This window comes from Notamacropus eugenii, chromosome 2 (assembly GCF_028372415.1).
Source record: "Notamacropus eugenii isolate mMacEug1 chromosome 2, mMacEug1.pri_v2, whole genome shotgun sequence".
In the NCBI taxonomy this organism is placed as follows: Eukaryota; Metazoa; Chordata; class Mammalia; order Diprotodontia; family Macropodidae; genus Notamacropus; species Notamacropus eugenii.
The window spans coordinates 387,364,738-387,608,530 of record NC_092873.1 but is presented as its reverse complement, the minus strand read 5'-3'; the positions used below and the strand labels follow the sequence as shown (position 1 = coordinate 387,608,530).

At 38.8% G+C, this 243,793-nt stretch overlaps 1 protein-coding gene across 1 annotated transcript; it reads right to left on the bottom strand.

Annotated features, from left to right (window-relative positions):
- Nucleotides 1-588: 588 nt before the first annotated feature.
- PGBD5 (piggyBac transposable element derived 5) lies at nucleotides 589-172,958 on the bottom strand. The gene is made up of 7 exons (XM_072647465.1): nucleotides 172,449-172,958; nucleotides 68,064-68,491; nucleotides 54,481-54,615; nucleotides 25,067-25,247; nucleotides 16,964-17,161; nucleotides 3,406-3,511; nucleotides 589-1,582 (listed from the first exon to the last, which is right to left on the bottom strand). Exons 1-7 carry the CDS (start codon nucleotides 172,942-172,944, stop codon nucleotides 1,387-1,389), a joined length of 1,740 nt encoding a protein of 579 aa, XP_072503566.1. The 5' UTR covers nucleotides 172,945-172,958; the 3' UTR covers nucleotides 589-1,386.
- Between the last annotated feature and the right edge of the window lie 70,835 nt (nucleotides 172,959-243,793).

Below are 243,793 nucleotides of genomic sequence, written 5' to 3'. Positions count from 1 at the left end.
TTCTGCACTTTGTCCAAAAATGTTGTTTTGAGATTTCTGCACTCCTTCTTCTTAGGATCTTGTGAAGACAACTGGATTAAGCCAAGGGGGCCATTTAAAATAAGGCAAGTGAGATTGGTGGGACTCTCAATTTGTGGAAGAGATTTAGCTCATGGTCATCTTAACCTTAAAGAGATTTGTCTATTTCAGTAATGTTACATGTGTATTTATGTGTGTATATATAGATCTATATTTAAACGTGATTTTTTTTGCAAATGGCAATAGTGGTGACCAAGCTTAAATTCTAAAAGGCATTCCTATGGTACTTGGCAAGTGCAATATGTTTCTTCTCAAAGTGAACTGTTCTTTCCTGTGCTGGATACAGTCATAAAGTTGTTTAATATGTGCTCAAGATACAGAGCAGGGGAAGTGGGTAAGGAAGGAGGAAAATAAATGGAGGGAAACATCACCCATTATGCTAGATCTTAAGAAACACATAGATATATTTAAAAATAAGGAGAGAAAAAATGCAGTGGCTACATTCCACTTCCACTTAAATTGGTGTGTTCTCCCTTTTCCCCTTCACACGAGGCAAAGACGCCAAAGTCATCAGTAATACCTCATTTATTAATTAGACTATGCAAACCATTTTAAATTGTTGCTCATTCTATCACTTTTATCTCAATGGCAACCAATTTAATTTTTCTTTTTGTTCTTTTTCCTCTGTTAGACATTTCCTAAAATGCCAGGTTAAGAACTGCCTAGACAAATTAGAAAAAAGCCAGATGGTCTTCCATTTAGATCTAAACGGTTTCAAGAGTGAACACGACATTTTTGCTGGTTTCGATCTCATCAGCTGACATGCCACGATGTTAAAAGATATCACAGTCGTCCATAAATTTCCTCCTCATTTTCTAATGTAATGTGACAACACGCCCCACCACTAGCAGCCCTTAGGATTAGCAGGGGCCCCCATGTCTGTCAAGCCTCCTCTATTTGGAGCCTGAGCTCACAGATTAGCTTCTAGTGGGTGTCATAAGGAGACTTACACCCTATTGAACAGATACAACTGAGAGTATAAATGGCTAGCAACCTAAAAAACCCAGGGCTGGTGCATGAAGGACTGGCAGAGCACTCACAATGCAGCTGGGGCGGGGGTGCGACTTCTTGGTGAGGTGGGATGGGACACTTCATTCGTGGAAGCCCCAGATAACCAGCTACTTCTCCTGACCAAGTCTCTATTTCTATCCCTATGAAGGCCTCGCAGTGTCACTTTCCAAGCAGGGGGGTGGTGTCACCAGGTCCCTGATTGGACATCCAGAGCCATGGATTCTCTTCTTCCAATTCTGATTCCCTCTCCCTTGACGTGGGTCCCTTACCCAGGACTCGAGGCACGAGAACGCTGCGTCAATGGGATGGTGAGGTATCCTCCAAGCCCAACAACTCCTTTATGAGTCTTTCCCCAAACTGTGCCCGACTGTATCTCTTCACGTGGTAGGCCTCAGACATTTTATACAGGATGTAGGCATTATTGATCGCAATGCTGATGGCAAACCAGAATACTTGTTGCCAGGTCTTGTTTGGTTTATGAGAAATGAAATACCTGGAAAGGCAGACAAGACAAGTTGAGCCAAAGATCGATGAGTTTGGTCCCATAATTGGGAAAGGGGTATTCAAAGAGGCTAAGTTTCTCAGGGACAGAAACCTTGTTTTATAATAATGAACATTTATACAGAGCTAAATAATCTACAAAATGATTTACAAGCATTATATCCTTTGATCCTTCTTAAACATATTTCCCAGAAGAATATAAGCTTTTTGAACAAAGTAAAAAGTGCACAACAGAGAATAAAAGAAAATTTACAAGGAAGCAAAGAAAAGATGGACAGCTTTCAACATAACATGTAGTATTTATTATACAGGTTTTCTTGAAATGGAAATTTATTGTTATATATTTTGAATCTTCTTGTTCTGCTGTGCACATGGCATGTTTTTTCTTTTCTTATTTTGTATTTGTTTCAATATTTAAGTTCATGATATTTCTTTTTTCTTATAGTGCATGTAAAATTTAGTAATAAAAAAGAAAAAATAAATAAAAATTAGGAAAAACAGAAAATAAGCTTTTTGAGGAGAACTATTTCATTTTTGTTTCTGGACCCCCAGCCTTGAGTACAGTGCCTGATACATAGTAGGCAGTTAATAAAGAGTTATTGATCGTATTCTCTCAAACACTTTGTATAATTCTGGGCAGGTGTTCAATAAATACTCCTTAAATGAATCATTAAACAAGAAAACAACCTTCTCTGACTAAGCTGTGATTTTTAATTTATTACATTAAATTGTAATGAATATGTATTTTCATTTCTAGTTAAAGTCAGATTATCTCCACCAAGTGTGTCTGGGAAATTCTCATATCCTCATGCCCCTAGGCAGACCTTCTTTCTAGGGGCATCAGGATACTTGCTAGCTCAGCTCACCCTGAAAAAATGTACAGAAAATTCAAGTTTCCCCAGCCCTATATAGCTGAGTAAATGATCAGTTGCTCTTTGGGGCAGTCCAACCTTGAACAGAGCTTAGAATCATATCCATAATAATTCACTGTCATGTTACTATTCAAGAAAAAACATTTATTTAGCTCCTTTAATAAGGGCGCAGGGGGTAGAGTTCTGGGCCTGGAGTCAGGGACACACCTGAATTCAAATCCAGCCTCAGACACTTACTAGTTGTGTGACTCTAGGCAAGCCACTTAACCCTCTTTGCCTCAGTTTTCTCATCTGTAAAATGAGTTGGCCAAGAAAACCCTAAATGAGGTTATAAGAGTTGGACATGTCTGAAACAAATAAACAAAAAACAACAAAAAGCCCCTTTAATATCAAAGTACTGTGCTGAGTACTAGCGATAGTGTGTGTGTGTGTGTGTGTGTGTGTTTGTGTGTGTTTGTGCGAACAAAGAACAATATGACAAAGGTTTGGAAATGAGTACAATATGATGTGAATAGGGTAGAATGAAGACACATATCCAGCTGGTTTATGTCTTTTACTTGGCAGCAGAGGGAAACAAGATTGGGCAGGTAGGATAGAATTAGCTTATAAGAAGCCATGAACGACAAATTAAAAAGTTTGGAGACAACAGGGACACACTTCTCTGAGTTTCAGTTTTCCCACTTTATAAATAAAGAGGCATAATGATTATCATAGGAAACATACATTTAAATCTGGAAGAGATCTTATAGGTCATCTGGTCCAAAACCCCAAATTTTACAGATGAGGAAACAATCTCCAAGAGGTTAAATGACTTTTCTAACTCAAGTCACAGAGGTAGCAAGTGGCAGAGCTGGGTTTCCATCAACCTAGTGAATTAGTGGTGGTGAGAAAATGAGTTAGCCTCCCCATATCATGGTGGTTAAGAACTCGCTTTTGTACTTACTTGCTGTATTTGTCATCATATTTGCAGATATAGCTAAGATGAGCAGCAAAAGCTTCCACAGCCAAAGGGCAGGGGATCTCTCCACTTTTCCTCTTGATGATCACTCCTGCATGGAAAAGAGAATAACGACTTTTCTTAATTTTTCCTTACTTCAAAGTGGAGGAGGAAGAATATTTTCTATAGAAGAGACTAACTCTGGTTGGCTTACCATAAACAGGACTTAAAAACAATAGCCCTAAGAAAGGAAAATAAAAAGGTTAAAGGAAAAACCCATCACTTAAGAATTCTGTAGAGATGAGAAAAATGGAAGGCAGATAAAAATACTGGTGTCAACAAGCTAGGAGAGAAAACATGAACTAGACATTAGGTGAATGGTAGCATAGTGATACAAAAAGGGTAGAGTTTTGGAGAGTCATAAATAGTGCTTTAAACAGTGTTTGGAAGTGTGACGTATTTCCTAATCAGAGCTTGAGATGCATGTGTGTGTGTGTGCACATGAGAGAGGGAGAGAATGTGTGAGTGTGAGTGTGTGTGTCTGTGTGTGTGTGAGACACGCACAAATGAATCCTTCCCTCATCTTCTTAATTCCATCCCTTCCCTCCCACCCACCACTATGGTCCCATTACAACAATAGCAAGGGCTCCTCCTCTCATCCTTTCCCCATCCATCACATGTAGATACTCAAAATAGCCACCACATGGGGAATTCAGGAGACGTTGTTGTTCATCCTTCATTCTTGAAGAGGACCAACGATATTACCAGGGTGGTGTCTCAATTTGTGTATGAATTAGATTTAGGTGAAGCAGAGCTATGCATCACTGTTAACCTCACTTTCTCCTCTAGAGTCATTAGAGTCCAGAGGCAAGACAAAAGTCAGTACTTGTGATGGCCCAGAATGCAGTGGGTGACCTTGGCCTTTCTAAATTAAGGTTTTTCCCAGATCTCAGTTTATCTCGGGCAACATCCATTCAGTGACTAAGGGCTAGGTAATGGAGAGGCAACAAAAGTGGCACCCGCTTAGAGGTGCCACTTGAAATATCACTTGAAAAAGTGAATCAGAATTACCGATGTCTTCCTCTGTTTTCCTCCTCCTCCAACCTTACATGCCTCAACTTAATTTAATAAACATTTATTAAGCACTTACTATGAGCAAGGCACTGCGCAAGGCTCGGGGAATACAAACACAACAGTACCTGTCCTCAAAGCACATGCAACTCTACTGTGGGGGTGGGGATGGGATGGAGAGAGGAGAAGAGATGCATGACAGCTAAGTATAATATGAGACAATTGAAGGGGGGAGAGGGCACTAATGACTAGGAGAGGGGTGTTGGGGTTTACTAATAGCTGGGAATTACAAAGAAAGTTTCATGGACATCCTGAGCTGAGCCTTAAAGATGAGGATTCTGAAAAGTAAAGATGAAGAGGAGACTGCATTCAAGATATGAGAGAATTCTTGTGAGTACAGTCACAGGAGACACAAAGTCAAGTTTGGGGAACAGCTTAGTAGTCCAGTGTGGCTAGAATCTGGAATGCATAAAGAGGAGTAACATGGAATGAAGCTGGAAAGGTAGGTTGAATCCAGATCATGAAGGACCTTGAGTTCAAGGCTAAAGAATTTGTATTTTATCCTAATCGATTGACCTATAATGTCCCAGGGATGAAAGTCAAGGAGTAATCATAAGAAGTCTAATAATCTATGTTGCAATAAAACCCGCAAACCCAATGTTTTCTTTAGTTCATATAAATATTTTATATATACTTATTACCCTTTTTCAAATGTCTGTAGATTCTGTTAGGGTAAATCAAAATTCATCCAAAAGCATCAAAACATGGATAGTAGCTTTTGGCCATTACGTATTTTCTCAACTGGAGTAAATTGCTAATGATAACTTTATTATATCTTTAAAAGGGATAGTGAGTTGTATATAATAGATTTGTAGTTTCATGTGCAATCATCTTTTCATTATACTATGTTATGGAAAGGCTTGTTTTATTTCATAAATCTATAAATAAATAAATGAGAAAAAAGCATCAATGTATACATTAATGATTGTTAAACATAAAAATATTTTTAAAAATAAATTGCTTGTATTATGTGAAATTTTGGACATTAAAAAGGGATTCTCTCACTTGAAAAGGTTGGGTACTGTTGTCTTAGATATTGGGAGCCACTGAAGCTAATTTAGCAGGGGAGTGATATGGTCAGATCTATGCCTTAGGGAGATTATTGTGACAAAAATAGGTTAGACAGGGCATAGAGTAGAGCAGGGGTTCTCAACCTGGAGACTGTGAACTTTATTTAAAAATTTTTTTTTGACAACTATACTTAAATAAATTGGTTTCTTTTGCAATCCTACATATTGTATTTTGTGAATTTAAAAACATTATTCTGAGACAGAGGTCCAAAGGCTTTACCAGACTCCCAAGGGAGATTCAGACTACAGTCAGAGACACAGATTAAGAAATACAAATGAGAGATGATGAGGGCTTGAAATTGGGTAGAGGCTGTGTGAGTGGAGAGGGGGATGGATTCAAGAGATGTAGATATAATCAATAAGACTTAGCAACTTATTAGATATGAGGGGAAGGCACCCAAACTTGGAGTGAGGAAGACCTAAGTTCAAACCCATCCTCTGACACCAGCTGTGTGACCCTGGTCACAATTTCCTGTTCTGTAAATTAAGTTGGAGAAGGAAATGGCAAACCACATCAGGATCTTTGCCAAGAAAACCCTAAATGGGGCCACAAAGAGTTGGATATAACTGAACCAATTCAACAACAATGACAACAACAACAAAAATGTGAGAGGGAAGCAAATTGATGATAATTAAGATTACCGAGAAGAATGTGAAGATGACAACGCCCTCCACAGAAAGAAGAAATGTTGGAAGAGAGGAGAAATTGGCAAAAGTAGAGGTTAGGAAGATGTTGAATTCAACTTTGGGCATGTTGATTTTGAGGGGCTAATAGGACATCCCGGTAGAGATGTCCAGAAAGCAGTTGGCAATGAGTATTGGAGTTCTGAGATCTGAGACTAAATAGCTATCTAGACCTGGTAAGTAAACCTGTGAGAGTTGATGAGATTACTAAGATAATGTAAGAGAGAGGAGACTTGAGGATGGAATCTTGGGGGATATCTACACTCAGCTGATGGTAGAAAGATGATGACCCAGCAAAGGATTCTGAGTGGAAGTGATTAGACCCACAGGTTCTGAAGTGATCTCTTCCTCATAGGAGGAAACCCAGGAGAATGCAATTCCATGTAAGCAAAAGGAGAATATGTAATAGTATCTATCAAAAATGGCAGAGAGGTCAAGGGAGAAAAGGATTAAGAAAAGTCTATTGAATTGAGCAGCTAAGACATACTGATAGCACAGAAAGAACAATTTCAGGATAGCAGTAAGATCAGAAGTCAGACTGCAAAGGGACTGAGATACAGGCGCATGGTAAAGCAGTGAAGGCAAGGACACCAGGAATTTAGCAGTGAAAGGCAGAAGAGGTACGGGATGATAGCTTGAGGAGGTGATGCAGCTAGGGGAAAGTGTGTTTCCATGCAGCAAAAAGGACTTATTTGTGCTTTTTATTTTCTCTTACAAATTGGGCTTTGGATATTCCCACATATTCTCTCCTCAACCCCAACCAAATTCCTTTCCCCACAACAAGCCATACAAATCCATCACAACACAAATGAACACAAATACATTCCATTCCATGGATATGGATACTTATCTAGTCATTGAAAGATTAATAATAACAGATGAAATTTACCATTTAAGTTATTTTTTAAAGCATGTTTTCATAACAATTCTATTAGGAAGGTAGTTCAAGAATTTAGGGGATGTGTGTGTGTGTGTGTGTGTGTGTTTGTGTGTGCCTGTTTGTCTGTCTATCTGTCTCTGTCTCTCATTTATGCCTGTGATTTACTTAATGTAAGAAACTCTCAATGAAGTAACTTTCTCCATCAATGCTCATCAGGAACTTTTTGCAACTTACAACCACAGAGCAGAGGTTCTTAACCCAGGCTTTGCAGACCTCCAAGCAGCCCATAGATTGCAGAGGGTGTATCAACTTGGATGAGAAAAAGAATCCTTATTTTTGCTAACCTTTGCTTCCTTTCTTGGGAATCCTATGTATTTTATTTTATGCTTTTAAAAGATGTTATTCTGAGAAAGGATTCATAGACTTCACCAGACTGCCAAGGGGGTCTATGACATAAAAGAGGTTAAGAACTTCTGTTTCTTGTGCAAGGATTATTATTCCAATTTTACAGATGGGGAAATAGGCTGAGAGAAGTTGTGATATGCCAAAAGTTAGTAAGCATCGCAGGTCAAAGTTTAAACCCAGATCTTTGGACTCTGAAATCAATGGTCTTTCCATGATGCCACTCACACACAAAAAATGACAAAATCCTACAAATAAGATATAAAAACAAACAAAAAAGAGATCCATCTACTTTGAACACTTTGCTGTTTTAGTTCCAAGAAGTTTTTTTTAATAGTATATTTCCACTATGGACAGTTAGATGGGGCAGTTAATAGAATGCTGGGTCTGAAGTCAGGAAGACCTGAATTAAAATCTGACCTCAGACACTTACTAGCTGTGTGACCCTCGGCAAGTTACTTAACCCTGTTGTCCTCATTTGTAAAATGAGCTGGAGAAGGAAATGGCAAACCACTCCAATGTGTTTGCCAAGAAAATCCTCAATGGGGTCATGAAGAGTCAGACACAACTGAAACAAATGAATGACAAAAAAGCCCCTATCAGCTCCAGAGATCATGCTATCAGACTGTATAAGGAGGCATTAAACTGAACAATCTTTTATGCCAAAATATGGTTTAGGATTTACATATATCCACGGATCGATCTTTATTTTTTTAACTGACCTAAATTTTGACTTAATTGTCTTAAAGTTTTTATTTTAATTTGACCTTTAAAAATTTTTCTGACATTTTTATTTAAAGTTTTGAGCTCCAAATTCTATCCTTCACTCCTTCCCCTCTCCCCTCCTTGAGACACTCTTCATGGACAATTATGTAATTTTGTGTTAATTTGTGTTAACAATTTCTGTGTTAGTCATTTTGTACAAGAAGCCTCAAAGAAAAGAAAAAAAAAGTGAAAACAGCATGCTTCAGTCTGTATTCAATCAATATCAGTTCTTTCTCTGGAGGTGTATCATCATTATTATTATTATCATTAGTATCATCATTAGTCCTTTGGGGATTGTCTTGGATCATCATTCACAATTCTTCATCAAACAATATTGCTGTTACTGTATACAGTGTTTTCCTGGTTCTGTTCACTTCACTATGCATCAGTTCATGTAAATGTTTCCAGGTTTTTCTGAAATCATTCTGCTTATCATTTCTTACAGAACAATAATATTCCATTACAATCCTACACCACAGATTGTTTAATCATTCCTCAATTGATGGGCATCCTTTTGATTTCCAATTCTTAGCCACCACAGAAAGAGCTGCTATAAATACTTTTGCACAAATATGACCTTTCATTTTTAATTGGACATGAGCTTAGGACTATTTTAGGGCTATATTTTGACTATCAAGGAGATTCCATTTTTTAAAAAAATATCACATAGTAAGAAGCCAGAAAACTGAAGTAGTTTTATTTGTCTTGATAGCTGTTTGTTAAAGATCTTTTACACTGTCTCATATTATTACCAGACATTACACGCACTGGCTTTTTGCACACTCGGCATCCTACCTCTCATCTTTGCATTTTTCCAGGTGTGCAATGCTTTCTCCCTCACTTCTGCCTCTTGAGAATCTTTAGCTTCCTTTAAAGTGTAAGACCCCTGCCAGTTCCTCTGTCAAGTCCTTCCTGATCCTCTCAGTTGCTGCTCTCTTCCTCAAAATACTTTATATTTACTTATCTCTCAGCATGTTGCATCTCCCCAGTTGGCCACAAACTCCTAAAGAACAGAGATTTTAAAATCCTGGTCATATCTTTCTAGAATCTGGGTCAATGAATACTTGTTGAGTTTATTGAGCTTGTCACAATGTTGTGCTTGCACATTTTGTTGTTGTTCAGTCATGTAAGACTCTTCATGACCCCATTTGGGGTTTTTGTGGCAAAGATACTGAAGTAGTATGCCATTTCCTTCTCCAGTTTATTTTACAGATGAGGAAACTGAGGCAAATGGGGTTAAGTGACTTGTGAGGGTCACAGCTGGTAAGTGACTGAAGTCAGATCTGAACTTGGATCTTCCTAATTCCTGCTGTATCCACTGCTCCACCTTTAGCTGTCCTTAAATGTACATGGTCACAATAAGAGTGAGATTGCAGTCCCAAATAAGAATTTAGGTATAAATTTTTCTTTCTCAAGTGTCCTCTACCTCCTGCTGGGGACTGGCTTGTTACTGAGACTTGACTGAACCTCCTAGGGCTAATGAAATGGAAGCTAATTAAACTCAGCACCTGTTTTATAGAGGTCAGCTCTACCAAATTATGTTCTGTACCCTTTGATGGCCCCTACATCCCCTTGGGGTGGGAAGTCCCGTATGTCTCCTACTCAAATGTCCTTTAGAATTGTTGTTGTTTTCTTTTATTTCTGAAAAGGACCAATGACATCACAGCATGCTGTGAATTCGATTTAAGTTAAGCAGAGTTTCAGAAAGTCATCAGCTATATTCTCTCTTCCAGAGTCACTAAAATCCAGTGACAGGACAAAAGTCAGGATGACTGTTGATGGTCCAGGATGGTGGATAACCTTGGCAACAATATGTTCTCATCCGCCCATTCTGCCAGGGGATGTCTTCACATGCTTGGGATAGACACCTCCTCACTTACTGATGGGTTACCCTCAACCTGGTTTAGCCTGTCTGCCAAGAAGGTTTTAATGGGGTGTGGCCAAAGTTACTTGGGTCTCTACCAGATACTATGGGACAATCAATGCAGGCACAAAGAAGACATAACAAAGCTTTTTGAATACTTCTGGGCTGATTAGCAGAGCCTGGGGGAACTCAGGACATTGAGAAAGGGTCCTGGAATAGTATGTCAGTTGGATGAGAAAGAAAACCTAGGAAGAGAGAGGATTTTCCTCTTTTAGGGAAGTTTCTGTAATAATGAATAGGTAGAAAAGGTTTCTGAATGCCAGGTCAGGTGACGTAGAGTTTCTACATACATAAATATATTCTGAGTAGGAAATAGGTGACACAGTGGATAGAGTGCCAGACCTGGAGTCAAGAAGACTCATCTTCCTGAGTTAAAATCTGGCCTCAGACACTTCCTGCCTGTGTGACCCTGGGCAAATCACTTACCCCTATTTGCCTCCATTTCCTCATTTGTAAAATGAGATGGAGAAGAAAATGGAAAACCATTCCAGTATCTTTGCCAAGAGAACCCCAAATGGGGTCATGAAGAATCTGACATGACTAAAAAACGACTGAACAACATTAGGCAATGTATCATTCACTTCAGAGTCTGAAGATGGAACCTAGAGTCAGGAGATGGAATCTTGTTTAAGGAACAGTCAGTATCACTGGACAGCATGTAAGGGGATCAAAGTGTAGAAAGACTGGAAAGCTGTGAGGGTGGCAGGTTATTAAGGATAGAGGATTTTACATTTGATCTGGGATGTCACAAGGACACGTTGGAATTTTCTGATGTGCGTGTGTGCGCGTGAATGACCTCTACTATGTCTCAGGACCCCATCTGTCTCCCATCTCCCTGCTCTGGTTACTTGGCCTGAATCTTTACCACTGGATGCCACACACTTCTCAATGGCTCTCTGGCAGTTGCATAGAGAAATGCTTTGCATTCTCATTAGTCTCATAAATCTGTGAAGCTTAAATGTACTGAGGCTTTGATAGGGGAGAACTGGCCTCAAAAATGGAAACTAGAAGCAAAGCAAAAAAGATTTTTCTCTTGAGAGGTGTGCCATGACATTCAGCAGCAAAAATTTTTCAGAAAGCCTATGGATGCTAAAACACAGGGCGGGTTTTTCTTTCCCTCTACCACCCTGAATCATTTCTCAAGTGGCAGCTCGGCTCTTTAAATGTTCCCAGCCAGTTGCCTTTTTTTTCTATATATAGCATTGAAATTTATTGGAATTTTAATTTTTTTCATTATTTGTATGTGCAGGTGTGTGTGTGTGGAGGGAGACAAAGGGGTTGTGGGTTGTGGATATGTGCTTCAAATTTACCTAACCAATTCCATTTAGTTTGGGCTAATATTAAAATAATGATAATAATATCAACAATAACTAGCATTTATATAGCGCTTACTACGCGCCAGATACTGTACTACATGTTTTACAAAAATTATCTCATTTGATCCTCACAATAACCATGGAAGGTAGGCACTATTATTATCTCCATTTTACAGATGAGGAAACTGAGGCAAACAGAGATGAAGTACATTGCCCAGGGTCACACACCTACTAAGTATGGTAGTTTATGGTTTTGAACTCAGATTTTCCAGATTCCAGGACTGGCATTTAATCCATTGTGCTTCTGAGCTACCCCTGAAAATAAACTTTCACTTCTGCTGGGGCAGGCTCACTGATAAGCAGTGTGGGCATTAGTCAGAGGTCAGAGACACAAGGGGCAGAAAAGTTTGAGATTTAAAATCTGCTACTGGGAATTTGCAGAGAAAGATTATTGAGAGTTGAAGGTAAGTATAAGTCTCTTGGGTTTCTATGTCTCTGTTGGTTTTTCATTGACTTTCCAGAAGCCTAAGTGGGAAGTAGAGATGATAAAATGGAAACCCAAATTGGTAAAGAGACTTGCTCAGGTCACAAAGTCCCCAAGTGGGAAAGCTAGGATTTGAATCCACAGCTAGGTGGCTCAATAGATAGAGTGCTGGGCTTGGAGTCAGGAAGACCTGAGTTCAAAATTGGCCTCAAACACTCAGGAGCTGTGTGACCCTGGGCCAGTCATTTAATCTCTTTGCCTTAATTGCCTAGAAGGAGATGGAAAACCACTCCATCATCTTTGCCAAGAAAATCTCATATCCAACACTGGCATGCTATGGTTCACAGGGTCACAAAGAATTGGGCACGACTGACTAACTAAATAACAATAACCTCCAAATCCAGCACTTTTTGCATTCTAATGAACAATTTACCTCCTCTTTTGTGGCATCTAGGTGACACAGTAAATAGAGTGCTGGGCTTCGAGTTCAAATCTGACCTCAGATGCTTACTAGATGTCTGACCCTTGGGAAGTCACTTCACCTCTGCGTCAGATTCCTTATCTGTAAAATGGGGGAAAATGATAATACCTACTTTGCAGAGTTCTCATGAGGACCCAATGAGATATTGGAAAAGCATTTCACACAAAATAAGTACTCTATAAATGTTACTGTTAGTACTATTGTAGCGCTGGATTTGGAGTAAAGACTTTGAATCTTAACTAGTTATACAGACATAGTTCTATGGGCAACTCACTTAACTTCATCCAACCTCATTTTCTTCATCTGTATAATAGGGATAACAATAATATCTATCTCTGGGGTTGCTGTGAGGCTCAGTATTTATAAATTTGTATGGTATTTATAAAGCACTCAGAAAAATCTTGAAGTATTATGTAAGTATTATATATTCTTAACTCTGAAATAAGTTGGATGGTCTAGACAACTTCTAAGGTTCTCCCTGATCTAATACTGTCTTTCCATAAGAATTAATGCTTCTTAGGGGCAGCTAGGTGGTTTAGTGGATAGAGCACTGACCCTGGAGTCAGGAGGACCTGAGTTCAAATCTGGCATCAGAGATTTACTAGCTGTGTGACCCCTGGGCAAGTCACTTAATCCCAATTGTCTCAGAAAAAAGATCTCATGTTTCTTCCTCTTTGACCTTCTTAATTTGGGGGGCAGGGGTGGCATTTTCACTATGTGACCTCACAGAGTTGTCCACCACTAGAAAAATCAGGAATTTAGAGATTCCCACACAGCTTTTTCTTCCTCTAAGTCTCAAGTTAAAAACTGTCCTCACCCGATCCTGCCCCATTTATTTATTTTTAAATCTCTCTGGGTTCCTGCTTTGTCTCTGAGGACTCACTTCCTTCCTTGGTGTTCATAGCAACAGTGAGTTCCTTTTTTCGTCGTTTGGTACACTTCGATCATGTGGCTTCTCTGATGCAGTTTCTATTTCTAGATTTTTCCTTTAGTTTTGTTTTGTTTTTTCTGATTCAGGGCTTGTCAGGAGATAATCTTCTCTCTTTCCTGGCCTACCTTTTAAATGTCTTTCTTCCTTTGCAAAAAAACCAAAACAAAACATTTTGACCTATTCACTTGAAGACAACTTGGGTTACAATCTTTGACTACCCAGTGCGGAATTTCCTTTACCTGATACTCAAAACATTTGTGACTTGATCTATCAAAGCAGATTGCCATCATCACTTCTTCAGGATCATAGATCTCAGGCTGGAGGGGACCACAAGTGACATCTAGTCCAACCCTCCTTTGGCAGAGGAGGAAAGTGGGACCCAGGTGGTTGAAATGACTTTCCCAAAGTTATATAAGTAACATACATCAGAGGCATGACTTGAACTCAGTTCCTTTTACTCCAGAACCACCTCTCCTTTCACTATACCATGAAACCTTGTAGATAAGCCCTAGGGAGTAGCTTGAAATACAAAGGAAGTTAAGTGATCTGTTCAGAATCACAATACAGGAGGTATAACCTGTGATTTGATATGAGTCCAACACTGTAGCCATTACATCTCCTGCCTCTGTGTACCCAAAGCATATCACAAACCCCAAATGAGATGAAGGATGAAAAACTCAAACCGTGGGGTGTTTTGTCTACATTCTACAAAACTGACATGGTCATTTGGCTAATTTTTAGCACAAATAATCTAGTTGCTTTTGTCAAGAGGCATGGTTCAGTGGATAGAGCACTGGGCCTGGAGTCAGGAAGACCTGAGTTCAAATCCAACCTTAGAGACTTCATGGCTGTGTAACTCTGGGCAAGTCATTTAACCTCTGTCTGTCTCAGATTCCTCAACTGTACAGTGGGGATCATAATAGCACCTACCTCTCGGGATCATTGTGAAGACCAAATGAGATAAAATTTGTGAAGTCCTTACCACAGCGTTTAATAGTAGGCAGGTGTATAACAAATGCTCACACCCTTCGTCTTTCCCTGTTTTAGCGTTGTGTAGTCTCAATCTACATCAGGAAGATCACATAAAATAATGGTGGGTTGGCTAGCAGCATATTTGGTATATTCACAGTAATGACTTGCCTACATCTGAGAATACTCTGTTGCAACTCTTTCATCTCGGTTCCTGCTGGAAATTAGTCATGGAGCTGTTTCTTGGTCATTCTTCTTAGAGTTTAATGAGATTCTTGGGTTGGGGATTTTATGACTCATAAGCAACCATGTGCATACATACAGGACTTTGCCAGGATGAATTACTGCTTTATTATTGTACCTCAGCACCCACCCTCAAACACGCAGGAATCTGAGCATGTTGAAAACCAACCTCTGAGTTTTTTCCTCTTTCCACATCAATCTCCTTGTTCCTGGCATGGTGGAGCAGCACTCCTTTATGTCCTAGTCCAAGTTTTCTGTTCTTCTGGTTCCTTTACTTCAGTAACCACAGAGGCACAGTTTTTGGTTCTCTTTCTTAATAGAACCATGGTTACTTACAATATCTTCATTTTTGACAACTACTTCTCCCATTGTCATCTTTAAATTTCAGTCATCTCTACCTGAAACTCCACAAACTTCTTTATCACATATATGTAGTATGCCCCATAATTCCTGGATACCCAAACCCTAAAGCTACATGGGCAGTAAGTACACTAATGGTTGCAAACATCCTTATCTCTCCCTCCTTTAATTGCAACATCTCTTTTAATTTCTCTGACTACTGCTCTTGAGTTGCCTCTCCAATCCTTTCAATATTCCACTGGTAGAAGAGAAAGCATGCCGCAATGGTAGTCAAAGGACCTGGGTTTGAATTCTGGCCCTGCCACTTCCTATCTTGGACTCACCTGTTTTGTATTTGTAAAATGAGGGAATTGGACTAGATGGTCTCTAAGATTCCTGGTAGCTCTAGATCTATGAACCTATAATAAAGTTTGGATGGTGCTGCTAGCTAGGTCCATTTTAGCCCCCTTGAGGAAAATTCTATTATCCTGTAGTTACATTCTTTGCAGTGTAAAACAATATAAAATATAACTTCACACTGCAAAGCAATCTATAATACAATGTTATGGCTAAGGAAGACACACACACACACACACACACACACACACACACACACACACACACAATGAAAACATCAAAGTCCCAACTAAAATCCTATCTTTTACTGGAAGCTTTTCCTAATTCTTCTTAATTTCAGTGTTTTCCCTTTTACTTATTTCCTATTTATCCTGTTTAAAGCTTGCTCTGCATTATATTTGTCTCCCCCATTAGATTGTAAGATCCTTGAGTTCAGGGACTGTCTTTTGCCTTTTTTTTTTTTTTTTTGTATCTCTAGGACTTAGCACAGTGCCTGACACAGGGTAGGTGTTTAATAATTATTGATGTACTATACATATATGTTTTGAGCCTAAATTCAGGCAAATACTCCTTGATAGCATTTCTTGACCCATAGGAAGATAGTAGGCTCAGAACAAAAAAAAACCAACTTAAAGCATTTTCTTTATGACTTCGCTGTTGTTTAGTTATATCTAGTTCTTCATGACCCCATTTGGGGTTTTCTTCGGAAAGATACTGGAGTGGTTTGATGTTTCCTTCTTCAGCCCATTTCACAGATGAAGAAACTGAGGCAAACAGGGTTAAATGACTTGCCCAAGGTCACACAGCAGGTAAGTGTCTGAGGCCAGATTTGAACTCAGGAAGTTTCCCTGACTCCAGGCCTGGAGCTCTGTGCACTATGACACCACGTGGCTGCCCCTATGATATAACACTAAAGTAAAAAATTTTGCACATGCCCTGTTCCTTTTCTTTTTCCATTAGAGCAGCTTCATAAAAATTGACCTGTAGGAAAACTTGAAAATAACTGACTTTTCTCTAACGAATCCCTCTGGGTATGAGTAGATTTTTTTTAATTCCAAAGAGAAGCTAGACCAGAAGTAGTTCAAACTGGTTCTTTGCCCAAAGCAGGTATTTACTTCTGAAAGTGTAGGAAAGCAAAGGATGGGGATTTTTTCTTTTAATTAAGATAGATTTTCACAGATTCCAAGATGTTGAAGGAATGGTGCCTGTGATTCCTAGTCACACTCATGGAAATTTTAATGAGTTCTGTTAATTCACCTGGAAAAAAAATCTCATCATCCTCTTCTTTCTTGGCAGTTTAAGAGGTAGCACAGCTATGTGTTCTGTCCTCTCAGCAAGTACCTTTGACACTCCCTAATTTGAAATTTCCATCAACCAGAGGTAGAGAATTATGGTTCTTGAACCCCAAACCTGGAGATCACAAGGATTACAGGAATGAAACTGTATCTGTAACAAGTCTCCAAATTCATTTTGTCGAGAGTTTGCCCTCAGATCATCAAAATCTCCTCCACTTTCCATTTCTTCCATTCAGCCTCTTGGCCTATTCCAGTTATGGAGAGTGAGATAATGTCCCCCCAATCCCCCTTACCTTGTTGAACTGGTGAATAGGCATTTGTCAGAAAACGGAAGGGCCCTTTGTTGTACCAGCAGATCAGAGACATATTTCCTTTCATCTTTATTCGGTACTGCCCTCGAACCTGGGGAACATCCGAATTATTCAGCATAGACAGAGGTAGGCCAGTGCAGTCACTTTTTCGGGAACTCAGCAGTCCACAGCAGTAAATCTCTGTGTGGGGAAAAAAATAATTGTAAAATATGTACATATTATGTACATAGAGGCACAGGAAAATTAAGTGACTCACTCACCTAAGGCCAATTCGTTATAAAGTGGCAGAGCCAGGATTTGAGTCTTTATCTTCAAATTCTAAATATAATTTTAGACAGCTAGGTGACATAATGGATAGAACGCTGGACCTGGAATCAGGAAGGCCTGAATTCAAATCCAGCCTCAGACACGTCCTAGCTGTTTGACCCAGGGCAAGTTATTTAATTTCTATCTGTCTCATTTTCCTCAGTTGTAAAATGGAGAGCCTACTAGCACCTCTCAAAGTTGTGAAGATCATAAGAGATAACTGTAAAGTGTTCAATGTTTTGTTTCTGCCTTTGAATCCAAGGTACTGTACATATAGGTGCTGAATTAGCTTAGCACAGAACCTGGCATATACTAAATACTTAATAAAGTCCTTTCCCTTCTTTATAAATATCAATCTAAGTGATTTGGGTTTTCTCCTATAGGAAATAGTGAGCCATTGATTGTTTTTAACCTGGGAAAGAGGAGGTAAGGCATTGCAGGAGAAATTAGATGTGCAAACCATTATTTTTAGGAAGATTAGAAAAAGAGGAATATGATAATAAAATAGCTAACATTTGAATAGCATTTACCATGTGCCAGGCACTGTGCTGTGCCTTATACTTATAATCTTATTTGAGACAAGAGAAAACTTTCCCCAAATTCTAGCAGTGGGCCTATCCAAAGTCCCAGAGGAGAGATTGTGGGAGAAACAGGTAGAATCTAGAAACTTGTCTGGAGAATATAGGTTTAGTTTTATAACAATTATATTTGATATTATCTTTCCATAAGGTAGGTTGGTATTCTCCACTTCTCACAGGTATTGGGTCAAGTAAAAGCTGGAGATAATGGTATAGGCATAAGGTAAAATAATGCATACTGATTTATGCAACCAATGATTATGAACAATCTGTGCAACCTTAGCTGCTGATCCCACTGTTTTTTTTTAATACTTAAGTGGGCTCTTAATAAATACTTGTCAAATTTAATTTAATTTTTAACAGCAAATCCACTTCTCACATCTATTTACTTATATTCCACTGTTACATCAAACTCCTTATTGTTTATAGAATGAACTGGAGAGAAGAGAGAGTGGGGCAGGTAGACAGATTAGGAGATTAATACACTAGTCGTGTAGAATAAAAGCTCTTTGAAAGCAGGGGTGTTTTGTTCTTATCTTTGAATCCCAGGGTCTAGCTCAGTGCACTGCACATATAGGTGCTTATTGAACTGAATTCAGGTATTAATGATGGGGGTCTGAACCACGGTGGTAGCAATGGAAATGGCAAGAAAAAAAGGGACAACACATCAAGTGTTTGAATGTGGAGAAAGAGGGGCAATGGATGATATCAAGGTGTCCACTGGAAATAGGAATCTAGTCATTCAGTGAAGACTTAGAATTTGATAAGTAAAGCTATCATATGCAGAGAACTACACTGGGCACTGGGGAGGACACATCAGAAACAAAAGACATAGTTCCTGTCCTTTAGTGAATCTATAGCTTTATTGAGACAGGATTTATACCCAGAATCATAGAGCCTTAGAAGTGGAAGCAAGCCTGAAGAGTCAGGAAACCCAACTCTTACCAGAAATGCAAAACTATTCTATTTTAACATACAGGTAGGGGCTGGACTATGTTTTAGTGATTTAGTTGTGTCAAAGTCAAGTAGAAAGGAGGGTGGCACTAATCCATTAATAAGGATCCCTGGTATATATTGACTTAGAAAACCACATATTAACATTATCTATGTTTTATTAAATTTTTATTTATTTTGTTAAATATTTCCCAATTACATTTTAATCTGGTTTAAGCTGCTCTCAGGGGTCCCATGGGACTAATTATTGACACCTCTAATCTGGAAAATTTCCAAATGGAAGTCCCTCTACAGGTACTGGTCAGTTCCATGCCCGGAGCCCCGAGAGTTTCAGAAACTTGTTCTGGATCAGTCAGATAACAACTTAAATCTAGCTGTTCCTGGCTCTGAGGCCAGCTCTCTAGCCATTATCCCAGAATGATTCATTTTAACAAGAATCAGTTAAATTACAATTTGAGACAGAATAAAATTAAGATCCCAGCGAATCTGGAATCCTGAGAGAATGCTGGTTCCATTCACAGAAACAGCAAAGTCCAGAGGGCAGGGGTCCTTTGGAAACATTATGTGGTTGGTTTTAGACATGAGAAGTTTGATGTTACAATGGAATATAAGTAAATAAATATGAGAAGTGGGTTTGTTGTTAAAAATTAACTTAAATTTGACAAGTATTTATTAAGAGCCTACTAAAGTAATTAGAAAAAAACCAGTGGAATTAGCAGCTAAGGTTGCACAGATCGATTGTTCATAATCACTTGTTGTGTGAATCAGTATGCATTATTTCACCTTACGTATATCCCATTATCTCCAGCTTTTACTTGATCCAACACCTGTGAGAAGGGGAGAACACCAACCTACCTTATGGAAAGAACATCAAATATAGTGGTTATGAAATTAAACGTATATTCTCTAGACAAGTTTCTAGATTCCACCTGTTCCTCCACAACCTCTCCTCTGGGACTTCAGATAGGCCCACCGCTAGAATTTGGGGAAAGTTTTCTCTTGTCTCAAATAAGATAATAAGTATAAAGGACTTAGTACAGAGCCTGACGCATGGTAAATGCTGTATAAATGTTAGTTATTTTATTATCATACTCCTGTTTTCTCCTTTGATTACTGAAGATTGAATCATCATTTTAGGCCCTTCAGTAGGTAGGTCAGTAACTTAAAAAAACAAACAAACAAAAAATATATATGTATGTATATAAGAATACCCACTCAGGAACCTTTCCTTCGCCCAATGATTTTTGAGGCCGAAAAAAGGAGATTTTTTTCTTACTCTTATTTTAACAAGTCCCCCCATACTCCACCACCAAGTCTGTCAGATGTGGTAGGCATCTGATAAAAGCAGAGGAAGAAGTATGAATGCGCCCCTTTACTAAAAGTAAGAATGAATAAGCACTTAGTCATTGTTCATACCTCTTCAGCTGCTCTTACCAAGCCTCCCAGAGTGTGAATGAATCCAGGATGCATCCTTAAATATAATAGCAGCCAGAGAAATTTTTCCAAAATAATTTTTCCTCCCCCTTTAATAGGAAAATATCTATTAAAAGGGGGAAAAAAGGATGGGATAAATGATATCAGCTAAAATTCTATTTTTTAAAAAACGACTTAAAGTATCCAGGAGATGACAGACCATTATTCTTCTCTACTAAGGAATGTTTCCCTGTCTGATGCTTGAAAATACTGCAAAGCCAGGATCAATTTGCAAAATGTTCAAGCAGGATGAAACCAGGGTTCATGTTCATGCTAGAGGAAAGGCAAAAGCCATGCCTAACAGATTCCATATCTTTATTTCTATATTCCTTTATGTGGATAAGGACAGATGTGTCTACAAGTTGGTTCAGCCTGCTTTAAAAGGGTCCTGTTGTGCCCCAGCAGGAATAAAACTTTCAGGTCCACATTCCTCTCTCACATGAGGCCACAGAGGCTAACTGACACAGAGTAGTATGATTTCTCAGTAAAGGGGCAAAGAGTCTTGGTGGCTTACCAAAAGAGGCCTGAGATATTCTTACCTGTTTCCCAGCCTTCTCTTAAAAACAACAGATTTTAAATCTTAAAATTTGTCTCAAAGAGGGAAACCCTAGGCATCCCCCTTAAACCATTGAAATTAGACTGCAAGACCATCAATTTAGAGCTTAGAAGTCTTGCCATCTAAGTATGGAAGCAGTCTGGTATACTGGAAAGAGCACTGATTCAGGAGTCAGAGAAGCCTGGTAAAAGTCCCACTCCTGAATCTCCCTACCAGTGTGACTCGACAATAACTTATCCTCCCTGGGCCTCAGTTTTGGCAGTTGTAAAATGGGGAGATCATATTAGATGGCCTCTGAATCCCTTCCAGGTCTGGATCAGGATCCTATGATCCCCTTCATTTTACAGATGAGGAAACAGAGCCCCAGAGAGTTCTAAATGGCCTTGTAGGTGCTTTCCAATTCAAAACGGATGATTGCTGATCAGTCTTTTTTTTCAGTTGTGTCTGACTCTTTGTGACCCCATCTGGGGTTTTCTTAGCCAAAAAAAAAAAAAAAGATACTGGAGCAGTTTGCCATTTCCTTCTCCAGCTCATTTTACAGATAAGGAAACTGAGGCAAACAGGATTAAGTGACTTATCCAGGTCACACAGCTAAGTAAGTATCTGAGGCTGGATGTGAACTCAGGAAGTGGAATCTTCCTGCCTCCAGGCCTGGCACTCTTTCCACTGAGCTACTTACTCAGCTTCCACTGAGTTGCCCAAATTGATGATCCTATAATCCCTTTAACTTATTTCACATAAGTTATAGTTGGTAAGATCAGGACTCAAACCCTAGGTTGTTTGACCTCAAATCCAGCAATCTTTCCACTAAAACTTGTAAAAAAACTATTGACAACATGTCACATATGACAATAGCTAAGGTCAGATTCGATTCCGCTGGGGCGTCAGGTATGACTTAGTATGCTTTCTGGGCTACTGAGCGAGTCAAGGATGCAAACTTAGTTCAATATGCCCATAATCCTAGCTAAGATTTCATACTTCTTTTCCTTCCTAGAACCAGGGCAGCTGTGGCATGAACTCTCTGGAAGATGGCAGCTGCATTGCAATTCTGCCCACTCATTTGCATTCGTGGGGGTTTTGCTTTTCAAATTGACTCATAAGGCCATTTCATGACTACTTCACAGAAAATGACATTTTCATAATATCTCAACTTGACTTTCTCTGAAAGGAGCCTGAGGCTGAATCACACACCCAACTAATAAGTGGGCAAAAAAAATAATATTTGATTTTCAATCCATAACTGAAACTGGTGAAAAGAGATGCGATGGGAGGGGATCACAAAGAAGACAGCTTTACCTTTAAAAAAAACCAATACTTTCAGATAATCAGTATTTGTATGAGTAAAAGAAATACATGATATACATTTCTGCCATGAAACTCCTCCTACTGCAATGCCTCATCTTGCCACAGAGATGACCCTGGACTTCAAAGCTCATCTATGTCAGTGGATTGTTCATTTTCTTAGGTCCTATTTACCAAGTTAGAAAAGTTTTGATAAAAGTTTGGCAAAAAATGGTATTCCAAAAAAATCCCTAGATGTGCTAGACCACTGGATTAAAGAACCTAAATTTAAACCACAGATCTTCTCCTTAGTATCTGTGTGACCTTGATCACACTTTTTAACTTCTCTGGGTTTCAGCTTCTTCATTTGTAAAATGAGGGGGTTGGACCAGATCAAGAATTCTTATTCGTTTTTTGTGTCATGGACACTTTGACAGTCTGCTGAAGCCTGAGGATACTTCTTAGAATAATTATTTTAAAAATACATTGAGTAAAATACATAAGATTACACAGGAAATCAATTATAATAGAGGTCTCCAAATACAAAGCAACCCAACAGTATTAGTGCAGTCCCGAAACTTTAATAGCTTCAAACTGCACTTTTGGAGTACCCTGCATTACAAAAACAAGCTCTTGGACCTCCAGTTTAAGAACCCCCTCCCAGATTAACTGATATCTAAAGTCCCTTCCCTCCCTAAATCAATGCTTCTATGTTGACCTACAATCCTATCTTGACAAGGACCAGCCTGGCTAAGGGCTGAGAGTTATCATCAGAAGCTTGGCATCCAGGTAATGAATTCTTTTGGCCACTGCAACTGTCTAATAACATAATAGAAGGTTGACACCCATGTCAAGTAACTACACTGATAAAATAACATATTTTCAGGAACTAACAAAAGGGATATAGAACTGGAATCTAGCTCTTGCAAGGCGAGATGGAAAATAGGAAGGTGGAGTGTGACAGGGCACAGTGGGAAAAATCCTAGATTAAGAGTCATGTCTCACTTATGCATGTGTGATCTTGAGAAAGTCATTCTTGGTGCCTCAATTTCCTCAAATCTAAAAAGGAAATAATACTTATACTACCTACCTCACAGGGTTGTTGTGGGAAGTAAACACATGTGAATATATTTTATAAATGCCTAGGGCTAGATCAAAGTGAGCTAAAAAGAAACCCAGCTGTTTGTCTCCCCACTTTCCAAGCATACTCTGTGCATGTAGGCAAGGGGGTGGCAGGCCTCTGCTTTCATTCCCTTCCCAAAGAACAAGAGATGCTCTCTCCATTCAGGATGTAAACCACATGGATATTTTCAAAGGACATTTCATCAGTTTGCATTAACTCAGAGGTTCTCAAACTTCTTCCTTGTTAAATTCTTCTCAACCCTCTGTGTGGTTTCTTTTACTCTTGACACTGCACCCCACCCCCTCCCCCAACTTCTTCCTTCAAATGCCCTTGCACTGAGGTTGTAATTTGTGTGAAATTCTACATAAGAGAATCATTTGGGGTTTGGAAGAATGGCTTAAAGATTTCTACCCAGTCAGGCACAGGATAGAAAGTCAGTCCAGAGTTCATTCCTTCCTTCCTCTGAAGCCCATAGATTGTGAACCAACAGGTCCCTGCCCAAACTCCTCTAAATACCTGTTTTCTGGATCCTCCTGGCTTAAGAGTGATTATCAATAGTAATTTTGCTCTTTTCCTCCCAGCTTGATTTACTTATGTATTTTTTTTCTTTTGCTCATTGAAAGGGTCATTCCCTGATTACTTCTTAAAGAGGCCTATTCACTGAATGGGCATCACCTCACTCTAGGTGAGTACCTGAATGGGGCCTAGTCAAAAAAGGCCAAGGTCTCCCATTGCATCCTGGGCCATCTCCAGTCATCCTGATGAATATCTGGTCACTGGATCCAGATGGCTCAGAAGGAGAAAGTGAGGTTGGTGACCTTGCACAGCCCTCCGTCACTCAAAATAAAGTCAAGTGCAAGTCATGTCATCATTTCTCTGATGTCATGGTCTTCTTCAAAAACGAAGGACGAACACAAAACAAAAAAGTAAGTCCTGTCTCTGACATATATTGGTTGTGTGACCCTGAATTAGTCACTTCTTCTAATCACTAATGCTCTAAGCAACTCTCTAAGACTGTGGGTTGCAAAGAACATTGAGACCTGAAGTGATAAGATGAGTTTCTTCACCTTGGAAGTCTTTATAGCAATGAAATCATGGGTCAAGTGCTTACCCTAGTCTATACTTATTCTTATTGTGCCTGATGTTCTAGTAGATGCTATGATGAATGGGATGAATGGAGATTCCTTGGGTCAGCTCATTGGAGAGGACCAGCTGTGATCCTGAAATGTAGGACCAACTTTTGAATACCATCAGATTTCCCAGATGTCCAGGGAGCTCTTTGCAGTATCAATTCTCTCTTCTCTCCCCTACCCCCAGCAGCCATGATAGTGCTTTTCTCATCCACTGCAACAATGGAGAAGAGCCACCATCTTCCCAAACTTTTGTGAAGTCAATTTCATCGACCCCTGAGCTAATCTTCATTCTGCTGTGCAGTAACACAGTGTCTTCTACATTGGGAGGGCTCATCAATGCAGCCTGGTGAAAGCTCACAGGTACTTGCCCAAAGGCTAAGTGAAGAAGTGTAACTGTAAAAAAGACAAACCCTCCCCCCAATAACAACCAACTATTCCTAGAGCTCAATTCTTCGGTGGTCAGTTGCCAAGAACAGAACACACATGGAGAAATAGCACCTGAACCTTGGATAGAGCGGATTATCTATATGGTCTTAAAGGTGCCTTCTTATACTAAAATTTTACCACCTCGAGGCATTTGTACCTCCAACCAAGTGTCTTCACAGAGATTTCATTTAATAATTTCTAAACAATTGCTCTCAGAGCAAATCCATAGCAGGGGCTGCTCATGCCACCACAAACCTTGTTTCGCAAATTCTTCAAACAGGGGCAGGCTGGTGATGCTGGGCCCCGTGAAGATGATGTAGTTCTTGCCTGCTGCATTCCTACAGAGGCTCTTGGCCACCATGCTGTGGAGCTGGGGCTTATTCTTTAAAGTATCCAGTCCATCTGCACCACCGCCTTCTTTCAGGTGCACATAAATCTTTGAGAGAAGGAAACATACAAAGAAAAAGAGATAAAAGTCAGCTTAATCACCACAGTCTAGGAGAGTGATTGGGTGACAAGAAACCTGGGTTGCTGGTTCTGAATCTACTACTAAGTGAATTATGAGTGATCCCCTGAGGCTTAGTTTTCTCCTCTCCTCACCATTCCTTGGCATATCTCATGGGGGTATGCTATCAATAAAATCTGATCTCGTAGACAGTCTGGGAAATCACTACTCAGTCCGGGCAGTCTATGATTCAGAATACATTTCATCACTTTAGAAAGACACAGGTAAAGCTAGAGTTGAAGAATTCATCCACAGCATGGCAATTTTCAGCTTCATCCAGGTACGGCAAATTCTCTCCTTTGGCTGAGATTATAAGGGAAGAGCCTCTTACATAAGAAATTCTGTGGAGATTTTCATGCAACAGTGTAAGGTTTAACAATTTTACATTCGGAAGGAAAGAAATCAAACAAGGGTCTTCTACAAGAGAAATGGATATGTGCAAAGGTGAGAAATCAATGGAGATCTATAAGTAGACAAGATAACGGAGGCATACAACATGTAATCATTGAGGCATCACAGATGGGGACAGTGTAGATTGTTGGGATGTTCTGAGGAAAAGGTAAAGTACTTATAAATGACTCATTACAGCAACTAGGATACTTCTATCATCCTGAAGAAAGCAAGGTTTCCCATGGGAAAGTCCATTCTTGCGGTCTTTCAGGGCAGAAATATCTCATTTCCTCATATCTAATCATAGCAAGGCCAACCTTTAGAAGAACAAAAAGTAGGTCTAGACTTCATGAATCCCAGAATTCTGACTTTGTACCGGAAAGGCAGAATATTATAGTAGAAAGGATACAAATTTTGAAGTGAGGAGAGACCTGAGTTTGAATCCCATTTTAATCACTTAGTAACTGTATGACCATGAGAAAATAATTTCTAATGGTAATAGTAACTAGCATTTATACATCATTTTAAGGTTTGCAAAGCATTTTACAAATATTATTCCATTTTACCCCTCAAACAGCCCTAGGAGGTGGATTCTATTATAATTTCCATTTTATAGATGAGGAAACTAAGACAGAAAGAAGTTACATGAGTTGTTTACAGTCACATGGTAAGTGTCTGAGGTCTAGATTTGAACTAGGTCTTCCTGATTCCAGGTCCAGGGCTCAATCCACTGTATTATATAGGTGATTCCAATTTACTCATCTCCCTGAGTTTTAGTTCTCTCATCTAAAAAATGGGAACATGAATATTTTCACCACTTATTGTTTGTTTTATTGTTGAGTGAGGAGAGTTCTTTGTAAACCTTAAAGCAATATAATTGGGAGATATTGCCATAAAAAAAAGCTGGAGGGATATGAGTGAAATCTATAAAACAATGACTAATATGGAAAAGGTTGACAGAGACTCATTTACTCAATTCCAAAATACTAAGATTTGGGAATTTAAAACTTGTATAAGGTAATTTTAGGAAAAATAAAAGGAAGTATTGCATTATTTTACACAGTAGGCAATAAACTTATAGAAACCATTATAAAATGTGGCCCTAAGAGGAATGAGAAATGGATTTTTGAAAGGGTGGGACGAATTCATAATAGAGTCATAAATGGCCAAGGAGGTTGAAAAAGTTTAATCTTTAAGATACCATAAAATAAGCTACCCATATCCACCCATGGCATCTCCCATTGTTCTGTGTTGCTAATAGAATGTCAAAGGAATGGAACATGAATCTGATCCACTATGGCGGTTCCTATATCTCTATAAACTTTTGCAGTGAAAGTGTTTCCAAACTTCAGGCTCATCATGGGGTATAGAGTGTGGGGGCAGAGGTTTGGTGTCATCAAATGGTTGAAACAAGATAAAGGCAAGTTAACATTTCAAAGCCTGGTACCATTCATGTAAGTATAAAATTAACAAAGAAAGAGTCCCACAGAATTGCCCTGGCTTTCAGACAAAATACATTTGTGATTACAGTAATTTGGCCATAATGAATTGGTCACTGGAAAATATGCTGAGTATGGCCAGCCCAAATATTTCTTCATAGGAGCCACAAGTTAGCTCTGAATAACCATTTGACCTTGGCTCCTCAGTTTCCTCAATTGCAAAATAAGATTGTTTAAGCTTCCTCCCAACCCCAAGTCTTATATTCTTGTATTGGGCCTCCATTTTGCAGAATGAAAAAGGGAGGTAGAGTGGAAGGAGGTAAGGAGGTAAAGAAAGAAGGAAACAAGGAAGGATGGGAGGAAGGAGGAAAGATGAATGGAAGAAAGGAAGGAAAATAGGAGGTAAGAAGGAAGAAAAAAGAATGAAAGAGGAAAAAGTGAAAGAAGGATGGGAGGAAGGAAAGAGGGATAGAAGGAAGGAATGAAGGAAGAAGAACAAAATAAAGGAAGGAAGGAAAGAAGGAATAAGAGAGGTGAAGTAAGAAAATATGGAACAATGCCCTTGAGTGCTTTGTTCTGGTTCAACTTATCCTAGTATGAACAGCAAGAAATTCCTGAGCCTAAATTGAGGGAACATTCATTCTCTACCCTTGTCCTATTTAATTACAAAGACCGATACGAAGAAGATCTAGAGAAACTTTAAGTTACATATTTAACAATCAAATAATTCTCCCTCCACTAAATTTCCTAGCTATGACACATGTTGAGTTAGAGTCTTTCAATGCATAAATCTTTGTAAGATTTTGGGGGGTGGAGTTTTATTCATCTGAAGGCTACTGGAGTATTTTGGATATGACGGGGAAGGACACAAGTATTTATATAGGGCCTATTATGCACCAGGCACTGTGTTTAAGCACTTTGCAAATATTATCTCACTTGTTCCTCACAACAACTTTGTAAAGTAAGTGCTATTACTATTTCCATTTTGCAGGTGAGGAAACTGAGGCAAACAGGTTAAGTGACTTGCCCAAGGTCACACAGCTAGTAAGTATGTGAGGCCAGACTTTTAACTCAAATCTTCCTGACTCCAGGCCCAGCACTCAAGTCACTTCACCACTGGCTGCCTGAATTTCTGAACTGATCCAAATGTACTGAAAAACAATTTGGAATGATACAAAAAAAGTTAGTAAATTTTTTTAATTTTTGACCCCCAAATCCCAGCACTAGGAATTCAGACAAAAAGAAAATTATTATAAAGATTAATAAAAGTACTTTTTTGTGATCACAAAAAACAAAAATAAAAAAATGAGTGTCCATCAGGTAGGAAATGGATGAACAAATTGTTCTGTATGGATGCAATGGAATATTATGGTGCCATAAGAAATGATCGAGAACCATAAAAAGACTTGTATGACTTGACACAGAGTGAAGTAAGGCAGAAAATATACATGACTCCAATAATGTGATTTCAAAGACTCAAAAAAGCAACAGAACTCAGAATAAATGCAATCATCAATATCAATTCCAAATGTCAAATGACTACAGATATCAAACGTGGTAGATGTTGCCATGCATAGCTGCTGTGTTAATTTTGCTTGACTTTTTTTTTGCAACAAAGGATGGTTCACGGGAAGGATAGAGAGGATCTATAGGGAAATAATTATCATATAAAAAGCATAAATACATTAATAAATATTAAAAAATAGTATGACATGATTGCTGAAAAATACACATAGTCTTAGGTTGCATTCAATGAGCTATAGTAGCCAGAATAAGAGTTGTCATAGCTCCAGCATAGCATGGCCTCTTTAGACATCTGTAACATTGGATTGATTTCTGAGTGCCACTTTAGGAAGGGCACTGACAATCTGGACAGCCTCTAGTGGAGGAAGAGTAGGATGATGATGGGACTAAAAATCATGTCATGCATGGATCAGTGGATGGAATGACTGATGTTTAGTCTGGAGAATAGAAGACTTAAAGGGACAAAATAGCTTTCTTCTAGTATTCAAAAGGCTGTCACGTAGAAGAAGGATTGATAATTATAGTTCACATTTCCATAGGATATTAAAGTTTGCAAAATGCTTTACATGACATTTCACTTGATTCTTACAACACACCTGTGATGTTATAAGTATCATTATCTCCATTTTAAACATGAAGAAACTTAGTCTTAAGAGGACTTAAGTGCCTTGCTCATGTTCACAGTGAATGTCAGAGGCAGAATTTAGACCCAGATCTCTTCTCTTGCCAAGTCCAGTGTTCCTGCCAATATGCCAAGGAAAGAGCTTGTTTCATTTTGCTGTAAAGCATGAAGCTAGGAGCAATGAGGGGAAATTTTGGAGGGGAAAGTTGGGGGCTCAATGTAAGGCAAAATTTCATAACAGGTAAAGATTTCCTAAGTAGATGAAACTGCCTTGGGGGTAAATAGTTTCTCCCTCCCTGAAGAGAGGTCTTCAAAGTAAGGTGAACCATTCATTTGTCAGGAGATTTTGATTTAGGTGTTGATTGAATTACATGACTTAAGTTCCTTCCAAAACTGAGATTCTGTGATCAACAAGCCGATATGATATAACTAGTTATGGAGATGTCCCCTTTTCTCACCAGTCATTGTGTGACCTTCCCAAATTGTATACTTGGTCACAAAGGACAACCTTCTTCCACACCATGATTCACCTGCTCAAGGTACATAGTAGCTGAGCTCTCCTTCTAGAGACTCTACTAACAGTAATTTTCTAAATGATACCCAAATTCCCTGAACAGATTAAAGAACTGACCTCATATGGTAAAACTGCCTTTATTTAATTTAAATCAATGGAAACTTTCTCTGAGAGGCAGCATATGGCACTGGGACCTGGAGTTAGGAGATACAGGTTTGAAACCTAGCTCCAATATTAGCTATTTGATCATGGGGGAGCCATTTACTTCCTTGAGCTTCCAGTTCTCCAGCTATAAAGTGAGGCTAATTACATTTGCACTGCCTACTCAAGTGAATAATTGTGAGCAAAGAACACCATGATCCCTAAAGCTATCTATAAACATCAGATTTATTAATAAAGATTAAAGAATTACCCTATTCTACTGCTCCTTCTTTTAGATGCACCCTTTAAGGATTTATCCAAGTAATTAGACAAGTAATTAGAATATGGGGAAATCTGAGTTTCAGATGACAAATTCTTTGTGCCTTTCTCTGAAACTCTAGTCAGAAGGCATTCATGAAAACCACATATCAAAAGGAACTTTTCTCCCTCTCTGTGCTCCCCAAGACTTAAAAGGCATTCAAAAACTTCAAATAAAAATTGAAATGAATTCCAATAGAGTGGTCAAGTTTTAGGGACAGGGGGTCAATGCCGCTGGCTCAATATTTGTTTTCTTAATTTTTCCCCAAAGGTCTTGCATTTTTTTTATAATTTTTAAAATTTTACACTTAAATACAAAATGAGAAAAGAAAACAAAATCATTGCTATGTACACAGCAGACCATAAGAGAGGATTCAATATAAAACAAATTTCCATTTCAAGAAAACCTATAAAATAAATGCTACACATGGTTTTCAAAACTGTCCAACTTTTCTTTGCTTCCTTATTGGTTTTCTCTGCCGTGCACTTTTTATTTTATTTTTTCCCCTCCCTCCTCCTCCCCTAAAGAAGTCTACTAGTAAGTGTGAATGTGTATTTATATATATATATATATATATATATGTATATATATATATACACACATATATATATACACACATATATATATACACACACATGCACACACACACGCACATGCACATACATGCATAAACATCTATAAACATACACATATATACTCATACACAAATACATAAGACCATACTAGGCTTATTTCCTTCTATCATCTGTTTCTCTAAAGATGGATAACATTTTCCTTCGTAAGTCCAAGTCTTTTCATGTTTTTTCCTAAATCAACCAGCTTGTAATTTCCTACACCATAGCAATATTCCTTTCTGGATTCAAACAGCATCTTCCTTCATAGGATCTTTCAGGTTAATTTGGATATGTATAATAATGAGAATGATTTGATTGCTCAAAATTGTTCTTAAGATAATAGTGCTGTTTACTGTATACGATGTTCTCTTGGCTCTGTTCATTTCACTCTTCATTATTTCATGGAGGTCTCTCCATACTTTTCTAAAATCATTGAGTTCATCATTTCTTAAAGCAGAGTAATATTCCATCATTAAACATATACCACAGGTTCTTTAGCCATTCCCCAATTGATGGGCATCTGACAAGGCAGCCCATGAACTCATCTACCATTACCTTCTGCCTTTGTATTCACACAAAAATAGCTTTGTCAGCTGTATTTCACAACTGCATATGAGAGTTCCCCCTCCTTGTTCCCTAATTTTGTTAGCTTGATTAAAATCTGAGCATTTAAGGCCATTGATTCTAAATTAGAAAAAAATTAATTTTCAGAAACAAATCTAACATTAGTACTAAAAAATAGAAGAGTCAAATGTCTGAGGGCTGGGGAAGGGATCATTGGGTCCATCCCTCTGTTTTCAAAGAGATGTCTAAGCCTTCCAGGATAGAGGATAACCTTTTCTCTTTTTAAGGGTAATTGAAGCAGCCTGTTCCAACATCTTGTATTTAGATGGTTAAGAAGTCCTTTCTTCCAAAACCCAAGCAAGAGCTAAACACATCAGGTGTTTAATAAACATTTGTTTATATTGGATTTACATGATCTCAGAGTAGTTTAATACTTATGAAAGACACTGGATTTAGTTGAAGCCAGAAAAAGCACAGGGCTTTTCAGAGTTGCCGCAGTTCCAGAATCTTTAAGTTAAACATACATTTACGACAGTAGGATACAGCAGTGAAGATTTAATGGCATACAAGGCACACAATAATAGGGCAAAATGTATAACAGACTGTAGGCAAAAGCTATGAGCTGGTGCTCCCTCCCCATCAGTAAGCAAGTGAGGGAGCATCTACATAGACCAGGAGCTCTGCAGAGACAATCTCATGCTAATTTGGAGCTAATTTAATCTACAATTGTCTCTATACTTGGTACTCTTCTAGCTCTCTTCTTGGCAAATTTCTTTTTCATGCTACACTAATCTTTATGCTTCAAAATTACCTTCTGCCTGGTTGAGGCATCTTTTCATCTTCTATCTCCACCCCACCCCTACTATACACACTTTAATTTCTATCTTCCTTAGCTCCTCTGATTGAGACCTTTTCCATTGCATACCTTCCATCTTTTTTTCCTTGTAAGGTGTTTTATTAAACATTTTTATTTATTAAAAGTAAATATTTTATTGTTGCACCTCCCCCCCCCCCTTTTTCTTTTCCTTGGCCTATTGCCACACCTTTCATCTTCTGAAGCTTACTGAAACCTGGATTAGGTATGGAAGCATGCACCAGAAGAAAGAACACTGACTATTATGGGGCCTAGGTAAAAATGCTACTTCTATTACAAACTGTCCTGTGTGACCTTGGGAAAGTCACAATTTTTTTTTTTTCAAGTCACAATTTCTTAAGGTCTCAATTTCCTCATCTGTAAAAACAGGGAGTTAGACTAGATGGATTGTAAAGGTCCCTTTTAGCTGTAGATTTGTGATACTGAAGACACTATCTCTTTGCACTTCAATTCTGACTGAAGCTTCTCTCTCTCCACTCCCACTCCCAACCCTATTCCCCATAGGGGATAAGAGAAGGAATCAGCCTGCTCTTTGCACCCTACTCTAAGCTGCTGACCTTCCTGCCCTCATATCCCATTTATCAACCTCTTCTTTTTCAAAGTTTACAATATCTCTTTATGTTAGTCTGTACTGAACCTTGTTAAGACCATCTTACAGGTCACTCTCTTTTCTCAAAGTTCAGTATGTAGTTCACAGTCTTCCTCTTTCCTTCAACCTATACCCTCAAATTTGGTAATTAATGTTGAAGATTTTTGGAACACCCAGTTTTCAAGTCCGTCAACATCCTTCAGACCTACGATCTCCATCTTCATTCTACTTCAACATCTCATGAGAATAATCATACCTTAGGCCTCATTATCAGCTAAAACTGTTCTACTTCCAAGATCTTGAGCTTTGGAATTTCCTTTTCACAATCTCCTTTCATTCTCTCTCATTGCAATATGCCCTCCAAACTTGTTCTTCATCTCACAACAACCCTTGGTCCCATAATCACTCTCAATTTTCTCAGTCCATCAACCTTGAGCCCATCAACCTTGCTTTGGCCTCACTTTCATTCGTTCAGTCTCAAATCTAGAATTAACCAGAAAAGGAACTGTTTTCCATTCCTTCATCTCTTGCCTTTTTGTTCTTCATGCCCTGCTAAAAGCTCAACCCTGGGTCATCGCTAATATCTACTCTGTTCTTGCCCCTGGGAAGTCACAAAATCATAAGGACCAAGTTTACTACAAATTCATATTATCTAAAGGCAAATGGGTCCTCACCACTGCATAGCAATCTGTTTATTCCTCTCAAATTGGCTCCCCATCATACTGTTCACAGTGTCTTTTTCAAGCCTCTTCTCAGGTTCCCAATTCCACACCATTCCCCCAGTAGATGACCTCATCTCTGTCTTCATTGAGAAGACTGAGATTCTTTATGATGAATTCTCTCCCTTCTCTTCCTTTACACATGAAAATCTCTGTGTATCTTCACATATTCTTTTCCCCTTCTATCTGGTCTCAGGAAATGAAATGGTTTATCTCCTTGCCAAGGCTTACTTGTGTTACAAATTTCATATTGTCCTGACATCTCCCTTTACCTCTTTCTAAAAACATGCTCCTGTCTCCTTTATCTTAAACACACACACACACACACACACAGAAACACACATACTTTTAAATAACCTTCCTATGACCTTGCAATTTCCTCAGGTAAATTACAACCAGTGGCTCAGAGGAAACCAGGCATTTGATCATTCAGTAAACGTTTATTAAGCGCCTATTATCAGAGCACTGAATGGCTCAAGAGAAGAAAGTGAGGTTGGTGATCTTGCACAGCCCTCCCTCACTCAAATCAAAGTCAACTGCAAGTCATGTCATCATCTTGATGTCATGGTCCTCTTCAAGAATGAAGGACAAACATGATTACATGCCAGGCTCTAAGTAATGGAGATACAAAAAGGCAAAAGACGTTCCCTGCCTTCATGGAACTTAAGAATTTAATGGAGGAGACAACAAGCAAATACATATATTTTGTGTATGTGTATTTGTGTATATATGTATGTGTGTGTATTAATACACATACACACACACACACACACACACACACACACACACACACAAACCATCTACAAGATAAACAACTTAATCTTGGAAGCAGCCCAAAATCTTGACCACAGACCATCTCATGCTGACATCTCTGGTGACCTCACTGATGCCTTTTCCTTTCTTTCTTTCCATTAGCTATCATTTTTTGATGGAATGCAAGGGTTACCTGTCACATCCGTTGGGAACTTCTGTGTAATTCCGTATGGCGTGTGGGATGTTTTCTTGCTTTTTTTTTAAGGTCCTTTAAAACCAACAGGTACTTAGAAACTTAGACAAACTCTCAGCAATGATTGTTGCTAGTTACATCAATAAAGGCTTTGATCAGGAAAAAACAATCTTGGCAACGGACAAAAGTCTTATCTCTTTGGCTCACTTTCCTGAGTTTCTCTTTTTCTTCTCCCTGGGAACCTTATAATATTGCTTGCATATAGGGGTGGGGAACCTGTGGCCTCAAGGAAACGTGGACCTATAGGTCCTCATGTGTGGCCCTGTGACCAAATTCAAACTTCACAGAACAAATTCCCTTAATAAAAGGATTTGTTCTGTAAGTCAAAAGGCCATACCCAAGGACCTAGAAGGCCACATGTGGCCTTGAGTCCCAAGTTCCTCACCCTCTAAGTTTCTACAGATGTGTGTAAAATGTCTCCAAGGCCTTTGTAAACTAGTTTAACAGTGCATGTCAGATACAGGACATATTTTATTTCTTTGAACATTCAGAAAACGTACAAAGGATTTAAAGTAGTCCACGAATAATCACTACAATTCTCCCATTATCTAGTTAATCGTCCCTCTCCCTATATGGGCCCTATATAGTCGCTAAGATTCACAGCCACCATCCTTGGCCTTACCTCAGAAAGGAAATGTACTTGAGTTATTAAGAAGGCAACCCCCCCTCCAAATTCTGGTGTCTCACTTTCACCCTAGAGACCCAGACAAGTAGGAATGTACTTGTAAATGTTTTAACAACTGATTCTCTGAAAAATATAAGACACTTTTTAAGTTTAATTTGCATTAATCATATTTTTCATCACTTTCGTAAGTCCAGACAATTAAAAAGATAATAAATCAAGCCTAATTTTGTACTTTTTGCTGATTTCTGAGGAGTTATTGCTGACACTGAAGGTTTAACGATCAGTTCCAGATTGTCCAAGGTAGCTCCAGGCCAATAGGCCTATGTTATCACACCCTCATTGTATCCAAGGCTTGGACTGCCCTTGGATGGAAAACAAATTTGGAATCGCTAAGATCAGCATTGTCCAAATAACTGCTAATGGTGACAAAGGGCAAAGTTCAGGGCATTTGCTTCACCACTCCAAGGATGATCAATTCCATGGGCTTTCAATCCCTTATGTCCCCTTATCGCTTATTAAAATTCTTAGAAAGGGGAATTTTCACAGTTTCTCAACATGTACCTAATTTAATTCCTTGTGATCTGACTTCTGATTGTACTGCTCTCCTGAAACTGTTTTCTTGAAGGTCACCAGTGATCTCTTAATCTCTAAATCGAATAGCCTTTTCAGAATTCTCATCTCCATGACCTTTCTGTAGCATTTGCACTATTACCTAGCCCCTCCTCCTGAGTGGTCTTTTCTCCTGTGGGTTCCTTTTCTCTATTTATTTTCTGCCCCATCCTTCTTGCTTTGTTTTGCTGGGTTTTGTCCTCTTTCCAGTCTCTAAGTGCGAGTCTCCTGAAAGGTTCTGTCCTAGGACCTCATCACTTTTGTCTCTATAACATCCCTTTGTTTATTTCATCTGTTCCCATGCCATTTCTAAATGGATGACTCCCAAAACTATATATTTAGGGTTTTTTTGAGGCAATTGGGGTTAAATGACTTGCCCAAGATCACACAACTAGTTTCACTTAGGAAATCCCTTTCCAGGCCCAAGCAAACTTCTAAGGAGCCCCAAGATTCTAGGGGATACAATTTAGAATCTCTTGCTCCAATAACCCAGGGCAACATCTTCTCCCAGAGAACAAACACTGTGCAAAGACATTTTAAAATGCAGCTATTTATGCTGAATGACAATGGCTTTGGAATAATGGATTCGGGATCAATCTCTATCACTAATGAGCCGGGTGACCTTGGGCCATAAGGACACAATTACTCACATTTAGAGAGCACACAGTGGTTTACAAAGAGCTTTCTCCACAATAATCCTGTTCAAGTAGTTTGAGGATCGTGCCTCCATCTTACATATGAGAAAACCAAGGCTCTGAAAATTAAGAAACTTGCCTGTGGTCACACACCTGATAAGTGTCTAAGTGGGATTCAAACCCAAGTCTCGGGCATTTACTATCAAACCATGCTGCCTCTAACAACAACAGATAATTTGTTCATATGGTAGGTCACAAGATTTAGAACTCTGGAGGGACCTTAGAGTTTAACTCATTGGACCTTATCTGATGATGAGGGGAGGAGCACTAAGAGCCAGAAAGGGGAGATGAAGACTGTGTGGGATTAGAACTGAGGTTCTTAGGGGCTAAAGGCCATGATTTTTCTTCTACACCCTGAATGCTATATGTTCGTAAGACTTAAAGAGCTATATAAATGCGAGCTATTACGAATATTGCTATTTTTATAAAGTACTTTTCACACACAAGATCTCATTTGAGCTTCAAAACACCCTATGAGATTCTCTAAGTAAAGCAAATCATCACTTCCATTTTAGAGATGAAGACTCAGAGACTGAGTGACTTACCCAAGGTCATATGACTAGTAAGTTGTAGGGCCATGAGTTGAACCCAGGGCTTTTGGCTTCAAGTCTCCTGTATTTTCCACTAAATCCTGCATGTTATGTCATTTGGAAACATGAGGGAACTGGACTTGATGAGCTCCCAGGAAACTTCGATGATTTTTAAATTTGTGCACACATTTGTTAACAAAAACTATGTATTCCATAATCATTTATAAACAATGTTCTATAATAAATGTACTTTATCCTTCAAAGCAATCTTCTAACTCTTGGCCTTTGTCTATACTTTGGATGGAACTGGAGAAAAGAAGACTCAGGAGAATTTAGTAGTTCTCTTCAAGAATTTGATGGGCTGTCATATGGAGGAAGGACTGGATTTGCATGGCCCCAAAGAACCACACCAGGACCAAGAGGCAGAAGTCACACAGAGGCCAATCAGTGTCAGGAAGAACTTCCTAAAGATGATGACTAGTTCATAGTCTCTTTCTCCTCCCCAGCTCCCACCCTCATATTAGAAGACTTCAGTATATATATTTGATGCTCCCTCAAACATCCTAACATCCAAGAGCTTCAACTTACTCATTGGTCAAACCCTTGATCTTATCATCATACATTAATGAGCCATTTCTATATCCCTGAACTCTGAAATTACCTGATCTGCTCACAGTCTATTGCCATTGCATCTCTCCCCCTGCCTTGCAACCCCAAACTCTGTTTTTCAGTATTCAGTCTCTTGATTGCCCTGGTCTTTCGGAGGCAAATCATTCTTGCTCTAGTTGTATGTTCCTTCCTGCTCTGTCTTGACCCCTTGGTGAACCAGTCAACTTCTAAATTGTCCTCTTAAACTATCATTGATGTTGCTCTGCCAAGTTTTCACCATCCTGTTCCTTACTCCTACTCACGTGCTTCTGGATGAACCTGGACAAAAAACGCAGAACTGTGCTGACTGGATCCACTACAGACTTACATTACATTATCTCAGTAGGACCCTCACTGCAGCAAGGTAATCCTTCTTTGCTTCCCTAATTGATTCTCCATGCCAGTCACCACAGTGGCTTTTCCAAACATTTCATCCCTCCTCTGAAACTTTCATAGCTCCCCTCCCCCTACCCACTCAGCTGAGAACCTGGTCTCCTACTTTTTGATGGGAAAAAAAGAGGCCATTCACTGAGAATGCTTTCTTCTCTCCTCATCTCACATAACTCAAATGCTTTTTGCCACTATCTCCTCCTTCACTCTTATCTCACATGAAGATGTAACTCTTCCCCTTCCTAAGGTAAATCCCTCTAAATATGTAAGAGATCCCATTCCATCCCATCATTTATAATAGATTTTCCCCTCTATTGTCCCCACCTTTTACTTAACTTCAATCCTTCCCTCAATTTTTTGGATATATTTCTAACAAACATACTCGTCATGCCTCCCCCATATTCAAAAAACCTTCACTTGATCCATCCATATCTCCCAGCTAATCTCTCACATCTCTTTCCACTTTTGTAACTCAACTTCTTGAAAAGGTTGTCTACAGTTGATTCTTTTATGTACTTACATCTCACTCTCTTCTGAACTCTCCACTGTCCGGCTTCCAAACATGTCACTCTATGAGACTGATCTCTCCAAAGTTACCAATGATCCCTTAATTGTCAAATCTAATGACCTTTCCTCAATCCTCATCTCTTAACTTGTTAGTGCTCTTTCTCTTTTAAGACCATATTGCATTTGTTAAGCTGTTTAAATGCTCTTCCCTCCAAGTAGAACACAGATTCCTTGAGGAAAGTTATTGTTTCCTTTTTATCTTTGAACCCTCTTCACCTGCCACTTTACCTTGTACACTGTAGATGCTTAATGAATGCTTGGATTGGATTGAATTAAACATACATTGAACAGCCTTTGTCCTTGCTGAGTCAGTCTTGTGGATACCTCTGGGAACTGAGCTGCTTTGAAATCAAGACTGATCACAGAATGAAGCAGATCATTTTCTCTTGTGTTGTTTTGTTTTGTTTTATGGTTTCTCCCATTCATTCTGATTCTTCTATGCAACATGACAAAGGTGAACATATATTTAATAGGAATGTATGTGTAGAACCTATGTAAGACTGCACACCATCTTGGGGAGGGAGTAGAGAGAGAAAGGGAAGAAGGGGAAAAAAAATCTAAGATATATGGAAGTGATTATAGAAAACTGAAAACTAATTTAAAAAAAGAAATCAAGACTTGAATCATAGAACATTAGAACTGGAAAAGCCCCAAACAATTCTTTGGTTAGACCTCTTATTTTATAGATGAGGCACCAAAAGAAGTTATTTGTCTAAGATCACATAGCCAAGTGGTGACAGAGTCAGAATGAGAACTGGAAAAATAATGGCAACCAAGGTTCTGTCTACTCAGGTATCAGGGTGTTGGCCCCAGGCTCACTTGATTCCCAACTCGAAAGATTTGTCCTTTCTTCTAAGATTGGAGCCATCAAAAAAGGAGAGTGGGATAACAGAATATTGGACTGTAACTGAGGGGAGCTGAGTTCATGCCCTGGTTACTCATCATGCCTCCTTGAGTCTTGTGTTTCTCTCTTGAAAATGAATGACTTGCTACCTATGTGATCTTCAGCAAGCTGCTTCACTTTCCTGGCTTATTTCCACAAGTGGAAAATAAGAGTATTGAAATAGCTATAGCTAGTGTTGATAACATTGTTGTGTTTATCCTTCATTCTCAAAAAGGACCAATGATATCGTGAGAGAGATGTCTTGACTTTTGTATGAACTGGATTTAAGTGAGACAGGGCTGGCTAAAGTCATCAGCCTCCCGCTCTCCTCCAGTTACAATATTTATATATCCCTTTAAAGTTTGCAAAGCACTTTACATTTGCTATCTCATTTGATCCTTGCAACAATCCTGTGAGACAGGTACTATTATTATCTCCATTTCGCAGTTGAGGAAACTGAGTCAGACAAGTGAAGTGACTTGCTCAGGGCCAAACAGCTAATAAGTGTCTGAGGCAGAATCTGAACGCTGGTCTTCCTGGCTCCAAGTCCAGCACACTATCCACTGTGCCAACTTTGCTACCTAAATAGAATAGATGGTCTGATCTCTTTTCGCATTAGGTCTGAGTTACCACAAAGCATGTACATAGATAATTTCTAAGGTCTCCTCCCCTGCTAAAAATTCTATGACTTTATGGTGATTATCAGTTGGCTTATAGAAAAGGGATGGGCTAAATTCACCGCAGTACTCTCAGACCATTAAGTTTAGAGCTCTAATTAGCCTCAATCAATTAAGGTCCAGCAGAGGAGTGATGTTGTGAATATCTGGTTTCTGGGAAATGGACCAACATAAACTCACTTTTAGAGAGGCCGGTTGATAGCAAAAAACTTCTCTAGTGGGAATGACCCAGGCAGTTTTGGACCCTCTGGCATCTGTATACCTTGTTAATTGATTCCCTCAGCTATCCTTGATTCACTCAAATATGCTGAAATCTACATCTTGTGAAGTGCTTTCTTGGGGATGCCAATGACTTTGGGCAAATTCTCCCTCTTAGGAGAAGAGTGCATTAGCATGAAATAGTCAATGATCCTCAGGATATGAAGGGCATAGCACTTCTTATGTAAAGTCAAATGCTCAATCTGTGCTGCCAAAGTGCAAGACTGTGGCATGGTTCCAAAGGGTATATGACAATTTAATCAGAGAATGGCAAGATGGGTTTCATCCTGACAACATCCAATAATGGACTTGTTTCCAACAGCTACTTCACATGCCTCACCCATGATTTTTCAACACATATCCCTCTTCCCACCTCCTCCCATCATATTCTCTCATCCCACTGGTATCCCCTGGGCACATCAGGCCCTCGGGGCAATATATAATGCCTATATTTTGCAATATACATTAATATGATACTATATATAATATATACATATATATTATATTGCAATATATAACCTAACCACAATCCAGGCACCTGCAGCAGTTGGGTAGGTAAAATTCTTTACCTCAGGATGCCCACAACCTGACCTGCCCCTTTTTCCCTCATCACCTCATGATTGCAACAATTATTGGGTTCGGCACTCTAGGTCATGTCTGAGAAGATTCTTGCTGTTGTTGCTCATTTATGTCAGACTCTTTGTGACCCAATTTGAGGTTTTCTTAGCAAAGATACTGGAGTGGTTTGTCATTTCCTTTTCCAGTTCATTTGACAGATGAGGAAACTGATGCAAACAGGGTTAAGTGACTTGTCCAGGGTCACATAGGTAGTAAGTATCTGAGGCCACATTTGAACTCAGATCTCTCTGACTCCAGTTCTGGTGCTCTACCCATTGTGCTACCTAGCTGCCCCCAAAATCCTTGACTTCAGGCTTTTATTTTTTGGTGAGACAGAGTAGGTCCCATAGGATGAGCAGATAATGGTTTGGTTATGAGCTGTACTGCAGATCTCATTACATTATCTTTTCTCTAAAACCCACCCCTCTTAATGGATTTTTCTATTCTGAAAAGGATAATACTATCATTCCAGCCACTCAGGCTCACAAATTTGCTGTTATCTACAACTCTTCACTCTCCCCTTCCCCAACAGTGACATATCCAATCAGATCCCAAGTTCAGGACTTCATCATCTCTCTCCTAATTGATCTTCCTGCCTCGGGTCTCTTGAGTTGCCAATGAAATCATAGTCTTACCCTGATATTAGATGTTCTGCTAAGCACTGTGAATACAAGAAAAAGCAAAAATAGTCCCTGATCTCCAGGAGTTCACATTGTAACAGAGACGTAAATGATTAGGGACATAGAGAATATAGACAGAAGGTGATCTCAGAGGGGAAGACACTAGCAGCAGGGCAGATAGAAAAAGATGGTAACTGCATCTTGAAGGAAGCCAGAGAAATCAAGAGGAAGAGGTGAGGAAACACAGTACTCTAGGCACCAAAAGGGATTCCTAAAGTGAAAGTCTGACCACATCTCTCTCTTACTTAATAAATTCCAATTCACTCCCTATTGACTCTAGGATCAAATATCATTTCATCTTTATTTCACCCTTTTAAATTTCTATTTTGTGTAAGTTTTAAATGCACATAGTTTTTAGTATAGAAGTATATAACATACAAATAAGTAAATATTTACATGCTGGAGATGCATGATAAAAAATATAGCTCTATCTACATATCTATCTATAGATCTATCTATCTACACACACAATTACATATATAGGTATGTATATTCTCTGATAAGGTTATGATCAAAATGTTCTGGAGACCACTGAGCTAGATAAAATTGCTGGATCTTTGGATGTATTTATTCTGAACACTGGCATGTTTCCAGGTTCCAGCCAGCCTGTACAAAGAAGTAAGCAAACAGCATGTCTCAGCATCGCAGGAGAGGAAGGATTTTAATCAAAGGGTTACATGTTCTTCCTAGGGAATCTGGAAGCGAGCTGAAGTCACAGTGGTTTTAGATCCAGGAGTTAGGAAGAAAATGGCATCAGAGATACAGAAAAGATTAATTAGGCAATACCTTCAGGACAGACAATGACCTCTGATATGGCTCCAAATAACTTTTAGTTCCTTCAAACAATCAAACCCACCCTCAATGGACAAAGATCAGTTACCATTAAGGGTATCAAAAAAATCTCTACTGCAGGTCCAGGAGACAAGTTCCATAGACTTGCTTCAGAAAGGATTTGAGCAATGGAAGAACCGTTCAATTAAGTGTATAACTTTCCAAGGTGACTCCTTTGAACAATGGATGGACAATATTCTTTTCTGTGTGTAAATACCAGGATGATTACTTTTTAAAATTCATCCTATATAATTTTATATACTCTGTGGGATCATCCCTATTGATATACAGTGGATATATCCATATTCATCATGCATAATTTTCTGAATACATATTTTTATAATCTTGATTAGTCATTTGACAAGACTCCTTGAAGTATTATAGGTATTCAATATATGTATGTATATAGACACATAAATACATGTGTGCATGTATAATGCACACGTCTATATGTATATGCATGCATATATACACACATAAAAACATACACACACATTTCAGCTCTAAGAACCCATATCAATGAGGAATTTTGCAAGTCTTGGTAGGATAGAGATTCCAGCAGCCCCTGACTTCAAAAGTTGGTCGTGGCCAAGGGCATTAATACTAAAGACCACTATATAACGAAAGTCAGGAGCTCTAGGAATAGCAACGGGCTCAGCCACAGCACTGAAATGAACAATTCAGTGCCTTCAAAGCTAGTTTTCTCACCATATCCCCCTTCCCAAATCACCAAAGCATGTCGCCAACACGAGAAATGCAGCCAGAAATCTCAGGTCAAACTGTGAGTGAAGGAGAAAGCTGCCAGAACTAAAGGCTGCATTATGACAGATGGGCTCAAGTGCTCTAGAAGCTAAATATATCGGTGACTTCCTATAGACGGCCCAGGTGGCCAATGGAAACCTGAAAAAATGGGATCTGAAGCCTACTAAGTCTACGTCTAGCAGTGTATCCACTATGCCATGCTACCCTTTCATGTCTGTAACATGAAGCTGACCCTTGGATTGCTAGCTGTTTTTCTTATTTATGTAATGGGGGACTGGCTAGTGGTCCTCAGAGTATGTTTAGGGGGTCTCTGCCTGCTGCTACATATGTGGGAGGTTTGGTGAGCCTACTTCTGGAATCAGTGATATGTGATGGAGAGTCACCTCCAACCCTCATTCAGAGCATGCATGGATACTCTATAACTATTTCTTGTCCTTTTAATTCATAGTGAAAAAAAAGCCTTTTCATTGGCTACTAATCCAGAACTAAGAGTACATACAAAAAGTTCCAGTGGAGAAACTAGACCATTCTTTTCCCTGGCAGTGAGCAAGGAAGGATTGCCGCAAACCTTGGGCAGGTACAGCTATTTTGGTTGTTTTTATCTCTGCCTTTAACCTTCCTCTTCCCTGAATAGAAGTACTATCAGATTATAATGAACAAAAATCAAAATAAGAATTGTTCATCACCAGCACACTTTAAAAAAATGCATTTGTGATTTTATTGATTTAGGAAGATCTCCATGAGGAATTTCCTCTAATAATTCAACTTACAGTCTTAGGGAATTATGTGGGGGCATTGAATGTCTGAGTCTTCTGGGATTAACATGTGGCCATAAAGACATGGTGCCTTCGTTTCTTCATTGCCTTGCCTTTGTTCATTCTTGCTCTCAGGTGAATGAATATCAAGACAGAGCAGACCAAACCTCTACCCTGTGAGCTCTGCAAAGGTGGAGGAACCACCAGAGATGCAGTGGTAAGAGTGGATGGCAAAGATTGCCATAGCCATAGTGCCTGCACCTAGCACTGGATTAACTCGATAGCCACACATTGTGATCAAGAGTTGTGCAATACCAGGAATCAACATTTTGCTAGAACATATTTTTATTAGCAACCCCTCTAGGGCCTTTCTCCCTAGAGATTGAAATAGTAGAGGCTACAGCATGCCCTAGTTCAGAGGAGGTGCTTCTGTATTTTGGTTCTTGTTATTGTATGTTCATCCTTCGTTGCCCAAGAAGACCATGCCATCAGAGAAATGATGACATGACTTGCACTTGACCTTGTTTTAAGTGAGGGAGGGCTGTGCAGGTCACCAGTCTCACTTCTCTCCAGAGTCATCTGAATTCAGTGACCAGATATTCATCTGGTTCTTATTATAGCTTTTCAGTAAATATACCTTTGAAAAAGTATTCAATATTAATTACTTATCAATGATACCAAGGAGATATCAAGGGATTAAATTACACTGGAGAAATAATAATTGGCACTGGCAAATGATATTGGGGACAAGGATCACTTATGATTGATATTAAGAAGAATATACTGAAATAGGAGTTGGAGATGATAACTTAGAAGAACCCCAAAGCTGTACAGGTGCACCCCCTAGAAGCTTAAAGGGGTAATTTAGCCAGCTATGCTCTGGGAACTCAACTTGCTAGTGTGAGTGTGGGTTGAGAGACTATGTCCAGAGTCTTGCTATATGTTTGCTATTTGTATCTCCCCACTGGATTATAAAATCTTTGAAGGCACATAATTGAACAACACACAAAGACTCAAAGAATTAGCATGTCTGTTTTTATCTGTCCTCTTCCCTGAATGGAAATGCTATCAGACTTTATGGAGCAGAAATTAAGACAAGGCTTTTTCATCATGAGAGGGAGTCACATAGCTCAAAAAAAAAGAAACTGGATCTGTGATTTTATTGGTTTAGGAAGATCTCAGTTGGCACAATAATAATTACTAATAGTCTTAAAGAATTACTTGGGGGCACTGAAAGTTTAAATGACTTGCCCGGTATCTCACAACCAAGACTTATCAAAGGTGGGACTTGAACTTAATTCCCTATCCATTAATTACTGCCTACTGTTGGTTGGTTGTTGCCCTTGGTTCTGGAAGAGGACCAAAATGACATCACCATGATAAAGTGAAGTTTCCATGTGCATGACTGTGGCTGATCAGATAAGAACTCCTAGCAGCTACATATTCTTATTTTTAACATAGGCTGGGCCTGTATTAAGTGGTTAATGTTATCTGATTTCATCAAGGTCCATGCCATCCCAGTAGATATGAACAAATAGCTCCATGAATGATGAATGAGATAATGCCACACAAGGGGACTGATGTCAAAGTGTACAAGTCATTTTTTTAGGGATTCTTGGAAGAAACTTTTGGAAAGAAATTTGAGGAAGGACAAGATTACCATAAATTTAAAAAGAGAGGTTGTAGGAAAAGCACACTATCATTTTTAGAATTCATAACTCCTATACAAATGAATTTCATGACCTCATATCAAATCATTTTTTTAAAAAAACTTTTGATAAATTCACCATTATTTACTAAAGTCCTACTCTTATTGGGGTGTGGATCCTAAGTGATATTAGGTTTTCAAACATTTGGCCAGTAGAGTACAGGCCCCAGAAGCTCTTGTAACCTTAAAAGGTTTTGTGTACATGCAAAGTATTGACCACCAGGTGATGATTTTTTTATGGTTACATTTACTCACTGAACCCACCTCCCTTTCACATAATTTGATTATGGTCTGAAGTGACCAACATTCAATTTTCCATCTCAGTGTCTTAACACAGGCTGTTTCTTACACCCACAATGCCCTCTGTCCTCATCTCTGCATCATAGAATCCCTCTTCTCCATTCAAAGATCAGCTCCAGCCCTGTCTCCTCCATGATGCCTTTTCTGAGCTCCCTACCCTCATCTATAGGGAGCTAGGTAGCAAAGGGAATAGAATAACTGACCTGAAATCGGGAAGACCTAAGTTAAAATCCAGCCCAAAACACTAATTACATCACTCTGTGTGAGACACTTAACATCTGTCTGTCTTAGCATCCTCATCTATAATATGGGGATAATAATTGTATATACCTCCCAGGGTTGTGAGAATAAAATGAGATGGTATTTTCAAAATTCACTGCAAACCTTAACAACTATATCAATGCTTATTAATATTATAATTATATCTCTTTCAGGACTTACTTGGCATTACTTTGTATATACAGTTCATTTGCTTATATGAGTACATATCATTATGTCAATGGAATTTAAGGTTCCTGAGGACAGGACCTATTTTGTTTTTGTGCCCAGAGCAATGTTTGATACAGAATAGGTGTTTAATTAGTTCTCAATGATTGCTGTATTTACTTCAGTGTGAAATGGATGTGAGCCACTTCTGTACAGAGGGAATACCCAGTATCAACCAACAAGCTTTTATTAAGCATCAATAAAACCAAAGATCACTTGAAGTACTAAAGCATAATGTCACCATGTTTCTTTTTTTTAACTCTCAGAAACTAAAGACATTAATTCATTATTTTTCAGAGCCATCATGCTGACTTAATCCCCTCACTTCATGCTCTCTCAGCAGATTACAAGGCACAGGAGACAACTGCCTTTATGTGGCTCTAAGATCAAGAGTCATCTCTTTAGAACTGAATTCAAGTGCACTAATCCATGAGAACTTCAGATTGTAAAAGATCAGAGGCCTTTCTACCACTTTACCACTAACCTGACAAAAGGAATTCTATCTTTTAGCAAACTATTTTAGCAAAATGTCTCTAACTTTTTTCTGCACCAGTTAGCCAACTTTCCAAGTAGGAACAATTAGATGGAGTCTGTCAATATGAAAATGAAAGCTTTCCTTTGGATTTTCCCATTGACTTGCTCTGTGACTTTCTCTAAGTCACTGACCATGGATGTCTTCTCTCTCCTTCTTGCCCCTGACTTCCAAATATCATAACCAAGCTTATCCTTTGCCTGGCTCTCAAGTATAGATTCACTGATTTCAATTCAACAAATGTTATTTAAGCATTTTCTATCCTTAAAGCATTAGGTTGTCCTCCCCCTCCCCAAAACTTCCAATTTCTAGGAAGAATTCTGCCATTCTCCAGACTTCCCAGTTTGTAACCTGGCATTATCCTTGACTCCTCAATCTTCATCCCTCCACATATCCAGTCAGCTGACAAATTTTTCTATTTCTACCTTTTTAATACATCTTACGTCTGTCTCCTTCTCACTACTAACACAGTCACCACCTTACCACAGAGCCTCATCATCTTTCTCTTAGACTATTGCCATGACCTCCTCATTGGTCTCCATGTCTCAAAGCTTTTCCTTCTCCTGCTTATCCATTATAAATCAACCACACCATTTTCCTTAAGCACACATGACTTTTCTACTCAATCAATCCAGTGGCCTCATCTTGCCTTTAGAAGAAAAGACAAATTCCTGTGTTTGGCTGATCCCAACCTATCTTTCCAGCCCAATCAGCCTAATTATATATTATATATACATATTATATTATATTATATATATAATTATGCATGATTTTCTCACACTCTATTAGGGTTTAGTCAAACTAATGTTCTTGCTACTTTTCTCAAAATATATGCCATCTCCCACCCCCATGTCTTTGCAGTGATTGCTCCTGTGCCTAGAATGTGCTCTCTCCTAAACTTCTTCACAGAATCCTTCAAGACTTGGCTGAAAGTTTTTAAAGATTAGGAACCCAAGGGATGATGTCACAACACTTTCATCAAGAATAAAGTAAATTTATAGATTTAGAAATGGAAGAGACTTCAAAGGTCATCTGGTTCAAACTTTTGATTTTATAGATGAGGCAACTGAATCCCACAGAAATGCCTTGCCCAAGGTTACACAAGAAGTCAGGCAGCAAGGCAGCCACAGTGGATTAGAGTGCCCGGCCTGGAGTCAGGAAAACTCATTTTCCTGAGTTCAAATCTGACTTTAGACATTTACTAGCTGTGTGTCCCTGGGCAAGTCACTTAACCCTGTTTGCCTCAGTTTCCTCATCTGAAACGAGTGAATAACAACACACAAGGAGTGTGTGGGAGGACTAGAACTTGAGGTCAGATTCTCAGACCCCAACCCTGTTGAGGTTTCCATTGTACCATGCTATCACCCTAAGTACTGACTTGAACATGACCCTAGCTATATAGAAGAGCTAATATAACAGAGACGGCCCTCTCGAAACTGCAACTTAAGGGGGACAACCCTTTTATTTTTCTGATTTCATTAATAAACAGAACTCCTAACAAGAAAATTCCCTCTACCATGAAGATCAGCCTGTGCTCTGCAATTTACTGTCTTAGACACTTGCCTCAGGCCATGGTATCAAGTTCAATTGAAACAGGGCCCATTAAAGCATACAGAAGCATCCCTATGGGTCACATATTGACTTAGAAAACCGTATATGAATATTAGCAATATTCTGTTGGATTTTTATTTATTTTGTTAAATATTTTCCAATTACATTTTAATCTTGTTCAGGCTGTACTGCAGGCAGCAATGCAGCTAGTGCGCCTCATGTTTGACCCCTCCAGCCTGGGTCATTGAAAAAATTAAGTGAGTTGCCCAGAAATCCCATAGCCAATATTGGTCAGTCATATCAGAACCCAGTTTTACTGACTCTTAGACCAGTTCTTTATCCATCTCTTAGCACAGTGTTTCTAAGGCTTAGCTCAGGGCCTGGCACATAATTGGCACTCAATAAATGCTTATTGCATTATATGAATGTTTTTGTCCATTATCTCCCTCTTAAGGGATGCAAAGATTTGAATAATAAACAGTGTATACAAATATGGGGTTATGGATCCAGAAAAGAAAGAACTGCTTTCTTTTGTCTGATCTGGTTCCAGGACATTCATTCACATGATTGTTGGAGCTTACCTGAAAGCACAATACCTGCTCAAAGATGTTTAGTTCCAGTTCAGATACTCCTGGATATCTCTAGACATCTTAAACCTACACCCCAGAGCTAGGCTGGATCTCTGACCCACCTCTCACCTAGAACCTAGATTTGGTTCTAGGGGGTCTAGGAAGCAGTCTCTAAATGAGGAGGATCAGATGATGTACAGGCAGCATGGTGCAACGAAAAGAATTTTGAACTTGGAGGCATAGGAACTGTGTATAAACTGTGGCTTTTACTTACTTTGTGATTTTGGGAAAGTCACTTAATGACTGTAGGCCTCAGTTTAAAATGACTTTAAAATTCTTAAAATGAGGGAGTTGGATTGGATGATCTTTAAATTTCCCTCTAGCTTTTAAATCTATCATTCTATTTACAAAGGCAGGTTGATTTGATGCTAAGAGCTGGTATTTCACAGATACTGCTCCTTCCAATAATCTTTTGAGATAATAGGCATTATTCCCATTTTATATATGATGAAACTAAGATTCAGTGAGATCAAGTCATTCACCCACGGTCAGAGGGGAGAATCATGGTCTCCCCTGATTCCAAATTCTGTGTTCTTTCTATATGTTGTATGATCCTGCTGAGGTACAGACAGGCCATACACCTGATATATCATGATGACAAATCTTTTTCAGCTCAACAGCAGTGACTTTTGAGCTTGAATGTCTGGGGGTAGGAAAGGAATTTGGAAAGCTAACTGGTGACCTTTACCCAGGCAACAACCCAATGTTCCCACACAAGAGTGGGAGGCCAGAACAATTTCAACCTTGCAAACAGATCCTGCCAGGCCTACCCAAAAGTGCTGGCACACTTCATAGAGACCATATTGGACAGAGACAATCAGCATTTTCCCTATCCCATGCTTCAGCACTCTCTCCATAAAGTTGGCATATGGTTTAATTATTGTTTCCAAGCAAAGGATTCCCAGACCTATATACTCAGTTCATCTCGTTCTTTTAAGCTCAAGTCCCATATTACTGTCTATGGGATACGTCATACTGGATGTCCTCTAGGTGTCTCATTTTCTTTCCCTTCACAAACCTTAGAGTCCTATATAAATGTTAGTTATGAAGTACCAACTTCTGTACCAAGGTTTTCTGGATCTCCCCAGCTATCAGTGCCCTTCCCCCTCCCTCCACATCACTTTGTGTCTATTTTAGATAAACTTTCCTTGACATAATGTAAAGTCCTTAAGATAGGAATTATTTTGTGTCCTCAGCACTATGCCTGGCACATGAGAAATGCTTAATAAATGCTGTGCATTGATGATATGGTCCAAATTTTGGTGTGAAAATCCTCTCTATGTGTGAAAATCCTCTCTATTCTGCACGTGCATTCTTGACTCCTTTTGTTTTTTGTTGTCTGACCCCAAAACGATAATAATAATAAGGAGAAGAAGTGACATTAATATGGCACTTGAAGATTTACAAAGCATTTTGCATACATTATTTTATTTCATCCTCACAACAATCCTGTTAGGAAGTGCTACTCTAATTCCCATTTTACAGATGAGGAGAAAGCAGCTCAAAAAGACTAGCAACATGCCTAGGGCCAAATAGCTATATTAAAAGAGAAGATTTGAACTTGGATCTTCCCAATTCAAAATCTAGCCCTTAAATCACTAAAAATCCTGTTCCCTCAAAACTTACTTGCTAAGAAATCTCAGATCACTAGGTTATTGCCAGATGTGAGAGGACAAAATCCAATCCCTCCAAAGTAGGCACTTTTTGATTGATCGGTGAGCTATTCTATCATCTTTACCTACTCTAATATAAAATGGCCATCAGGGGCAGCAGGGTGAGAGATGTAAAACTATTTCACCCCATGGGGCAAGATATTCAAGCACAGGTCCCACAGTATACAATTCTTTCCTCCACTCCAATGTCTAGATTCTTCCAAACTGCCCACTAGGCAGGGTACAAATACATAGCAACAGGGCTAGAACAGACCAGACCAGCCTCCAAGCTGCAGAGGGAAACAGATGAGCCCCAGGAATTGTAAAGGTTCATACACCAAGGTCCTGTATCTCAGCAATCCCTAGATAAGTCATCATATAGTCACTGTGGAGACAAGGTGAGTTTAAATGAGGCTTCTTGCCATGATGTTCACAGAGAAATCATGACCTTAACTGTGGTTAAAGGAAACAGCTGGAACTCACTGGAAGAGCCCAGTAAACCCATTTCCAGTAGTTCCCTAGACCCCTTAATTACTGAAGAGGTGTTGCCTCAGTCAAAGTGAGACCTGTTAAAGCCCTTAGATTAAAGAGGCCAAGGTCTCCCATTGCAAACCATCTCCAGTTGTCCTGATCTACATCTGGTCACTGAACCCAGATGGCTCCAGAGGAGAAAGTGAGGCTGGTGACTTTACACAGCTTTCCTCACTTACATCCAATTCACTTGCATGTCATGACATCACCTCCCTGATGTCATGGTCCTCTTTGAGAACAAAGGACAAACATACAGCAGACCCTGAGGGAACAGGTGGCATGTCATAAATGGCCACAGCACTCTGAATTTGCCTCTGAGAGTCAAGGAAAGAAATGGACAAAACCAGAGTAGAGGTTTTATCTGCTTCAACAAGCATAGATTATTTTTCCTTTTCTTATCTTTACAGATAGGGGTTCACTCCCTCTAATTGTTTATTCTTAATTATCCCTTTAATTTTCTGTTTCCATTGGTGATTGCAGCACACTCTCATTTAGCCAGGATTAAAAACTCAAGGTGCTCTTTGTTTGCCTCTCTCTCACCTCACGTCTATGTTTTTATTTTCCTCCCCTTTCTACTTCTCATACTTATCTCCTTCTTTCTATTCCCACTGCAACTAGCTTTCTTCTGGCCCTCATCTTCTCTTACCTAAATTATTGTAATAAACACTTAAATGGCCTTTCTGCCTCCCGGTAATGCTTTCTCTAATTTTGCCCTTCATACAGTTGCCTAAATAATCTTCCTAATGCAATACTTTAATGTAGCTGCTCTATTAAAATTTTTAATGACTCCTATCACCTACCAAGTATAAGCTAACATTTAAGATCCTCCGCAGTCTTACTCTCAGCTATCCTTCTATCCGTAGCTCCATGCTATTCCCCTTCATGTGTTCCGTATTGTAGCCAACTGTCTTATCCTCCATTCTCATTCTAACCACTTTGTACAAACCTGTTCTCCCCTTTCTATTCCTCCACGTCCTTTTCTTCCTTCAAGGCCCAATTCGGATGTCATGTCTTCCATTATTCCTTCACTTACCTTCCAAGGTGAAGTTAACTTCTTCCTCGCCTGACACTCTCCCCTTGCCCACATCTCAAACTCCTTTATATGATACTTATCTGTGTGCATTTCTTTTTTCTCCTTATTAGATCAAAAGCTCCCTGAGGGCACAGTCCTATCAACAGTTCCTGACACATAATACAGTTGTCTCTTCCTCATCTTGGGGTTAGGGACACAGCATCGCCATCACTGGAAAATTTGTGTAAAAATTTTTGGCCCTCCCTTCATACCAGAGAAGAAGTCTGAATTTTTTTTTTCTTTTTCTTTTATGGCATGTTTGCAGCACTAAATTATAAAATTTGATTTTATATTATAAAATCCTATACATATATGTTTTATGCATTTCTGTATTTCTAACCTTTTTCTGTGTCATCTAGTGGCCTTTGTGTGTCATCTGTGGCTTCCACAAAACTGCCCCCAAACTCCCATTTAATTTCTTATGCTGACCTAATGTTAAGTATTTGTTGAATCATAGAATTTGTTATGAGAGTTCTGTTTTTTCTTGTTTTCTTTTCCAGGAGGGGAAAAGTAAAAGGGAAAGAAATTAAATGCTTGCTAATTGAAAAAAATAAAATTTAATTTAAAAAACAATTTCATCTCATAAAATGTTGGGTATTTACCAGTGTACTTTACTGTGTTAACTCATATTACAGTTATAATGTGTGTGTGTGTGAGAGAGAGAGAGGAGGGAGGAGTGATGGGGAGAAAAAGACAGACAGACAGACAGAGAAACAGAGACAGAGAGACACAGAGAGACAGAGAGACAGAGCAGAGAGGAGAGAGAGAGACAGTGATGGCGGGGGAGGAGAGAGTGAGAGAGAGACAAATATTTCTTGAAAAACTGAACTGGAATTTGAATCAGAGGATGATCCTGGCTCAGTGTAGGCAAAAGGAGCAAATGCACTAAACAGAGGAGACCTCCTTTAATCTGTTGCCTTTGGGGAGGTGCCTCTGGAGGAGAAAGATGGAGAAGACACTTGACGGAGGTCTTAGCTAGATGGGTAATACCATTGTGAAGGCCATCACCAGAAAGCAGCCTTTGCAACTGTATTCAAGTTTTCTGGATAGGACCAGGAGATAGGACAGGAGGGTTTTTTGTGTTTGTTTTTTCCATTCAGTGAGCATTTAAGTGCTTAGTGTGAATAAGGTACCATACTTAGTCCTGGGGATATCAAGACAAAAAAAAATTACTAAATCCCTGACCTCAGGGAGTTTATATTCTACTAGGGAGGAAATAGGATGTTCACAGATAAATTAATACAAGATATGGTCAAAGAAAGTACAACACAATTCAGATGGGGGGCAGGGGTTAGCAACTAAAGGGAATCAGGAAATGCCTTGTGAGGTGCTTCTAAATTGAGACCTGAAGGGAACTAGGAAATGTTTTCCAAGCACTGGAAGGAGTTGTGGGGAAGAGAGAGCTCCACAAAGACAAAAAGGAAGAAAATGGAATGTTGGGGAACAACAAGAAGGTCAGTTTGGCTGAAATGTAGTTGGCCTCTTACAAAGCAGAGTTATTGGTTAAACTTTCTGCAACTGGTCAATGTATTAGAGATTTCACATTGCCAGAGTGAGAGAAGCTAGTTATTAATGATGTCGATATTAGGATGTGAGTTTCTGTGGAGACAGAAAAGTCTTGGGGCAATGACAGTGGCAGGCTGGACAGCAGACCAACTAGAATTCTTTATCTTCCAACCAAGCCATTCACCTTAATAATGAAATGACCATACTAGCCTCACCAATTGTTTCACTAAGCTTCAGCCCAAGGATTAGTAAAGGCAGGACAAAGAGTTGAAATAGGAAAACCATCTGAGAGTAAGGAAATTAAGCCAGCCTTTCATTCTCTGCCTCCCATCTGATCCATCTACCCATGCTCACCTGACTGATGAAGCCTGTGGAGGAGCACTGCCTGACCCAAAGACTAAATTTCCTCTTTTTTCTCTTGCGCAGTTCCCGCTCTGTGCATGTCGCGATGAACACTGGGTCCTCATCAATCAGGGGTTCATGTAGCACCTGTCAACATGATGAAAAAAAGATAAATAGTAAAGAGATCTCTGGAAACATGTCCCCTAATGCAACAACCTCCACCACAGCCTCCCTGACATGAATACCTCTACTCAGATGCACTTGACTATCTTTGTTTTTTTACCTTATACTTTCTTTTCCCCCAATTATATGTAAAAACAATTTTTAACATTTGTTTTTAAAATTTTTGAGTTCCAAATTCTCTCCATCCCTCCTCTCCTTCACCTTCATTGAGAAGGCAAGCAATTTGATGTAGCTTATACATGTACAGTCATGCAAAATATATTTCCATATAAGTTATGTTGTAAAAGAAAACACAGACACCCCCAAAACAAAGAAGAAAAAAGAAAAAGAAAGTTAAAAAATTGCTTTGATCTGCACTCAGACTCCATCAGTTCTTTCTCTGGAGGTGGATAGCATTTTTCATCATAAGTCCTTTGGAACCGCCTTGGATCATTGCATTTCTGAGAATATCTAAGTCATTCACACCTAATCATTGTATGATATTACTGTTACTGTGTATACTCTTCTCCTGGTTCTGCTCACTTCACTTTTGTATCAGTTCATGTAAATCTTTCCAGGTTTTTCCAAAATCCATCTGCTCATCATTTCTTATATCACAATAGCGTTCTATCACAATCATATACCACAGCTTGTTCAGTCATTTCCCAGTTCATGGATTTCCTCAATTTCTGCTATAAATATTTTTGTAAATATAAATCCTTTCCCTTTTTGTTTTAATCTCTTTGGAATACAGACTTAGTAGTGGTCAAAGGCATGATTTTCTAGCCCTTAGGGCATAGTTCCAAATTGTTCTCCAGAATGGTTGAATCAATTCACAACTCCACTAATAGCACATTAGTGTCTCAATTTGCCCACATCCTCTCCAACATTTATCATTTTCCCTTTCTGTTACATTAAACAATCTGATAAATATGAGGAGGTACCTCAAAGTTGTTTGAGTTTGCATTTCTCTAATCAACAGTGATTTTTACATAACAAAAGACAGCTTTGATTTCTTTAAAAACTATGTTTATACCCTCTGCTCATTTATCAAGTGGATGACATATTGGGGGATGACTAGTATTCTCATAAATTTTATTGAGTTCTCTATATATCTGAGAAAGGAGACCTTCATCAAAAAAAACCTACAGTAAAAGTGTTCCCATAGTTATAATTACTGTGTATTTCCCTCCACCTTATTTTTCTCATTTATCCTTTTCTTTCTCTCCTTTTACCCTGTTCCTTCCCAAAAGTGCTTTGCTCTGACCTCTGCTTCCCCTGTCCACTCTCCCTTCTATCAGCCCCACCTCTTCTCCTCCTACTTCCCTGTAGGGCAGGATAGATTTCTACACCCAACTGAGCATGTATGGTATTCCTTCTTCAAGTCAATTCTAATAAAAGTAAGGTTCAAGAATTGTTGGCCACCTTCCCCCTCCATCTTTCTCTCCCTTGTAAAAACTCTTTCATACCACTTTTATGTGAGATTATTTACCCTTTTCCACATATCCCTTCCCCCTCCTCTCTGTTCATCCCTTTTTCTCACCCCTTTTAGATATGACCCTATCATGGTCAACTCACACCCATGACTTCTGTCTATGTATACTGCTTCTAACTTATCTAATAATGATAAAGTTCTTTGGAGTTACAAGTATCATCCTTCCCATGTAGGAATGTCAACAATTTAACCTTACTGAATCCCTTATGATTTCTCTTTCCTGTTAGCTTTTTTGTGCTTCACTTGAGTCTTGTACTTGAAAGTCAAATTTTCTACTCAGCTCTGGTCTTTTCATCAGAATTTCTTGAAAGTCTTCTATTTCATTAAATATCCGCTTTTCCCCCTGAAGGATTATACTCAGTTTTTGTGGGTTGGATGATCTCTTAAGATAGCCTCTTCTATTGCTGGAAAGCCCTGATTCTTAGAAAGTCCTTTCTTAGATTGAGCTCTTATCTATTTCCCTATAATTTTGATCTAGTTCTGCCCTCTGGAGTTGAATACAATCAATTTATTCCCTTATCATTAGGCCATACCACATACATGAAGGCAACTGTCAAGGTCTCCTCAAATCTTCACAGAATCAGAGTTTTAGAGTTGGAAAGAAATTTCAGGAACCTCTAGTCCAACTCACACTCAAAAAAGAATTCCTAATATAACATAATAGTAATAGCTAAAAAAGTATACAGTACTATATTATTTATAAGGCTACTTCTTAAAGCACAAATTATTTCATTTTTGGGAATACGATTGTGCTGTAAGAAATGACCAGCAGGATAGTTTCAGAAAAAACTCAGAAGACTTAGATGAACTCATGCAAAGTGAAGAGAGAACAAAGATAACACTGTACACAGTAACAGCTGTGGAGAACTTAGCTACTCTGATCAATACAATGATAATTCCAAAGGATTCATGATGACAAATGCTATCCACCTCCACAGAAAGAAGTGATGAACTTTGAATGAACTCTGAAAATATGGAAAGCATTTTTTCTTTCACTTTATCTTTTCTGCTTTCCCATCCCCCACATGACTAATATGGAAATATTGTTTGCATGACTTCACATACATAAGGGGATACCCTTGCTTGTCTGAAGTAGGCCATGAAGGGAGAGAATTTGGAATTCAATATAAAAAAGAATATTTTTTAGAAGGATGAGTAAATACAGATAGAGAGAAAGCTAGTCATTACCATACATAAAATATAAGAAATATGATGTAGATGATGTCGATTAAAGGAAACTGAAAAATGGGAAAAACAAAACAAATATCTCATTTTTTTCCCTAAAAACAATCCTGGAAAGCAGGTACATTATTATTATCCCTATTTTGTAAATGAAGAACTAAGGCAGACAGTGGTTAAGTCACTTGTTCAGGGTCACATAACTAATAAATATCTGAGGTTAAATTTTAATTCAAGTCTTCCTGACTTCAGATCCAATACTCTCTCCCCTTCGTCACCTAGTTGTCTTTACATGATAGGCATCTAGCCTCTGCTTGAAGAAGCCAAGAAGGGGAAACATTCTACTTCTCTCAGTAGATCATTCATTTTTGAACAACTCTATTAACTCAATTGTATGGATAGTTGGACAATTCTAACTTGATTGTTAACAAGTTTTTCTGGACTTCAAACATATATTTGCTTCTTTTCAACTGTATTGTTAATGTATTTTTGCATAATGGGAAGATCTTTCCTTTCCATTAATAGGCCCATGTGACTTGATTGAGTCACAGGAGCCTGAATCACACGAGTCTGTGGTGGGAGGAGTTTGCCGAATGGGTAGGGCAGGAAAGGTGGAGAAGAGCTGAGAGGAAGTTGGTCACAGAAGTTGGAGCTGAGGGAGAGAGAGGAAGCAGATAGCGAGCTGTGAGTGTTCGATTGTAGGAAGGCCTTAGCAGGGAGAAGGTTGGGGGTGGCAGTGCCCCCTGCATTGTTACTGTGTATAGATTTCTTTGTTGCTATGATGGATTTGGTTTTCTGGTGTTAGGATCTGGATTTCTGGTGTTTAAATAGATGTTTTGGTTCTGTCTTCCATGTGAAGAGTCTATTATATTTTGTGATTCAGAATTACGCTGGCATATTCATAGCCACGTAGGTGCTGTGGATATTGCATTGGTGCTACAACTTTCACCTGTTATTCCTGGGTCTGCCCTCTGAGGCCAAATCAAATAAGTATAATACCATTTCCCTGTGACAACCCTTCAAATACTTAAAGGCAGTGATCATGCCTTAACATCTCATTTCCTTTGAATTTTTTCAAAACTTCAAGCTCATTTCTCCCAGTTTCTTCAAATTGCCCCTCACATGGCATAGACTGGGAGATTTAGATACCTACATCCTGATCATCTAGCTTATATCTCTTTTTCTTTTCTTCAAAGGTATGAATGTTCTTCTATTTCATGCTCAATAACCTCAGTGTCCCCAACTATTTCCTTACTGTCCTCTGTAAGGGCTCTAATTGCTAAGACCTATCTATAAACATGGCATCCAGAAATAGGAACACTTTTAAACACACATGGTATAAATAGGAATTGCTTCTTATCACTTGAGTACTGTATTTCTACTAATGCTATCTAAGATTGCATTTCCTGACCACTCATTTGCCTATTCTGATGACTCATTGGGGCATGGAGGGGACCTGAGATCACAGGGGCTATGTATACTACCAGGGCAAAGCTCCAGCAGACCCTAGTAGAGCAAAGAGATTGAATGAGGTCCAGAACAACCTGGATATTTACCATACAAGGAACAATCTGAGTAACTAATCTCATTGGGTTAGAAGAAACTTATCACCAAAAGGCTGGCCATTAAGTGATTCATTTTTCCAAAAACAACACCTTATGAATAGTTATTTTATGCAGAGGAATAAAATAAGGTGGACCTTTTTGGGCACAGTCAACGTGAGGATTTTTTTTCCTTGACTATATTTATTTGAGGTATATATGTAGAGAAGAGGCGAGGCAAGGAGAGCATGGGTGAAATAGTGATAGTGATACAAAAAAAAAGATAAGACAACACCAATGAAATATTAAAATACATATGGAAGAGAGTAAAAGGACATTTGAAGGAGATATGAATAAGCCGGTCAGTTTTGCTATTTTCAGGTGGTAGTGAAGTGAATAAAATGCCAGGCCTGGAGTCAGGAAAATCATCTTCCCTGTGTTCAAGTCTGGACTCAGACACTTAATAGCTGGGTGACCTTGGGCAAGGCACTTAACTCTGCCTGCCTCAGTTCCTCATGTTTAAAATGAGCTGGAGAAGGAAAGGGCAAACCACTCTGGAATCTCTGCCCAGAAATCCCCAAATGAAGTCACAACTGAAAAATGACTGAACAACAATTTGTTACTTTTATGTTAAATTTAATACGCACTTAAAAATACCATGTAATAGAAATTCACAGTTGCATATAAAACATTTTTGTTAATAATAACAATAGAGGTCAGGTACAAATTGTTATGTATTATATGCACATAACAGAATATATATTTTATGATTATTTTCTTCTTTATATATGCTCATTTGTAAAATTATTTTTTAAACATTTTGAAAGTGAAGGGAGTTACACTTCTGCAACCCAAAACAAATATTATATCTACACTGATTAAATAAAGGATTCTTTAAGTATTGAAGCTAAATCACATTAGTTTTATATTGAATTTTTTGAGTAGCTCCATCAACAATATTGGCTCCTTGTAGTTAGCTAAACCACGACAAGTCTTTTTTACATAAACAACTTTCAAGATAGGACCTTTTCATCCCATACTTGCAAAGACAAGAGAATAGCAAGTCCCGACACAGCCTGAAACTCACTTCTGCCTTCACATCCACTTCAGTCCCTCCTGACTCATAAACCATTTACAGCCTCGTTTGGAAACACTAAAGCCAAATGGACAAATTACACACAGAGAAATCTATTGGTTGGTAAGGGATAGAGGTAGGAGATGACAGGTTCTGGGAGCAAGCAAAAAATTTGAAAAAGAAAAAGAAAATATTATAATGCAGTTTGCTGCTAAGGCATTCTCTGTCCAATTATGCCTTCTACAGGAATGAATCATCTTCCTCCTTTGAGGCTACACTAAATGAACCTATTCACTCATCTTCAAAAAGAAAATGTACTTATAATCCATTTGCATTAAACATATAATCAGGCATGTATTTATATTTAATCCATGCTCCATCAAAGACTGGGAGTCAGCAAGAATTTCTGACCCATAATGATTTTTTCCTTTCTACAATCATTTAATGAATTTTTAATGGCTCATTACTAAAAGCAGTCACAGCTCAGTATGTTCCCACAGATTCTCCTAAAACTTTGAATGCCAGGAAGATCGCTTTCTTCCCATTATGGATTCAGATCCACCAACTTTTCCCTGTTGCTCTACTACTTATACACTGCGCACACATGGGTGGGATAAGTCGGAAGGTGGGGGGAATCAAACAACTTTAAAATTTTTTTTTTATTTCTGCCATATGAATCTTTCCATCCCCTACTTCCAATTTAGGAAGAGAAAAAGTCACGTATTTTTCCTTTTTTATATTTGAAGTGTTGTTGTATGGAAAGGGATTACATTTATTTTGCTTGGACTCAGAGGGCAGAACTAGCACTAATGGATATAACTTATATGGAGGCATATTTTATCACAACATAGGAGGTAACGTCCCAATAAAAATGCTCAGAAATGAACTGGGCAGCCTTGGATTCTATCCAGATTACTTAGAAGATTAGTTAGAATAAGGATTTGATGTTTGAAAGCCAAATGACATTTTAAAAATTGAAATTAAAAGAAAAAATTATTTAAACACTGTTCTTATCTCTTCAAGCTATCTTTAAAAAGGAACTGCTAGGGGAGGAATTAATAGTCCCTGCAGGATTCCTGACAGTCTACTGCTGGTCAGAAGCTATCGCCTAGGGCAATTTGTTCATATATATAACCCAAAAGGATGGAGAATTGCTCAAATACAGGAGAAGACCAGGATTGTATCACTAAAGAGTTCACAATTTACTTAGGGACATATGAGAATACCCTTTTTGTTGCTTTGTAAATTTTCATAATAAAAATGAGTGCTAGTGAATAGAATTATAGAATACTAAAGCTAGAAGAGACTTAGATCATGTAGTCTAGTCTCTTTATTTTGCAGATAAGGAGGAAAGAATTAACTTGTCTAGTCACATTATTAGTTGATGGCTGATCTGGATAGGAACCCAAATCTCTGCACTCTGCATTAGTCCAGTGTTGCTTTCTACTAGACTCTGTTCTATATAATGAAGTATTATCAGTACTGAGAGGACCCCAGCCAAAGTTCATCCTTGGCATTATTCGGAGCAATCACAACCAGGGCTTAATTCTGCTCCTTTTCAGCTAAAATGGAACTACCACAGAAGCACATAAAAGAGAGTTAGAGAATCAAGAAGGCAGGAGAAGCATACAAAAACAACCTCTTCTTTAATCTTGGCTCTAGGGAAGCCTTTTAGGAAAGATCAAAAAAGTAAGGAACTAGAGATGACTATTCCTAGAAACCAAAGGAAATTCTGTATCACCAAATTTATCCTTAAAAGACTTAAGAGTTTTTATTTTCCATATGTGAAACACCAGTGTATTGTAGGGTGAATATATCCAACTTCTAATTAGCTGGGGAAAAGAAAAAGGTAGCTTGGCATTTTTTTTTGGATCAGACATGATTTCTCCAATATAGGGAACGCCTACTAAGGAAATGCCTTCTGTCAATGCAGGTTAGTTACTGTTCTTTAATGCATAGAGGGTTGCCTGGAGACACTGAGATATTAAATGACTCTCTTGGGCCAGTATGTGTCACAGACAAGACTTGAACCCAGGCCTTCTTGACTCTGAGAACCTCTCTCTGTCCAAAACTGGAGGCCACAACTGGTATGAGAGCGCTAAAAGATCCTCTGGTTTCAGCCTCTTTTGTTTTAAGCTTACCTCAACTCTAAACTTTTGCATCTGGGGTCATCTCCAGTCATCTTGATGTGTATCTGGTCACTGGACCCAGTTGGCTCCGGAGGAGAAAGTGAGGCTGGTGACTTTGACAGCCCTCTCTCACTTAGAGCCGGTTCATTTGCAAGTCATGGCATCACCTCCATGATGTCATGGTCCTCTTCCAGGACAAAGGACAAATAACAACTCTAAACTAATCCCTTTTCAGTCTATCAACCAGCATTTTTTTCAAGTGCCTACCTACTGTAGGCAAGCACTGTGCCAAGTGCTGGGGATACAAAGGAAGACAAAAAATATTGCCTGCTTTTGAGGAGATTATAGTTTAATGGGGGCAATGTGCAACAGAAAATATGCAAAGAACAAACTGAATGGCTTTTCATCCCTCAAGACGTATCATCCTCCATGAAGTCCTTCTTGACTCTCTTTCCCTCTCTCCTTACTAAGTAAATATCAATCCTTCTTTGAACTTTAAATTGCACTTTATTTATATCTTCATTACAAATGTATCTTGTTCTGTTTTATATCATAATTAATTGGGTATGTGCTAACAGAACAACTTGAAACCCTGTCTTTCTGATGCCAAGGCAAGCTATATACCATGCCATGATGCCTTTCCCCACTGGGTACTTCTCCAGTCCTATGGTTAACACAATCCTCCATGACAAGGACATCCTCCCTCTTCTGCTTTTCAGAATCCTTATCTCCCTTCAAGAATCATCTCCTTTTCTACCTTCTCCATGAAGCCTTTTTTCATCCTACTCCATTTACCTCCAAATCCTCTCTGCAACCACAGATATTCAATTTAACAGTATTTCATATTATATTCCACCACTACCACTTCATAGGATAGAGGCTTCTTGAAGGCAGACTATCTTTTTTTAAAATCACTTTCTAACACTTTGCACAAGTTAAGTTGCTTAAGAAATGTCAACCTCATTGAAAAATTACTAGTCATTTGTGTGATTTGGGGAAGTGCTTTAGCATTCTTTGTTTCAGTTTTCTGTTAGATGGAGGTATATCACCTAACTCAGTCGATACAGGACTAAAAAGTCAGACTATAACATTTTGCAAACAAGATAGAAACAGATACCATGGGGAGAAGGAGCATGACAGGGGAAAATGTAGGTGATGGGAAAACAAAAGGGATACTAAAATCAATTTTTCAACAAAAGAAATAACATGAATGGAGAGGAAACACTTGGCAACCTGGGACTTCTTTCTTTAAATAAACCCGACTTGCCAAACAGATACTTTCTCATAGTATATATATTTTTTGAAAATCATTCAAAAATACAGGAAAAAAAAGATGAAAGACAAAGAAAAAAAAACAAAGCCAAAATTCCCAGCACATTATTTTCCCACTTCTAAGAAAATATTTGCAAAGTGCCTGGCACATAGTAGCTATTTAATAAATAAGTGCTTGTTCCCTATCCTCCAACACACACACACACACACACACACACACACACACACACACACACACACACACACACACTAAGGAACCAAGGCAAAGTAGAGGGGGTTTTTATCAGATCTTCATTCAGATTCATCAACATCCCCTCCTAGTTCACTTCTAAGATACTACTGCCATCTTTTCCTGAAGAGTCTGCATGTCCAGGGTTTTGAATTCGCTACTACTAGCAAAACGTTTGTATTATAAACTCCATGAGGTCAAGAATCATGTTTTATTGACCCTTGATCTCCTCAGGGACCTATTACTGAGCTTCACAAATATTAGTAGGTATAAAGGCAATATTGCTAGCCTCAGAGTCACTTAGACCTGCCACTGACCCACACTGGCTATGTGACCCTGGGCAATTCTCTTTTATACCATGGGATGGTGTCCCAGAAATCTCCCCTACCTTATTCAACTAAATTGTCCCTAGCACCAAAATTCCTACCTAAGATTCTGCAGAGACCAATACAAAGATAGTATATAGCAGGGGTGACTGTGACCTTCTTACTGAGGACATTGTTCTCTACTGAAATGACATAGAAATGCCCAACTAGTTCCCACAACTGGGTGATTGTCCCAAAAATGACTGGTGATTGAGTCTGGGGGAGCTGTCCATTCTATGATTTATACAGGGGTCAAGAAGAAGGAGTTCCACCTCTTTCTGGGGGCCCTTCTCTGGTGGGATTTTTTTCCCTAAGGAAAATTAACATTGTGCTGTATTGTTTAATAATCAAGGTTACTTTGTGATTCATTCTTTTGCTCATTATATCTGATTTCCACTTCTGAAGGAAAGGCAGTTTCTGAAGCGTGTGACTGAGTAAAATAATCACTCTCAGCCCCCAAGACTTCTTAATCTGCTTGAGGTAGGCCCTCCTCAGGGGACCAGTCTCTTGTCTTTGCTTTTCCTTGTTCTGTTAGGAGGAGAACCTAGATGTGAGCCATACCTAACCCTTGTTTTAGAGATTTCTTTGGAGTTACTGTAGGGTAGGAGAGAAAAGCAACTAACACCTTCCCCTCTCTTCCCTCACTAACCCCAAACTAATCAGAAATTGCTATACCATCTAAAGTACATCTCTCAGCCACAGGCCTCTGATCATTACAATACAATTTAGATTTGGAAGTAAACCTAGGGCCCCTCAATTTCAGCTCCATTATTTTACAAATGAGAAAACTAAGATCATAGAGATGAAATGGCTTTCCCAAGATCATTTAAGTTACAAATAACAAAGGCTGGATTCAAAGTTATTAGTAGATAGTGGCAAAGAATTGGAAATTGAAGGGATCAGTGGAGGGGAATGGTTGAACAAGTTGTGGTATGATTAAAAAGGAAAGTTACTTTGCTATAAAAAATGATGAGCAGGCAGATTTCAGAAAAACCTGGAAAGACTTACATGAACTGATGCAAAGTGAAATGAGGAGAACCAGGGGAACATTTGACACAGTGAAAGCAATAATGTCTGATGGTCAAAGGGAAATGATTTAGCTGTTCTTAGCCATACAACAATCCAGGACAATTCCAAAGGACTCATGATAAAAAATGCTATCTGCCTCGAGAGAAAGAAGTGATGGAATCTAAGTACAGATAGAAACATACTACTTTTTACTTCTTTTTGAATATTTTTTTCATGTTTCTTTTTCCCTTAGGGTCTGTGTCTTCTTTTACAACATAACTAAGGGTAATATATTTTGCATATTTGAACATGTATAACCTATATCGAATTGTTTTTGGGAGGGAGAAGGTAAGGAAAGGAGAGAGAAAATTTGGAACTCAAAAATTTTTAAAAAATGAATGTTTAAAACTGTCTTTACATGTAATTGTGGGGGGAAATAAAATATAAAAAACTAAATTATAAGCAGAGTATAAAATTAAATGCTAAATTCATGTGACATGGACACAACTGCTAGAGAAATTTAGAAAAGGAGATGATATGAATAATGAAAATTTTGAGGTGAGGTGGGACTTGAGTTGTACTTTGAAAAACAGGGTATGAGATAAACTTTTCAGTCTGAAATCCTTTGTTCTTTAATGTATATATTTTAGTAGGTAGCGGAGGGCTTTATGAATATTCATTAAAATCCTCTTCTGAATGGGGTGGGGAGGTGACCTTTGATTCTCCAAGGTAGTGCCAACAGAACACAAGACCTAAGAGATCCAAACAGGCTGAAATAGGTCTACATGTGAAATGTCCTAGGACTGGCCTGGCTAAGTGCAGACAGAAGAATAGCTATGACTCAATGAATTTTGGGGCCAGAGCAACTCATAAAAGATTAGGAAGTCTCCTAATCACTCCCAAATTAGTGATTTGTATTAGTGAGGAAAGGCTCAACACTGATGAAGAAATCACAGATCATTCAAAGCAAAGTATTAGAGAATGGAGAAATTAGACAAGGCTGAGAAAAGTTTATTTTCTAATTATAATTTAAATTCAGGTAGAATGTAAATTACAATTATCCCTTCCAATGGGGGAGGGTCCCTAAAGGAAAGATGGTGTGTCCATCCCCAATCTGGAAAATCCATGTCAAATTTTTTGGGTCCTTCCTTCATACCAGGGAAGATGTTTGAATTATTATGGTATTAAAAGATCAAGTATATTGATATTATACAATACTATTTATATATTTTATACATTTTTAAATTTCTAAGCTTTTTCTGTGTCATTTGCAGCTTCTGCAAAACTCCTCCCCAAATTCCCATTTAATTTTTTATGCTGATCCATGATATATTGAAACCATAATAGAGAAGGTCAAGCTGTGGAAGAGATAACTGCACTACATGGTAGGGATTGCTTCATTCTTGACTTTATATCCCCAGAGCTTACAGTAAGTGCTTAATAAAAACTTTATTGGTCAGTAAATACACTTTTTAAAAGAAAAGTTAAAAGATCTGAAGTAATGTCAGTTTCTATTGTGACATGTATTTCTTGTTCCCATTTAGGACAAGAAAGAATGAGTTTTAAAGGTAATAAGAGTTTCCTGGCTCTAAATACTGGTAAGTATCACCAAAAGGTTCTACATCATATACTCTCTAGAGATATGTAAGAAGATAAAGAGGTTTATTCCTAGGATTCCTAAGCAAGCATCCAGTCTTGCCTTGAGACAGGGAATGAGCAAGCTCTCTCTTTTCTAGTCTTGATTGGAGAAGACGTACCCCCAAACTCCAATTCACTTAGACCTTTGGTGCCTTGTAGGGGCTCCAAAAGCAGTAACAGCTGGTCTACACTAGAAAAAGGAGTCTGAAAGCCAATCCTCACAACAAAAAGATCTCTGTAAGGCAGGTACTGAATTTAAAAGTCAGTTATTAAATACTTACTATATGTATCAGGCACTCTACTAAGCATTGAGGATATAAGGAAAATCAAAAATTGGTCTCTATTCTCAAGAGTTTACATTCTAATGGGAGGAAGAACATACAGAAAAACTATGTATATACAAGATAGTGTATAATGGGAGATATTTTCTTGTTATAGTAAAATAAATGAGAGGTAATCTCGGACGAAAGACCCTAGCAGTGAGATTGGGGGGAAGGGGAAGAGCAATGATGACAAAGGCCTTTTATAAGAAGACGTGATTTGAGCTGAGTCTTAGAGGAAGCCAAGGATATCAGGAGGCAGAGGTGAGAAGGGAAAGCCTTCTAGATATGGAGGATTGACAACAGAGTTGGAGAACATTCAGAAGACTAGTATATCTGGAATAACACTGTTATTCCCATGTGCACTTGTTAGCATTTTTATGATGTGAACGGTGGCCACCACAGTTATTGTTTTTCTGTTTGTGGGCCCAGGAAAATATCATATATTCAGCCATTAGTCAGTTTTTTAGCATATTTCCAATCCTAAGATGACTTCCCTCTTCTATCTCAGAAGCTTCTGAGCTGTGATCTCCAAAAGGCCAGTTGGCATGTGCTCAAAGAATACAAAATAATATTAAATTTAGACCAAGCAAAACATAATTAGAAAGGTGAATCTGCTATCCCCTATCACCCTGCCCCCCAACAAATCACAGTGAATTCCAACGTTGAAGATAAATGATTTTTGTAAAAACCTATTGCTTCCAGAGAAAGGTAGCATGGCACAGCAAACAGAGTAATGAGTTTGGAGTTCAGGTTCAAAGTCTCCCTTTGATACTTATTGACTGTGTGACCTGGGAGAAGTCATGACCCCTGTGTGCCTCAGGTAGCTTCCTAGGACTTCTATATGAAGTCATAGATGAATTGTAGTCTGTTGGTGGGAGATTCCTATTCTGCAAAGCAATCAAGTGGCATAGCAAGTCCAGTGCTGGATTTCAAGGTGGAAAAATCTGAAAATTCTGCCTTAGACTCTTACTAGTGATGTGATCCTGGTCTTCCTGACTCCATGTGCAGTGTTCTAACCCTTGTACCACCTATGCCATAACTATCTAATACTTGCTGCTTCTAGGACAGGTTGAGCACAGCCTATTTAATGAATCACACCAAGTTGGAGAAGTATCCAAATGCAGAGAGCAGTGGGATGGGAAGGCTTCCAATGGTCCCTGGGGAAAGAGACACACTTACCTGCGTTTGGGAAGGCCTAAAAGCAGAGTCAAAGCCGTACTGTAGGGAATCTAGGAAGGGTTGGATCTTGTAGAGGCCATGAGTTGTCTGGCTAGAGCGGAAAGCCACCACATGGAAGTACTTGAGTATCTTCTCAAAACGGGACTGGCTCATGACGAGGGCAATGCTTTTGTTACTATAGAAGCCGCTGCTCCAGATGCTGAGAACAGACTCGCAGTGGTAGATGCTTGTGGAAATCATGTAACCCAGGAAAGCCTTCATCTCAGTCAGGGTCACTTCTGCCCAGGCCCCATCACTCCCAAACCTCTCCTGATACTTCTTGGCATACATGTTTGTCTGCACCACCATGTTTTTAAGAACATTGTCGGGGACAAAGAGCTGGAAGAAGTCCATGGCACTGGAACTGGGGGGCATCTTTCGGGTTGGACCTAAATCCACAAAAAAGAAGAGGATTACTTATTATCACTATCTGTAGACTTCATGATCACACCTATAAATAGGAAACCTAGAAATTCAAAGGATCATAGCCTCACAGATTTTTGAACCAGAAGGGACCCAGGAGATCATTTAATTCAACCCCTTCATTTTACATGTAAGAGTTGGGGTGTATTGAGTCAATCACTCCACTCTCACTTAAAATAACTAATAAGATACTCTAGTCTTCATACTTTTATCAAGTGACATGTTAAATCAATCAAATAAATGTTCACTCTGTCATATAGCCTGTGGGTCCCCTACAAAACAACAAAACAGTCATCCCTTGAGAGGCAATGCCTTGGGTAGAAGGAGGAAGGAGAGAGAATTTCTGTCTTCTTCTCTATTTTGACCAGAGTATGACTTCATGAGCTTTACGAGTCTTGGAAGATTTAGACTTCTCATCAGCATCCTAGCAGTATCCTCAGAAGAGCAGTGATTGGTAGGAGTGTCTTTTCCATCAGGAGCCAAGAACAAACCAGATACACTAAGGGGAAAGCAGCTTCAGGGTTCAACAAGGAGCTGAGCAGAAAGACACACCATACACAAGAATAAAGTCCAAATGGGTACATCATCTAGGTATAAAGTCTGATACTATAAATAAATTAGGGGAGCTAGGAATAGTATATTTGTCAGATTTATGGAGAATGGATAAATTTTTGACCAAACAAGAGATAGAGAACATTATGAAGTACAAAATGGATAATTTTGATTGCATTAAATTGAAAAGTTTTTGCACAAACAAACCCAATGCAACCAAGATTAGGAGGGAAGCAGAAAGCTGGGAAAGAATTTTTGCAACTAGCGTCTGTGATAAAGGCCTCATTTCTAAAATATATAGAGAACTGAGTCAAATTTATAAGAATATAAGTCATTCCCCAATTGATAAATGGTCAAAGGAGATGAACAGGAAATTTTCAGAGGAAGAAATTAAAGCTGTATATAAATCATATTAAAAAATGCTCTAAATCATTATTGTTTAGAGAGATGCAAATCAAAACAACTCTGAGGTACCATATCATGCCTATCAGATTGGTTAACATGACAAAACAGGAAGATGATAAATGTTGGAGAAGATGTGGGAGAGTTGGAACACTAACTCATTGGTGGAGTTGTGAGCTGATCCAACCATTCTGGAGAGCAATTTGGAACTATGCCCAAAAGGCTACAAAAATGTGCATACCCTTTGACCCAGCAATATTGATTCCAGGACTGCATCCCAAAGAGATCATAAAAATGGGAAAGGGTCCCACATGTACAAAAATGTTTATAGCAGCTCTCTTTGTGGTGGCCCAAAACTGGAAATCAAAGGGATGCCCATCAATTGGGGAATGGCTGAACAAGTTGTGGTATATGAATGTAACAGAATACTATTGTGTTATAAGAAATGATGAACAGGAAGACTTCAGAGAGGCCTGGAAAGACATATGAACTGATGCTGAGTGAAAGGAGCAGAACCAGGAGAACTTTGTACACAGCAACAACCACAGTGTGCGAGGAATTTTTCTAGTAGACATCCCTTCATAGCAATGCAAGGACCTAAAACATTCCCAATGGACTTTTGAGGGAAAATGCCTTCCACACCCAGAAAAAGAGCCATGGAATTGGATTGCAGAATGAAGCAGACCATTTACTTTTGTATTATGTTTTGTCTTATTTTGTTTTGTTTTATGGTTTTTCTCATTCATTTTAATTCTTCTATTCAACATGACTAAGATGAAAATGCATTAAATAGGAACATATTGTAGAATCTATATAAGATTGCACGCCATCTCAGGGAGTGAGAGGAGAGGGAGGGAGGAAAGAGGAAGAGGGAGGGGAAAAATCTAAGATGTGTGGAAGTGATTGTAGGACAAATAAGATAATTTTTTAAGAAAAAAGAAAGACACCATAAGTAAGGAAAACATTGTGAGGAATCCAGCAAAAGGAATTCCAGGAGCTGTGAGTTTGCCACATTCTCTCTGAACTGGAACTTGCTTTCCCTTGTACCCTGAATATACTTATGAAAACTATGTCACCAATTTTTATGGGAGGGAAAATATTTTGTATCAATTATTTTTACTAAACCATATTAGTAAATATCCTGAACTAAAAGCTAATAATCAATCCAGAAACATTTATTGAGCACCTACTATATGCCAGGTACTGTGCTAAGTGCTGAGGATACAAGAAGAGGCAAGACATAGTCCTTGTCCTCAAAGAGCTTACAATCAAATGAGGAAGATAACATGCAAAATGGATATAGACAAAGCAAGCTACATGTGAGATAAATAGGAGATAATTAGTAGAAGGAAGGCACCAGAGTTAAGAGGGTTTAAAGAGGGCTTCCTGTAGAAGGTGGGATTTTAGTTGGGACTTACCGGAAGCCAGTGAGGACAGTAGTTGGCATGGAGGAAATAGAATGCTCAGGCTGAGTTAGGAAGGGCTTTGAATGTCAATGAGAATATTTAAAAGGAAGACAATAGTTTATTGAGAGGGGAAGGAGCAACATGATTGCACCTTCATTTTAGGAAAATCATTTTGGTGTCTGAAAGGAGCATGAATTGGAATGAGGAGAGACTTAAGGCAGGCTGACCTACCAGCAGGCTATTGGAATAATCGAGGCTGGTGGCAGTATCACAGGGGAGAAGGAGGTGTCTTCAAGAGATGTTGCAAAGGAGAAATTGACAGGCCTTGACAACAGCTTAAATATAAGGTATAAGGGGTAGTAAGGAATCCAGGATGACTCCTAGGTTGCGAGCCTAAGGGACTGGATGGACCATATTTTTATAAAAGTAAATAACTAAAAACTCCAATTCATCTTTTCTATACAGTTTCTTATCCAAAAGAAAAAGAGTACCAGAATCCCAGATGCATGGTTTTATAATTGTAGGAAGGTGAGTTATGTAACATCTTACCTAAAACATATTTGGAAGCCAAAAAACTCCAAATCAATGACCTTGTTTTAAAGGTTTGGTTCATTCATTCCTCCCTCTATGACTTTGCTTATGATGTTCTTTGCTTCATCCCATTTTCTCCTTTCCTTCCAAAACTCAGGATTTCCCTGCCTGTTTTCTTCTGATTTCCATAATTTCTTTCAAGTCCTGCCTCAACTCACCTCTGAGAAATTCACCCCAACTCTGCTGATCACCCTCAATCTAATTCAGTTTAAAAAGCTATTAGGTATCCAATATGAACATGGCACTGTTTAATACAAAGATGAAAAACTATATCACCTCTGTCCTTAAGAAATTTATAATGTAATAGGTAGACTGAGATATAAACAACTACAATTTTGGGGGGAGTCAAGGGTCAAGGGGTCAGGACCTGTGATTTTATTCACAGGACCTGTGAATTCATAGCATGGGAACTCCCTCAGCTAATGATGACCAACAATTTATCTGTTGTTATCAGAGATTCTTCTGGGGCACTGAGTGGTTAAATGACTTACCCAGAGTCAGAAAGCCTTTCAGAGGCAGGACTTAGACCCAAGTCTTTTCTGAATCCAAGGCTAGCTTTCTATGCCCTATGTGTCCTGCTATCTCTCAAATGAAATATGTTGGAAAAAACTGACATGTCACAGAATCACATGAAACTGATACCAAAAAAAAAAAAATCCCTTCTCCAAACTTTGATGACAAGTCATTTAACGGCCACCTGAAATTACTCCGAAGAGATTGTAGAAGGCCTTGAGAGTTAAGAAGACACTGCTCACTTTCACTTGAGTGGGGCACCTGAGTGGATCCTGGAAGGAGGATGTCAATAGGTAGAGGTGGTGCAGGACGAGATTCCACTCAACAGTCAACAAAAGGAAGGAGGAGATTGGGGAGATAAGTAGTCCCATTTGGCTATAGCAGACCATGGAAAAGAGAATTTCATGAAGTCAGCTTGGGAAGAAAGACTTCAGCCAGACTATGAGGGCATGAAGGCCAGGCTAGGTAGTTTAGCGAGTCGTAGAAATTTTCCTACAACTAGGGAGTTGTAGAAATTTTTTGAGGAAGCTGGTGACATAGTCAGAAAATTATCTGGATAGCAGTACTAGCACTTAAGTACTGCTGCCTTGTCAAACTCTAAGTTCATGGAGGGTAGAGATAACATTCCCAGAGCACCCAGTGTAGCACTGAGCCCATAATGAGGGATAAAATAAACACCTGTTGAACAGAAATTAAGCTGAATACATCTGGACATTTATTCAAATTAAGAAATCATGTCAGTAAAGTAAATCTTTTCATTGAAATTGCATTACTGGGGCATTAGATGTGCACAGGTACACTTGAGGACATTAGCTATGTCAATGTCATGACTGTTAACTTGGAATAATCCAGGGCCTCTATCCTTCCTGCAAGATTGTCCATGATTTAAGGGTGATCTTCCAGCCAAACTCTTGATGCACCTAATCCTATCATCTCTAGTAATTGGGGAAATAATACAAATGTTGACCTGAAGTGAAAAGGACAAAGTATGTGTTCATGATTGGGGGTGGGGGTGAAGGGATGTTAAAGGGATACAACAATTCCACTTAACTGTTCAACTATTTTCTCAGGGCCCTGCTAATGTTTTCTAAATCAGGCTTGGTTCAAATGCCTTCTCCTAGTGAGGACTTTCCTGATCCTCAACCTTCCCCACACCAGATTTCCTTGCGTTTATTTGTATATATTACTATGTGTGCATACTATCTCCCTCAAGAGAGTATAAACTCCTCTTTAAAATCCTTTTTTTAAAATCCCTTTTTTCTCTGTGCTCTCTAACACTTGGAAGACGCTTAATAAAAGCTTATTGATTGACCTTACTACTTTGCCTATTAAAGTAAGGAGGCAGGCTTTCACCACTGAGCTCCTACTTTCCCAGGTCCCTCCCCTTATAACCTTCCCCAGATTCAACTACACAGATGAATGTTGCCATCCACCCTCCAGATTGTTGCTCATTCGTGTCCAACTCGTTGTGATCCCATTTGGGGTTTTCTTGGTAGAGATATGAGTGGTTTGCCATTTTCTTCTCCAGCTCATTTTACAGATGAGGAAACTGAGGCAAATGGGCTTAAGTGACTTCCCAGGGTCACACAGTCAGTAAATATCTGAGGTCAGATTTGAACTCAGGAAGATGAGTCTTCTTGTTTCCAAGTCCAGCACTCTATCCACTGTGCCACCTAGCTGCATTGAATATTCTCCTACCATGGACAAAAAAAAGGGTTTAATTTATCACCAGTTTTTCTGGAGGCATATGTAATGTCTAATAGCTACTGACCAATAAATCTTTATGGATGGATGAAGGGGGTCTCTTTATTCAAGACGATCTCTAAATAAACGCAATCTTTCAAATTCATGTAGTAATTCAAATTAGTTTAACACAGCATGGACTAATTAACATGGTCACTCCTATATAAATCAGTCCAGAAGTGTTCTGGAGCCAGCTGGAACTGGCTTGCGAAAGTTGATTGCTACATTTTCAGTGGGAGCACTGACACCTTGGGAATCAGCAAACATTACAAATTGGGCTTGATTTATTGTTTTGTTGATTGTCTAGACTTAATTTAAGAAAGCAATGGAGAAAATGTTAATAATGCAAATTATATTTAAAAGTATGCTGTGTGCAAATTTTCCTCTCAGAGAGCCAGTTGTTAAATATTTTTCAGCAGTCCTAAATCAGTCCTTCTTAAAGATTTGAAAAATTGTATCTTTGAGCATCTTAAGTATCCTTCCCCATATCTTGTTTCCTGTTAAATGATCATCTCAATCAAGAAAAGTTTTGCTAAGCAAAGATAAGTTTCAGTTTTGTTTCTAATTCACAGCTTACAGGATTATAGTTTTAGAGCTGGAAGGGACCTGAGAAATCATCTAATACATAAACCCAAAGATAGCATCTTCTGGGATAAGAACTCACTATTTGACAAAAACTGCTGGGAAAACTGGAAAATAGTGTGGCAGAAACTGGGCACAGACTAACACCTTACACCACATGCCTTTAAAATAAAGTCGAAATGAGTACACGATTGAGATATGAAGGCTGATAATATAAGCAAACTGGAAGAGAAAGGAATAGTTTACCTGTAAGATTTATGGAGAATGGAAGAATTTATGACAAAACAAGACACAGAGAAAATTATGAAATGCAAAATGGATAATTTTCATTATATTAAATTGAAACATTTTTGCACAAAGCCAATGCAACCAGGATTAGGAGGAAAGCAAAAAATAGGAGAAAAATTTTTTTACAATGAGTGTCTCTGATAAAATATATAGAGAATTGAGTCAAAATTATAAGAATACAAGTCATTAGATGACTTGTTCTTAGATGAAAAAATTAAAGCTATCTATAGACATATGAAAAAATTCTCTAAATCATTATTGATAAGAGAAATGTAAATCAAAACAGCTCTTAGGTACCACATCATACCTATCAGATTGGCTAATGACAGAACAGGAAAATAATAAATGTTGGAGAAGATGTGTGAAAATTGGAACACTAATACATTGTTGTGGAGTTGTGAACTGATGCAACTATTCTGGAGACTATGCCCAAAGGGCTATAAAAATATACATACCCTTTGACCCAACAATACCACTTCAAGGGAAGTAGCCCAAAGAGATAAGTGGGAAAGGATCCACAGGTACAAAAATATTTATAGGTGCTTTTTTGTGATGACCAAGAACTGAAAATTGAAGTGCTGTCCAACAATTGGGGAATGGCTGAAGAGTTTGTGGTATATGAACATAATGGAATTATTGGAATGTAATGGAATTATATCATTCCATAGGAAATGGTGAGCAGGCAGACTTCAGAAAAACCTGGAAAGACTTACATGAACTGAGGCTGAGTGAAGTGAGTAGAGCCAGGAGATCATTGTACATAGTAACAACTATATTGCATGATGACTAACTTCGATAGACTTGTCTCTTCTCAGCAATGCAAGGATCTAAGACAACTCCAAGAGACTCATAATGGAAAATGCCATCCACATCTAGAGGAAGAACTCTGGAATCTGAATGCAGATTGAAGCACAATATTTGCCGTCATTTTGTTTTGTTTTATTTCTTCTTCCTCATGATTCATTCCATGGGTTCTAATTCTTCTTTAAAACATGACTAATGTAAAAATGTTTAATGTGAATGTATATGTAGAGCCTAGATTAGACTGCTCACCATATTGCAGAGGGGAAAGGGAAGGGAGGTGGAGAAAATTTAAAACTCAAAAAGCTTATGGAAGTGAATGTTGAAAACTAAAAAAATACATTTTAAAAAATAAATAAAAGTTTGGAGGAAAAAAAGAAATCATCGAATCCAATCCAAGTCCTGCCTCCAGCCCATTTTACAGACAAAGAAACTAAGACCTAGAGAGGTCAAGTTACTCATCCAAGATGATAAGGTACCACATGGATAGTGAACAGTAGAACTAGACTTCAAATACAAATGGTTTGACTGCAAATTCAATATTCTTTCCATTTCACAAATAAGTAAAATCCAAGCTCATTCTATTTCACATATTATGGAAGAAAATATTATAAAGAAGCATCCTATTCATTTTTACCAAATATAAGGTAGAGTTAGCAATGACTGTACGAAGGAGGAATTGGCTCCCAAGATACAAAATTACATTTAAAACAAAAACAAAGCAACTATAGTGTGTATCTGGTGAAAAGTCTTACTGGTAGACCATTAGCAAACTACTTCATAAAGTTATATTAAAGGATCTGCTTCTTGCCCACGGCTCCCTTCGGCCTAAGCCATCTATACTTCCCTTTTACATCCTAAGGTCTTGCTAAAGCATCAAATCATGAGCAGATGAAATCGTATATTATTCAGGGCTAGCCTTTACAGAAAGAGGAAAAACAGAATTTTTGCTGCTGGGCTAGCCTTTACAGAAAGAGGAAAAACAGAATTTTTGCTGCTGCATCATGCTGAGTTAACAAAGCAGAACAGAGAATAAATATTTGTGATTAAAGTAATTTTGTGTCTCTGGTCATTTCAAAACAAATTAACACACACCGATTTGCGGTAGCATTTGGCAGTACCATTCAGGAGTTTCAATCAGTCAAGGATGCCAGGTAGGTATGGATACAAATCTATTGCTTTATGAGGCAAAAAGAACCAATCTTTTTTCAAAGCATGCAATCCACACTGGTCATGCTTTAATATGGTTGATCTGTTAAGGAGATTCAGGACACGCTTATCCTTTAAGAGAGATGTGGGAACCAGGGCAAATCACATATCCTTCTCCCCTCCTCATCTCCTCTACATTTTGATACAGCTAAAATCCAGTTGCAAAGAACATCAAGGGCTGCTTTTAAAGGAAAAAGGAAATTCAGAGCAGTTAGCAAACGGCCTGGAGGGAATAGAGGGGTGGGGTACATGTGGAATGTCAACTGGATTCAGAATCAGAGGACATGGGTATGAATTCTTGTTTTGCTATTTATACATCTGCATGATCCTGGATATATCATCTCACTTCTCTGTGACTCAGTTTCTTTCCTTGTAAAATGAGGGACCTTCGAAAAGAATTTTACTTTTCCCTTGTTGTTCTGTTGTGTCCAATTCTTTGTGACCTTGATTGGGGTTTTCTCAGCAAAAAAAAGATACTGGAGTAGTCTGTCATTTTCCTTCTTTAGATCATTTTACATCTGAAGAAACTGGGGCAAACAGGGATAACTGACATTCCCAGGGTTGGGCAGCAAGAGTCTGGGGCGGGATTTGAACTCAGCAAGACATCTTTCTGACTCCAGGAGCAGCACTCTATCCACTATGTCACCTAACTTTTCCCTTATGTGCTACCAACAGAATCTTCTTCTTTAGCAGGAATTTAGATCTTCAAGAGAAGAAGAGGAGAGAGCAAGAGTAGTTTAGTTCTTGTTAGGATGGCTTTGTAGTTCTGCCTTCCATTTCTTATGCGAGAATGGAGCACTGCTGCAGGACTTTCTCTCCTATCCTCTGATGCAACCATCTCTTAGGTGTCTGCTATTTGCCAGCATCGTGCTAAGAGCTAGGGATACAAAAAAAAAAAAAAAAAAAAAGCACCATGCTATCTCAAGCCTCTCCTTCTACTCCTCCTTCACCCTTAACTCCTCACTTAAAAAAGAAAATACAGGGAAGTGAGAGCTGTGAATGGAACTATTTACTGGGTCCCTTTTGATGCTTTACCCAAGGCTCAAGAGTCCTGGGGATTCAGCTACTATATATTATATATCTTGGTCTCCATTTGGGAGTGAGGGAGGTAATTTTTTTTAAACTCCGAATGTACCCAGGCCACCCTCAGGACCCCAACCACTGACTTAAAGATGTGCTGAATGAATGTACTGGTGTCCTGTTAGCATATATTGGGATTCACCTGGTAAGAGACCAGGATCAAAGGAGGGGCCTTTGAATTATTTGACTTTCAGCTAAATCAGAGTAAGGATAATAATAAGCACTAGAACATTCTGCATCACAACAGAAACACTCTTCTCCATCTGAACACCTCCAGTCACATTCCATAACGGGGTGAGGAGGAAAATAGCTTATTAAAATGTTCTGAGAGCCAGCTGCAGTTGCTCCTTATCCTCAGCTATAGACAAATCAACATTTCCTTGTTTTTTTTCTTTTCTAGCTAGTGCTGAAGGAGAACAAGTTATCTCTTTGTGGAACACCTGAGACCTGTGTTTTGTGGGTAGTATTCTGCTAATGAGCCAGTCATTTCAGACACTACCTTCCTATCTACAACTTCATAGCAAATGACTAATTAACAGGCAACACATGGGATCACAGTGAATATGGGGCAGAACTGGGATTTGAATCCGGGTCCTTTGTCTCCAAATCCATCACCCTTCCCACTGCACCATGTTATCATCTGCACTGGACTACCAATGTATTGAGACTCATTCTCAAGTCACGAATTAGAAGCGAATGTGTGTCTCTCTGAGGGGAAAAATTACCCATAATACAATTTTAAGTTTAATCTACATCAACTTTCTTAAGTTTAGAGTCTAGACAATCAACAAAATAATAAAATAAGACAATAAAATCAAGTCCTGATGTATCGTATTTGCTGATTTCTGAGGTGTAAATGCTCACGCTCAAAATACAATTGGCTCTCAAAAGCTGGCAGGAGGTACCTTCAGTACACACCAATTTTGTGTCTCCCAAAACACGCTGAGCATGATGCATGGGGCTTACAAGTCTTTATAAGGATGGGTAATTCTGACATTTTACTTTCCTTTTTCCCATACCTACTTCCTCCATGTGACTTTCCTTTTCATAAAAATAACAAAGTCTAGATGAACAGTTCTCACATCATCTTTCCACAAAGAACACAGCTTACAGAAACTCCACAGTTAGTTAGGTCATAGGAAGCTTAAATGATAAAGATCTGCCTAGATTCCAGTCATGGCTAGAGCAATAGCTGAAGGACTCAGTTACAATCCTTCCATGCAACAAGTTTTCCTTAAACGCCTATTACATGTCAGGCACTATACTAAGTGCTAGAGATGCAAAGGCGACTCCTCCACCCCCTCAGGTATCTTACATTGTAATACTCCCTAAAGACAATGTATCCAGGCATGGAGTAAATCCCTATGTGCTTATGCAGAAAGATGACACCATGGACTTACTATCAATAAGGTGAATATATTTGAGTTATTTTTTCTTGCTGTGTTATTTTAGCCTATCTACTCCTACTCTCTTATCTTGTCTTCCTTACCAGCTCTGCCATTAATTACCTGTGTGATCTGAAGTGACTTACCTTCTTTGAAGGTACTGAACTATAGTCTAGAACCAGTAAGACAGCTGGCTACTTAAAAGGAGCTGGTTTACATCCCTCTTCTGACACCAGCATGGCTCAGTGAATGCAATGCTAGACCCGGAGTCAGATAGATCTGAGTTCAAATGTGACCTTAGACATTTACTAGCTATGTGACATTGGACAAGTCACTTAACCTCCGTTTGCCTTAATCCACTGGAGAAGGAAATGGGAAACCACTCCAGCATTCTTGCCAAGAAAACCTCATGGACACTGTGGTCCATGTGGTCACGAAGCATCAGACACAACTGAACAACATTACATGTTGGGACTTGACAAGGAAGTCAGAGATCATGAGAAAATTATCATGGAGTCTGCCAGCAAGATGGACTTTTAAATTTTTGCCATATATGGGATTTCACGTGTGTAGGGAGTCACCAAGAAAGAAGTTCCTTCCATCAACGCAGATCAGCGATGCTCTGCAGCTTAGAACCTGAAGCACAGATAGATCAGTTGACTTGTACAGAGTCCCACAGACAGTCAGAACTTGAATTCAGGTCTTTCTGCCTCTAAGACTATCTTTTTATTTACTATACTATACTGCTGCTGCAAGCTAAATTATTCACATGATATACAAACTCAGTGACCAATGACCAATGAAAATAGTAAAGCTAATTAAATTTCCCAGGAACTGAATACCTAACTTTGGCCTATTCTATTAAATGAAGGCATGCTCTCATACACACAGGGAAGCATTAATCTTTATATACATGTATATATGACATGACCTTAAAAAAAACCAACCTGACTTTTTAAAGAAATAGACCATGTTGCAAACACATCCACATGTATCCAAAAACCCTACAAAATCCAGAAACATAGAAATAGGTAGTTTATTTCACTTGGCAGTTTATATTTCATGTGAGACATCCAATTCTAGCTCCTGTCAAATACATATAATGACATTCCCTGAAGAATTTGGGGAATAATGGCTCAACAGAGTTAGTGCTTCCCACATTCCTAATACAGAGTTGCTGATGGGGGCAACATCATGAATAAATGAGTATAGAGGATTGTGCCAAAGTGCTACATAAATACTCCATGCCTGCATTCATCATTAGCCCTGTGCTGGGCATCCCATTGGCCACTAGTTCAGCACTCAGTACAAGCCTTCTCAGCGATCTAAATCCATTCATATGATTTCTGCCTCTATTTAGGAAGACACTATTTGCTTTCCAGTATAGAGACAAGCTGCCCTTTAGACTCTGTTACTGAACAGAAATCAGATCATGCTAATGCATTTATTTAAAAAAAAAGGCTATGCAATTTTAAGCCTTCAGGCTGGATTCAACCTCTGACCTGAATTCCTAAGTTCTTAGATGGTATACTCACTTATGCCTATAGTTGCAAACATGAACCATGATTTTAATTATTTTTAGTGGTGAGGTCAAAAAAGGCTACAAGATGGGAATTTTCTCCCTCTTTTTTAAAGGTCTGTTAATAGATAATCAAAATAATGAAAAATAGCTATTTTGTACGCTATGTTCATAATATATAATATATATCATAATTATATATTACATTAGCTAAACCTTGTCATAATAGCCAATAATGATCACTTTGGGAAGGTAGGTGGCACAGTGAATAGAGTGCCTGGTATGGAGTCAGGAAAACTCATCTTCATGAGTTCAAATCTAGCCTCAGACACTTAACTAGCTGTGTGACCCTGGACAAGTCACTTAACCCTGTTTGCCTCAGTTTCCTCATCTACAAAATGAGTCAGAAAAAGAAATGGTGAACCACTCCAGTATCCTTTTTGTTCAAAACCCCAAATGGGTTCACAAAGAGTCAGTCACAACTCAATAACCACAATAATCACTCTAAGGTTAGCAAATACTTTACAAGTATTATTTCATTTGATCCTCCCAACAACTCTAGGAAGCAAATACTACAATTATTACCATTTTATAGTTGAGAAAAGTGCAGGAGAGGTTATGTGACCTGCCTAGGGGTCACACAGCTAGTTAAGTGTCTAAGGTCAAATTTGAACTCAGAGTTTCTGATTCCAAGCCTAGCACTCTCTTCCTTATGGCATCTAACAGCTTCTGTTATTCTGTGTATCACTCTTGTTTAGTGCAGATGTACTCTTTTATGTCTACTTTTCTCCTTCTGTTCTATATAGATCATTCTCTTTTCCTTAATTGGCCATAATATAAATATAAAAATGAAGTTGGATTTTTATTGTTGGTGTTATTATCAAATGCTTTAAGACAGGAAATATAAATTTGTTCAATGATTTTTAAAGTAAATGAATCAAATGTTTTTCTTTTTAAAAAATAAAAAGTAAATTTTCTTTTTTTAATGTAAAAATCTATTATTTGTTATAGATCAGTATGTTCCCCAATCCTAACATATAACAAAGTTCCTAATTCATTGAGTATCCACATTTTTTGTTTTGAAGATAAAGAGTATTTAGAACTACAGATTTAATTTATTCTCTCACCCACCTAAAACGTGAGGGATAATACAGATATCCATCACTGTGAGAGGCAGAGTGATTCAGTTGAAGCAACCTGGATCTTATTCTTAATTCTGTTCCTATCCAGTTACTGTTGTGTCTAAATCACAGCTTCTCCAAACATTAACTTCCTCATCTTTCAAATGGAGAAAACATCTTCTCTATCTATAGCATGAAGCATTTATGAGGATAAAATGAAAGAACAATTAGACGAAAAGCTAAAAATACCATATAAAGCATCACATTATTACTATGGAAAAGATAGATGCAGTAAAAGAAAATTGACAATTGAAAAATGCAAATCCTAATTTCCTACTGAAAACATTATAAAGTGGGAAATGTATTTTCATGCAAAAAACAGGAAACAGGTTTGAAAGAAATACCATTAAAAGCTATATTATGAGTACTCACCCATCTTCCATGTCACCAATAAACCAGATGGCCAGTTATGAAACAGAAACTTTTGTAATTATAATGTTTTATGGAAATGTTTCATTGTTATTGTTATTATTATTATGAAGAAAGATATATTATTCTTTCAAAGTTACTGTTTCTGATATGGAGCAGAGTATGTAGGTAGATATTTTTTATGTGTTCATTAGAAAAATATAGAAAAGATAGGCTGATGCAGTAGTCAGCTAGAAGATGACCCATTTTAAGCAGCTCCCATTTCATTCATTGTGACCTGTTTGGATAGGTCTCCCAGGGTAATTGTCTCCCATACTTTGTAATTTCATAGGAGCACAATACTACATGCTGTAGAGAGAGAGCCAGGAAGGACCTAAAAACCCACTGAGTCCAAATCCCTCATTTTACAGATGAAGAAACTGAGGCATGAAGAAATTAAGTGACTTGCCCAAGATGACACAAGTAGCACCAGAAGCAGGCTTTAAATTCAGTTCCTCTAAAATCAGAGCCAGTTCTTTCCACTGTATGTGGAAGATCTAATTTATTTTTAAAATATTGCTAATAAACATCAGTCTATATTCTTACTGCTCAAATCTCACCTGTTTCTGTGGCTCAACTCTACACACTGCCAAGTTCAGCTCCTCATTTATTAATATAGCACTGGTTGGTTGGTTGTTGTCCTTCCTCTTCAAAGAGGACCAAAATGACATCACCATGATAAAGTGAAATTTCGGGTGTGTCCAACTGTGGCTGATCAGACCATAGGAGCTCAGAATTCTTTACCACAGGTTAGGCACAGATAGTTCATGTGAATATTTGGGGTGGATATCCCAAACTTGTACATATTGCATTTACTTTGTGCTCTCAGTTCTGTTTTGCTCAAAGAACACAGTACCCTTTCTGATGTGGGCATGCTATGCTGAGTGGTCCTGTGCCAGTCCCTCATGTTGCACAGTCAAATCCAAAGTTCTTGAGAGAGACCTTGAGAGTGTCCTTGTATCATTTCTTCTGGTCACCATGTGATTGCCTGCCCCATGTGAGTTCTCTATAAAATAATCTTTTTGGCAAGTGTACATTTTGCATTTGAACAATGTGGCTAGCCCATCGGAGTTGCACTCTCTGAAGCATAGTTTGAATACTTGACAGTTCAGCTTGAGCAAGGACTTCAGTGTCTGGTACCTTATCCTGCCAGGTGATCCTCAGAATCTTCCTGAGACAGTTCAAATGGAAGCAATTCAGTTTCTTGGCATGGTGCTGTTAAATTGTCCATGTTTCACAAGCATATAACAATGAGGTCAGCACAATGGCTCTGTAGACCTTTAGTCTGGTAGTCAGTCTAATACCTCTTCTCTCCCAAACTTTTCTTCAGAGCTTCCCAAACACTGAGCTAGCTATGGCCATGTGTGCATCAACCTCATTGTCAAAGTGTACATCCCTGGAAAGTACACTACCAAAGTAAGTGAACTTATCCACAGCATTCAAAACTTCTCCATTTGTTGTAACCAATGTTTCCACATATGGATGGTGAGGTGGTGGCTGATGGAGCACCTGTGTTTTCTTGGTGTCAAAATTAGCACAGGCAACAGAGAACTGATCCATACTTTGTTGCATCTCAGCTTCAGAGGCTGCATTGAGTGCACAATCATCTGTAAACAGAAAATCATGCACCAACACTCATTCCGCTTTGGTCTTGGCTTGTAGGCTTTTCAAATTGAAGAACTTGTCATCAGTATGGTAGTTGACCTTGATGCCATGTTCATCCTCATGGAAAGCACTTGACAAGATGGCTGAAAACATCATGCTAAAAAGCATAGGAGCAAGCACACAGTCCTGTTTCACTCCATTGGTGACTGGGAAGGCGTCCAGGTGACTGGGAAGGTGTCCAGAACCCGGGCAAACATGCCATCATGAAATTGATGTACAATATTGATGAACTTCTCTGGGAAACCAAATTTTGACATAATTTTCCATAAGCCCTCATGACTAACAGTGTCAAAGCCTTGGTCAGATCTACAAACATTGTGTACAGACCTCTGTTCTGCTCTTGGCATTTCTCTGTTGTCAGGCAGCAAACACCATATCGACTGTTCCTTGACCCTTTCTGAAGCTGGCTCTCAGGTATATGATCATCTTCTAGGTGAAGGATCAGCCTATTAAGGAGGACTCTAGCAAGAACTTTGTCAGCAATGACCAAGAGAGAGATCCCCCTGTGATTGTCGCAGGACAATCGATTCCCTTTACCCTTATAGAGATGGACAATGGAGGCATCCTTGAACTCCTGGGGGATAACCGCATCTTGGCATATAACCCGGAAAATTTCAGTCAGCTTTTGTATGAGCAGTGATCCCCCTACCTTGTAAATCTCATTTAGAATAGAATCAGCACCAGGTGCTTTGTTCCAAGAACAAGACACTCCATTTCTCATCTTGGAGCGTTTTCTCTGTCTCCCATGACTAGAAAACTCTCCTTCTCCTGCTCTGCCTATTGACTTCCCTGTTGTTTTTTTTTTAAGTCCCAACTAAAATTCCACCACCTAGAGAAAGTCTTCCCTAACCCCTCCTAATTCCAGTGTCCACTCTCTCTCTCTCTTATTTCCTGTTTATCCTGTACATACCTTGGTTTGCATGTATTTATTTGTATGTTGTCACTCCAATGAGATTGTAAATGCCTGGAAGTCAGGGACGGTTTTTTTGTCTCTTTTTTGTATTCCCAACACCTAGCAGAGTACCTGGCACACAGTGGGCACTTAAAATGCTTATTGATTGGTTGAAGTAGGTTCTAAGCTCTTTTGGCCTCCCTGTTTTGGCAACCAATTCACATCGCTAAACTTCTACAGGAAACGGTGACATTTGCCTGTTAGACACTTCCACCTGAAGGTTCCATAGGCATCTCACTAGAGCCCATTATCTTTTCTTCCAAACTCATCCCTCTTCCTTGTGCCCATAGTTCTGTTGAGGACACCAACATCTTTCCAGTTACTCAATCTGGCCCCTTTCAAAGCCCTGACACTACATTCTATAATTTCAAAAGTGAGATTCAACTTCATCTGTCTTGAACCACATCAGACCCACAAGATTGATGTTTCAAGCTTTTAATTTTTGGAGGAGGGGAATAGGGTGCAACATTTATAATCTTCAACATGAAAGCTATTCCAGTTGCCACCATCTCATTGCAATATAATTTTCTTCTTTAGTTGAGGTTTCAACATGGTGAGTTCATTTAAAAAAACTTTTTTAGTTTTTAGTATAAGGATGATATTAATAAGACAAATATTACCTATTATTTTTTACTTCCCCTTCTTTCAACACTAATGCTGCACTGGACAGTATTTCTTTGGGACCCTAAACACTATAATGACCCATAGCCAGGCCTACAAATCACCTTTCTGGCAAGTGATGAGCTAGAGACTTTTCCCTTTTGGTTTACTTTGCATTACGAGTTGTATATTTTTCTTATTTATGCTACAGGAATTCTCATTTTTCTTTGTGACCTCAGCAACTAGAGCAAGGGTTCTTCACCAAAAGTCTATGGGAAGAGGACCCATAGATCAGGTCAGACAGATTCAGTTCAATTCAGTAAACATTTATTAAGCACCTACCAGGGTCAGGCAAGGTACTAAATGCTAGAGATACAAAAAGAGGTAAAAGACTCTCCCTGTCCTCAAGGAGTTCATAGTCTAAGGAGGGAGACAATATGCAAATATAGACAAAGTAAGTTATATTCAGGATAAATGGGAAATAATTAACAGAGGAAGGCACTGGAATTAAAAGGGGTTAGGGAAGGCTTTCTGTTTGGAAGTGGGATTTTGGTTGGGACTGAAAGGAAGCCAGGGAGATCAATGGTCAAGGAGGAGGAAGAGGGAGAGCTTTCCAGGCATGAGGGACAGCTAGATTTCAGGGGGTCCATCAGCTTCAATGGGAAAACAATTGAATTGTTACTTTAATATAATTGATTTTCTATGTAATCCTATTTTATTTATTTAAAAGTATTATTCTGAGGAATCCATAAGATCCACTGAACATCCAAAGGGGTCCAGGAGACAAAAAAAGGTTAAGAACCCCTAAACAAAAGGTATACCTTGCACATAATAGGCTGAATAAAGTACTTAGATTTCTATAGTCATCAAGGAAGAGCTCAGAAAAGACAGTGATAAGGTTTGTGTCTCTCATAATAACCTTGGCAAGCAGGTAGCATAAGCCATATACTAGCTTCACTTTGCACATATGGAAGCAGGGGTTCAGAGAGATCGAACAACTTGCCCATTCCCAACACAGCTCAATAAAGCAAATAAACTATTATTATTCCAGTTTTACAGATGGAGAAACCAAGGTTTAGAAAAGTTTAAGTGATCTGCCCAAAGTCACATAGACAGGGAGTAGACACGTCAAGATTCAAATGAAACCCTTTAGCCTAGGAGACCAGCATCCTTTCCACAGCTTGTTGATGAATTGATAAGGCAACTGCCTGGGGCCTTAAAGGAATGAAAATCTTAACTCAGGAGTGCTTAATCTTTTTGTGTGTGTGTCATGGATCCCTTTGGTGAAACTTATAATAATTATTTCAAATGTATAAAATAAGAGAGGGTTACCAAGGAAACCAATCATACTGAAATATAGCTATCAACACCAAATTTTTTTAAAGCTCAGAGACCCTACATTAAGACTCCCAGCTCTTACCCAACTGTCTTTCTTTGATGTTGGATTGGCCCAGGATTGCAGGAAAGGAAGACCTGAGACAGCAATATACACTGGAAAGAGTATTGAATCTGGAGAACCTGACCTCAGACCCTAGTTCAACAGCTTATGAAGTCTCTCTGGCTCTCAATTTCCTTATGTGTGGACTGAGGGGATTTTACTAGATACCTCTGAACTCTAAATCTTTGCTTCCATGATCCTTCATGAAGAAAGCTTTCCATTCCATTAGGAGTTCTCAGTCAGCTGCCATCACACTGAATTGTACTCAACACTGACACATTCCAGATTTGTAAGGGATAACCAGGCTTTTCCCAGTTCAGGCGTCATGCTGTTCAAGTGAACCATCCCTGGCAAGCTTTGGCAACTGCATTTCTATGATGACAGTCTAGGGAGCAGTGAACATAAAGGCATCGTTATTGAAAAAGTTCCACCATTTGGCATTCCACTTCCTTCCGACAAATCTAATTACCCAGGTTAGATTGGATTGTGCACATGTTTAGAAAGCAGTTGCTTTCTGTTTCTATTTCCCACCCTCCCTTAGATTCCCTTCCTATTAATGTGTTACTCAGCTAGGAAAGGTCAGTTGCAAAGTACATGCACGACTACTCATGATCTGCACACATAAAGCCAAAAAATAGAAGTGACTAATCAAAATTGAAAGCTATTATAAGACACAAAACTCTGTACATCATACCTAACAAAGGCATAATAAACACATTAGTGACTTACTAATGTGCTCTGATTTCATAATAAATAACTTATTTGCTCCTTGGAAGAAAGGTACCATCTAAACACTACATATTATTACAGTAGAGGCAACCCTCCCCGCATCATCTCCTTCCTTAAATAGGAGTTCTCCAAATTGGGGTGAACATAAGGCATAAGGCAAGTAAGTCATCTAATAGTTTCTAATTATTTCACATATTCCTCAGAGAAATGAGGTTGTTCTCTGTTAACACTGGCTAAGCAGCAAAGGAAATGAATATTTTACTCTCCAACTCCCACTTTCAAAGGGATCCTTTGATTTTTTTTTTTTTTTAGTAGTACTGAAGCAGAAATTGGGTAGAAGAGATTAAGCTACTACACTGGTCCCTAAGCAAAACTGTGTATCAGGAGGAGCTTGTCTATGACCTCCCCCACCCCACCCCCAACCCTCTAACATGGTCTTATCATTCCTCCAGCCTCATCTTTCCCTTCTTCCTCTTAGATGCATATCCTATGAGTAGCAGAAGCATCTAGTAGAAAGAGGACAAGGTCAGGAGTTGAGCTTAATACTATCTAGTATTTTATTTATAGAACACTATAGGGTTTGCAAAGTGTTTTCCCTGTTTCATTTGATCCTCACAAAACCCTGTAAGGAAGGAGCTACTATTATTTCTTAAATGGGGAAACTGAGGCACAGAGTGATTAAGAGACTTGCCTAGGGTCACACAACTAATAAGGATCTGAGGCAGGCTTTTAACTCAGATCTTTTTGACTTCAAGATCTATTCAGTTCCTTTGCTGCCTTGAGTCCTAGCTCCAAGCACACTTTCTGTCTGACCTCAGAAAAATCATTTCAATTTTCTGAGCCTCAGCTTCATCCTCTGCAAAGTGAGGATAGTAACTGGGGTTAGTAAGGAACAGGAGTGTATGAACACTTGTCTTTTCTAAGCTTTCTGGGTGTCTAAGACCTTAGCTGAGAAGGACTGAGGGTGCAACTTCAAGAGACCAGAAAGTCTTCAAGACTCAAAGGAACAATGGTAGAGCAAAAAACGTAGAATCACAGAGCGTAGGGTTAATGTCTAAGGGCTGGGGGAGGGGGGGGGGGGTGACAAGTGACCCTGTCCCTGGTACTTGGAGAAATATCCTTCTGGGTGGTTTCAATGACCCCCATGCAAACAGCTACTCACTCCAGGATATGAATAAATGATCATTTGATACGTGACTTCAAAAAAGTAGCCAGACCTCTGGCATTTGTGTTTTAAAATATTTATCTTCAGAATTATTATTTCTTAACTTCTTCCTGTAGTTTCATTTACTCATTCAGTTTTTCTTAGTTTTCCAAATGGTGGTGGTGGTGGTGATGATGAGTGTGTGCGTGTGTGTGTCTGTGTGTGTGTCTGTGTGTCTGTGTGTGCGTGTAGGGCGTATCAAAACGATGAAGTGTGCGGCTTCAGGTGAAAGGGAAAAGGACAATTTTAACTTTATGTGAGGTGGGGTCCTTCAACCCCATTCACCCAATTTTGTGGGATGAAGATTGGACTGAGTACTAGGAGACCTTGATTCAAGTCTTGGCTCTGTATTTAGTAGCTATACCATTCTTGATAATAACTTCACCTCTTCAGGTCTCAGTTTCCCCATCGGGGTAGACTAGATGATTTTCAAGCTGCCTATGAGTCTAAGTTATTGAAATATACCAAAATTCTTTGACGATTCTTGCAAAATATCTTTCTGTTCTTCAAGACATCAAGATGGTTAGAGTCTAGTGTTTCCTTTTCTCCTCCAATCAGGCTACCATCAGAGGAAGAGGAAGAAATAGCAAAGACTACAGGTGAGATATCTCTTACATATGATCTCTCCATCCTAGACAATCTTGGCCTTTCTCAAGAACATTAACTTTGGTTTAAAGTCAATTATCCTCTACTCTCAAATCCCTCCTTTTCTTGTACTATCCCCCATGATACTTTACCAAACCCCACCTCTCAATACCTCCCACCATCTTACTCATGTGCCATTATATAGGGCTAGAGGAAACATGCTGTCCAGTTTACTAGGTCCATAATTTATGTTATCTAATCTGAGTTGAGATCTCACTGCAAGAAAGTCTCACTGTCTCCTTTCACTGCTTCCTAATTGATGCTCTATCACATTTGCCACAACTGTTCCAAACCTCTTTTCTCTTCAAGTCTCCCCTACCTAGATGAGGACCTTGCCTCATATTTTACTAAGAAAATAAAGACTATTCACCGTAAGCTCCCTTTTCTCCCTTTCCCCACATTACGTATCCCCTTGACATCACCCTCCTCCATTTCCTCTGTTAGTCCAGTCTCTCAATAGGAGGTGACATTTTTTATCATCCATCTTCATATGATTGATTCTATCTCCTCCCTTCTCCAGTAGATTATCCTTTCAAATCCCCTTAATACCTCTCCCAAGTCAGTCTTCAGTCTTTCCCTAACTACTAGCTCCATCTCTTCTGCCTAAGAAAAGGTCCAAATCTTCCTTATATGTAAAAAAAAAAAAATCATGACCATCCCTTCTAGCTACTGCCCTTTATCTCTCCCTTCTATTCTGAACCAAATTCACCTTTCTTGACTTCTCTACATCATTTACATTGTTGATTATTTTTCCTAAATAATCTCTCCTCTCTGGGTTTCCTGACACTACTATTTCCTGTCTTTCCTCCCCACTTCTCCAATCTCTTCTTCATCCCATTTTCTGTATTATCATCATCATCATCATCACCACCACCATCACTATAATCATTATCACCATAACCACCATAATTATCCATATCCTTTCCTCTAATTGTACGTATATACCAAGGGTCTAGGACAGATCTTTTCTTTTTTCTCATTACCTTATATTACTTGGTAATCTCATCATCTCACATCCGTTTCCATTTTTATTTTCTTGATTCCCAGATGTATATGCCTACACACATACATAGTGTACATATATATATGTACATATATATATATATATATGTCCAGTTCTAGTCTTTTATCTGAAATCCATTCTTACAACACCAATTAGCTAATATGTATTTCAAACTGAATGTTCTATAAGAATCTCAAACTATAGAATTCATTCCTCATCTTCAACCCAAACCCAACCTACCCTTCTTCTAGACTTCTTGTCAAGAGTACTACCATCCTTCCAGTTATCCAGGTTCACAATCTCAGTGACCATCAACTTTTCCCTCTCCCTTATTGCATGTATTTAATCAGGTCAAATCAGGTCATTTCTACCTTCACAACATTTCTTGCCTTTGTCTCTTCATTAGTTAGTTGTAGCTACTACTAGCTAGTAGTCTTCTCACTAGGTAGTTGTGTGAGCATACAACTACCACATTAGCTGAGGCCACTATCTCTTCACATCTGGACCATTGCATTAATTTCCTATTCAATCTTCCTGCCATAAGTCTTTCCAGTCTACCCACACACAGCTTCCAAAGTGATATTCCAAAATCATAGGTCCAACTATGTCACTTTCCCTCACTCAATACATTTCTATTGTTCTTTATTGTTTCTAGAAATATAATATATAAACTTTTCCATTTGACATTTAAAGACATTCATAGCTTTTCCCCAAAATACTTTTTCAGGCTTATCAGACATTTTTCCCCATAATGTATTCTATATTCCAATCAGGCTGGTCTTTTCAAAGCTTCTCATGCTTCTCAGGCCACTACCCATCTCCACACCTTTGCACAGTCTGTCCCCTCGACCATTCTCAGCATCCCAAGAGCATATTCTTTCTTTGCTGTGCCCTCTTAAAATCCCTAGTTTGGGTCATGACTTGGCATGTGCCCCCTTCTACATGAAACTTCTCCTGCTTCCCACAGATGTTAATCACTTTCTCCCCATATTATATGGTTTCTATTTTGTATTGTTATTCTATATAGTATTGTCTAACATCAGCATCCTCTTACTTCAGATTTGATGTTGGGATAAAATGAGGCACTCATAAGTCATTTAACAAAATAACTCAAGGAGGTTTACTTTGCCTTAACACAGCAAGGATACATGACAATGATATAATGATGCTTGGCTTCTCTGGAGATGACCTCCTTCACCTCTATCTGTGAACTCATCTAGTCAGTATGTCAGCAGGGTATGACAACTGCATGGTCTTAGACTCTCAAGTCTGAGAGGCCCAGATTCCACATGGCTGGGACTTTTAATGTTCCTAGATAACAAAGAAGCTATTTCAGGATCAGGTTCAATGAACAGCTTTATTCTTGGCTTACCTTCTGTTGGTTGGAGGGGTGGGGAAGGAAGTTGAGATCAATCAGGACCTGGGGCAGCTTTATCTTCTTTTAGGTAAAACTTTCTCATGTTGTAGGTAGATACAAAAAAGTTGTATCTGGGCATATTAAATGTATGTGTGTATATGTATATATGTATGTATATTTATACATATGTATATGTACACACACACACATAGACATAGACATTTGTATATATGTATGTGTATAAATATGTATGTGTGTGTATGTGTATATGTATGTATATACATACATATACACATACACACACATACACTGTAAATTGTGTACCCCCCCGATAGAATGTAAGTCCTTGAGGACGTGGATTTACAACTTTATATTTGCATCACCAGTGTCTGACATAATATATGCTTAACAAGTATTTACTAATAGATTGCATTCATCATAAAAATGATTCTTACAGAAGCTGGACCCAAATAGAACATTCAAAGAGACACCCAAGGAGTTTTAATCTATTTCTATAATAGAGGGAAAGAGCTTCTTCCCTCCTCAGTAAGTCTAAGAAAAACAAGAAAAAATCAAATATGAAATGTTTGAAAAGTTGTAGGAACTGTCTTAGAACAATTGGAAATGAGGTATGAAACACAACAGAGACCTGGCATGTGATGGTTAAAAACTTGCTCATACTCTTTATCCATCATAGATGTTATTAACAGGGTTGGGTGTCACTGTGGAGTGGAGAGTTGACCAGACTATACTCAGTCCTCTCTCTCTGCTCCTTCCTTCCTACTAAGTAGGGGTGGAGCAGAATTCTTCCCAGACTTTGCCTACTGCCCTCTCCTCCTCTCTGAAGATTGTTGGCCTTACCATGTCACAACCATGAATTTGTTTTTGTTTTTTTTGAGCCTACAGGGCTCAGGTAATGATCCTCAGGTGCACAGGGTCCCCCTCATGGCTATGTTATGCTTTCATATCAAATGAAAATTATTAGAACAATCACAATACCACAGAGCTTCCAGTTAGGAAAATTCCTAACATTCAGAAGTTTGTGTCTGTAATTCTTTCTGTATATTTGAGACAAGATTAGGACTCTAGGATACATGTATGAGAAGTAGGACAGAGTATATTTTAATGTTTGTTACTGGATGGGTAAAGAGAGGGGAATCTAGGAAAGAACAGACCTTTCCTTTGAACTTCAGTCCTTGAAGAGATAGAGGACAACCAGTAGTTTCAGTTCAATCCCTCCTTCCCCAGATTCCTGCATAGGCCTAATGGCCTATCTCAATCTCTCCCTTTTCTGCTGCAACTCCATCCCCCTTTTAGCTTTTCCTTTCAGTTTCTTCTGTCACTTGTCATCCCTTTCCACTAATACCTTACAGCCTATCTCATTAAGGACAGGACTGGGAAATGATTTCTCCTCACATCTTCCTCTCAGTCTGTTGTCTGGCAGGTTATAGGTGCCTCTTTAAAAACTCATGGGCATGACTCAAACACCCCTTCTGGCTCAAATATCATGATAGTTTAAATAGCCATGAGAGGACAGTGAGGGAATGTCGGTTTCTCTGAATTTATAAATCCAAGAATGTCAGTTCTCAAATCCCTATTATAATTCTTCTCTGCAACTGAGTATATTGTTTGTCATGAGGCATAGAAAGAAAAGTGGCAGATAGCAGATGTTTACTCTGTGAAAAGTGAGTTCAATGGGAGCCCAAATCTGAAGGGGTATGTGTATTAATGAGGAGGTAGTTGGCCCCAAGGAGCATGGATCAAATACCACAAAGAAAAGGAAAAATAAAAGGAGAGACTCCTTTCTCTTTTGTAAGTTGGTTTCATACCCAATAAGACAACAACCCACACTGAAGCTACAGTGCTCTGGGCCTCAATTGTATTTCCATTGATCAAAAAAAAAATATTTTTTGAGAACCTACCAAAGGGAATTCATTCTATTAGGTACTACCCCCAGAGAGTTGAAAGTAAAACCTATCACTTCCATATGCCAAGAGCCTATGTTTAAAAAAAGAAAAACACCTCATATGAAGGGGATAGGGAGGAAGAGATTCAGGAATATGTCAGGCAAGTTGGTTTGATTGAAAGACAATGAGAGAGGGGTAGTTATGTGGCACAGTAGATGCAGCACTGACTCTGAAGTCAGGAGGACCTAAGTTCAAATCCAGCTTCAGATACATACACAGCGTGACCCTGGGCAATTCACTTAGCCCCAACTACCTCCAAAAAAAAAGAAAGAAAGAGCATGAGACTTGGTACTATGAGATCTTGGCACTACTACTGCTGGCTCTTTCACTAGAGTAAACTTAAAAATTTCACACAATTTTAGGGCCTCAGTTTCTTCATTTTCAAAATGGGAGTCAAAAGAGTCAAAACATTATAGCTATGGTCCCTTCCAGTGCTTAAAAAAAATATTCTACTCTACAACCCAAAAAGCAGATAATGAAATTCTGTAGACTGCTGCTTTCCTGGGGATATGAATCAAGAAGTACACCAAGGACCCTAGTCTGAGTATTCATGCAGTTTTACCAAGACGGGGCCTGTTTAGATGCTGAAAACAGAATGAACACAGCCTCCTTCAACATTGTATACTTAATCAGGTTTCCTGGGGGAACAGAAAGAAAATACATTCCATGGGCATCCTGCCTCCCAGAGAGAAAAATCGAAAAAACCAAAGGGGTCCAAAAGATTCTAACACAAGTAGTTATAAAAAGATAGGAAGCTTCTTTGTAGGCTGAGAAGAAGCCAGACCACTTTCAGGGAAGCAGAATACTTGGGTTAGGAATCTGGCCACACCCCCCAGAGTAGAGTATGACTAATGAAATCAAATGTTCTTTTTCACAGGATCAGACTTATGTCAAGGTCACACTGGAAGATCAGGGTTTGGATCAAGTGCTCTGTTCTCAGATCCAGCCAGAGATGTGTCAGTCACTGGTTGAGGGTAAAGTGAGAGAAGTGGTCTCTAATTCTGGGATCTAGCTTTGTCAACAACATTTCATCTACTTCTTCCTCTGCCAGTATCATTACGCAGCAAAAAGACGGCTCATACCACAGGTGTGCCGAGTCTACCGAGTATAAGACAGCAAGCCCTAACCTGGGACCATGTCTCTTTTTCTCTACATCACTACCACAACTAAGTACTCTTCAGTTATGAGTTACCATGGGAAAGTTCAACAGGGTTGACCAATCCCTAAAGGCCACATCGGTATCTGGCTTGTAACCAACACTTTTCTACACTTCGTAGAAAGAGGGAGGAGTGATGGTTATCCATAGAGTTCAGTTTCTGTACGTGTTTATTTCAACCTTTTAGAGGTGATACCCATCGGTGATAGATACCCTCAGTCTCCAGAAGGATCATTCCTGGGGACCTACAGAGTCCCCTATCAGGAATGAGAGGCAATGTGGTGTAGAGGATAGAGTGGTACTAAACGTGGGAGTCAGGAAGATCTGGGTTCGTAATCCTATCTCAACTACTTACTATCTGTGTGATTTGGGGCAAATCATTTTACTTTCCAAGGCCTGTTTCTTCCTCTGTAAAATGTGAGGTTTGGACTCAGTGACCTGTGTCAACCTACAGATTTCAGTCTAAGAAAGTCAAATAGGTTGGATTAGTGTTTATTTCTGTCCAAGTGGGCAGCATCAAAGCATCTGTGCATGAGAGCCAGTCTGGAACTGAGCTCACTTTGGGGTCAGTGTGCACAGCTTAAATACCCTTTCAACAGGTCTGATATCACTCCATCATCATTTCACCTCTAGATAGAGGAAATATCTTTTTTTATCAGACTCCCCCCTCCCAATTTGGGCTATTTAGGCAAAAGAATTTGTCTGCACCCAAGTTTGAGTAGAACACAATGGGCTTCCCTATTTTAGATTAAATTACATGTAAGCTTAGGTGGGGGCTGAACAAGATAAGGAGAATCAATGCAAGAAAAACTGAACATAAAGTCAGGACTTTGTAAGAAGGGTGCTGGGGGAAGCTCTGACCCTCCAAGATATTGTTATTAATAATGATTTTTCACAGCTGTAAAGCCCCTTCTGGTTCTAATTTGCCCAACTAGAGTAAAAGGTGTAGTCCAACACTGGACAGGTGATGGGCACAAGAAGCATTGTTTCTTTTCAGATAAAGATGAGGCAGCTGGTGGTGACTCGTCCTGCAGTCAGGAAGACCCGAGTTCAAATCCAGCCCCAAACGCTAGCTGTGTGATACTGGACAAGTCCCTTAACTTCTGTTTGGCTCACTTTATCAATAGTAAAATGGAGACATAATAGCACCTGCCTCAAAGGGCTATTGTGAAGATCAAATGAGACAATAATTGTAAGAAAGCACTTAGCACAGTTGATGACACAAAGCAGGTTCTAAATAAATGCTTATTTCCTTCCCTTCCCTCTTCCCTGATATACTGTGTCCTCCATTTCTTTTCTGTCTTCTAGAGTTGAAGTATCTTCTGTTGAATATCTGGCCACTGGACCCAGATGGCTCAGGAGAAGAAGGTGAGGTTGGTGACCTTGCACAGCCCTCCCTCATTCAAATCAAAGTCAACTGCAAGTCATGTCATCATCTCATGGTCATGGTCCTCTTCAAGAAAGAAGGACAAGCACAACAACTTTCTAGAGTAATGGTGTCAAACTCAAATGAAAATGGGAGCCACTAAATCATATATAGGGACCTGTGAGGGGTACATAATGACTTAGAAAACCACACATTATTATTATTTTTATTATCTGTGTTCTATTGTATTTTTATTTATTTTGTTAAGTATTTCCTAATACTGGTTCTTCCAGGGTACAGGCTACAAGTGACTTGCTCAAGGTCACAGGTAGCAAGTGGCATTTGAACCCAATGTGACTCAAGGTCCAGCACTCCTTCCATTATATCACTTTGCTTCCCAGCCTCTCTGTACCTCCATTTTCCTCACATATTAAGCATAGCAGGATATTCTTAACCTCGGAGTCCATGAACTCAGATGGGAAAAAACTCATCTTTATTTTAATATTTATTTATTTCAACATAATTGGTATTGCACCTCACTTCATATATTTAAAAATATTATTCTGAAGAATCCAAAGGAATTTTGACAATTTTTCTCTATTGATTATCTCCAATTTTTCCTCTCTATACCTTGTCTGTATATAGATGTTTGCAAGCTGTTTCCCCCAATAGACCATGAGCTTCTTGAGAGCAGGGACTGTCTTTTGCCTTTATTTGTATGTCCAGTTCTTAGATTAAGAGCCCCTGCATTAGAGCATCTCTAAGGTTCTTTGCAACTAAAACACTCTATAGTTCTTGGTGCTTTTAATACTCCTAATTTCCCTGTGCCCACCAGCTTACCTGAAGTCACTGGAATCTTCTATGTTGTGTATCCCATAGATTTGTAAGCTTAGGAAGGAAATGCCCCAGTAGCTAGAACTGCACTTTGGGAAACTGAGTCTATGATCAATGGATCTTGGTCCCATCCTTAATAGCTCTCCAAAGAGCAGGGCTCCATAATATATCCCAAGCAATAAGGAAATGACTACCAGCGCACTCTCTGCCAGGCATGAGAGTAAGTGATAAAGCACCATGTTACAGAGAACCAAAGGCAGACTAACTTTCTCTAAGATAGAAGGAGGTATCAGAAAAGGCTCCTGCCAGCATCTACCTAAGATGAACTGAAGGAAAGATACTGAAAAAGGAGACACTAGCCTCCTAGGCAGGGCTCCTGTGCTCTGATTGATGACATATGGCCTTCTGCAGTCAATCTACCTGTAACTGTGACTTCTGCCCATCTGCTTCTTCTGAACAGAAGTAGAAGGACGGGGCTCGGGCACACAGATGCTTTGACTAGAATTTGTTTCCTGAGGGATGACAGAGAAGATAAATCCACCCTTGTACAAAAATGTGTTAGTGGTGGTGGAGAGAAGGTCACCTGAGTGTGCACTTGAAAATGCTGCTTTAAAATAATATCCAGTACTTCTATAATACTTTAAGGTTTGCACATCACAAACATGTTATATCACTTGACCCTCATAACAACACTGTGAGGGAGGTGCCATTATTATCCCATTTTGAAGATGAGGAAACTGAGGGTGAGAGAAGTTAAGTGAAAACAAATAAGCCACCCCATGTAGGTGGGACATGATTTGGACCCAGGTCTTCCTGACTTTAAGTCCAGTGATGCAGCCCCTAGAGTTTTCCTTTTCACACCTTTTGATTTTGGTGGTTAAGACTAAAGAAAATCCTCCATTTGGATAGCAATAGTTGGCTCAGCCCTTTCTAGTGAAGTTATCTTCTCCAATTTTGTCCTAAACTGGCACCTGGACTTATTGACCTAGAATCACACAGCCAAACTTCCATGGTACCCTCTCCAGGTAACCTCCACCATGCTAGTTCCAGATCTGCCTTCATTCTCCTTTCTTGGCCAGAAGAGCTGGGATGGTTAGCCCTAGGACCCAGGACTACTGGATCCCTGGCTCTGGTCCTGATTTCTTTTCTAACCAGCTACCTCTTTTCAGATTTTATACTGGGTTCCTATGCTTCCTCTCTTTTCCCTCCTTACTTATCCTGGGAAAGACTTTAAAACCAAAAAAAAAATCAGAGAAAGAAAGAAAGAGACAGACAGACAGCCATGAGGACATAGACAGAGAGATAGAGAAATAGAAACAGAAAGACAACGAGACAGAGAGATGGAGACAGAGACAGAGAAGGAAGTGGAGAGAGACAGAGAGAGATGAAGAGAGAAACAGAAGATACCTCTGAAACTGGACATTACAAATTCAGTTTGCTTTCCTTCAAAGCTCATTGAGTCTCAAAGTAGATGTGCCTTAGATTTCTTTCCCAGGTTGAAGAAAAGCGATGCTACAGTATAACACAGTGGAAAGATAGAGGGAAGCTGGGTTCAAATTCTAGTGCTGCTACTAATTACCGGTGTGACTTCAGGCAAGTTACTTTAACCCTCTGAGTTTAGTATAAAATGAGGAGGCTGGAGTAGAAGATCTCTAAAGCTGTAAGCAAGTCTAAGGTTATGCCAGTAGATGAGCATCATGAACATGCCCAAATAACAGGGAAAAGAGAAGAAATGTAAAAGATTATCAAAGGTCAGCACCCTGAAGGAGCTACCACAAACTCACTCAAATCATAAGAATCAACCCAAATCATTGCTCAAATATAAGAACCAAGACACAATTCAGCAACAGAAGACAGTGGATTTGGGGTAAATGAGTCAACACTCTCATTCTGATGCACAACAACTATTTAGAATGGAACTAAGCAACATGGAGAGCAGGGGATAAAATGGAGGACAAGGAACAAGGAAAATCTGAGTGTGAATCCTGAAGATGATGACGTTCTAGCTTGTTGATCCTGGGCAAGTAACTTCATCTGTGTGTGCTTCAGTTTTCTCATCGATAAAACGGTGGTATTAATAGCACCTACCTCATAAGGTTGTTATAAAGATAAAATGAAGTAATATATGGAATGTACTTTGCAAACCTTAAAGTAGTACATAACCACTAATTTTCATTTTAATTATTAGACCCTGCACAGGAAGGATCATGGGTTGATATTTAAATGCACACAAAAAAAGGCAAAGTTTTTATTTCTGAAAAAATAAGTCATTTTCCAAGGGTTTGATCATGAATCTCTTTCCAGATAATTTTGTAAAACTACATCCAGTGATTTTCACTGCCTCCAATCCCAATCAACAGAGGACCAATGATGTCTATCTCATATCTCTTTTCCCTGGCTATAACATGGCAGTAAGAAATCATGTCCTCTCCTTTGCAGCAAGGACAATTAAACAGAGGCCAGATGGAAAATACAGAGAAAATTCATGAGTAGAAGAAGTTAGCTTAGGGTTCAGGAAGGAAAGAAAGAAACAAGCATTTATTAAAAGCCTACTATGTGCCAGGCACTTTGCTAAGCACTCTATAAATCATGTCTCATTTCACTTTCAAAAAAACCCTATGAGATAGGTGCTATTATTATCTCCGCTTTAAAGTTGGGGAAATTGAGGCTGAGAGGTTAAGTCATTTGACCAGCATCACACAGCTAGTTAGTGTCTAAAGCTGGATTCAAACTCATGGCTTTCCAAATCCAGGATGCTACTGGTACACTACCATTACTGCTTCATATGAAGGTAGGATTCTTTATTTTTGACATGGGTAAAGCAAAAAAAGGGGAAAAAACCCCACTTTTCTTGTGTGCGTGCATGCGTGCATGCGTGCATGTGTGTGTGTGATGGATTCTTTAGAAGAATGCATTTAAATAATCAAGGAAATGCTAAATTTGAATTAGAGGTTAGTGAAAGTAAAGATGCGAGTTTTTCCTATCCATGTTCACAGACCCCCCCTGAAATCCATCTATCGACCTTTTGGAGGGAGAGTCTATGCACTTCAGGTTAAGAACCCCTGTATTAATGAAAAGAGAACAAAAAAGAAGAAAAAACCAAACTGCTCAAATTCTCTTCCATTCATCAATTTAATTTGTATCCAAAACCCTCCAGTCACCTGGGCATGAGAGATGATAGCTTTAAATATACTTTTTTTTTTAGCTCAGGAGTTCTTAACTTGGGGTCTATGAACTCATTTTTGCTGTTGTTGTTGTTGCTATTGTTGTTTTAAATAATTATATTTCAACATAATTGATTTCCTTTGTAACTAATGTATCTTATTTTAAACTCTTAAAAAATTCTGAGAAAGGATCCAAAGACATTAGCAGACCCACCAAAGGGATCGACAATGTAAAAAGGTTAAAAGCCTCTGCTGCAGGCTAATATTTAATGATCCCCTACAATCTGGATCCCATCTATCTTTCCATCCTTATCGTTCACTACTTTCTTCACATACTTCATGGTCTAGTCAACCTATACTACTCATCACCACATTTTCTCTTGATTATTGCCTATTTATCCTGTAGGGCAGCTAGGTAGAACAGTGGATACCTGTAAAAAATTACTCTAAACAAATTCTAGAGCAGCAGAAGTCACAAAATGACAGAGTGAGATTTCCAGTCCAAGACAGGCCTGGAAGGCCTACAAAAAGGGTCTATCGCACTGGGCTCAGAGCGGAGCTCAGCCCAACCTGGGCCACTTGACACAGACAGTGCTGGAGCAGGTTTCAAGGTACTGAATCATGGATAGAAGCTGAGGTTCCCAGATTTCTCAACCCACAAATGCCAAAGAGCATCAAATGTCAGTAAGAAATCTCTTTTCACCTAGGTGAGAGGGGAATGCAGTCTGAGGCAGCAGTGTCCACTGTTGGAGCCCTCGGATTAAAGACCCTGGGGGAATTGAGCAGCTGATCTGTATCTCAGTCCCGGGTGGTGGTCCTGGGGCGAGGACAAGTATTGGCATGGTGAAGCTCGTGATGGCTGTGGAGAGGGAACCCTACCTGCAGTTCCAGGGCAGAAAAGAGTGCTTGTGGTTGCTCATAGATCAGAGTGCAGGCCAGAAAAGGAGTAAACTTGATTGTGGTGTCTTGGAGGAAGTGAGAACTTACAGGTCCCTAGAGTATACCCTCCACTTGACAAAAGACTCAAAAGTCAAATAACTGACTGGGGAAATGCCCCAAAAAGGGAAAAAAAATAAGACTATAGAAGGTTACTTTCTTGGTGAAAAGATATTTTTTTCCATCCTTTCAGATGGGAAAGAACAAAGCATACCATCAGAGGAAGATATAAAAGTTAAGACTGCTACATCCAAAATCTCCAAAAAATATATGCAATGGTCTCAGGTCACAGAGAAGCTCAAAAAGGATTTTGAAAATCAAATAAGAGAAGTGGAGGAAAAATTGGGAAGAGAAATGAGAGCAATGCAAGAAAATCATGAAGAATGAGTCAACAGTTTGCCAAAGGAGACCCAAAAAATGCTGAAGAAAATAACACCTTTAAAAATAGACTAAACCAAATGGCAAAAGAGGTCCAAAAAGTCAATGAGGAGAAGAATGTTTTAAAAAGCATAATTAGCAAAATGGAAAAGGAGGTTCAAAAGCTCACTGAAGAAAACAGTCATTTAAAAATGGATGGAAAAAAAGATGGAAGTTAATGATTTTATGAGAAACCAAGAAATAACAAAACAAAACCAAAAGAATGAAAAAATGGAAGATAATGTGAAATATCTCATTGGAAAAACAACTAACCTGGAAAATAGACCCAGGAGAGACAATTTAAAAATTATGGGACTATCTGAAAGTCATGATCAAAAAAAAGAGCCTAGACATCATCTTTCATAAAATTATCAAGGAAAACTGCCCTGATATTCTAGAACCAGAGGGCAAAATAAACATTGAAAGAATCCACTGATCACCGCCTGAAAGAGATCCAAAAAGAGAAACTTCTAGGAACATTGTTGCCAAATTCCAGAGTTACAAGGTCAAGGAGAAAATATTGCAAGGAGCTAGAAAGAAACAATTCAAACATTGTGGAAGTACAATCAGGATAACACAAGATCTAGCATCTTTTACATTAAGAGATTGAAGGGCATGGAATATGATATTCCAGAAGTCAAAGGAACTGGTATTAAAACCAAGAATCACCTACCCAGCAAAACTGAGTATAATACTTTAGAGGAAAAAATGGTCTTTCAGTGAAATAGAGAACTTCCAAGCATTCGTGATGAAAAGACCAGAGCTGAAAAGAAAATTTGACTTTCAAACACAAGAATCAAGAGAAGCATGAAAAGGTAAACAGGAAAGAAAAATCATAAGGGACTTACTAAAGTTGAACTGTTTACATTCCTACATGGAAAGATAATATTTGTAACTCTTGAAACTTTTCTCAGTATCTGCGTAGTTGGTGGGATAACACACACACACACACACACACACACACACACACACAGAGCTCAAGGTGAATTGAATAGGAGGGGATCATATCTAAAAAAATAAAATTAAGGGATGAAAGAGGAAAATATTGGGAGGAGAAAGGGAGAAATAGAATGGAGCAAATTATCTCATAAAAGAGGCAAAAGGAAGCCTTTTCAATGTGGGGAAAAAGGGGGGAGATGAGAGGGAAAAAGTGAAGCTTACTCTCATCACATTTGGCTCAAGGAAGGAATAACATGCACACTCAATTTGGTATGAAAACCTATCTTACAATACAAGAAAGTAGGGGAGAAGGGGATAAGTGGGTGGGGGGTGATGGAAAGGAGGGCTAATGGGAGGAGGGAGCAATCAGAAGTAAACATTCTTGGGGAAGGACAAGGTCAAAAGAGAGAATAGAAAAAATGGGGGGCAGGATAGGATGGAGGGAAATGTAGTTTGTCTTATACAACATGACTATTATGGAAGTCATTTGCAAAGCTATACATATATAGCCTATATTGAATTGCTTGCCTTCTCAGTGGGGATGGATGGGGAGGGAGGAAGGAAGAGAAGTTGGAACTCAAAGTTTTAGGAACAAATGTCAAGTATTACTCCTACATACAACTGAGAAATAAGAAATATAGGTAATGGGGTATAGAAACTTATAGAAACTCTTGCTGTACAGGACAAAAGAGAAGATGGGGATAAGGGAAGGGAGGGATATTAGAAGGCAGGGCAGATTGGTGGAAGGGGTAATCAGAATGCTTGGCGTTTGAGGGTGGGGGAAGGGAAGAGATGGAGAGAAAATTAGGAACTCAAAATTTTGTGGAAATGAAAGTTGAAAACTTAAAATAAATTAATTAATAATTTTTTAAAAAAAGATAATAATTCTTTAAAAATTAGAACGGAGCAGATGGAAGCTAATGACTTTATGACAAACCAAGAAATTAGAAAACAAAACCAAAGGAATGAAAAAATAGAAGACAATGTGAAATATCTCATTGGAAAAACAATTGACCTGGAAAATAGATCCAGGAGAGATAATTTAAAAATTATTGGTCTACCTGAAAACCATGATCAGAAACAAAGCCTAGACATCATCTTCCAAGAAATTATCAAGGAAAACTGCCCTGATATTCTAGAACCAAAGGGTAACATAGAAATGAAAAGAATTCACCTACCCCCTTCTGAAAGATTTCCCCAAAGGAAAGCTCCTAGGAATAGTGTAGTCAACTTCCAGAGTTCCCAGGTTAAGGAGAAAATATTACAAGCAGCCAGAAAGAAACAATTTGAGTATTGTGGAAATACAATCAAGATAACACAGGATTAACAGCTTCCACACCAAGGGATCGAAGGTTTTGGAATATGATATTCCAGAGGTCAAAGGAGATAGGATAAAAACCAAGAATTACCTACCCAGCAAAACTAAGTATAATACTTCAGGAGAAAAAAAATGGAATTTCAATGAAATAGAGGACTTCCAGACATTCTTGTTGAAAAGACCAGAACTGAATAGAAAATTTGACTTTCAAATACAAGAATCAAGAGAAACATGAAAAGGTAAACAGGAAAGAGAGACCTTAAGGAACTCATTAAAGTTGAACTGTTTACACTCCTACATGGAAAGAGCTTATTTGTAACTCATGAGACATTTTTCAGTATTAGGGTAGCTAGAGGGTATATAATATATATATATGTATATATGTATATATATATATGCACACACATATACATATATACATGTATATGTACATATATAAAAATATATATGTAGGTATGTATGAGTATGTATGTATATGTGTATTATATATGTGTAGGTATATATATGTACATGGATATATGTGTCTATGTGTGTGTACATATATGTATGTATATATATGTATGTATGTATGTATAGAGAGAGAGAGAGAAAGCACAGGGTGAGCTGAATATGAAGGGAGAATACCTAAAAAAATAAAATTTACTATTGAATGGAATGTACTAGGAGTAAGAGAAAGGGAGAGGTAGAATGTAACAAATTATCTCACATAAAAGAGGGAAGAAAGAGCTTTTATAATAGAAGGGAAGAGGGGGGAGATGAAAAAGAGATAACTGAGCCTTACTCTCATGGGATATGACTGAGGAAGGGAAAAACACATACTCCATTGGATAGGAAAGTCTATTTCACCCTGCAGGAAGGCAAGGGGGAAGGGTATAGGAGAGGGAAGATAATAGAAGGGACAGCAAATTGGGGAAAGGAATAATCAGAAGCAAACACTATTGTGGGAGGAGAGGTCAAGAGAAAGAATGGAATAAATGGAGGACAGGATAGGACAGAAGGAAATGTGGTTAGTCTTTTACAACATAACTATTATGGAAGTGCTTTGCATTGTTACACATGTATGACTTATGTGGAATTGCTTGTTTTCTCAATGAGGGCGGGTGGGGAGGAGGGGAAAGAATATGGAACTCAAAGCTTTAAGAATGAATGTTAAAAATTGTTTTAGCATGCAACTGGAAATTAAGATATAGAGGCAATGGAGTATAGAAATCTATTTTGCCCTACAGGAAAATAGAGGGGAAGGAGGAAGGAAGAGGGGTGGGTAATAGAAAGGAGGACAAACTGGAGGAAGGTGTGGATGGGGTGCATGCTGTCCTGGGGTGGAGGGTGGGGAGAGATGGGGAGAAAATTTTGAATTCAAATTCTTGTGAAAGTGAATGTTGAGAACTGAAAAATACATTATATATATTTTTTAAAAATCTGACCTCAGATATTTACTAGCTGTGTGACCCTGGGCAAGTCACTTAACCCTGTTTGTCTCAGTTTCCTCATCTGTAAAATGAACTGGAGAAGAAAATGGCAAACCACTCCAGTATTTTTGCCAAGAAAAACCCAGGTGGGATCACAGAGAGTCAGACATGGCTAAAACAATTTGACAGCAGCAGCAATAACAAATTTATCTTGTATATAGTTTGCTTCATATATATTTGTTTGCATGCTCTCTCCTTCAATCATCTATAAGGTCCCTGAGAGCAGGGATCATCTCTTGCCTCTTTTTGTATCGCCAGTGCTTAACATAATGCCTGGTAACAGCATGTGCTTAATAAGTGTTTACTGACTTGAATGTTCTTTCCTCTCTTGCTCTTTCTTCTATATGTCTTTGATCATGCTATCTCCCATGTCTGGAATGAACTCTTATGCCAGAGAAGTTCTAGTTGAAAGAGCCCTGGAATGGTAGTTCCAGATTCAAATTGTTGTTCTCTGTTACTTGCCACCTAAATGACCTTTGGCAAATTACCTTACTGTCCAGGTCCTATTTTTTAAACTGTAAAATGAGAGGATTGAATGAAATCATAGGATCACAGATAGAAAACAGGAAGAGAACTCAGAGGCTATATGGCCAAACTCTTTTTTGGAGGGAGAAAACAAGAGGCCTGAGGATAGAAAGTGACTTACCTAGGATCACACAGGCAGTAAGTGGAGTGTCATAGGTGGGATTTGACCGCAAGGGACTATGATATCAAATCTAGCACTATTCCCCTTATACCACCCTGCCTCCAAGGGACCACTCCTTCTAAAGCTATGATCCTATTAACACCCCTTCCTTTAGAACCCAAGTTAAATCCACTCTGTCCTCAAAGCCTTCTTTAATTCTGCCTAGTTGAAAGTAAAATTTTCCTCCTCATGTTTCTCAGGTCTACTGATACCTCTTTGTCACTATCACATTCTGCCTCACATCATGGTCGTTTCTGTGCATGCTTTATCCCCTAAAGTTTCTTATTTCATCTCTGTATTCTTAGCATTTCATACCATGTGTTTGTTGTTATTGTTCAGTCTTTTCTGACTCTTCATGACCCCATTTGGGATTTTCTTGGCAAAGATACTGGAATTACTTGCCATTTCTTCCTCTAGATCATTTTACAGATGAGGAAACTGAGGCAAACAAGTGATTTAGTCTTAAGTGACTTAGCCATGGCATCACAGTTAGTAAGTGTCTGAAGTCAGATTTGAATTCAGGAAGACAAATCTTCCTGACTCCAAGTCAAGCACTCTATCCACTACACCAGGGCTTCTTAAACTTTTTCCACTTGTGACCTCTTTCTGCTTTTCAATCAGTGTTCTTTGGCATTGTGTGGACTGGGGGCATGTGCAGTGCAACGTATGCTTGCTTTGTGTTCAGATCAAGGCCATAATAAAATTGCATGATGCTACATGGGTAAGCACTGCCAGAAACACCTCTGATTCACTATGTGTTTGATTTTTAATTAATTTTTGGTCATTGTATGTTCAGAAACCCTTCACTGTTGCCAAAATTTTGGGGACCCCATATGGGTCTGCAACCCACAGTTTAAGAAGCACTGCCTACACCACCTAACTATCCTACCATGTCTTTCAAGTGGTGGCTGTTTGATATTTATCGAACTGACGTGTATTTAGGAAAATACTTAACATATGTTCATTTCCAATGTGCTTCTATGCAAATGAGCTAATTAAGAGAAAACCTAGAGTGTATTCCAAATATGCCACTGACTTGTTTAAGTGACTATAGCCAAGTAACCACCTTTTCTACATCCTCTTCAAAAAGAAAGAAAAGGACACAACCAACTCCCACCTGCTTCCTGCCTCACAGGACTCTTGAAAGGATAAAAGAGATGGCATTTGTGAAGGCCATGGAATTTGCCAGAAATATAGTACAGTCTAATGCAGTAGCATTATTTCTGTCAATAGCCGAAGTCTGAACAGGAAAATGTTCCCAACAACTAGGCAAAGATAATCATCTGATGATCATCCATTTCTATCCAGGTTATGTAAAAAAAAATTAGAGAAAAAATATATTTCTAGTCATTTCTTTCAGGATACTGGGTAGAATTATAAATTCTGGGTGTCTCCAAAATCTAGAAATACAGGACTTTGGGGAAGGAGTCCTCACCTTGGATGGAAAACACTTAGAATCTTCCATGTTAATTGAAGTGAATGGCCTTCCCTGGGTTTATGGTTTGGCACATGCAGATTTAGATTGGGAAACAAAGGCCTGCATGGGGAGCTTGAGGCCTGGAGGAGGCAGGCAGGAAGTTAATGCTGTTTTCCTCTCTTTAATTATATAGTGAGATTAATCCTGTTGCAAGTTCCTAGTTCAGACATCAAATAAGTATAATCAGCAGCCAAATAATCCCTATTATCCTATAGCATCTGGGCCGAGCCTTCCAGGCAGCCCCATGTGGACTGAATACTGGGCCAAAATGGCAGCAGCGTATGGACTCCAACAGCATCCTCTCTGGAAATCCTTTCTGAAGGTTAGTTATTCTGAGAGGACAGTGCGGCTCCTGCCAACTCCCTTCTGGACAAACGATATCTCATCCTAACTGCTAACTCTCACACACAATAGCCACTTACTTCTCCTGCCAAGGATCTGCTGATTCAGGCCTTCGCCACCTGGGGATTTGCAGCAGAAGGGAAATGTAGTGTGTTACACATGCTAAGGAGCAGGAGACTGAATTTACCGTTTGTAAATAAAAGTCAATAAGCAAGTGACCCTACATAATGAGACTTTGAAAGCTTTGCAGGTCAACTCCCTCATTTGTATGCAGGACACAGGAGCACCAGTGGGCCACTGACCTCTGTTTTTCTGAGATAAGTCTCAGGGATCAAAAGGGGGTTTTTCGGGGCTTTGTTTGGGGAAAAAAAAGATTAACTTACAAAACAGATAGATCTGATACCAAGAATATATATAAGAAAGCAGCTTGAGAGACCCTAGGGAATACATGGGCTCAAATCAATAAAGAAAGATGGGATGCTGTTTGAAAAGAAAACTGACTTCCTTGAACACCTCTGGATACAGATTTTTGTGGTATCCTGGCTTTCTGGCTGGGTACCTAAGAACAGAGAGTCAGAAGTGGAAGGAACCTGAGTCCATCAAGTCTTGTTGTTCAGTCATTTCAGTTGTGTCTGACTCTTTGTGACCCCATTTGAGCTTTTCTTGCAAAGATACTGGAGTGGTTTGCCATTTCCTTTTCCAGTTCATTTCACAGATGAGGAAACTGAGGCAAACAGGGTTAAGTGACTTGCCTAGGGTCACACAGCTAGTAAGTAAGCGTCTCAAGTCACTTCAACTCAGGAAGAGGAGTCTTCCTGACTTCAGGCCCAGCACTCTATACACTGTGCCACCTAGTTGCCCACCATTAAATCTAAACCTCTACTTTTACAGATGAGGAAACCAAGACCCAATGAGGTTCAGTGATTGCCCAAAGCCACACAAATACTAAGCATCAGAGGTGGAATTTCAACCCAGCTCCTCTACCTACCAAAGTATAACATCCCTTCCCTTGTGCTGCAGTCAGCCAGAATACTGAAAACATGAAAAGCTTGGGCTCTATTTGGCCAGTACAGCCTAGCTGAATTAACTTGGTCAGTCAGCTCTACCTTGCTGAATTCCTACTGATCCTTTAAGACCTAACTCAATTGCCACCTTTTCCATACAATCTTTCCTGATCCCTACCCTTCACCAGAAGCTCTCTTCTCTGACCTCCTATAGCAACTTGTGGATCCTTCTCTTGTGACACTCGTACTGTGCATTTTATTTGTTCATATCTCATCTAACTTGACCATAAAGGCTACTTGAAGAAAAAAGACAGGCAGTGTCTTATTGGGTTTTTGTTTGGATTCCTTTGTTTTGTTCCCCCCAGTCACAACCCAGGGCGGAGGGCCACCCCATGAATGTTTGCTGAATGAACCTACACTCGTGCAGGGCTGTATCAACGTCAGCACCCAAAACTGTAGTGATGGTGAAAGAAGTATCATCATTTGTTACTTAAATACTGAACTCCCAAGTTGCTCAGTGCTGAAAGGAAAGAAGGAAAGCCATCTACCTATCTACCTTGATTCTGGAACTAAAAATATTTCCCAACAATATTATTCTGGTCCCTTCTTATCCAGATCCTATCACCTGATGAGATCACCAACACCTTCCCTAGTGGCTCCAGTGGTGGTGGATATCACACCACATAAATAGTCTTGACCTCTTTACCATATGGTACACACTCTGCATCCAATGCAGCAGCTGACTAGCTCATCTACCCTCCTACACATTGCTGGCAGTTAAATTGTATCTAGAGCATCGTCTTCCACCACCCCCAGGGTCCTTTTTTTGGAGCACAAAGACATGAACAATCTTTAACCGTTCACTAAAGAATGATTCCATGTAGGCCTGAGCCCTAATGAGCCATTTCCTTACATCATATACCCGAGCATCTGATCCATGTTAATTCTAACATGGGGATTCCAATAAAGGACCCAATTCTTCTCTCCTTGACTATATGAATCATATCCATCCTGTAATGCCCAGCTTGAATTCCATAAAGCCCTCTCTAGTTTCTCCAGTCCACATTGCTTTCACCTTGCTCTAAATTCCTATTACAATTATGGTTTGTTTTAATATACAATTTTGTTCTTGATTGGTCCCATGTTTGCTTTAGGTGGATCAGCCCCAATACCCCAGCTAGACTATTAAGTTTCTAGAGAGCAAAGGTGACACAGTGGATAGAGTGGATAGAGTGGATAGACTTGGAATCAGAAAGAACTGAGTTGAAATTCTGTTCCCTAAATGTGTGACCCTGGTCAAGTCACCTAATCTCCCTCAGTCTCAGTTACCTCATGGGGATAATAATAGTACCTACTATGCAAGGTTGTTGATAGGGTTAAATGACAAAATATCTGTAAATCTTAAAGCATTACATAAATGCTAGTTATTTTTTATTACTTGGAATTCTTCAGGGAAGCCAGCACAGTACTAATCACATAGTAGATAGTCAATGAGTACTAGTTGACTGGAAAAATGGGAATCAAGAGAACAATAAAGAAAACAAGCCAGTTTCAGTAGCTTAAAGCAAAGGGTCAGCTCAGAATAGGCAAAAATTGTATTCTTCAACCCTGTAAAAAAGTAGATTTTTTTTAAAAAAATTAACTCATTTTCTCCCAAACAGAATGAGGTTTCCTCTATGAAATTAACATATTTGACTTCCTTGAGACTTCAAAATCATGTCTTTTCTACTGTTGATTCATCCCATAACTTTTCCTAGCACTTGAGGTTTCCTAGCCTTGGAAGAGCCTCCTATGGTTCACTCCATATGGCAAAGGTCCACGTCACCACCTACTCCAGATTTTTGTGGTATAGAAGTTTTCTGGCTGGGTACCTAAGAACAGAGTCAGAAGTGGAAGGAACCTGAGTCCATCAAGTCTTGTTCAGTCATTTCAGTTGTGTCTGACTCTTTGTGACCCCATTTGAGCTTTTCTTGCAAAGATACTGGAGTGGTTTGCCATTTCCTTCTCCAGTTCATTTCACAGATGAGGAAACTGAAGCAAACAGGGTTAAAGTGACTTGCCTAGGGTCACACAGCTAGAAAGTAAGTATCTCGTGACTTGAACTCAGGAAGCTCCCTCTGGTCAGCACCTCCTGGAGCTTCCTTTTTGTGAAGGGGCCCAAGCTAACCTGTCTTTGTTCCTCTGTCAATTCTGTTCCTGATTTCCTCCACACTTCATAATCTTCCCTTTCTTTGCCTTCCTCCCCCACCACTCATTCTCTCTTCCACTCCTTTTTTGTCTGTTGTCTTCCTCTATTAGAAAGGAAGCTCCTTGAGGGCAGGAACTGTCTTTATTTTTCCTTGTATTGGTGTCCTTGGTGCTTAGCAAATGCCTGGTATGAAGTAAATGTTTAATAGATTCTTGTTCTTCCCTCCCTCTTTTTCTCCTTCCCTCTCTCCCTCCCTCCCTTCCATACCTAGGATCACAGGTCTGAAGATGAAAGGGACCTTAGAGGTCATTTCTACACATACAAATAAGGAAACCGAGGACCAGTATCTGTTAAAATGATTTGCCTAAGTTCACACAATAATGATAAATGGAAAAGAGAATTTCAACATAAGTTCTCTTTTTACAAATCTAGCATTCTTTCCATTGAATCACATAGATTGGGATACTTAATGGTAAGTAGATGAAAAGGTTAGAATAGCCACAAGAATTCGCACAAAAGTGAGGGGTCTAATATAGAAGTAATGAAATTTTAGTTGTTAAATTATCCAAAAGAGGCATTGTACAATAGACTTGTTGTTTGGTCATGTCTGTCTCTTCAAGATCCCATTTGGGGTTTTCTTGGCAAAGGTAGTAGAATAGTTTGCCATTTCCTTCTCCAACTCCAGATGAGAAAACTGAGGCAGAGAAAGTTCACTGACTTGCCAAAGGTCACAGAGTTAATAAGTTTCTGAGGCTGAATTTGAACTCATGCAGATGAGTTTTCCTCACTCCAGGCCTGGCACTCTTTCCACTCTGCCATCTAGCTGCCTAGTTATTTGAGGATTGTGCATGGAGCCATCTCTTTGTCTTCATGGGCAGCTTTTGTACTCATTACCCACATATTTGCCTCTATTCTTGGGCTATGCAATTTCCCAACACAATTCCTGCTCAGGAAGTATTTTGAAAATAATAGAAAATAAGAGTTGGGAGGGATTTCAAAGGTCATTTAATCCAATCCATATCCAATACATGAACCCCAGGGGTGTGGTCTACCAGACTCTGTTTAAAGACTTCCAAAAACGGCTGCTTCCACCTATCCAGATATCCCATCCCACTTTTGGATTTTCTAATGCCATCAAAATGATATTGCAGGCACTTGGGAAATGTCTACTGTGCTGAATCCAGTGGGGCACGCTGCAAACTGTTCAGTGCCATTTCATTCCTGCCTCAACTAAATGACTATTTTTTCCCAAGCATCTAGAAGGTTATTGCAATAACCCAGGCAAGAATGATGAGTCTTAACCAGTATTATGGCTGTGGAGGCAAAGGGATATACCTCAGAGATGATATGATGGTAGAAACAACAAGATCTGGTAAAAGATTAGGTATGTGGGGTGACTGAAATTAAAAAGTTGAGATGGATACAGAGGTGGGGGGCCTGGATGACTGGGAAGCTGAGGCATCCTTAACAGTAATAGGAAAGTTCTGAAGAGGAGATGGTTTGGCTGACAGGGGAGGGAGGTAGAGCAGGTGGAGATAAGTTCTGTTTTGGACAGGTTGAGTTGGAAATGTCTACTAGAAAATTAATTCCAGATGTCCAAAAGGCAGCTAGAGATGTGTGACTGTAGCCCAGCAAAGCTCAAAGAGACTAGAGCTGGTTATGAAGATACATTTCAGTCTCAGCTTCTCCTCTTTTAAAATGAGGGAGTCAGATTAAATGACTTATAAGGGCCTTTCTAGATTTAAGTTTACGATATTATATGTACAAATGGCTTCCCAGTTATTCATTTGTTCTAGCATTGTCTTTCACATTTTTTTCAGGTGGAAAGATAGAGACCCAAAGTCCCATACCCAATTATGGCAGTCTTGAGAGGAATTCATGGGAACAGATCACATCAATACCTGTCCGTTGTTTAGTAACCGTAAACCACATGCTGCCTCTTAAGTGGTTGAATCAGAGCGAGAAGCCACAGTGCTATCAGCACAGAATAGCTAATTTTTTCAATCAATCTGGATCACAAAGGAGGATGGCAGAATCCTATAAGAGAGGTTATAAAAAATGTCCTTCAGACCTACGGAGCTTTACACAACATCAGTTTTCTGTGTGTCCTTTACTTAGAATGATAACAAATTCATGTACAATTGCTGTGTGTGTCTATAGAAAAGACCCCTGTTACTAAAAGCAAAAGAATAGAGTCTTTTGGAAAATGGGATTTTATCCACATGACCTTCTCTTAAGTTTAATAGGAGCATGAATGAAACTACCCTTACTGGTCTCTGTATTAAGCAATCCAGTACTCTTCCACTGTTGCAAAAAATAAATCTTTAGTAGTTTGATGAAGAAAGGCCCTGCCCAATTTCACTCTTAGAGCCTGTCAGTCAAAAGCATTTTCATTATCATCACTCTGTCCTCACGTAGGCAAAATCCAAAGGGGACTAGACTCAGGTTTTTCTTTTTTCCTTCCAAACATCCTTTATGGAATAGGGGAAATAAGAAGAAAACCCCAAATGTCTTCTTAGTCATATCTTTCCTTTTTTCCTCTTCTTATTTTTCACATAAGTACTGGCTTGGGCCCTTTAAAATGCTATTTTAAACTTTTTTCTTGAAAACAAGGCAATTACTTTACAAATCCCCAATGGTAAATGAGGGAAAACATAATTGCCAAGCATCTGTCTCCCAATTCAAAGTCAAGGTTCGCACAACAACCAAACCTATCATCATGCAGAGCATGAGAGAACAGAATGTATAAATTTTAAAACGTTAACTTGTATGTGACTAAAATCTTCAACACTGTACATAAACATGTTATGAAAGAAACACGAAAAAAGGGTGTTTTGTTTCTGAAGTTAGGGACCTGGGCTCAATAGCAAGCATCTTTTTTTAATCTAATCTCTGTAAGAAAGAAATTAAGAATTAAAAATATAAATTTCTATTTCCTTAAGGATAATCCTTTAACCAGGATGCTTCAGGAGTCTGTAAACTATGCCACCCCAAAATTCAACAGCCTCATATTAACATTTAGGGAAGAAACAGTCACATGAGAAAAACTTTTAAGGGAGGCTCTATGCTCTGTATTAAAACTCTTGGACCAAGGTTCACAGAATACCAGAATTTCAGTCAGAAGGCGTCTCAGGGGTTGCCTAGTTCAACTCTTGCCTGAAAAAGAGTTTCCAACATTCTCAACCAGTAAGCCACATATATATTGTATGAAGTCCTCTCTTGACTGGGAACCTCTCAATTTTTGGATAACACCAGTTCTTAGGAGGTTTTTCTTTCTATTAAACCTAAGTGCTTGACCAGGATAATATATAGTAGAACTGTCCCTTCCTTATTCCTAGTTACTTTTCCTGATCTTGGCTGATCTATCATCCTAGCAACTCCAGTAGAACATGCAGTCCACCCCACCCCCACTCCCCCAATTTATCAATGCTTCTCCCACCTTGTACTGGTGAAACTGACCCTCTGAACCCCAATATAAGACTTCACATTTATTTCTATTAAATATCAGCTTCTTACATTTGATTTAATATTCTAGCCTGTGAAGACACTTTTGAATCCTGTCTCTCTGTTCTGTACTGTGTCAGCTATGTCCTACCTTTGTGTCATCTGCAAATTAGAAAACATTCCATCTGTGCCTTTATTTTAATCAGTGATAAAAACGTTGAACAGCATAGGGCCAAGCACAAATCCCTGGGCCACTCCACTGGAAAGTACCTTCCAAGTTCAATGCAATTCAACAAATGTTTATTTTTAAATGCATTTTGTTGATAGCATTGGTTTTCCATAACCTCCATTTCCTAGTAGAGGTTGTTTATTTCCTCTATCCTCCCTTAGAGTCAGCCCTTAAGACAAAAAGAAAAATAATAAGGAAAATAAATAACTCGGCAAAACGAGTCTTTGCAAAAACATCTAGTACTAGATGCACTATTCCATACCCATTGTTCCCTTCCCCATCCCACCCCAACCTCTTCAATAAGGGTGGAAGGAGGTACCTTCCCATATATCTTCTCTGGAGGCAAGCTTCAGCAAGCATTTTAATATTCCTGCTAGGTATTAGGCGTTGTGCTCAGCTGGGAACACAAAGATAAAAAATACAAGTCTTGTTCTTGAGGAACTAGGAGGATACAACAGATAAATAAATACAAAGTAATATTTGTGGAATGAAAAGCACTTTTAAAAAATGGGAGGAATTAGGAAAAACTCAAGTAGAAGGTGGCATCTATGTTGAGTCTTAAAAATAAGCTGGAAATTTCAAGAAGCAGAAAGGTGGAGGGAAAATATTCCAAGCCACCTTGAGGTATCTAGGTGGCACAGTGGATAGAACACTGGAGCTGGAGTTAGGAAGACCTGAATTCAAATCCAGCTTCAGACATTTATTAGCTGTGTGATCCTGAACAAGTCACTTAGCCTCTGACTGCCTCAATTTCCCCAATTATAAAAAAGGGATAATAATAGCATTTACCTTTCAAGGTTGTTGTGATGATCAATTGAGAGAATTATAAAGCACTTGATAGAGGCCTGGCACAGAGTAGATGCTTAATAAATGCTTTGAAAAAAATCCAGTGGTTATCTTATATGAAGACAGAAAATGGAAAGTCATGTATAAAGAGCAGCTAGTAGATCAGTTTGTCTGAGTGCGGTGAGGGAAAAATAAGATAAAATAAATCTGAAAAGATGAGGTAGGGCCAGATTGTGAAGGACATTAATGTCAAAACTGTGGAGCATTACGTCTCAGAGGCCCCACAGAGTCACTGACATTCCTCTGCCTATGAAAGTGAAATGGTCTGATCTTTGATTTAGGAATATAAAGTTGGCAGCTGTGTGGATGATGGATTGGACAAGGGGAAGACTAGAAGTAATCAAGAAGTTATTACATTAGTTTGGACAAGAGGTGATGAAGGTCACCAAGGGGCTGACTGTAGGAGTACAGAGAAGGGAACAGAGGTGAAATACGTTGTGAAGGTACAATGGAAAACTGACCAGATATGGCGAGTGAAGCAGAAAAGCCAAGATTTCAAACTTGGGTGGCTGGAAGGATGTCAATACCCTTGACTGAAATAGGGAAATGAGGAGGATGGCTAGGTTAGAGGGCAAGATAATGAGTTTTCTTTTTGTTGTTGTTGAGTCATTTCAAGTCATGTCCAACTCTTTGTGATCCTATTTGGGGTTTTCTTGTCAGAGATACTGGAGTGGCTTTGCCATTTCCTTCTCTAGCTCATTTCATAGATGAGGAAACTGAGGCAATTAGTGTTAAGTGGCTTGCCCAGGATCACACAGCTAGGAAATATCTGAGGTCACGCTCTGTGGGCTACCCCAAGTTCTCTTTGAAACATATTAAATTGGAAATAGCTTTGGGATATCCACAGAGAAAAGTCTGATGTCTTAGACATCTTAGAGATCTGTATCTTAGAGATACAGAATTGGAGTTCAGATGGGAGATGATGGTTGGACATATAGATTTGGAAATCACCAGTACAGAAATGATCATTAAACCTTTGGGAGCTGATGAAATCATTAAGAGTCTAGATAAGAAAAGAGGGCCCAAGATGGGGCCCTGGGATATACCATAAACCATATACCATAAACAGGGTGGGGAGAAAGGGAGATAGACTTGGTAGACCATCAAGCCAAGGTCACAGAGAAGGAACTGACACATAGGAGGAGAATTACAAGTGAACAGTGTCATGTAAACCTAGGGGACAATGAATATTTAGTAGGAGATGGTCAATACAGGCAAAATTTATAGAGATATTGAACAATATCAAGACCAAAAAAAAAGAGCTTTAAAATGAGTTGTTGAGTTTATTGGCAACTTTGTAGAAAGAAATTCAACTGAATGATGAGGTCAAAAGCTAGAATGCAAGAGGCTAAGAAAGAAGGAGGCAAGGAAGGAATGTTAATTTAGATTATATTTTTTAAGAGTCTGGCTATGAAATAGAAGACATATAATATGGAGGGATGATGGAGGCAAAGCAAAATTGTTGGGGGTTTTTAAAGATGGGGTAAAATCTGGGCATCTTTGTAGTCAGCAGAGAAGGAACCAATGGATAATTAATAATTTAGCCAGTTCTAAAGCATCTAAGTATGCTACTGGCCAAAGGCACATCTCTCCAGCTTTCCTAAAAGAAATTCTCCAACTGTCAAGCCACTGCTGTTGCCTTCCCAACCTGCAAAAGTTCACATTTCCTGACTGGCTACTCTTCAAAGCAGTTGAAGTCATACTCACTACACCAAAACCTCAGTCAAATAAACTATCACAACTGCAGTGATGTTTCCTCTCTTTTTCAGGTCACTTCAGCTCTTTAAATATTTTAGAAAGGGGAAGGGAGAGAGTCAATAAAATGGTCCTTTTTAAATGGGTCCAACTCACAAGTAGCACTCATGGAATAATTTATACTCCAAACCAGTGAGTTATCTGACTCTTCTTTACCATTTATAAGATGCTGGGATCTTCCTTCATTCCCTTTCTCCTCTCAGGAGAACAATAACAGCCTGAGAAGAGGCAAAAGACAGCCAGAGATGGGCTAACAACGATCAGAAACTAGAGGAAGAAAGGGAACTGTATGCAACATTTTCTGCTGAAAAGCTGGGGAGCAAAGACCTAAGGATGAGATAAACCCTGACCCTTCCCCAAGCACGGACTGTATCCTCAGCACCTAGCAGAGTGCTGGGCATAGAGCAGACATTTAATAAATACTTGTTGATCGATTCCTCTGCTCATAGCAAGAGCATTCAGTGATAATGAGACTTCTTGGGACGAGCCACCCTTCCCCCCTCCCCCAAATTAAGTCAATAAGACTGGGTGTTTTCATGGAAAGAATTAAAGAGTTCAAATCCCAGCTCTGCCACTTAGTACGTGCAAGGTCACTTAGGCAGGTCACTTAACCTCTTATGCTTAGTCTCTTCAGTATAATGGGAGGATTGGACTAAATGATCTCCAAGATTCCTTTTAGTTTTAAATCTGTGTCCCTAAGGATTGCAAATCTTTTGGACTAATCATTATTCAAGTTCAAGTGGTTCCATTATAGTTTCCCATCTTAACAAAGACTTTTTCCTTTCAGGTTACCTTCCCGAAAGGGATACATGCTTCCGCTTCTTCACTTTCAAAAATAAAACAAAACAAAAAACACCTAGAAAACAAATAACTCTAATTTCAGAAATAAAAAAGAAACTACAGAGGAATGAATATGTTCTGGGCCTAAAGCCAGATCGATTTAATTCAGCAAATGAGACCATTCTGAGGCATGTGGACTACGATTACAAGTCAAGAGCTGAGCAGGTACATTGTATTTAGTCGTTTTTCAGTCATGTCTGACTCTTTATGGCCCCATTTGGGGTTTTCTTGGCAGAGATAGTAAAATGGTTTGCCATTTCCTTCTCCAGCTCATTTTACAGATGAGGAAACTGAGGCAAACAAGGTTAAGTGACTTGCCCAGCATCATGCAGCTAGTAAACGTTGGAGGCCAGATTTGAACTCAGGAAGATGAGTCTTCCTGACTCCAGGTGGGTTTCTCTGTCGAATGTGTCAGCAGGTAGGAGAGGTAATCAATACACCTGACTTAAGTCCCCATGACTTCATTTCCCTCTTTTCATCGGATCTCATTCTCGCTCTCTGTTGAATCTGACAGTGAAAGCAGATTTATGTTACGTCTTGTACACACAGTCCCTGCTGCCCAGAACATGTTTTCTTCGTGGAGCCAGATAAATTGAAACAAAGACAAAAATCAGGACAAAGTTAGTTTAAAAACCTGCTGTCTACCCAAGTGTTACAGTTTATCATATTTCCAAAAAGCTAAACTCAAGCATTTTATTACCATGGAACACTTGGACTCATTGAAGGGTCCATCTGTCCCCCAGAGACAGATACTGCACATCTCTCCAACTTCTAATCAGCAAGTTTAGTCCTCTCAAAAGTTTGGTGAATCTGGACAGAACAATTAATAAACTGAGTTTTTCCTATTTAAAGCATCTATCACCAAGTTTCCCACCTAGAGGGAATGGAAAGCTTTTGTCTAAAAACAATGAGTCCTTGAAGCTGAGTGAGCACTTGTACACAGCACTAGTTTTGCTACCTGTAACAGTAGTGTCATGGTAGAATAAAAATAAGGGGCGGTGAGCCTAAGGAAAGAAGAGAAAATAAGAAAATTTTCAAAAACCATTCACATGTTTCATGCGTTGTAAAACAGAGTTAAAGTTGTAGTGATTACATTTTCCAAATAAACACACAAAATATTAAGTTGTAACAACTGATCAGTGGTCAAGTCTGCTGACAGGTATTAACAAGCAAGTGTTGGCCGGTGGGTTTGTGTGTCAAGCATTGTTGGGAAGCCCAATGTGCATTGGCAGGGATATATGCATGAAATGACTAGTTTACAACATACCATACATTATAAGACACAATATTGTATCATCAAAATTTCAATGCAGGAAAAAACCACAAATTTACAATAAATTATTAAATTTAAGATGCATCATTTCTTTAAAAAAATTATACATTTTTGAAATGGCCTAAGTTTCAAAAAAAAAAAAAACACTGCTAAAGCATTAAAGAAAGTAGATTTCCAGAGTGACACTAAGTAATTTTTTTTTTTGAAAAGGGGGAAATAGGCCAAATAAGTTTGGGACCCTTTGTTCTAAATCAATGAACCCATCTACATCTACCACTGTACTTTCAGTCCTTATTCAGGATGTACCTTAAGCACCATCTACAAGCATGTCCTTTCCTGATCCCCCAAACACTAGTTTTCTTCCTTCCAAACAACCTTGTATTTAATTACTTTATATTTACTTGTACTTATTCTCTTTATATTTATTTCATATATTGTTTTATATGTTCTTACTGTCTCCTCTATTACATCATAAGCTCCTTGCCACATATCTTTGGATCTTACCACAGTGTCTGGTATAGGGTAGATGCTTCATAAAATACTTGGGACAGTTAGGTGGTACAGTGGATAGAGTTCTGGCCCTGAAATCAAGTAGACTCATCTTTCTGAGTTCAAATCTGGCCTCAGAAACTTATTAACTGTGTGACCCCGAACGAGTCACTTAACTCTGTTTGCCTTAGTTTCCTCATCTGTAAAATGAGGTAGAGAAAGAAATGGTAAACTACTCCAGAATCTTTGCCAAGAAAATCTTGAATCAGGTCACAAAGAATGAGAAGGATATGAATGAATAATGACTGTATAACAACAACAAAATAAAATACTTGCTTATGGAGAGATACCACTAGAGAGAGAAGTAAAGCCAAGAGCAACTAGAAACAAAAATTGCTTACTTCACATTTTTGTGAAGCCTGAAGCTAGAGAATGACACACATTTCAGGTCTGTCCCATTTACACCCTCCTCTTTGCCAGATGGTTCAGATGAGTGGAATGCAGTGGAAATAACACTGGTCCTAGACATTTTAAACCTTCCACTCCTGGAGAACAAGGAATGTTTTGATTTTCTCTTTGCATCACTAGTGCTTAGTACAGTATTTGGCATACAACAAGCATTTAATAAATGCTTTCCCATTCCATCCAGAAAAGGGCTGTAAGCCAGGAAGAAAGAAAGATACCTCCTGTGAGCAGTTAAAACAGCCATCACAAATTCCAAGCATTAAAACTAAGAGTGCCTGTCTCAGTGGCAATTTTTATTTGCAATAGTCAGAATTTCCCAGTGATTAAATTCAAATGTGCTCCCCAACTGGAAGAGAGTATTAACTGTGAGAGAGAAACTGAGGCATAGAATAGGAATCAAAGTGGTGACTTATTAATCAAAGTTCTCAGTGAAACAACAGTATAGCAAAAAGACACTGGAGGAGGAGAATCAGGAGACCTTGACACTTGTCTCAACTTGTCACTAGGCAGCTAGCTGCAGATAGGAGAACCCTTCAGCTCTTACTCAGTGCCTTGTAATTCCATTTTGAGCAACAATTCTAACAAGCTGGGTCACATTGTTTCCCAAACTATAGCTTAGAAACATCATGTTATAAGGCGCATGGGAAAAATGTCCCGAGTCAAGAGACTAACAGCAGTGTGGTATGACAGCTTGTATCCTGACAGTGAAAGAAGCAAGAGAAATGTAGAAAGATAAAACAGAAAGCAAAGCAATATGGGTATTACTGGAGGGGCAGTTAGCTATTGTGCTTCTCCATAGTTCAAATACTGTGAGCACAATGCTTGATGTTCATCATTACGGCCTGGATCATTAAGAAAAGGTTAGATTATACGCAATGAACTCTATTTAAGATGGCAGGAAAGACTCAGGACATGTTTTAGGAAGAATCCCATAGAAAATAAATTACCATAGTCATATAAAAAAATGCTCTAAGTCATTATTGATTAGAGAAGTGCAAATCAAAACAACTCTCATCACACCTGTCAGATTGGCTAACATGACAAAACAGGAAAATTATAATGCTGGAGAAGATGTGGAAAAATTGGAACACTAATGCATTATTGGTGGAGTTGTGAACTGATCCAACCATTTTAGAGAGCAATTTGGAACTATGCCCAAAATATGGCTATGAAAATGTGCATACTCTTTGACACAGCAATATAGCTTCTAAAGCTGTATTCCAAAGAGATCATAGAAATGGGAAAAGGACTTACATGTACAAAAATATTTATGGCAGCTCTTTTCGGGGTGGCAAAGAATTGGAAATTAAGGGGACACCCATCAATTGGGAAATGGCTGAAAAAGCTGTTGTATATGAATGTAATGAAATACTACTGTGCTATAAGAAATGATGAGTAGGCAGACTTCAGAAAAACCTGGAAAGACTTATATGAACTGATGCTGAGTGAGGGGAGCAGAACCAGGAGAACATTGTACACACAGTTACAGCCATAGTGTGCGATGATTAACTTTGATAGATTTGGTTCTTCTCAGAAAGGCAAAGTTCTAAGGCAACTCCAAAAGACTCCTGATGGAAAATGCTACCCACAGCCAGAGAAAAAATTACAAAGTCTGAATGCAGATTGAGGCAGACTATTTGCTCTCTCTTTTTAATTTTGTTTCTTATTTCTCATAGTTCATTCCATTGGTTCCAATTCTTCTTTGCAACGTGACCAACGCAAAAATTTGTTTAAAGTGAATGTATATATATATATATATATATATATATATATATATATATATATATATATGTATATATATATATGAGAGAGAGAGAGCGAGAGAGAGAGAGAGAGCCTATATCAGATTGCATGCCATCTTGGAAAGGGGAGTAGAAGGGAGGAGGGGGAGTGGGAGAAAATTTGGAACTCAAAAGCTTGTGAAACTGAATGTTGTAAACTAAAAATAAATAAATTTTAAAAAATAAACTACCAAAAAATAGAACTCATAAAAGGATAAGCTTTATTTATCTGGGAAACAGTCTTATATGTAGCACCTCTTTTCCCAACCAATGCCAGATAAAACAGGCATTACTGATTTAAGGATTGCAAATTTAAGACATGACTCCCATCCTGCAGAAAATCACTTGGATCACTGATATACCCAAGCAAAGAGACCCACAGCAGTGTTTGATAGTCTTTTTCCAATTACATTGGTCTGATTTTCTGATTTTCCAAAAATCCTCCTCTGATCTCTGAGGCCCCTTCTAGTGCTAAAATGAAAAGATGCTGTGACTATTCCTAAAAATACCTCAGTCATACATTCTTAAATTAAAGTGAATATTGGTTTCCAGAACTTTATAACATCCCTTGACATAATGGGAGACAGTCAAGGGTAACATTAAACCAGAGCTAAGAATCACTGGGGTGGAGAGAAAGCTCTAAGTCACTAAGATACTGTCACTACTGAGATCTTAGCTCAGGAAACCAGGCATATTGGAGTTCTTATTCTAACAATTTTAAAAACTGTTCTGCATGTCCTTTTTGGAGGTACAAGCAATCAGTGGAAATAGAATGCTTGGAAATTTAGCTTCTCTGATGGATAATATTATGTGGAGAGAAGATTAGTCAGTTTTGTTCTGTTTTTGCCTTTGTATCAATCTTTCTGACTCTACCACCCAAACATGGAATTTCACTAGAGTCAGGACACTAGTCCTAACACAAGCCTTTATGCTTGTGGCATTCGGAAAGAGACTGCCAGGAATTGCCTTCCTTTGTAACCATACCCTCAAGTCTCCCACTTCAGTCAAGTATCCTTGCGACCTCCTTGCTCCACCCAAGCTGAGACTAGATGTGGTCCTGAGTAAAAGGTATGCATTGGAAGTCCCTGAATTACCAAACCTTTGACGACATTAAATTCCACTTTTATAGCTGGCCCTATTATTCTCTTTTTGTCCCTTCTATGACTTTGAATGCTGAACATTTCTTAGAACCTCTACCAGGATCCTATAACCTTCCCTTGACCTGGTCCCACCCTCAGTCATCCTGGAGTTATTTTAAATAGAAAAGATAAGAATCATTCTCTTTCTCCCCAAATCCGCCTTTCTTGCAACATTCTTTATTTCTATTGTAGGCACCACCATTCTTCCTAGTCACCTGAGTTCACAAACTTAGCAGTGCCCTGGACTCCTCACTCTTTCGTCGCTCCACAAATCCAATCTGTTGCCAAATCTCACCATTTCTATCTTTGCAATATCTCTCAAATCTGATCCCTTCTCTCCACTTACATATCTAAGGCCTTCATTTAGACCTTTATCATCTCTCATTTTGATTATTGCTACAAACTCCTAACTGGTCTCAAATCCCTCACCACTCCAGCACATCCTATATACTGCTGCAGAAGTAATTTTCCTTAAACAAAGATCTGATCATGTCACCCCTTTACTCAGTCAAGTCCAGTGGTTTGCTATTGACTCTAGGATAAAATATAAACTCCTTGAAATAGAGGAGTTACATATTTAGCGGAGTATTTGACATATACAAGCACTCTTAATAAATACTTTCCTATTCCATACAGAAAGTGGCTGAGATTCAGGAAATAAGAAACATATCTTCTCTGAGCAATTACAACAGCCACTACAAATTACAAGTATTTAACTGAGTGCCCTGTATTGGTACTTTTTATCCGTAATAGTCAAAATATCCCAATTATTAATTCCTAATGGACTACTGCTTTAAGGACTGGTTCTGAAACTTTTTGGTCTCATGATCTCTTTACATTCTTAAAAATTATTGAGGAGCCCCTCTTAAGAATTTTTGTTTATGTGGGTTATATTTATTGTTATTATCTTAGAAATTTAAACATCTTAGTATTCTTATGAAAATAGTTTTGACCTCATAGACCCCCTGAAAGGGTCTCAGGGCCTTCCAGAGGTCCCCCAATCACTGCCTTAGAGCATGCTCAGATATGCCCTCTTCAATGGGTAACAGAGAGCATTTGCAATATGTCCCACCTGGTTCCAATGCAATATATGGAGGCTTAGAGAGCCTAATGCGATGCATGCACAGTGGTGAAATTCTTCCCCTTACTTTAGAGCACCTGTAAATACCTGGTGATAAAAAAACAATTTTAATTGGCTGCTGATCTGGAAATGAGTACACATTAAAATTGTCCCAGTGGACCATCTCTACCTCTTTGTTAGATTCTAGCGAGGAAGATGATTTTGAGCCCTGATTTTAGATGAAAGGGTAGCCAGAAATAGAACCAACCAAATTCAATAGGTTGGAAAAATGACCAAAATTCCCCAACAATGGTAGCAGCAGCAGCAGCAGAGCTTGTGAGTTACTCCTCCATGGCTGACACCCTCATTAAAGTGAAATTGATGGGCATTCTACAAGGGGAGAGGACATCCCGGAACAAAGAATTATGAGGTCCCTTAGCCCCAGGTGTTCCCTACCTGTGAGCCTCCCTAGAATGGAACTGAAAAATTGGAACCTAATCTCCCCAGGGATTGAGTGTTTGCATATGGGAGAATTTACACCCTGTTTGGGGTGTGTGTGTGTGTATGTGAGTGTATGTGTGTCTGTTTATGAAAGGGAGAGAAGGGGAGCAGGAAGGGAGAAAGAGACAGAGATATAGACAGAGACAGAAACACACACAGAGAACGAGAGAGAGAGAGAGACAAAGACAGAAAGAGAAATTTGTAACTTCTGTTCTTCTTATTCCATCTCAGTAAATTCCCTTTTGTAAAAGTTAATTAATGTCAACTAGGTGATTGATACTGGGGAGCACAACTGATGGGCTCTTGTGAGCAATGGTGTTAGAAACCTCAGTCCCTTGGGGTATCTCAATGATAGAACCTTGAGGGGAGATATAGTCAGTTGCCATCTGATAACTCAACCTGCCAGTGGGAGTGAGGGATTGTATATGAGCCTAGAACTGCTTCATTTTTATCTTTGTCTTGTCAGTGCCTAGCACATAGTGCCTGGCACAGAGTAGATACTTCATGTTTGCTCACTGACTAATGTCCTGGAACTAAACTAGGGTCTTAATTCCTGCTGGCTATGATCCTGGATTCCAGATCTCTCACATGCCCAGATTCATGTACTTTTCTGCCTTGATTGAATTTTCTAGATTTTACCTTTAGCCCTCCTGATTCAAAGAAGCTGCCAATCTCCTTCCTAACTAGTTCATTTCTTAATCCTAGTCCACTCCTAGGAAGCACTGCTTTGTTATAACTTAAGTCTCTATGTGACACATATGAGGTGTTTGGCATATCCAATTCTCTTCTATCTCACTATCATTGAGAAGCAAGTTCTCTAAACAAGCAGAATTTATAGTCATCAACTGATGACCATAGGAACTTTCAGACTCCTTCTCAGGCACCAAAATACTTATGAGCCCTACATACAGAAGAGTGGTTGTAACTCTCTTCTTAAAGATGTCAGTACTTTCAGCATCTGTGATTTCTTTGGTGTGAGTATTCCCACACCATTTCATATCAGAACTATTCAACTTAGTAAATGGCCTCTGAGAGTGTCTAGGATAGAGATAGAGATTGGACCTTGAGATTTCATTGCTATAGAGAGCTCCTGGGCAGAACCTTTTTCTAACAATGCATATTGGCACCTTCTCTAAAATGTCTAGAGTACTGACAGTGGCCCATCCAGGGTTATATAGCCAATAGGTGTCAGAGATGTGTCAGATCCATGTCTTTCTGACTCTCAAGTCAGCTCTCTACCCATTGTGCCATACAATGAAGAGCACTTCATTCCTCTGGCTGAAAGACTTATCTCTATGTTGCCAATCTGGTGATGAGCCTCTCAAATTTAAGTAGGCAGGTGCTCCATTGTCACCGAGCCAATACTCAAAGCTTTCTCCAGCTTATAGAAGCCACCAGTGTTTGCGCTCTGCTGGCTTAGCCTTCAGTCACATCAATAGCACTGAGAAGCATTGGAGTTGGACTTTAATGAAGACTGCCGAAATACAGTGGTAGGATATTTTCACAGAATGACGTTCTCATACTTAATTTCTTTGGTCTTTTTAAATCTAAAGAGCATCATGACATTTAAAATGAGGTAAGCAAGAAATTCATGTTAATCCTTTCTTGTTTTTGTGTCTTGCCATACCACATTAGGAGGGATTAACAACAGAGAAAGAACTGTGAAATGGTTTCAAGCAGAGTTTTAGCACACCAGCACAAAGGAGCCCAGAGAATGAGTTCTCAAATCGAAAACACCACTGAAAGGTATATGAAATGGGAGGTATTAATATGACACTCCCATTTCCCAGATTGCTGACCACTTTCTAGGGAAAGTGGTTCACACCTGTCCTCTGGAGACATCTGGTTACTCTGATCTAGGATTTTATCTTGCTTTCCAGATATGAGCCCTCTTTTATCTAGTATATAAAAGAAGATTCTGGAACACATGGTTGGAATTGATGATGACTAGAAGCAAAGTCATTGTGGGGCAGAAGAAAGGATGCTGAGTTTAAAGTCAGTGGTGTGGGATTTGAATCTTGTTTGAGTCATTTATTGTCTATGTAACGTTCAGCAAGCCAAGGGATAATAATAATAGTTAGCATTTATATGTGATTTAAGGCTTGTAAGCACTTTACGTACGTTATGTCATTTGGTCCTCATAATAGCTCTGGGAGGTAGGTGCTATTATCATCCCCATTGACAGAGAAGGAAACTGAGGCAAAGGAAAGTTTACACATCTGGTATCTGCAGAAGGATTCTTACTTGGGTCTTCCTGACTCCAAGTTCAACACTCCATCCACTGTGCCACTTTGCTGCCTCACAATCAGAGACTGACTGACTGGCCTACAGGGGCCTGTCCCTGAATGGGGAAATAGAAAAAAAATCAATTCTAACCTAATAACTGGCTATAAATATAATAGAAAATTAATCATTTCTCTCTGTTCAAATTTGCTGCTCTCCACCCAAGAAGCTCTTCCTAGTAGCCTGGTGTTCCATGAATTTTTTTGAGTTTGTTCCATAAAATTCAAGCAATGGAAAAAAGCAAGTCACTGTTTTACATTTGTTTAGCAAATATTTTACTGAGGACCTACTATGCGTGATACGCACATAATAGGAATGCAGAGATAAATGACTGGTTCTTGTTCCCAAAGAGCTTAGAAACAGTAGGGGAGAGAAGATTTATACCCATAAATATAACACATGGAAATGTGTGATAAATACCATATGATGTTTGAAAAAAAGCCTGATGGAAATTCAGAACAGGGAAAGAACATGTAAGAATGAAAAGTATCCATTCCAATTAGGAGATCAGGTAAGGCTACATTTGGAAGAGGTTGAATTTTCCTAGGCATTAGAGGAACAACATGGGAAAAGTTACCAAAGTGGCTTGGCATGGCAAGCAGTTCAGTGGGGATGGCTTAAAGATTATGTGCACAGAAGTATTAAGTTAAGGATGGATCATGGAGGATCTAGAGAGATAAGCTAAGAAATTTGTACGTTAGTCAATTGATCATTGGAATCCATTTAAAGTTTTTCCAAAGCAGAGTGACAGGTTCAAGGCTATGCTTGAGAAAAACAGGCAAACAAACCATGTGGTCAACAGTATAGAAGGGATAGAAGACTAGATCAAGAAGAACTATTAGGAAACAACTCTTAGGAGACCTATGCAGAAGGAATGTTAGGAAAGGAAGAAGATATGATCTAGAATCCAGGTTAGGTTTGAGAAATAAAACCAGGCAGAAATAGCTTCAGAAGAAAAGAAAATAATGTGTGACAACAGGAAAATGGAGGTGAGATGAAGGGAAGTTGTTTAAATAAGAACAATAGTTACAGAAATGATAGTCATTGACAGCAGAAATGACAGAAAGGTCATCTATAAGGAGACTTGACACGCTGAATCATACAGATTTTGCATAATTGCTGCATAATTGCAGAACTTACATAAACTGTGAAACGCATCACAGCAAGTTGAGAAAATTTAGCACCCAGCAAATACTTCAAAATACATAATCAAGTAATAAGAATTATGCACCAGAAACTTACTATCCTTCACAAATAACAAAACTTCAAACAAACCAATACAAACCATAAAACATCTCAGAAAATTCTGTTTTCTACCTGGAGCATCATTACAGACAAAAGATCACAGACAAGTAGATCACTTGACCTACAAAAGTTTAAGAATGAAATATAGCTGTTGCCATGCTGAATTGAATGCTCATGACCTTCAAAGAACAGGAAACGAAAAGCTATGAACATATAGATGCTCAACTGAAGAAATCAAAATTCTGTGAGAATAGGATCAATCAATCATTATTAAATACCTTTTATATGCCAGCCACTGTGCTAGGTGCTTCAGGGCAGAGACAAAAGAGAAATAATCCCTGTCCTAAAGAAGCTTATATTCCATCATATCAGACAAATATATATAAATATAGACAGAATTTGTATAAAATAAATAGAAGGCAATTTTGAGGAGAAAACACCAGCAGTTGGGGAGATTTGGAAAGGCAACATGTAGAAAGTGATGCTTCAGCTAAGGATGCACTGTATCATTGTTGTTCCATTGTATCCGACTCTCTATGACCCACTTGGGGTTTTCTTGGCAGAGATACTGGAGTGGTTTGCCATTTCCTTCTGCAGCTCATTTTATTTTTACAGATAAGGAACTGAGGAAAATAGGGTAAAGTAACTATCTGGGGTCACACAGCTAGTATGTGCCTGAGGCTGGATTTGAACTCATGAGGAGAAGTCTTTCTGGTTCCAAGCCTAGTGTTCTATCCACTGCACCACCTACCTGTTCTATATCATTATCGACCATCATTTATTAAGCATTCACTATGTGCCTGGCACTGTGCCAAGTGCTAGGAATACCAAGAAAAGCAAAAATATTATCCTTGTCTCCAAGAAACCCATATTCTAATAGACAAGACATGTATATAGACAAGACTATGTATATAAATAATCTTTATCTTCCTATCTGCTAGTAAAGTTGTCCCAACGACGCTTTTAGTGAGTCAGCAGAGTAACTGAGTAACTGAACAGAGAGTCAAGAAGATGAACTTACATTCCAATACTTTTATCCAACTAAAAAAGCAATGATTTTATCTACTTGTGCAACAGTCCATCAAACTTTAAACATAAGAGAACAATAACGGAATAGCAGTTTGTCCCAGGACAGTTTTTACCTAAATTATATTGAATTTGAGATGAGATGAAAGTGATAATAAAGCATTTTAAAGGGTACAAAGCACAGTGCCTATGCATTATCTTACTTGATCCTACTAACCATGTGAATCAGGTCCTACAGACATTATTATCCACATTTTACAGATGAGGAAACTGAAACTTACAGAGATAGCAAGTGTCCAAGCACAGATTCTAACCCAGGTCTCTCCTTCCTCTGAATCTAGAACTTTCAGATAGCCTTAATTTTTTTTCAATAAACTAGAAGGGGCAGTTACTTGCTGAGAATGTCAAGATGATGGTAAGGTTGGGTACTTAAAGAAAATTGAAAGATGTCTGCAACTCTCATGGAAGGGAACTGGATAGAGAGTTAATAAAGGATGAACAAAAAGTAGCAGTGACAGCCTAGCTAAGGTCAGGCTTAAGTTTGTAGTGGATCTGGTCATATGATTTTGTAATTCTCTTAAACAACACTCAACAGCGTTTACAAGTGGGAACAGGAAAAGCTGTGGGAGCTTCACCCTACAAGATTTGCTATGATCTACCAGCAATGCTTCTGCTTTCCCTTGGAAAGGGCTGAGGGAGGGATAAGTGGAAAGATGATCTGAATTTCGCAACTGCCTGTTCCACTTGTCAAGGAAAATATTTGTGGCTTGCTTGAGTTGAAGCTAGCATTTGGCCAGGAGACTGCCTTGAGAGAGAAGTCATATCTAGAGCAGAGCCCCTAATTGTGTGTTCCAGGCTTAGCTACGGTCCCTAGGCTGGGAGAAAAGAATCTCTTGGGTTAGTGAGGAGAGAAAGGATAAGAAGGGCAAAATGGAAAACTCCAATGTGGTTGCTCTCCAGGCTCTGTGGCTCTTCTATCTACACTACTCCTAATGTCATCATCATCATTATCATCTTGTCAGATTGCACTACTCAGAGACATATCCCATCTTGGGTCATTACCAGTCACCTTGACTCTTATCTGGCCACTGGATTCCAATGACTAAAGGAGAGAGTGAAGCTGATGACTTTGTGCAGCTCTGTCTCACTTACATCCAACTCATTTGAAAGTCAAGACATCACCCTCCTGAAGTCATTGGCCCTCTTTGAGAAAGAAGGACAAATAACAACTCCTTAGTCCTCACCGAGTAAAAAATTATGTTCTTGAGATCCTACAGGGAGAGAGTGCCAAACATCTATGGCTTCTAGCCAAACTTGTCACAATGACCCTGGGGTAGAAATAGGACTGGTTTTTACCACATTAGCATCCAAGAGACCACTTGTTGGCAGCAGTTTTAAGGGATCAATTCCTAAGATTGTAGGGACATAGGCATAGGCAGTCTTTCAATACCAAATATTGCTCTCATTTATCAGACTGCCAAGGCCACACAGAGAGTATAGATAGGCTCAGAAAATCTGAAGAACAGACAGAAGGAGCTCACCAAGAGTAAATCTGGTATAGTTAGAGGGGACACTGACAACCAGAATTTGTGAACAGTTCAACACTTGAGTAGGTATTTGGAGGGAGGGGGGAATTGACATGACTGTAAAAATTAGTATCACATTAGTTAAGAGCAAAGGCCCAAGACATTATCATTGCTCACTATACTTATAATAGTATTTATCATAGAAGATAGAATGGCCTAGGTAAAGAGAATTTCACTCAGCATCAGGAAGATGTGGGTTGACACTCTAGTTCTGACATTTATAAGCTGTGTTACCTTGGGCAAGTCACTTTACCTCTTGATTTCCTCACTAAAAACATGCATATATCTAAACTCCACAAGGTAGTCATAGGGAAAACACTGTATTAACCTTACAGTGCTACATAAATGAGAGGTATTCTAGAATGTTAGAACTGGAAAGGACCTTACGTACATCTATGTAATACAAATCTTCCAGCATAAGGTCCAGAGATGATTATTTTCCTAAGAATATAGAACTAATTAGCAACAGGTATGAGATGAAAAACTAGGTGTCCCAAGTTCTAGTACAGTGTTGTTTGGTTTTTTTTTAACTATAATTCAGTGTCTTTCTAAGAACTTTCATTTATACAATCCCATGATTTAGTCTTCAGGCAATTGCTGTTCTGTCTCCTCTCTCCCTCCAAAACTTAAAAGTTAAATCTTTCATGGAAATGTAGTTTATAGTTGATAGATTTACTGCCTTATACATAGAATATGCTTAATAACTGAGCAGCTAGCAGCATAGTGGATAGAGCACCAGGTCTAGAATCAGAAGATTCATCTTCCTGAGTTCAAAACTGACCTCAGGTACTTACTAGCTGTGTGACCCTGGACAAATCACTTCACCCTATTTACCTCAATTTTCTCATCTGTCAAATGAGCTAGAGAAGGAAATGGCAAACCAATCCAGTATCTTTGCCAAGAAAACCCTACATGGGATCACAAAGGGTTGGAGATGACTGAAAAACAAGGACAATAATAAATAAATGTTTGGCAATTTAAAAAAATTAGTCTTAACAAAAGTATCATGTGTATTACTATATGTAATATATTACTCATATATTATATAAGCAGCATGGTATAGTGCATAGAACATAATACTTGTAGTCAAGAAGACCTGAGTTCAGATTTTGGCTCAAATACTTACTAATTACGTGACACAAGACAAACCACTTCGCCTCTCAGAGATGCAGGTTCCTCCTTTATCAAGTGGGAATTATGACAGTGCCCACTTCACAGGGCTTATTGCAGGGATCAGATCAGATCTGATCAGATGTATGCAAAATCCTTTGCACATCCTAAAGTACTCTATTAAATGTGAGGAATTGCAATTATTGATGCTATCCAAGGATAAGACTAAGATCAAATGAGATGATAGATGTGAAAATAATATAGAAAGTATAAATTGTTACACAAAAGTAAAGCTTTGACATTATCAGCTCCATCATCTATTATAGGTTGTCTTAAATATCATGCTTTTACTGTATGTAGTTATGTTTTCAGAAGCCTGAGTTAACTTGCTTCCCATGGATTACAGAATGTTACAGATAGAAGGAATCATGTCATCTAGTTGAACTCTTTAATATTCTAGGCAACAACAATAATAATAATTCCCACAAAGTCCGATCTATTGTTCATGTCATGAAGCGGAAGGGAGTCATGATGATGTACAGCAAGGATTTGGCATACTCTGAGACCATTACAGTATATATAAAGGCCTGGCAGAAACCCTGAAATGCTATGGACCAGACTCTGGTGGTATCCCTGATTGGATCAGTACTACGGTCAGTGAGATAGAACTGCGTCCAAAAGCCAAAGGAAAAAAAATGGTGCAATATAGGATTGCAGGCTTGTCCTACTCAAAAGCATCATGAAAATCAGGTTCACATGGAGGATCAAGGAATAAGGGGCATTCTTTCACATTCTGGTACCACAAGATGGCAAGATGCATCAAAACACATTAGAAACACCAAATACCAAAACCCTACTTGCTGGAAATGCTTCAATGAAGATAACATTAACCACTAAAGAAGGGAAACCATGAGTATGAATGAAATAGACAGTATGAATTCTTTCATTATGAGTACTATCTCATAACAAAATTGGAAATGGATCACACCAGCTAGAGGTTAGGGCTTTATATTAATTTTCATAAACAGTAGCCTTGGTTGAGTCACACAACATACTGCTGACAATTACAGGGCAATTACAAAAACAACTATAATCCTAAACCTAGATTAGATGAAACAGAGAAGCTACTAAAATCTGAAGAGGGTGAAAATTATCATTCAAAGCAAACTCTAGAAATTATATCTAATTTTAAAAAACTGTCAAAGTTTCAAACAATTTTGAAAGGGAGATGGATGAACTTAAAAGGGAATTTAAAAAATACTTTTTCATCTTGACAGTATGAATCCCAACAGCAGACCAATCATACTAAAATAAAATACATTGGCTGATGAGCAAAAAAGATTTGCCAAAAAGAATAATTTATTATTCAAAAGAGCTGTTATCTCCTATAAGCACCATGGAAGGACAAAAAAAATATAAAAACATTTAAGGACCTTCCAAAATCAGAAAATATGAGGGCTGGTGCCATGACAAGATCCACAGAAGGAAAGTTAGACCTATCAAGGAATAGGTACCCCTAAAGTTGGAGGTCAAATGTCATCAAGACAGACATGACTAAAAGGAGCTATTGAAGAACAGCGAAAAAGCATTAGAAGAACGTATCAATATCTAAGTGGCATGAATAATTAAAATTTAAATGCTTTATCATCTAATTAAAGGCAATAAAAAATAACATATGGAAAGCACTGCAGAACATAAAAGTATATGAGAAATTCTAGATTCTCTTGATCAACAGTTAAAAGAAAGTCGAAAGTTTAAGGAAATATAAAAAAGCAAAAATTCAATATCAATTTAAAACTTTACTACAGAGACTTGAGAAGTAAAAGGAAGAGCTGAAGCAAGAGACAACCTTTAAAACAATGTCTGTATGGTCACATACCAAAAATGCAAGTTGGGTCAAATGAGGAACAGAAACTTTACACAGCATTAAAATAACAAAGAATACTAATTTTCACTTTAGGTATTTTGTTTGTGTGCGTGTTTTGGTTTTTTTTTCTTTGAATCTGTCTCCTTTCACAGCATAACTGATATGGTGATATGTTTTAGATGATTGAACATGTATAACCTATATCAGATTGCTTACTGTCTCAGGGAAGGGGAAGGGGAAGGAGAGGGAGAGAAAAAAATAGGGAGAGGAAGAGGAAAGGAGGAAGGGAGAGAAAGAGAGAGACAGAATTTGGAACTAAAAATTTATAAATGAATGTTAAAAATTGTCTTTATGGGTAACGGAAAAAAAATATTATTAAAAATAACAGACAACTGAACAGTTACACCAAAGGAGTTGACAAATTCCATTTGGGGCTATGAAAAGAACGAAAAGGAGTGGGGCTGGATAAGAACCATCACTATTACTATCTTAAAGTTTCACTATCACTGGTAAGTTAAGAGTTACTATCAAGGCATTTTACTAGTTTTCCTTCAGGAAAAAAGCCTAATCCTTAACAGAATGCAGTATGTATTATTAAAGAATGAGAGGACTCCTCTGAGTATATCATACAAAGCATTTACAATTTATATTACTAAAAAAGATTCTGTAAACACAAGAAAACAATATATTGGCTAAGGAGCAAAAAGAATGGAACAAAAACTCCCAGGGTATAAAGAACAATTTATTGTCAATATGATAATTAATGAAGAAGTTGCTTGAAAGTACTATAACATATTTACCACATTTGGGCATACCTGAAGGCTGTCCTTTGACTCAGTTCTGCATTCATGGTTTGTTCATATAATGAAAATACATAAAATAGACCCAACCACAGTGAAAGTATTAGTGTTCTTGATGTCCTACATAGGCATCATTTTTTAAAATTTAAAGCACATATCCAGCACAATGACATCAAGAGTAATTCACATAAAAATGACAGTTTTCAGGGTCACAGTTTAGGTCCATTATGACTTTGCCTAGCCTTTAATCTATTATCATCTCTCCTAGACAGAACTAATTTGGGAACAGGAACATCATCCTGGTGGTCCTGTGGTTGTACTAATGGCTTTTGGTGACGTTAGAGAGAAAGCCTATATCCTAAAACTTTTTTTCAATTACAATATTATCCTATGTACCAGTTCTTAGAACAATGTTCATAGAACATTGAATATGAATGAGAAACAGCAGGATAGCAACTTCTTCCCATACCATTTCTATTTGAATTGGCAACAACAACAACAAAAAATCTAAGCAGAATGGTGTACTACTACTACTGCCACCACCACCACCACCACCACCACTGCTACTACTACTATTTCTACTCATCGATGATGAGGAGGATAATGGTGATGATATTGATAGGATACAGGCAGCCTGAAGGTCAGGGAGATCTAGTTTCAAGTTCTACTCCTATCACATAATGTCCATACGATCCTGGGTAAGTCACTTAACATCTCAATGGCTCAGGCAACTCTGTTAAGACTATAAATTGAGGAACAGTTGCTACTGTGCAGGGATAGAAGGAGTTTCTTCACTGAAGGGGCTCTAGACCAATGAAATCTTAGATCTGGGTAAAAATGATCATTGTTAATAATTATAATGATGATTCTATAGTGCTTTGAAATTTGCAGAGCTCTTTGAATGTAACCCATGGCTCAAAGTACTTTTGCATAAGACTTTCTTCATTAGTGAAGACTGGCTGTTCAATTCTCTACACCTGTGCAAGAAGAGGAGTTGGCAAGAGATAGAGAGAAGAGAGATCCTAGTCTTCTGATTTTCCACTTCAAAAAAGAAGATGAGTGGTTCCAGAATCTCTTCAGGTCCCTGAAAAGAGAGAAAGACTCTGGGAAGAAGCCAACTTATAGAAGTGACTCAAAGGTCTTCCTTCTTGAAACTCCTCCCAACTCCACTCTTCACAAAACTGAGGAGCATTGACTAATCAATCTCCAGAGACACTTAAGCAGTGTACTTTGAGCCACATACTTTATCTCACTTGAACCTCAACAACCTTGTTAGCTAGATATTTCAACTATCATCATCCTAACTTTATGGATAAGAGAGCTTAAGTAAGAGTGTTCTACTAAATAAAAAAAAGTGCTAAAAACAGGATCCTGACTCTAAGTTTAGGTGAAGAAACTGAGGTATGGCCCATTGTCATTTAGCTAAGCCAGACAAAAACCTATGTCTTATAACTCTGGTCTCCTTTTCTCAAAGGTAGCTAGGTGGCACAATGGATAGAGCACTAGACTGGAAGTCAGAAAGACCTGAGTCCAAATCTCACCTCAGACGCTTTCTAGCTATGTGACCCTGGGCAAATCACTAACCCTGTTTGCCTCAGTGTCTTCATTTGTAAAATGAGTGGGAGAAAGAAAGGGCAGGACACTCCAATATCTCTGCCAAGAAAATTCCAAATGAAGTCATGAAGAGTTGGACGTCACTGGAATGAACTGCAATAATTCCTTTTCTCCTCACTACAGCCCTTCCAGGGTTGGGGAACCTGTGTCCTCTAGGTCCTCAAGTACAGCCCTTTCACTGAATCCAAACTTCACAGAGCAAATCCCCTTAATAAAAGAATTTGTTCTGTAAAACTTGGACTCAGTCAAAAGGTCGCACCCAAAGACCTAGAAGGCCATGTGTCCTCGAGGCTGCAAGTTCCCCACCTCTCCATCTGCATTATGCTTATCCTGAGATACTACTGCAATTCAGTCTACATAACAGCACTGCTTCTACGTGAAGCTTTCATTGTCATGATAGCTGTTTCTAAAAAAAATAAACCTTACCTTTACCGTTCCTAATAGCCAATAAATAGTATGTACTTTACAATTATTAAATGATATATAATTTCCTCATGCTAATAATCTTCATCATATTGTGAGAAAAGATGAAATAATAAAATTAAAGGTTTTGGCCACATGACTTCTGCTTCATAACTCAATACCAGACAGAATGCACCTAAACATGATACTCTTGGTTTCTGATGAGGACCAGATAAATTAGCCTTAAAACATTTATTTGCTCTTTTTAATAACCCTCCCCCTTTTACTCTATGGAAAAAAAAAGATGAAAGAACCTTTTACAGGAAGAAGCAAGGTGGCTTACTGTAGAGGGCCGAGCTCTGGACCATGGCCCTCTGGTGAGCCCGGAGACACCCGGGGGTGAGAACCCGCCTTCGGGTGCTGGGAACGCCCCTTCCGGAGCTGAGCTCCGCCTCCAGGGCGGAACATGGGAGGAGCTACGGCAGGGTATATAAGGGGGAACACGGGAAGGTCGGGTAGGACTGGGGTAAGCAATAAAGTGCAGTAAGCAGCCTCCTCGGGTGTACTGTTTGGTCATTCCCCTCCCCCACAGGAGGGGGCCGGAACCACTGGAAGACCGGTATAGCGGGTGGCTTACAGGAGAGGTAAGCTTCTAGGCGACGGCCCGGGCAGGCCCGGTGCAGCTTACCAAGGCAACAACGTTGTCATGTCCAGATTCCCATACCAAGATGATAACCTGTTTTGCAAAGTGTGTGTGTGTGTGTGTGTGTGTGTGTGTGTGTGTGTGGTGGTGGATGACTTAGCATCATAAATCTAGATCATGAAAGGACCTGACATGCCATCTAGCTCAGCATTACCATTTTACAGATGAGGAAACTTTGGCCTTTAAAGGGTAATTTACTTGCCCAAGGCCACCCAGATAGTAAGTAGAAGATGCAGGATTTGAACTCATGTCTGATTACCCTAAACTCTTTAAAGTTCAGTGCTCTTACTGCTACACCACAAAGGAAGACAAGAAACAGAAGTCTCATTTGAGGGAACAAGGCAGAGTCTCAGAGTCAAGGTCAGGACCAGCTCTTCATCTTAGCATTGCAGATGCTTGTCTCTGTTCCTTCCTTCTTGGTTTGGGGTTAAGATGATTTACAGCCTCCTCTTCCTCTCCCCTTTCCAACCTCAAGGCAGTCAGCTCCACTTAAGATTCCACTCGTAGTTTTTGCCCCAGGCAGCCACATGTTGACCCTGACTCACATCAAATCAGATTCCCAACCTGAGAGAAGGAGAAGCAGCACCTTAGGCTAATTAGACTGATAGGGACTAATTAGGACTTGTCAGGCTAACAAACTGTCCATTCAAGTGACAGTGATGGCCACCACCACCTGCACCACTCTCTGTTCAGCACGTTCTCACCAAAGATCTGTGTAGGGCTATGCCTCTCTTTCCTTACCAAATCTCAGAGCTAGAAGGAACATCAGAAGCTATTTTAATGCATCCTGTACCTGGACGCAGCATCCTCTGCAACAATCTGAAAAGTGGCCATGCAGCCTTTGCTTGAAAACCTTTAGTGAGTGAGGAATTTCTCCCAAGATAGTTCTTATACCTTTGGAACAACTGTAATTGTTAGGAAGCTTTTTCTTAAATTATTTTTTATTTTTATTAATTTATAGAATTAATTAATAAATTATCATTTAAAATTATTTTGTTATTATTAAATTCTCAAATCTACTTCATTGCAATTCTCATCCATGATTCCTAATCCTGTACCTACCTCCAGAAAACTGAAGCAGAAAGAAGGCAATTGTCAGATTTCCATAAGCACTTTCTTCCAGAGAGGTCAAGGCACTCTAAAGATAACCTAAAACTTACAGTCTGTTCCACTGTACATTCAGATGAAATAAAAAAAGAAAGTATATAAGAAGGGATGGATGAACTATTAATAGTCTCTGGGTATGAGCTCTGGCTAGGCAGCTAGGTGGGGCAGTGGTTAAGTGACTTGCCCAGGGTCACACAGGTAGGAAAGACCTGAGTTCAAATTTGGCCTCAGACATTTTGTACCAGGCTTGGAGTCAGGAACACTCATCTTCCTGAGTTCAAATCAGGCCTCAGATACTTACTAGCTGTGTGACCCCTGGCAAGTCTCTTAACCTTATTTGCCTCAATTTCCTCATCTATTAAATGAGCTGGAGAAGGAAATGGCAAACTGCTCCAGTATCTTTGCAAAGAAAACTCCAAATGGGGTCAGAAATGACTAAACAACAGCACGAGCTGTGGCTACCTTAATTTCCCTTTGCTTCTATTTACTTCAGAGTTGCCTCAAGAGAATTTTCAGAATGCATTAATTAACAGAGAGCAGAGTCTAATCTGGTCGCCAAACCTACTGATGTCAGAGAACCAAAGCTCAGCTTTTGCCTTGAAATGTCACTGGCATTGCTACAAAACGTAGGCCAGGACTCTGCACACTTAAGCTCTTCTAGCAGGGTTAGTTTGCTAATGGAATTTCTTGGATCACCTTCAATTCTCACAGCCTTGTTATGTAACTGCATCAGGAAGGAGAGAGAAAAATCTCCTACTCAGATGTTATTGCATCAGGCTTGAGAGATGAAAGGGCCTGGGCTGCTTAACATGAGTTCTATGGTGAGCTAAGCCCAAATACGGGTTAAGTCTGGCTTTTTGGGAAAGAAGGCTTTGATAACAGGCTGAAGTCCAAACCTCCTTCTGGAAAGAAATCTTCTAATGTTCTTTAGTTCCAGGCAGTGCAGTCAGCTTTTTAAATTTTAGCTAAAGGCCAAGGATTTGTCAGTTTGTTATCGCTTGCTCACCAAGGAGGCTCTGAGAATGGAAAGGTAAGGAGACCCTAGAGAAGAGGGTGAGCCTCACTGGTACTGTTCTTTAGGACTTATTTTTAGGTTCATTCTTCTTTTCATGAAAGGCAGTGTAGTCTAATGGCTAGAGAGCCAGCCTCAGAGTCAGGAAGACCTGGAATTTGAATCCTGACACCTCCCTACTAGAGAGATGTGCTAGATTTGGAGTCAAGAATTCCTGACTCTAGTTAAAATCCTGCCTTAAATATTTAGCTGTGGGATCCCTGGCAAAATACTTAATCTCTCTTAGTCTCAGTTTCTTTATCTGTAAAATGAGGATAATATTAGATCTCCCTTACAGGGTTTTTGTGAGGATCCAATGAAAAAATGTATAAAGAATTTTGCAACGCTTAAACTGCCATATAGATGCTATTATTATCATTAATAATAATAGCCATCACTCTGTGCTTTACATAATTCACTAAGATTATTATTTGTAGGAAATGGTGCCAATCTGCATGATACAGAGTTTGTTAATTCTGGGGTTCCCTATGGCAAGAAATCATAGGTCCAATCTTTATCCCTAAACTTCATGGCATGTTGCTATGAGGATATTTTGCAGATCTTGTCCTTTCTTCTTTCAAAGTTCATCCATGAAAAAAATAATAACAAAATTCATTTGGAGGAACAAAAGGTCAAGAATTTCAAAGAAGCTAAGGGAAAAAAATGTTAAGCAATGAGATTCAACAGTACCAAACCTTAAACTACATTATAAGGTGAGACCATTGTTGAAATGTAAAATAGATAAGTACAATTATTTTAAATTAAAAATATATTCTATAAATAAAACCAATCTAACCAAAATTAGAAGAAAATCAGACAAGTGGGAAAAAATTTTCATAGACAATCTCTCAGATAGGATAAGATTGTGATGAAACATTGCTGTGATACAAGAAAAGATGAGCTGGTTGATTTAGAAAAACATGGAAAGACTTGGACCATGAAGATTCTATTCACCTCCAGAGAAAGAACTGACAAATAGAAATATGCATAGTATGGCTTTGCCTACATGTATATGTGTGTATGTGAGTATGTACATATATGTATGTGTTTGTATGTTTATGAATATGTATGTATTTAATTGTAGCCTTCTCTAGGATGGGGGGAAAGAAAAAAATAAAACAGAAAGCATATAGCAAAGAACAAAAGAAAACCTAGAAGGCATTACAGAAAAGCCGGGATTCTTTAAAAACAATGTGCAGGATTTATTACATAGGTTTTCATGAAATGGAAATGTAATGTTTTATACTGAATCTTCTCTTACATTCTGCTGTATATATGGGAATGTTTTTTTTTCTTTCCCCACTTTGTATTTAAGTTTAAAATGAATAAAACTTTTTTTTTAAAAAGTTCATCAATGGCACGACCTGATCTAAGATCCTAGGATTTATGTAGGTGGTACAGTGGATAGAGGACTGGGCCTGAAGTCAGGAAGACCTGAGTTCAAATCTGACCTCAGATACTTGTGAGCTTTGTGACCCTGGGCAAATCACTTAACCCTGTTTGCCTCAGTTTCCTCATCTGTAAAATTGAACTGGAGAAGGAAATGGTAAACCATTCCAGAATCTTTACCAAATGGGGTCACAAAGAGTTGGAAATAACTAATCGATGACAGCAACAAAATGATGATAATAATAACGCCTATCTGCTAGGTTATTGTGAAGATCAAATGAAACGATATTTGTAAAATGCTTAGCACAGTGCCTGGCAGACAGCAGTTATTAATAAACTCTCATTCCTTTCCCTAGAAAATTTTCTAAACTTTACTAACCTTTACTAACCTGACACCAACAAACTCCTCCCTTTTTTCTTATCCACCTTAATTGAAATCTAGCTAAAGTTAATATTTGCAAGGGAAAAGAATGGGAAGTTATGAATTACCCACTCCTCCTCCAACACTCGATGTGCTGGGCTTAGTGAAAGCTTGATTTTGTAATAGAGGTGAGAGAAGCTAGAAGCTTCTAAATTTTTTTAGATTTTAGGTTCTAAAGTCTTCCCTATGGCAAAAGAAGGGGATTCAACCCAAAGTCACTATGATACCACTCATGGCACTGTGGGTCTCCCCCAGAGCATTCCGCTCAGACACACAAATAGGAAAGTAGGAGGCAGGACCACACAAGGGTGGGCTGTATGAGGGAAGTGTAATTGGCAAAGGTACTAGGAACCACAAGAGACGACAATGCCTAGCTGGGCTGCCCAGCCCAGACAAATAGCCTGGAACGGCAGGGATAAAACAGAAGAGACTCTGCCTCTTCTGGTTTGTGTATCATGTGGGAGGAACAAGGGAACAACACGTGCTGAGGGTGGAGAGGGAATGTGCCAGGGGATGTCACAATACCACACACACCATGTTCCTAGTCCCAGCCAGCACCATGTTGTCTGCCATGAGGCAGCCTGGCCCAGAAGAGAGAGAATGGCCTCGGGGAGAGGTGACAGGATCTCAGAAATGCTTCTTCCCAGTCTATAGGCATCTTACATGACATCAGAGAAATTGTCAACCATATATAGTGCTCTATCAAATGAGGAAAGAGGTAAACAACATACCAGTTCACCAGGCAGAAATTGGTGGACAAAGTGAGACAGAAGGTATTTCTCTACTCCTGATACACCCAGGCTAGCAAACTTTGGATGCTGTCCTTGGAAAAGGAGACAGTGAATGAAATACAAACTTAACCATTCAGTTGATACTGATGCAGTAGTTTGCAGACTGATAAATAAGGTGCCTTTTCAATCATAGACACTCTTCCACATAAAGCAAATGAGCTGAAAGCATTAGAAAGGCTAGCATCTAATAGTGTGCTCCCTAAACCTTCTCCTATTGCTTTCAAAGCCTGGAGGCAGTGTGATCCATGGGAAACACATGGGACTAGGAACCTAGACATTGCACCAGCAGCCCAGAGGTGGGGAACCTGCAGCCTCAAGGCCACATGTGGCCTTCTAGGTCCTCAAGTGAAGCTTTTTGACTGAATACAAACTTCACAGAACAAGATTGTACATGGTTAATTAATACTTTTTGTGTTCTGTGAAGTTTGGACTGTGTAGTCTCAAGGACGCAAGTTCCCCACCCCTGTAGCTCCTGACATTAGTTAACTTTGTGATATTAACCAAGCAATTTAATCTCTGAGCCTCATGTTCTAGAAAATATCAGAGTTAAGACCAGATAATCTCTAATGGTTCCTTAAAGACTAGAAATTCTAAGACTCTCACAATGGTTTGTTTGGTGTCCCTGATTCTTCTTTGCTAATTTTGTCTCTATGAATCATGTTTCTTCCTATAAACTTGAACTTTTCTTTTCCAAATGCTACCCCCCTTCTTTGAAATAATCAAGCCCTCTATTCAAGGCTTAGACTTTCAATAAAAGTGACTCTGATTCATCTAACCCTTAGTCAATAATATGCCCATATGTCAACTAAAAGGAGAAACTGAAGAAAAGGGATGTATTAGACTGTAACAGGTAGAGGGCACAAAGGTATTTGGTGGTAAAATGGATAGAGTGCTGGACCTGGAGTAAGGAAGATCTGAGGGCAGATCTGGCCTCTGATAACTTTCTGGTAGTGTGACCATTGGGCAAGCACTTAAATTCTGTTTGCCTCAGTTTTCTGATCTGGAAATTGTGGATAAAGCATTAACCTCCAAGGGCTGTGAAAATAGAATGGAATGGTATTTGTGAAGCAAACTTTAAAGCACTGTATAAATTCCAACTATTATTATTAGGCAAACTCCTAGAGGTCAGAGACTATCAGGAGATTGTTTCATTCTTTGCATACCTATCTCCAGGACATAGGGAAGAGCCTTGCACACAGAAGGTGCCTAATCCCACAATACAAAAATTCAAATGCTATGAAACTGAGACAGGCAAATCTTTCATCCTCTTTCTGCAAAATTATAAACCCACCAAAGATGGCAGAGTAAAAGCAAGGACTTGCTTGAACTCTCCTCCCAAACCCCCCAAATATCTGTCAAAATGACTCAAAAAATTCTGGAGCTGCAGAACCCATAGAATGAAAGTGCAAAGCAAATCTCTAGCCCAAGATAGCCTGGAAGGTCAATGGGAAGCATCTAGCAAGCCGAGCAGAGCACAGTGCAGTGTTGGTCAATGCAGCACAGATGGGATCTGAGCAGGCCTGGGGGTGGGGTGGTAACTGAATCACTGGCACCTGTGGTGGTTTCCAGACTTCTTGACTCCAAAACACAGAAGACAATTTGGAAGATCAGTGGAAAAATCTGTTGGACCTGCGTGAGAGAGCACAGTGGTCTAGCCCCAGCCTCAGGACCTTGGAGGGGGCAGAGGAGCCTGTGGCATCTGCAGCAGTAGCTGCAGCAGCTGTTTCTGGAGCTCTAGGCCCACAGATTGTGGGAGGAGCAGGTGGCTGACAGCACACCCTCTCACCCCCACTGAAAGCAGAGCTCAAAAGTCAAGTAATTGGCTGAGGAAATGAATAAAAAACAGGAAAAATCAGACTATAGAATCTTACTTTGGTGACAAGGAAGATCAAAACATACAACCAGAAGGAGACAACAAAATCAAAACTCCTACATCCAAAGCCTCCAAGAAAAATACGAATTCATCTTAGCCCATGGAGCTCAAAAAGGATTTTGAAAATCAAGTAAGAAAAGTAGAAGAAAATTTGGGAAGAGAAATAAGAGTGATGCAAGAACATCATGAAATGGAGGTGAAACCAAGGTGGAGGAGTAATAACACAAACTTTCTAGAGAGCTCCCGCCAAGCCCAGCCAAATACCTGTAAAAAATGGCTCTAAAAAAATTCTGGAGTCACAGAACCCACAGAATGATGGAGTGAAGTAAATCTACAGCCCAAGACAGCCTGGAAGGTCGCTGGGAAGTATCTATTTAGTCATGCTGGGAGCAGAGTGTAGTCCAATGTGGGCCACCCATGCACAGAGGAAATCTGAGCAGATCTTTGGGAGACTGAATCTCTCACACCTGTGGTGATTTCCAGACTTCATGATCCCAAAATGCTGAGCATAAATTGGAAGGTCAGTGAGAAAAGCCTGTGGGACCAGTGCAGAAGAGTGGAGTAGTTAGACCCCAGCCCCAAGGCGGCTGAGGGGGGAGGGGGCTGAGGAACCTGTGGCAGTCATAGCAACAGTAGGGGTAGCCATAGCCACTGTTTCTGAAGCTCTAGGCCCACAGATTGTTGTGGGAGCAGGCAGCTGACAGCACATCCTCCACCCCCACTGGAAGCAGAGAACTACCTTGACAAAGAGCTCAAAAGTCAAGTAAATGGTTGGCGAAATGAACAAAAACCAGAAAAAGAATCAGACTATAGAATCTTACTTTGGTGACAAAGAACACCAAAGCATGCAAACAGAAGAAAACAAAGTCAAAACTCCTCCATCCAAAGCCTCCAAGAAAAATATGAACTGGTCTCAGGCCATGGAAGAGCTCAAAAAAGATTTTGAAAATCAAGTAAGAGAAGTAGAGCAAAAATTGGGAAGAAAAATGAGAGTGATGTAAGAAAATCATGCAAAATGAGTCAACTGCTTGCTAAAGGAGACCCAAAAAATGCTGAAGAAAATAACACCTTAAAAAATAGACTAATCCAAATGGCAAAAGAGATCCAAAAAGTCAATGAGGAGAAGAATGCCCTAAAAATCAGAATTGGCCAGATGGAAAAGGAGATCCAAAAGCTCACCAAAGAAAATAATTCCTGAAAGATTAGAAGGGAGCAGATGGAAGTTAATGACTTTATGAAAAATCAAGAAATTAGAAAACAAAACCAAAGGAATGAAAAAACAGCAGACAATGTGAAATATCTCATTGAAAAAACAACTGACCTGGAAAATAGAGCCAGGAGAGACAATTTAAATATTATGGGACTACCTGAAAGCCATGATCAAAAAAAAGCCTAGACATCATCTTTCATGAAGTTATCAAGGAAAACTGCCCTGATATTCTAGAATCAGAGGGTAAAATAAATGTTGAAATGTTGGGATTGGAAGCTCAAATCTGTGTGGACAGTCTCGGGCGGGTAAAAGTGGGACTTCTAAATCTTAGAGTCTTACGAGGCCCTCCATGAATAGTGGGGATTCGAGAAGGTCAGACTGAGCTAGCTCGGCTAGCTCGGGTATTTCCGCCTCTCCCCGGGAGATACGTGATGGGTGGAGTCTCCCTGCCCTCGAGGTCGTCCCGGATCTGGGCACACTATTGTTATCTAACAGCACGGTATTTAGATGCAAACTATGCTGCTGGAGAGTTAAGTAGGATTGAGGAAGCCTGAAAGCTCTCTTAGCACGTAAGGAGCCAAGAGGACAGTAGGCTCTGTTTTCTTCTTTCCTCTCTCCCCTCCCCCTCTCTCCCTGCTTGTACTTCTACTTCCAATCCCTTAAGATCCTAGCCTCCTTAGGAAATCTCCCCCTCTTCCTCCTAAGGAAGACCCCCCTGCACTTGTAACTAGACCCTGAAATAAAGCTCAACCCTTGTTCGACTCTGGAACGTCCTTTCTCTCATATGAGCATCCGGTTTTGGCCAACCGAAGACCTCGGAGGTGAGGTAAGTAGACTCGGGTAGCCCACACAGGCCTCTAGGCCTGGCATTGAAAGAATCCACTGATTGCCTCCTGAAAGAGATCCTAAAAGAAAAATTCCTAGGAATATTATAGCCAAATTCCAGAGTTCTTAGGTCCAGGAGAAAATATTGCAAGCATACAGAAAGAAGCAATTCGAGTATTGTGAAAATTCAAACAGGATAACACAAGATCTAGCAGCTTCTACATTAATTAATCGAAGGACTTGGAATATGATATTCCAGAAGTCAAAGGAACTAGGATTAAAACCAAAAATCACCTACCCAAAAAAACTGAGTATAATACTTCAGGGGAAAAAATGGTTATTCAATGAAATAGAGGACTTTGAAGCATTCTTGATGAAATGATCAGAGCTGAATAAAATAATTTGACTTTCAAACACAAGAATCAAGAGAAGCATGAAAAGGTAAATAGGAAAGAGAAATCATAAGGGGCTTACTAAAGTTGAACTGTTTACATTCCTACATGGAAATATAATATTTGTAACTCTTGAGACTTTTCTAAGTATTTGGGTAGGTGGAGGGATTGTATACGTATAGACAGAGGGCACAGGGAGAGTTGAATAGGAAGGAATGATATCTAAAAAAACAAAATTAAGGGGTGAGAGAGGAATATATTGGGAGGAGAAAGGGAGAAATGAAGTGGAGCAAATTATCTCTCATAAAAGAGGCAAGAAAAAGCTTTCTCAATGGAAGGGAAAAGGGGGGAGGTGAGAAGGAAAAAGTGATGTTTACTCTCATCACATCTGGCTTAAGGAGGGAATAACATGCTCATTCAGTTTGGTATGAAAATCTATCTTACACTACAGGAAAGTAGGGGAGGAGGGCAAAAGTGGGGTGGAGGGGATGATAGAAGGGAGGACAAATGGGAGGAGGGAGTAATTAGAAGTAAACACTTTTGGGGAGAGACAAGGTCAAAAGAGAGAATAGAATAAATGAGGGGCAGGATAGGATTGAGGGGAAATATAATTAATTTTTCACATCATGACTGTTATATAAGCATTTTGCATGACTACACATGTATAACCTATATCAAATTGCTTGCCTTCTCAATGGGGGAGGGTGGGGAGAAAGGGAAAGAAGTTGGAACTCAAAGTTTTAAAAAATGAATGTTAAAAATTGTTTTTACATACAACTGGTAAATAAGACATACAGGCAATGGGATATAGAAATCTATCTTTCCCTACAAGAAAATAGAGGGGATGAGGATAAGAGAACAGAGGGGAGGATAGAAGGGAGGGAAGATTGGGGGAAGGAGTAATCATGCTGTCTTGGAGTAGGGGCAGGGAGAGATAGGGAGAAAATTTGGAACTCAAAATCTTGTGGAAGTGAATGTTGAAAACTAAAAATAAATAAACTAGAAAAGAATTATGCACCCACAACCCAATAGACAACAGTTCGGGACCACTTCCTCTCTTCTATTCAACGCATGCATGGAGGTTTATGAGTGACCACACTACAGGTTTAAGGAGAGGTAAAGTCTGTCCAAGTAATGTTCCTCTTTAAGGATCTGTGGAGCTACCAGTACACTTCTTTTACCTTCTGTTATCCCTACCATTTCACCAAGATCCCTAGATTTAGCTTGAAATCCTATGATCTCAGAGCATTTCAACTGAAGTTAGTACATTTCAAGGTCCTAAGGTTCAAAGCTCTGCTAATCATCTTGTCCCCCCCAAAATAAATTAACAGAGCAAAACAATTTTGCAGTCCTGGGTAGGAACAACTCCTATCCAGGAATCCTTTATATATACACCTGCTTCCAATAACTCTTGGGTCCTGGGTAGGACCAACTCCCATCCACATTAGAAGCCTCTACATATACGTACTTTCAACATCTCTATAACAAATTATTCTTACTTCATAGGTAGACTGAGGACATATAAACTTTTAGTGGAGCATTTTCCAACACCTACTCCATGGAGTCTATAAAATATTTCTATTTTTTAATGAAGTCTGGTTATGATAGACTGGAACTATTTTTGCCTTTCTGTGTACTCCCAGCACCTTGTACAAAGGCAACACAGTGCCTGGCACATAGTAAGTTCTTAATAAATGCTTGTTGACTGATAGAAGAAGTGCAAATACCATCCAAGTAGTCTCTACCCTTCAAGATGGGGAGGGCCAGAGGATCATTTCTCAACAAGGCTCTCTGGCTTAGAGATCTACTTATTTTGTAAGTAACAAGGAGATGGAAGCCCTTTCTAAAATTTTCACTTAGGGGCAAAAGTTTCCTTTTATGTCTGCTTATGAACTTCACCTGTATCTGCTCCATGACCTCATAAGTCTGGTGAGAGGCTAGGGATACAAGGTATACAACATAGTCCAACAAGCATCTAGAAAGACTTTCAAATCTACCCTCATGCTAGTATGCTACCAACTGGGGAATTTCTGAGTAAGAAAAAGGGAGGAGGGAATGAGGGAAAGAAAGAAAAATAGAGAGAGAGAAAGAGAGAAAGGAAGAAATGGAGGGAGGGTAAGAGGAAGGAAGAAAGAAAGGAAAGAAAGAAGGAAGGAAGGAAGAAAGGAAGGAAGGAAGGAAAGAAGGAAGGAAGGAAAGGAGGAAGGAAAGGAAGGAAAAAAGGAAGGAAGGAAGGAATGAAAGAAGGAAGGAAGGAAGGAAGGAAGGAAAGAAGGAAGGAAAGGAAGGAAGGAAAGGAAGGAAGGAAAGAAGGAAGGAAGGAAGGAAGGAAGGAAGAGATATAATAAGTACTACTTCAAAGCTGCTTTTGCATGGGTGGGGGTGTGGGTGGGGGGGAGGGTAGTTATTCTGATAGGGTTTTAACTTCACTAGTTCAGCTCTCAAATTTAAGGCCTCATGGCTTTTTCCCACATGTTAAGCCTAGGCAATAAAAATAATAACATTGTATTGAAATATGTCCCACCTTCCAGAAAGCATTCAACTTACAAAAATTCCATCCAGTAAAATTTAACTTTCTGGAAGGCAGAACATTTTAAAAGTTCAAGTCAACACATACTTGCTGAGTGCCTCCTGTGTGCAAGGTCCCTGTACTAATTTGCTTATAGAATTTGTTACCTCAGACCTATAAGCACAGAAATTCTAGAATGATATAGTATAGCATAGAAGAAAATGGCCTAGGCAGGAACAGAGGAAAGAAACTTCAGCAAACTGCTGAACAGGTATTAAGGAATTTTAAATTATTTTAATGATACACAAAGCACCCCATTTTTAATGGATAACAGAGTAAGCTCTGTTTTTCCAAAATGACTTAAAGGAAGATTGGCAAACTTAGTAATATCAAAGATAAGATTCCCTCCCCTTGCCTATTTCTATTTCTCTAGCATCTAAACGTGAAGTTATCATGGTGAATTTTCTTCTAAAGCAGTCAGATTGGGAGAAAATGAATTTTGCTTCAGAGGAATCAGACAAGGCCCTGGAGTCTGTGCTATTCTGGTCCAGTGGCTATATATTTTTTCCCTACTGCGAGATTCTTCATCCAGGTTTAATGGAAGAACTCTGCCTTGATAGGTCTTCCTGCCCCAACAGGAAATCTGCTCTTTCCTCTCCCCACCCTCATGATGGATTTCAAAAGGCAGATTTAATGAATTCAATAATTCATTTGAAGTTTAAAAGCAGCACATCTGGCTTACAAACAGTCCTCTGATACCACACAGATTGGCAAGAGATCAGAAGTAGATTTATTTCTTAAAGCCCAGTCCCTTCTCTGAAAAGAATTACTGTTACACTGAATAAACAGAGGCTTGCTTTCTAATTTCATGTCTTCCTACAGCATTTCCCACAGCTAGAGAGGACATGTGGTATAGCAAATAGACCCCGCCTTAGACCCTTCCTAGTTGGATGACTCTGCACAAGTCATCTTGAACCTTTCTGAACCTCAGTTTTTCTGACTATAAAATGGGGAAATTAATGGCACTTACTTCTCAGTCTTCTTGGGAGGATAAATAAGATTGTGTATGTCAGTGTTTTGTAAACCTTAACAGGCTAAAATAAACTCCAGCTCTAGAGATCATTACAGCTCTGAGAACCTGGGCCCTCGGTAACTATTTGGCAATTTGGATTCCTTTGGATCTGATGAGTCTCCAATAAAGTCCCATTCTAATGCCTCATCATGGCACGGGAGTGAGCCTGGGTTCTCCAAGGATGAGCCGATGGTACACATGCTATGGCAAGTGATACCAAACTAGATAGGTTTAGAAAGGCCTGGTGGCAGACTGTGGGCTACTGTCCAAAGACCAGCCCAGCTAAATTTGGAGACAACAGAAGGCTGGCCACCAGGTGAATCATTTATTTATTTATTTAGCCACAGTGATGCAAAGGCTCTCTCAGAAATGCATTGCAATCCATGACAGTCAAACAATCAAATATTTATCAGACACCTACTATGTGCCAGAAACTGTGATAGGCACCGGAAAGACAAGGAATACTCATACTACTGAAGTCACTGATCTTGTTTTCAGGAGAGAGGCAGTCTAACACCCAGGAATGGCAAAATTCCCAACTATATTCCCCAAACTATAGGCTGAAGGGCAGGGGCCACATCTTCCAGCCATTTAATTCCCCATGGTTTCTAACATGTTGTACACACTGGCAGGGGTCAGATGGTGCTGGGGCTGCTTTGGCTCAATCCTAATGTTCTCATAGAGCCTGTCCATTGAAATCTATCAGTCCCAAGGTCATCCCTTGTCTGAGTTTTTATTTCTATCTCTAAAAAGTCAATTAAAAATACAAAAATAAATAAATAAAAAGTTAGAAATACAGCCTCCTCAAAGGGCCAGCATTATAGATCTATCTACTGTACATTTGAAAAAGAAGACTAGGAAAAGGCAAGACCCAGGAAAGCACAGTGAACCCAGATGTCAAAAGACCTAGAGTCTAATCATGATTTTTCTTCTGAGTGGAGGCATGACCTTGGGCAAGTCACTTAAACTTTCAGGGTCTCAGAATACTTGTGCATAAAATGAGGAGGCTGAACTATATAACCTTTAAAGTCCTCCTTTAAAACTCTGAATGTCCAATATATTCCTATTTCTTACTCTGAAAAAATGATAAAATAAAGCCAGACTTAGCAGCCTGGTTTTCCCCCCAGAAGCCATAAATGGATCTCTTTAAGGTCAAATCTTATTACTTGGCAAATTCAACAGATTATTTGGCACATCTCTCTACAAGGAGGGTGGAATTCACCCATTGGCACTAGTGCTTGGAGAAGACTTCTCCTGCTTCTGCATCGATGCAAATTGGGTAAATTCTCAAAGGGGCCCATTCCTTTAAGGGCTCTACTTCTTCCAGAGAGCATTTGGACACTTGCTCAGTGATCTGTGGGGGAGCTCACATTTTCAGGAGACAGTAAGGGGGGGAAGGGCTAAAACAACAAGGGTCAGTTGTCTAAATCCTCCTCCAGCATAATCATTCCCATAGGTTAGACTAGCATCGTCCACCTATGAGAAGAGTCATGGATCCGCAAGCAGAAAACTTGGCTCTGTCATTTAACAGCTATGATACTTTGGCAGGCTACAATCATTCTGAGTCTTAGTTTCCTCATCCATAAAATGGGAACAAAATGGAGACATACCTCATGTAGTTATGTAAAAGTGTCTTAGAAGATGGTTAAGGACTCTAAGTGCATTCTGATTCAAGGAAGATGGCTTCAGGTCGTGCCTCTGACACAGACTGGTTGTGTTGCTTTGGTCAAAACACTTAGCCTTTTCAGAACTCCCAGGTAACTCTCTAAAACTATAGGTTACTGAACTATTGTCACTATGTATTAACAGAGGGAATTTCCTTACCAGGAGTTTCCTACACCAATTAAATCACAGATCTAGGCAAAAATAAAACTAAACAAAACCCTAACCCAAAACTCAAAAACCTTTCTATGTAAATACAAATTATTATTATTTGTCCAGGATGAAAGTAGCATGAACTGACTGACCTGCCCCTGGCAAAACAAAGGCACAGGGATAATGATGGATGACGGAGGTCTTTTGATCAGAGGTGGAAGAGGGTGTCACTAGATAGATGCTTCCTCCTTTAGCACTGCACTCCAGCTGACCTCCTCAGCCTTTTCTCCAGGCTGTGTTCTTCCCTGTGGAAGGCCATCAACACCAACTTCCTTTGCCTGAAATATTGAGGGCAAGTGTCCCACATACTCTGTTTTTCACAGGGTCTTATCCTGAAGAGTCTCCCCATCATGAGGGATAATCATCAGGGACCATCATGAGGTCCTGGACTGCAATATCTGAGATCTCTCCCCAAGGTCTCTCTCCCTACCTGGAATAGTTAAGCCACTTAGCTCCAACTTCTGCCCTTGAAATGTGTTTCTTTAACCCCTGTATTTTACCCCATTAGCTGCTGTTCATTCTCCAAACAAGTACTGTAGAGGCGGAGCCAGGTTGCTCAGGCATCATGCTTAGGCAGTACCCTAATCCCAGTTCCACCCTTAATCCTTTCTACTTCCTTCTTTGAAAACTGTAGCAAAATCAATTCCACCATGGGCTCTGAAATAAGTGTGTCAGTTGACTATGCTAGAGTCCTACTAACCATGTCAGTGGCTTCCCAAACCAACACATCCTTCCCTATTATAAGGTAACTGTGTTGCCTCTCACATTAGAATATAAGTTCCTTGAGGGCAGGAATTGTCTAGCTTTTCAACTTTTATCCTCAATGCTTGGTACATAGTAAGAACTTAAAAAAAAAAATTTCTTTTCATGCATTCATTCCCAATCTTACTACGTAGCTTGCTCTGAGGCACTTTTGTGGTGTGTGCCTAAACCACAAGGACTATTTAACACTTTGATGATGCATCTTTAAGATACAACTATTTAAAAATTGAGAAAGTGATAAAGTGTATGAGAATAGTCACATAGAATAACCTGAGAAATTCAAACATTACTCCAAAATATCTATACCTATCAATATGTCATTGTTAACAAAAAAAAAAAAAGAGCTAACATTAATACAGCACTTTAAAGTTTGCCAAGCACGTTGCATAAATTATCTTATTTAAACATCATCACAACCCCATGGGGTAAGTTTATGGGCATTATTATCATCATTTTATAGGTAAGGAAACTGAGAGGTGAAGAGATCTGATCAAGTATTGAGGGTGGGGGGAATTTAAATCCAGGTACTTCTAACTCCAAGTCCCACTTTTATTCACTATGTCAATATGATTTTTGCTTTACACAGAGGAGAGAAGAACCAGTTGCTGGTGGGAATGGGAAATAGCAGGCATTACAAATAAGAAATCAGCTCTGAAGTGGAAGGACCTTGGAAGTCAAACAGCAGAGTAAGAAAGTAGGTAATAAGCCTACTACGTAAAACAGTCTGGAAAAAGTGTAAAGGTTTAAAAAAAAGTTTTGAGGGAAAAGAGAATTTTTAGTCAGAGGCCAAAGAGAATGTACAATAATTGCTGCATCTGGCACTTCGAGATCAATAAGTCTATAGCTCTAGGTAGGAAATATTTTTCATCTCTGGAGGTCACCGAGACCCAAAAGGAAAAAAAAAACAAACATTCGTAGAAAATCTCTTTTGTCTCTTCTTTCAAAGGAGCATAATAAGAAACTCACATTAAAAAAAATCATTAAAGGCATTCAGTGCTTTGTTCTTAGATCCTCTTATTATACCACACTTCTAGAATTCAATCTACCGAGGCCTCAGCTGAGTTAGAGAGACCAGCATCGTATATTCAGTACATTTTCTCAGTCTCCTTTGCTGGATCTTCAACCAGGTCACAATCACTAACCACGGGTGTCCTCCAGGTCTGTCCATAATCCTCTTCTCTCTCTATACCATTTCAATGGGTGATCTCCTCAGCTCCCAGGATCCACATATCTCAATGCTGATGACTCTCAAATCTGCTTCTCTAGGTCTAACCTCTCTTTTAGACTTTTTCTGCTACAACTTCCTTGAGAGGTGTGACCTTGGGCAAGTCCCTTAACCCCTGTTTGCCTCCGTTTCCTTGTCTATAAATTGGGAGTAATAATAGCACCTACCTCATAGGGTTGTTGTGAGGATCAAATGGAATAATATTTGTAAAGTGCTTAGAACAGTGTCTGGCACATAGTAGGTACTATAGAAATGTTTTATTTCTGTTCAGTTATTTTTCAGTCATGCCAGACTCTTCATGACCCCATTTGGGGTTTTCTTGGCAAAGATAGTGGAGTAGTTTGCTGTTTTCTTCTCCATCTCATTTGCAAGATGAGGAAACTGAGGCAAACAGGGTTAAGTGACTCGCCCAGGGTCACACAACTAGTAAGTGTCTGAGGCTAGATTTGAACTCAGGAAGGTGAGTCTTCCTGACTCCAGATCCAGCACTCCCACTGTGCCACCTAGCCCCCACCCATAAATGTTAGCTATCATTATTATTTTGCTTTGCATGTCTAGCACATAGTAAGTGCTTACTGAAGACTTATTTACGTACTGACCACTACCACTAGTCTTGGTGCTGGAGGTTCCCATCTCAGTGTTTAGCTATCTGGGAGCTAGATAGTCCTACTTCCTAAAGGTGCTATGCTTTAATGCTTCCACCATACCAAGGAGAATGTGTAAACACTGCTAATATTTGCTATTCTCAGAGCAGAAAGGCTTCATTGGCAAACTGCATGTATTAGCATTTGATTACTGAATGAATAACACTGCATGAATAACAGACAAGGGAAGGGGGAAAAGAGAAAGAAGTGAGAAGAAGGCAAGTGAGACAGCCAAATGGTATTATATTTTAAATCAGCAGGACTGCCATGCATTGAAACCAATGCCCAGAATGATGGATAGAAGTGGGGAGGGACCAAGAAGAGTCTGTTTTGGGTCTAGCCAAGCCTTTTAAATCTCAAATTTCACCATGTCTGGGAAATGTCAAACCTTTGCTAATAAAAGACAAGGGACTGTGCCAAACTTCTTTTTTAATCTCTATAGTCACACTACTGCATGTCCATGGGATACTTTTCTACAGGATGACTGCCGCAAAATCAAGGCAACTTGAATTCCATACACGTTAATCTGCACCAGTGCAAAAGTAATTATGGTAGATGAAGAAACCGTGAGGAATTCCAAGGCTTTAGGTACAGCCTATCTGAGCAAGCTCCAAGAAAATTCTGTCCATGCAGTCTGGCATTTCTTCTTTTTCCCACTTAAGGAGACTACAGGGAAAATTGAAACAGTCTGAGAGAAGGCTTTCAAATGCTTAGTGAAACAATGCTCAACTTTAGCATCTCAACTGGATTGTGGAGTCAGCTTGGAGCTGGCTGCAAGTTGTCTGCCAACTAATACCAGATCTTATACCAATGTGAAAAGCACTGTGCCAGAGGCCATGAAGATGATTAGCAAAGCCTTCTGCCGCACTGGTCATCAGCTCTTTCCCCTCCCTCATTCCCTCATTCCGGATAATAATACTGATTGGTTTTAGAATGTCATTTTAAATACACAATGTCTTTTGAGGCATGTGCTAAGGTACGCATCCCCATTTTGTAGATGATCGCTACAGCTCACAGAGATGCCTTGTTCACATAGCCGGTATACATCTGAGGTGGGATTTGAACTCAATGGCTCCAAATTCAAGATTCATTCCATTATGTCATATTGATTCAGGTAGCTCCCTGCTCCCTCCCCCTTTCCCCACTTCAATTCCAGGGTTTGGAGTGCAGGATTTCTGAAAAAGAAATCTGGGTCAACTAACAGGAGGTGACTGAAATGACCAGGAAAAGAAATGAGAACCCTAAAGGTAGTGCTAATAACATTTTAGCCAGAAATTTTTCCAATAGAGACAGTACATATATAGACATATCAAAACTGTATGTTAACAGTGTGCCAAGATTTAGGGACTACTTATAATGGCAGTTTTTTGCCTTTTGAATACATGTACCCACTATAAATATTTGTCTCTCTACTTACTCCACAAAATTTCCCAATATAAGCCCTCCATAGGAATGGGTCTTTGCTTAGTTCCAACATTTTGATTTCAATGGTGTAGGCAATTTTCAAGTCTTAAGTCAAGAGAACAAGTATTTTATTAATGGTTTATAGCCACTCCCTCTACCAATGCAGATTAATTATATAACTTATAGTCTTAGTAAAGAGCCCAAGACACCAAAAGTTTAAATTACCTGCCTAGGGTCACAAAGGCAGCATGTTTCCAAAGTGGAACTGAATCTAGGTTTCCCTAACTCTGAAGTCAACCAGCTCTTTATCCACTATGTTATACTTTGAATTTTTTTTAAAAAAATCAGAATTGGGAGGGGTTTCAGAGGTTATTTAGTCTTACGTATTAAACTTAAATAGAAATTGATCCTGGAAAATGATAAATGTTGGAGAAGATGTGGGAAATTTGGAACACTGATGCATTATTGGTGGAATTGTGAACTGATCCAACCATTCTGGAGAGCAATTTGGAAATATGCCCAAAGGTCTATAAGACTATACATACCCTTTGACCCAGCAATACCACCACTACATCTGTATCCCAAAGAGATCATAAAATTGGGAAAAGGATCTACATGTACAAAAATATCTGTAGCAGTTCTTTTCATGATGGTCAAGAATTGGACATTGAAGTAATATCCATCAACTGGGGAATGGCTGAATAAGTTGTGGTATGTGAATGTAATGGAATCCTATTGTGCTACAAGAAATGATAAGCAGGCAGACTTCAGAAAAACCAGGAAAGACTTACATGAACTGATGCTGAGTGAAGTGAGCAGAACCAGGAGAACATTGTACACAGTAACAGCCACAACTTGAATAGACTTAGCTTTTCTCCACAATGCAAGGATTGAAGACAATTCCAAGAGACTCATGATAGAAAATGCTATCCACATCCAGAAAAAGAGCTATGGAGTCTGGATGCAGATGGAAGCATACATTTGCTCTCTTTTTTTATTTGTTTGTTTTTTCTTTCTTATAGTTCCTCCCATTGGTTCTAATTCTTCTTTACAACATGACTAATGTGAAAATGCTTAACATGAATGTGTATGTAGAACCTTTATCAGATTGCATACTGTCTTGGGGAGGATGTAGGGGAAAGGGGGAATTTAAAACTCAAAATCTTATGGAAATGAATGGTGAAAACTAAAAATAAATTAATTTTAAAAAAAAAAGAAAAAAGAAATTGATCCTGCAAGGTCACATATTGATTTTGAAAACCACAGATTAACATTGTCTACGTTGTCCTGTATTTTTCTTTATTTTGTTAAACATTTCCCAATTACATTTAAATCTAGTTCAGGGGACACACCTCTGATTCTACTCCAATCCACACCAAACACAGGAATCCCCTCGACAATATCCCAGAGATGTAGTCATTCAGTCTTTGCTTTTAGACTTCAAAAACAGGTAACTTGCCACCTATCTAGGTGTCTCATTCCATTCATTTCAGCTCTATTAGGAAGTTGTCTTTATACTCTAGCTAAAACGTGCCTTTCTGAAATTTTCAAGTTTTACCCTCCATGACCAAGTAAAACAAGTCTAATTCCTTTTCTAATATTTAAACACAGCTATCTTACCCTCCCCATCCCCTAAATCTTTTATATCTAAGCTAAATACACAGCATTATGTGTTTTCCAGTCCTTTCATCATCTTGGTTATTCTTTTCCAGATGTATTTCAGCTTGTCAACAAAATGTGGTACCTGGCACTGAACATAAAATACTTCAAATGTGGTCTGATCAGGCAAGAATCATCTCCTTTATTCAAAATACTATACTTCTATCAGTATTTCCTAAGATCATATCAGTTTTTTGGCTGCCACAATACATTTAGAACATTGTTTTCAGTTCTGGGGCACTATAGTTCTATCTATGAACTGAAGAATATCCAGAGGTGGGCAACTAGAGTAGACAAGGGCTCTAGGTCCATGCCATCTGAGGATCAGTTGAGGGAACTATAGATTTTTAATCTCATGAAGAGAAAGTTCAGACCAGAATGTGATAGCCATGTTCAAGTATTTGAAGAAGGCTTAGGCTCGAGTGGTTCGCATAGTACTTGACATATAACAGTTGATTAATAAATGATAGTTGATGGACTGATGTTGACTTGCCCCTGGAGAGAGGAACTAGGAGCGATCAATGGAAGTTACAGAGGGACTTGGATTGGTTATGAAAACTTCCTAAGACTCAATGCTATTCAAAAGCATAATGGACTGCCTCCAGACAGTTCCCTCTTTACTGGGCATCTTCGAGCATAGCCTAGATGTATTCTGTTGAGCATGTTGTAGTGGCGATTATTGGAGGGACCCATAGGTTTAACAAGATGCCTACTGAGATCCTTTTCGACTGAAATTCTATGATACCATGACTCAGCTGGAGCTTTGTACTTCCTCAAATTGCCAGGACCTTTTCATATGAAAATGTGAAAACATGAACTACTGTCTAGCCTGTCTCCCCTATTTAAGAATGGAAGGTGAAAATATGACCACCACATGATCAAAATAGATCATCCCATATCTAAATTGTTTCTACTCCTACCATCACTCAGGTCATAATTGGTAAGAGGGCCAAGTCCAACAATACCCTATTTATAACAGAATAAAAATGCTTAATGTTCCTCTAAAAATAAACTCACTCATGGATTTTTTTTCTCTCTTGTTACTCTGGTACAAGAAAGGAAGAACATGTAAAAATAGCTAACATGCCTCAAATTGTTTATTCTGAAGGAAGATGGAACCAAGAGCTATCTGGGTAACTCCCTAGAGATGTGGCCAGTCTTTGGCATTCATTGTGCTATCTCTTGTTTTTCTTCACCTGAGCATCTAGAGTTAGCATTTAAAAAAAAAAAATTTCCTTTTATTTTTTTTTACATTAACACATATTTATAGAATAAAACAAACATTTCTGTAACATGACACAATAAAAAAAGATGATATAAGAAACTGCAAATCTACTATGCACAACTTGGTATTCCTTTCCAATGTACATTAAAATTATCATGTGAATTTCTTTTTGTTTTCTTTTTTTCTACCCTCCTCCCACTTTCTCCTAGAAATGGCTACTATTAGACATAAAGAGATGTGTGTATACATATATATGCAAAATTATTCTATATATAGAATATATATTTTCATTTATCAGTTATTCCTCTGAATGCAGATAGTGTCTTTCTTCATATGTCCTTTATAGTTTATTTGGGTATTTATAATAGTCAAAATAACTTATTCACTCAAATTCACTCATTCTTAAAACAATATTGCTGTTACTGTATATGATGTTCTCTTGGTTCTGCACATTTTGCTCTTCATTATTTCATGTAAGTCTTTATATGTTTTTCTAAGATCATGTTTTTAAATTACTCCCTAACTACCTATGAAAACATACCTTTTGAGCTGAGTAATTCACTCTCTGTAAGCTTTTTTTGTGATTGACTTTTTTGTAAATTCCCCAAATAAGAAATGAAAACGGAAATCCAGTGGATATATACTATGTGATTCCCCTTCAGAATCACTGGGGAGCATCACGGTATAATGGAAAGAGAACAAGGGTTAGAGTCAAAAGTCCTCGATTCAAATCTAACCCTTTAGTTTCTTTAGTTCTGCAAAATAAGAATCTCAAAGTTACTAAATAATTAATGACCTTATGTTTGGGAGGCACCATAAGTTAGTAGAAAGGTTAATGGCTCTGGACCCAAATTCACATCCCACCTTAGTCATTTATTTGGTGACCATAGGCAAGTTTCTTCTCCTCTATGGACCTCCATTTCCTAGTTTGGAAAAATCAGGGAGTCGGCCAAATGACTTCAAAGGTAAGTTACTTTTAACTTTTAATTCCATAATGCTGTACACAGGGAGCTTATAAGGGACTTCAGTATTCAAAACTGCCCTCTTCTCCAGCATATATTTTACTACTTAACTTTTTCTAAAGACAACACAAAAGACTAGAGTATCAAGAAATATTTAACTATTTTTAAAAGGAATACTCACTACTTTTATTAAATTCAATAAGACATTCATTTTGTTTTCTGTATTAACTTTAGCTTCACAAAGTAGCTTAAAGCTTAGTTAGACAAGGCCCCTCTACTCCCATTTCCTACCCTCACAGGGCTTACAGTTTTGAGACTGACCATCTTTCCTGTGATGGAAACCACATCTCTTATTTTTATTTTATACATAAGAATTTTGACATAAAATTGAAGTTGTTAAGATTTGGAAAGCATATTCCCTCATATCGAAGGGATTAGTCTATAAAAAGAAACAGGGCAGTAGGCGGAGCTTCTCAAATGCTTGATTTTTTCATGGAACTCAAGGTAAGTCTGTTCACCAAAGTTGCTGACAGCTGAAAGCATCCCTGGGGTAGGAAAAGAGGAACTTGGAAAGCAGACCAACGTGGGGAAGATATTCATGCAGCAGGATACAATGAATCTGTTTCTAGTCCCCTACTAACAGCCCATTTATTTAATGAGTTTTACATACAATATGATCTCCTTCCTCTGCCCCGACTATAGACCCTCCTGGCTTCCTTTAAGTCCCAACTAAAATCCCACCATCTACAAAAGCCTTCCCCAATCCCTCTTAATTCCAGTGCTTTCCCTCTTCTTATTATTTCCTATCTATCCTGTATATAGGTAGCTTTGTATTTATTTGTTTGCAAGTGGTAAGTTCCTTTTGCCTCTTTTTGTACTTTCAGTGCTTAACACAGTGCCTGGCACATAATTGGTGTTTAATATACATTTACTGATTATCTCTTTTCAGCCTCACAACACCCTACGAGGTTAGTACTGTAGGAATAATTGTCCTTATCTTATAGATGAGGCAACAAGGATCACTGAGGTTAAGTAGCTCCCACAGAAGAAGGATTCAAACCCAGGAGTCTCCTGACTACCAGTCCAGTGCTCTTTTCACATTGATCCCAAGGGAGAAGACATGATGTAAACAGGCTCCAGGGAAAGCTGGCCAAAACAAGGCCCTACTGTTTGTTTGTGGCAATTATGGTTACCAGGTTCACTGAAGGGTTTTGGCAACCACCAGTAATATCTGGCCAGTAAAAATAAAGCAAGGGATCAGGAGTCAAAATAAGTCTACCAAGAGAGCAATAGCAGGGAGACTTTAAAGAGAGCAGTAAAAGTATTTAGCATCCTAGAGCTCAGAGGACTCTGTAGGTATCAAAAGGGAAAGGAAATACCTTCCATAGCTGAAACGAAAGCAAGATTAGAGAAGATGATGATCGTAGTATTCACACATGCCAGGTCCTGTGCTAACTTCTTTACAAATATTGTCTCACCTGATCCTCAACAACCCTGGGGGGTAGGGGTTATTATGATCTTTACTTTACAGTTGAGGAAACTGGGGCACATAGAGATTAAATGACTTGCCCAGGGTCATATGGCTGGATTTGAATAATAAACTAACATTTATACAGTACCCACTGTTTGCCAGGTACCAAGCTCAGTGTTTTACAAATATCCCATTTGATTCTCACAACAACCCTGAGAGGTGGGTGCTATTATAATCCCCATTTTACAGATGGAAAAACTGAGGCAAATAGGGGTTAAGGAATTTGTCTGGGATCACACAGTTTAAGGAAGCTGTAGTAGAGAAATGAAAACAAGGCTAATTGAAAAAAACCTCATAAACCCTCAGCAGTTTAAGAAGGGAAAACATTTCTGGGAAGACTAAGAATCCCACCTGAAAGCAGTTGGAGCCTTACTTTATCTCGGACTAAAATTCTGGGAATATTTCTTGGGTACTCTTCTCCAGCATGCAACCTACACATGATTAATGCAAGAGAATGGAAACAAAGATGGAGGGAAGGAACTATAGGGGGAGAGAATGGATAAACGTTTACTGAGTACCTAATGTGTGTCAGTCACTGGGCTAAGTGCTTCACAAATATCTCATTTACTCCTCACAACAACTCTGGAAGATGGATACCATTCTTATCTCCATTTTACAGTTGAAGAAACTGAGATAGACTGAAGTTAAGTGACTTGCCCAGGGTCATGCAGTCATTTTCTGAGACTGGATTTGAACTCAGGTCTTCCTAACTCTAGGCCTAGCACTCCATCCATTGTGCCCTACTTGTCTCTTTAGGTGTGCCTACTAAGCTAATCTTTGACTAGATAATTAAAGCTGGGATCAGAAATCATTTATTTATGATTTATGAAAACTTTTTGTTTGTTTTTCTCAAACCCCCCCCTCCCCCCAATGAAAGGCCTTTGGGAAATAGTCTAACCTATTTTTCTTTTAGATGAATTTTTTAAAAGATTTTTTTGATACCTCTGTTAAGAGAGATGAGTGCTAAATATCCCTCTAAGGGTAAGATAGAACAGTATCATTTATATCATTTTATTTTAAAAGATATTAAAGAGACAATTACGTTAGGGCAGATTCGGAATCAGAAACCTTGGAGAGCAGAGCCCTGGAACCACCTTGTCAGGGATAAATTCTGAAAAAAGCTAGGATGATGCTCAAAACATCTACTTTCTTTCAATAGCCTAATAAGGAATTTATTCATGAATTTACCTAAATATTTTTCTAAACCCATTTATATTTTGCTCATGTTCTTCCTATACTACTTCTTAGGTGGGGATGATTAGACATAAAGACTACCACAAGTTATCAGATGTTGGAATTAGTGCTTTAAATGACCTAAAATGTATTATTTTCCAATTTTAAGGCATATCTCCTAGTTCTGCTATAGCCTGCCCTCAACCTTAGTGAGTCATAGGCCCATTTGTTCTGAGGGTGAAGGGCAGCTCTTTACATATTTGAGGAAAAGCTAGTTGAAAGGAAGAAAAAAAGATAGAAATTTTAGTGCAGATTCTGAAGAAGACTTTCAAAAACTCTAGAGGCTAAGGATACAAGCATTTTATTACATCTTCTTTCACTCCAAAACTTATGGCTTCCTATCAAAAGAAAAGGAGCAAGAAGCGGTACAGCAAAAATAAGGCCAAGTGGGCATGCATGATTAGAACTGTTTTTTAGCTCTTAAGTGGAGTAGAGGAAATAGAGTGAAGAGTTTTCCTGAGGTAACAGAAAGAAAAGGGGAAGAAGAATATAGGAGGTTAATGCGGAAATGCATGTCACATGTGAGAAAAAGCTTGTCTGAGTTAGAATCGAGTGGTGTGCAAAGAAGGAAGGAAGAGTGAACACAAAATATATAAAATAATAATAAGAGCTAGCATTTGTGATGGTCAGTCACTTTTTAGTCACGTCCGAGTTTTCATGACCCCATTGGGGTTTTCTTGGCAAAGATACTGGAGTGGTTGGCTATTCCCTTCTCCAGAGCTAGCATTTATATGTTGCTTTAAGATTGGTAAAGCACTTTAACAAATATCTATTTGATCTTCAAAATAACTCGGGGGAGGTAGGTGCTATTATTATCCCTACTTTACAAATGAGGAAATTAAGACAGAGGCTAAGTGACTCGTCGCAGTTAACAGGCATCTAAACCTAGATTTGAACTCAGATCTTGGTCCAGCTCACTATTCATTGTACCACCTAGCTGAGATACCACTAAGGAAAAAAGAAAAGAAAGCAAGAAGTTCACAAGTAGGACAAAAGGATTGTAATCCTTGGGGAGAGGTGAACTCTCCCAGGTTTGCCTTTGCGTGCTCTTCACTTTCTATACTTCAATGTAAAAAACTAACACAGCTCCTTCCATCATTGTAGAGGAGGAAGTTATGGGTGGTGAAGGTCATCTTTACTATTAAGATAATGGTTAATTTTGATTAATTTATTTCCCTTTTTCTATCTTTTTTTTTACAAGGAAAGTCTCCACGGATGGGGATGAAGGTAATATAAAAACAGAAGTCATCAACTAAAAGAGAAAGATGGCAAACGGCGAATATTCAGTCTGTCCTTTATGACAGCTTCCTCTTCCCATAGGTCACTTTTGTGGCCTGGCTATGCATGCTTTACCTCCATTATATCTTCCCTGAGTAGTAGGACCATATTTTAGTATTCACAGGGCAGACCTACCATTGGTTTTATACAGCTTTTGCTTATTCTATTGTTTGTTTTGGTTGTTAGTCCTTAAAAATTTCACTTTTTTTAGCCTTTTAAGTTCACTGGCCAAAATACCAAGAAATGGTCAGTAACGATTCCTAAGGCCCCTTTCTGGTAAATAATTGCTGAGTTTGGAGCTAACCATCTCACACAGTTCAGATTCCCTCTCCTCCTCGTCCCTTCCCCCTCTCTAGCTCCTGACAAATGCATTACTTTATTGTTATCCACACTAAAGCCTGTCTGCCATTTTTCTGACTATTCACATACCCTCAGGAGATCTTTGTACAGTTCATGCCCATTATCTTGGCATTTTAATTCCCATAAAAGCTTAGAAAATTCATTCATCCATTTATTTACAGCAAGCCAATTACAGACAAAGTGCTGACTTAGTCACTGCAGTGGGTTTATGAAGAAAAATAAGATGTGATCCCTGTCCTCAAGGAGATTACAGTGGTATACATTTACAGTTTCATTATAGTACCCTTCCCCAACCTCTCCTTCCATTACAAAACTGTTAAATAAAGCAGATCAAATCCAAAATCCCATGAAAAGTACATCCATTCCAATGCATCTATCTTGAGAAAATTCCTTTTCCTTTTTCCTCTTCCACCCTCTGTGCCAATTTCATAAAGATTTGGCTTTTTAAAAATAACCTTTTATAAAAGACCTTGTCACAGAAGTTTTGAAAGTCTAAGGAGATCAAATATGGTATCTAATTATCCAATGTTTTCCTTTTATTCATGTACCAATTTGATTTCTCAAAGAACTCTCGTTGATGAGTTAGGCATGATTTAGCATGCATTTAACATGTTTCTCTTTCCCCTAAAAGTTATTTTTGCTTAATTGTTTAGGGATTCTATTGATTGGTCATGTCTTCATAGGACAAATGACTATATATATATATATAATATATACACATATACACACACATACACATATATGTAGGAGCTTATTATCCGCTTGATCAGTGGGTCATTTCCACATTAAACTTGTTTTGGAGATATCCTTAGGAACTCTTACAGATGGAAGTTACATATTGAAAACATGACGATGCTCAACCATAATAGCCATTTACTTTGACCAATGACCTCATCATTCCTGTCATGAGTTTCTTTGAAACACATCTATATGTAATTTATGGGCCAGGTTTAGAATACCTTATTCACTTGAAACTTTTTGATCCAGTATCTATGAACTTATCTGTTGCAAAAGACACCTTGGGATCAGAATCACAGAAAAGCAAATAATTCAATAACATTATTTCTATGAACTGTAACTTCCAAGAAAGCATTTTTGTTTTTGTATTCTCAGGGCATATCGCAATGTCTAGCACATAGTAGATATTTAATAAATGTTTGGTGACCTTAGCTTTTTTGCTGTCCCTGCTAATTTCCTTCCATTCAATACATCTTTCCACCATTTACATAATAATCAATTCAATATACCTTTATGGGAAACTACCTAAGAAATATAAAAATAAAAATGAAAACTCCTTGCCTTTGACTGGATTACATTCTACTGGGTCACCAAATGGTCCCCCACTGATGCTAGCTGGATTCTTCCCTTTGATATATTTAAAACAATGTTTTACTATTTTGAGGGTTCCTTGAAACATATTCCTCTAACTTGTCTTTTGGTCTGTCAAGTTTCTGATTTACAACTGATTTGCCATACTTTTTTCCATTTTTCAGTTGGCTACAATATTTCAATTTTTTGGAAAGTTTTTTTTTTCTCTCTTTCTGCTCCCTTCACTCCCCCAGTCAATGGAGGGGGGATTTCCTTTAGTACCTTACTTTTCATCTGTTCCTTGTTTCCTTTCAATAAAGTGTTTTCAAATTTTCTCTGTGTTTACTTTGGATTATTTATTATAACTGCTTTTTTTAACTTTGGTACACAAATTCTATCATAGGTCTGTTTTGTAAAGAAAAATAACTTCGTGATCAATTTCTTTGGTTTTGCTTTTCCCATCAAAGTGTTTAATACTCTAATTACTGTTATATAGTGGTTCACCCACAAACACTGTACAAGTTCCTGTTCATGACTCTGGACCAAGGTCGGGGAATTTTCCTTCCTTGCTGCTTCAATACCTCCTCCCCACAACCTACTATAAGGATTCCCTATGTAGCATCTATGACAGATGAGTCAACAAGGCTCTACTTGAACATTTCCTCTGGTTTTTTATATGATAGATTCATAGCTGGAAGAGACCTAACCAGAACATCCAGTTCTATCTCCTCATTTTATAACTGCGTCTCAATGAGGTTAAGTAACTGGTCTGAGATTACATAGCCAGTTAGTAGTTCAGCCAGGACTAGGATACAAGGCTCAGAGATTTACCCTACAAACATACTATTTCCATGAAACCAACAAGAAAAAGGATAGGAGAAAGAGGAATATTAATTAAACCATTATAATGTAGTACACTAAAAGGCATGTATTTTTACTGGGGAAGGGCAGTATATCACAGGTGTAGCAACTATATTCATTCATACAAATTCTGCAAATTTTAAAAATGTAGCACCTTATTACAAAAAAAGAAAGTGTTACCTTACTAGCACAGTTAATCCAATGATCTAGAAAAAGTTTTATTATCTCCAAAGCAGTTACAAAATTCAATAAAGTAGAAAGTCTGTCCTTTACCTTCAATGCTATGCCACACCCTCCAATCAAATCAACATTCCAGTTTAACCTCCTTAACATTTCAGTTTAACCTCCTTCAATCCAGTTTTTATAATTCAAAAATTTTTGTATACCAAATTCACATTTGTAGATAAGCTTTTGCAATTTGCCCATTTAAAGGGTTATTATATTCACATGAGTTTTCTCATATACTGAGTTTGAAAGTACAGCAAACTGCCCTAGAGTATTAACATGATCATGACAAATACAAAGTTACAAATGCTTATTTCCTTTCGCAGGCATCTCAGTTTCCAAATCATTACACAACACCTGAGCCTCGGTATGATAGTTGTTTGAAGAGCATAGTCTACATTTCTCCTCGAACCATTGAATGCTACTTGGCAGCCTAAAGGACTCTGAACCAAATCAAACCTACAAAGACAAAATCTTTTTTAAAATGTGTGTTTGCAAACATCAGGCCCCACTCTAGCCTCTCAAGGTCATGTCTCTATGCTGAACAATAAGAAGGGAATTGACATGGTGTATGAAGAAACTAGGCTAAAATATCCTACTAATACAAAGGCTAATCAATCTCCCAGGTCCACCCATACTTCAGTTTCTCATAATTACATGTTAGCTTGTAAAAGCTAACACAGGTAAAAAAAATCAAAGCAAATCAGCACCTAGGTCAGGGGTTGTTAACTCTTTGGGGATGTCACAGACTCCTTTGGCAGTGTGGTGAAGACTCTGGAGTTCTCAGTATGGTGTCTTTAAACACATAAAAAATATATTGAATTTGTAGGAATCAAATTATAGTGAAATATAGTTACAAAAATTTTTTTTTAGAGAATAAAAACATTCACAGACCTCAGGTCAAGAATCTCTGACCTAGACAAATACTTTTCTCTTTTTTTTTTCCTTTCCCTCCTGAACTGGTAGCAAATTACAAGAGGGGTAGGAATAAAACAATCAAAAAGGAAATCAATCCAAGAAAGTAACTAAGTCTTAGCTTCATGCTGTTGCAAAACACAAGTGGATAAATTGCCAGCACAGTGAATGATGTTCTGAACGTAGTTAAGTATCAGCGATGTCTAAAGAATCTTGCTTTCCCTATGACTGGAGTAAAGAAGGACCAGAGAAGCAATAATAATCATAGGCCAAGACCAACTATGAGAGGTCTTTGTTTGAAGGAGCCAGGTCTTAAAGAAGCAAAAGTATAAATTAATACGTTATTATTTGTGCTAACAAATTTCTTGTATCAGCATGGCATAACGGATAGTGGATTAGACTCATGGTTAGAAGACTTCCGATCAAATCCTACTGCTAACATATGCTAGCTGACCTCTCAGTGCCCCCAGATAATTCTCCAAAACCAGGACTACAGTTGAGTTACAATCTGGAATGTAAATAAAGTTTTCACACATTGGGAGTTCCCCACTCACTGATTAAATGAGTTTGGATCAGAATAAAAAGAATTTACGCAAAACTATGGACAGTAGGAAGAGGTTATAGAATAACGGAATTTTGAGAGCTAGAAGGCATCTGAGTGGCCATTGAGGCCAATCTATACATTAAAGAATCTCCCCCTGTAATATAGTCAGCAAGTGGTCAACCAGTTTCTGAGTGAAGACTTCAAACGAGGAAGAACTGGCCACTTCTTGAGACCGCTCATTCTAATTATAAGGAAATTTTTCATCCATTCCTCCTACCTCTGTCCTCTTGGACCAAACAGAAAATGCCTAGTCCCTCTTCCATATGATAATCATTCAAAGGCAGCCAGCACATCACCATCCCTACCCCCAATGGTCTTCTCTTCTCTAGGCCTAGTTCTTTCATCCAAGTCTCATATAACATGGACTCCAGGCCTGTCATCATCCTGGTTGTCCTCTTCTGGACACTTATCAACATACTTCTTAAATGCTCACAATCTGACAATCACAATGCAAATAACCATGCCACTGAGATTCAACTATTCATTGAAGAATGCTCAGAAATAAAACTATCAAGCTTTTTGTACATCTTGGGTGAGTTACTGTACCACTCTTGGACTCAATTTCTTGATCAACAAAATAAGAAGATCAGACTAGATAATGTCCAAGATCCCTTCCAGCTTCAGGATTCTAGAATTTTTGAGTTAAAGGCCCTCTCTAGAAAACATCTGCTACAGGTGTGATCCTATGGCCACAGAAGAATTAAAAGCAATTCTGGGGACTCCAGCTGTTTTGTTAACCAGCACTGCTCCAATTACAGAAACATGCATAGCCTGTATTTAAATGGTCTCAAAGGGACACAGATAGCAACACCTCAGCACCATCAAGAATTGGAAAGGAAATGAAAAGATGAAGGAAGACCCTTTCAGAACTTTTAGGTCATTATAGTCTTGGAAAAACATAGCCTGATTTGTTTCTGTAGGGAAACTATATTTATAAAATAAATGCTTTGTATGTGTTTATATTATCAATGAGGAGTGGGGCTGGGAAGACTTAAGGGAAGTTCCCTCTTTCTTTCTCTTCCTTGTTTTGGGCAGGGTCCATATGCCTCTCTGTTTTGCACACTATTTTCAATGACACCAAATGGAAGACTTGATTTCAGAGTAAAAGCAGAGTGTGGCACCGCACATAAATTTTTTGTAAAAGTTATTTAGGGATCTTGGTGCTCACTTAGTCCTGGTAGATCTGGGCCTAAGAAATAACAAAATGTTTATAACTAAAATTTAATCAAAAGAAAGAATGCCAAAATCAATTCATAGAAGCAAAGGCTATGTAGGTGTTTAAATAGAACATCTGACGATGTTTGCAGATTGCATCCTTCCTTTCCTAGCAAACTGGATTTGTTAATTGGAGGTGAGGGTCAGTGCATGCTGCAGTCCTTGTTAGAGTCACAGACTGCAATGAATTTTTTGCTTAAAGTTAATGAACTGTAATTTTGATTGCCCTGAACCAAGAACTATTTTAACAAAACTTCTATTGGAACTGCTGAAGTATAGACTTCATATACCTAACAGCAGCCCTCTTTGTCATTACACTGTTAGAAGCAGGCTTTTTTTTTTTCCTTTGCCAACACTGTACTTCGGTATCTATTTCCAGCTCCCATAAATCACACTCTATTGTTACCACAGAACTAGGAACTCATACTTAATAAGGCATCAATTTCTTTTCCCCTTTTTGTTTAAGAGGGTGGGGTATTGGTAGGAAGGTAAAAAAAATTCTAAATTTCATCTAGAGTAAAAACAAATTATTATACACATAAGGGGTTATTAAAGGGTAGACAATATCCATCAAGGGTTAATTGTTGGGCTAAAGTATTTAATTACAATCTTGGACTCAGGGACAGAGTCTGACCTAAGCACATAATATAACTTAAGCCTTCATGATGTTTGACATCGAGTGCTACAACAGCAAGATTAAAATGGTAAAGTTAGAGCTTTAGTGTCCAGTTTCACGATTTCTCCCAGTTCCAAGTGACTTTGAAATTTAACATTTAACATTAACATACAATCTATATTCTTTACAAGATCTACCACACAGCATCACTGTTCATAAGTAGGTCTTATCTGAACACAGTTTCTCTAACAGTCCTGACACAAAGCTCTTGCCTCAAATTGAGAAATTTGTTATATTTTTCTAGGCACAACTTTTGCTAGAATGTCTATTCCTTATGTCTAGTGATTGATCACTGAGTCTTTGAGCTTGGCTGCTCACTGTACAGATGAAGCCACTGAAGACAGGATAACAGATCAGAGAGATTCACAGTAGAAAGTCCGTCTAACATAGAAATGAACATCCCATGCTACAGTTCATACGATATGAACACACAAGACATCTGTCCAGAGCATGGAATCATTGCAGTGGTCAAAAAGCTATAGTGTAATAAAAATGACATTACACATAGTAATATGACCCTGAAAATAGGAATGTCTTAGAAATCATAAATAAAGATCTTGCAAACCAGAAAACCCAGATTATAATCTGTTGCTCTATTACATGCTGAATGAACAAGACTCTTTAAGCCAAATGATTGTATAACTCAACCCCCTTATACAGTTTTATAGCACACCGATGCTGCAATTTGCTTAAGGTTTACAAAGTACTCCTGGTCTGAGACAGACCAAACATATTAGGAAACTGGAGGTACCTGCCTACCAGAGTTTTAAGAACAGTTTGTAAAATGATTTCCAGTCTGTCTCCAAGTGGAGGAAAGTGTTGGGATCTCATGAGAATCTCTTATGGCCCTTACGATGGAAGACAGTATGACCAGAAGAAGACTAACAAGGGAAAAAACTCTATCATGCTGAGGACTCAGCCACTCCCTAAGCTTGCCTCGATGCTAGGTCTATATCATTTCCCAGACTAGGCCAGTACGTATACATACATGCCCATAAATACACAGAAGCCACTTTCCAGTGCTTCAAGGTTGGAAAGCAAGGCATTAGAGTAGTATAAGGGTTAGGAATAGAGAGTGTTCACACCGAGCTGAATATGTTGATCTTTTGCCAACCAAGAGGAAACCATCCAGTTCCCCCCCAAAAAAGGTACTAAGAAGAAAAATTCACGTAGATACTAGCGATTTTGTGATGATAGTCAGGGAGCAAAACCTTATAAGATTTCATATAATGGATGTAAAGTCCTTTACAAACATTAGCTGAACATGCTATAAATGTCGATTATCACTGTTATTATTATTATTATTAATGTGTGGCAGTGTCATGCAGAACACCTTTCTAAGGAAGTTTTTTCTAGTGTGGCAACAGCCCACCTTAATGATACCCTTACAAAGCAAGCACCAACATCTTTCTTTTATTTCCCCTTCACGTCTACTGATTCTTGCCTCCAAGGACAAGGCAGTTTGACTCCCTGAGAGGCCACATTATAAATGGAAGAAACTAAACAATAATTTAGACTTGAAAGCAGAACTTTATGCAGTATTACTGTATAAATAATTTCCTAGACTAGTTATGGGGTACAGGAAAAAATGTGTGAGTAGTGGGTGGGAGAATTCATTTGGATCTCAGGCATTCCTAAATGGGGCAATGCCCACAGTCTGGTCACACAGTTACTTGGAAGATAACAGATCTCTCTCCCTTCCATCTAATAATCCCAGGCACTAGCCCATCTGTTTCTTGGAGTCATGCAAGAAAATAAGTACCCCCTGGAAACCCACCTGAGATTTTCACAATCCTAGATTTCAGGAAATTGTTTACCTCTTAACAAATTCTGTCTATACCTTGGGTGCTTACAGGTGTGACTACTTTCTGGTGCAGGACGCTGGAATGTTCCCAGCAACTAAAAGGAGAGAGCTCCCACGTCCTAGATTGAACAGGAAAAGTACTTGCAGCAGCCTCCGTTTCATCCCCCTCCTCCCAACAGTGAACTTGGAACACAGAACCTGCATTCAAATAGTTATTTCACCTTTGGTACTGGGCCCATTTATGTTGCTTTTACACATCTGTACATATCTTTGCCTAAAATTTTCGTCGTCAGTCGGGAGTTTGTCTTCTTCCCAGTTTCTGCCTTGCCCCAGGCAGCCAACAAAACATCAGGAATCTCTCCTAAGCAGATGTGCCTGGTATCCCTAGCCAAGGGGACTCCTGGTCTCCGTGGACTGTTACACCATCCAGGCTGGTGCACCAACTCCCTCCAACCCCCAGCGTCTACACACCCCCAGTGCTGGCTCTTAACCGCCCCCCACCTTCCACCCCACTCCCTTTCGCGCCCCGCCCACCCCCTTTTACCGCTGGTATCCTGGAAGCGAGGGGGAGGGGTGTCTCGCAAAGTCTGGCTCCAGCCTCCACGCTCTTCCTCGTCCTCCTCATCCATGGGCCCCGGCAGCTGAGGCTGGTGCAGTTGCCGCTGGCCGCCCGTCGCTGCTCCTGCCCTCGGGACGCGGCGCCCACCTCCCTGAAGGCAGCAGACGGGCCCCTGGGTGGCTGCCTGGATCTCCCGGGCCAGAGGCTGCGGCGGCGGCGGGGCGGCGGCGGCCGAGCAGGAGGAGAGGGAGGAAGTGGTGGGGTCGTCCTCGTCCTCCGAGGAGGCGGCGGAGGAGGAGCGCGAGTCGGCCGAGGTGCTGTAGAAGGGGTTCCCGCTGCTGTCCTGGCCCGACTCGCCGAACACGTCGTCCGAGATCTGCAGGCTCTCGTAGCGGGAGCGGGCCGCTTCCAGCAGGGAGAGCGCCTTCTTCCTCGGGCCCCCACCCCCGCCGCCGCCGCCGCCGCCGCACTCCGCCATCATCTTCGCTGCACCCCACTCTCTCCCCTGCCCCCCCGCCCCCCAAAACACCTCCCAACCACAGACACCCCCTCCTCTCCCGGTGCCCCGAGCTGTCTCTCCCCACCAGTTCAATCCACAGCAAAGCGCCCTCCCCTTCCCCACCCTCGGCCGGTCCGCCGTCTTTGCCCGGCTTTGGCCCAGCTCCAGGTTAGAAATTTTTTCTTTTCTTTTTTTTTTAAGGCACGGGCGGCGGCGGGCCGGGGCAGCTGAAATGGCAAGCTGTGTTCGGGGATCAGGGAACCACTCAGGAAGCGAAGAGACAGGTGCAGCCGTTGCCACCCTGCTGCAGCCGCTTCTAGGGTTGTGCTGGCTGTTACTGTTTCTCCTCCTTCGGGAAGCTCTTCCCGACTCCTTCCCTGCGTGCCAGCCCTCCTGCCCGCCTGCCTGCTTGCTCGCTTGCTTGTCTGCTGTTTCCCCTCCAAGCTGCACCCCCTCCCCTCTGTTCCTCTCTCAGCTGCCAACCCCACCGACTCCCTCCTTGTGTGTGCAGCCGAGAGGGCGGATTCCGCCTCGCACCTCCAAATGCCCCGTTTGGCCAATGGGAATTGCTTACCCAGAGGGAGAGGGGAGGGATGGGGAGGGCCCAGGAGCAGGAGACACCTCCTCCATCTCTCCTTCTCTGCCTAAGAGGCGGGGCAAATGAAGTCAAGGGATGGAGGAGGTCTGATGACTATAGGGCCCCTTCCCCTGTCCATAAAGGAAGGAAGGCTCAGACACCCAGGGACCTGGTCAGAGAGGACGTGTGTGTGTGCGTGTGCGTGTGTGCGTGTGTGCGTGTGTGCGTGTGTGCGTGTGTGTGTGTGTGTGTGTGTGTGTGTGTTTGAAAAGGCGATAGAAAATATAGATTGGTTTGTTCCTGATAGCATGAGCCAGCTGGGAGGAGAGAGATGGCCTTCAACCTTCTTCCTAAATCAGTGCCTGGGCACCAGGGAACTGTCCACCTTTGATGGTTCTGAATAAGAGCAGCCAAGGAAAACCTTACCCACCGCTGCACAGGCAGCCTTGGGGAAAATAGTGGGGTGGTGGCTGCAGCAGCAATAAAGTTAGAATTGATTACTAATGGTATTATTTTTTGTGGCAATATTGAACGCCGATTGAGACCGCATGCTTCTACAAATAAAGCGATGGTCTGGCTCATTAAAAGAATTAGAAGTAGGAGCTAGTTTTGACAAACCATTTCTACCGATCAGATGCCAGTTTAAATAATTTAAGGAGGGTTGCAGGAGGAGTAAAGTACAACTATTTCCTTATCCTCTCCCACAGTTGACACATATTTAGAACTAAAAATATAGATTCTTCCCTCACACATACTTGTCTATTAATATATCAGATAATAAAGAAAGAAAAAGTTATATCACACAACATCCAGACTGCAGCGAGCAGATTAAACAACAACAGAAATGTTTCACCATCCTGTCCTACATTATATGAATACGACAGTCATCTTATTGATCACAAGTTGTTTGATTCTTTGCCTTCCCCCCCCCCCCCCCCCGCCCAATGTTTCAATCAGCCACATTGATGATTATTCGAGTTGGGAAGTCACTTTCACTTTGCAATCAAATAAAACTTCCAAAAGAAACCCTGCTGAGATTAAAATAGTATATCCAAAAGAGAAAGGCAGGTTGCCCCTTGGAGATATGAAGACAGGATAGAGGTTTGCTGGCATTATTGCCAACAAGTAATATTTCTCTTACTGATACTTATCTTCCTTTCATATCTCCCTTTCCCCTAACAATCTAATCTCTCCCAAATATTCTCAAGCTATAATGACCTGAAAAGGTCTTCATTATAAAAATGTAAAAAGAAATATGTCATATAATATTACTTGCTATATGGATTTGGCCATAAAATGGTGTCTGCTAAACATTTAGAGTTCCTTGGAAGGAGTATGTTGGCAAATAGGGCTTGTCTGTAGCACACAGTAAGAACCAAATAAAAAGAAATTAGTAAGTTGTGCAACAGAATGGGAATTTCCATTATGAATATTGTATAAATCTATCTTATATCAAGCCTTTTCTGTAGCCACTGGATTAACAGATTCCCTGCCTAGAGAATCATAACAACTAGTTCATACATTTTGAAGAGGGTACTGGTATGTAGGAAAATGAATGTTACAAAGGATAACTTTGAACTCTGTACTTGGAGAAACATTGTATAAACAAACCATAGTGACTCAAAACTAGGTCCTCCCTACATGGATAAACATGATTAAGGATTATATGGGTTTCTGGGAAGGTTTTTATGTTCAATCCAAAATAACTATATGAAGATTAAGATACTAGAGTCTTTAGGAAATAATCCAGTATTCTCAAAGGCAGCTTGTCATGAAAAGAAATAAGGAGATAAAGCATGTGTTTTAAAATAATTGTTTCCACTGTTAACCACAGAACACCCAATACAAACCAAAATGTTTATATTAGTGGGTGTATTTTTTATTGTCATTTGTATGCATTCATTTTTTGTTGATCCAGGGACAACTTGAATACTTCTGTGTTACCTTGGCATATGCCTGTGGCTCACAGAACATTTAAAGAGAGGATTAAAAAGTAACAAAAGTAAAATCTTATTTGCTTCTGGAGGACTCAAATCAGAATAAGATTACCTAGAATATCTCAGGTAAGAATGAAGCATTTGAATGATAACTGGTCCTAGAAGAAACACATGGCTTTATGGATTGGTTCAACATAATGTAAACGCATCACGACCTTTAAAGGGAGAGTTTCTCCCTTTGGGTGTGATGGGAATAGAAAGAAGAGGAATGTTTTTCCATTTTAAAATATTCTTCATTTTCCTGAGATTCTCCTACCTAATCTTACACTTTTTCAACGCTGTTTTAATATTTACAAGTGTTAATAATTGCTTTGATAATCATAGAATCATATCACTATGCAATCTACCAACTTTTATCCTTTTAGAAATAAGGCTCATATAATCATACATTTACTTAATCCTCTAGGAAATCATGACAGAATAATAGTTTCTTCAGTAGCACATTTCTATACAAAGAACTTGACAGAATAAAGTCAACTGATTTCTGCTGCAGAGTATCTGTTTTCATCAAACCAGGGCTTTATTATTTCATATAATTATTTCATTATTTCTTCATGCTAGTATTTCTTAAACCCTCATTTTTCAAACATCACTGTGCTGTGGGAATCAGAACTAAGCAAAACTTTAAGCCTGGGGGCAGGAGGGCAGCAGCTCTAGCCAGTCCCAGACTTAATGGTCAGGATAAAGGTATGAGACATATTTGTTTGTTACCAGGAAACTGTGAGAAAGGCAGGAAATTGGAGGAGGAGGGCAGTGTGCAAATGGTGGTTCCTTAGCAAGTACTCCTACTTTCCATGACACCTCACTGGAGGTGGAAGCAATCACAGAGGATGTTTGGGGGTGGGTAGGTAAGAATGGAATAGAAGAGATACACTGCACTAAGCCATTAGCTATCATTTAGTCCTTTCTTCAGAACAGAAGTCTACCCACCTTTTATCAATCACTAGGGACAATATAACATTTCTCTTCTCTTCTCGCCACCCCTCCCCCCACCTAAAGTTTGCCCTAGCAATTTGTTAAACCATATTCTAAGTCATGGAGTGATTGTAATCTGTATTGGTAGAAGCAATACACACATGGATGAAATCTCCCATCCTTGAAATGCTGAAGTCAGACATAGGTAAAATGGGGGAAAAGAACATAAAATATGTCAAAACAAAATATTTAAAGTTTGGGCACAAAGTTGGCTTACATTAACAATTATGTTGGAACCCTGTGTAATCTCATGTGTCATTCCATTTCTTTTTCCTCTTTTCTCTCTTCAACAACAGATCCCAGGAGCCATTCTTTATTGACAGTCAACATGGCATAATGGTTAGAGATATGGCTTAAAACCTGGTCTCATGTCCAGCCTCTGATATATACTGGCTGAGTGACCCTGGGCAAGTCACTTAATCTCAGAATGCTCTAGGCAACTCTCCAATACTAGAAGTTGCAAAGAAGGTGCTGATTTGCATGAGCAGAGGGAGTTTTCTTATTTGAGCTTTTGCTATGTCAGCACCATTCTTGGTCCAACCCTGTTCCCTATCTTTCTATAGATAAGAAAATTGAGGTTTAGAAACACTAAAGAATTTGCTCAAGGTCACCACTGCTGATCACAGTTATCAGAGCCAGTATTTGAATTCAGGTCTCCAAATCTAGCTTATTTTCCACTATGATATGTTGTATATCAAAAGTTAAAAGAAATGCAAACTTCTTAGTACAAATTAGATATTTGGTACTTGTCTATGATAAGCTCTACCTATTTAACAATGGCTTTCTTTTTGTACCTGAAGGAAGGCATTTAACCTTTTTTCACCTGCAAGGTTGTTCCAGAGCCTTTTTCTCTCTCTTCTCTGTAGGAACTCCATGCATCTTTGCCCGCACTAACTGTTCTAAGCTTCTCTGAACTAACATTCTCTCCCTCATTCCCTTAAATTGAATTGCCTCCCTTAAGGTATCAACAAAAATAGTCCCTGCCCCTGCAGCTTACTCTTGACTTGTCCCGTGTTCCATTGACTCATTGGTTACTTCAATTTATCATCTGATTTTGTAAGGACCTAATGCCTCAGTGGTTTTTTCTCTATATTTTTTGACCACCAAATAAAACAAGGAATGTTTTAATCAAGGTTGTGCCACCTTCTTCACAGTTGGTTGTAGAGAACAAACATGAAGAGAAATTGGAAATTCAATAGCTTCTTTGACAAAAACAGACAGAATAGTAGGAGAGACAGAACTTTGACTCCTATGTTTATTGTAACAACTCAATGAATAATTATAGACACTCCTTTTATTTGTATCTATTTTCTTGTAAATAAGAAAAAAGGAAATACTACCCCAACTTATTATTGTAAGTTCTTCTCACCTTGTTCTGCAACTCACCTCCTTTTCATTTGTCTGTGAAAAAGAAGAGGCTGCTAAGGGATGAAAAACATGGAAGAAAGCATCCCTAACATAAGGTTAGTGATATATGATGTGGCCAACATATTCTGTGTTGCTTGTTTGTTTCTCAAAGACAAAGAAAAAATGATATTCATAATGGAGGTAGATGACTTCTTTAACTACAATTGGGTGTTTCAATATTAGGAAAGGTATCAGCATAACTGACCATATCAATAACAAAAACAACAAATGTCATATGATTATGTCAATAGGTGCAGAAAAAAGCTTTGATATATTTCTCTTTCCTAATACAAACACTAAAAAGCACAAGAATAAATAGAACCTTTCTTAAAGTGATAAGCAGTATCTAAAACCAAGAATAAGCATTATCTGCAATGGAGAAAAACTTGAAACTTTCCCAATAAAATATGGGTGAAGCAAGGGTGCCCATTATCACCACATAAATTGTACTAGCTGTAACAGCGTACTAGCTAGCTATCCATAGCAATAAGACAAGAAAAAGAAATTGAAGGAATAAAAATAAGTAATGAGGAAACAAAACCATTATTCTTTGCAGATGATATGATGTTATACCTAGAAACCCCTAGAAAATCAATGAAAATCTATTTGAAACAGTTAACAACTTTAACAGAATTGGAGGATATAAAACAAACACACATAAATCATCAGCATTTCTATATATTACTAACAAAATCCAGCAGAAAGAGAAAGAAAAAGTGAAATGTCATTTAAAAATAACTGCAGACAATACAAAATACTTGGGAGTATATCTGTCAAGACAAACCCAGGAATTATATGAACACAATTACAAAACATTTTTTCATACAAATAAAGACAGATCTAAACAATTGAAAAAAATATTAATTGTTCATGGGTAGGCTGAGCCAATACAATAAAAATGATAATTCTACCTAAATCATTTTATTTATTCAGTGCCATACCAATCAAACTACCAAAGAATTATTTTATAGAGCTAGAAAAAATAATGGCAAAATTCTTCTGAAAGAAGAAAAGGGCAAGATTATCAATGGAATCAATTCTTTTAAAATAAAGAAAGGTAGCCTAGCAGTTCCAGATTTCAAGCTATATTACAAAGTGGGAAGCAACAGAACAATCTGGTACTGGTTAAGTAATAGAGTGATGGGTCAGTGGAATAATTTAGGCACATAATACATAGTAGCAAATGACTACAGTAATCTAGGTTTTGATAAACCCAAGGAACCAAGTTCTTGAGATAAAAATGCATCATTTGACAAAAATTGTTGGTAAAACTGGAAAGTATTTTGGTAAAAAACTAGGTATAGACCAAATCTCACCCTGTATATCAAGGGAATATGATTCGGACATAAAACGTGGTATCATAAGTAAATTAGTGGAGCATGGAATAATTTACCTGTCAGATCTAGGAATAAGGGAAGAATTTATGACCAAATAAGAGAAAGAGAGCATTGCAAGATGTAAAATGGTTAATTTTGATTACATGCAATTTAAGGACTTTTGAACAAACAAAAATAATGCAGCCAAAATTAGAAGGAAAACAAGAAACTAAAAAAAATTATAGCAAGTTTCTGATAAATACCTCACTTTTCAAATGTAGATGGATTTGAATCAAATTCATTAAAATTATAGCTATTCCCCAGGTAATAAATCGTCAAAGGATATGAACAGGCAGTTTTCAGAAGAAATCAAAGCTAGTAATAGTCACATAAAAAAATGCTCTAACTCACTACTGATAATTACAGACAATTGCAAATTAAAACAACTCAGAAGTACCACTTCACACCTATTAGGTTAACTAACAAGATGGAAAAGGGATATGACAAATGCTGGTGGAGACGTGGAAAATTGGGACACCAATGCTCTGCTAGTGGAGTTGTGAGCTAGTCCAACCATTCTGGATAACAATTTGGAACTATGCCCAAAGGGCTATAAAACTTTGCATACCCTTTGACCCAGCAATCCCACTACCAGACCTGCATTCTAAAGGGATCAAAGAAAAGGGGAAAGGATTTATTTGTACAAAAATATTTACAGCAGCTTTTCTGTAGTGGCAAAGAATTGGAAATCGAAGATATGTCAGTCAATTGGGGAATGGCTGAACAACTTGTGGCATAGCATTGTGATCAATACAATTATGCTTAAGAAATGATAAGCAGGCTTTTCCTCCTCCTTTTCTTCCTCATCTTCTCTTTTCCTCCTCTTCTTCCTTTTTTCCTCCTCTTCTTTTTTCTCCTCCTTTTCTTCCTCTATTTGTTTTCTCTTCCTCCTTTTCTTCTCTTCCTCTATCTCTTTCTCTCCTCTTCTTCACCACCTTTTCCCCCCTCCTTTTTTTTCTCTTCCCCAAGTTGGTTTTGACAAGAATATGCCTTGCACCTAGAGAAACTGGCAGCAATGAATCTGACCCCTCATGTCATTTCTCTTCCTAGTAGGCTTGGTTGTCTCTCTGCCCCATACATGCAAGAGCTGCAAAAATTAGAGGCTGGTATATATATACAAAAGCATGGTTTATTGTTGGAATTTTTTTTTCTTAATAATGACCATACCAACATGTCTCTGGGGGATTACACTCAACCTGAACTATAGAAGCTAACAATAAGGACACTTTGTATGGTGCCCATACACATTTTAGATAGTTGGGTAAATCTGAAATATTCCACCATTGCAATCTATGTGTATACTTGCTGAGGTTGTGATGAAGCTTATGTCATATACAGTTTCCTTTCCAATTATCTGACTAACTGGTATCCAAATCTGGTATTAATCCTTGAAGCCAAAGATCAGCAAATGCATTTGCCTCCTTTATGCTGCTGTCCATCATGGGCAATGGGAGTATTATTGTTCAGGTACAAACTAAGTGTATTACAGTATACTATTGTCAGACTGTTCACAACTATTATTTCTCTAATCTGTGAGCTGCTTGGTGTATATAATGAAGGGAATTTTAGCTTTTAAAGTGCATGGAATTAGTTGTATTCAACATATCAACTGTTTACTATGTATTACCTTGTCCTGTTTGAGAAAGTACTGAAGGAAGAAATGAAATCCACATAGCCTATTGGCAAATGTCTTTGTGTAAAGATGTTATTTTTGTTTCTTTCTGGCAAGTGAAAATTATTGCTTTGTTTGTAAAAGTCAGATTTATTTCTTAAAAGCATACCTGGGAATGGCAGATGGTAGAAGCTGTGGCTACAGGTCTACAAGATTTCATTATCTATATTGAGATGTTCTATGCTACTATTGATCATCACTACAGCTTTCCTGCAAACCTTTTGTACAGGAAGTAGAGCAAGGATCATGCTTTGATTCCTTTCTTGCAATGTAGGACATTTCAGGTGACATTTAGAGATATGACATAGAGATGACATATCTGAACAAGTAACAAATATTGGGGAAAAAAAAACATTACTAAGTCATTGTAGTAAAATGTTTTGTTTTGTTTTTTTCCCTGATGATGAGGAATAAAGTGAAAATACAAATTTGGTATCATTATCTCAAGATCAGATTTCTGCTGCTTCTTATATATCATCTTCATCATTGGGTCACTACTAAGAGTTTGGACACACTATGACAACACAGACTGATGCTTGATGAAATTTACAGGAGGAAATGAAGAACTTTCAGTTAAGTATAAATCTGTGGTCTCTAAAACATTCAGAGGTATATTGTTTCTTCTGTCCTGCCATGTTATTTCACAACTTGGTATCCCCTTGTTCATGAATTTTGTTCTTGAGACAACACAAAATAGTGATGGAAAATTCCAGCACAAAAATGGTTGTCAATAAAAGTCAGGAGATGTACAAAGGTAGAGTCAAATTTAAAAATGAATTAAGCACATTTTGTATATGAAATAACCAGTCAAAATTTCTCAAGACTTGATTTATTTCTCAGTCAGAATATCACATACCTACTTCAGTGAAGAGGAGAAAATTAATACAACTGTTACTGACATTTTAAACTGCTCTGTCAAATAGGTGAGCATAAAAATCAATGTTTTCTACCCCTATTGTATGGAATAGAATGCTGCTGAATTAACCTGAAGAATGGACTTTATAAACCATTAGGTAAATGAATTAACACGACTTGATCATAATTAAAGTTAATAATTATTTAGGTTATTTTTACATAACATTTAAATACTGTATTTTATACCATTCAATAAAATAAGGAACTTCTGAAAAAGAAAGAAAGGAAGGAAGGAAGAAGGGTCAAAAGACCTGGGTTCAAATTCCTCCTCAAAGCTTACTATTTGGGAGCTTGGACAAGTCACTTCATGTAGCTAGGAAACCTCTGTTTCCCTATCTGTAAAATGAGAGGATTGGACTAGATGACCTCTGAGGTACCTTAAAGCTCTAAATCTAGATCAGAATCTTATAATTAAATGAAATATCTCTTACAGATATAGAGCTGAATCAAAATGATTAAGATATGCATGTGTGTATGTGTATGTGCCTGCTAGTGTATATGTGTGCACAAGTGTGCATAGTTCTGTGATTGAATTAAATGATCTTTAAAATCCCTTCCAGGGCTATTTTATTTAGAATGGTTCCTAGCACAAATTAGGCATTTAATAAATGTGTGTTGACTTGACTAGAATTACTCAATATGTTACATTAGGTCAGTTGGTTTTGCTTTAATGTTAGTCTTAGTTTTGCTTTAGTATTTTCTCTATTGAATGTATGTGTAGAGCCCATATAAGATTGTATGCTGTCTTGGGAAGGGAAGGGGGAAGGAGGGGGAGAAATTTTAAAATTTATGGAAGTGAATGTTGAAAACTGAAAATAAACAAATTAATAAATTTGGGAAAAATATTTTCTCTATTACAAGAAGGGGTTCTCACAGTGATACAGTCCTTACCTACTCAGCAGGCACAATTACTGAAGACCCAGAAGAGAAAGTTCTTGCCGTTGTCCAATTGTTCCATATCAGAAATCAATATAAATTTACTAGTGGAAATGACATTTTAAAAGAAACATTATCACCTGCATCCTGTCTGAATGATTTGAGAGCATCGAGGACTTTGGTAGGCAGAACTTTCTTTTCCTGGTGTTCACTAGTTGTTGATGCTGAGGAGGTAAGGGCAAAGCACCCACAGGAGCAACTGTCAGGTATCAGGGCACATGTATATCACGATTCTCTACTGGCAGTGGAGTCTAGGTTGGAAGAAGGATGGGTGGTCTGTGGGGTGCTTCTATTCCCTGAGGGTCTTGCCCCCAGGTCTCGGGCTGTCCATCTGGATTTCAGGGAAGGTGGTGGCAGTTGGTTTGACCTGCCTCCCTTATGACTTGCAGCTGAAACTTCCCTACATGCTTTGTCTCCCTCAATCAAACTGTGAGTTCCCTGAGAACAAGGACTCTCATGCTTAGCAAAGTAAAATTGATAAATAAATGATTTTTCATTGTGTCAGGGGAGGACTTTGATATAAAGAAAAAAGTCAACACTGAAACTTTTCAAAGAAGTGTCAACTCCAGGTTCAGACTAAAATTCCTCAATACATCAAGTTTAGGATTTAAGATTAAAATAGAAATTTCTTTGGCCACAAGAGAGAAAGGACTTTTATTCAGCACAGAAGAGAAAGGCATATACCTTTCTAGAGACTATTAAGAACTAATGTCTCACATTTATGACAAGGATCTTCTTACTCTCTCAAGTAAATCTGACAATTGCAACTTTCAGTGAAGACATGGGGATTCTAGATCTTTGAAAGGCAACATAGACATTGTGATTGCAGCAGTGATCCTTCAGTTATCCAGGGTTTTAAATTCATATTAGTCCATTTTGTGAATAAGTTGAGTAAAGAGAAAACACATGTTGTGAACTTGAACATTATGTTTGGTGGGAGGTAGGATTTATACAATATTAAGTAAAATTGTCGTTGGTGGCCCTAACTCATTCATACTAAGGAATATTTACCTTTTAAATGATAATCTGCAAAGACAAAGCTACTTAAAATAAAGGAATGAAAAGTGCTAATCAACGAACCAGTTAGGAATCATTTATTAAATGCTCATTTTACAGGCCCTGTGCTAAGCCTTAGGGATAAACTTATGTGTCAGATTAATAAGAGAAGGGGGTTTTCTTGCAGGAAAGAGGAAGGGAAAATTCTTTGCACCATAGCATGTAGCTTGGCTAAAATACAACTGGAAATTCAGGCTCATATTCTTTCTCAATCACCAAATGACCTTAACTGCAGGCATAATGCTAAAACTCTTTTGTGACTGTCTCTTCCTTTACTGCAGATTGGGGATTTTCAGGTTTTCACAAAAGAGTCAACACAGACCAGCCATGCCTAAATCAATAGATCTTTATTATAGCACATCTTGATTCATGTAGTGGGGTCTTCGGGGAGCCTGATTGCTCTGCAGGCAGAGAGAGAAGGTACTCAGAGACTAGTTCTATATGTTTCTGGGAAATGTAGTTTCATACAAGCAGCATTGTTTCTTCATAACCTGAGAGACTCTCATGAGACATGTACATGGAAATGCTGGATTGGGAGAAAAGGCCACACATGGAATTTGAGAGAGAGACAGTGAGACAGAGAGAAGGAGACAGAGGCGGAGGAGGGGGAGGAGCAAAAAGTAAAGAGAGAAGGCTAGCTTCATCTGGTACTGAGTGTGATGATGCTCTTTTGCCACCTTTGTCTTTGTCCATAGATACAGAAAGGACAGCTGTAACTCACAAGACATGGGGTGTGTGTTTGATTCAAGGACAACTTTCCCCTGATCAAGATTTCATGCAAATGGTCATGTTCCTTATTCTCCTCTTTGTTCCTTTTCTTTCTGTCTGATTGGATGGATGTCTGACTCAAAATTTCCTGGTCTTTAAAAAGCCATTCCTATGATATTTTAATTAATGCCAAAGCTGGTCAATTCAAGATAAATGATCAATCCTAACTATTCCTGGGTTGTTTATCATTATTGGATAGAGGGAGGGGAAAAGGGGCTGGTGAATGACTTTTGATATACAGAGACTGAAAAAGGGACAGAGCTCTAACTTCTTTGTGTAGTGCCAGGTTTCTAGGCTAGATGAGTGATCTAAGTGAAGAAAGAGAAAATCTCAATAATTTTTATTTAATTTACATGTCTCAAAGCAGGTAAAAAGGTTGATCTAAGGGTTTTCCCTTCTGCTTTGCAAATTCAATTATCTGACTTTTGACCTCATCATTCAACTGAAATTTCTCTCTCCAAAGTTACTAACAATTTCTTAATTGCTAAATCTAATGACTTTTTCTCAATCATTAACTTTTTTGACTTCTCTATAATTTTTGACACCACTCAACCTCCTTTCTCCTTTGTTAGGAGTGCTGGAGGGTGTCTAACATACTCTTCCTTTATACAGCCTTCCTTTATAGAGGGCAGATGCTGGAGTCTCTGTTCTGAGGGCACTGTTCTGCCTTCAATTCCTGGGAACCTTTCCTGCCTCCTTTTGTGAGTTATCTCCCCTGCTCATGGGTAGAAGCTGTATGTCTTTAGTAATTGTATCCCTAGTACTTGCACAGTGCCTGGCATGTAATAGCAGTTTAAAAAACTGCTATCTCTCATCTGCTTCTCCTTGATATTCTTCTCTCTGTGACATTACTTTCTCCTGGTTCTTCTCCCTTTCTGACCACTCCTTCTCAGTCTCTGTTGCTGGATCTTCTGGTTATTCTCTATTACTACTGGTGTCCCACAGGGCCCTGTCCTGAGCCCTCTTCTCTTCTTTCTCTATACTATTTGATGGGGCAGCTAGGTGGTACAGTGGATAAAGCACCAGTGCAGGAATCAAGAGGACCTGAGTTCAAATCTCACCTCAGACACTTAACACTCAGTAGCTGTGTGACCTTGGACAAGTCACTTAACCCCAATTGCCTCATCCTTCGTCATCTCCAGTCATCCTGATGAATATCTGGTCACTGGATTCAGATGACTCTGGAGAAGTGAGACTGGTGACCTGCACAGCCCTCCCTCACTCAAAAACAAAGTCAAGTGCAAGTCATGTCATTATTTCTCTGATGGCATGGTCTTCTTCGGCAACGAAGGACGAACACACATGCACTATTTGATATTAGCAGCTCCCATGGATTTAGTTATCATCTATGTTCATGATTCTCAAAACTTCTTGTTCAGTCCTAATCCCACTATTGAACTTCAGTCTTGCAACCAGATTGTTGTTCAATTATTTCAGTTCATGGCCCCATGAACTGTCCATGGGGTTTTCTTGGCAAAGATACTAGAGTAGTTTGTCATTTCCTTCTCTAGTGGCAAACAGAAGTTAAGTGACTTGCCCAGTGTTCCTTAGCTAGGAAGTTTCTGAGACTGGATTTGAACTCAGGTCTTCTCGATTTCAAGCCCAGTACTCTATCCACTAACCACCTAGCTGCCCATAGACATCTTAAAGTCAACATGTCCAAAACGAAACTTATTATTTCCCCACCCAAACCTTCTCGTCTTCCTGCCTTCCCTATGACTGTTGAGGGTACCTCCATTCTTCCAATAACCCAAGACTGTGATGTCATTTTCAGATCCTCACTCTCTCACCCCCTATATCCAATATCTTACCAAAGCTGGTTGCTTTTACTTTCAAAACATCTCTATAATATGGCTCCCTTCTGTTCTCTGACATTGTCACTTCTTTGGTGTAGGCCGTTATGGAGTCATAGCTGAACTAATGGAATAGTTTACCAGGGTGTCTCCCTACCACAAGTCTCTCCCCACTCCAATCCATCCTCCACTCAGCTATCAATTGATCTTCCTAAAGTACAGATCTGACCATTTTATACACCTTACTCAACTAGTGGATTCTTATCACTTTCAAATACAAAATCTCCATTTGGCATTCAAAATCCTTCACAACCTGGCCTCTTCCTACCTCTCCAGTCTTCTTACATTTTGCTCACTCATATATTCTGTGATCCAGTAACACCGACGTCCTTGTTGTTCCTTGCATAAAACAATCCATCTCCGACTTGGAATTTTCACTGGAATCTTCTGTTTCCTTATCTGTGTCTCCTGACTTCCTTCAATCTAAAATCCCACCAAATTCCAGCTAAAATACCACCTTCTATAGGAATTATTTTCTGATTTCCCCCTTAATTCTAGTGCCTTCCCTCTCACATATTTCTAGTTTATTCTGTTAGAAAGCATGTTTATACAGCTGCCTATATGCTATCTCTTTAGTAGACTATCAGCTCCTTGAGAGAAAGGGCAGTCTTTTTTACCTTTCTTTGTATCCCTAGGGCTTAGCACAGTGCCTGGTACATTGTATAACCATTACTACGTTTACTTTATATTACTTAAGTTTAAATTTTATTATATTGTTTATTATTTATTGTTTACAAAAATGTTTACTAACTGACTGACTGATCCTAGCTGCTGTCAGGAGAATGTCCATGTGCAGAGGTAGGATAGAGGGCAAGTGATTAGATAGCAGGAAATGCTAGGGAGGGGTGGAAAAAAAGAATGTCTAGACACAGTTGGTAGTACCCATATACAATTGATAGAGACCAGAGGAGGGAGTGAGTACCTCTTCATTTAATTTTTGCCTTTACCATATAGACAGACAGACCAAAGGATACATTCACAAGAAAAAAGGTCCACTGCCTAATATGGTGGAAGACGTGGGATATGGGAGATAAAGTTGCAATCAAGAGTAGATGTCATTGGTCTCCTTCTAGAATGAAGGATTTACAACAACAGAAACCAGAGAGGTCTTAGGAATCTCTGATTTGATTGTTTTTAAGACCAAGGCAGGCATAGAAAGGGAGTAACTAGCAATGATCCTGTGACAGGCTACCCTAATACTTAGTGCCCTCAGATTCTGCCATGATTTTGTCAATTACCTTAGTCATTTTGGGACAAATAGGTCCTTTATCAGTTCCATAAAACAGAAAGCTGAGAGATTATGAGTTTCATGGAGTAGGGGATGTGGTTTTCACTCAGACATATCTAACTGGTTTTCTATCTCTAATGTCATAGGTCAGGTGACACAAACTCTCTGATAGCCAAAGGCTTGGCTAATTTCTACTCGGTAGAATTAGCTTCTTGAGGCAACTAGGTTTTGCCATGGCTAGAGTGCTGGGCTTGCAGTCAGGAAGTCCCAAGTTCAAATCCAGCCTCACAGATTTACCAGCTGTATGACCAAGGACAAGTCACTTAACCTTCCTGTGACTCAGTTTTCTTTCAGACTCATTTGACTGTTGGGGATTTACTTCTTTAGCAGTTCCAAGTTCAGTTCCTTTATAAGGAAAGTACAAACCAAGAAGAGACTCTGAGTCTGGAGAATTTTAGAACTCTATGGAAAAGTGAGGCCCAATGGATAGAGAGAACTATATGCATTGTTTAGAGACTCTTGAATCCCTTATGTGTCTTCTGCATTTGTTTATGGATTCCTGTGAGTTCTTTCTATTTTCTAGGGATGAAATGAAGGTAGTCCCATCCTCAATATTTTCAGTGTTTAAGTGCTGTAAAACCCTTCTCCATATATGTGGAGACTTGTACATGAGCTATATTGGGAGATCTCTCAGAGTAATAAGTTCTGGATGAGAACAGCATCAGCCAAGGAGGTAGTGATATTTGGGGGGTTGGTTCTCAACTGTGGAAACCTCAAGTAAACAGAGCAGGGTGTCTCCTTTCTATTCATGTCTGCTTCAGAATCCTTTCTGAGAATTCTCCCTGCCAGTCATTGGCAAATGGCTCTTGTCCACCTATCCCATTGGGTGTTGATTTCCCTCACCCCCAACCCTGCTTCCTTCATTTTCTCTGCATGACCAGCCTGAGGTCTGAACTCTATCTATTCTGAGGCCACCTACATCTCTAGTCTGGGATGTTTGACTAGAGAATTGAGTTAGAACCTCCAAAACATAAGATGCAACACTTTTGCAAAATAGTGTGTGATGTGCATTAGTCCCTGGTAGAGATAGATCTCTTGTGCCATACCCCAGGAAAATCAACAACAGTGCTTTTCTCTAGTTAAGATAAAGAAACATGAAGGCTTACAAGGACCTGACAACGTTCAACCTTGAGTCTTTGCCAAGTCAGTCTTGGACTACATAATAACCACACCAGCTACAGAATTATCTGAAAAGAGTCCTAAGAAAAATGTTCTTCAGCCTTCAGCAGTTTCAGTCCTCCGGCTGCTGATTCAGACAGTACAACAGATTTTTTTAGCAGGTTTTTTCCTCCAGGTAATTTAGCAAGTTTTTGAAGTGCCACTTTAATGCAAGGCAATAATTGGTAGGTCTTCATCTTCTGGGGTCACAGCTGAAGGCCAGGTGCAGACTTACATTCTATACAGAAAAGGAAATTCAGACAGTATTGTAAGCAAAATTATGGACAAGGGCTACAAAAGGGTGAAATCCTTCTCTCCTCATAGCCTCTAAGTCTACTGGGGTTCAGGGCATTGTACTATTCGTGTATCACCATTCATCCATCATCATCCCTCAGCCCCACAAGCAATTCTAAAGCTCCTCTCACTTTCTATTTCTTTGAGGACAAGTGTTCTTAATCTAGGGTCCATGAACTTTTAAAAAAAACCATATATTGATAACTGTATTTCAATATAAGTTGGTTTTCTCTTGCAATTCTATGCTTTTTACTTTCTGCATTTGAAAACATTATCCTAAGGAGTCTATAGTCTTAACCAAGCTGCCAAAGGTGTATAAGATACCCGCAAAGAGGTTAAGAACCCCTGCCTCTGGGAACTTGTGACTTAAGACATCCTAATCACCTAGGATGATCCAGGGAGACTTGTTCCTCCATGCTACCCCAAGATTGTATTCATGGTTATATATACAGCAAATACCAGTTCACAATGAGGAGGTTGCCCAAATAGACTCAACAGGCTAAAGAGGAGAAGAGTTAGGTCAGAATGACTTCCCCCTACCCCCCAAAAAAAAATCTGAATTGCAGAATCCCTAGGGGAAAATTGCAAAGTGTTTTTTTCCTTTCTTTCCTCTAGTCTACTAACTTACCATGTAACCTGGACTCCTCTAATTTTACTGATCTCCAAAATCCTAGAGTCTTCTTTCATAACATCAATTTCACACATACACACATACACACACACACACTCACATATGTATGTTTATATGTATGTATGTATATATACTTACATATACACATACACATATATACATGTATGTGTATATATACATATATACTCACACACGCGCACACACACATGTATATAAAATAGTATCTACTATGTGCCAAGCACTGTGCTAAGTGCATTACAAATACCATTTCATTTGATCCTTACAGTGTTCCTGGGAGATAAGTACTATTGCCCAGGATCACACAGCTAAGGTCTGCAGTCACATTTGAATTCAGGTCTTTCTGAGTTTAGGCCTGGAGTTTGGTCCACTGCACCACTGAGCTTAATTACTTATTCATATGACCTTCAATAATCTAGTTCTCTACTGATTTCTAGAACAGGCCACAGTAGTTTTTCCCTAAGGTATCAATTCTTTATTCCCACACTGAGTTTTCTTTAGAAAGGGAAAACACTGAGTAACTTGGAAGCAGAGACCTGCTAGAGCTCTCCCCACAAACCCCTCAAAAAAAAAAAAACCCTGTAAAAATGACTCTAGACAATTCTAGAGCAGCACAAGTCCCCAAAGGGCAGACTGAAGCAAATTTCTAGCCCAAGACAATCTGGAAGATCAACAAGAAGGCTCTATCACACTAGGTTGGGAGTGCAATGCAGTTTGCCATTAGCCATATTGGGCATAGACAGAACTGGAGCAGGCCTTATGAGACTGAATCACTGGCAGCTGCTGCAATTTCTCAATCCATGAATTCCAAAGACAGTTTCAAAGGTCAGTGGGAAGGATCTCTTACCTGGCTGCGAGGGGAGCATGGTCTGGCCCCAATCCTAGCCCCAGCCCCAGGGTGGTGGCAGCCAGTGTTGAAGAGAAGCTGCTTCTTTAGCTGCACACTTAACAAAGGTTCAAAAGTCAAGTAATTGGCTGGGAAAATGAGCAAACGGGGGGAAAAGAAACAGACTACAGATTCTTACATTCCTGTTGAAGAGGTATTTTCTTACATCATTGATGATGAGAAAGATCAAAACATACAACCAGAAGAAGACAACAAAGCCAAAGCCCGTGCATCTAAAGCCTCCAAGAAAAATATGAATTGGACTCAGGCCATGAAAGAGCTCAAAATGGATTTTGAAGATCAAGTATAAGAAATAGAAGAAAAACTGGGAAGAGAAATGAGAGTGATGCAAGAAAGTCATGAAAAATGAGTCAACATCTTGCTAAAGGAAACCCCCCAAAATGCTGAAGAAAATAACATCTTTAAAATTAGTCTAACCCAAACGGCAAAAGAGGTCCAAAAGTCAATGAGGAGAAGAATGCCTTCAAAATCAGAATGGTCCAAATGGAAAGAGAGATCCAAAAGCTCACTAAAGAAAAAATTCCTTCAAAGTTAGAGTATAGAAAATGAAAGCTAATGACTTTATGAGAAATCAAGAAATTATAAAATGACACCAAAAGAATGAAAAAATAGAAGACAATGTGAAGTATCTCACTGGAAAAACAACTGACCTGGAAAATAGATCTAGGAGAGAGAATTTAAAAATTATTGGACTACCTGAAATCCATGATCAAAAAAAGAGCCTAGACATCATCTTTCATGAAATTATCAAGGAAAACTGATATTCTAGAATCAGAGAGTAAAATAGAAATGGAAAGAATTCACATATCACCTCCGGAAGAGATCCCCAAATGAAATCTCTTAGGAATATTATAACCAAATTCCAGAGTTCCCAGGTCAAAGAGAAAATATTACAAGAAACCAGAAAGAAACAATTCAAGTATTATGGAAACACAATCAGGATAACACAAGACTTAGCAACTTCTACACTAAGGGATCAGAGGACTTAGAATATGATGTTCCAGAAATCAAATGAGCTAGGATTAAAACCAAGAATCATCTACCCAGCAAAACTGAGTATAATACTTCAGAGAAAAAATGGAATTTCAATGAAATGGAGAACTTCCAAGCATTCTTGTTGAAAAGATCAGAGCTGAATAAAAAATTTGACTTTCAAATACAAGAATCAAGAGATGCAATGAAAGGTAATCAGGAAAGAGAAACCATAAGAGACTTATAAAAGTTGAACTGTTTACATTCCTACATGGAAAGAGGGTATTTGTAACTCATGAGACTTTTATCAGTATTAGGATAATTGAAGGGAATGTGTGTGTGTGTGTGTGTGTGTGTGTGTGTGTGTGTGAGTGGAGAGAGAGAGAGAGAAGGCACAGAGTGAGCTGAATATGAAGAAATGAAATCTAAAAAAGAAAATTAAGTGTTGAGAGGAATGTACTAGGAGAAAGAGAAAGGGAGAGGCAGAAAGTAGTGAATCATCTTACATAAAAGAAGCAAGAAAGAGCTTTCACAATGGAGGGGAAGAGGGGGAAGATGAGAGGGAATAAGTGAGCCTTCCTTTCATAGAATTTGGCTTTAGGAGGGAATAACACATATATTAAATTGGGTATGGAAATTTATCTTACCCTACAGGAAAGCAAGGGGGAAGGGGATAAGAGAGAGGGGATAATAGAAGGGATGGCAGATTGGAGGAAGAGGTAATCAGAAGCAAACCTTTGGTAGAGGGACAGGTCAAAGGAGAGAATAGAATAAATGGAGGGCGGGACAGGATAGAGGAAAATATAGTTAATCTTTCACAACATGACTGTTATTGAAGTGTTTTGCATGTCTACACATGTATAACCTATATTGAATTGCTTGCCTTCTCAGTGAGGGTGGATGGAGAGGGGAGAAGGGACAAAATGTGTAACTCAAAGCTCTAAAATGAATTTTAAAAAATTGTTTGTACATGCAACTGAGAAATAAAATATATAGGCAATGGGGTATAGAAATCTATCTTGCCCTATAGGATAATAGAAGGGAAGGGGATGGGAGTGGTGATAGAAGAGAGAGCAGATTGGAGAAAAGGGTAATCAGAATACATGCTATCCTGGGGTGGGGGTGGGGGGAGATGGGAAGAAAATTTGAAATTCAAAATTTTGTGAAAGTGAATGTTGAAAACTGAAAATAAATAAATTTTTTAAAAAAGAAATAAAACACTAAGACTGACATTATTGACTAATTAATAGAACTAATTATTAACTGGAAGCTCTGATTTTTTTTCCAATCAGGTTCTATTCCCTAAAAAAATTCTAAGAGGATACTTATAACCTTAACTACCAGTCAATAGCTGACCTATTTCCTATGGCTGGGACTTGGGGAAGGTTACCTAACTTCTAATGGATTTCATTTTTCTTTTCTGTCAGATGGTGGGATTGGACTGGATATTCTTTAAGATCTCTTCTAGTTCAATGATTCTACAGCTGTATATCACCTACCAAGTTTGGGTCAATGAAAAAGCTGCATAGTATAGAAAAAGAACTAGACAAGGAGTCACAATTCAGATCAACAACCATTTGTTAAATGTCTATTACATGAGTGTGATAATCTGAAGAAATCTTTGGTTTGATGGGGTCCCCTGAGATACAGAAGGCTCATTCACACAAAGCAGCCTGCTTCTGCTCTAGACATATCTCTTCCTCCTTTCTAGTAGAAACCTTGGCTCTAGTCTGGCTCTGACAGTTATTAGTTGAGTGACTTTAGACAAGGTAAATCACTCTTATTAGCCTCTAAATTCTCATTCTCTAGATGGGAATACAGCTAGGTTCCCATCCATCTGAATAATGTCCCAAGAAGTGGCTTTGTTATTCAGATTCACACTGTATATTTCCATTAGACTGGAACCAATTACCATATTTTTCATAATTATAACTTAGGATAGTGTGAATTGGAATACATGTGACCACAAGATTAATGATGTGCACTAATGGATAGTATGTACCTATTATGCCTCCCTCAAAAAGATGTTAAGGATAAAGATAGGTAGCACAGCAGATGGGGTGTTTGAACTGACTCAGAAAGACTAAATTTGAATCCTGTCTTGGATACTTATTATGTGATCTTGAGCAAGTTACTTAACCCCTCTCATCCTCATTTTCCTCATCTTCAAAATGAGGAGCTATCATTATATGCCCCTAAGGCTCCTTACATCTCAACACTAGGCAGCTAGATGGTACAGGGGATAGAGCACTGACTTCAGAGTTAAGATAGGTCTGACTTCAAATATGACCTCAAACAAAAGCCATGTGACACTGGACAAGTCACTTGGCCACATCCTCCCTCAGTTTCTTCATCCGTAAAATGTGGATGATAAATGACATCTGCCTCCTAGGGTTGTTATAAAGATCAGATGAAATAATATTTTTAAAGCATTTTGCTAACCTTAAAGCACATAATGCCAGCTATTATTGTTATCATTATATCTGTGTTACCTTCTAACTCAACTTTATTATCATTAACTCAAGAGAAGTCTGTCACGTAATTGGCTAGAGTTAGCTACATCAAGCTGAGACATTAGCTATACCCCAGTGAATTCCTGAGATATCTCTGTCTGTCTGTAAATTCTGGCTTGATATATCTCTATCTTTAACTCTATAAGTGAATTCCAGCTTGTGTTATCAACGATGACTCTGGTGTTTATCAGCTAATTTCCTTTTGTACATGACACAGACCTTCTCTTGTTGCTACCTTTGAGGTGTAAATCATTATTTTCCCTTGTTTAGTTTTTGAAATGCCATTGTACCCATCCCAATTATATAATCAAAACCTATATGATGTATCTTAAATCTGCTGTTCAGGGCTTACTGATTTTTTTCTACGCAGAGAAGCCTTGTGTTCTGAGTGTAATAAAGCTGTAGTCACACTCTCTATGTGATATTGATTCTGTTGGACCCCTGGATAATTTTATCAGATATCTATGACGCTGTGGCAGGACCTGTGAATTCAATAGTATACGAAACTCCTCCTACGAAGTAGCATTAGCAGCTTCTCTACAACATGTGATCTTAGAGAGTTGCCTAGGGAACCAAGAGATTAAGTGACTTGTCTAGGATCACATAGCCAGTATGTCTAAGAGGCAGGACTTGAACCTAGATTTTACAAGTTCCAAGACTTTAAGAATTGATAATAAAAGGATTGTAGACCTAGAATTGAAAGGGACCTCAGAAGCTATTTAGCCCAACACCTTCACTTTATAGATGAGAAAATAAAAGCCCTGGAGGCTAAGTGACTTACCAATGTCACACAAGTAGAGAGTATTAGGAACTGGATTTCGACACAAGTCTCTTGACTCCAGTCAGTGTTCCTAATTGTGTTCCTTCTACTGTACCAATTAATATTACTTTTGCTGCTATGAATGGGGAATGGCATGATAATCTACCACCCTATGGTTCCACTCAGACGCCTTGTGATTCTAAATTGGAGACTAGGTTCCCTTCCATGATCACTGATTTCTCATCCATGTTGGCTCCAATGCCTTTGGAGTCTCTGTCCCACTTTTCCCTACCATTCCAGTTGTGCCCTCTGGAATACCTGTTTTATTATTAACAAACTGTTCTTCTTGACTTGTGCCAGTCCCCTAGAAATTACTTTGTATTTATTTTGCACTTAGTTATATGTGTACAAATTGTCACATACGTACACACCCTTCACATGCACACGTGCGTGCGCACGCATACACACACACGCCATAGATTTCAAATTCCTTGAGATCAGGAAGTGTTTTGTTTCATCTTGAAAATATCAAAGGATTTGTAGTGGTAGGATTTGGAGCCAAATCCCAGCTCTACTTATTAATTGTATAACAGACTTTGGCTCATGTCCAGACTACCTAAAAAAAAGGCATTGCTTGAGACTTATTTCTTAAAGACACAAGAATCAGCAAATTTCCTAGATATTTTGTTGGTCTACCATGTAGTTAGGAGCAGCCTTTTTCCACTGGTTGAGTAGACAAAACTGAATTTTTAAAACTACCTGACTAAAGTTTAGTCACTCTCTTTCTGGCATTATGTTTAGGGTTTGACTCATTCACTCATAGCAAGTAACCTGAGGGACACACATATCCCCTCCCTTGTGATCGATGTAGCTTCCTAGAAATGGGCATGGGATTTTGGTCTGTTTTGCTTATCTTTTTTATTCCAGGTGAAGGGAGAGGAGTCACAATCTGGAAATTTAAGCCATAGAGATGTGTGAATGCAAGATTCCAGGCATGTGCTGGAGCCAGTTCATCAGGGAAGTCCTGAGACTAAAGGATCTGAGGTGCTAGCCTAAGTAGAACTTTAGGCTTGAACTTAGTGGGGACTCATGCTTTATAGGAACTAAGCTAACACTAAAACTAATCCCTCTCCTCTCCCCAAGAAACTAGGTTGGGGAGATATTGCCTCCAAGGTGTTGTGGAAAATATTTGGATGTTGGTCTTGCCTATCTTTGAAGGGAATATTCCTTTGTAAAAGATAATCTGGTGTTAAGTGGTTCAATATAATTGGGGTTCTAGACACTGGGCTCTTAAAAGGGGGGAATAGTAAATGAGGCTCTGGTCAGTGCAGAGGACAGAGATCCCATAATCTCTCAAGGTACCAGAGAAAAGGGATAGGGGAGAGGATAACCCTAGCCTTCAGGCACTGCATGCCAAAAAAATATTGTTACATCTGGATGACCTTGGGTAAGTCATTTAAACTCCTTGGGTCTCTGTTTCCCCCTCTGTAAAATAAGGGGTTTAGACTATGATGCCTTCCATTTCTAAATCTATGATCTCACCATCAACCTAGATTAAAATAAATGTTTAGTGTATTGAATTGACATGGAATTATTCTTATATCTCAGCTCAGCATTTGAACTCCATTCCAAAAGAGTTTATTCTCCCACAAAACCAGTTAGGATTTGAAGCCCTGAGATGTCCCATGGGTCTCTTTCTACTGGTTCAGTATGTGCAGACCTCATGTGATTCCCTACGCCTAAACGGATGTTTGCTGTGTTACTATGTCTGGGTGTTTTCAAAATATGCTGGTTTGCTGATGAATTCAGAAAACTGGATCAGTTTCAGATCATTACAGTTGGCAGGTTCAATAAAAGGGAATTTCAAGAGGACTGTCCTGCAAAACTTTGTAGCATTAAAAAAAAATAACTGTCTTCAGATTTAAAAATTGCACTGTCACCTGGGGCCATTCAGAAATAGAGACACTGACCTGGAAAGTCCCACTTAATTGTAATCATTTTAAATTGTTCTACAAGTGAGAATCATAAAAGAAAGCCTTGTTTCACATGGCACTAAACAACAGATTCCCTGGTGTACTTTGCAAGGGAGTGGCTAGTCATGAATCAGACTGGTTTTCCACTGAGAAGTCCAAACAACACCACACCAAAGATCAATCTAGGAAGTGGAGAACTTGGGAAAGAGGTAATAAAAAGTAAGCAATTTTTAGAGACAACTACTTAAGATCTACCATTCCTTGAAGTCTTTCTAAACTACTCCACAGTGATTTTTTCCATTATTTGGTCATCCTGGATGACTGACTTTCCCTTGAATTTTGTATATTCTTGTTTCATTAATAAGACTTCTATCTACTTGAGGGCAGAGATCATATCTTCTATGTGTTTTGTATCCCCATAGCACCTAACACAGGGATCAAAGGATCATATTGTAATAAGGGACTGGTCAATGAGCCCAGTCCTCCTGAGCATGGTTAGAGTGCCTCTGATACAAACCTACATTGAAGAGGTTAGGGTGTCTACTCCCGGAGAGTCGTGATGACACATGATCGAAATGTTGTGTGGAAACTTTTAAGCATATGTAGACATTCTGTAACTGGTTTCATTCCCCTTATGTGATCCTGAAGAGCCTTTTTCGATTGGCTGGAACAGAAGGATACATTCAAAAGTGCCTGTTTGTTAGAGCCTTAGCTCTTCTCTTTAAGTGACTAGTTTATCAACATTCTGGTAAGAGAAGAAGAAGAATTGCTATAAGGGAAGGGACCTCTGGTCCTCCCCATCCAAAGCTATTGCTTCTTTGCCTCAGTATTCTTTCATTTTAAATGAAGGGAACTGGAAATTAAGATTGAAGTTGAGCACTTCAAGAGGTCCTGCAAATAAACTACTGAAAAGGTCAAGGAATTGAGTCCATGATACATTTTTCAGTCACTAGTCTGAATTTGAAACCCCAAGAAATAAGGAGAAACCATTAGCAGCTAGAAGCTATGCTGCATCTAGATGTAAACTTGATGAGATCAATATTGTCTAAAAACTAAATTAAGTCTCAGACTACTCTCAAGTAGAGAGACCAAGACGGCATAAGGGAGAGTGTTTCTCTCAGGTGTTAGAGGGAAAAATGTTTGTACTTCTTTTCTTTCTAAATATCCAAACTACATATCTCCTATTGCAAAGGCTAGCTGATGTTAACTGGCTCCATGAAATTGAGATACAGGTGACAGGAGACCAACAGTGGGGAAAATCAGGACAAAAGAAAAACTAGTAGTATAAAAGAGACATTTAACCTCTTTAGAAATACCCCTAGAAATGGAGCCAACCTAGCTCTGGAATAGTGAGCCCAATGGAACACACCACAGTGGAATTATAGATTCAGAACTGGAGGAATTTAGAAGTTACACAATCTAACCCTATCATTTTACAGAATGATTAAATAACTTTAGAAGGTCATACAGCTATTAATTGATAGGGCTAGGATTCAAAAGCCACATAGTAGTGAGGAATGGGGTGGTGGTGGTGAGGATGGTGCCCCAAGATCTAGCTCACGTATAGCAAAAAACAAAAATAAAAACAAAAACAAACCTCCCTACAAAGTCCAATATCAAAGCTATTCACAGATTGGTCTACCTACCTCCACATCAAAGAAGGTTTTGACAGACTGCTCTCTCCATAAATTCTCAATTAGAACAATTCCTATCACTACCCTCTCCCCTGCTTCCTGTACTCCACCTGTCCCTTACAGTCAAAATTGAAGTTTACAGCAACTGGTTTGGGTATAGACATTGGGGGCTTTGTAACATTTATAGACTCAATGAATGCAGAAGTTCTTATAGTTTCAGACCTTTCTGGTAGTTGAAGATGATCACTGGGTGTCTGATTCTTTCTGGAACCAGGAGCAAAAGCCCAGAAGAGTACGACAAGTGGGATGGTATCTAGAATTGCTCAAGTGGACAGCAATGCACTGTTAGTTGAGCTCTAAATTGGTCCAGCCATTCTGGAAAACAATTTGGAACTATCACCCCAAAATCACTAAACTGTACATATCCTTTAGTCTGGGGATACCAACACTAGGTCAATTCCAAGGGTCATTGAGTACAAGTTCAGGCTACAAACAAAGAGTAGAAAGAAAAGACAGAAAGGAATTGAAAGAGAAAGGAACTGATGGATAAAGAAGAAAGGGAAGGGGAGAGGAGAGGAGTGAAAGGATGGGAAAAGATAGGCCATAGACAAGTTAAAAATCCTTACACAGAATTTGTATTGATGTATTAAAGAAGAAGAAGGAGGAGGAAAAGGAGGAGAAGGCCCTTCTGATATACAATGAAACATGGAATTGGAAAAAAATTATTAAATATAAAGAACAAATTAAAAAGGCAGTCACATATATCCCATTATTATAATTCATACTATAGCAAATACAAAATTCATGCTTACCAATTTTAACTTTTCACAAATTTCAATATTTGTATAATGTGATATATCTAAAATTACTTGCAAAATGCAACTGTTTTCTATTTTTCACTAGGATAGCAAATTTTTAATGCTTGTAATTTTGATATGAGATCTTGTTTATTTGAAAACTAAGAGAAAATGAAGTTTAACTTGTTAAAACTATTTTTTTGGAAAAATACATATGAGGTCATTTAACCTTTGTAATTAAAGAATAACTATACTTTTTAGATTTTTCTATTTCTCAAGTAACAAGTATTTTTAATTAATATATCCCTCTTACACTTCCCCTCTCTGAACTGAGCAAATTAAAAGAAAGGAAAAACTATATCCTTCAGTATATAGATACATAGTCTAGCAAAACAAATTCTCACATTAGCCATGTCTAAAAATGTCTTTTTTCTGCATTTTAAGTTCTTCAACTCTCTGTCAGGAGGTAAGAGATATATTTCTTCCCCATTCTTTTGGATTCATGGTTTATCTAATGTCTTTCAAAGCTGTTTTTCATCATATAAATTGTTTTTCCTAGTTGTGCTGACTTCACTCTGTATGAACTCATAAAAACACCTCCCAGTTTTTTCTAAAATTGTCTATCTCATTAATTTCTTGCAGCATAACAATATTTCATTACATTCATATACCACAATTTGTCTAGCCAATACCCCAAACCCCTTAGTTTTCAATTTGGGGCTATCATGAAAAGAGCTTCTATACATTTTTTTTTTGGTTCACATAGCTCTTTCCCCCCTTTCTTTGATGTCTTTGGAGTATAGCACAAGTAACAGTATAGCTTGATCAAAGGTATGCAGAGTTTCATAACTTTCTGGGAATAGTTCCAAATTGCTTTCCAGAATGGCTGAACTGATTCACAGCTCCACCAATAGTATATTAATGTGTCATTTTCCTCTTCTGCCGCCTTTGCCAGTCTTATGAGGGTGAAGTGGAACCTCACAGTTGCTTTAATTTGCATTTCTCTAATCAGTGATTTAGAGATTTTTTTATGATTGTTAATAGTTTGAAATTCTTTACTTGAAAACTGCCTGTCATTTGGTTCTTAGTCTTAGAAATGTAAATCAGTTCCCTAAATATCTTGGAAATGTGATCTTTAGCAGAGAAATTTGTTGTAAAGATTTTTTCCCCCCATTTTCCAATTTCTCTTATAACTTTTTCTACATTTCAGTTGTTCCAGTTATATTTAACTCTTTGTGACCCCAATGGGGTTTTCTTGGCAAAAATACTAGAGTCGTTTACCACTTTCTTCTCCAGCTCATTTTACAGATAAGGAAACTGAGGTAAACAGGGTTAAGTGATGTGCCCAGGTCACACAGCTGTTAAATGTGTGAGGCCAGATTTGAACTCAGGTCTTTCTGACTCCAGACCCAGCAAAGTATCCACTGTGCCATCTAGCTGCCCTTTTGCTTTATTAGGTTTGAATTAAACATTTTGAAATATATATTTTACCATAATAAAATGAAAGCATAATCAAATTTCAGCTTTGTTCATAAAGATTACATTTATAAAATGTTCAATTCAGAAAAGTTGCAACTGTGTATAATAAAATAAGACTGCCTGTCACCACTGTCAAAGAGCAGAAGCAAATGTGTGTACTCAGAAATACTCAGTTCACTACACAAATTTGTAAGCCACTATTCAGAACTATGTGTGAATTGAACATGAAGTATATAGGGGTAAAATTATATTAAAAGATAACTATAGTTTGTTCTTAATGTTTAATCAGAAATTCTTTGGTTTATTATCATCTATATTGGTCAGTTACTGTTCTACATCATTATAGATATAGAACGTTCTATATCTATGTTCTATAGAATGTTCTGTATCATTATTGTTTTATTTGAAATTCATTAACTGTACAATAAATGTAAAAATAAATCGACAAATGCTGATACTCCTTAGAAACACAAACAGCACATTTAACATCAGTGGGCCAAGGTTCCCCTTCTGGATCACCAGGCCACAGCAATTTGTACTAGCTTTCCCTCTGTCCATTCTTGTCAGCCTTTCCCATAAGCCAAAGAGATCAAAGAGAGAGGAAAGAGACTCACAAGAACAAAAATATTTATATCAGCTCTTCATGTTGTAACAAAGAACTGGAGGCTGAAAGGGTGTCTATCAGTCAGGGGATGGATGAACATTGGTATATGAATGTAGTGAAATTTTGCTGTACTGTAGGAAAAGCTAAAACAACTTTCACAGAAACCTGGGAACACTTGTAAGAAGGTATACAGTGTGAAGTAAGGAGAACAATTTGTACAGTAACAACATTGTAAAGAAAAACCACTTTTAAAGACTTAAAAACCCTGATCAATCACAGCTCCAGAGGATGATGATAATGGATGCTTCCCACCTTCTGAGAGAGGTAACGATTCAAAGTGCAGAATGAGACAGACATTTTCAGATGTGGACAGTATGGGGATTTGTCTTGTTTGACTGCGTATGCTTGTTATAAAGGTTTTGTTTCTACTTTACTTGTTTGAGGAGGTGGGTGAGGTTGGAAGGGAGAGAAGGGAAATCCAAGTCAAAGAACATTTATTAAGCACCTACTATGTGCCAGGCCCTGTGCTATGAAATGGGGATACAAAAAGAGGAGAAAGACAATGCCTGTTCCAAAGGAGCTCATCATCTAATGAGGGAAACATGAAACAAATATAGACAGAGCAAGTTAAACCTAAATAGTAAATAGTTAACAAAAGGAAGGCCCTGGGAAGGCTTTCTGTAGGAGGTGGGATTTTAGTTGAGACTTAAAGGAAGCCAGTGAAGTAAGTAGTCAAAATGGGGGGGGGGGGGGGAGGAGGGAGTGCATTCCAGGTATGGGGGATGGCCAGAGAGAATGCCTCCAGCTAAGAGATGGGAATGTCTTGTTTGTGGAACAGCCAGGAGACTAGTGTCGCTGGATTGAAAAGTATGTGTGGAGTAAGGTTTAGGAGGGGAGTGAGTTATGAAGGGCTTTGAATGCCAAATAGAGTACCTCGTACTTGCTCCTGGAGGCAATAATTGAGGCAAAAAACTGAAGTTTACTGAGTAGCAGAGCAGGAAGAGGAGGTGACATGATTAGATTTAGGTCTTAGGAAAATCACTTTAGTGGTCAAATGGAAGATGTACAGTCATGGGGAGAGGCTTGAGGCAGGTAGATCCACCATTAGGCTATTGTAGTAATCAAGACATGTAGTAATCAAGACAAGAGGCCTGCTCTAAAGTAGTGGCACAGTCAGAGGAGACAAGGGGGCATATTAGGGAGATGTTGCAAAGATGAAATCAACAGACCTTGGCAACAGATTGGATATGGGAGGTAAGAGATAATGGAAAATCCAGGATGACTTCAAGGTTGTGAGCCTGAGGGTCTGGGAGGAGGAGGATGCCCTCTACAGTAAAAAGGAAGGTAGGACATGATGGGGGGAAGGGAAGGGAAGTTCCATTTTCGAAATATTGAATTTAAGATGTCTACTGGACATCCAATTCAAGATGTCTGATAGACAGATCTGTTAGATTGGAAGTCAGCAGAGAGACCGGAGCAGAAAAAAGATATGACGAGACTCATCAGATTAAATCCATTGGAGCTGATGAGATCACCAAATGAAGTAGTACATACAGAGAAGAACACCTATGGCCAGAAGGTATAATCTGGAGGAGGATATAGCAGAGGAGACAGAAAAGGAATGGTCAGAGAGGTAGGAGGAAAACCAGAAGAGACTGTGTCCTGAAAAATTATAGAGAAGAAAGCATCAAGGAGGAAAGGGGGATCAACAGTTCCAAAAACTACAAGAAAAAGAGGATTGAATCTGGCAGCTAAGAATTAACAATTTTGGAGAGAGCAGTTTTGGTGGAAGCAGTTTTCAGTTGTAAGAGGTTAAGAAGAGAGTGAGAGGAGAGAAAGTGGGGACACCCAGAAGGAAAAAAAAAGAGAAGCAGGATAACTATGAAAATTACATGCTACATTTATTATATATTTTAAAACAAAAGCAAGCTGTATTAGAGATTAGCAGTTTCTTTCTTTCTTCCTTTTTTGAATGCTTAGCTTGAAATTAACCTTTTCCCCATCCATCCTCCCAGTGGTTCTTGGGATTTCATTGGCTGGCTTTGAATAATCTCGTCACTGAATGGGTCTCGGAATAAGTCATGTTCTATTCCCATACTACCAGGACTGGAATACACACACACACACACACACACACACACACACACACACACTTATATACACATATATGTATGTATATGTGATATACACATACACATATATAAGTGGATGGATAGATGGATAGATAGATAGATGGAGAGATAGATGGATAGATGGATGGATGGATGGATGGATAGATAGATAGATAGATGGATAGATAGATAGAATTCCCTTCTGGACCTTGAGCCAGAGCTCCCAGACTGATATTAAGATTTTAATGATATATTTAATATGACATTTTAAAAATTTACTTTTTTCCAGAGAATAATTAGTAAACATTGAACATGATGAGCACCAAATAAAATCACAAAGAATGAAATAGAATATATTTTAATAGACAGGAAAAAAACTTGATATTTTTGTGGATGTTATCCCTGAGTCACCTGTCTATGCACAGTGAGACCATTAACTCATCAGGGTTAAAAGCAGAATGTTTTTTTTAAAAAAAGAATGAGAAAAAGATACAATGTACAATTTCATAATTGAATTATAATATAATATATATTATATACAACATAATTAAAACAATATAACTCTGAACTATTTAAATAAGTAATTGAAAATCAAAACTGAAATGGACAAGAAAAATGACATTGATACCAGCTATAATATTTATCCAGGATTTTAATCAGTGCAAATTAATTGCTACAATGAGGAGGCCAAAAGAATCCAGAAAGCGCAGGAGTCAGCAAACATCTGACTTACTTACCAAGCAATAAAGACAGGAATAGCACTGTTTTAGAATGTAAATGCAATTGTAAAATCTTACATAGAAAGATGATAGCCTAACATGAGAGGTATTATTACATAAAACAGAAACAAACAGTGAAACAGAAAGAAATAGTGGAAGATAAAGGCATTTTAAGGAAAATTTGGCAAGATATTTGACTAAGCACAGTCATCAAAGGACATTTAAAGATGAAAATGGAAGGACTACAAAAAATAAAAATGAAAAAGATGTCAATGATTATTTAATAAACTCTTTCCTCCATCAAGGACCATAGAACCACCATGCTTGGACTTAAGGTCCTAGATGTGCTTAGTAGAAATTATATTGGAGAGAACAAAGATGGGTTGAGAAACCAGAATGGATCCAATAGAGAGAGAGGTGATCTTTGCTGGGGGTTACACAATTACAAAGGTGTTCAGAGACCAAGAAACTTAGTCTTTGAAAAAGAATTTATGACAAGTGAAGAAAAATCTCAGACATTATAACTGAAAAGTAGTGATCAAGAAAAGGTCAAAGCTATTGGGGTCCCACATCTGACCTTGAGAGCACTGCAACCTCAGACACAAACCCAACCGCATGGAAGGCTCAGAGGGTTATCAATAAATACAACTATTGCCGACCTTGCATCACAGTTAATGTCACTTAGTTTGGGTGTTTTCTGTTCCCAGAACCTTAAATATCCTCTGGCAAAGTTTCAAGGCAGAAGATCCCCCTAGAGCTATATGCTACACAGGGGAATAAAGGCCTGATGAAAGTCACATAAGAACACTATGCCCCCAGAGTCACACTGCTTTACCAGGGAAAGGTTGCACCTGGTTATTTTGATCTCCCTCTTGTCAATACACATACGTTATAGTATAGTATGATGTCTATTATAGTACAGTATATATAGCATACACAGTATATTATAAGGATGTATCTTTACCTGGGTTGCCCTGATTTCTGGTGTTGTTCATAAGAAGCCTGAGAGTTAAAGAGATCTTGATGTGCTCCTTAGGGCTATTAGTAACACATGCTTCTTTCCTGCTTCTCAGATCTTTTACGTCTTATAAAACAATCATTTGCTGTTGTATCTAACTCTTAATGACATCATTTGGGGTTTTCTTGGCAGAGATACTGGAGTGGTTTGTTATTTCCTCATTTTACGGATGAGGAAACTGAGGCAACTGAGATTAAGTGACTTGTCCAGGGTCACACAGCTAGTAAGTGTCTGAGGCTGGATTTGAACTCAGGTTGATCCTCACTCCAAACCCAGCAGTCTAGCCACTGGGCCACCTAGTTGACCCCAAATAATCCTAGAATATATGGAAATGTAACTCATTTAGCATGGGGGGGGGAGGGGAGGGAGTAAAACATTTCCAATTGAATCTCAACCAGGACCACACCCTCAGATGTCTTGAGTGACTCTCTTGAAAAGAGAGGGGAAGGTCCAGCAAGCACGCATGATCAAGAATGGATACCAGACACAAAACTTCTGTACAGCATTCTAGCCATTCTCATAATGCATTCTTTTCATACTTGAATTTGCCTGAATTTCTCTAGGGATTCAGGAGAAAGGAGAGAAGAGATAGGTAAAAGAAGAGGCAGTCACTTACCTCTGCCTAGCAGGCCTTGTAAATGCCCATAATGGGGCAGAATAAAGGTCCCAAGGACAAGGCATAAGCAGGCTGATTTTCCTTGACTTAGGGTTGACAGTGGGAGGTAGCTGTAGGAGTGAGTTTGGAAGTAGAGGTTAGCAGCTGGACGCTTCTTATTCTCCCTGGAAAAGTACAGGCTATTTTCTGACAGCAAGCTGGATACAGGTCTGATTGCTCCACTGCATAGTCCTCTGCTAGGGAAGATGGAACTCTCAAACCATTTCATTTATAAAATAAGAGGGTTGGACTAGATGACCTCAAAAATCATTTTCAACTTTAAATCTGTGATCCTGTGATCTCCTGGAAAAGTGGCATGAGGATTGAGTGTTCTCTCAAAGTGTACCCACCAAAGCTAGTCAGAGAGCACTTGAGAAGTTACTGGAATTATAGGTTCTCAAGTTGTCACTGGGCCTGTCATGGATCTGCAATTGACATCTTTCCCCCACCTCCCACCCCTCCTCCTTTACACTTAGGCTTTGAAGTCCCTTAGAACTGGTTGCCGTTGGGAGCTTTCCAGAGCCCTGGTGCTATTATTACTATTTGTGTAATGGGGGGTAGGGTTAGGGCAGGGCTGGCATCATCCTCACAGGCTGGCTCAGAGCCAACATCATGCGAAAATGACCCAGTCAGTATCTCTCCAGGGGAAACTTGTTAAGGGAATTGTGTCAAAGATCTAATGATCACACAAGATTCCTGGAGCAAACTCAGTTCTCACCACAGAGTAATAAAAATCACTATCTAGGATAACAATGGGAAAAAAATCATATAATAATTACATTCATTTTCTGTGATAATAAAATGACAGCACTAGCTGAATACATAACTTCTAGTAGACATTTATTTGAGGAATGAAATGACACTTCTTAAAGGTAGTGTGTATAGTGTGTGTATGTGTGTGTGTGTGTGTGTGTGTGTGTGTGTGTGTGTGTACCTATGCAACTACCGAAGTGTCCATATACCAAAAAGAGCAGATTTCAGTTTATGGAACAGCCATGACAATTGATTTCTAACCTTAGTCCTCTGCAGGATGATTTTGTTTTCTTGATCACAGAGTTAATGTAGTGTAATCAAAAGCAGAATGGCCCTAGCTAGAATCAGGAGACCTGGGCCCTTGTCCCGGGATGACTGGTAGTTAGCTAAGGGACCTTGGACAAATCACCATTCTGGATTTCAGCTTTCTCATCTGTTATATGAAAGGATGTAAATTAATGATCCTCAGGGTACCTTTCATCTCTAAGATCCTATATCCATAGGGAAAATAGCAGATGCAACTTGGAGGCTCAGATTTTACAAGATCCTCCCAAAGGGGTACTTTCAAAAATTTTCTGGCAAGTAGAGGACATAAGCAAAATCTTTTATAAAAAGAAAAGGTAGAAATAGAAAGTTGTCTTGCATTGGTTATCATCAGAAGAATAATTCAGCTTTCCTCAATTGACTTTCTTTTGATTTAAATATTATCATTAAGAAAATATCATTGACATTATTGTGTAAAAAAGGGACTTGAAACCTATTATATTTTAAATATATTTTACCAATGCCTTTTAAAAAATTGTGGTCATTGTTCCATATGATTCCCTCATTGTCACACTGAGCCCAATCTTGTAAACAAAGAAAAAAATGGTTAAGAAAATCCGATCTGTATAGTAATCATATATGACAACAATCAATTGATTTCAATAAACTGGGGGCACCTACCCTCCATTTATATTAGGAACACAAACACAATGAATGAAACTCCCAATTGGCAAATAGCTTACATTCTAATGACAAAGCACAATAAGTACATGTAGGAATAAATATGAAGACCACATACAATAAATTTGTAAAATGAAGCCATGAAATACAAGGCAGTTTGAAAAGAATGGCACTAGCAGATGGGAAGTGAAAGGAGGGAAACATGAAAGCTTGCAGAAGGTGGTGCTTGAGCTGAAACCGGAAGGAAGAGAGGGATTTGGGGAGATGAGAAAGGAGTGCATTCAGGAATGGAGAACACCCAGTTCAAAGGTCAGGATATGAGAAATTGAGTATTGTGTGTGAAGAACAGAAAGACCAGTTTGGCCAGATCACAGATTACAGATGGGGCAGTCATGCCCAATGAAGCTGGAAAGATATATTGCATCAAGGTGGTGAAGGATTTTTAAAACTAAACTGAGAAATTGATAATTCATCCTGGAGGCAATATGGAGCCACTAGAGTTCATGGAAAAGGAGAGTGACAGCTGTATGAAGTATCTCAAAATACTTATTGATCATTATATTCTTATAACCATAATTTGCTCAGATATTCCAATCAAATATCACATATTTAATTTAATTAGTAATTAGTAATTAATGAATGAATGATAAGAATTAACAATTATTTAATTATTTAATTTCTGATTTTTTTTTTTTTTTTTTTTGCTACCAAAAAAACTACTATGAGTATTCTGGAATACATGGTGTCTTCCTTCCCATCTTTGACCTTCTTGGCTAATATTCCCAGTAGACAGATTACTGGTTCAAAAAGACTGAACAAATTAATGACTTTTCTTAACTAATTCCAAATGGACTGGCATGGGGTGAAAGCAAGGGATGGCATATGGACAGCCAGAATATTCCACAGCTATCCTTTCAATGTTAAGATAAGACAAAAAAGGCTTCCATTTTGTTGTAAAGACTTGTATGGCAAACTTATGGGAGGATATGGACAAAAGTCACATAGAATTGAGCTTTGATGGCCTTTATTGGCCAGAACAACTAAATCAATGAGATCACAGATTGATTGAGAACTAGAGTATTCATTAAACACTTATTATGGCCAATGGTGTAAAATGCTAGTCTAAATGTAATTTATCCCAAACTCCTTTCCAGTTTTCTCAGTAGTTCTTGTGGAAACTGTTCTTTCACTACCTATTTATTCTTTCTCTCTTAGTTTTTAAATGAAATGTCTTATTAAAAACTTAACATTGAATATTAATACAAACAACTAAACATGTATGTTAATTGTTTATATCTAAATTAATTTCACCATAAAAATTATAACATTTTGCCACTCACTCGTTGCAAATCCTTATCAGGATTGGGCCATTCTCATTCACTTTTCCTCTTATATAATCAGAGTGAGTGTGTACTCCATTCTCTATCCAAAACATTTTTTTGCCTTAAATTATTTCATAAGGCTTATTCCAGATTTTTTTGTCTTTGTCATACTTTTTGGTCCTTAATGCGTTATGTATTACAGTATGTTAATGTACCACAATTCATTTGACCTGCCCTTTATTGTTGCACATTTCTTCTGTTCCCAGTGTTTTGCAATTAGATAGATAATGCTCTTCTGAAAATCTTTGAACTGACAGATCTTCTTGTTCTATTTTGATAATGCTTTTAGGGTATATTCACAATAATGGAATTATTGAGCCAATGGGTATAACTTTTCTTTGGGTAATTATTATTGTATACTGCAAGATTTTTCTCCAAAAAGGTTATTCTCCAACTCTGTAATTCCACAAACAATGGATGAGTGCATTTATTCTTCTACAAATATGCTGGTGTTGAATTTTGTTGCCTTGAAATATTTTTGCCGATTTGATGGATGTGAAGTGGTACCCCATAGTTCTTTTAATTTGTACTTTTTTGGTTATTGGTGAAGTTAAAAATTTTTTTAATGATTATATTGATTTGTTTCTTTTTTAAAAAATCTGTTTATATTCTTTGGCCATTTATAAACTGTGGAATAAGAATTTCCACTGTGATTTTTTAATAGCACTAAGGTTGGAAGAGACTTCAGAAACTCTCTAGTCCAACCCCTTCATTTTTAGAAATGAGGAAACTGAGGCCTAGGAAGGTCAAATGACTCATCCAGTCATACAAGTAGTAAGCATTAAAGATGCTCTGATGTCAGAGCCAGTGCTCTGTAAACTGGATTATGTTACCTTTCTTTTTTTTTTTAAATCTATTTGTCATAAATATTTTCCCAGGACATTTTTCATATTTCTTTAATTATATTCATTTTTGTTGCACAGAATTTTAAATTTTTCATGTAGTTAAGAACATCTGTCTTGTCCCTAATGATTCCTTCCATTTGTTGAAGCAAGAAGAAATTCATCTCCTTGACAAAATTGAGATAAATATTTAATTTATCTTTCATCTTTTTACAATTTTCTAAAAAATTTGAGTCTCTCACCAAGCCTGAATTCACTAGAGGCACATAAGATAAGATATAGTTCTAAATTACTTTCCTTTCAAATTGCTAACCAATTTCTCCAAGCACATTTGCTAAATAATGAATCCTTTCCCTAGTTGGTATTTTCTATTGGTTTGTCAAACACTAATCTTTTAAATTCATTTCCTGGAATGTCTTACAGAGTCATTCTATTTCACTTATCTATTTCTTTATTTTTTCACTCAATACCAGATAGTTTTGAAATTTTCTTGTAATAAAAGCCTGGGAATGTAAGAATGTGTAGATAGCTAGATAGATATCAGAGTTTTTTCAATGTACCCCTCACTATGTGTGCCCATTTGTCTTCTGATACATACATCATTATGATTTTGTCTAATAATAAAACAAAATTTTGGTGTTTTTATTGGCAGTGAATTAAATATGCAAATTAATTTGGGGAGTATTATAATTTTTACTATATTAATCCCTTCCATCTACTAACATCAAATGGTCCTCCAATAATTTGAGTCCTTTATTTTATTCATTGTCACTGTCCTTAACAAGTGCTCTATTCTGAGGTTGATTAATTTCAAAATATTTGGTAATCAGAGGGGTTTTTTTGGTAGTTATTATTGTAAGATAGGTTTTTTTTTTATATTATTTTATCCCATGGCCTATTGTAATCAGCTTGTACTTGTTCTGAGAGAGGTGATTGTTAAACTTTCAGGGTGAGCATTTATACTTGGAAATCAACAAATACTACCAAAAATGGGCTTGATTTTGGTATTTTATTGATTTCTAGACTTAAGAAAGGGGTAGAGAAAATGTTAATAAGGCAGATTAAACTTAAAAGTGAATTTCATATACATTTTTTGTGTGTGGAGAACAGGTTGTTAAACATTTATAGCACACCCTTGGTTTTATCGCTCTCTGTTGTTAATAAATAAGAATGCTGTGGTTTTGTGGGTAAATCTTCCAGCTATATACCTTGATGAACTAATCTCCACCGGTGGCTGAATTTTTTTTGATACATTGTTATATCATCTGCAAATAAAAATATTTTGATTTCTTGAATGCTAGTTGGTTCCTCTAATATATTTTTCTGTTATTGCAATTACTACAATTTCTAACATATCCAAAAAAGTACTGAAAATAGGTATTCTCATTTTGTACGTGTTTTTAGCAAACATTTTGTATTGTAAGTGCTTTTCATGTTTCTCCACTGTATACTCTGTTGATTCCCAGCTTAAGGTAGATATTTTTTATTGTGTTGAAGAGAATTCCTTCTACAACAGAGGTCTTGGCTTGAGAGTCTATGAACTTCAAAAAATACATTTTTTATTAACTTTAATTCAACATAATTGGTTTTCTTTGTAATTGTATGTATTTTATTCTATTCATTTAAAAACACTATTCTGAGACAGAGTCCCTAGGCTTCCCCAGACTGTCAAAGGGATCCATGACAAAAAATAGGTGTAGAACCTCTACTGCTCTATAGCTATTCTTTTTGGTGGTAATTTTTTAAAACATGAATTAAAATTAGCTGTTATGAAAATCTTTTCTTTCTCTGATTAATATATACTAAAGGGTGCTTATTAGTATTTTTAGCTTATGTGTTATTATTTTTGCATTTTCTCTTATGTTAAGCCAGCCTTATACGTGTGATAAAATCTGTTAGATCATGCTGTATAATTTCTTAATGCACTGGTGTACTTGATTGGCTAATATTTAATTTTATTTATTTTGCCGCTATCATCACAGAGATGTAATAACTCAGAAAGTATCACTGAGGATGTAGTGATCACTGACCTTGTGACACAGATTTCTTACTACCAATTCCTCTGGTGTTCTCTGTGCTTTAGACTTCAGAGCTTGGCACAATGGCATGGCATTTAAGTCTCCCTTAGGGAATATGCCCAGAGACACATGAGGAAGGGTACTTGAACCTCATGGCTAAGTCACTGTCCCGCAAAAATACCTTCCCTATCTCTTTTCTCTTGTCTCCAATACTATAATATTTTTCACAAGTAATATCACAAAAACTAGTCTCAAACAACAACTCTTCTGTGCTGTCTACAGGTAGCCCCAATATGAGAGAAGTTTTGTTGTATTCTTACTCATAATAACTAGCATTTATATCATTCTTTAAGGTTATTAAATACTTTACAAATATTATCTCATTTTTATCTTCACAACAATTCTGGGACATGAGTACCATTATTATCCTCATCTTGCAGATGAGGAAACTGAGGCAGACAGAGGTGAAATGATTTGCCCAGGGTCACAGAACTTATAAGTGTCTGAGGGTAGATTTGAACTCAAGACTATCCTGACTCCAGGTCCAGCTTTTTATCCACTGTGCACCCTAGCTCTCTCCTTCAGAATTATTGTCTTTAGCTCCTACAACTCAGCTGAGCTGCTGTCCTTGCTCAGGTAATAAACCTCTCCCAAGCTTTTGTGGAACCCTACCACCATGCATAATATTGTTTCAATGGGGGAAAAACATTATTATATTAAAATAACTGATTTACAAATAAATTTTGAAGCAGTCTACTTCTAAGTTGGGTCTGCTTATACCTCCTGGTTGGGAGAGAATTCAATGATATACCTATATATGCTGAGACTAAAGACTAATACTTTGAAGCTGATATTAGAGCAGAGAGAGCTGAGGCCAAGCAGAGACAACAAAATCACTGGTAGCGGTGGAGAGTTTTTTATCTTGACTGGTGTGTGTATTTGTGTGTGTGTATGTGTGTGTGTGTGTGTGTGTGTGTGTGTGTGTGTGTGTGTGAGAGAGAGAGAGAGAGAGAGAGAGAGAGAAAGACCAGAGAGACAGAGACAGAGAGACTTATCTTCCTGTTGTTTAGAAGCCTTTTTCCTTACTTCTGCTTTCTACATTGGGTGCTAGTTTAGTTTGCCAAACTTGTAAACTTTAGTCAAAACCAAAGGGATATAAATTGAAAACACTTTGAAGTACTACCTCACATTCATCAAATTGATGAAAAACAATGAAACCCAATGCTAGTGGGGTTGTGGGAAAAAAACAGGTGCACTCATTCACCATTGGTAAGTTTGCAGACTTATAGAATCTTTATGGAACAATGCATTGGAGAAGCTACCTTCTCCATTCAAATAATACCCTTTGATCCAATTTACCCTGAAAGTGTTATCAAAAACAAACAACAAAGAGCTATCTGTTCAAAGATTTTCAAAGAAGCATCATATATAAATGTGAAACACTTGAGGCAAACCAAACATCTTGCAATAAAAGAAGGTCAAATAAATTCAACAAAATACTACAACACAATTAAGGCCACAAGTATGAGGAATATAAAACAATCTGGAACAATCTGTATGAAATAATGCAAAGACAAAAAAAAATAGAATGAAGATGATGGCATACAATCATAGAGGAAAAACAACCAAAAATGGATAGCCAAATAATCTCAAAATAGATTTAGATTTAGAGGGAGAAACCAAAATAGTGTCATAGTTAAAATTAATAAATTTAACGTAAACATTTATTAAGCAAGTTTAGTGGTTCATACTGATAGTAAAGGTTAACGAGGCTCAGTCTTCCAACATCCACTCTCACCACTCATTTGGGTACCCCTAGACGCCATTTCCCCCATCAGGGTATTAGGGATTATATAGTTTCTCTAGTTTTATCACTTGGCCCCCATTCAATGTACTCCCCCAATATCAATTAGCTAATATCTCCCCAATGTCATGTAACCAATTACCCATTTTATTTCTCTTCAATATCAATGAATCAACACCAATTAGCTTTTATAAAGAAATATTTACTAGGAAAGTATGCCTAGTCAGTCAATAAGTCTTTGCAAAATATCTATTATGTGCCAGACACGCAGTGCCAAGCATTGCAAAGTACAGTAAGGACAGAAGTACAAAACCGCTCTCCTCCCCCAAACTTGGGCACACTGGTCTAAACATCTGCCCAGTCCCTGGGAGAGCAGACTCATATTTAAAGTGATGACCATCAACATTCCCCCCCAACATACATACACACACACACACACACACACACACACACACACACACACACACACACACACATATATACACACACGCGCGCGCGCACCAAGTTTATTTTGGGCAGTGGGGGGGAGTGGTGGAGGTTGCATAACTAATAGGCGATTTGCTTCCTAGTTTGTAGGACATTGTGTCTTAGCTTTCAGGATGTCCCATTGCTGGGCTGGGTCAAGAACGCAGCTTCTCAGGATTGACTCTTCACCTGCCTCACAGTTACTAGAAGTTTATGCCATGGACAACAAGTGCTGGACTTCTGATGGCCCATCTGATGTTTCAGAGCTCAGAAACTTAAAACCTGATCTCTCTCTGATACTCATTCATCTAAGACCAGGAAATAATAGATAAAACAATGATGACAAAAAGCAATGGCACAATTTCTTAATGGTTAAATGGCAGTCCAGATGGAGAGATGAGGTAACTAGTGGCCAACAGCTGGCAGCTGGTAGCAGGTTGTTGCCTCAACTACTTTTCTTCCCACCTGGGGCCTTACAGCAGCATTTTCCTCACTCACTACCAGGGGAAAGAGTTTAATTTTACCTCTTCACACTTTGTGTATGTATAGTGAGTTCCAGCTCAGCAATTAATTAAAAGGCATTTTGTAACCATTAAGTGAGCTTACACAAAAACAATCCTAGGATACCTGCACATGATGCTCTGTGTCAGGGAGAGCCTCCTTCATTTCACATCATCACTAAATTCTAGAAGGTTCACCAAAAAAAACCTTTTAAATTAAAAAAAACTTTTAAAAGAAGGAGGTTCACCAAAGTCTCCATGTAGTTTGATAGCAGGCAGAACAGTGTTCATGCTCTGCATAATGGCTGTCCCCTCATTGGTCTTAGTATATTCACTTTATTATTTTAATATTTTTAAGAATTGCCCACAAGATTTATAGCCTTCAAACTCTTTTATTGTATAGATGGAAATAAAGGAAACTGAGTCTCAAAGACATGAACTGATTTGCTTACAAGTGGTAGGTATATTTTTGATTCCTATATCTTACATGTGAAGAGGAAAGGCAACACCCTATTTCAGGGCCAAATAGATCTTAATGACTTTAATTAGGTGAAACAATGACTCATGGTTTAGTAGGTAGGGTGACACACTTAAAATAAGGATGATCTGGGTTCAGATCTTAACTTACAATTATGTGATTCTGGGCAAGTCACTCAAATTCTCTGGACCTCCTAACAGTCAAATGAAAGGCTTGGATTAGATGACCTCTGAGAAGTTTCCACCTTCAAATCTATCCTATGATCAATAATTATCAGAGTACAATTGAGTGACTGCTTGCTTATGCAGTTACAAAGTTCCATGTTTTTGAGCATAATTTGGTCTTCCATCCACAAACAGAAACAAGGTGGTTAGATTGCCATATCATTTACTCAAGGATGTTACAGGACGCCATTATGACAAGACCTTACTTGAGGCAAAAAAAGAAGGTAGCCTTGATAAAAAGAAGTGAAAACAGAATCACAATTTGTGAAACTGCTAATTTTGCCATGTCAGAACAAAGTACCCTCCCCTATCTATACTCTCTCCACCACCAGGTAGGTATGAAAATATTCTACCAGGGGTAGAAGGAACAATGTGATGAAGCCAGCTTGTATTTGGAGATCTGAGTGTTTATTTTCAGTGTGAATGTTTATACCTTGGAAATCACCAAATGCTGCAAATAAGGATTTGGTTTATTGTTTTGTTAATGTAATGAAAGTAATGAAAGAGGAAATTTAAAAATGCAGATTAAACTTAAAAGTTTGTATTGAATTTTTTTTTCCCTTCAGAGAAGAGGTTGTTAAATATTTACCAGCACACCTTCAACTGGAACTCATCATGTACTACAACTAAGTGTATCCCACAAGCTCTGATAAAAGCTTTTCCAGTGGGGGATTTGGAGCATGAAAGCCAAGATATTCTTCCTTAGGTAGAAATAGAAATCAGTAAGTGAATGCTACGATCAGTAGCCAGTATAATGATTTACAGAGTTGAGGGGCCAGAAGAAGTAAATGGTCACAGAATATTAGTACTGAAAGAGGTCTCAGAGATCATCTTGTTTGCCAAAAAGCTTTGTTCTGCCAAAAGCACAGCAGTTAATAATTTCTTGACTTGTCTTAATGATAATTTCATTCTTCAAAAGTTAGAGAAGTAAGAAAGGAGAATTCTGGACCTGATTCTCACCATCAGAGAAGAATGGATTGCTTGAGAGAAAATGAGGAGAATCTTGAGGGTCCATCATTGATCCTGATCATTCCATCTTATTCAATTTTTTATTCATTTTATTTTCAACTCCAGATTTTCTCCCTCCCTTCCCTTATCTCTAACTGGGTGTTGCCTTTCCTTCTCAAATATTAGATAAGGCAAGAAATGCAATATCCTTCACACATTTGAAAGAATGAAAATTGATCACTCCCTCTTTGGAGTCTGTGATAGAGTAGTCAAAAGCTAGACCTCATCTGACCCTACCTACTCTAAATTTTGAGAGAGCAAATTTCAGAAGTTTCAAAGAAAGAATAAATTATATCTGTTCTACTAATATTTTGGAAAATTTCTAGAACAAAATTCTAAAGACACAAAATGAGACAATTCTAATTAGAAGGAAAAGTGAGACTTTTTAAAAAAAGAATATTGTGGATGCACAGAGAGTTAGACCATTTTAATTTTTCAAAAGACACAGGAGATAGAAGCAAGGATAGGGAACAGAATCAATACAAAAGCATGGCATGGCACCATCAGAGTAGGATCAGACATACTAAAGCATTGAATGAGCTAGAGCTGATGAAGAAAGCTAAGGAGACAGAGAGAGAGAGACAGAGAGACAGAGACAGACAGAGAGAGTGACAGAGAGAGAGAGAGAGAGACAGAAACAGAGACAGAGAGACAGAGACAGAGAGAGAGAAAGAGAGACATAGAGAGAGAGAGAGAGACAGAGAGAGACAGAGAGACAGAGAGACAGAGAGAGAAACACAGAGAGAGAGACACAGAGAGAGAGAGTTCACATATACTGGGGAAAAGTAGAGGAGAGGAAGTTAAACTTTTTGAGGGCCCTGGTTTACTCTTATTCATGGGTGTACTAGAGCCAGCTTAAATTGCCTGTCCAAGTGTTAAATTTTCAATAACTTTACAAATCAGGGTTTGATTTATTATTTTATTAATTGTCTAAAATTGATAAAGGAATGGAGGAAATAATAATGCAGATTAAACTTAAAAGTGTAATGTGCATACTTTTTTCCCCATAGAACTGGCTGTTAAACATTTCTCACCATACCACTGTCTCCATGCCATAAAAAGGAAATGATCACTTCTGGGCTAGACAGAATACTACTTTTTGACAACAGAGAGAAGGTTGAGCTGCAATTATTTGTTTCTGTTTTCTCTGCCAAGAAGAACGTACTTTTTAGACTGGAAAGGACAGAGCAAAAGTAGTTACTAGGGAGCTGATACCCATGGGAAAAAAAAAATCTGCCCTTGATGATTTCAGGTTATCAGATTCAGAAGAATTGCATCCTTAAATCCTGAAAGGACTGGCAAATAAGATTGCTGAGTCACCTTTGAAAATTGTGTAGATTTAAAAAACACTAGGAAGCGCGGGAATAAATGGAGATTTCCTTAAAATGATAAGTAATATCTATCTAAAGCCAAAAATAAGTACTATCCATAAGGGGGATAAGCTAGAAGCTTTTTTCAATAAGATCAGGAGTGAAGAAAGAATGTCCATTAACACCATAGCTAATCAATATTGTACTAGAAATGCTACTGATAGCAATAAGATTAGAAAAAAATTGAAGGAATAAACATGGATGAAGTAGAAACAAAACTAACACTTATGGCAGATGATAATGATGATTTACTTGAAGAACAGAAGAAAGTCAACTAAAAAAACTAATTGAAACAATTAGGAATTTCAGCAAAGTTGCAGGATATAAAACAAATGCACAAATTGTTAGCATTTCTCTATATTACCAACTAGTCCCTGCAGGAAGAGATAGAAAGAGAAATTCCATTTAAAGCAACTACAAGCAGTATAAAATATTTGGGATTCTACCTGCCAAGATAAACAGGAGCTATATGAACACAATTACAAAATACTCTTCACACAAATAAAGACAGATCTAAATAACTAAAGAAATATTGATCGCTCATGGGTAAGCTGAGCCAATAGAATAAAAATGACAACACTACCTAAATTAATTTACTTAGTCAGTGCCATACCAATCAAACTACCAAGGAATTACTTTATAGAGCCAAGAAAAGATGGTAAAATTCATCTGGAGGAACAAAGGATTGAGAATATCAAGGGAATCAATGAAAAAAATAAGAAGGAAGGGGACTTATCAGTATCATATTTCAAACCATATTGCAAAGATATAATCATCAAAATAATTTGGTACTGGTTAAGAAATACAGTGGCTGATTATTGGAAAAGATTAGGTGCACAACATACAGAAGCAAATGAGTATAATAACCTAGTATTTGATAAATGCAAATATTCTAATTTATTGGGGCAAAAATTCACTATTTGACAAAAATTGTTGGAAAAATTATATGGTAGTCTGGCAGAAACTACGCCTAGCCTAGCATCTCACATCATTTAACCATTTGCCAAGATAAGCTCAAAATGAATGTATGATTTAGACATAAAGAGTGATATCATAAGCGAATTAGTGGAGTATAGAAGAAATTACCTGTTAGATTCAATGAATACAAGAAGACTTCATGACCAAACAAGAGAGAGAGAGAGAGAGAGAGAGAGAGAGAGAGAGAAGGGGGGGTCACATGTGGTAAAATGGATAATTTTGATGACACAAAATTTAAAAGGTTTTATACAAACAAAACCAATACATTTAAAATTAGAGGAAAAGCAGCAAACTGGGGAAATTCTTTTTTAGCAAATTTTTCTGACAAGGGTCTCATTTCTAAAATATATAGAGAACTAAGTCAAATTTCCAATAATTACATCCATTCTTCAATTGATAAATGGTTAAAAGATATAAACAGGCAGTTTTCAAAGGTAGAAATCAAAGCTATCAATAATCACATTTTTTTAAAAAAGCCCTAATATACTAATAATTCAAAAAATACAAACTAAAACAACTCTGAGCTACCACTTCACATCCATCAGATTGACTACAGTGACAAAAAAGGAAAATGACAAATTCTAGAGGATGTGGGAAAACAGATGCACTATCGGTGGAACTGTGAACTAGCCTAATCATTCTGAAAGACAATTAGAAACTATGCCCCAAAAGTTATTAACTGTGCATATATGTGGACCCAGCAATACCATTATTAAATCTATATCCCAAAGAGATCAAAGAAAAAGAAAAAAGGACCCTGATGTGCAAAAATACTTACAGTGGCTCTTTTTGTGGTAGCAAAGAAATGGAAAAAATAAGGAGATGCAAAATAATTGGAGAATTGCTGAAGAAGTCTTGGTATATGAATGTGAAGAAACAGTAATGTGCTGTAGGAAATGATAAAAGGGATAGATTCAGCAAAAAGACTTATATGAACTGATGCAAAGTGAAGTGAGCAGTAGCAGAATATACACAGAAATAGCAATGTTTTAATCAACTTTGAAAGACAGCTCCAGTCCACACAATGACTCACCACAATTCTGAAAGAATCATAATGAAACATGGTAACCATGTCCAGAAAGGGAGCAGATGAACTTAGAGTGAAGACTGAAGTATACTTTTTTCTCATTCTTTCTTTTTATTTTCCTTTTCCTTTTTTTTTTAAGAATATGGGTAATGTGGAAATTTGTTTCACATTACTCTCTCTCTCTCTCTACATATATATATATATATGTATATATATATATATATGTTTTAAAGTTTTGTATTGCCTTCTCAATGGGTAGGGGGAAAGGGAGGGAGAGAATATAGAACCAAAAAAAAAGAATTAAAAAGTCAAGAGAGAAAGAAAGAATGCTGGGTTTTGGTTTTTTATTTGTTTGTTTTTTTAAGGAGAGAATACAGTCTGCAAACTTTAGAGTGGGCACACATAAAGGTCGCAGAAAGAGAGGTAGCCATGCAAGAAAGAATATACCTTCACGATCCATGCTGGTAAACTTTTGTTCTGACCCACTACTGCCCAGAAGAAAAGACGTCTACAGTTGGGAAAGGAAAAATGATGACAAGAAATGAGGGAGGGTCAACTTATACAATGTCATTGAGAATAATTTAAGGGCCATTCCTCTACCCTAACTACATAATCGTGCCAAAATTGAGAGACTGGTGATGACAATCTTTTCATCCTTCTGAGCACAACAACAGGACGTTTAATTTATAGACTATGCCAAGTTTCTCTTCCAGAGTCTCCTCTTAACATAAATGTGACACTGGGTTTTCAAGGACTGCAAATGAAACACAAGTTTGATCAGGTAGCACTATGACAGAAAGGCTTTGTAATTGGGTCTGGTGACAGACTGCCAGACTGTTATCCGAGGAGCAGCATAGTTAACTTTAGAGTAGTTTAAAAGTAGATTTGTCAAGGGATGGCATTTGGTGGGTATTTTATTTTTCAGCCATAGTGCTGTTATAGGTGATCTTCTTTGGTGGCATGAATACCGATGACATTACAGATTCCTGGAGTTTTAAAGTTTTTACTTAGACAGAGAGAGAGAGAGAGAGAGAGCGAGAGAGAGACAGAGAGACAGAGAGAGACAGACAGACAGAGACAGAGAGAGAGAGAGAGACAGAGACAGAGAGAGAGAGAGAACATCTGTGCAGAAGCTCAGTGACTGCAACTATTTAATCACCACTGTGTCTTGAGGAGAAACTCTCACAGTTGTCCCATGCCCTTATGCATCTAAAAAGCCTCTGCTACCAAACCTTTAACTCTGTAACAACATTGTTGAGTGCCAAAAATGGCAAGGCAGATAACATGGGAATACCGCCCTTAAATAAGGTTCCTGTATGATGCTTAGCTTACAAAGCCCTCTCTTCCTCTTTCCCTTCCTTCCTTCCTTCATTCTTTCCTTCCTTTCTTCCTTCCCTCCTTTCTTCCTTCCTCCTTTCTCCTTCCTCTCTCCCTTCCTTCCTTCCTCCTTTGTTCCTCCCTCCCTCCCTCTCTCCATTCCTCCTTCCTTCCTTCCCTCCCTCTTTCCCTCCTTTTGGTTTTGACATAGCAGGCATTTTCCAGGAAACACACTCCAACTTCTTTATAAAATAGGTACAGTACTTAGCAAAAGTTTTTTATCTGGTAAGATGTGGGGCAAAACTCCATGTTGACTTTGTTTTTTTCTGACTTTAAGTGGCAGAATTTTTGTATGTAAAGGCCAGGAATTCATGAAGCAGTCAGGGAGACTATGATCTTGTTTCTTAGCCACAGAACGTCTTTGTACTTTTTTCCTTATCCACTCATTTACATAGAAAAATGGAAGATATTCAAGGGAAAAAGAAGAGGAACACCAGAGCTATTTTGAGGTAACTGCCAAAAATGACTATTGCCTGGCTTATGGCCTTGCCTGCAGAATTGCGAATTTAGGAATTATATTAGTATCCATAAGCTAGGTGACCTAGGGTAGTCACCACATACCAGCAAAGGGTAGAGGAAAAGAGACTAAGCCTGAAGGCAATACCTTGCTAGAACATGCCTAGCTCTTTCTTCTAGAAGTATTGGTGCCTGGGGCTGGATATCTCCTTATGTGAGATGAAAATCTCTGGGTCGACACTAAGGAAACAAAATATGGCAGGCTCTTGCTGCTCTTAAGGTAATGAGATCTACTTTTTTCTAAAAGAGCTAGTTAAATGGACATAAAATCATCTTGGCTAAAGATTTCAGCAGAACAATGTACAAAAGATCAACGTTTGGCAGTGGAACATTGTTCTGGTAGTAAGACCAAGGTCAAGGAGAACAGTATGAAGACGCACTCTGTTAGCATCAGAGGCATGAGCTGCTATTCCTTGTGTCTGCCTTGGCTATATACTTTCTTGTACTTGAGTGGCTCTTTCTTGTGATCTCCAAATATATCCCTTCTTCCCACATTTCCCAGGTTTATCAGGAAAGCATTATGGTTCTTTTCTATGTCATTTCAGTAAATGCCTTTGATGCAAACTAACTGGATTCTTTGTTTGACTATTGAAAAAGGAATACATTGGTGGGGTTTCATGAGCTATAGTTTGGCAAGTGTAGACCAAAACAGGACCAAACAGGGCTAGTTTCTACCTCCCAGCTCACCTTAAAAGTGCAGGTTGACAGCAATAACACAGAAGGAACACTATACATCTATTATTAGCACAAAGAAGGATTACATCCTTTAATAAAAACAACAACTAACATTTATATAGCACTTGCTATATTCTAGTGTCTGTGCTAAGCACTTTACAATTATTTGATCACAAAAATTTTGGGATGTAGGTGCTATAATTATCCCCATTTATTGATGAAAAGAATGAGGGAAACAGAGGTTAAGTCATTAGTTCAGGTCATACAGCTATTAAGTGTCTGAGGCTGCATTTGAACTCAGGTCTTCCTGACTGCAGATCTAGATCCACTGTGCCACCTAGCTGCCCTTTAACCTTAGTAATACAGGACTAACATTGGCAATTAAAATTGATCAGTCTTTTGTTGTCTTTCTATGTTGATTTTATTTAAAACACTGTGTATATTTTAATTTGGGCTCCATTTTCTTCACTTTATATCATTTCATAGAAATTCCCCCAAAACTCTGAATCTTTCATGTTCATTGTTGGGCTTCATGGGTGCCTCAAAATGTCAGGGTATACCAGAATGACAAGAAATAGCACTGTATCTTGAATGAATTCACTTAGATCATATCCAAGTTAAATATAAAGCATTTATGAGGATACCACACCCAGCAGACTCCATTCTCTGTGGGAGACAGAGCACCAGCAGGTCCTGCCCACTTTGATAGGCAGAGCATTTTGTACCAAGCTATTTGTCTGGTGTACATACAGTTTCACAGGATAGGGGAAAGGTAAGCAGAAGAAGGGGAGGAGGGGGAAAAGCATGGCTCTAGAATGCCTGGAATGTCAGGTAATCCAGAGCGTCTTTGTCATACAGGTTAGCAAGAGGAACTGGAAAGAGGAGGAGAAGAATGATTCTGGAATATCTAATAGTTGGGGGGTGCTTTGTGACAGCACACAGACAAGCAAAGGGAACAGGAAAAGGGTACAGATAAATAAGTCCAAGGTGGAAGAATCAATGAGCAGTCTTCTAAATTCCTTTTCTCACCTTCTCCTTTCATATCTCACATCCTGTATCCTGTTTGCTCTGCCTCATCATTCATGAGGTAACATTCCATCATACTCATATACCATAATTTGCTCAGCTCTTCTATGACCTGGTTTTCTAAGCTATCTCTCCCCAGAAAGAAGCACACTACACCTCTGTTATACAGGTAAGAACTTTTGGTCTAATGTGGCTCCTTTCCCCAGAGCAAGAGAAGGTCAGTATCTTTAGGTATCAGCCAGAGTAACCAGTGAATCTGTAAGTGCAGTCATCATAGGTCCTAAGGAGTAGTATCGATTAAGTACCAATGAAGATATGCCTTCTTATCTTCCTTATTTCTCACTGATAGACTCAAAAGTGCCTGAGATTTTCTTATCGATTGGGTTATTAGCAAAGAACATTAGCTCCTTTTGTTTACTTCAAGTATACAAGTCTACAGGTCTGGCAGAGCCAGCCATCTCTTATTGGACCGCACATGTGCTGTGTCCTGTCTCAGAATTAGGACAAAAAGGACCCTGATGGCTATGGCGTAGTCTGGCACAGAGCCTTGCTATATCATCACTTTAATGTCATTAAGGTAGAACTAGTTGAATTTCCTGTGAATACTAATCTGTGCCTCCCTTGATCCAGAATCCAACAAAAATAAGGGGCAAGCTATCAGCACTGCCAAACCTACAGATTAGTAACTTTCCATGAACCAATCTGCTTACTTACTAGTCATTACTGTTCAAAGATAAACCTTTAGGAATTTTCAGAATCAAACACCTGAGTTACAGAATAGTTTTGATTTGTCCCACTGCTTCCTAGGCCTACAAAGCAGCCATGGATGAGGTTCAAGCCTACTATCTGATTATACAGCTCAGCTCCACAGGAGAACAGATTTAAGTGGTGGCACTAAGATAAAAATAACTGGCCTTGTTTTCCCCACTCCAGTCATGCATGTAAATCCTATAGGCTCTAATGACTTTACTGCATTAAACAGATGTTGAACAGAATTTCAGAGAGGCTGGCAGAAGCAAGAAAAGAATACAGTAGAAGGATGCAGTTGGGGGAAACGGAACTTTGGAACTTGAGGCTAAATACCTGGAATTGAAAGCCAGCCTAACAGCAAGAGAGTGCCATGCTCATGGGGGTGTGAATGGGAGTGGTTTTTTTCTCTGTATTAATTAACAGAAGTTTTATTGAAAGCAAGGAAAGGGTTAAATGAAGAACAGCCATTTTTTAAAAAGATCATTCTATTTGTTTTTTGCTTTTTTTTAAAGATTTATTTATTTTTACTTTTTAATATTTACTTCCATAAGATTTTAAGTTCCAAATTTTCTTCCCTATCTTCCCTCCCCCCCCTTCCCAAGATGGCATGCGTGTAGTCTGATATAGACTACACACATACATATACATTTATATTAAACATATTTTCACATTTATCATGTTGTAAAGAATTAGAATCAATGGGAGGAACCATAAGAAAGAAAACAAACAAAAAAAGAGAACAAATAGTATATTTCCATCTGCATCTGGACTCCATAGTTCTTTATGAGATGTGGATAGTATTTTCTACCATGAGTCTTTTGTAGTTGTCTTAGATCCTTGCATTGCTTAGAAGTGAGTCTATCAAAGTTAGTCATTGCACAATATTGCTCCAGCTATTTACAATGTTCTCCTGGTTCTGCTCACTTCACTCAGTATCAGTTCATATAAGTCTTTTCAGGTTTTTCTGAAGTTCACCTGCTCATCATTCCTTATGTAACAATAGTATTCCATTACATTCATATACCACAGCTTGTTCAGCCATTTCCCAATTGATGGGCATCCTTTCAATTTCCAATTCTTGGCCACCACAAAAAGGACTGCTATAAATATTTTTGCATATGTGACTTCTTTTCCCATTTTTATGATCTCTTTGGGATACTTGTGTTCTTTGACATGTTCCTAAAGAGAATTACAGCCTAAAGAGGCTACAGATCTCCTACAGGATCAAAAAAACTGGAACTTGGTCCTACAGAGTGGCCTAATGTCATGAAAAGGGGGAAAGCAGAAGAAATAAAGTGATTATGGTTTTATATTTTTCTTTGGAACTTGAAATAAAGACTAGACTGTGGTGGGTTAGTTAGGTTGGCTAGAATGTGTAGCACTCCTGAGGATAAAGTCATAGGTTCAGTCATTTGATGGATCAATGATCAAAGCCAACCAGGGAAGCATTTCAGAAATGCTTGAATTTTGGGTAGATGGATCACCACAAATCTCTCTCTATCACTGGAAAAATAACACATAGCTTTGGCTGCTTCTGGCAGTCAGTAGCATCATCAACAATTCTCACCAGGCTGCATGCCAGACTTTTCTATCATGCCCTCAGAAACCTCTTCATGTTAGAAAATCATTCCAACCCTGGAATTCTGGGCTGCTCCTGAATATCTCAAAAGTACCCTCTGCCTCTACAGTCTCTCCTTCTGGTTAGATGATTCCTCTCAGAGACTCCATTTAAGGAGAGCATCTACATCAGTCATCTCTTTATTACTCATGTGGTTTCCTCCCTTCCCCCCCTCCACCTTCTTTTCAACTTTTTAAAAATATATTATCTTCCCCCATTCAAATGTAAGCTTTTTAAAGGCAAGGACTATCCTTCTGTTGCTGGTATTTTTAAAAATTATATTTGCTTCATATTCCAGTGTTAACAGAATGCCTGACACAAAGGAAGTACTTAATAAATGTTTGTGTACTAAGAAGTACAATGTTTTAATAAAATATAATTACATGTTACAGAATATATAACTGTGGTGGGTGTCTTAGTGCATGTACCGAGTACCTCTAACAGCATCTTCCTCATGTGGAGTCTGAGGAGCCTCTTTTGGGGAAGCTGTGATGACATGGAATGGAAGTGCTTTGGAAAGACTGTGGAGCACACATAGACATCCTGTAACTGGTTCCAGTCTGCTAAACACATAGTTAGGAAAAACCTTTTTGTTCTAATTGGTTGTATAGCTGGAACCGGAGATGTCTTCAGCAAAGCCTGACTTTTCATTCTACTTTTTCTCTGTTTTACAAAAAATTTGAACATTTGTTCACTTCTAACCTTCTGGTTCCACTTCTGTTCTTTTCCTTTCCTCATGGATTCTTCCATTACTTTTGCAAAGAATGAAATTCTACCCTGGAGTCTTTGGTTGATTTAAAGCTTCTATTTCTATGAGCTTTTCTTCAGCTTGAATGCCTTATTAGCTGTATTTATCCCACCATTTCAATATAAAGATCATACTCTTTTATAAAGAAGACAGAAGCCTAATAGAGGCTGAGTCTCTGTTTTTTCTCTAGTCCCAGATGCTGAAGTAATGATTTGCCCGTTCCTCTTTCTTAATGGGAGGAAAAAACATGCTTAAAAATGCTTAGTATTTTTGAGCCAGCTTGAACAAGAACTTCATATATTGTTGTTGTTCAATCCTTTTCAGTTGTGTCTGAATGTTCATGACCTTTTTGAGGGATTTTCTTGGCAAAGATATTTGAGTAGTTTTCCATTTTCTTCTTCATCTCATTTTACAAATGAGGAAACTGAAGCAAACAGGGTTAAGTGACTTGCCCAGGGTCACACAGCTAGTAAGAGCCTGAGGCCAGATTTGACCTCAAGAAGATGAGTCTTGTTGACTTTCAGGCCCAGCACTCTATCCACTGCACCACCTTGCTTCCCAACCTGAATATCCTATATTTTTTTGTCTGATTCCTTATAATTGTCGCTAATTATCTGACATTTACCTGCCCTATCTTCCCAGCTGGCCTATGAGTTTCATGAGGGCAAGAAATATCTCCTTCATTACAAAAATTCTCCACCACTCCCACTCCTTCTACTTTTACTGTGAACCTACTTGTATATACACACAGAACTAGGAAATGCTCAAGAAATATTCATTAATTCTTTGATGAGGGACAGTGGCAGTTTGGATGGCTTGTTGGATTAACACATTGTGATAGAAAATTCTTTAAAGAATATGTAATTTGTGGCACAAAACCATGGTTCTGGGTTTACATAAACCTGGTTGAATCTCAGAGATTTCTCTCAACTTCTGTCTTTGGCTGGTGTCCCAATCTATGGTTTTCTCTGGGAACATCAGAATATGTGTCTAAGTCTCCAGAGAAGAACTACAACAGTCTTTAGTCTCATGCAAGCACTCAGGCTAACAATACATTGAATACAGAACAGGCTTTAGGTAACCCAACAAAAACACAAAACAGAGACAACTCAAATCTAAGCACAGGGTTAGTCAAAAAAAAATACAAGTTGGTGAATTTGATGTTTATCCTAAGCAAATTACTAAAAAGCCCAATTAAACAGATGGTTCACGAGCACTCAGAAAGAGAAGTATTAATCACTAGTAGGCAGAAGGGGTTCGATTAATCAACAAGTCCATGTTAAGATGCTAGTGTCTGAGGCTATCGAGATTAAAAAAAAAACAAACCAGATTCTGCCTTTTACTGTTCTTGAGCACTGGGAGGAGGGAGGGTAGGCACTGAATTCTGTTGCTGGCCATTGGTCCCCTTGTATAGCCCTGCTGCTACAGTGTGGTAGGTGGGCACTGAATGAAGGACTGTTAGCTACTGCTAGCTCATGGGATTGTTTCCTTGTTTGGGGTCTGAGAGAAATTGATATTATGCTATTATGTTAACTAATTATTAATATGTGATTCACTCTTTTCCCTTCTGTTAAGGCAGGACTCTTGAAAGGGTCAGTCAGTCTCTGAAGGGCATGGCTGAGTGATGAGATTTGCTCCTAGCCCTTGAGGCACATGGTCAGGACCCCACCCAACTGGGAAACTTAATTTCTGTCTAGAGTATAAACAGAATCAAGTCTGGGCAAGCCTCACCAGGAGGAGGAACACTCTGTCTTTGGTTCCCTCCATTAGAGGTTAGGACAACTCAGTTTATGAAGGAGAAAAGTAATTAAAGAGGTTCAGATAGAGATGGCTTCCCCTTACCCAGATGCCTTTTGAAGCTGCCAAGTCACATACTCAAGTCATATTCTCAGCAGGAAATGAAAACTTTTATCCCACTTCCTCATTAAATATCTGCCAATCAGAGTTGAGTCTCACCTGTCCAGGGAGTTCCCTTTCACAAGGGATTTAAGGTGTTTCAGGGTCTCCCTTGGGGTCTTTGGTTATCCAGGGAAACCACTGATCATCAATTTATTGATTGTTGACTAGCCCAATTAATAAATTGATGATCATTTACCCAGGAAAATCTGTCTCAAAAGTTTTCATTCATCTCAGACAGTATACCACAGAGACACTGGAACTTGCTTTTTCTTTTGTGCATAATTCTTATTTGGGAGAGGCTGGAAAGGTCATGAGGATCAGAGAAAATGTTTAGTTTTCCATCTTGTTGGTCACATGATCCAGGCCAATCCTTCTAAAGGTATATATCAAAGCAACGTAGGTGTTGGCTCTGGGGGGGTGGATGGAGAAAGGGAGGAATGTCTATTTGCCAGTCATTGGCCTCAATGATTAGAGTAGCTACTTCACTAGGACTGTCTGGAAAAGGATCTATCAGTTTCCTTCTAAATTTTCTAGAGAGCCCCTAAGTCTACTCTCATAATTAACTGACATCTCCTCTCTCCACTGCTGAGGATACCAATGGAATCTGAATTCAAGATATTCTTGACTTCTAAATCTAAGATATTGTATTGCTTTTATTAAGGTAAAGAAGCCGATATTTGTTAAAAAATATTTTAGAGCTGGAAAGGAATTGAGATTTAATTTCTAGGCCTCACATCTATGTGGCCTTAGAAAGGGAGTGTGGTATATTGAGGAGAGAGCAAGAGTTGGAATTTGGAAGGCTTGGGTCCAAATCCTTCCTCAGGAATTCACTACCTGTGTGACCTTGTCCTTGTTTTCCTCATATGTAAAATAGGGGATTGAACTATATATTCTCTAAAATCCTTTTTATCTCTAAAGCTACGATTCTGTAAGTCATTTATAACTTCTCTGAGTCTGTTTTTCTGTAAAATAGGGATAAAGAATACCTCTAATTCTGCTTTGTAGGACATTTGTGAAATTTGAATGCATGTAAAATGTTTTGCTAACCTTAGAGTGGTATATAAATATTGTCTCTTATTGTCAGGATCAGAACCCAAGCTCTGACTCCAGTGCTTTTTCTACTCTACCATGATGGTTCTCTGATCTTAATTCATAGAATCATGTTTTAGAAAAGACTGTTCTCCCTGCTTCTCCACACCCCTCCCCCCGCATACTAGAAAGAGTACAGGATCTGGGAGTCAGAAGGTCTGAAGGACCTCAGTGACAATCTAGTCTAAGCCCTTCATATTACAGATGAGGAAACTGAGGCAAGGAATATTAACTTGCCCAAGGTCACATATAGTCAGCATCAGAAGTGGAATTCAAGCCCCTATTCCTGAGTGGGTGCTCTTCTCAGTATACCAGGTGTGGTGGTTTCTTTTTCCCTTTTCTGTATTTATATGTATGTGTGTTTGAATTTGGCTCAGTGCTGATAGACACAGTATTTCACTTCCTGCCCGCTGTGATAGCCAGAGCAGCCAGACCTTTCTATCCTTCCTCTGCCTGCCTGAGCAGAGGAAGGAGAAACCACCAGGGCAATTGTAATTAGAGTTCGATTACATCTGCATTTCAAATGAGTACAATCCACTCTGGTTTTCACAATATTGGGACCTGAATAACTTGTTGCCCTTCAAATTAAGAAGGACTGCAATATTTAGTCTCTGGAGGGAGAATAGCTGCTAGATTCAAAATGCCAAAGGCTAGGTTAGCCCCTGAGGTTTGGTCTTGAGGGGCCATAATGGATATGGAGTTTCATTCCTATTAAGACTTTGCAAAATAATAACTCAAGGAGAATAGGGACTAGACCTGGGATTTAACTCCAGGATAAGGAAGCTCCTGTTCCCCAGGAAGCAACACCTCCTCTTCAGTTTATAATCTTAAGAGTTTCCTAAAGCAATGAGAGGTTAATTGGTTTGCCTCAGATCTATGTCCGAAGTAGGGCTTGAACCCTTATCTTCCCACTTCTGAGGCTGGATCTCCATCTACTCTGCCAAGATACCTCTCAATAAAACTAACTGATATGCAGAGAGGATGTAAGGTTTGCAGAATGCTTTACATGCTTTTTTTATTGTTCAGGTTTTTTTTAGTTGCAGCTGATTCTTCATGACTTGGCAAAGATCCTGGAGTGATTTGCCACGTCTTTCTCCAGCTCATATTACAGATGAGCAAACCGAGGCAAACAAGGTTAAGGAACTTGCCCAGAATTGCACAACTAGTAAGTCTCTGAGGCCAGACTTGAACCCAAGAAGATAAGTTTTCCTGACTCCAGGCCTGGTGCTCTATCCACTTCACCACCTACCTGCCCTAAGAAAGGCCTTACCTGGAACACCACCAGCTTAGCGTGGGTCCTCCAGATCAGGTTATACAAGACTCAAGAGACATTATGGATTTTTGTTCACTAAAAATTGTAGCTCATGAGCTTCCACTGATGTGTCTACCTTAACATTCAGGTAAAAGATGCAACTAATTAAAATCGATTAGAAGAGTGGATACATGTAAAGAATACATATGAAAAGTCACATACACACACAGAGAGCCGGTGTCCAAGGCACACATGTGGAGGGGCATTCAGACAGCGACCACGTGTAGCCAAGGCATAGTCTGTAGATACAGCAGGAGCACATGTTCTAGAACATACACACATGAAAGGGCAATTTATACCTCTGCCATTACAGAGCTACTAATATCTTATGCTGCTGTCTTCATGTTTCTGATGAGACTGGCTGCCACGTAGTCTTTGCTAGACATGTAGTTCTTACTGGATGCTCCTCTGATAAAGGCCATTCTCTGAAAGTGGGCCCACTAGTGGGGTCCCTCACTAGAAGGCTTTAAGCCAAGGTTGGATGACTCTTTTTGGGAGTGCCCTACAACCTTTGAGAACCTAAAGTTCTCCTCTATAGCCTAATGAAACATTGAAATAATATTTCAGTGTAGACAAGAATGAAAAATTTAAAAAACCAAACAAACAAGATCTATGAAGACTCTATGTGAAGTAATTACAAGTGAATAAAATAGAATTAGTATTATATGCATATTGATTCCAACTGGGAAAAACATTTGCACTAGCATAAGAATTTAAAGAGCTTTATAATATTGCTAATTATTAAAAAGCTGATTAAACATTAAATTAAAGTGAACCACAATGAAAAGACTATTACTAAATTCTAAAATCTACTCTTGGGAAGCTCTAATGGTTAGAAAAGGTTTTCCTCCCTTCTGTCAAACCTATGTGTCACTCTAAAGTTTCTACCCCTTGCTCCTAATTCTGTCCTCTACAGCCAAGCATGGCAAATCACATGACAGACCTTCAAGGACAATGGCTGTCGTAAAATATTTGAAGGATTGTCCCCTGGAAGATAGATGAGATTTGTTCCATGTGGCCACATAAGGCACAACCAGGAGCAGTGTGTTGGACTTGGAAAAAGACAAATTAAGATTCAATTGTGAGGGAAATTTTTTTTTTAATTTTTTAAAAAATTTATTTATTTAACTTCTAACATTCATTTTAACAAAATTTTGGGTTCCAAATTTTCTCCCCTTTTGTCCCCTCTCCCCCCCAAACACCAAGCATTCTAATTGCCCCTATGACCAATCTGCTCTCTCTTCTATCATCCCTCTTTGCCCTTGTCTCCAACTTCTCTTTTGTCCTGTAGGGCCAGACAACTTTCTATACCCCTTTACCTGTATTTCTTATTTCCTAGTGGCAAGAACATTACTCGACAGTTGTTCCTAACACTTTGAGTTCCAACTTCTTTACCTCCCTCCCTCCCCACCCCTTACCTTTGTAAGGCAAGCAATTCAATATAGGCCAGATCTGTGTAGTTGTGTTGTATAAGACTAACTATATTTCCCTCCATCCTATCCTGTCCCCCATTACTTCTATTCTCTTTTGAGCCTGTCCCTCCCCATGAGTGTCGACCTCATATTGCTCCCTCCTCCCCATGCCCTCCCTTCCATCATCCCCCCCACCCTGCTTATCCCCTTATCCCCCATTTTCCTGTACTGTAAGATAGGTTTTCATACCAAAATGAGTGTGCATTTTATTCCTTCCTTTAGTGGAATGTGATGAGAGTAAACTTCATGTCTTTCTCTCACCTCCCCTCTTTTTCCCTCCACTAAAAAGTCTTTTGCCTGTCTCTTTTATGAGAGATAATTTGCCCCATTCCATTTCTCCCTTTCTCCTCCCAATATATTTCTCTCTCACTGCTTGATTTCATTTTTTTAAGATATGATCCCATCCTCTTCAATTCACTCTGTGCACTCTGTCTCTATGTATGTGTGTGTGTGCATGTGTGTGTGTGTACTCCCACCCAGTACCCAGATACTGAATAGTTTCAAGAGTTACAAATATTGTCTTTCCATGTAGGAATGTAAACAGTTCAACTTTAGTAAGTCCCTTATGACTTCTCTTTGCTGTTCACCTTTCCATGCTTCTCTTCATTCTTGTGTTTGAAAGTCAAATTTTCTTTTCAGCTCTGGTCTTTTCATCAAGAATGCTTGAAAGTCCTTTATTTCATTGAAAAACTAATTTTTCCCCTGAAGTATTATACTCAGTTTTGCTGGGTAGGTTATTCTTGGTTTTAGTCCTAGTTCCTTTGACTTCTGGAATATCCTATTCCATGCCCTTCGATCCCTTAATGTAAAGGGTGCTAAATCTTGTGTTATCCTGATTGTATTTCCACAATACTTGAATTGTTTCTTTCTAGCTGCTTGCAATATTTTCTCCTTGACCTGGGAATTCTGGAATTTGGCCACAATGTTCCTAGGAGTTTCTCTTTTTGGATCTCTTTCAGGAGGTGATCTGTGGATTCCTTGAATATTTATTTTGCCCTCTGGTTCTAGAATCTCAGGGCAGTTTTCCTTGATAATTTCATGGAAGATGATGTCTAGGCTCTTTTTTTGATCATGGCTTTCAGGTAGGCCCATAATTTTTAAATTGTCTCTCCTGGATCTATTTTCCAGGTCAGTTGTTTTTCCAATGAGATATTTCACATTATCTTCCATTTTTTCATTCTTTTGTTTTTGTTTTGTGATTTCTTGGTTTCTCATAAAGTCATTAGCCTCCATCTGTTCCATTCTAATTTTGAAAGAACTATTTTCTTCAGTGAGCTTTTGAATCTCCTTTTCCATTTGGCTAATTCTGCTTTTGAAAGCATTCTTCTCCTCATTGGCTTCTTGAACCTCCTTTGCCAATTGAGTTAGCCTATTTTTCAGGGTGTTATTTTCTTCAGCATTTTTTGGGGTCTCCTTTAGCAGGGTGCTGATCTGCTGTTCATACTTTGCTTGCATGTCTTTGATTGCTCTTTCCAGTTTTTCCTCCAGTCCTCTAACATAATTTTCAAAATTTTCTGAGCCCTTTTTGAGCTTTTCCCAGGTCTGATCCCATTGAGTGGGCTGGGATACAGAAGCCCTAACTTCTGTGTCTTTCCCTGTTGGTGAGCACCGCTCTTTCTCATCGGAAAGGAGGGGAGGAGAAACCTGTTCACCAAGAAAGTAACCCTCTATAGTCTTGGTTCTTTTTCCCTTTTCTGGGCATTTTCCCAGCCAGTGACTTGACCTCTGAATATTCTCCTCACACCCACCTCGCCTCCAGATCCTCCCAGCCAGCACTTGGGGTCTGAGACTCAAAAGGCTCAGTTCCCTTGGGGGGTTTATGCGTAGACCTTCAACAATGGATCCAGGCTCCTGCCTGCTTGGGGAGCCTCGGTCTGCTCCCGCCTCCGCTGTTGCCTCCCGAGGGGGCCTGAGTTATGGGGGCACCCCACTCCCCTCTCAACCCACCAAAGAGACCTTCTCACCGACCCCCGTCACCTGTGGGTGGAGGGACCCGTGCGGCCGTTGGAGATCCCGTCCCTGAAGCCCGCTTGGATCTGCTGCTCTTGGTGCCGAGGCTGCGGCAGGGCTGGGCTGGGCTCCGCGTCTGCAGTGGGGCGGACTTTTTGCGAGAGGTTTGCAGGTCCCTCTGGAACAGAAATCTCCTTCGCTCCAATGTTCTGTGGCCTCTGCTGCTCCAGAATTCGCCGTGAGTTACTTTTTACAGATGTTCTATGGGTTGTGGGTTCGGAGCTATGTGTATGTGCATCTTTCTACTCCGCCATCTTGGCTCCCGGAAATTTTTCTAACAATTTGAACTATTCAAAAATGCTGATGCCTGAGGAAGTAGGTGGTGGGCTCTCCCAATTGGATGTCTTCAAGGAAAGTACAGATGCCTATTTGAAATAGATCATAGAGGGGAATTCTTTTTCAAGGCCAGAGAAAGGTTAAATGACTTTTCCAAGGTCACAAAGCTAGTTGGGGTTTGAGGTAGAATTCAAACCAATGTTCTTATGACTGAAAATCAGGTGTGGCTGCCTGACTACCTCCCTCCCCAAAGGCCAAGCATTATCCTACTGTGCCAGGACCTAACTCTAGCCCCCTAAGCAAGAGGCATCTGTTGATATGTGTTGTTCCTTCCCTTGTCTACCTCCTTGCCAGGGCCTGAGCACAGCTGCCCTGCTACTATTCCCTTGTGCTAGTATAAGAGAACTCCTCTGGGCACCACAACTGTTGGGGCCCATCTCTGTCCCCTTATGCTGGGGCCATTTGGGGACCTAACTCTGCTCCCCTATTCTAGGCTCTTGGAATGCCCCCTAGCTAGAGTCCAAGCAGGTGCTGTCATTGTTCCCTTGTGTCAGGGCAAGAGTACTACAAGGTACTTCTACTGATGGGGCCTGAACTCTGCCCCCCTATTCTGGAGTTTAATAATGCTCCCTTTCCCCCTACACTGGGCCATTGCCTTCACCCTATACTGGGTCAGACACTCCTCCCTATCTTCCCCCCCCATCCCCACCTTCTTTCAGAAGAGCTGTTGGTGACACAGGTGACTGAGTCACTGACACTGCGTCACTCTGTCACTTGTGCCTTGATATGGTCAGATGTAGCGCCATGGGATTTTTCAGGTGACTTCAAGGCATTCTGTTCAGTCAGACCAGAGTTCAGGTTCCTTTTCTTCTCCATAACTGTCCTCTCAAGTATAGGAAACTCCTTCTGCTTCCAGTCAGTCTCCACTGAAGGACTCAAGAGTTCCTTGATGTCTCTTGAGTTCTCAAAGCTAGTAATGTTCAGCTCAGTATCACTAATCTATACTTTAAGAGACATAAAACAAAAAACAAAAAGACACAAAGCAAAATAAAACAAAATTCCAAAGACACAAAACCAGAGACTCTGTTAGACCAGTACCTGTGCTCTGATTGACATATGCTCTGCTATTTCCAACAGGGTGACTATGGCTCAGGCTCCATAGAGGACCCTTACTTGTGTCATAGTGGGAGGTTGGGGACTGGAGAGAGAAAGATACAGAGAGAGACAGAGACACACAGAGTAAGAGGCAAAGAGACAGAGATAGAAAGTGAGAGGAAGAGAAAGAGATGGAAGGAAAGAGAGAGAGAAGACACAGAAAGAGAAAGGGAGACAGAGAAGGAGATGTACAGAGAAGGAAAGGAAGAGAGAGAAGAGAAAGAAAGCGGAAGAGAGTAGAAACTGTCTCCATTTAGACGTTTTAACTGATGTAGCCCTAAGCTGTTGTGGGGTATATTCATCCATATCCCCAGTTCCAGAAAGGTCTAAGAAATCCTGGGAAAGATGAAGTATGTTCTCTCAACATTCTCTCTGCCTTGCACCAGAGACCCAGGAGAGCCCACAAGGCATGGCTCCTGATGGCCTTCAAATTGCCAGATCAAAAGTCTCAAGTAGTTCTTAGAGCACAATTTTTTAAAGTGCACAAGTTCTTTATTGATTCCCACACAAATCACATAGTGGGGTACAAAAGACAAAAGCACTTCCTTTTAAAGTACCAAGAAACAAGAATGTCCAATTTATATTAGAGATTTGGGAATTTGAGAGGAATTTCAGATTTTTTTTTCTTCTGTATGTGTATCTATATGCACAAATAACACACACATATGTGTGTACATGTATGTATTATGTACATATACATATAGCCATTGTGTGTACACATGTACACATATACTATAATAACTTTGTTACTTAATTTACTATTTTGTCTTTATTAAAAGTTTAGCTATTTGATTTATGAGTCCTGCCCAGGTAGTGCTTTTGTGATTGGGACTCAAAGTGCATTTTCACAATTGTGATTGCCCAAAATAATCCACACTGAACCAGGGGTTCCAAAATCATATGGGATCTTTGCTACACAGAACAAAGGTACTGGTTGTTAACCTTTGGTCTTAAAGAGAACCAAAATGCCATCATAATGTTAGAGTCAAGCTAAAGTGTGTCCAACTGTGGCTGATCAGACCAATAGGAGCTTGGAAAGCTAGATGGGTGAAATGTGAACCCACCCACAACTGCTGGTTTAGGAGAATAAATCCTTGTACACAGATAACCTGGGTTCAAATCTCAATTTTACCATTTATTTGTTGTGTGAATTTGAACAGATTACTCAAATTTTATCACTTGTAAAATGAAATAAATGGTAGATACACTACTTAGCTCAAAGTTGTTATAAAAATAATAGGAGCTGATTTATGTAAAGCACTGTGTAAAAATAAGCTATTATTATTATAAAATGCAAAACATTCTGTTGAACCATCTGGCATTTTCTCTCACTTTCCTCTTTTACTGTCCCTGTGAACCTGAGTGCTTGTAGAAAATTCCAGATTGACAGTATTATAGGTTAAAGTCTGACCCCTCCCTGGTCAGAGACACTACAGACTACAGCATTCCAAATGGCCTTCATATCTTTATTTGGCATGGCTGACAGTCACCTTATCCATGGGCTTTCTTTTGAGTGGTGACCCTGTCTTTCTGTTCAAAAATAGCCAGGCTCAAAATTGTACCTCTAAGATTTATTTTGGGGCTTCAAAGGATCTTCTTTTAAATTTTGTCTTTCTTTTACCATTCTAGTGCTCTATGTTGAAATGAAAATGCTCTGCCTAGCAGTAAAATCTTTTTTATCAGCTAACACTTTAGGAAGGAAATTATGACAACTTCGGAGCCTAAACTCTTGTAGGAAGTGCTGTTGTTAATCTTTTTTTTTTTTTTTTTTGGTTCTGTCCAACTCTTTGTGATCCCTTTTGGAGTTTTCTTAGCAAAGATACTGGAGTGGTTTGCCATTTCCTTCTCCAGCTCATTTTACAGATAAGGAAACTGAGACAAACAAGGTTAATTGACTTGCCAAGGTCACACAGCTAATGAGTGTTTATCCGAGGCTAGATTTGAACTCAGGTTTTCCTAACTCCAGGCCCAGTGCTCTATCCACTTAGCCTCTTAGCTGCCTCCTAGTTATCTCTACCATATGTCTACAATCCATTAGAAAGCATTTTGATTCTTTAGAAATTATGGTGTTATATGAGGGAATATAGAAAAAAGATCTCCCTCCCCTTGTCTTATCTCCTTCCTCTTCTCAAGGTCATATAACTAGTGGCAGAAAAAGGTCTAGAACCTCATCCAGGGTCCTATCCACTATGCCACAGCTACTTGATAAGATCCATGACTAATGAGAACCACTTATTGTCCCTTGGATGACAGAATGGATAATGGTGAACAGGTAGTATCTGGCAAAAACATCACCATTTTCTAATTCAATGCATGTTGCAGGTCTAGGTAAGGACAAGCTCAAGTGTGGTGACTGAAAAGCTCTGGTTAAAGGCTGAGCAGATCCAGTCCCACATTTATATTTCTAACCCGTCCACAGATTTTCCAGGCTATTTCCCTCATTCACATTTGCAATTCAGTAGGGTTCACTTATAAAGTCTATAATTCTCCAAAGAGGACATAATAGCATATGCCCTATCGATGATTTCTCAGCATAGACACTGACTTGTCAGTCACATAAAGATGTATTCTTAATGGCACCCTTCTAAGACTGAACTACTGGCACAAGGAAAAATGCTTTTTTTTTCCTTTTTAATAAAGCAAAGAACAACGTGGTTATGAGAGCTCACAGTACAGTTGAAGAAAATGAGACAACATTTTGTAGAAAATCATCCTGAATAAGAATTGTTGAATAGAGGAAAAAGTATACCTTTGTATTACCTAGAAGGTCCTTGTTCATGTTCTCTGTGCTTTGGGGGAATGGGCCCGATTTCCTCATCATCACCAGTCTAGCTCTTGGTCCCACCTTACTTGTAGGTAGAGGAAGACATTGTATATATGGTGTTTCTCCTATTCATCTGCCATAGTTCCTGAGATTCTACCCTTAGAATATTATTCCCTTGGTTTCCTTATCAAAATGTACTTTTTTTTGAAGGGAGAAACATACCAAAGAATTAGCCATGATTATAGAACCAAAGATTCTGGGCACTGGAAGGGAACTTCGTTATCATTTAATTTAATCTCTTTAATCTCCAGATGAAGAAACAGGAACCCAGAGAATAAAGTGACTTGTTAAAATTTTGCAGCTGGAAAATGACAGACCCAGGACCGGAATTCTAATTTCCTGATGTTCTGTCCAGTGTTCTTTCCCCTCTAGCAGTGGGCATTAGTGTCTTATGCCAGTTTAAAGATATTTCTTTATACTCTAAGGAGTTTTGATACTTTGGAGTGTAGAATGCCACAGTGTAAGGTGAGAGAGCAGGTTAGAGGCAAAGTTAGCCAAGGAACACTTGGACCTGAAGGAAAAAGGTGGTGCCAGACTAAACCCTGGATCAGACCACTTTAAATGAACTGAATGCTTGCCAGTCTCTAGTCTGAGATACTACTGAGGTTCCTCAAGAACACAACATTTAATATCCAGAGAAAGAAGTGGGAGGTCCCAAGAGAGCACAAAACAGGACTAAGAAAGGCTCAGACATTCTCTCCAGATGTGGGCAAAGTCCAAAGTCAGGAAGTAAGACTAGGAGAATGAGTAAACAAATAAAATACCTATAAAATACAGGGATTCCTAGTACATATACCCAGAAGAAAAGAATGTTCCAAAGCATCTACAAGCAATGCTTCAAAGGAAAACATAACTTGGGCACAAGTTCAGTTAAAATTCTTTGAAGAAATGAAGCATGAATTAAAAAAAAATAATTTTACAAAATGAGAGAGTACTAGGGGAAAGAATTGGAAAATAGAGTTATGAAAGAAAGACTTTGAAATAGAACTAACAGCTTAGTACAGGAGGCACAAGACTTTGCTAAGAAACAGATTCTTTGACAAAAGTAATATTACAAATGCCAAATAAGCAGTGGGAAATCAGGTACATTAATGCACAGTGGGTGGAGCTGTGAGTTGGTCCAGCCATTTTAGAAAGTAATTTGGAATTGTGCTCCAAAATATCCATTGACCCAGTGATAGTATTACTAGGTCTATATCCCAAAGAGATCAAAGAAAGAGTCGATAAGCACCTATACGTACAAAAATATTATGTAATGAAATATTATTATGATATAAGAAATGATGAAAATGGTTTCAGAGGAAACTGGGAAGATATAAACTGAATGAAATTAGGAGACTAAAAAGAGTAAAACCAGGAGACTAATTTTTATAACAACAACATTGTAAGGATAAACAACTTTGAAAGACTTAATAACTTTGATCATATAATGACCAACTAAATTTTCGAATACCTACAATGAAATATGCTACCCCTCTTTTGACAGATAGGTGGTGGATTCTGGTAGCAGATACAGACACTTATTTTTTGTTTACAGCCAATGCAAAAATTAGTTTTGTTTGATTATGCATATTTGTTATAAGGGTTTCCCCACTCCCCTCCCATGGGTGGGGTATTGGGAGGAAAAGAATTTAACTTTTCATTAATTGAAAAAAATTCTTTTTTTAAAATAAATGAAATTTAGAAAAATAAAATTATTGATATACTTAGAACTAGAAGATGCACATAACAAGACAAGTCATCAAAAACCAATGGGAGAAACTACATGCAAACAACTATGTACAAACAAGACAAATAGAGGATAAATTCAGATAATCCTAGAGGGCTTCCCACTAAGATGAAGGAGAAGTGGGAAAAGCTTCTTGCAAAAGGCAGCATTTTAGCTGAACTATATACAAGATATACTTGTAAGGCAACTTGCCACTGTTGTTGCTAGTTGGGGTAAAAGGGTGAGAAATACCCTTCCCTTACCATTTACTGCAAAGTTCAAAGAAAATGTCAAAGAGCAAGTCAACATTTGACAGTCCCAGAGTACATTCCCCCACTTTTGTAAGTCAATCAATCAATCAATGGAAGTTCTCTATGTTTCATCATTTTGCTTAGGGACTCCCCTGATTTATCCTTCTAATAGTCTTCCCCCAGTTAAGCACTTGATTAATTTACCAAGCCAAATGGGGGTGCTTTGGGACACATTGGTCCATATCCCCAATTCTGGAATATTTTCTTATGATTTGGAGAAGATCCAGAAATCCATTAGATACAGTTCTTAATTGCTTCTCTCAGGGTCATGTATTGAGTATCAATACTATTCCTGATGAACAATTCTTAGATACTTTCAAATTTAAAAATTGATTTTTGTTTTGTTTTGCTGAGGGCCCAGACTTCCCATAGCTGGTTTTGCCTAGAGCTTTCGTCACTCCCAAACAGATAGTCCTATATAATCCACACTAAGTGTTTTTTAAAATTTGTTCCATTTAATTCTTATTTTATTTTTTCTCAGTTGCATGTAAACAAAAATTTTTAACTTTTGATTTCCAAATTCTCTCCCTTTCCCGCTTCTCTTCCCCCTCCTCTAGAAGGCAAGCAACTTGATATAGATTATACATGAATAATCTTGCAAAACACTTCCTTATTGGCCAGTTCAGCGCAAAGCTTTATAAAATTCCTCATTGCTTAGGAAGATCTGACCCAACCCAAAGGCAATTAGAAAAGAAAATGTAAAGATAAAAGACTAAAAATAGTAGATAAAATAAACATATGAACTTTTTTCTTTTAGAAGTGGTCTAGTCTCAGATGAGCTCTCAAAGCATGTAATGGTCTGAGGCTTTAGGTTAGCTTTTCAACCTCATGTATGGATCTCCAATCCCAAATGAGGACTCAAGGTGACTTTGGGTTGATAGAAAAGTTGCTTTTCTCAGGTTTGTGACTAGAAAAGAGAAATCACATCAGCTACATCTCTGAAAAAAATAGATAGATTAGGAAGGAGGAACATAGCCCTCCAGTCTCAGTCTCAGTCTCCTTTCCCCAACTTTGACTGGAGGAAGATCTCATGAATTTGGAGAACTGGAGGATTTTGGACTTCCCTTCTTTACACTTTCATCTAATAGTATCCCTAGACTGTCTGGCAATAGTACCTGCTTTGGGAGCCTAGGACATATTGGAAGAGATAATGACAGGAAGATTTAAAGCTCTTCAATGAAATTGAAAAAGTAGAAGGCAGAAGAACTGCACCATACTAACCTGGAAAAGAAGGGTGTTTTATTCATTCTTTGCATTTGTATCCCCAGGATCTGGACATCTAGGTGGTGCAGTGGATACAGCACTAGTGCAGGAGTCAGGAGGACCTGAGTTCCAATCTCACTTCAGACACTTAACACTCACTAGCTGTGTGACCTTGGGCAAGTCACTTAACCACAACTGCCTCATCCTGGATCATCTCCAGTCATCCTGATGAATATCTGGTCACTGGATTCAGATGGCTCTGGAGCCCTCCCTCATTCAAAACAAAGTCAAGTGCAAGTCATGTCATCATTTCTCTGTGGCATGGTCTTCTTCGGCAACAAAGGACGAACACATCGCATCTTAAGGACTCACAGCAAAAAGGAATTCCATGAACTGTGAGTTATCCCTTGATCACATGCACTTCCTAAGTTTGAAAACACATTTCCTCGGACTCTGCTTATACTTGTTGAAAAATAGGATGTCATTGGTGGAGGTGGGGTTGGGAGTGAACTAAATATACTAGTTACTACCATAATAAATGCTCATTTTCAAAAGCTAATTATGTCTAGATGACCAATAACTGGGAATAAAGGGAGGAAGCATATTAATAGGGGCTCGTGAGCATTTAGTATTAGAAATCCACTCTTTCCAACTGTTCATATCTAACTCTAGAGTCCTGACAGGAAAAGTAGCCACTATGTTCTGGTGACCCAGTGCCAGTGAAAGGTCTGGGAGAGTAGCTCCAGAGAGCTTCGTGTGCTCCACAATGAACAATGATTAAATTCTTGCTATGCGGATAGCACTATGCTGGGTAGTGGGGGAAAAAAGAAAATTTCGACAATAAATAAGTGAATGAAGCAGATATTAAACTCTTGCTGTGTGAATAGCACTATGCTTAGGCATAAGGGGAAAAGAAAGTTTAGATAATGGATGACTAGATGGAGGGATGAATGGAAGGATGGTTGGATAAATGATTTATTAAGGGTTTACTATGTGCAAAGCACAGTAAGCATTTACTATGTGCCAAGCACACAAAGCTAAGTGCTGGGGATATAAATAGAAAAGTAAGATAGTCCCAACTCTCAAGGAGCTCACATTCTAATGGAGGGGACCATACAGATAGAAGAGTTCAGCTGCAATTCAGAGGAAAAGGTCTCAGGACCATAGGGCATGGCCAGAAAGCAGATGCTAATGCTTTTTCTTTAACGTCATCTCCACTGATAAAAATAATTTGTTCTTGATGTTTTACCGTTTGACAGTGCCAAGGATTTTGGTAACAAAGAGCTTTCTTTTCTGAGACTTCAATAGATGAGGCTATAGCACCTACAGGAGCAGTTGCCAGGCTGCATCTCCACAGGGATTGTTTGTTTCCTAGGATGACAGTTGCAGGAATTGCATTGGAAGCAATGCTATTCAAAAAGCTCCTGGCTTCAGGGTCCTGGCCTATCTCTATCAGGGTCTGAGGGGACATGACGTTCAGGGTGCAGGTGGGGGTTTGACTTGCCTGGCTTGTACTGCCCTCCCTCCCTCAAGATGCCTTGATGCTTCATCTAGGCTAGCAGCCTGCCTTTTGAGTGGCAATTGTTTGGGGTAACTGACTCTGTCTCCACTGGAGTTGATTGCCTGGATTACAACTGAGAGAGCGTGTACAGAAGCAGGACTAGTAGTCTGGGAGGGGGTGTCGATGCCACTTCCAAGGCTCCTGGGCTCATTAGTCTGTTGGTGGGATTTAGTCAGCAGCTGTAACTGGTAGTGAAAAGGGAGAGCCCCTTCTCCACAGCATTCTCTGTCATCATGGATTTTATAACCTAGTAATCTGACACAAACCTAGTATGTTTACCTTCTACCCAACTTTTACTCTCCTTCCAGCCCTGTATCTGACTTTCAGGACTTTGCTCCCATGCCTCTGCTGACATGTCGCCCTGGCATATCTCTCCACTATGCCAGCCCTCTTCTCCCATTAGTGGGTTCCTTCCAGGTCCTCCATGTTAGGGAGAGATCCAGG

Coding starts and splice junctions, on each gene's coding strand:
- PGBD5 (XM_072647465.1), bottom strand. CDS start 172,944: ATGATGGCGGAGTGCGGCGGCGGCGGCGGCGGCGGGGGTGGGGGCCCG. Junction 68,492..172,448: donor TCGCTTCCAGGATACCAGCG/GTAAAAGGGGGT, acceptor TTGTGGATTTAG/GTCCAACCCGAAAGATGCCC. Junction 17,162..25,066: donor TGAAGAATTTGCGAAACAAG/GTTTGTGGTGGC, acceptor TTCCCCACACAG/AGATTTACTGCTGTGGACTG.